This window comes from Dama dama, chromosome 1 (assembly GCF_033118175.1).
Source record: "Dama dama isolate Ldn47 chromosome 1, ASM3311817v1, whole genome shotgun sequence".
NCBI lineage: Eukaryota > Metazoa > Chordata > Mammalia > Artiodactyla > Cervidae > Dama > Dama dama.
In genome coordinates, this window is record NC_083681.1 from 43,897,109 (window position 1) to 44,184,857 (window position 287,749).

Sequence of the window (287,749 nt, forward strand, 5' to 3'; positions counted from 1 at the left end):
AACCCAGGCAAACTCTATTCTGCTTGCCATTTCTATAAATTTGCCTTTTCAATCCAGTTCATATAAACAAATTACACAATATGTGACCTTTTTGTCTGGCTTTTTTCGTTTAGCATGATGTTTTTGAGGTTGATCCATATTGTAGCATGTATTAGTACTTCATTCCTTTTTATGACTGAATATTTCACCACTATATTAATATATTACATTTTATCCATTCTCCAGTTGTTTCCAGTTTGGGACCATTATGAATAATAGTGCTATGAAAGATTGGTTATAAGACTTTGTATAGGTACAGGTTTTCATTTTTCTTGGGGAGATATTTAGGAGTTAAATTGCTATAGCATATTAAAAAGCAAAGACATTACTTTGCCAACAAAGGTCTGTCTAGTCAAAGCTATGGTTTTTCCAGTAGTCATGTATGGATGTGAGAGTTAAGACTATAAAGAAAGCTGAGCATCAAAGAATTGATGCTTTTGCACTGTGGTGTTGGAGAAGACTCTTGAAAGTCCCTTGGACTGCAAGGAGATCAAACCAGTCAATCCTAAAGGAAATCAGTCCTGAATATTCATTGGAAGGACTGATGCTGAAACTCCAATACTTCGGCCACCTGATGCGAAGAACTGACTCATTGGAAAGACACTGATGCTGGGAAAGATTGAAAGCAGGAGGAGAAGGGGACATCAGAGGATGAGATGGTTGGATGGCATCACCAACTCGATGGATATGAGTTTGAGCAGGCTCTGGAGTTGGTGATGGACAGAGAAGCCTGGCATGCTACAGTCCATGGGGTCTCAAAAAGTTACACACGACTGAGCAAATGAACTAATGGTAAATTTCTGTTTTAACATTTTAAGGGGCTGGAGAATAAAATGGCAACCCACTCCAGTATTCTTGCCTGGAGAATCCCATGGACTGTAGCCTTTCAGGCTCCTCTGTCCATAGAGTCGCAAGAGTTGGGCACGACTTAGCGACTACACCACCACCACCAGCAATTGTTTCCCAGAGTGGCTGTACCATTTTACATTTCTACGAGTCGTGTTTTAAGGTTCCAGTTTTTCTACATCTTCCTCAGTCTCATTATTGTCTTTTTGATTAGAGTCATTCTAATGTATGTGAAGTAGTATCTCACTGTGATTTTTACTTTGCATTTCCTTAATGGCTAATGATGTTGAACATGGTTTCCTGTGGTTATTAGCCATTCCTATTTCTTCTTTCATGAAATGTCTACTCAAAGTTCTCCATTAAAAATTTTTTTAAAAATCAAGTTATAAGAGTTCTTATTCTTAACAAGAATTCTTTATCAATTGTATGATTTATGTTCAGTTTATCACCTTATGGAATTACCTTACTGAATCTATAGATCAATTTGAGAAGAATTGTAATCTTAACAATATTGAGTTTTTGAATTTATGAAAATGAAACATCTATTTAGTTTTTTTTAAGTTTTTCTCAGGAGTGTTTGTATAGTTATTAGTGTACTCTTACACTTTTAACAAATGTATTAAATATTCCATTTTTTATGTCACTGGTAATTGAATTGTTTTCCTGGTTTTATTTATAGATTATGTGCTAGTATATATAAATATAGTTGATTTTTCCATATTGATATTGTGCCTTGTGAGTTTGCTGAACTCACTTGCTGGTATTGGTAGGCTTTTTGTGGATTCTTGTGTTCATTGTACCTGAGATTCATTGAATATGTAGATTGTTTTTCCTAAAATTTGGAAAGTTTGAAACCTTTGTTTCTACTCCTTTCTTCCTCTCTCCTCCTTCTGGGGCTCCCCTTACACATATGGTAGTCTGTGTTTATTTTCCTTTGTCCTTTTCCCTTTCATTTTCTTAAAATGGAATAATCTCTATTGATCTAATCTGTAAGGTCACTAATTCTTTTTTTGTGCAATCTCAAATCTGCTGTTGAGTCCCTTAGTGAATTTTCAGTTACTGTGCTTTTCAACTCTGGTATTTGTTTGTTTGTTTTGTTTTGTAATCATTATCTTTTATTGATATTTACTATTGAGTCATCATACTTTAATTTAAAAACTTGTTTATTTTTTTCAGTTCTTTGAGCATATTTATAACAGCTGCCTTGAAGTCTTTGTTTGCTAAGTCTAATATTTAGGTCCCCTCAGAGCTAGTTTCTATTAAATGGGTCCTCTTTCTGTATTTGGGCTTCCTTTTCCATTGTATTTGTATGTCTCATAATTTTTTTTTGAAAACTGAACATTTTAGATCAGGGGCCATCAAATTTTTTTCTGTAAAGGACCATACAGTAAATATTTTCAGGTTTGCAAGCTATGTGGTCTCTGTTGTAACTACTTAACTCTGCTGTTGTAGTGGGAAAGCAGACATAGGCAATATGTAAATAAATGAGTGTAGATGTCTTCCCCAAAATCCTTTATGTCAAACAAACAGGCAATGGGCCATCACTGGGCCATGGGCTATAATTTGCTGACCTCTGTTTTAGATAATGTAGCAACTCATGATTTGGATCTGCTACTGTTTTTCTTATAATTCTTGTTTTTTTTTTTTTTAAGCCTGACTTCCTAGGGATTTTCAGCTAATTGATAGGTAACAGGTTGTACTTAAATATCCTGAGCCTAGTGTGAGCTTCTGTGGTGGCTCAGTGATAAAGAATCTGCCCGGTAATGCAGAAGATGCAGGTTTGATTCTTGGGTTGGGAAGATCCCCTGGAGAAGGAAATGACAACCCATTCCAGTATTCTTGCCTGGAAAATTCCATGGGGTAAGGAGCCTGGTGGGCTACAGTCCAAGGGGTTGCAAAGAGCCAGACATGACTTGAGCACACACACACACAGATTGTGGCTTTACCTTTAGCTGAGTATCTGTATATGACTTGGGGAACACATTTTAAGTTCAGTCAAGTCTGCTGTGACTTTTATTTTCTGTATATGCAAGGCCTCCCATTCAGTCAGTGCATAAGCTTGGACTCACCTTTCAGACCTCCAGTTATATGTGAGAGTTTATCAAGGTCTACTACGACTGTTGCCTGGATCTCACTTAAGTTTCTGGCTGGTCTGTTGCTTGCCCCAAACAGTACTACTGCAGTCTCAGTCAGCTGTAATATAAATTTTCCGTGATCATTTACCACTTATTTTCTAAGATCACTTGTTTTTGACAGTACTCTGGACATCAAATCAAGCCATCATCATAGCTTATCCTGTCCTGATAGAACCACCATGTTGGAGTTGGGGGTAGGGAATTGGGACCAGCCTCTGATGTCCCAGATTCCTACTTTCCTTATAGAGTTTCAGTAGTTGTTGTTTTAATTAATGCTTTACAATTTGTTGTGTACCTCTGGTTAATTTCTCCCCCCATATCTTGAGATAATTGTTTTGATAACTTTTTTGTGGCTCTTTGGATAGATGGTTTGTCAGTCTTCTCACTCATTCTGAGAGTGTTCCCAATGTGGAGTTTTCATGTCCTAAAAACTGACATAGTGTATATCTTCACAGACCCAGCTGCTTTTAAAATAATTATTGATCTTCCTGTTCCCTTCCAATTTTGTAAACCTCCTAACTTTAAAAAATATAACTTTTAACTCTCTCTTTTTAAAAAAATTGAAGTATAGTTGATTTACAATGATGTATTAGTATCAGGTATACGGCAAAGTGGTTCAGTTATATGTATACATATATATCTATTTCTTTTCCCTTATATGTTATTTAAAAAATACAGTATAGTTCCCTGTGCTATACAGTAGGTCCTTGGTTATCTACTTTATATGTAGTAGTGTGTTTATGTTAATCCTAAACCCTTAACTCTCAAGATTTACTTTTACATATTCTTGAAGATGAAATTTATATTTATTTTTTCATCAATATCTCTTTATTCAGTAGTCATTTATGAAGACTGTGTTTTGTATTGATGTTTGGATTTATTTCCATTCCCAGAATCTCTAACAACTGGAGTAGGAAACCAAATTTCTAGGGTTAGAAGTATACCAGTCCTGGAGAAAACTCTATTTATATTTCCTGGTCTGTACTAAGTTTACCTAATTATAACTATAGGTATACCCTATTTTAAGAAGTAGAAATAAATTAAAATTTTAAAGAAATTTTTAAAAAAAAGGAAAAAAATTTTTAAAAGAAATAATAGGGTGATTATGTCATTTAAAATATACTCTTTACACTCAAATATTTATATCTTTCAGTTTTGTAACTCTTTTTTTCCAGTCATATGCCATCCCCTTCTTTTTTGTGGAGAGAACATAAAATAGTCTACACACAAAGTTTTGCTTTTCTTTTTTTCCCCATGAGATCCAATAGTAATTAAGGCAAAGATGTTCTGTTTGGAAAGGAAGGAGCAGACTGGGTGGATATTGGAAGCAATGGCTGTTGGCTGTGGAATATGGAGAAGGACCCATCATTGCAGTGGCTCAACTGCTCTCTGAAGTGCCATGAATAGAGGATGAGGCAGGCAGGTAGAGAAGTATGCCACATTTCATACTGGTTTGTTCCTTGGGCCAGGGAAATTTTGCTTTGCATTGTAAGACTGGGCATAAGATGAGTGGGGCAGAGGATGCTTTCAGTATGAGAAAAGGGGACGAGAAGATGGGTGATGAGATTATAGCAAAATAGAACAGGTAGGCTGGTGGAGAGAGGAGGTACAAAAAAGCTGACTAGGCTGTACCCAAGGTAGGAGTTTTCTCCAGCTGATATAGGTGTTCTGAGTCAACACGTAGATCCTCATCATCCTTTTTTCAGTTTAAGAAAGTGTGGTGAGGTCAAAGGGTTATTTTAGTAGATGTGATAGTAGGATTTTTGGATCAATTATCTGATACATAGTGGGGACACAAGGAAATGTACTAGAAAATATTTCAGACTAATAGGTTTTACGTCTGACTTAATCTTTGATTTAATTTTTGTACTGACATCTCATGAGACTTTAGTTAGATGCTAAATGGTAGCTTAGCATCAATGCTAGCACATATAAAATGAAATGTTAAAATAAAAATTAAGATATGGATATAAAATATTCTGAAAAGTTGCTATATAAACGCAAGAAAATAATATTGTATAATGCTAAAATATTAAGAACCGCTGCTAAATGAAAATTTCTTAGAAGATAAAACTTCACCAAAATCATGATGAAAGTTAATGGAAAAAAAGAAAATTAATGGAAAGATAAGATTTAATTTACCACAAAATTTCAACAACCACGTATTGAGCATGTGCTTGTTGAGCAATGAGGTTCACGTGTGTTAAAAGTGAAAGACAGGGTCGGTCCCTCGTTGTCCAGTAGTTAAGTCTCCGAGCTCCCAGTGCAGTGGGCCAGGGTTTGATCCCTGGTCTGAGAACTAGATCCTGTATGCCACAACTAAAGATCCTGCACCCTGCAACAAGTGCTGCAACTAAGACCCAGCACAGCTAAATAAATAAATAAAAATAATTTTTTTTTAAAAAAGTGAATGACAAATCACTTGTTAGAGATCCGAAAGATGTCATCACTTAAAAATCCTCTAAGCCCTTTTCTGCTTATTGTATTCGTGATGCTAGACTCAGTACATTTGCTTTGTAAAAAGTCAAAGGAGAAGATTTTTCCAAAAAAAGATGATAGTCTGTTTATCTAGGCCCTCCAAAAGCATTTCCTGCCAGGCAGTTGACATGTAGCCTTGGCACAATTTCAGGAAACTATTCGCTTCTGTTTACCCTTTCCAGATACAGCATCTCCCAGGAATTGAGATGAGGAATCTCCTTTAACTCTTTAACATTTTAGAAGCATATTTTTTAATGACACTTTAGAATCTACCCTTTATAAAACTAGCACAATGAGAATTCTTGTGCCTTTAAAAGAAAAATGCATCTGTTTTAGTAATTCCCTGGTAGAAAAGTCAAAGTCTTAAACTGAATTAGCCCAATAAAATGTACTTAGAATGTTCCTTTCCTATAAGATTCTTAAGATAAATCTCTGTCAGAAAGCTCAATGAAATTATGTCTGAATTTGTAAAACTTTTAAATTATGGAACAATTGTTAACATTTTCAAAATCTTTCTTCACTAAGAAAAACCCACCATTGAGTTTCTTCTGAAGAGTATGCACTGCTTAATTCATTTATAATATTTTTTTTTTACATAACAGTTCAGAAATATTTTGTATAGCTGGTGTACTATATTTAAAAGAAATTCCCCGACATTTTTTTCCTTTTAGGGAGCCAATTTGTTTCAGAATGTTTTAAATGCTCATTATACAGTTAGGAATGCAGGAGCTTATTATATATAGCTTTATTGTAACCTCAGAATGCATGTTATTTTAATTAAGTATAAATATATCTTTGAGGGAATGTGGTGGTAAATGTATTAATTTAAAGATGGGAAACTTGAGCTACAGAAAGGTATAATAACTTGATGTACATACTACAGTTAAATGTGAGCAAATTTAGGTCCACTCTGTATACTGTTGTTAAACAAACTAATCATTACTTACTTCCTTTGTCCTGCCGGAATGAGTTAGAAAGGATTCTAAAATTCTAGCCCCAAACTATAGGCAACAATGAATGAGGAAGTAGCACAAGAAGTGTAGTGAGACTGAAATAAATGGCATGAGCACAGGTGACGAGAAAATAGTTCGTGATTAGGCCTGGGCCAGGGGTCCATAGCAAGATACGCTTTTGAGACTGGAGCATATCCATGATCCAAGAGCAGAACAAGGCCATGGGTCACAATCAGATGGCCTTGAATGGTGAGGCTCAGGGCAAGCAACAGATCAGAGTATGAGAGATTGACATATAAACACAGTGACATGGGGGCATGAGCACATGTCCAGGATCTGGAGTCTCAAACTTGAGGTCTGCCATTAGAATCTGACCCCTTAATACTCCGCCCAACGTAGGTTTCTCACTTCCCACTCTCCCTTTCTCTCTGTCATTTACAAGGTTCAGATTTAGTTGGAAGTCATGACCCTGCTTTCGAACACTGATACTGAAGGCTTCGGGGCTGAGATGTATGGCTTCCTGCTTTAAGGAAATCAGAAATCAACATTGCTTGCTGAGGTCCACAGAGTTCTGCCTTAGAGGCTGAAGCTGTAAGGGCAAAAAGATTGAGCAAACCTAGAGTCACCACTGGTCCCACAAACAAAGAGTTATCTTGATCTTGTGAATTGGTGACCTTGGTCCCTTCCGTGACTTCTTATCTCTGTCTTGAAACGATGTTGATTCTTGGACTGTGTGGCTCTATCTGATCACCAAGTGACTGACAACCCAATTCTAAGAACTTATACCACCTTAATTTTTAGGACTTCCAGCTATATACTCCACAGGAAATGAAGAGGAAATCCAAAATGAGGAAGAAAGAGGCAAAATGACTGAGACATCCTTTCTGTTAGTCAGGAAACTAGCATCAGTATCCTCTTGTGGACTGAACTCATCCCCACCCTTAATGCATTGCCTGTCATGGAGTAAGTGTTTAATAAATAGTGGTTAAATATCGAATTATGGGGTCTGCAAGTGATGGAAGTAACTGAATGGGAGAAGGGTGAGGGCATAACTCCTGACATAGGCACAGAGCCTGAATGCAGCTTTCAGATGTGAGAAAGATGGAAATGTATTGCTATATAGGAATGTCCTAGAAATAGACTAAGTCACAAAGAAATTACTGACCACTCAAGGTTATAGAAGCACTCAGGGAAGCACTGGAAAATAACAGTGTCTTCGTTCCTAGATTTATGCTGTGCACACTAAACAAATGGGTTGTAAAGATTTAAAACAGTGCTTAGGAGAGCAAAAAATGTTCTTTTTTAATTAATATAAAGTTTGAGTAAGTGAAATTTTGAAGATGATGGAATCTAATTGATAACTTCCTTACTCTTTAACCTGTAAATAATCTCCTTTTCAAAGTGTTCATTACACATAGTAGTGATTATGCAGAAAAAAAAAACCTGTGATGAAAATGTGGTATAAAATTGTGTTCTTTGTTCAGCAAGTTAAAACAAGCTGGTCTGTAAGCAATTATTATCTTCATCAAAATTCCTAGCTCTAATGTTTTGGCTTCTTTGGCCCAGCACGTATGCCTTCTCAAACAATTGGATGGATTTAAAACACTTACGAGATGTTTGTGCCTATATCTTAATGTAGCATCAGTTCAACAGGAAAAAGAAAAAAAACATAAGATTTGGCTTTATGGCATAGTTTTAAAAAGAAAAATCAAGCCAAAACTAAAGTAAACAAAAAGCCCTCAAATCTTAAGTCCCTGCATACCAAATGAACATTCTTTATTCAGCTCCTAGTAGCAGTATACAAATATTAATGTGAGTAACCTTTTAATAACTTAGTATTTTAACAGAAATTCCCTGAACATTTATCATTCCATTTGTTAAGAAAATAGTTATTTTTTTATACTGTTTATTTGAATTCACTAAACATGTAAATATGGTCATCTCAGAGCTAGACATCTCGTCCTTGACTCTTAATCTGCAGTCTCTAGTCTAGGATTTCCCATATAATATTTTTCAGTTATAAGTGCTTAGACCCTACCTCTAGGGATTCTGGGTTCAGAATATCTAGAGATATCCTGGACCAAATAATCGCATTTTGAAAAGCTCCTCAGATGATTTTTTTCCCCCCAGAGGACAAATATTTTACTCTTTACAGAAGTATAAAGAAATTAGGAAATGACTACAGTTCTCCTCAGGTGATTTCTGATGTGCACCAGAATTTGGGACTGCTTTTATTTCTGGATTATTCAGTACATTGCATTCAGAATTATTTTCCTCAAATGCTTCCCTCATAGCTCATTGATAAAGAATCCGCCTGTGATGCAGGAGACCCCAGTTCAATTCCTGGGTCAGGAAGATCCACTGGAGAAGGGATAGGCTACACACTCCAGTATTCTTGGGCTTCCCTGGTGGCTCAGCTGGTAAAGAATCCTCCTGCAATGCGGGAGACCTGGGTTCGATCTGTGGGTTGGGAAGATCCACTGGACAAGGGAACAGCTGCCCACTCCAGTATTCTGGCCCGGAGAATCTCATGGACTGTACAGTCGGACATGACTGAGTGATTTTCACTATCCTTAGGTGATTTCTGATGTGTGCCAGAGACCGGGACTGCTTTTGTTTCTGGATTACTCAGCACATTGCATCCAGAATTATCTTCCTCAAATGCACATCATGTCACTCTTCTCCTTGAAAATATTGTATCACTACATCCTTCAGAATAAGCTTAAAATTTCTTAATATTGTTTTCATGGCCTTCCTGGATCTGACCCTATGTTAGTCAGAGTAGGATTAGCTAATGCTTCAGTGCTTGTGCTTAGTCGTTCAGTCGTGTCCGACTCTTGCAGTCCCATGGACTGCAGCCTACCAGGCTCCTCTGTCCATGGGGATTCTCCAGGTCAGAATACTGGAGTGGGTTGCCATGCCCAAACCTTCCAGAGAATCCTCCCAACCCAGGGATTGAACCCAGGTCTCCCGCATTGCAGGCCCTAAAATTTCAGTGACTTAAGATAGCAAACGACATGTCCAGCATGGGTCAGTAGGGCTGGAATTCTCCAGGCAAGTTTACTCAGGGACACAGTCTTCTCCATTGTCTCACATGGTTTTGGGTCCATGTGGCAGAGAAGGGAAGCATGGCATCTTTTGCCTGTTCTTCAATACGTTGGCCAGAAAGTGACATGTACTGCTTCTGCTCACAGCCTGTTTGCTGAAACAGTAATATGGCCCTGCCAAACTTCAGGGTGAGTGGATGTTACAAACTTCTGGGGACAGGGAACTGTATTAGTAATCACTGGAGTATGTACCACAGACACTTAATCTACCTTTAAAAAAATTGAGGTGAAATTCATACAATATAAAATTTAATCATTTTAAAATGTGCAGTTCACTTCAGTTCAGTTCAGTTGCTCAGTCGTGTCCGACTCTTTGTGACCCCGTGGACTGCAGCACACCAGGCTTCCCTGTCCATCACCAACTCCTGGAGCCTGCTCAAACTCATGTCTATCGAGTTGGTGATGCCATCCAGCCATCTCATCTGTTGTCCCCTTCTCCTCCTGCCTTCAATCTTTCCCAGCATCAGGGTCTTTTCCAAGGAGTCAGTTCTTCGCATCAGGTGGCCAAAGTATTTCAGTGGCATTAATTATATAGATTCACAGTGTCGTAAGACCATCACTTCTATCTAGTTCCAAAACATTTTCATCACCCCTAAAGGAGTCCTTTTACTCATTTCTCCCTCATTCTGGCCCCTGGCAACATCTAGTCTTCTTTCTGTCTTTATAGATTTACCTGTTTTGGATAGTTCATATAAATGGAATCACACAATATGGTGACCTTTGTGTCCGGCTTCTTTCACTTAAGCCATGTTTTGAATATTCACCCATATTGTAGCATATATCAGTACCCATTCCTTTCTGTGGCCAAATAGTATTCCATTATATAAATAAACTACATTTTGTTTGTCCATTCTTCTGTTGATGTACACTTGGGCTATTTCTACCTTTTGATTATTGTGAATAGTGCTGCTACGAACATTAGTGTACAAGTATTAAACATCTGTTTTCAATCTTTAGGGTTTATACCTAGGAGTGGAATTGCTGGGTCATATGGTAATTTTGTGTTTAACATTTTAAAAAAATTAATTAATTAATTAATTTTAATTGGAGGCTAATTACTTTACAATATGGTAGTGGTTTTTGCCATACATTGACATGAATCAGCCATGGGTTGTGTTTAACTTTTTGAGGAACTGCCAAACTGTTTTCCACCAAATCTACTTTTTTAGCCTGTGTTACTCTAGTCAAACGAGGACTAGTCATTGTTCCTAAAGCTACTATCTCACATCCACAGCTCAGGCAATTTCTTTGGTTTTGAATTATTTCCCCTTCTTTTCTATTTATTGAAATAGAAATCCTAACAAACATTTAAGGTTCAGTTCCAGCCCTGTCTCCCTCAATTGTCAGTAAGAATCTCAACTACTTATGCAAATTCCTATATTTCCTCTTCTTTGTCTCTTTTATATCACTTATTTTATTCTAACTAGTTGTTTATATCTTCCTCACTAGATTATAAATTTGTTTGTGTAGTTTGTTTCTCTTTTATTCCTCATGATAAAAATCAGTTTATTATAGACATTTAATAAATGCTTGTTGAGTGAATAAATGAATAAATAGCTATAGTTATATAATCATTTTTTCTCATTTACTATAGTTTTTTTTTGCAAGTAATATGGACTAGAAGATATTATATTCTTACAGTTATTTCAGGGGTGCTTGTTGGGCAAAATTCAGTGAACTTAGTGACAAGGGCAAATCATTTTTTAATCTACAGATATTTGCTTAGATCTGAGGCTGATAACATTGGAAGAAAGACTGATAACTAGTGTTTCAAATCACTAAGTTCTTAGACTTTGGTGGTAGTTTAGTCACTAAGTCGTATCCAACTCTTGTGACCCCTGGACTGTAGCCCACCAGGCTCCTCTGTCCATGGGATTCTCCAGGCAAGAATACTGGCGTGGGTTGCCATTTCCTTCTCCAGGGGATCTTCCTGACCCAGGGATCGAACCCCATTTCCTGCACTGCAGGTGGATTCTTTACCTATTGAGCTACCAGGAAAGCCCCCTTAGACTTTAATATCTCCCAATCAAAAATTATCTTCAAGAACCTGAGAAAAGGATAAAGGACCATTCAGCAAAGCAGACAAGTGTGGAGACTTTCTGGCTTAGTGAGCCTTTCTGAGCCTGCTCTTGTCTGTCATCCATCTAATGAGCACCTGGCATCTCATCTTATTCTCTCTTAGATCCAGCCCACCCAGCATCATCAGTCAAACTATCCTAGTACTTTCTTTAAATAAATACTAAATAGCTTGGTGTTTGGAATAAAACCCCAAACAACATTACAGAACAAGTAAAGAGATGAACTGAGTGCACCTATTTGTAAGCTGATTATAGAAAAAGAACCCCGCTTTGATGTACTATATCTTTCATGTACTATGGAAGGTGAAAGTGAAAAGCACTATTCAGGCAAGGGAAATAGATTCTAGTATGAAAAAGGGGATAAGTGAAGTAGGTCAGTTCCATGATCTCTTAAATACTTTAACAAACTAGTAACTTACTTGTAATTTTATGTTAAAATCCTAGTTAAAACAAGAAAGTCATAATCACTGAAATCCAAATAAGCTTTACTATATTGACAAAATTAATTTATATCTTAAAGGATAGGTTCTTAAAATCTTTATTAATAACTCAAAATATAATGTATGTTAATTATGAGTACTAAGTTAATTTCCCCCCTTAAATTCTATGTAGATTTAAATAAAACCTTTATTTTATCCCTGTTGAAAACTTTCAGGTTGTTAGAGAAAAATAGCTATTGTCTTTGTGTATGTATGCCAGAAATTTCCTACAGATTTTCATTGTCAGTCATTCAACAGAAGGAACTATTTATTGGAGGGATTGTTTGAGAAAAACATAAAAATCAGGAGGTTATTTACAAACAGATGTGGTATTTTTAAACCACATCTGTATGTTAACCAACATTGCTTGCTGAAGCTGTGTTGTACTCTGGAATTGTGCATAGTAAAAGTCACAAACAGACTGAAAGTTGAATTCTGCTAATCTTACCAACAGATAAGGATAGAGCTTAAACCCTTAGCCTTGCTGTAGAATGGTGATTTTTACCTTTTTTGAGATTATGAACCTCTTTGAAAATCTTAATACAGGATATCAAAATATTTTTGATACCTCTCCTATCAAAAATGTATTCTGCACACATGAATAGTTTTGCATTCCTTTTGAACATTTCTGAAAAAATATATAAGAAATTACAGTGATTGCCTGAAGACAGAGTACCTGGAAGAGAAGAGTGGGAAGGAAGACTTTTTTATATATTACTTTACACTGCTTTTGAAGTTTTTAACTCTGGTATCTATCTTACCTATATGTATATATATATATATATATTTTAATGTGCTTTTTAATGTCTCAATGTTAAAAATTTTTGTACACAATTTTGGGATCTGTGATTCTTCTCCCCTACAATTAAAAAAAATTAAGTAGCTTTTAATAGAATATGTATTTAGTCAGTTATTATTGTGGAATATTTTACTCAATTACAAAAAATTAGAAATGTAAATAGTTTCAGTGGCCTATTGGTGCTATGGTGTTTCTATAATAAAACATTGTGAGTTTCTCAATTTTAAAATCTTAAACTTTTTAAAACACTATATAGTAATAATAACTTTTTAAAGCATTCAGGTTAAGGATTTTTTTTTTTCTTTCAAAGGTAGACAGTAAAGTTAGTTGTGCCCAAGTAAGTTGTTTACTGTGAAGGAAAGAATTATATTCTATTTCAATTCATACAATATCTTGCTTTATTCCTTTCTAAAAGTCTGTATGAATGTGTGGTGACAGAGGGGCTTTTCCTAAGGAAAAATTGCCCTTAGAAGCAGTGACGAAGATAACAAGTTTAGCCTAGTGTCTCTTAACTTTGGAGATTCTAATTCAGTAGATCTGGGACTGGAGCCAGAATCTCTGTTTTGGACAAGCTTCTTCTATGATTCTGAGCGTTAGGAGATGTAGGAATTAGTGATCCTGGGACACACTGTTATGCTTTACTGATTGCCAAGACTAGTCATGAGGATTCGTACTGCTGACTTAGTTACTTAGTGTGTGAATGTAAGTCCTGTTTGCCTTTTGAGGGCTTGGAAAAGAGGAAAGTAAAAAGCCAAAGGGAGTTACAAGCTCATCCCTTTGCACTCCTGATAGCTATTTCTGAGGTGTGCTGGGTCCCTGGAGATTACAAATCAGAGGTTGTTTTATGTCCAAATTGACCCAAAGTCTTAAAGCTTATGGAAAAACTTTCAGGGTGGATATGGGGTGCTTTATTTTTTAAAAACTTTTTATTTTATATTGGAGTACAGCCAACTAACAACATAGTGGTAGACAGCGAAGGGACCTAGCCATACGTAGACATGTATCCGTTCTCCCCCAAACTGAATATGGGTTGCTTTGGAAATGAGGCTCTACTTAAATTTAGGGAGAATGGAAAGCTGGATGGGATTAAGTAGTATGTGTTGAGGTTATGGATTAGTGATTAGTAATTATTTTCTTTAAAAGTGTTTTAGGATGATTTCAATCTTTACCTTTTAAGTTTAGCTGTTTCAACAAAATGTACTATTTTTATTAAAAAAAAATTGGAAAAGGGAGTGATATGTGGAAAAGCATGACCTAGAAAACTTAAAGGTCATCTGGGCCAACCATCTTTCCCAGTTGCCTGCCTTAGAGAAACCTAGTTATTTGGATCATGTGGCATGAATAAGCCCCCCTTGCCCTTTTAATGACCACATAGAATACTATGGCAGAATACCTAGGAGGAAATAACTGCTTCCTGAGTAGTAGACCTGTCTATACACCTGAAAGACTTCCTTGAAAATCTTATCCATTTTGTTCCTCAAAAGAAAAAAAAAAACAAAAAAACAAAAACACAAAACCACACCAAGGCAAAATCCACAAACCAGAAAACCCAAATTATTCACCAGGCTCAAGTGGAGGATTTAAAATAGCAAAAGGAAGTAAAGCCCATCTCTGTGATGTCAAGCGCTATTTTGGTAGATAGCAAAATAGTTGAATTATAAGTCCCTCAAAGTTAAAATATTAACCAGACCCTTAGCTATAAGATGTGTTGCCAGGCATCTGTATGGAATATAACTGTGTAATCAGACTGTATTGTACTTCTCCACACAAAGAGAACCAAAGCTACTGCTTCTAAAGATTAGGAAACTTTCAGTAGACTGACAGAAGACAGTACAGAGGAAATGGCTTGGGGGTGGAGGAGATGTATGAGAGAGGATGAAAGGAACAGCACTCATACTATCCAAATTAGAGCCAGGATGTTTATGCTCAAATCTTGTCTTGGCTCTGTGTCGAGGGGACTGAATAATGGGGACATGGGAAAGTGTATCTCTGAGATCCCTAAATTAGGCACGAAATATACCAAGTTCCTCTTATAAATGCCTCTTATTTGCAGCAGTCTCTGCACATTTCTGAATATTGTGATTAGAATCCAAAGCCAGCTAATGCTAATTATCCCTTCCTTTTTGTTGTTGCTGGTATCCCTTCTGAAGCTGTTCTTTCATTCTATTGTTTAGAAGTCACATGCCTCCACAAGACTGTAAACTTATGAGGAGTGTTTTTGTTTATCTTTCGTTTGTTCAAACAGCATATATTTATTGTGCAGCTCTTTCATGCTGGGCACTGTGCTAGGTACGTAGGGTATAGTTTTTCACAAGATAGACAGTCCCTGTCTTCATAGAGCTTTCGCCTCCCTTAGCATCTTATACATACACGGCTTTGTTTTGATGTGGACATTAGGTTAACAGAAATCACTAAAATAACACCATTTAAAATAGCATTAAAACATTTCAGGTTCCAGTGTATCTAATAAATATTTGTCTATTATTAGGCTCGACTGAGTAATACTGACATCAGTGGAGTTTAGACTTAAGACTATATTTAGAAAAGTTAAAAGATGTTACTGTTCTTTCTGAAAGAGAATATCTCGTTACAGTTTTTCTTTAGGAATTAAAAAAGTTTGATGCATAATTTGCAAAGTACTGGCAAAGGAAAAGAACAATTATTTGTATCTCATGATTGCTCTCTTTAGAACATGTAAGAGGCAGCAGCAGCAACTGCCACAGGTGAAAACAATTACTGTCCTGGGCCTGAATAGAGAAAATCTTGTTGCTTTCCATTGAGTTGGCTTTCTTTACAGGTGTCATACACAAGAAGAATAAGACTTTAATAGGAGTTTTAATAGCTTTGGAATTAGGAAACTTAAGAACCTCTGTACAGAGCTGAGGAGCCGCGGGTGGAATTTGCCTGGAGCATTGTTAAATTTTGTGACTTGTGTTCTCTGAGGATTCTTTTGCCCAACTTCCCTTGTTTGTGGAGGGCAGAACCACCCTAATTTGAAATTGGAGAAGGCTCTGTCCACCCAGATAGCCTCCATCTCCTGAAGAGTTCATGCATGGCAGTGAACTAGAGTAGACACTCACTGTAGGATTTTGAGTTTGGAGTTTTGATTTGCCTAATTTCGTGTTGTATCCTGTATTTTCCAGTAGAAAAATGAAAATCTTGGGTTTTCCTAATGTAGAACCAATTCACTTTACCAAAGACTGACATATTTTTCACACATGGACAACTGAGTCACACTGTATGTAAGGCTTTCTGCTGGAAAGACCAAACATACTCTGGCATCAATTTTACTGAGATAAAGCATAAATACTATTAGTTCATGTTAATATGTTTTTTAAAGCAAAGGAACAATAGACTATCAGTTTGGTGCTTCTATTTTTTCTATTCCAAATAGAACAAGTTATTTCCAATTTGCATCTTAAACTCCCCATTATTTTTTATGCTTGCCCTACAGCTGAGTAAAGACTTTTTTTGGGATTTGTGATAATTCTCTTGGCTTGGACTTTGAAGCATGACTTGGCCTTAGAGACTGTTTATGGTCATTCATACACGTTTGTTCCTTCAAAATTTAACTAGGCTTGTGAGAGTCAATTTTGTGCATTTCAACTTTAAGTTCTATTTATTGTGATTTATGGGATGAGAAATTGGGTTACATGGCTTCCTAACATCCCACTAAGTATGTATGGCTTTTGATTTTAAGTGATTTACATTATTCTTTTCCAAGTGGAACTGTCATACTGCATTAACAATTTCTTTCAGAATTCCACTAATAAATCACAGATTTTCACTGCTAGTATTCCATTGCTTATTCCTCAATGACACCCCTTTCTAGTTGGTTTTGCAAGCTCGTGGAGTATTTAAAAACAAATTCTCAGAATGCCCTTAGAACATTCGGTTCAGACCAGATGACTTGGAACTATAGCGCTTTCAGAGTTCTTCCGCCACTCCCGCAATACCAAATGTAGCTTCCTTTAGTGTCTTTTCGGGTTTTCCAGGGCTCCCCTGGCCTCGGGCTGGGAGAGCGGAAAGAGCTCATCGGTTAGTTTGAAGGCAGGCAGGCTGTACAGGCAGCTTTTCCCAGACTCTCCCAGCTCCGGTTTTTCATGCATACCAGCAGAGCCGCTTTTTTCCTACAGTGATTGAAACCATCTGGACTGCAGGGGCGTCACGTGTGTATGAGAAAATGACATAAAGTTTCAGACCCTCTTGTGTTTTGCTCCAGACCCAGACAATTCTTGGTCGGATGGTCGGAGGTGAGGGCCGGTCCAGTTTGAGGACCAACTCCTCATCCTGTTCTCCACCCCCACCTTCCCATCCCCAGCGCCCTCCCTCCCCCGCTTTGAACACTCTCAGCGCGGTTTTCTAGTTCCCTTCAGAGCCTCCGAGCACACCCCTCCACCCGGCTCCAGCAGCCCACCCTCCCTGTCTCGGGTGGAGGCACACCTCCTCCACGCCCCCCTCCACTCAAATCTGTGCTCCCTCCCTTCTCTCTCGCTACAGCCCGGCCGCAGCCCCGGGCGCGGATGCCCGCCCGACTACCGCCCTCTCTCCCGGAGCGGCTCCTCCTCCGGGCCGCGCGGCTGCAGGCCAGCCCCCATCCTTGCGAGCACCCAGCCCGGCTGGGGGGCTCAGAGGTAAGTGTGTCCCGGCCGCCGCCCAGGCTTTCCCTGCCCGTCTTCCCGCCAGGAGGTTGCTTGCTGGCCTCAATGCCCTTGCTCCAGGCCGGGTGGCGGGCAGCAGGGGCGCCGGTTCGGCTCTGCCGCGCCCTGCCTTGCGGCTGCAGTCTGAGCGCTTTCCCACTATTCACCACTCTGCCCCGGAGGTGTTCCAGTTCGGTGAGTGTTAGCGATCCCGGGACTCTGAAGGCGCAGAGGAGCAGGGTTGGTGGGGACTGCCCTCCGGGCGGTCCTGGCAAGCCTTGCTTCCCGGCTCCGCCGGGACGCGCAGTTGGGGGTGGGGAACATGGAGCCGAGGGTCTGGGGAAGCGCAGAGCTGGTGCGCGAGGAGGAGCCCGAGGGCTGGGCGGTCCTGGTAGGGGGCTCTGAGCGAGCCCCTGGATGCGCCGGAGCTGCTCGGCAGCTCCTACCTGCAGCTCTGGTAGTTTGTGTGCAGGCTTCTTCCAGCGCGCGCACACTCACACACACACACGCACACACACACACACGCACACACGCACACACACACGGAACTCAAACAAAGGAAAATTAATTTTGCTATCACTTTATAATCACCTTTACTTTTTTTTTTGCTGTTCTTTTGGAGTGCACTAAGTATTAAAAGTGTATTTTTGAGTGACCCAAGACTAAAGGAACACACTTCAGCCAACGTTTGTGCTACCTGATTAAAGAATTTAGTAGTTTGTAGAATTTAAGAGACTGAACGTTTTCAAGTGTTTCTAAAGAGAGATTATTGCATTTTTCCTGTGGTCTTTATGAGAATGTGGTTTACAGTTGAACCTGAGTGAAACAGCTTCACTAAGAGAATTTCACTTAATGCTGCCTCAGTCCACCTCTTGCTTTATCCTGATGCGGTTGTTTCTCCTGTTTGGACGGCAGGGTCTTGGGAATGGTGAAGGGGTCATTATTCTGTCTACAGGGCTGTTTTGAGCTGGTGCTTACGTGCACGTTCCTCAGTTGGCCATCTTAGGATAGGGCCACCAAGTTAAAACCCAAGTAACTGTATTACTGTTTTTTTTTTTTTTTCCTCCCAGGTAATATTTTCAGAAGGTGAATCCCTTCATTGATGAGGTTTTTCAGAAATAGGGGTTTCTAAGGGAAACCCCTTAGAAATAGTCTAGAAATAGTCGTTTCATAAATAGTCTAATTTCAGAAAGCTAATCAAAGATAGAGACCAGATTGCTCATAGTCTGTCTCCTATGGTAAATTAGGGACAGCACAAAGCAAGAGCTAAAAAGAACCTATTGAATTCCTGGAGTGAATTAAAGCTTCTTGGACTCTGCCGGCTTGGCTGAGGGTTCCCTTGTGACTACATAGACTAAGGCTTCATTTTCATTTACCCAATAAATATAACCCTTGGAAAAATTCCCCAAGATATGTGGGAGATTTTCTCAAGCATATATGGAAAGTAGTATTATCCCCTAATTGGGCCAGAAGGGCTCCCATCATTGGTAGACAACCCCAAGGCAACTGTTTCTTCAAAGTATTTTTTGTCGACCACTTAAATTGTTATTGGCTTGATGATTGATTAAAAACTTTGCTTTTGGGTTTGTGGACTGGTTGGGGAAAGAGGAGCAACACATAGAGAAGAGCAAAAAGTTTAGACCCATTGGCGTAAAATATAAGAATCTCAGAGGAAAAAATGATTATGAGCGAGGGTAACTTTATAGAAAAGATTTCAGTTAGACGTTGAAGCAAAGCATGGTTCTGAAATCAGTGGAAAGTTGCTGGGGAGAATTTTCAAGAGAGAAGAGAGTAGACATTTTAGATTGGAGCTAGGGAGAGAAGTGGTGCTTACTAAGCATCATCTCCTCTGTGCCATATGCCATGTTTTCTCTTCCATCCTCTAGGGCTATGGCGTAGGTATTGCTCTTCTTGTTTTAAAGAGAAGTGACCACACAGATAAGTACTGTTCAGGATCGCACAAGTGGTAAGCGTTGGAGTTGGAATTCCTGCTCCCTGTGGCCTGACTCTAAAGCTTGTCCTTCCCCAGGGACAATGGCAGGTTCAGCTGAAGCAGGCTGGTCAGCTTGAATTCTGGCTTAGGAGCTGGAACTTCATCCTATTACTCTGTCTGGCTTTTAAAGATTTTTGAGAAAGGAAATGATGGGTAAAGCAGTGTTTTTAGAAGATTATTATGACATCTGTGTATAGGAATGTAACATGCTTATCTTAGGTAACCTGCAAGATGTAGTTCTTAATTGGCAGCCTGAAGACAGTGAGTGTGGTCAGGATATCTCGGTGTGTAAATTCCTGCCCCGTTCCCCCTACCCTTTGATGGCTTCGTTCGCTGGGTGAGAACCGACTGCACAGACCACAGGGCTGCCAGGGATCAGAGAAGCGCTGGATCCGAGCAGGTGAGCGTTGACATGGAATGTGTGTGTGGAGCACCACGACTGCTGGATTGTCCTTTATGTTCCCCACGTGGTTCACAATGCTTTGGTGAAAAGGTTTTTCTTTCCTGGCTACCCTGGGGTATAGATCAATGTTGTAATTTGTTTAAGACCCTAAGTGGCAAAGTTGAACCCCCAATCTAGGGCCGCTGCCCTAAAATGTTGTTTAAGTTCAGATGCCCTTTCCCCTCAACATTCCCTTGCTTCTTCAAAATGCCAAAATTTAAAACTTGGCACCAGCAAGGTGAAAATGAATTGAAATTACCTTTCTTATTAATAAGACCAGTTAAGAAAAAAAATGTAGATTTATTTCACTTTTTTGTTATGGAGCAGCAATAGATTGCATTTGGGTAGTTACTGTGTAGGAATTTAGAAGGGATCGGAAAGCCAGGATTTTGAGATGTGCAAAGCTCTTTGTACCCTGCCACGTTTCCTACCAGTTAATTGTGTTGTTCACTTGTCCAGCTCAGGAGCTTGCAGGGTCATCTACTATCCAAGTTTATAGCCAGGCCCTTTGAGTCTCTGCAGATAATGGGCGCAGGAAGGGCAGCAGTGGGTGGAGCCATTTTGCTAGAATTGTCTCCCACTTTGAATGCAATCTCAATTTCTTACTCTTCCTTGTCAACCTCTAGGCCTTTCCTCTGAATGTGTCAGTGCTCTGAAGACTTGGTTCTTAGGCCAAGGGAGATCAGGTAACAGGTGATGAGACAGAAAAGGGCAGCTGAGAGACAAATCACTTGTCAACTGGAGAAGTTTTGTTTTATTAATAAACTCATGTTAGAATCAACCATGTTTTTTGTAAAATAAAAAGATGCAAAATGGGCTTCCCTGGTAGCTCAGGGGTGAAGAATCTACCTGCAAATGTAGGAGACACGGGTTCAATCCTTGATCCGGGAAGATCCCATGTGCCACAGAGCAACTAAGCCTGTGCATGACAACTGCTGAGCCTGTGCTCTAGAGTCCGGGGGTCACAACTACTGAGCCTACTCGCCACAACTGCTAAAGGCGACACTCACTAGAGCTTGTACTCCACAAGAGAGGCCACCACAATGAGAGGCCTGTGTATTGCAACTAGAGAGTAGTCCCTGCTCACTGTAACTACAGAAAAGCCTTTGCAGCACTGAAGACCCAGTACAGCAAAAATAAATTAAAAAAAAAAAAAAGATGCAAAACTGAAGTTTCATCTCAGTTCTCCAAATTCATTTTTACCTTTAAGAGCCTCTAACTGGAGAGCTTGCCCTATTGAATGAGGCTTTGGTATGTGAAATTCTCACCAGCAGCTCTAAATGTGTCAGGATGTGACTCAGTTTGGGTTTGGACTTCCGAGGAATGTGCCCTCTTGAATTAGGGAATTTAGAGTCCAAAGATATGGGGTAAGGTTCCCGCTTTGCCATTTATTCAGAAGTGTCTGGAATTCAATGTTGCTTAGCTCGGTGTATCTAGTTCTTCTAGATCAGAGTAATCTCCCAGGATGAACCCATAGTTCATGCCCTGATTAGTCCTTGGCTCCTTCTCCCATTTCGTATCTTGTATCACTTGAAAACCATGTTTTATCTGTGGCCTGTGGTTATAGACGAGAAAGGAAAACTATCTAGGATTTTCCTCCAGAGAATGGCAGATCTTTTGGTATGGATTTCTGTGAGAATGCTCTTGAGGTTAGTTTTGAGAGTTGAGGGTCTCAAAAAGAGACTTTGGCAGTACTCTTGTTTAAATGTCAGAGGTGTTTTGGTTGCATTTTTGGTCCATTGCTCACACAGTTGTTAGTGTTTTTATATTTGGTAAGCATCTATCATTTTTATAATTTATTAAAGGAATGATTTACATTTTCCAGGATAGCTAAAAGCTTAGAAAAAGAGGACTAGAATATCCTTTTGATACTCAGATGTAATCTCCTAGAATAGTAGAATCATTTGACTATTTTAACCCACTTCAACTCCACCTCCAATTATCCTTAAATCTCCACCTCCAAATATTCTTAAATCTTTTTCAAGAGATTTGCTCTTTCTCAAGAGACTTCACAATCTCTCCAGGAAATGTTTCCTCCTGAGCTTTCCAGACTGATGATCACAGATTATCTCTTTGTTTAGCCTGAGCTTTTTTTTTCTCTTAGTGTTTCTTGTTTTTACTCTTTTCTCATGCCTCTTAATGCACAGTTGTTCACAGAGTGGGCAGATTGTCTTTCTTGGACCCTAATGTCAGCTACCAGAAATGTAGATTGCTCCTTCTGTACCCATCTTTTCATTCCCTTTCTCTGGCTAAACAAGCTGAGCTGCTTTCTAGACCTGTGTTTATACGTGTTGTTCTGTGTGTTGTTTTATGCAGGAAGTCAGTATCAGATATGTTGGCAATTAGAACTTTCAGATTGAAGGATGCTTTTTGGAAATAAAATGTACTTTTTTCCTCCCTTATCAGCATGAGTGGTTGTGGAACATGTGTAAACACTGGAGAGGATCTTTAAAAAAAAAAATTATCACCAAAAGAATTTTACCCAAGTCTTTTAAGGACTTAAAAAGAATCCAGCCTTTGTAAGATTGTACTAAGAGTAACAGACTAACTCAATTAAGGCCTTTCTAGAAGTGTGGGAATCATTTGTTCAAACCAGAATCTAGGACCGCTGAGTAAATATGATAGAAATAATCTTCTTAACCCTTTATAACAGCATAAGAAAGAAAACCTCTTTTAATGGGCCTCTTGAGATAAAGGGCCATAGTGATGAGAGCATGCTGAGAGTCCTGGTTGTCAGTGTTCTGAAAACTGCTTTGAGTGGGCCAATGTCACTGTTGGTGACTTTCTGTCTTCCTTTGATGTGAATTTGGGATCGTGGGTGTTAATTTGAATATAGTTTGAAGTTTGAATGTAGAATATTTGTGGATTTTTTACCCCCTCTCCCTATTCTTTCCTTTTTGAAGGCTAGATTGGAGTAGATATAGCTTTTAATGAAGCAGTCAGTGTCTTAGGACATTTTGTCAGACACTAGTCTTTAAGGAAGCATTATTCATCCACTCTGGTGTTCAACATTACTGAATATCTGCTATGGACATAGCACATTGCCTAGTGCTTTCAAACATCTCTTTGTTCTCTTATTTCTTTTCTTCAGTAAACATGCTTGATACAAGGTGTTTGATGAATTGAGAAGTGGGTAGAGTAAAGAAGTTAGATGGGAAGTATTTTTGGATAACCCTGGTTGGAGTATTGCTATGGGGAAGTGGCTGTTTGTACATCACTTCAGGTTCTGATCTGATCTAGATGCTGAGATTACTCCTGATAAAGAGTTTCAACATGTGAGCATGTATTTTCTAGTAAGTGAACAGGGTTCAGTCAGTTATTTTTGCTGCTAGTCATGTTAGGTTATGTTTAGAGTTGCCGGGAGCTCCGCTTAAATGTAGTAGCTCCTGTATTAGAAGGTACCCAGTGGGTTAGTAGTAAGGATTGCCTGGAGAAATTTTTCCTAGAAGTCTGGTCTTGGCACTTGAGCCAGGGATGGATGCTAGGTGCTTAGACCCAAGGGGCTTCTACACAACCAGAATGATCCTAACACTGGGATCCAAAGGGAATAGAAGCTCCTCTGAAATTTTATACCACTGTAGGAGGGGGAATCAAAGCTTTTTGCTTCTCAGTAGATGTTAGAATCTATACACACAGACCTCAGGATGGAGAAAACCAGCTTACAAATGACTATATAGTGCTATATAGGTTTAGGAAGAGGATGGAAAAACAGGATTTAAGGTCAAAATGTTCATTTGAGTCTTTAGTGTCCAATTTATCAGAGATAAACCACTGTGAGGGTTTTGTTTTGCTGTATTTTTTTTTTCTACATCTGTGTTTTGACAGGTCACTGCCTTGAATTAGAATAGGATTTAGGACCAGAGTGTTTATACAGAAAGTGATAGCAGAGTCATGGGAGATGGACAGAGGCCACTTTGTATCTTATTTCAGGTGGACCATTTTTCAAACCGCCATGAGCAGCTCAGCAGTCCAAATTAGTTAGCAGTAGCTTTGCTGAAAGGTATTGGTAAAATAACATCTAGCAGCCTTTTGTCTGTTCCAGGTTTAGATATGAGTGAGAAAGCCAATTTGGGAGCAATTTCATGTGCTCAGCTCTGCCCACATTCAAGTCGCCTACGTGGTTCCCATATCCTTGTCAGTGGTACTGGTCCCTGGGGGGCCACGGGCAGATCTCAGGATCTGAGGCTCAGACGTGGTTGAAGCCACATCAACAGCTGGTCCTAGTGGGTCAGCCTTATTTTCTGTGGTTATCACCAGGGCTGAGAGTGTGGGGAGGAAGGTGGGTGGGACAGGGAAGACAAACAGAAGGGCATGTAGTTCTGTGGAAACTAAGCAAAGCAATAAACTCTTAGGACTTCTTTTCCCCCTCGTTGACTTGTACTTTTGTTCTGTTGGAAACTCTTGTCACTTGAGGTCATTCTGTAAATACTCATAGTCACTAGCTGAAGGCACTGTGACGCCTACACGGTGGTGGGAGGAGCCCTCGTAGATGGTTCTCTGGATGTGTGTTTCCATTTTCTTTCCCACTTTTTCACCTAAGTTTTGATGCTTTTTTTTTTTTTTTGGTTTGTTTTGTTTTTAAGGAATAAAATTTGGCTTCAAATGTCCAGGTTTTTTTTTTTTTTTTTTAGCTTATGGAGACTAGGGGCTAGGGGCCAGAGTGTGATATGTTGCCGGATAGAAGAGGCTTTTACACCTAGACAAATCTCCAGGAAAGAAGAGACAGAGAAGTTTCCACATAGAGCGCAAGGATTGGAAGTCAGAAGGGAAAATGGCCTGGCAGGTGCTTTGGCCATTGTGACTGTTGCAGCTAAGGTGGGCCTGATGGTTGGATGATGGGGTAGTGCTAAAGATGTCATATAATCCACATCATTCCTTGAAGATTGTTTTTTTCCTTAAGAGAAAGTATAGTACGTTGACCTTAAAATTTTTAGTTTATGTGATGTGTCCACAAGCAAGTTTCCAACACCCTGGTATGTGTCTGACTCTATGCCAGGCATGGTAGTGGGTATACAATTATGTGGAAAAAAAAAAAAAAACCAGAAACCAAACCAGTCCTGAACTTAGAACGTATAACTGTTGCCTGAAGATCTCTATAAAGTATTAAATTATCAAGCTTTAAATCGTGAGTCACAAACAGAGGTTTGTGCCTGGATGAGGCTTAGGACATGCAGGATTATGGAAAAGCCTCGGGTTGAATGGAGGCCTTTGGAGATGTTGGAGAGCCCCAGGGGTCACTCCAGCCCCCTTTTCATCTTTATCTGCCCTTTCCCCAGGTGATCCCATGGCTTTGTGCCAAACTCTGTTCCAAGGGCTTTGCGTACATTAGTGTAAGCTTCAGATAGCTTTGTGATGCAGGTACTGTCATCCTCACTTGAAGGTGTGGAAACTGAGGTCAGAGAGATGAACTTCCTTGAGATCACACAGTTCATAAACTGAAGAGTCAAGATGTGAGCTTAGTTGGAGACTGGATGCCAAGCCCTTAACTGGTTCTGTTTAACCTTCTAATTGGTCCTGAACTCCTCTACCCCGTCCCTTCTCCACATAGCAACCTACCTGTTGTGTTTGTCCCCTGCTTTAGCCTTCATAAAGAATCCTGTGCATTACACTCAGAATTCACGTTTACTACGAAGTCCTTATGTGCTCTAGCCCCCAGCCCTCCCACCTGCTCTCTGCCTTCCTCTCCGTGTCTCTGTCTCAGAGCCTTTGCCCTGCAGCTGAGGTGCTGTTCGTGAATACTGCCAGTTTGTACTCTCACTTCATTCAGGTGTTGGCTTAAACGCACCACCTCTGGGAGACTTTCCCTGACCATCCGAAATAAGATTCTTTTAGTCAGTCTTTAATCTGTGCTTTGTTTTTATTCCTAAAATTGTATTACGTATTTGGGTGTTTTTCCTGTCTGCTTTTACAAAAATAAACAAATGCCATGAGGTTAGGGAGTTGGTCCATCTGTTTACTGGTATCTTTACTTTTCAAAACAGGACATGGAAAGTTTTCTATAAATATTTGTTAAATGAATAAATGGTGTCATATGCATTTGATGTGCATGTTTAACATAACTTTACTTGGCTAAAAAGCGAAGCAGAAAGGGGTATACAGGTGATATACCCAGGTCTGGGTCTTACTTGGCAAACCTGGCATGCTGCAGTCCATAGGGTCACAAAGGGTTGGACACGACTGAGTGACTGAACTGACTGGGTCTTACTTGGCTTTATATATATTGCCAAAGATTTGCCGTAATATCTGGCCAAGAAAATACTCAGAAAATCTTAGCTGAATGAATGCACTGTTTGATTTGTTTTGAATTCCAGACATAGGAGTTCAGTGAAGGGAGAGAGTAGTGTGGTCTGGAGTGCTTAGAAAGAATCCATGGAGGACTTACAGACTTTTGAAGAAGAGATGGGTTTGGTTGGTCATATAGGAATCATAGAGTAATTTTTCTTAAACTAGGAGGATTGTTAAGATGATCTGGTTCAATCTTTCTGTTTACAGATAGGGAAACCGAGCCTAGAGAGGCAAAGGACATGTCCAAAGGTACACAGCTAGTAAATGTTTGGAATCCAGATATTTTGATTGTTAGGTCAATTCTCTTTCCTTTACACAGTGATTTTGGCTTGTGTGGGATAGAAATTTGGATGGAAATTAGGCCTAATTGAATCAGCAGGTTTGTACAGAGATCCATGGGAGATATGATGAGCTGAATAAGGTGAAGACCAGATCCTGGAGGATCTTGAATGTTATCTAGAAGACTTTAAATTCAGAATGACAGGGAGGCATACGAAATGCTTTAAGTCTTGTTCTGTCTTTTCTCTCCAATGAAGGTGATGTAGGTATGGAGAATAGATTGGAGTTGAGGAAGGAAGTGGAACCTTGAGGAATTTGGAGGCCCTTGTGACAGTTCAGGTGTTAGTTTAGTTAGGGGCCTAGTTGTATTTCAGTTTGCTTTTAGAAATTTGTGGGGGTTTTGAAGATGACCTGCAGTTCTTTGGTAAGATGCGTGTACCCGGAATTCTTAGAGAGAGCTTGGGAGTAAAAAGCCTGGAGAACTGGCCTTTTACCTTAATTCTGTATATGGTTCTAAATGACATTTTAGTATCTTAAGTATGATTCCTCTTCAGGCAGCTGAGCCTGAGAAGCAGAGGTAGAAGATAACACTATATTAGTGTGAAATAGTGATGGAGGGAGGGGAAGGGCAGAAGGAGCAGACGGACAGTGAATGGGATCAGCTTCCAAGGGAGGGCCTGGACATCTCTGTCGGAGAAGCTATGTTGTGGCTAGGGAGTCAGGCCTCCAGGGACTGCAGCCTCACACTGTCGTTTTAGGACTCAAGAGGCCAATGGAAGTAAGATCTGCCTGCTGGACCCACAAATGCTTTGGGTGGATGGGTTGTGCTAAAGCCTGGGCCCATACATGTATCCACATAGATTTTCAATTAAGGGCTGATGAGAATAGATTGATACAATCCTTACCAGGCCAGTGAATTGGCACAGGGTACGATACTTTAAAAGTTTTTTCCATCCTCAGGAGTCTTTTTCCATCTCTAAGGAAAAACTTTAAAAGTCAGCAAGAAAGTGAGAACACAGACCTTCAAATAATATCTCATACTGGATCTGAGAGTTTGGGTTGCAGAAAAAAATCTGATCCTAGAGTATTCAACAAGTACTTACTAAGCACGACCTGTTAAATACCAGATGCTCTGCTAAGTTTTGGAGCTTTAATCTTTTGATCATATTGCATCAAATGTTGTTGATACAGAATATTAACATTTGGTCCTATTTTACATTAAGTTCTTTAAGCCCCATAGGAACTCTCCAGGCAAGAATACTGGAGTGGGTTGCCATGCCCACCTCCAGGGGATCTTCCCAGCCCAGGGATCAAACCCAGTTCTCCTGCATTGCGGGTGGATTCTTTACCATCTGAGCCACCAGGGAAGCCCCAAAAGTTATGTAGCTTGGTCCATAAGCCCTCAGTTAGTTCAGACTACTCACTTAAGCTTGCATTCACTTGTTAAATGTGTACTGTGTAATAGGCAATATACTGAATGCTGAGGCAGTTTTGGAGAAAAATAAGAATCGGTAAGGGTCCTCAACTGGTTGACTGGAGTTTGTTGGGTAGATCTGGCAGCTTCCAGTTTGCTGGGATTTCTGGCCAAGAGGAGAGTGCTCTCAGCAGTAGTGTACCCCCTTCACCCCACTGGGCCCTCCCCTCTCTCCCTGACCTCTGTCCCTGGCTGGACTTTAAATTTCAGAGAAATGAAAATTAGCTTCTTTGCATTAAGTGTGGGAAGTTCCATTCGGGGCAGCACTTCCTGATGAAACCCTCTAAGTTTGCAGTCTTTGCAGAAGAACTGCTCCTGCTTGTGTAAGCCCAGAGAAGAGCGTTCTCCACAGGGGCTGTTTTCCTTCTTCTGAAAGTTCCTCTGCCTGCAGTGTGGACACAGGGTATGTGGCGTGTGCTGCTTCTCAGGCTCTTTACTTCTGCCTGCTTCCATGGCTCTTTGGGGATGCTGAGAGGGGCATGGTGTGTTGTTTTCTGAGAACGAATGACAAAAATGAGAGGGAGGCAATCATGCTAATTTTTCCCATCGTTTGGAAAAAGCAGCTGCTCAAAACAAAAGAAGACAGATGTAGAAGAGGAGTGTTTTTTTTGTTTTTTAAGAGGAGTGTTTTATTGAGCCCTTGGATTGCTATCTGGAGTGAGGTTGTTTTCCCCTCTTTTTCTTGGGATCTGGAGCCAGCTTGTATACTGTCTGAGGTTTGCTCTGCTTTCTTCTTGTCTGTGGACTTCTTTAATAGAAAACTAAAAAATGTGAAATTACCTTCAACTTTAAATTGGTTCTTTAAAAAATGTAATGTGTACATTGTAGTATACTGTAAAAAATTAAGTTTCACTTTCCCAACACCCAGAGATCACCACTATTCATATCTCTGTGCACCCTCTTCTAGATCTTTCTCTATGCATATCTATGTACATATTTGTATTCTTTGCTTTTTACCAAAGCAAGATCATACTAGACATACTATAATTCATTGTTTTATTTTTTTTATTATCTCCACTTTTCATGTTCAGTGAATTTGTATTTTAACTAACACCCAGTCCATGTTTCAGATCCCCCTGTTGACCCCCAAGTATCCTATCATTTTTTTCCATACTGACATTGAACCTGTAACCTCACACTGTATCTGGTTGTTATGTGCTTTAAGCTTCTTTTAATCTAACCAAGTCAGTCCTTTTGTATATTATCTTGTTGAAGAATTATCCTTAAGAGGTTCCTGACTCTGTGACTTGTGTGTTGCTAAGAGGCTTGCACATATCTTGTTTAATTCTTGTGACAACACTAAGAAGCATGTTTTATTATTCTTTGTTTTTGCATACTCTCTTCCTGTGAGATCTCAGCTATTCCCCAGGGATTCGACTATTTCCTTTACGTCAGAGACTATATCACCTATATCTCAGTGGTCACCTTAGGAGCCTGAACTCTTGAGCCAGATGGTCTGGGTTCATTTCATTTTTCTACTGCTTATTATATCTGGTCCTGGACAAGTCATTTAACTTCTTCATGCCTCAGTTTCCTCATCTGTAAAATGGGGTACTAATAGTGCCTACCTCATAAGGTTTTTGTGAAGTTAGATGAGTTAATATATGTAAAATATTCAGAACTACCTGACATATAGTTAGTGTATATAAGTATTGCTTTTGGACAGTTGGGTGACCCACAAGCACCTCAGACTTTATGTTTTGAGAAATGGAGTATTTCCTACCATATCAGTAAACAAGAATGTCACAGTCATCAGTGATTGCAGCCCTCCAAAGTGAGCTGGTAAGCCCTAAGGGCACTCAGGAAGGAGAAGAATACCTGAGATTTAGCAGCCATTCCCTATGGTGAGCCCTTGGTGAAAAACACAGGATTCTGGCCCAGGATAGCTGAAATACGTATGAAAGGAATGATTTCAGTGAGCCCAGACTCTTGTATCCTCCCATACAAAGAAAAGTACTGAGTTCCTTAACTTGGGATTTCTGGTTTTCTTTAATTAACAATAATCTTTTGATGTTCAGACTATCTTCACTGTGTTGCAAAACTTCTGTCAAACCTAGCTCCCCACTCACTTCCTCAGAGGAGTTCTGTCAGGGTTACTTGAAATGCTGTCTCCCAGGCTCTAAAGTCCTAAAAATTCCCACCAAATAAAACTGTTACTCTCAAATTTAAGGTTGTGACTGTTTTTTTTTTTTTTTTTTTATTTAATCATTTTAATGAGCATGTGACACTGTTAAGAAATAACCACAGAATTCTTCAAAACTTGTACACATCCACGAGTGTGTGCTCAGGCGCTAAGTTGTGTTCGACTCTTTTGCGACCCCATGGACTGTAGCCCACCACGTTCCTCTGCCTGTGGGATTTTCCAGGCAAGAATACTGGAGTGGGTTGCCATTTCCTTCTCCAGGGACTGTTTTTTAAGCTGACATTTCAATACTTATCTCCGGAAAGCTGCACGTTGTTCTCCGGTTTTCACCAGCTCCTTCACAGAGTTGTCTCTGATTTCTCCTCTCTCAATAATCACACTCATAAAGTCTTGTCAGTCCATTTCCCAAAAGTCCTCCTTGCTGCCTCCAATCCATTTAAGGTCTTCACCATCTTTTTCCTGGAATGCAGTTTTAAAGTCTCAGAATGCCTGCCCTTGGATGTTCTTCAGTCAATCTCCCAAGCTGCTCCCAGAGTGAGCTTTCTGAAATACAGGTCAATTACCATACTTCCTTGCTAAAAACTCTTCCTTTTTCCTGAGAAATAACGTACAGTAAAGTGCACAATGAATTTTAAGCCAGCTTTTTCACTCTCCTCTTTTACCCTCATCAAGAGGCCCTTTAGTTCCTCTTCACTTTCTGCCATTAGGGTGGTATCCTCTGCATATCTGAGGTTGTTGATATTTCTCCTGGCAATCTTGATTCCAGCTTGTGATTCATCCAGCCCAGCATTTCACATGATGTACTCTGCATAAATGTTAAATTAACAGGGTGACATGGCTTGCTCCTTGGAAGTAAAGCTATGACAAACTTAGTGTATTAAAAAGTGGGGACATCACTTGGCCGACAGAAGCCTTTATAGTCAAGTTATGGTTTTTACAGTCTTGTACAGATTGGACCATAAAGAAGGCTGAGAGCCGAAGAATTTATGCTTTCAAATTGTGGTGCTGGAGAAGACTCTTGAGAATCGTTGGACAGCAAAGAGATCAAACCAGTCAATCCTAAAGGAAATCATTTGGAAAGACATTGGAAGGACTTATGCTGAAGCTGAAGCTGCATTAATTTGGCCACCTGATGTGAAGAGCAGACTCACTGGAAAGGCCTTGATGCTGGGAAAGATTGAAGGCAAAAGAAGAGGGTGGCAGAGATGAGATGGTTAGGTAGCATTACTGACTCAATGGACATGAATTTGAGCAAACTCCAGGAGATAATCAAGGACAGGCGTTCTATAGTCCATGGGGTCGCAAAGAGTCAGACACAACTTAGTGAGCGAACAACAACAACAAAAAGTGCACAAATATTAAGTGTGTAGCTTAATGATCTTTAACATTTGTGTTTGCCCAAGTAGCTTCTACTCAGATCAAGAACATTTTCAGGGAAGGTTGCTTTCTGTGTCTTCCCAGGGAGTATCTGCATCCTTAGTCCTTCTGCTACCATTAAAAAAAAATCTTTTCTTAATCTTCATATAAGTGAATCACAAATGTTCTTTATTGAATCTTCTTTGACAGGATAATTCCAAACTCATTTAATGTGACATTGAAAAATCTTTGTCATTTGGCTTTTACTTCAGGTCCTCCTCCACACATGGCCTCCCCTTCCTGCCATGCTGAAATGGCCTGTGGTTTGCCAACACAGGCTCTAGTTGCCTTTCATTTTTCTACTTGATATTCTCTTGGTCTTCTGACTTCATTCCCGGGCAAATTAAGTTCTTACAAATGTAGAGATCCTTATTTACAGTTTCCTAGGGTAGTAAAATGAGGCCCACCCAGGGTCTATTCCTCATACAAGATTTGTACCTTAGTAGCATGGGCAGACCGAGATTAGTGCTGGGGTCCAAGGGGTCTTTTCCCCTCTTGCGAGGAAGTTCATTCACCTCCTTGGTTGAAGCCTTCAGCTTGTCACTTGAAAGGGTGACTCCAATTTTGGAATTAAAATTTGAGATCCTTGGGCCAATAAACAATTTTCTTTTTCTGGTTTGTGATTTGTTTATATGAAAAGCTTTTACAGATTTTTGCAAATTAAGTCAAACAACACATTTACACAATAACCCTTGTTATAAAGAATAAAGAATTCAACTGTGTAAAATTCTATGGTCCTGGAAAAAGTAGCATGTAAGCTCACTCTTCTGGCACATCTGGTACTGGGAATTCTTTTGCTTTCATGATGACAGGGTTTCTATTAATAGGGATCAAAATAGTACTATGAAATGAAACTGTATGTAGTCTTAAAAAAATTGATTACAGTTTTTTGTTGCTTGTTTGGAGCATTTGTTCAGCAAAGTGCTGTACTAGAGTCCTGATTCAGTTTTTGCTTAGAACAGATTGAACAAACTCCAAAAGGGTTGATTCGACCTTGTACAAAACACGAGGCCGTGAGATGAGTGGTTTTTCCACATTTTAATATTTTCCTGGATGACACTGAATCCCTTGCCCTTAGAGAACCCTGAGCCAGCTAATAATTCTTCTAAGCTCTTGAGAAGGAGAAGTGGGAGATTTATACCATTAAATAGGTGCCCAGACCTTTCCAAAAGAGCCTGGAAAGGAATTGTGGAAGAGATGGAATGTAACTAGCAAGGCAAGATAGGGAAAGCCTCATGACTTTTGAGTTCTTGTGGGAAATGATTGGACTTGTCTTCATTATTTCCAGTTCTCTGTTTTCAAAAAAGTCTCTGAAAAGCCTTGCTCTCGGGGGATATTAAGAGGGAATGCTTCAAGGAAGAACTGAGTCAGTGCGAAGACCTACTCTGTGCCAGTCACTACTTGGTACTTTCATAAATTCTGCTAATTGTCCCAAAGACAAGGAAATGATGATGCAGAGAAGTCAAGGAACTTTCCCAGGGTCCCAAATTTGAACCCAGGTTCATTCGATTCCAAAGCCCTTTCCACTACACTGTGATGCTTCTTTGTGCTGAAATCATGGAAAATGACCAATCTTCTGGACTGAATTAGGGAACTCATGGTATCCAGCTAACTGTTCTGAAAAACTCTGGGTATGTTTTATTTGGAGGTGTTTGGGAAGAGGAGTAATGCTGGTAAGGGGAGATGTATTGAAGGGGAAGATACTAGGAGTTCTTCAGACTGTCTCTGTTTCATGTGATCTTGTGCCGTGCTGTGTGGCATCTCGTCCTTGGTGTTTGGAAAGAAAAGGCTGCTGAATTCATTTGCAACCGGTTATCTTTGTGAAGGGAAATGGGAAAAGACTAGCATACTATAGCTTATTGAACTTCATAAAACATGTTTTTTGTTTTGTTTTCATGAGGCCAACATAGAATTCCTAGATTTTAAGATTTTTCCCAGGAAAGGAGGCCAAAAATAAACAAAGCCCCCAAGCCTATCATCATCACGCCATATAAGAAAGGACATTTGAAATCCGGAATAATAAATAAATTAAAAAAACAATAAAATAGGACAATAAAACAGCTCTTTGTAAGAAAGCATCTTATAATAGTTTGTTAGATTTAAACTATTTTGAGGGCTTTCCAGGTGACGCTAGTGGTAAAGAACCCACCTGCCATTGCCAGAGACGTAAGAGACTTGATTCCATCCCTGGGTCAGGAAGATCCTCTGGAGAAGAGCATGGCAACCCACTCCAGTGTTCTTGCCTGGAGAATCCCATGCACAGAGGAGCCTGGCGGGCTACAGTCCATGGGGTTGCACAGAGTCAGACACAACTGAAGCAACTTAGCACCTACACAAACTATTTTGAATCAAGAAAAAAATGACAACATAAACTTTATTGATGTGTTTGTCAGTTTGGAAAGTTTTATTTGATAGTACAACCTCAAGAGAAGCTTGACGGTCCAGCTTGTTTCACACTTTATCACAGCTACAGTTGATAGTGCATTTCAGCAGGCTTGTTGATGAAAACAGCATCAGCTGTCAATGGAATATTGAATATGGAATATTCTGGTAAATGGAGAGAAGGGGGTAAGTCATTAGGCTTTTAATCCTGTGGCCAGGCCAAGGAGAAGCAGAAGTCATAGCTCTGGTGTCTGACTGGTGAGGGGTCCCGGAGGAGCGCTGCCAGCACCTGTCTGCCGTGGCTCACGTACCAGGTAAGGGACAGGGTTGCACACCAGCCTTGCTGCCCACCATGGATCAGGTATGAATTTGAGAGGGTTGCTGAACACGATAAAAACTTGCATCATGGCCTGGGCCAGTATTTAAGAGAACCACTCCTCTAAAGGAATAATCCTGTTTGGTTCTCCAAGATAATCTAAAGGCAGAGACACAGACAAAGGCCCATTGTTTTCTCCCGGGCAGCTGTTTATTGCATTGGTGCTAAGGAAGAGATGGGGAGCCCGCCGGCCTGTGGCCTAGGTGCTCAGACTTGGAAGTGGTTCTGCTTGTTCCCTCTGGTTATTTTCTCCTTACTCTCTCCTGTGGGAACTTTGGGCAGACTGCATTTTTCCTCCAAGCAGTTAAGTCTTAGCTTTACCTTCTACTTGGTCCCTGTGCACTGGGGGTTGGGGGGATGGGGTGGGTGGATTGTGAACTCTCTGAGTGCCTGGGAACTCAGAGGAAAAAAGCCTGAGAGCAGCCCGGGAATTCCCTAGCGCCCCTAGGCTGCCTCTCTCATCTAAGGGAACACCTACCTTCTGCATTTCCAGGGCCGTGCTGGGGAAGTGTGTGTTTTGGCCTCTCTGGAGAAGGGCACGTTAGCTTCCCTTGGCCTGTTTACGTTAGTTTGGTCCTTTCTGCCTTTGATTACACATGAAGCCTTGGGTGGGGGATTTCCCTGCTTCCGTGGAGTTCACTCCGTCCTTTTGTCTGCCTTCTCAATTTTTCCACCTGGGGAAGAGCTGCCCTTGACTTAACGCCTTGTTTCATAGACTTTGCCTAATGAGTGAATCAGTTCATAATAAGGAAGTAATTCCTCTGACTCCTAAAATTCTCTTTTGCTGTATTCTGTGACAATCAGACCTTTTCTCATTTGCCCTTCCCTCCCTTAGTTGTCAGTACTGTCCTCTAAGAAAGGGAGTAATGGTCTTTCATACCCAGAGGCTTGGCTGCTTATTGGAGCTTGCTGAGCTAAAGTGTTGATGCAGTATTTCTTAGTTCTTTGGAATGTCTGTCTTGGCTGCTCAAATAGAATGTAAACCTGTTAAGGCTAGGAGCTCCAGGTTCTTTCTCTTTCTTCCAGCGGGGAGGGTAACCACCAGTGGCTAAATTTGCTGGTGAGATTACTTCATCCTTGCTTCTAGGTTATCCTGCCTACCAAGCATGCCAGGAAAGCCACAGCATCTCTGAGGTAGACCTCCCTCTATGCTAAGATAACGGCTCACAGGACTTCCCTGGCGGTGAAGACTCATGCAGCCACTGCAGGGGGCATAGGTTCAATCCCTGGTCCCTTGGCTGGAGAAGTTCCACATGCCTCACAGTGTGACCAAAATAATAATAATAATGAAAAATAGGATAATAGCTCATAGAAAGAGTCCAACACCTATGCTAGTCAGTCGTGTTTGACTCTTAGCAACCCTATGGACTGTAGCCCGCCAGGCTCCTGTCCATGGAATTCTCCAGGCAAGAATACTGGAGTGGGTTGCCATTCCCTTCTCCAGGGGATCTTCCCAACCCAGAGATCGAAAGCAGGCCTCCTGCATTGCAGGTGGATTCTTTACTGATTGAGCCACCTGGGAAGCCCGTGGCTCACAGAAGTGCTAGAGAAAACCTTTTTGCCCCAGGGGCAGTGGTAGAAAGCCTGAGTCAGGCCTCTTCTTTTATGGAAGCTTCCCTTTTCTTTTTGTTCATTTGACACAGTTGAGGGATCCTACCTGCCCTTTAAAGACTTTTCTTTGTTAGAGGTTCCTGGAAAGCTCACGTGATGTTTCCTTGGGTAAAAATGTTCCCATTCCACAGCTTTCACACTCTATGGAGAATTTCTCTTTTGGATAATCAGGTGAATTTCTTTCTTTTTTTTAAACCAGTGGACCTAGTACTGTATAGCGACTTCTTCAGTTCCTCCGGCCTTCCTTCAGCTGCTTGATCTTGGCAGAACCTTGCCTAGGTCCCTTGAGCTCCCTTCCATGATAGGATCATCACTTACCTGTCTGTCCTCCGCTTGAGTTCTGATGTGCCCCCCTGTCACTCCCCCAGATTCCTGTCTTTTTGACTCGATATTGTGATACCTTTTCTTTTGACTTCCTTGTGGTCAGTTCTTAGGTGACAGTCTATTTACATTCACGTTTAGAACCCTACTTTTAAATCTCAACATTAAAGAAAAATACTCCGATTCCTTTGCTCCTAGCTTGTCCTCAGCTTAAGACTGCATTTTCCCTCTTTTGTCACCCATCTGCTGGCCTTTGCAGCGGTTTTCTCTTTAGTTTCCTTGTGTTCTGTGCCTACCTCACTCCCACAGCCTTCCCCTCCGGCACAGATCACAGGGGAAATATTTAGTTAGTCTCTGCCAAACATTCTGGCTGTGTTGTTTTGCTTAAGAAGACATGCAGATAAACTGTGTTGATTCTTGGTCTTGGTGCTCGGGGGCAGATGTTCCTCCTATAACAGAGGTATTGTGGTCAGTTGAAAAGAGTGCTGGACTAGACTTTGGAGAATTGGACTCTAATCCCTGCTGCGCTACTAATTTGCGGTACAGACTTGTGCAAGCCACATTTCTATGTCTCAATTTCCTTTTGTCAAAAGGGACTTTATGATGAAGAAGACACAGAAATCTATGGAGATCGGGACCCAGAGAGTAATCCCAGGGGAGCTAGTAGAGTAGACAGGCTAGAGGCAGAGAGGCAGAGAACCAGGACCATGACTGTCATTAGTGGAACCAAAAGGAAACTCATGTCCAAACATAGATAAAATTAATATGTCTGGTTACTTTGAAAAAGTATAAACTGTGCTAAAGAAGTGGTGGAAATCCTCTGACAAGGATGACTTCAAGAGATGACTGTCTTGTTCACTGCTGGGCCTGCTGTAGGTGCACACCTGTTTGTTGTCACCCTTGGGACGTGGGAGGTTTGGCCTTCTGCGGGTTCCATTCCAGAATTCTGCCTCCCACCTTCCACCTCCTTCATAAACCCAGAAATATTTGAAACTCAGCCCAGATCTTCACCTGGCTTTGATTTCCCCATGATGTGGAGAATGGGCCTTGGAAGTTGTAGTTTCCAGAAACCTTAAATGTTTGCTAACATGTCCAACTTCTGCATTTGTTGATCACTCCTTCTGTGCATGGCTGTGTTCCAAGTCTTGTGCCCTGAGTTTGGTTCCAGCAAGGAAAGCGGGGGATATTTGGGGGATCCTTTCACCAGGAGCTGAGAAATAAAAGTAGACTAAAGAACTGAGAGATACCCCCATGGTGTCGTGAGAGACAAGTCTTTGAAGAAGAGCAAAGTGGTTTAACATCTGCCTGTATAAAGCATAGCCCTCACACACATACTCAAATAGGCAGAACTGCATTTCCTCCTGATCGTTCCCTTCTGAAATGATTCTGGGGGTTTACTTAGATCTTGCCTAGTTTATGCTTTTTCTTTCTAGTTAAAGATTTGCGTTGGTTTCCTCCAATGCGGATTTGGAAGGCAGTCTCCAAAGTCTTTTGCTGCCCTGTGATCCTTTGTGAGGCATAGTCAGCAGAAACTTTGGTAAAAGAGTGCAGAGGGATGCCTGTCCCTGTGGGGTTAGTGGTAAGGACCTGTACTCACTGTCACCACACCCAACTTCTGGAGGCTCTCCCACTGCTGAAAATTGCTAGAGAAAGTAATGGAACCGAGACTAGTTCTGGGGAGAAGAGTTTCATAATTGACTCTGCGTACTTTCAACTGGACCTTCTTTGCTATTCTGCAATCCTTTAATTTATCCTAAGTCTCTGTGACATACACCACAGTGCTTTTCTTCCTTCCTCCCTCCCTTCCTTCTTTCTCTCTCTCTTTTATTTTGTACTCTGTAAGCTCTGACTCCATTCTTACCCTGCATCAGCAGTGAACATGCCTTCTACTTTACTGGGACTCTTAAAACTAGGTGACATGATACTCTGAGGTAGTTCCTTTTCTTTCAAGAGCCAGGTACCGAAATTCATCCTGCTCCAAGAGAACAGGCATAAGCATTTCCTGTCGGCGCTGTGGATGGGTTTCTTGTGGATGCCACCATCAGCTGGGTGAAAGGATGGTTTGATTCGGGACTCAATAAGAGTTGTGAGCCCATGTCTGGCTATTTGGTACTTTCCCCCATCCCACTTGTTCTATTTATTTATTTTTTTTAAGTAAGTAAATGTTTATTTTAAAAAAGGTAAATGTCAAATGTTTATTGATTTCTTTTTTTTTAAATGATGAAAGTATAACACATTTACAGGAGACTTGCAAAATGCGGGACAAAATTACGTGTAGTTCCACTATGTATTACAATTATTTTTTTAAGTAGATCAATTAAGATTTTTAGCACTATGAACCAATTCAACATAATTAAGATTTATATGATTTTTACACAACAGCAGATACAAATTCTATTCAAGTTCCCATAGACTATAAATCTCTAGACACTGGAACATATCCAAGGACATAAAACACGGTGCAAAAATTTCGTGGTTTAGGGCTTCCCCTGCTCAGTGGTAAAAGAATCTACCTGCCAGCACAAGAGATGCAGGTTTGATCCCTGGGTCGGGAAGATCCCTGGAGTAGGAAATGGCAACCCACTCCAGTATTCTTGCCTGGAAAATTCCATGGACAGGGGAGCCTGGCAGGCTTTAGTCCCTGGGGGTCACAGAGAGTTGGACACGACTGAGCATGCACACACAAAGGCATTGAAATCATACAGAGTCTGTTCTCCTATCACTGCCATCCCACTTGTTTTTAAACGAAGTTGTTTAGGAAGATGACCCAACTGGGACCTGTCACGTAATGCCTGACGTGTTCTCCCTCACACTCCGGCCCTGGATAGTAACGAATGCTCTACCTTCTGTGTCTCATGAGTTCTCCCCCAGGTAAGTGTCTATCAAATCCTACTCACATCCTCTTTAACCTTCTTCCTCCCTTCTCATTCTCTTCTACCCACTTTGCTTAGATGTCTCAAGAAATACCCACCTTGTCCCCATCCCTCTTTTGATTGTGGTGTGAACGCTAGCCCCAGGCATAGCTGATGAGCGTGACACCATGAATACTTCACTCCTTTGGGAGTGAAATGACGTGATGTGAAGAATCAGTGCTATCAGTCTTTTCCTTGTTGAGTGCCTTTTGAAATCCTTAAAAATGCCTATCTTTGAATCTAGGACCACATTTTGGAATACATATAAATTATTTAATTTTACTTGTCTTGTGTTTTATTTTATTGCAAGTATTTGTATTACCCTGGTAATTTTTTTGCTGTCTTTATAGAAACAGTATTTTAGCCACGTTGTTCAGTAAGGAGCCTATTTGAACATCCAGCTACCATATCTAGTATTGTTTCTTTAGGAAAATGTGTTCAACTTATAAAGGTGACTGACTGACAGAGGAGTGTTCAGTGCAAAAACAGTCTCACCTTGTGACCCCCGATGGTGGTGTCGCTGTGGAAGGGACCGACTTCATTCCTGTCATATGGAGAGGAAGAGAAGTGCTTCCCGGGAATGACTGGGGCTCGATCGGGAAAGCTGGGTCCTTCCTTTTGTCCGAGTCTCTGAGTGGAAGTGCTGGAGTGTGCCATGCCTGACTAAGCTCCTCTCTCCCTCCCTCTCCCTCTCCCCCCACCCCCGCCCCCAGCCCACTCTGTGTAACCTCAGGAAATACTTTAGCTTAAAGCCTGAAGACATCCCCCACTTTGAAAGTCATGATCCAATTATGACAGGACCTCATTCTTTAAGCATGTTGTGTAGTGGAGTTAATTGAATTATCTCCTATTTTTCAGTAGGAAATAATACATTCTTGTTGTGATGCTGCGTCACGTCTTAAATGGAAAGCTGCTAGTTTGAAACCATGTCTATTTCCAGCGGGAGCAATCTATGCCAATTTATGAAAACTGATGAGGTCTCTGTGCTCTGTGTGTAAACTGTAGCATCTTTTTGTGGAATGAATGATTCAGGAAAAATGGAACAATTTTTTTGAATAAAATTCCAAGCTGTACTAGGTTCCAAGGGCCTGAGAATTTCCTGTTAGAGTAGGAAGTTTATCCATATGTTTTTGCCTGGGGATAGTGTGTGTCATGTAGTTCTGAAGAAGTACGTCCGTACTGGATTACGTCTTTCTTTGTCTTTCTTTCCATGGTGCCCAGAGATGGTTTGAGCTCATCTTTGGTCTCGTCTCTTGGCAAAAAATGTAGCATGTATTTTGATCAAGGTATGGGAGTAAATCCTATGGCCACAGGGCAGGGTGAAACTAATGGTTTGTGTAAGGGGCATACCTGTCACCTTTGTCTCTCTGGTACCAAGCTGTAAGTCACTGAACTAACTAGCTCCAGACGCTTATTGTGCAATTTTGAGGTGAGGATGGGCAAGATCCCAGAGGCTGGGAGGCAGACATGTGGCTACCAGAGTGGTGACGTCAGCTGGTTTACTGGTGCTGAGGAGGAAGGGGGGATTCCAGGTACTCAGCCTCCTTCCTACTTGTGGGGGTGTCTGCAGCCACCCCCAGTCCTACTGGCAGCCAGGATCTTCCCTTGGGAACAGCCCTTTGTCTAACTCTTGCCTCCAGCTGTCCCATGGGGACCTGAAATTGGAAAGGGTCTCGTAACCTTGGCTGTGGGAACAAAGCTTTGAGGAATGGGCAGACATGTGTGTCTCTGTATGTCTGTGTGTATTCTGTGTTAATGCTGACAATTGATGAGGGTTTCCAAACTGGAGGTTTTATATGAGAGGAGAAGGGGGGAGCATTGTCTGGGTTTTGGGGAGTCTGCATTAGGAATTGCGCTTTTCTTGGGAGGGAAAGCAGTTTATGATTTAACCCATTTTTTAAATTAAAATTATTTGATTCTTTTCTTTTGATATATTTAATGTGGATGCTTAGTGTACAAACGGAAATTATGAATAATTTCCTTTCTGTGTTCTGCTCCTTCCTCCAGGCTTGTCCTAGAGCAGAGCCTCACAAAGCCGTAATATGTGACACGCTGGAGACAGCTGTAATGTGTGGCAGTTGGAGAAAGCACTTGTGTATGGAAGAGCTTCATCTTTGCTCAGCCTTGCCTCTATATGGGCTCCTGGGAACTGTGGTGGGGCTCCTTGGGAAGCCCACACCTCACAGCAGGAATGTAAAAAGCTTTGTAGCCTCCGGAGCATGACAAAGAGAACCAGAGCTGGGAGGCATTGGAACCTACAGAGCCCATCTGCTTACAAGCTTTGTTTTCAGATGTTGGGGACCTGCTTTAGTTCACCCTCCTTCCCCAAGATGTGGAAAAGAATGAAGCCTCTGCATGGAAGGCAGGTGGTAAAGCCACCAGCAAAAGCTTATCCTAAGTGGTTCAGACATTCCCCATCCTAGGCCTGCCTTGGGTTTCTTTGAGGCTATCAGTAGCTTCAGGTTTCTCTAAGACTTTTGCTCACATTCAGCAGAGCCACTGCTTACTGGAAGCCATCTGGGGCCAGCCCAGGCTTGTTCTGTCCAGGCGTCTTCCCACCATGGTGCTTTTCTCTCCTTTTGGGCCCTCAGATGCGAGGACCATCAGGCTCTCTGAGCTGCTAAAGTCCTTCTTCCGAGAGCCTCGTTCCTCCCCTCTGGACCCAGGAAACTGTGGGAAGCTCTTGGTTTCCTCCTCTGCTGGGCACTTCTGGGAAGCTGTCTGCATTCCTTTCTGCCCAGCTTTCTGCCTCTGGGGCTCTGTGGGGTGCGGTCGCATCGTGCCTCTGTAATGCAGAATGCTAGGGCAGTTCCATGGATACCAGCCCTTGGAGATAACCAGGAGCTTAAATGTGGATTTGCCTTTTCTTGCAATCCTGGGACCAGGAGTTAGCTTTCCATGGGATGTGGTGTGGTATTGATTCTCCTTAAAACCTTCTCTGACTTGCTTCCCTGTCTCCTTGCCACTCTGGAAGGAAGTGGGTGAGGAGGGAGGTAAGGGCTCAGTTTCTTGTGATCTCTCTTTGGCTCTGGGGATGGATGCAGCCGTTTGTAAAGAAGGAACTTAGAGACAGAGGAGATCACCTGTCCTCTGGGTGTCTTTCTAGTCTGGCTGTGTTGACACTCTGGGTAGTGACAACACATGTTAGCATCCCCTGGCAGGGATGGCCAGGCAGAGTTCCCACCTCCAGTTTGCTGGCTCCCTGAGGATGTTTGCAGTCCTCAGTGGCATGGCCTGTGGAGGTGTCTATGCCCTGCCAGGTTTCAGAACCTTCCCATGACTGTCCTGCCTCTCTGGGGCTTGAGAACAGATGGGGCTTAATTAGAAGCAGACCTCCCTCAAGGGCCCAAATCTGAAATGTATATTACAAAAATCACTGCTAGTTTTGGCTCTTCTTCCTTCTGCATTTCTCTCTTGCCTTTCCATTCCCACTGTCAGGGATTGTAAGCAGCTGCTGCTATCATATGGGCTAATCAAGATGGATCAGGGTTAAGAATGGAGCTAAATATAACTAAATATTACAGAGCATACTGCTTTGATGTGCTCAGACTTGTCCTCAGGGAAGGAGGTTGATTTGAACCTGTGATAGAGAGAGCCTTTCCACCCCAAGCAGAATAGGTGAAAGTTGGGAGGAAAAGGTGGGAAGGTACTTTTGAAGTTGGGAGAGTATTGGTTCCACCTCTTCCCTTCTCCCCTTCCCCCACCATTTCCTGTGAATGGTCAAGAGCAAAAGATCTTGCTTTTCGGCCTTCAGTCAGTCAATAGTACTAGCTAAAAATTTCAGTTTAACCAACACTGCGATTCAAATATTATATGTAGCTTTTTTCCCCCTCAATGAGGGAATTTAATAATGGGAGACGCAAGTTTTGTTAAGCAAATAGAAAATGTGGAGGTCTTAACTGTGCTTGGTTACTAACTGTGAATGTGTTTAGAGTTCAGAAATAGAAGGCTGTGTCTTAAAACTAGAGGAAAACTTTCTTGGAAGAGGCAGGATCTTTTCTGATTTTTGAAAGTTGGATGGACTTCATATAAGCCCAGGAGAGCTGGGGAGTGTTCTGGTTGTGAGAACAGTAAGAACATAGAGAGAGTGTGAGTTTCCAGGGTCCCTGTGATGATTGGCCTCAGGAGTGGTGGGTCTGGATTCTGCAAGTTCTGCCTTGGTGCTCAGGAGATGAGAAATGAAGCAGTGAAAGTGGAATTTTGTGAAAAGAACTCTTATAGAAGGGAGTAGGCCTTTGACTGTGTGGATCACAACAAACTGTGGAAAATTCTTAAAGAGATGGGACTACCAGACCACCTCACCTGCCTCTTGAGAAATCTGTATGCAGGTCAGGAAGTTAGAACTGGACATGGAACAACAGACTGGTTCCAAATAGAAAAAGGAGTACGTCGAGGCTGTATATTGTCACCCTGCTTATTTAACTTATATGCAGAGTACAACATGAGAAACGCTGGGCTGGAAGAAGCACAAGCTAGAATCAAGATTGCTGGGAGAAATATCAATAACCTCAGATATGCAGATGACACCACCCTTATGGCAGAAATGAAGAGGAACTAAAGTCTTTTGATGAAAGTGAAAGAGGAGAGTGAAAAAGTTGGCTCAACATTCAGAAAACTAAGATCATGGCATCTGGTCCCATCACTTCATGGCAAACAGATGGGGAGACAGTGGAAACAGTGGCTGACTTTATTTTTCTGGGCTCCAAAATCACTGCAGATGGTGATTGCAGCCATGAAATTAAAAGATGCTTGCTCCTTGGAAGGAAAGTTATGACCAACCTAGACAGCATATTAAAAAGCAGAGACATTCCTTTGCCAGCAAAGGTTCGTCTAGTCAAGGCTATGATTTTTCCAGTGGTCATGTATGGATGTGAGAGTTGGACTATAAAGAAAACTGAGCACCAAAGAATTGATGCTTTTGAACTGTGGTGTGTTGGAGAAGACTCTTGAGAGCCCCTTGGACTGCAAGGAGATCCAACCAGTCCATCCTAAAGGAGATCATCCTGGGTGTTCATTGAAAGGACTGCTGCTGAAGCTAAAACTCCAATACTTTGGCCACCTGATGTGAAGAGCTGACTCATTTGAAAAGACCCTGATGCTGGGAAAGATTGAGGGCAGGAAGAGAAGGGGATGACAGAGGATGAGATGGTTGGATGGCATCACCGACTCAATGGACATGGGTTTGGGTGGACTCCGGGAGTTGGTGATGGACAGGGAGGCCTGGTGTGCTGTGGTTCATGGGGTCGCAAAGAGTCAGACGTGACTGAGCGACTGAACTGAACTGAACTGAGGCTAAGATTGGAGAGAACAGATTGGCCGTAAGGAAACCCACCAAAGAGATACGGGTCACCTGTGACTGGAATAGAGAGGAAGGGGGTGAATCCTAGAAAAGATGCAAAAGTAGAATAAGTAGGACCTGGACATAGAATAGTAAGAGTGAAGTTGAGGGGTAAGACAGAGGATGCCAACATTTCTGCCCTGTGAGAGTTGACCATTACGATGCTTTGTGTTTATGAAGTGCTTTCAAAGCACTATTTTTTTTTTTCCCATTCAGTAAGTATCTCAGAGTTGTCTGGGCTCTTAGAGTTCATCTAAAAACTGGTTTAATTTTCCAGATGGGGAGATTAGGATCAAGAAAGGAGTGGGTACTATTCCCACACAACTATTTAATGTTGAGCAGGACCTCCCATCTTGGCCTTCTATCTCCTAGGGGAATTTTGAGACAAGAGAAACATGGAGGAAGGAGTGTGGGGTCAGAGAAAAGTCCTGTCTTGTTGGGTGACGTTAGGTGATTACCAGTCTCACTGAGCAAAATGAGGCTTAATTCAAGAAGATTCAGACTGAATCAGTGGTTCTATTACTAGAATTCTTTTTGAGAGTCACTAGGTAAGGAAGATGGATTCCTTTGGTCCTCCTAGGCTGAGATTCCTGAGAGTATACAAAAGTAATATATTTGAGAAGTATTGAATTGGGTTTCCTCAGAGGCAATGGCTGGTTTCCAGTGTGGTGCCTCTCGAGTAATTTGAATCCACCTGATTTTCACCTTATGTGTTGACCCCAGAACCTAACCACCGAGGAGGACACATTCTGCTGTTAGTAGGCTGTGGCCAAATATTTGAACTCAGTATTTGCAGAGTCATTACACTTAAGGCTGTTTGTGTCTTCCATGTCATCCCCTCACCTCCTCTTAAAATACACACACACACACGCACGGGCTTCTTCTTCCATCCCCCTTTTTCTTTCTCCTTCCTTTCATTTTTGATTGTCTCCTTCACCGTTTTTCTTGTCTCATTCACCTTCCTCCATTTTTGTTGTCTCCACTCTTGTCTGCCATGTTGTCTAAATAGCTCCCTGTGTTGGAGCAGCTTCCTCAGTTAAACTGAGACATGACTACAGCAAAGCATCCTGGGATATTCATTTTGTCTGTATTCCCTGATGTGGCGGCTGGTGCTCAGGGATGAAGCCAGAATCTGGGAGTCACTTGGGACTCTCCTTCACTTCCACAGTCAGTCACCCCTAATGTTTCACTTTCTATTCAAAGAGCTCTTGCTCTCCCTTCCTATGTTCATTCTCACTGCCCCACACAGCAGGAGACAGAGCACAAAGAGAGAGAGATCATGGTTGAAAAGAGAAAAACAGGATTGAGGGGCACCTTTATTATCCTCAAAAAGCTTTTGTAAACCCTTAAAGCCCAATGTAGAGTCTCCGTCTCACAGCCCTCACAGCTGTCTCTGGGTCTCTGACCCTCAGTGATTGGCTGGTGGCTCTGTTTCTGCTGGCTTGTTTGGAGAAATCCCAAGTTTGAAGAGGAACACTGACTTAATAAGCAGTGGTTACTCTCTTGGAAGGGGCTTCCCTGATAGCTCAGTTGGTAAAGAATCCGCCTGCAACACAGGAGACCCCAGTTCGATTCCTGGTTTGGGAAGATCCGCTGGGGAAGGGATAGGCTACCCACTCCAGTATTCTTGGGTTTCCCTGGTGGCTCTGCTGGTAAAGAATCCACCTGCAATGCAGGAGACCTGTGTTTGATCCCTGGTTTGAGGAGAATTCCAGGGACTGTATAGTCCATGGGGTCACAAAGAGTTGGACACGACTGAACAACTTTCACTTCACTTTCACTCTCTTGGAAGCACATGGACGCAGTCATGCCTCATTTTCTTGGTGGATCTCCCCTAAGTAGACTTCCCCTCCTCACTCCTGTGGGCCTTTTCCTTGGAGGAGGTGTGTCGATGCGTTACTGACTGCAGATGTTATCTGCATCGATGAGAAGTGGTGCAGTCTGTCATCACCTTGAGGATGCTCTCGTGGTTGACTTCCTTTGCTTGCTAGGGTTTGAGGAGAGCCAGCATCTCCCAGTTACAGCTTCAGGAGTCCCACAGCTTGTGAGAAAGTCTCCTGCTGGCATCTGCTATGCTGGGAACAGTAATCCCTGACCTTTTGTGTGTTTTTGTTTTTTTGTTTTGTTTTTGTGTTTTACTCTGCCCTCCTCTCCCTAACAATGCTGTCATGAGCAGTGTTAGCTAACCCTTTATACAAGGGGTGTAGGCAATCAGATTCACCCACGTAAGGAAAATAGGCTTTCTGAATTTTTTTCTTTCCTTCACAGGCTGAGTGATACTCAAATATGTTCTTTGACATCCTGGCGAGTAATACTCAGGAATTCCCCAAAGATTTGCTATTCTCATACTTCCAAACAAGCTTTCTCCTGTTTCTGTCCTTCAGGATCTTAAACTGCACTCTCCTCTCCCTCCACATTCCTCTGTTTTTCCTCTCATCATCTCACCCATCTTCCCTTTCTTGAAACCTGGGTCTGACTTTTTTCCCTGTTGTGTAGGTTTCTCTATGTTGATCTCTAAGTCAATGAACATTTATAAGCACCTCTTTTTATACAAAAGGCAAGCTAGTTCTACCTATTTTATATAAAAAAATGGGATATACCTAGTGCACGTATCATTAAGGAAAGAGCTAATCATTGCATAAATTAGAAACTTCTAGGTTCCTATACTTGGGGCAGAAGAGAAGGAAGGGTCCTTCTACTATAGGACATTGAAGTTTATTTAGTATGATACTCATCCATGGACCAGGGCCACCATCCATGTTTCTAGGATAAGAACTGAATTTTGAGGGGCCTCTGCTCTTCTCTTCTCCTCATTCTTCTTCAGTCCTTGGAAGCATGACGCTGGTATGTGTATATCCCAGCAGTGCCTGATGGAGCTGAGTTGCTGCAGTCCTACTGTCTAATAGATGTTTCAGTTACAATAGTTAGACCTGAGTCCTTGCTCACAACAGCTTAGTATGGCAGGTTAAAAATTCACGAAAATTCACACTGATAGTTAAAAATATCACTTTGTAATTTTGATCATGGTGAACCTTGGTTTGGGGAAATAATGGGTAAAAATTGGATTCCTGAGTTTCTCTGTGTCCTCACTAGAGCCTGGATGGTCAGAGACCCAGATGAGAGGATCTGATGTGAGTCGTGAAAGGGCCAAAGGGCAGATGAGATAGGCCTCAGCTATCTTTTCTTTCTGTGAGTTTTTTAAATCTCATCTCGTCACTAGTTCCTAGGGATGACTCCATGAGAATAAGTCATGGCGTAGTTTTGTATCTTCCTGTAGGAGGATTTAACAGCTTCATGAACCAGAATGTTTTCTTATTTTTCAATTTAAGAGGCTCCAGAGACTTGATTTTCTTTGTTCCCTTCAGCGTAATTGCCTGTGATATTGTTAGGACTCCATTTACCCCAGGTCTGCAAATATAGGGCTTCCCAGGTGGCTCAGAGGTAAAGAATCTGCCTGCCAATGTAGGAGCTGCAGAATCCCGGAGTTTGGAAGATCCCCTGGGGAAGGGAATGGCAACCCATTCCAGTATTCTTGCCTGTAACATCCCATGGACAGAGGAGCCTGGCGGGCTATAGTCCATGAGGTCGCAAAGAGTCGGACACGACTGAGCAATTGAGCATGAAAGCATGCACTACAAATATAGTGTGTGTCCCCTGGATATACTACTTTCTAACCAGAATGAAGCAAACTAAGGCATGGACCTCGTTTGACGTGGGGCTTTGTATTCCAGTCAGTAAACTCAAAATCACATTGACTCATTAGTTAACTCATACTGAACCATTCCTCAAGTGTCTTTCACTTATACCATTTTCATCCTCTTGTCATGAAGGGTTTTTTTAATATAAATTTGTGTAAACATATCTTTTGTCCTTTTAATATTTCATCTTGTCATACTTAACCTATAGTTCTAAGTTTGTGGGGGCCTTTTTAAAAAATAATTACCTCTACTATATTAGTTTTCTCTCCCAATTAATTTGTTATATGCATTTTTTATTATTGTGCATCGTCTGTGTCATTTATAAAAAAGAGTGACCAAGAGAGCATCTAGAACAGATGGGAATGTCCAGACTTCTAGGAGTTCCAGAACACTCCTTCTTCGTTGATATTGATCCATCTTGCACATCCATTTGGACCCAGCTCTTCTGAGTTACCAGATTAAGCTGCTGCCAGTGCCCATCTGTTTTATCCATCACATCAAGAGGGATTTTTCTGAAGTTCAAATGAATTGTGTCCCAGCATTCTTCTATATGTGTGTGCATATGTATGTGTTTATTTATGTGATGCATAATATATACCATAAACAAATATTTATCACATAAGTATGTGTGCATATTATTTTTTAAACTCCCAGACTATTTTTTATAGAGCACTTGCTTTCTATTGCTGAGGGTTTTACATACATTATCTCTGTTATTCTCTATTATAAAGTGAAGTAAAAGTCACTCAGTCCTGTCCGACTCTTTTCGACGCCATGAACTGTAGCCTGCCAGGCTCCTCTGTCCATGGAATTCTGCAGGCCAGAATACTGGAATGGGTAGCCATTCCTTTCTCTAGGGGATCTTCCCAACCCATGGACTGAACCCAGGTCTCCCGCACTGCAGGCAGATTCTTTACTGTCTGAGCCACCAGGGAAGCCTAACGATACTGGAGTGGGTAGCCTATCCCTTCTCTAGCAGATCTTCCTGACCCATGGATGGAACCCGGGTCTCCTGCATTGCAGGTGGATTCTTTACCATCTGAGCCTACAGGCTTATAATTCTATGTTAACTCTACTTAGATAAAAGTAATACTTTTTTTTTTAGCATGGCCTCACTTAATCCCCAGTGATCAGTGCTTCCTTCTCTATGTCTTTGCTACTTTTCATGTTTCACATACTTTGTTCTGGAGTTTTGCATATGATATTGCCTATTTATTAAATACTTATTAAGCATTTGCTGTGTGCAAAGAAAACACTGTATTATAGCCTGTTGGAAATTCAAAGATGAATAAGAAATGGCCCCTTTGCTCAGAAGAGCTTATATGTGACTAAAAATATGGAAGAATAAACAATGGCTTAGTGGGGGGGGGGGGGGAGGGAAAGCAAAAGAACATACTAAAAAAGAGTCCTGTGTGTGAATGGAACACTGAAACCAGCCCACCTACAAAGTTCTAAATGGAAATCTTTAGAAGCCAGGTTCTAACATGTTACAACCTGTTTACGAAAATGGAAGGTATCCATTTGAGTGACAGTTTTAAATCCTAGCCCAACACTTTGAGGAATGTCTTCTTGAATTTGAGGGTGAGGAGAGGCAGACCTGAAGAGAGGGTCCGCTTTTGCAATCTTTTATTTAAAAAATATTATTAAAAATATAGAGTACATATTTTTATATGTACGGTTTAAATGTGAATATTCATATATTTACCACCCAGCTTAATAAAGAAAACATTACTGTTAGCTTTGAAATCTCCTATGTGCCCTTTCCAGTAGTTATACTGGAGTATGACTTATACTTAGGAGTATATCTACCTAAAGAAACAAAAGACCTATACATAGAAAACTATAAAACACTGATGAAAGAAATCAAAGAGGACACAAACAGATGGAGAAACATACCGTGTTCATGGATTGGAAGAATCAATATTGTCAAAATGGCTATACTACCCAAAGCAATCTATAGATTCAATGCAATCCCTATTAAACTACCAACGGTATTTTTCACTGAACTAGAACAAATAATTTCACAATTTGTATGGAAATACAAAAAACCTCGAATAGCCGAAGTAATCTTGAGAAAGAAGAATGGAACTGGAGGAATCAACCTGCCTGACTTCAGACTCTACTACAAAGCCACAGTCATCAAGACAGTATGGTACTGGCACAAAGACAGAAATATAGATCAATGGAACAGAATAGACTAGCCCAGAGATAAATCCACGAATCTATGGACACCTTATCTTCGACAAAGGAGACAAGGATATACAATGGAAAAAAGACAACCTCTTTAACAAGTGGTGCTGGGAAAACTGGTCAACCACTTGTAAAAGAATGAAACTAGAACACTTTCTAACACCATACACAAAAATAAACTCAAAATGGATTAAAGATCTAAATGTAAGACCAGAAACTATAAAACTCCTAGAGGAGAACATAGGCAAAACACTCTCCGACATAAATCACAGCAGGATCCTCTGTGACCCACCTCCCAGAATATTGGAAATAAAAGCAAAAATAAACAAATGGGACCTAATGAAACTTAAAAGCTTTTGCACAACAAAGGAAACTATAAGCAAGGTGAAAAGACAGCCCTCAGATTGGGAGAAAATAATAGCAAACGAAGCAACAGACAAAGGATTAATCTCAAAAATATACAAGCAACTCCTGCAGCTCAATTCCAGAAAAATAAATGACCTAATCAAAAAATGGGCCAAAGAACTAAACAGACATTTCTCCAAAGAAGACATACAGATGGCTAACAAACACATGAAAAGATGCTCAACATCACTCATTATCAGAGAAATGCAAATCAAAACCACAATGAGGTACCATTACATGCCAGTCAGGATGTCTGCTATCCAAAAGTCTACAAGCAATAAATGCTGGAGAGGGTGTGGAGAAAAGGGAACCCTCTTACACTGTTGGGGGGAATGCAAACTAGTACAGCCAATATGGAGAACAGTGTGGAGATTTCTTAAAAAAATGGAAATAGAACTGCCATATGACCCAGCAATCCCACTCCTGGGCATACACACCGAGGAAACCAGATCTGAAAGAGACATGTGCACCCCAATGTTCATCGCAACACTGTTTATAATAGCCAGGACATGGAAGCAACCTAGATGTCCATCAGCAGACGAATGGATAAGGAAGCTGTGGTACATATACACCATGGAATATTACTCAGCCATTAAAAAGAATTCATTTGAATCAGTTCTAATGAGATGGATGAAACTGGAGCCCATTATACAGAGTGAAGTAAGCCAGAAAGATAAAGAACATTACAGCATACTAACACATATATATGGGATTTAGAAAGATGGTAATGATACCCTACATGCAAAACAGAAAAAGAGACACAGATGTACAGAACAGACTTTTGGACTCTGTGGGAGAAGGCAAGGGTGGGATGTTTTGAGAGAACAGCATCGAAACATGTATATTATCTATAGTGAAACAGATCACCAGCCCAGGTTGGATGCATGAGACAAGTGCTCGGGCCTGGTGCACTGGGAAGACCCAGAGGGAGCGGGTAGAGAGGGAGGTGGGAGGGGGGATCGGGATGGGGAATACATGTAAATCCATGGCTGATTCATGTCAATGTATGACAAAACCCACTACAATATTGTAAAGTAATTAGCCTCCAACTAATAAAAATAAATGAAAAAAAAATATTAAAAATATAGAGTACATAAATTTTTTTTTTTTAGAGTACATAATTTTTATATGTACGGTTTAAATGTGAATATTCATGTATTTACCACCCAGCTTAATAAAGAAAACATTACTGTTAGCTTTGAAGTCTCCTATGTGCCCTTTCCAGTAGTTGCATTAATTTTAGAAAATAAATTTCTGTGTTAAATTATAGAATAGTTAACAGTGTTGAGTGTTTAGAACTTTGCTGTTGGTATTTAGTCACTAAATCGTGTCTGACTCTTTTGGGACTCCATAGACTGTAGCCCACCAGGCTCCTCTGTCCATGGCATTTCCCAGGCAAGAATATTAGAGTGGGTTGCCATTTCCTTCTCCAGGGGATCTTCCAGACCCAGGGATCAAACCTGCATCTTCTGCATTGGCAGGCTATTCTTTACTAGTGAGTCACAAGGGAAGCCCATTTTTAGAAGTTCGTAAGAAGGAAAAAATTGCTAATGTGATTGTTGTTTTGGCATAATTTCCTTTTTTACTTGTATGTGTTTTTACATTTTAATGTAGTTATAGCTTTGTCATGCATTATTAGCATTATCTGATACTGTTAAAGTCCTCACAGTCACTTTTTAAATAAGTAATACATGTATATATTGTAAATTCAAAAGGTACAAAAAAGTATACAGTGAAAAGCAAATTTTCCTCCTACCTTCTTTGCTCTTTTCTTTCCCTCGAGCTGCTCCTTTTTATAGTTTTGTGGATTATGGTCTTTCTTTTAATGGCTGCACAACTGTCTATCTAGTGCAATGTTTTTCAGACTTCAGGTTATAATTGGTGAAGTGCAAGATTAATTTAGTGGGGCTCCACAAGCCTTGCTTGTTTTTTTAATGAAATAGATTAGGATAGAAAACAACAGAGGGAAAAAAAAGAAAACAACAGAGAGCCTCACACACAGTAAAGATAAATGTTGTTTGAAGAAATCTTTTTGGTTCAAATTTGTACACGTACACATGTGTGCACACACTTTCATACATGCACATACTGTATTACTACGTAAAATGTAATTTTTTTTACTATGGGTCATGGTCAAAAATGAAGCATGGCCACCTGATGTGGTGAGCCAACTCACTGGAAAAGACCGTGATGCTGGGAAAAATTGAGGGCAGGAGAAGACGTGGGCAGCAGAGAATGAGATGGTTAGATGGCATCATTGAATCAACAGACATGAGTTTGAGCAAACTCCGGGAAATAGTGAAGAGCAGGGAAGCCTGGTGTGCTGCAGTCCATGGGGGTCTCAGAGTTGGATACAACTTAGCCACTGAACAGCAACAAATGGTCAAAAAACATTTGAAATTTACCAATCTAGTAATGGCTGATGTGGAATTTGTTTCTCATTTTCATTGTTATATATAATTTGGGAACATGCATTTTTTTTCTCATAGTTTGAAATTTTTTTTAAAACAACTTGGCAGAAGTGAGGCCACTGAGTCAAAGGATATGAAGATTTTAATTGATCTAGCCAAAATGTTTTCCCAAAACTGTATCCCATTTACTATTTAATAAATGCCTTCTGTACTTGGTTCAGGATAAGATATTTTTATTTCAGTGCAGATATTTTTTTCTATGCAGCACATATGTGATATATGTATTTTTTTTTTAACAAAAATGGGATAGTTACTTTTTATCTAAGTAATATAAACTGAATGCTTCCCAGTTTTACTAAATATTCTTCTACAGCCTTGATTTTTATTCTGGGGCAGCCTTCCTTGGATGTAGGTGTAAAGAGTGACCACTCTTGCTTCTCAGACTTGAGTCATTCTTAACCATCTTTGTGATTTGTACCATATATACTTTCATTTATTTACCTTTAAATTGACTTTTAAAAAACTTTTTGTTTTAAAATAATTTTAGATTTGCAGAAAAGCTGCAAAGATAATACAAGTTCCCTAACTTAACATAGCTCTGGTACAATTATCAACTAAGAAATTAACATTGGTATAATGTAAACTATAGACTTAATTTGGATTTCATTAGTCTTTCCCATTAAGGTCCTTTTTCTGTTCCACGGTGGAACCTAGGATACCACATTACATTTAGATGTTGTGTCTTAGTCTCCTCCAGTCTACGGCAGTCCTTTAGTTTGTCCTTGTCTTTTATGACCTTGAGATTTCTGAGGAGTACTGGGCAGGTATTTTGTAGAATGTCCCTCCAGGTAGTTTGTTTAGTGTTTTCTCAAAATCAGACTAAGCTTATGGATTTGGGGGAAGAACACCACAGAGGTGCAATGTCCTTCTTAGTGCTTCATGTCAAGGGTACATGATGCTCATGTGTCTGATTACTAGTAATGTTAACTTTGATCACTTGGTTAGATATGTCTGCCAGGTTTCTCCATTGACAAGTGCTTTGTAATCAGTACAGATTTCTGAGAGAGATACTTTGAAGTTGTGCAAGTATCCCATTTCTCTTTAAACTCTTACCTACTAATTTTAGCAAAACAAAACTAAAAGCAAACAAACATATATACTTTCTTAAGCACTGGCCTAGTCAATGAGATCAGTGAAAAGGGGGTTAATAGCTGGCTATCTTTTAAAAAAAAAAATACACATTACGATAAATATAAAAGCATTAAACATTAAAAAAATATATTCTTATACAATCATCTTATAGACACAGCATGAAAACCTTGGACCACTCTAAGGTGTTAAGCACCAAGTGGTTTAGGTTCTGTGGTGATACGTTGTTGATCCCTTATTAGGATCATGTAGTTATAGCTATGTAGTTATAGCATTGTTATTAGTTCGTTCAGTTGGTTGGTTTCTTTAGTTCATATGTTAACAATTTATTAATCGTACTATGTATGGAACTCTAAACTAGGCTCAATTAAGACATAGGCTAGTAGGAGAAACAAGCTGAATAAACCTTGATACACTAAAATACAAGGCAGTGAACACAGCAGGCACTGGAGTTGTAGACTGTTCTAAGAAGTTCAGTGGGTGGGAGTAGAGAATCCAGTCACATCTGGGAAAATCAGGGGAAATAGCATGGAGGAGGTGATATGGTCTGGACCCACATTTCCCTATGCTTTGCCCAGATCTTATTCTGAGGGATACTCCTTTCTGAGGCTCAAAGTATTTCCTTGATTACATCGTGGAAAAGCCATTTGAGTCCACATTCCTCTTATTCCTCTATCTCCTTTTTCCTCACTTTGTACCCTGCCTCCCCCATCCTGACTTTTCAGTCATGACTGATAAGATCTTGGCTGAGTTTGGACTTCTGAGCCAAGTAAACACGGGAAGCCCATTCTGGAAGGGTAAATGTTTCTTCCAGAGGGGATGAGGGATACTGCCTCCTTGGTCCAGTTGTTCTTGGCCCCAAGACTGTGTTTATGTGGCCCAGTGTTAAAGTGCTTGGACTTAACAAGGGGCAGTGGTCGGGGGCCTGTGGATTTGAGAGATTCCAGAAATTAGCCCATGTATAGGCTCTCCAAGAGACTAACAGATATTCCAAGAGACTGAATCAAAGCACTTGAGTCCTTTGTATCCTGGGGACCTGAACTTTGAGCTTCATATTGAGGATTGTGAGCTTGAGTGGAGATGAACAAGGGCTGGAAGGCTGGCGCGTGGAAGGAGAGCTGCTCAATCCAGCACGAAGAGGTCCAGTAGCCACTTGACCACACGGTAGTGGGATCTAGGGTCACTATAGGCTGCACCCACGCTTTCCTAGATCAGAGCCTTGGGGTTAGAGGGGCGTGGGTAGGAAATGGGTCAGAGGCAGGTGGATTTAGAGCAGGAATAAGGTCCTGGAAGAATTTCTTTACGTAAAATGCAGGACTTGAGCAAAGAATGGATATTTCTCTGTTTCCCCAGGAAGGCTGTGAAGCAAAGTGGGTGCAGAATGGCCAGCACACGAGGCGTCCTGCCAGCTCTGGTTCTTGAGCAGAGGAGGGCTGGGGTTGCCATGTGGAGGGAGACATTTGTTTCGTCAATTCAAAGCCCCGGTAGAGCTCATAAACAGACTGCTTGATTGGCAGTAAGCAGACTGCCTTCCAAGAGAACTTAGATGAAGACTTTGTAGCCCCTGAAACAGGACATCTTTCTGCTGCTTTGGACTCATTCAGGAAGCAGGGGGACTGTGTGACTAGGATAGAACAACAGGTCTGGGTTTCTGCCAAAGAGCAATACAATAGAACATTGACACTAGAAGGGCCCACTGGAGAACCGCTAGTTCCAACAGCCATCTCACTATATGCAGGAAAAGGCAGAGGTCCTGGGGGGGCACAAGGGCTTGCTCACGCTCTCACCGCCCTGTAACCAGGACCTGATGACTCTTTCTCTGCTCCTGGATTTTTAGTTTTTCCCTTCTTAATCACATTGCCACTCACAGCTAGAAAAGGATAATTGTAAAGTCCTAAGGAGCTCTTGTGTAAGCCTGTCTCCTCACATGGCAGCCAGAGCCCAATGTCAGAGGATGGGTAGGACACATGGGGAGAACGGGTGTCCTCTGTGGACGTGCTGCTGGACCTGTCTGCTGGGCATTGGGAGCTAGGCTCCCTAGAGGCATCTGAAGTTATACTGCATCTCTTAGGCATTCTAGGATCCAACTAGTAATGTTGAGATTGTTGTTGTTTAGTTGCTAAGTTGTATCTGACTTTTTTGTGACCCTGTGGATTATCGCCTGCCAGGCTCCTCTCTCCATGGGATTTCCTAGGCAAGAATAGTGGAGTGGGTTGCCATTCCCTTCTGCAGGGGATCTTCCCAACACAGTGATCGAACCCATGTCTCCTGCATTGGCAGGCAGATTCTTTACTGCTGAGCCACCAAGGAAGACCAATATTGAGATAACAGCAGCTTTCTTTTCTTGAATTCCAATGCTCCCAAACTAAAGAGTGACTTTAAAAGATTTATTCTGCCCCTTTGTTTTCACATTTGGCATTTCAGTTTATAAAGGGACAAGAATAGAGTATCATCTCTTATAGTGACCAAATCTAGAATCTAATGCTCATATATATATATATATATTTTTTTTTTTTTCTCCTCGCGAATTCTTCTCTCAAATTCTTTCATCTTATCGAGGGGACAGCTGTTTCTTCTTTTTTTTATTTTCTAAGAGTCTTTTAAAATGATTTATTTAACACTTTAATTCATTGCTGACTCTGAATGAAATATAAAAGTGGATAGATTTCAAGGGGCTCGTGACTGTGGGGGAGACAGGTGTGCAAGTAACAGTGATAAAATTATATAAATACCATGATAAAGGCATCTTCAGACTGCTGTGGGCTTGCAGAGTAGACAAACAGATCCCGCCAGGAGATCAAGAACTGTTTCACAGAGGAGGAAGTAACTGAGTTGGGCCTTGAAGGTAATATGGTTTTGCTAGTTGGGCAATGAGAGGCACTCAGAAAAAAGGTAACAGTGTGAGCAGTTGGGGGAGGAAGAGAAAAAAAATGCAGTTTTCAGAGCAGCAGGCACTGTGTGGTGCTTGTGCCTATATTGGAGTGGTAGTAGTAGGGGAGTATGACAGATGCAGCCAAAGGGATTTCAAATTTTGGGGTGATGCCTGTCATGGGAGGGGTTTGGACTTAGTCACAACGCTGTTGCTGTTAGTTAGGTGTTGATTATTTTTCCCCCAGAGAGTAGTTTTCAGTTTCTTTTTAGTAATGGAAAACCATTTTTTTTTTCCAAAATAGTATTTATACCCATCTCCAAATTATAGAAAACATAGGATGGCTTTTTAAAGTAAATGTATATTTTCAGTAAGCATAGTGACCTGCACAGTGGAGGTGAGAGAAAGCATTTTTGTGCTTGAATGGAGCTGACCCGAGAGAAATTGCTCATCTGTGGGCGTTGGGCCGTTCCAGAATCCTGCATGGTTTGGCAGTGACTGTGGTGTTGGAGTGCCTGTGAGTGGCCTCTCTGGGAATGGGAAAGACTGTAAAACCCTGGAGTGCGTCCCCAGAAGAGTGACCTTACGAGGGAAGTTCTGGGAAACAAACCGCAGGGAGACTTTACAGGAATTTTTGGTTGAGCCCACAGGCAAGGCACATGAGGAAAAGAGATGTAATTATAGTTTGTAAGTCTATGAAAAGATGCAATGAGTGACATGAAATAGCCATTCTAAGTTTCTTCTTCCTGTTGGACAGGAAGGAATGGGGTTTTATGCATTCATTCAGCAGATTTTACTGCATGCCAGCTATAAGCTGGGCCCTATACTAAATGCAGAGAATAAGGTGGTTAGCAAAACAGTCAAGGTTTCTGCTCCTAAGGAACTTGGGGGGAAGCACATAATAGCACAAGGGAACAATTACAGACTATGGTGAGTGCCATGGGGGTTAAGTCCTTATTCAGACTGGAGGGTCGCAGACTTCTCTTAGGAAGTGAGAGGCAAGTGGAGCCGAGTAAGATTCAGCCAGGCAAAGACTATGGTGTAGGGGAGCGTCCAAGGCAAGGGGGAACAGCCTGGAGAAACTGACACTTTGGGGAACTAAAAGGAGGCTCACGGAGCTGGCACCCAGAGGGGGAGGGCAGGAAACTGAAGAAGAGTCATACAGGGCCTTACAGGGACATGGGAAGATTTTAGATTTTACCCTGAATGCAGTGGGGAGCCATTGAAGTGTGTTAAGCAGGAAATGACATGATCTACTGTAAAAGGGTGATTCAGACACCTCCGTGGAGAATGGAGCTGTGAGGGCAAGAGTGAAAGCTGGGGCAGTCAGGAGGTTTTTGTTGCAGTTAGGAGAGATCGGGGTGGCAATGAGGTGCAGGAAAATGGACAGATGAAAGATATATCCAGGAAGTAGCATTGTTTGGAGTCGGTAAGTGGATTGGCTGTGGGCCAGAAAGAAGTAGGGATGCACAAAGGTTTCTCCTTGCCAGTACAAGTCTGCATGGGGACTCCCAGCAGACCACACAGGTTACAGGTTCCTGTCTTTCCGGAAAGGTCAGGTAGGATTGTTCTGAATCCAACCTTGCAGAGGCAGCAGGATTCAGCTGACCTCTTGCTCTGCCCAGTTCAAGGAACTTACACACAATAGCAGCACCCAGCAGAGATTCCAGTTCTCCCACTGGTGGGGCACTTACTGTGTCCCTGTCTGGGCCCCTCTCCCCCCATCCCAGGACAAGGCCCTAAGGAACCACTATAACCCCAGTCTGCCACTAGGGGGAGCATGGCCTGCATTCTGTGTCAGGTCTGGTCTGGAGGGCTTTTTGAAGTTTGCAGAGAGAGACTGACTTGTATCAGCTTTAGTAATCCGCCCTGATCCTTCATGCTCCTTAGAGGAATGCCTGGTATATGGTGTTTGTTGTTTAGTCGCTAAGTCGTGTCTGACTCTTTGCCACCTCATGGACTGTAGCCCGCCAGGCTCCTCTGTCCATGGGATTTCCCAGGCAAGAATACTGGAGTGGGTTGCCATTTCTTTCTCCAGGGGATCTTCCCAACCCAGAGATCAAACCCAAGTCTCCTGCATTGCAGGTGAATTCTTTACTGCTGAGCCACCAAGGAAGCCCACTCAATAAACATGAGTTGGTATTATAACTGTGATTAGTGTCTTATTGTAGAAATGAATGGGTATTGCCTCTTGTTTCTCAGTATGGAGTCTGGGCAGGTGGAATGTGCATTTTAGGGATCAGGAGAAGAGCAGAACACTGCCTGTTGGGAACGGGACAAGGGAGAAGGTGACTGCTTTGATGGTGTTGCCCTTGCCCTTTCATCCTGTCCTTCACAGATGGGGGACACTAGGGCCTTTGAGGAATTCCTGAGTTGGTACTTGGGTCGGGGTGTTGGATTGGGTATTTTTAGTGGCTGGTTGAGTGTGCCCTCTTTGACACTCTTGTTGCTTCACTGAAGCAGCAGTGTCCCCCGCTTAGGGTTGGTGCCACCCTGTTATTTCCTGCTGGATTTTGTGATGCTCCTCCTACCTTATCTCTTGCATATATTTACCTTTTAAACTAGAGTGAATTAAAATCTTGTTTTAAGAAATTTGCAATAATATTGAAGGTTAGTCAAAAACACAAAGATTCTGCAAGGGGTCTCTGCATTAAAGATTCCATCAGGATCTCTCTAGCACTGTTTGAGGAAACAGCATTGAAAAATATGGGGCTTCCTTGGTGGTTCAGATGGTAAAGAATTTGCCTGCAATACAGGAGACCCAGGTTCAATCCCTGGGTTGGGAAGATCCCCTGGAGAAGGAAATGGTAACCCACTCTAGTATTCTTGCCTGGAGAATTCCATGGACAGAGGAGACTGGCAAGTTACAGCCCATGGGGTTACAAAGAGTTGGACATGACTGAGCAGCTAACAGATATTGTAAAATATCTTCCTTGAGCCTCTGTGTCCTTTTCTAGGGGGCATACCTACTGCCCCAGGTTTTTGTTTGTGATGAAGAGCAGCTGAGATGAATGAAATTCTTAGATCAGTGCCTGATTTAAGGAGAATGCTTTCACACACATCTTTTCATGCTTATCCCATACCTGTCACTAGCCCAGGGGACAGGTTTTATGGGTAAAAGCTGGAAGGCTTGGTGACTTCCCAAGGGCATATGGCTGTCACGGAGCCCAGCACTGCCTGGTCTTCTGACTCCGGCTTTGTCTGGTGCCCTTGGAACTGCTCTACTTAGTACATGAAAGAGAGCTGAAAGGCTTGGGTATTATTTCTAGATCAGCTATCTTCTGGTTCTGTGACCTGGGGCAAGTTATTTGACCTCTCTTTTAGATTTTTTTAAAAAATCTGTTAAATTAGTATCATAACAGGAATCCTAACTCTGGGTCTATTGGATTTGAGAGATGAGCCAAGATTTGTGAGAGTTTTTTGGAAAATTATAAGGTAATGTATAGCTGTAGGGCAGGACTTTTTTCTTTTAATCTGTGCGTCACTATGTTTCACATCTCATAGAGGCTATCTCAGAGCCTTCAAGGCTGAAAGGATGATAATTGAGCCTATCTTATCATGACTCAGAAGGAGTCTTTATCTTCCCCAGGGAATCCAGCCTTGTATCTCATGACTGGCTGTCAAAAAAGTTGTTAGTTTGTAAGATCAGATGGCAGTGTACTTTAGAGGAAAGTACCAGGCTAGGGGGCAGCAGATTGGTCTCTACTGTTAGTACTTCGACTGCCAAACTAACTTTGTTACTGTGGACTAAACCTTTGATCCCCTCGAGCCTCAGTTTTCCCATCTATAAAATGGTGATAATAATGCTGGCTCAGATGGTAAACAATCTACCCACAATGTGGGAGACTCAGCTTCAATCCCTGGATAGGGAAGATGCCCTGGAGAATGGAATGGAATCCACTCTGGTATTCTTGCCACGGAGAATTCCGTGGACAGAGGAGCCTGGTGGGCTACAGTCCACAGGATCACAAAAGAGTTGGACACGACTGAGTGACTAACATGATATGACAATATGTTTCAAAAGGTTTTGAGGATCAAACAAGACAGATCCTGTAAAAGAATATTACACCATAGAAATATGTACCAGGGAATTAAATTAAATTAAATATGTACCAGGGAACACAGGACTTGCTGTGTTCCAGGCTTTGTGCTAGCTTCTGGTCAGGACTGATACCATTTCTGACTTTGACGGCAGCTCGCAGAAAGCCTGGGCTTTCGGCTGTGTCTGTATCGCATTTGATGCTTTGGCTGTGACTCTGGACTTGCCCAGGATGCTTACTGGTGCTGACTGAGTCTTTCCTCTCTGTCGCAGGAAGATGAGAGACTGCTTTGGCACCGGTGCTAGTACCATGTGTCCCTGCACTGGTTAAAGTCATCGCCCCAACCTGGGCAGGCAGCAAGGTAAGCAGAGAGGCCCGTCCAGGCGAGCTCCTGAGATGTGAGTGCATTTCCGCCTCAACCCGCTGCCCGGAAAACCCCAAGTGCACAAGTCAAGGCAGGGCATCTGAGTCCTCCCTACCCTCGCTCCAGGACCCAGAGGAAGGGCTGGCTTCCCCTCCAAGCGTTCCAGCTGACTCCCTCCTCCCCTCCGCTCCCCCCCCCCCCCCAGCCGGGACTCTTCCAAGTTATAAAAAATGAGACACTGGAGGGGGAACAAAACAAGTCCACTCACTGTCTTCTCCCTTCTCCCCTCTGAGCTGCTGAAGCGAGTTCCCAGGAGCAGCCCAGAGCCCTTGTCTGGCTGGAAGGGAGGTAGGAGGAGTGGAATGCGTGCGGAGCCCCAGCTGATCAAAAGACAGTGCTGTTCCGTGAAAGCCTCCCAGAACTGAGGGAGAGAGGGGGGAACTGCGAGGGGGTGGGGGGGGGGGGGAGGAGAGGGAGGGAGAGAGAGAGAGACAGGGAGGGAGGGAGGGAGAGATCGGAGCGAGCGCTGGCGAGAACAGGGTCTCCATGACGACTGGCCTGGCCGGCCAGCAGCGCTGCGCTTATTTGGCTGGAAGGAGCGCCACGAAAGGTCAGAGGAAGGAGCTGTGGGAAGCTCGCAGCAGGTATCGGAGCCGGAGCGAGTGGATTTGGGGGCCCTGGGCTCCCTAACAGACTGTGGTGTGAGCCAGACTCTGCCGAGAATGGAGTGGGCAGGAAAGCACCGGGACTTTCAGGTAAGGTCAGCTCCCGGCTGGGATTGTTTTTCCTCCTTTCCTGGCCTTAGTCTTGGGCTGTTTTCAGGGAGGCAGGCGAGTGTCTGTATGCTCTGCTCTGCTCAGGGTTTGGGGCTCAGGAATGATGTCATGCTACAACAGTTGGATTCTATTAGCTTACGGAGGAGGGAAGCAGCCAGTTTTCTTGACTTTGCGAATCTAGCTGATCTCACTCTTGCTGAACCTGAGGTGTTTAGACTTCACTATAGGAATCAAAATCTTACTTTTATTTAGCGCAGAGGCTCAGGAAGTTTTACGGGAAGAGTCTTTTATGTAGAAAAAGAAAAAAGAATTATCATCACTCCCGCAATGTGTTTGTAGGTCTTACATGGAAACTCCAGTGTCTTTTGGGTGGCTGGGTTTGTTCTAGTGAACACTGTTTTGTCTTTTGGCGCTGCTATGTCTGACCTAATGAAAAAAATAAAAGCTAATTAACTCAGCTGGGAGCTGCGGTGAGCTCCAAGTCTCTCTGGGGGTAGTTATTAGGAGAGAGGGACTGTCCTAGGGATGTCTGAACTAGGGTCAGTCTCTCCTCTCTCTCTGTCCCCCAGGTAGCCTGATAAGAAGCAAGCTGTCTTCCTTTATTATTAATAAAATCCATCACAAGTTTTCCTAAACAAATGTATGGGGTGGAGGCAGGGGGTGTGTGGGGGTGTGGGACCTGTCAAGAGGTTCCTTATCCCGATATCTCTGAGTGAGTTGCTGCTAAGAGCTAGGTTACCTGAGGAGACATGAAGTACTGTGGTTGTGCTGAATGGATTCCCTGGTTAATGTTTGAATCAAGTCTCAGGGCATGCGGTGACCATGCCATGTACTGCTTCTACATTGCTGGTCCTGTGTTTTGGTAAAACTTATCCTGACCTAGAGGGCTGGTGTGTGGTGAACTCAGTGTGGCCTCAGAGAGGAGATTGTTCCAGAAAGGTACTTGTATAGGTGATGGGATCACTAAGGTTGTCAGTGATCTCATCAGGAGGTTTCATGAAGTGGACACTCCCTGCAGTGGAGACCCCTGAGAAGATGTGCTTCCACTTCAGCCATATTACATCTTAAACTTACTCCTGGGCCTCAGGAGGCTCGGTGGCTGCTTTTGGTTTCCCTGTGGGAAGCAGGAACAGCTGTGGTCCTGGCTCTTTGGTTTTTCTTCTTGAACTTTTTGAACAGAATGTCTTTTGTACTCTGGCACACAAATGAGGGGGCCTTCTGATTAACTTCGGGTCAGCTTGCCAATGAAAGCACTGGCCATGTCTCGAATCGAGCTCCCTGAATGTGTACATGTGTGCATCACTGTTGTGGCCTGAGGCTCCACAAGGGTGAACTCAATGGCCCTAGACCTCTGCTGGGCCACTTATAAGGCAGTGCTTCCTTTTATTCCACTCCAGGGCTCTTCTGCTTGGTTGATACCTCGATTAACTGGGGGGATGTAGCCTGGTGCTGTTGGCTGGGACTCAAGTCAGGGGATGTGAAGAGGAGTCAGGGGCCCTTTGGTGGGCAACACAAAACCAGGATCTCAGTTCTCCTCTACTTGTGTGGATGTAGTTGGGCAGCTCCTTTAATTTTATGTCCCTCGCTCATGTGAAGAGGGCCAGCAGATGCTCCTTCTTCTGGTGTAGCAGAATGATAATAGCTTTGGGTTTAGGAGACTTGAATTGTGGCTAGGTCGTGCTACTCACCATTCAGGTAGCCACTGGCAAGACTCTCAGCTTCTACAACCTTCAGATTTATTGGCTGGTGAGATGGAGGTAATGATAATAGTTCCTCCACAGTACTGTTGGGAGGAGCAAATGAAACAATTTCCACGGAAGAAGTTTAAACCAGTCAAGACCTATATAATGTAAGATGTTATGAGTTGACCCTTGAAGAATGGTCCCTCTCTCTTCTGGAAAGTCACTTTGCTCTCTGTTCTGGTTTTCCCATTTATAAAGGCCCCTCTTCTTTTTTGCATTTATAAATAAAAATGAGAAAAACCTTTGAAAACTTCAAGATGTTAAAGGAAACATATAGGCAAGTTTAGTAAGAGTGATGTTCACTGTAGCCTTGGAGCCTCGTAAATGATCCTTGAGAGATGAAGCTTTCCTTGGGTCCCCTGACTCACGTGTTTTCCTTTAGAGGAGAGGGATTCTAAGAGACCCCTTGGCTTGTCCAGTATCCCACAGCTAGCTGCCTGGCGCTTACAGAGTCATAGATTTTAGTAGCTGGAAGAGAAGCTGCTGGTTGCTAGGGCCCGTTCCCTCATCCTGTTAGGTTGTGCTGGGAAAACTGTTCTGAGGGAGCTCAGAGGCCTTTGGGTTTTAAAGGCAGGGTTCTAACTGGCAGGAAGAGTTATTGCTCTGAAAGGTCCCTGGGGGCTGGGCAGCTCTCTTAGGAACCTGTGGCTACAGCTTAGAGGGAAATAAGAAAGAAAGAAAGAAATGAGGAAGTGGGAATTCCAAGGGCAGAGATACTCGATATGCCTTGGGACTGTGCCAGGGAACAGAATCGCAGGGGAGCCTCTGGGCAAGGGCATGCCAGCTCTGTCCTCGGGGACACCAGGAGGCTCCTGGGTACTAGGCGGGAACACAGCGGGGGCGGGCTGGTACCCCACCTGCAGCCGCAGCTCTCGTAGGGCAGGGGCACACCTGCCAACCAGGCCCTGGAGTGCTGCCTAGGAAGAAGCTCCTGAACAGATTAAAAAAAAAACCCAAAAAACAAACAAAAAAAACAACAGAGCCTTTTTTTCCAGGTGAGTCTTGTCACAGCAGCCGCTCTAGCCTGGGGGAAGCTGTCCACAGCTTAGCGCGGGGCGTGCAGCTGTTTCCCGCTCGGGCAGTCCAGCTTCCCAGAGCTGAGTCACAAGTTGGACCCCTCCATGTTCCTTAAGGATTAAAAAGTAACATTTCTGTTCTCACTCTGTCTCTCCCACTTCTTCTACTCCTTTTCCTGCGCTCTCCAGCCCTGGGCTCCTTCTGTCTACAAAATTAGAATTATCAGTTACTCGGGGAAGTTGAAACTTTGAAATACCCTGGAGGACAGGCCAAGGCCATCCTCAATTCTGCTGGCTCTGCCCCGTCTCTGGAATGAAGAGCTTGGGGGTACCGTTTGGAGCAGTGCCCTGACTCCAGATATCATGGCCATTCTGCTGGCCGGGGATTAGGAGGGGTGCGCCCCACTCCCCACCTCACTGGACTCAATGAACTGTTTCCAGGAGACCCACTGGCTACCGGAGTGAGGTGGAGGGTCTGAGTCCTGGGCCTTCCAAAGCACCTCCCTGTGGGCTGGTGGGGCTGAGAGGCTGAGAGCACGTGGTCTGTTGCTTCTCTTAGCTGTTACCCGTCGGTGCCCTGGAGGCTCCTGATGTTTTGTGTGGGGCCCAGGAGAGTTTGCTGAGACAGCCAAGCAGAGGGAAGGCATGTGGAGCCTGGAGGAGGCAGAGGCCAGGCAGCAGCCCCGCAGGGCTTTGGCCTGTCTGCCTTCTGTGCCTCCATCTTCACTGGGGAGAGCGGGCTGCGGGTAGGGGGAGGGCAAATCTGCTGACAGATGAGTGGGTTCTTTGATTTAGAGGAACCGTGGAAAGTGGAGAAGGGGCCAGGAAGGCATGAGAGAAGGGAAAAAAATGACCATCTGGCATGGTCTGCAGAGATGTCTCTCTCTGTGGGAAAACATGCGTTAGTGAGTGGCTTCTTCTAGGGGTGGGGAGGGAGACCCTGCGCTAATGCTGGGGAGGAGGTGCTCTGTCCACCTGTCCCAGTAGGTGGGTGGGGTGAGATGCTGGGTAAGTCTGTCTTGGGAAAACATGCCATGTGATATTGTCTGATAGAAAATATCCGGGTTGGGATGGAGGTCCAAGAGGAAGGGGATATATGTATACATATAGCTGATTCACTCCATTGTACAGCAGAAATTAACACAACATTGTAAAACAACTCTATTCTAAAAAAACAAAAAAAATCCAATGTCTCTTGTTTCTAGCCATAGGCCCTAGAAAGACTGGCCTGGGTGTGTGTGTGTATGTGTTGAGGGGAGAGGACGATGCCAAATGAGTCTAGACTACCTTATTGAAGGATTTCTCCAAAGATCCATTCTCCTTTTTTTTTTTTTTGACTTTGGTATACTGTTGTTGAGGGGATGTTGAAATGATCACAATACTCTTCTCATCTGAAAGCTGCACTGTCTGTAGAAAGGGTGAATTATATGCAATCAGGATATGAAGCCTTCTTAACCAAAGCTGACTTGTCCCTGAGAGTTTGTCATGAAACTACCTGTTTCTCAAAGATCCAGACTGTCTGTGTGACTTGTCATCACTGAAGGGGATTTGTGTGTGAGTTGGCGATTGGCTAATAGGAAACATCACAGTGAATGAAGGACTGTTTGAACCTGGGTAAAATGAGATGAACATAGGGTTATGGAGACAAGCTCTGAAGCAGTAGGAAGACTACTGGAAGGAAACAGGAGAGAGGCCCTGGGAAGAGGGAGGACTGGGGGAAAAGATAGTTCTCAGGGATAGAAGGGGTGGTAGAGGGGGTACCTGGACTCACCTAGGAGGCCTTCACGACTTAGCAGAAGGCTGGTTTGCCCCCAGGGGGCTCAAGGAGACAGCTTTGTGTAGGTCCTAACAGTCACTGGGAGGGCAGGAGTGGGTGGGGGTGGCCAGCACTGGGGTCGACACCCCTGTTCATTTGCTCTTGGACTTGGCGACATCCGTGGTCTCCGCATGTTCTCTAGGTCTATTCACTTATTTAGTCAGTGAATCCAGAGGATCTGGGCCAAGAGCTGGGAAAGACCTAAAAAAAATATCAAGTGTGAGATTTATCATATATATATACATAGTATTACATAATTTATTATGGTTATTTCCTCCCTAGTGTGAGCCTCTGTCCATGGGACTGAGAAGGAACACAGACCTTCTGAACTTTTAGGTTTTGATGGTAGGGTTAATGACCATCTCATGCTTTAGACTGGGCAAAAGGAAGAGGGTCCAACTCTTAGACTCTGATTTGAAGCACTATTTGAGTGATGGAAGAAAGCCAACTAAGGATTGGAAATAGGAGGAGGGTGAGGGTTCGAGGCCTGGGTGGAAGCTTCTCTGGGAGTGTCGGGCGATGGGGTGTGTGTAACAGGGGGTGGGGAATGGGAAAAGGGAAATGGGAAAATTGGAAAGAAAACTACAAAGTCAGCTAGTTTCTAGAACTCTTTAGCTTTGTGTGCTCATTTGTGTCTTGGAACAGAGGCTCCTTTACTGAGTTCTGACAACTGAGTTTTATAGATTGCTTTTAAGTGAGTCAACCTGTAGTGTGTTTGTTCAACTCTCAGTGACTATTAGATGCCCAGTGAGTGTATGGTGTTACCTTGGAGCAGCTCGGATGGAACTGTTTACGTATGATAGGAGAGTATCTTATAGGCAGTCTGGTGAAGTGATTAAGGCCTGGAACTCAGGGGTCTTGGATTTAGATTTAGAACCTGACATTACTATTTGCTATCTGTGCGACCTTGGGTAATTGATCTAATCTCTCTGAGCCTCAGTTTTCTGTGAGGTATCTGTAGAATGGGTATACAGTAAGTCCCCTGTATATGAATGAGTTCCATTCTGAGAGCGCGTTTGTAAGCCCAATTTGTTCATAAGTCCAACAAAATTAGCCTAGGTACTCAACTAACATAATCAGCTGTACAGTACCATATAGGTTTATATATATGTATAAACCTATATATATAGGTTTATAGTACTTTTCACACAAATAATACATGAAAGACAAACACAGAAAGTAAACATTTTTAATCCTACAGTCTAGTACCTGGAAGAGCACAGTAGCACAGTATGATAGCTGGCATCCAGGGGCTGGCCTCCAATTCCATTCGGTCTTCACAAGGACTTCAATGAAGTCATCCTCTTGTAGATCTAGCTTGAAATAAATACACTTCACTGCTGTACTCATACAGTGCTGTGAAGGACACGGAAGCACAACCACCTGTGGAGGATGCACACACGTGACAGTGTGCACCAGACACGTGAACACACTTACGTGGATGGACGTGTGAACGCACATTCCCATCTTCGAAAGCTTGCAACTTGAAGGTTTGTACACAGGGGACTTCCTGTCATGATAGTTCTTAGCTGGTTAGCATTGTGGTGTGGATTGAATGAAATGATGCATGTAAAGCTCTCGGCCCAGTGCCTGGCACACAGTAAATGTTCAACGCTTTCTATTATTATCATCAACTTCAAGCAGCACTTTGAAGAGACTATGGCTGGCATCTCTTAATCAGGTTGGGGTTACTGTGTTAGGAAAGTCAAATCAGATCCTTCTTTTAGAAGGAGTATAGACTTTGCATTTTCTTCCTCTTTTTGTCAAGACCTCAGGAGAGTCGCTGAAGTGGTCCTTGTCGACCCAGCTTCACAGGCTCAGCCTCCTGAAGGAGGCTTACCTTCACAGCCAGGGGAGTCTAGAACTGCTTTTTGCCTGCCCCTTTCCTACAGGCCGGCCCAGGTGGGACCTTGAGGTCCTCTTTAACCCAGCCCTGGAGGCCCTGTCCAAGCTGGCTGCCCTCAGTGCTCTGGACACTGGCGACCCTGGCACTGCTCACCTTTCCTCCATGAATTCTCTGTGTCCTTCTGACCCAGCTCAGAACACGGGCTTTGAGGCCGGCTCTGGAGGTTCACAGTCTGGCTCTTCCTGTTACTACCTGTGGACCCCTGCAGTTAACCTCTGTAAAGCCTTAGTGTCTTTATCTGTAAATTGGGAGTAATATTACCCATCCCAACAATCTGTTGCAGGAGTTAATTTGTATAAAGCACTTAGCTTAGTTTCTGGCACGCACATGCTCTCAGTAAGTGCTAACTGCTGCTGTTGTTGGAGATCTCTCCCTCCTAGGAACGTCTCTGCCTGCATGCAGCAAGAGGAAGAGCCCTGGCCTTGTAGTAAGGAGATCCAAGTGTTAGTCCTGGGCTTCAGTTTCCTCTTCTAGCAAGTGGGGAATTGGGATTGGGTGTTTTCGTTGACAGTTCTGACTTGCCACTTGAAATGCATCTTATCTTTCCAAGTAGATCCCCTAAAGTCTTATGAAACTGAGTATAGTAGTTGATATATTTTATTTCCTCAAATTGACCTGTGTATATAGTTTATGCTTGAAAACATATTTGATTAACTTTTTTTTAAAACCCCGTCAACTGGATTCTGGGAAACATTCCGACTTGGTTCTTTTAACTTGGAGACTGGGAACTTGTTCTCAGCTGCACAGGGCTTGGTTGCAACAACTTGCGAAGAGGCTCTAGCCCTTAGTAAGCTAGAAGGTCTCCCAGATCACTAAGAAAGGAGGTGGTGGTTTCTGTTAGTGCCTCTGGAAAAATTTTGGTCAGTAGATGTTTGGGGTGCTCATTTGTTCTGCCATAAAGACTTCAGACCAGCTCTGTGAATAAATTGTGTCCACACTGTTTCCCTCTCTCAGTAGAGAAAACTGGCGAGTGTTTTCTGATGGATCCTCTCTCCTGTAGATCCTGGAGTGAGCCACTTGTGCCCAGAGGCAAACCTGTGTGTTAGGAGAAGAGCCCTCCAATGAAAGAGTGATGTCCAGAGCCTGGTCAGGCTGTTGTGGTTCACATTCAGGCTCTGCTATGTCCCAGCTCGGTCACCTTGGGTAAGGCGCTTAGCCTCCTAGGACCCAGTCCCTCGTCTGTAGAATGGAGGTGGTAATAATACTATTTTCATAGGGCCATGGTGAGGTCTAAAAGTCAAGTGCTGAGAATAGCACCTCATATCTAGCACTTCATGCAGTGTGAGCAATGATTGTTATATTTATTATTCGCTTGTAAGTCAAGCAGAGTTTGATTCTGAGTGGCTAGTCTATCTGGTTTGTTCTGCTGAGAAATGTGAGGTGTGAGGAACATAGGTTCCTCACATATGTCTTGGACAGATATCTAGAATCAGCAGGGCAGTAATAAGTGTCCTCTATCAGTGCATGGGCTTCCCAGGTGGCGGTAGTGGTAAAGAACCTGCCTGCCAATGCAGGACGCTTAAGAGACGTGGGTTCGATCCCTGGGTCAGGAAGATCCCCAGAAGGAGGGCATGGCAACCCACTCCAGTATTCTTGCCTGGAGAATCCTATGGACAAAGTAGTCCATAGGGCTGCAAAGAGTCGGACACGACAGAGGCGACTTAGCACACACGCTCATATCAATGCATGGGTCCTAGCTCCTGTACCTTCCCTTTGTAAAGAAATATGTAAGCTAGAGGGGGAATCTGGCTAAACAAAGGAGCATCTAGGTTGAAAGGACCCTCTCTGATGACTCATGCGTGTTCCGTAGCAGAGCCCTGGGTGAAAGAGTAAGATGAGAAGTGGGCTGAGGGAGAATGTAAATCCAGGGGCAGAGAGAGCTTGTGAGTGGTGAGTATCCCCAGGCAGGTGGTCGTGGTTGAGACAGTGAGTTGTAGGAGAGGCTCCTGGCACGTTGTCTTCCAGGAGACAGGTTGCCTCCACAGCCCCAGGTGACACTTGTCTCCGCACTGGACTCTGAGACCAGTCTCAGAGGAGCAGTGGGTTGGGTCCAGGAGGTTCTAACCTGTTCCTCACAAGAATGAGTAGTTCCAGTAGCTTGGTGCATCTTATCTACAAGTGTAATTATAAAGAGATTGCCTTTTTCAACGGCAAGAAATGGGAACTTTTGCTGCCAAATTTAGCAGCATGTTTTAAGTCCCTCAAATCTCCTTTGAGTGCTACCAAAGCTCTCAGCTTTGTTGTTATCTCTTGTTGAAACAGTCTGGGAAGGTCACATCAACAGTGCCAATTTATGGGCCTGCTGAACCCAGGCTGGCCTGGGGCAGAATGGGGAGTTCCTGGGAGTAGGTGCTTCACAAATTTTCCCTTTGAGTGAGGCTGTTTATAATTTAAGGTTCCTTTTGCTTCAGAAGACCAAACTGCGGATTAGGGTCAAGCGTCTTATTTCTTCTGGAGTCTTACTTCTGTAGGCTCCCGGAGGCAGGAACTCAAACTCTGCAGTAGCTCCCAAACACTCGGGAAGCTCAGCCTTGATAGTATTTTCAGCTGCCTACACTATGCCCGACTGTCCTCACTGGAGGTAAGTTTTCTTGGTGCAGATTTTGTGCCAGACTTCCCTACCTCTCTTAGTTTATTAGCAATTTTTGACCTCCCATGTGTTCTGAAGGAGTGATTCAAAGAAGTGAAGACCAGAGGGTGTAGAAACCACACGTGAGCTTTCGTACTCATTTGTAGAGATCTGAGAATAAGAAAGTCAGATTCACGTGTGCCTAGATTTTGTCTCTCGGCAAATGGATGCAAATAGGGAAAGGAAGTGAAAGAACCTGACTGACCCTAACTGACCCTCTCAAGAAATGTGGTGTTTGAATGCGAAGGAAAAATACCTGGGATAGCTGAGTTGAATTTGGCAATGGCAGTGACCTTGGTTTGCAGTCTGTGACTTGACTCACTCAGAGAACTGAGACTTTGGAATCTAGAAAGAGAGCCCTGAAGTTTATTTTCTTTGTTCCTCTCTCACCTCCAGATTTATTCACCACTTTGGCTTCAGACATAAATGGAAATGCCAGATAAATTGCTGTTTTTGAGATGGCTTGAGCAGCACTGTCCTCTCTGGGTTCCGGGCTCTTTGGGTGGGAGTCATCACTACCACTCAGGGTGGGGTCACTGTTCAGTTGTGCTGGGAGAGCCGGCTGTGAGGATGCTGGTGGTAAGAAGGACTGTGGGTTTTCTTAACGCTGAGTAAGTGCCCAAAGGGAAGTGGCAGGGGCCAAGTTAAAAAGAAAACAGTGAGGAACAACTAGAAAATTGTGCTGTATTTAGACCTCATTAAATCCAAATAGACAAGCTTCCCCCCACCCCATCTTGAAACCCACATCTGTTTGGTAAACCCAGGTGGGTTTCATATGCAATGCTACCCAGACTTCTTTTCACCTGAAAAATACCCAAGGTCAGATGTCTACATAGCTCTGCTAGAAAAAGTTGAGCCCTGGGAAGCTGTAGAAACTAAAGGATAAGACTGAGGAGTTGTGTGTATTTTACCACGATAAGAAAAGTTAGTGGGGGGAGAAGGCAAGCTGTGGAGATTTCAACACCTGTGACATCGTCCTGGCCAGCAATAGCAGTTAATGTCAGTGGGGGAGCTGGGATGGCTTTATCTGTTTGTGTTCCCTTTAGAGTTTATTTCTCCTCAGCCTTTTCTCTTTTTAATTTTCAGTCTTTCCCTGAGATCCCATGGAGGGTGGGGAGGGTGTCCAACTCTGCCTCTCTTGTTTAGAAGTGTTTTTTATTTATTCATTCATTCAATATATCTTTATTGAGTGTCCATTCTGTTCTTCGTTTCTTGGGCTTCCCTGATAGCTCAGTTGGTCAAGAATCCATCTGCAATGCAGGAGACCCTGGTTCGATTCCTGGATTGGGAAGCTCTGCTGGAGAAGGGATAGGCTACTCACTCCAGTATTCTTGGGCTTCCCTTGTGGCTCAGCTGGTAAAGAATCCGCCGGCAATGTCGGAAACCTGGGTTTGATCCCTGGGTTGGGAAGATCCCCTGGAGAAGGGAGTGGCTACCCACTCCAGAATTCTGGCCTGGAGAATTCCATGGGCTATTCCATGAGGTTGCAAAGAGTCAGATGCTACTGAGTGACTTTCACTTTCACTTTCATCCTGTTCTAGACACCATTCTCTATGCTGCAGATGTAGAGATAACTACTGACACATTGAAGTCCTTGTGTGGTGGAGCTTTAAGTAGAGCGGGGTGGGAGCAGACAGTAAATAAGCAAACAAATCACAAATAAGATAAAGATAGTAATATGAGCTATGAAGGAAATAATGGTGATGTAAAAGAGAGGCACAGGAACTTGAGAAATATTTTCAAAAAAGTTCGAGAAGGCCTCTCGGAGAAGAGGACATTTAAGCTGCAAGGATGAGAAAAAGCTGTGAATGTGCAGATTTGGGGCAAGTACCTTCCTGGACTTCCCTGGTGGCTCAGAGGTTAAAGCGTCTGCCCGCAATGCGGGAGACCCAGGTTTGATCCCTGGGTCAGGAAGATCCCCTGGAGAAGGAAATGGCAACCCACTCCAGTATTTTTGCCTGGGGAATCCCATGAATGGAGGAACCTGGTAGGCTACAGTCCATGGGGTCACAAGGACTCGGACACGACTGAGCAACTTCACTTTCTTTCACCTTCCTGGAAGAGAGAACAGCAGAGCAAAGCCTTTGGGGGTAGAAAAGAGGTTGGCTTGTTGAGAGAACAGAAAGAAAGTCGTCATTGTTAGAATATAGGGGGCAAGTAGATTAGGGGTAGAAGATGGTGGAGGCTAGTTCCAGTGCAGCCTTTTGGCCATGGTAAGGAGCTTGGAAAACCAGTATGAGGCGTCCATATTCTAGGTCTGTGGCACAACTAGGGCTAAACTGTCAAAATTTGAGAGGGATGATTGGCTGAGAGGAAGATTGAATTTAAAAAGAATCAAGAAAAAAAAAAAAGGTGGGGGAAGAGAAGGGCTCTGGAGTGGGGATTGGCACGTAGCTAATTAACTGAAGGAAGTTGAATAAACACAACTTAGTTCTGCATGGTTCTTGGGATCAAGCAATATGTTTTAAGGATTTCTGTAGATTTTAGATTTGTGGTACATCATTAGTAGAATGCATGCTTACTCTCTTATACGTATTGTGTTTTACTAGGCATTTTCCCTTGCATCATTTTAGCAAATTCTCACAACAACTGTGAGTGAATTTGTTGATAATCTGGTGTCTACAGTTGAGGAACCTAGACTGACTAACTTGCTTAAAATCCAAATCTAAGTCTGTACCATTCCAAAGGATGTGCGCTTTCTATACCCTTACTCTGATCGGTGCATTCCTCTTAATTATCTAAAATAGTTAACGAGCATTTTCCCCCTGAATTGTTCTGTGTTGTTTACTGTCATGTCCTCCTTTCTATCCACTGGAAATTAGGATAGATTTTAGATATTTGTGGGTTTCATCTTTTTCCGAAAGGTGTATCTGGTTAACTATTGAGAATACCAGTCCATATCAAAAATTGGGCAGGGTAAGGGTGTGTGGCAAGACTTGGAAACAGTCTGAATCACCTCTTTTATCTGGGTAGGAGTGATAATCTTTCTCATTAAACTCATTAACTACTTGTGGAGACAAGCAATTAATTACATGTTATATTATGATTCCCTCTCATTTTGTAGTAAGAAGATGGAATTTGTTTTTGGAAGATTTAAGTAATATGTCAGTAAATGAGCATTTGTAAGTAAATTCTGATTTTGTAGTCCACAGGTCTCTTTTGGAGTCTTCAAGTTTGTTGGCAATGTTTGAGGAAAGAAATTTATTGGGCCATAACTTTCACTTGCTGAAAATTGAACATTGACTAGTTTCTGTTGATAGTTTCTTTTTTGTGGGACTGATCCTGTTTGGATTCTGTAAATCAGGGATGAGGATTCTGAAATGAAAATGTACAGGGTGTTGATAAACTTCCAGTCCTTGGTGTTCATGAGATCTATGTTCAGCCTTGGTCCGCCGGCTAGATGGAATGGTCTGTGAAGGGCAGAGAGGGTAAGATTGAATTTCAGGTTTAACATAGATCCCTGACACACAGAGGAATTTCTTTGGTAAGTAATGGGACTCTACTTTTCTGTTTGCCCTACCACTGTCTGTTTTAGTAACTATTTGGCTTCTGAAGGATAAGCTCTGTGATTAGGAAAGACTCCTTGAGAGGGTGCTTTTATCTCCAGTACCTCTTCACTGAGCCTGCATTAGATGGTCACCACCATGAGCCGGGACACACAGATGAACTAGTGGATGAAGGAAACGAGCTTGGTTGAGGTCAGAACTTGACGTGCTTGAACCCTCTGGAAATTGTTCTGAAAACAGGAAAGGAACATACCTGGATTTAGTTGGTAAAAAAGAAACCTGTGGGCTTCCCACGTGGCACTAATAGAGTGGTAAAGAACCCACCTGCTAATACAGGAGATGTCAGAGATGTGGGTTCGATCCCTGGGTTGGGAAGATCCCCTGGAGGAGGGCATGGCAACCCACTCCAGTATTCTTGCGTGGAGAATCTCATGGACAGAGGAGACCGGTGGGCTACAGTCCATAGGGTCACAAAGAGTCGGACATGACTGAAGTGACTTAGCACACATGCATGCACACAGGCATGCAAAGAAACCTGTGAGACCACATGGAAGGTAGAATTAGAGGGGGAAGAAACATGTCTGTCTTACTGGGTGTAACTGGAGAGCCTGGTGGGCTACAGTCCATGGGCCGCAAAGAGTCGGACACGACTGAGCACAGCACAGACAGGTAATATTCTAGTCCCTCAAAATTCATTTAAAGGAGACTATAAGGGAAGTCTGGATGGTGGGGAGGGAGGGTCTGATCTCCAGATGACAGAGTGCTCTAGGGCCTTAAGCAGTGGTTTTCAGACTTGAGCTGCTCCCAAACTCACCTGGAAAGCTTGTTTCCATTTCAGTAGGTCTGACGTGGGGCCTGAGAATTTGCATTTTTAACAGGTTTATAAATTGCTACTGCCGCCACTGCTTGGGAAGCATTGCTTCCCAGGCTCAGCAGCTGAGAGTCTGATGTGGGCGAGAGGGCCAGATCTAAATAGGTGTGCCTTTCTTTTTAAACTTGGGCTTCCCTGGTGGCTCAGACGACCTGGGTTCAAGCCCTGGATCAGGAAAATCCCCTGAAGAAGTGAATGGCTACCCACTCCAGTATACGTGCCTGGAGAATTCCATAGGCAGAGGAGCCTGGGGTGGGCTACAGTCCATGGGGGTCGCAAAGAGTTAGACATGACTGAGTGGCTGACACTCCCGCACTTCTACTTCCTTCATTTACTTGGAATTTCATGTCTATGCTTTGCAGTCTCCTGGGTCGCTAACCCCATAACATCAACAAAGCCTGGTCAAGGCTCCTGCCCTCAGTCCCTCGATTCTTCTCGCAATATCCCTGTCACCTCCGCGTGAGGTTTCCAGCTGTGTGCTCTTCTGTAAACAGCTGTTGACTGATTTTTGGAAAATGCCCTTCTCGGGCACAGGATTCTTTTCGGACAGGTGACCTTTATGCCAGGATAAAGTCTCCCCTGCCCTTCAGCACAGCCTACTGGCTGGCAGGACTGTTTTCAGGGACTGCGGGCAGGCCCTGCATTGCCCGTGTTCTGTTGATTAGCCGAGTTTACACAGGACATGCCTGGGAGATTATCTCTTTAGCCCAGGAGTTGAATTTCAAGGGCAAAGTCCACAGTTGCAACTGATAGGCTGAGAACACCTGGACGGGAGGATTTCACGTGGCTTTCACTCAGCCAGGCCTCTGTACCTCTTCCCACAGAGGTCAGGTTTTCTGCTTGTCTGCCACCCAGGCAGGTGACTTTGGAATGCTTCTCCCAGAGCCGCATGGTTCCAGGCATTGCCCCTTGCTATTTCTTCCAGGGCCTGCGGCTCCAGATGAGACACTCGACTTAGTAAATAAACACAAGCTGCCTTCTCTTCTGTGGAGTTCTGTTCCCCTTGATTCCTTGTCTGTGCTTGCCTCCCCCTCGGAGGGAGGATCTTCACCTCTCCTTTGTGGTCAGTGACTCTTGGATTTTCCCAGGACTCTTCTTTCTTTAGCTTCCCTAGTTATTCCAGGATTCTGTTTCGGTGTGGGAAGGGATGTTTAAAGATTACCTGATTTACCTCTGCCCAACCTTTATCATATCGCTGTATACATGGAAGATGATGATTTTTGTAAGACACGCTGGGATAGAAGAAGAAGGCTGCTGGTAGCCCTGAGCCCTGGTGCTGCCCCGGGGGCTTGAAGAGGTCTGCGGAGCTGTAGCCCATCCTTGGCATACTGATTGGGAACTCTAATCCAGTCCCAGGTGCAATAGGGTAGAAGTGAGAAAACAGCGCCCGAGGTGGCCGAGCGAGGACTGGACTCAGATCTCCACTGCTGCTGATTCAGGGCATTGCTGTCTATACAAGACAAGGACTGTGAAGTGTTACAATTTCAGGTTAGCAAGCATGCATGAAACTCTCTCTCAGCCTAATTTTTGTTTAAGATTTGTTTGTTTCCCCCTCCTTTTTTTTGGTAGCAAAAGTAATACATTTGTTCTAAAAACATTTACAAAACAGAAAAATATATAAATCTGAATAGGAACCCATCCTTTAAACCCATGCACCAAAAAATATAATCATTGTTAACAATTGAGTAACAATGAATTTTTTCTACGTTTGCATATACACTTATTTCATCTTTCAAAAAATGATGATACAGTAATAAAAATAAAAAGCATTGATGACAGTGTGGAGAAAGTTAGAACCCTTATATATTACTGGCGAGAATGTAAATGGTGTAGTTGTCAAGGGACTGAATTCTTTTGGTTCCTCAAAAAGCAAAAACTTGCCTAATGACCTAGCAATTCCACTGCCAGGTATAAACCCAACAGAAGTGAAAACAGAAACTCAGGTACTTTTTGCCAGTGTTCGTATCAGCATTATTCACTGCCTCAAAGGTGGAAACGACTGTGTTCATCCACACATGAATGAATGAATAAAATGTGGTATATGTATGGATATACAGTGGAATCAGCCATGAAAGGGATGGAATTCTGATACATGCTACAACATGGATGAACCTTTAAAACATTGTGCTAGGTGAAGTAAATCAAGATATAATAGGGCAGATATTGTATGATTCTGCATATATAAAATACCTATAATAGGCAAATTAATAGAGACCAAAAGCAGATTGGAGGTTACTAGGAGCCTCGGAAGAGGGGAGAATTGGGAAGTGTTGCTTAGTGGGTACAGTGGTTCTGCTTGGGAGAGTTTTGAAAGAGTTTTGGAAATAGTGGTGATGGTTGCACAATGCTGTGGTTTAATTAATACCACTGAATTTTAAACTTCAAAAATGCTTATAATGGCAAATGTTATATGTATTTTAACCCTATAAAAATGGTTGAAATTTCCTCTCTTGATAATTTACCTAGGCTATTTTTTTCCCATGTCTGTACATTAATTTTATTTTATTTTATTTTATTTTTTGTACATTAATTTTAATAGCAGTGCTGTGTTTCTTCAGGTGGATGTATCATCATTTATTTAACCACACCTCTATTGATGGACATTTAAGTTATTTCCAGGTTTTCCTATTATAAACAGTGCTGCAATAAACAGCTGAATATAGCTGACTTTGCCCAAGTGGTCTAGAATTTGTATTACCTTAGGCAAAATTCCTGGAAGGGAAGATTCACTGATCAAAGGTTATGCTCATTTACACTGTTAATAAGTATTGCCAAACTGCTTTCCAGACAAGTTACATCAGTTTAGTTCTCATCAAAAGTATATCATGATGCCTGTTTTCACCATTCCTTTGCCAAGTGGGTGTTGTAGAGTGTTTCAATCTTTGCCAATCTGATAGGTGAAAAAGGATTTCTTTTTTTTTTTTTTTGAGAAACGATTTCTTATTGTTGCTTTATTTAGGATTTCTTTAATTTTTAGTGAAATTGAACACCTTTTATGCTCACTGGCAGTGGTGCTTATTCTTATGTAAATTTTCTTTTCAAATACTTGGTTCACTTTTGTGTTTGGTCATTGTTTTTTCCTTATAGATTTCTAAGAACTTTTATATACATATTACATTAGAACTACTTGCCGTTTGTGTGGCTGATATTTTTCACCCTCAGTTTGTTTTATTTTAATTTTTGACTTTGTGCTAATTATTTGTCTTTCACATGTTTTAAATTTTTATGTAGGTCAATGTATGATCTTTTCCTTCATGACTTTTTCCCCCACTTCATGGGTTTTGAGTTGAATTTTGTGTCATGCTTTGAAAATTTTTCTTCATTCATTAAAATTATAAAAATAATTCATTCATTTTTTTTCTAGTGTTTTTATGGTTCCAGCTTTTACATTTAGATTGTAATTAGGTTTGTAGTCAGGTATAATAGGAATTTTATTAATAAAAAACCTAAAATAAATTTTTTCCTATTATTTTTGTAGATTTCTGTTCACTTTAGTGTGTTTAGTGAGTGGGGCTACCTATATTCAAATCTTGTATTTCTTATTTATTATGTACCGTAGCCATTGAAAATGTTTTTCTGCAACATTTATAGAGGAACATTTCTGATTCAGTTTACCAAAAAAAAGCCTTTAGTGGGAGACTCAGATCAAGAAATTGTACCCAGGTCTTCTGATTCCCTGGTGACTCAGATGGTAAAGAATCCACCTGCAATGTGGGAGACCTGGGTTCGATCCCTGGGTTGAGAAGATGCCCTGGAGGAGGGTATGACAACCCACTCCAGTATTCTTGCCTGGAGAATCCCCATGGACTAGAGGAGCCTGGTGGGTTACAGTCCATAAGGTCGCAAAGAGTCTGATATGACTGAGGGACGAAGCACTTCTGATTCTCAATCCTGTTTGTTTGTTTTCTGTTATCCCTATATAAAACATCTGGATTCCTTTTCATTATGTTTTGAAATAATTGCCTCACTCCACTTCTGAAAACTTGACAGTGAATCCTATATGTATTTGAATTTGACATGGTTGACCAAGGTGGTGTGACGTGAAAGCCTCTCTCTTAAATTATAGCTGGTGTGATGAGCTTAGCCTGGCTGAGGTGGGGGCCGGGAGGCAATTGCCTGTTAAAGCAGTGCAGGCTGGTACTGAGGAGATTCAGGGCCAAAGTCAGAAGGCATGTTGAGACCCAGGAACCGTGTGACTGCTGGAGGGAAGCCATAGGAAGAAGTGTGAAGAAACTTGGCTGCTTAGAAGACAGATTAAGGAAGATTTTTGAAGTGAAAGAAGGAAGAGGAATAATGTTTATTCCTCAATGAACTTATGTCCCAGATACTCAACTAGTAGTTCCCCCCCAATTATGTTTTAAAAGTCAACTTTTAGCAGTTTAGGTTTGCTGCCCCTCAGAGTTGTGAACCCAGGAAAGAAAGCCTTATTCAAAGGAAAATCCTGGGACTGGAAGTTAGAGTGTGAGAGAGCGAGAGAAGCAGTGACCCGGCATCATCTCTGCTCTTGTCAGCCAGAAGCTTAGATGGAAATGTTTTTAGTGAAGTAGACTAATAAGGAAGCAGAAGGATAAACTACTTCAGACCAGCAAACACTCCTTAGGCCCTGTAGGACCAGCTGCACACAGACTTACACTCCCTACCCCTAAGAAACTTAATAGTTTACTGAATAAGACATATACAAGGTCTGTACACTACAGTGAGATTTACGCCACCATCCAAGTGGCTCTGGGAAGAAAGGATTAATTCAGTCACTGGTGGGAAGACAGTGAGGAATATACAGGTAAAGTTTCACAAAGGTTCACATTTTGAAGTATGAATATACTTTTTTTTTTTAAAGTTTGTTGCTTTTTGACACTATGAGTAGTTATTATTTAAATGGCCAAGTCAAGGAGGGGCATTGCAGGTAAAGGGTTAGCATGTGCAAAGACAGAAGAGTGAAGCAGTGTATGCAAAGTCTATGTGCACAAAGCTACTAATTGGTCATTTTTCTATACACACAGTAGGGAGAGTGAGCAGCGTTAGGATGAGCCTAGCGGGCAAAAGAATGGATAAGTGAGCTAGAAGATAGAATGGTGGAAATAACTGCTGAAGAGCAGAATAAAGGGAAAAGAATTAAAGATAGTCTTAGAGACCTCTGGGACAATACTAAACATACCAACATTTGAATTTTAGGGGTCCCAGAAGAAGAAGAGAAAAAGAAAGGATCTGAGAAAATTTTTGAGCTGATTACAGTCGAAAACTTCCCCAACATGGGAAGGGAAATAGTCAATCAAGTCCAAGAAGTGCAGAGAGTCCCATACAGGGATAAACCTAAGCAGAAACATGCCAAGACACATACTAGTCAGACTAGCAAAGATTGAACACAAAGAAAGAATATTAAAAGCAGCAAAAGAAAAGCAACAAGTAACATACAAAGGAAACCCCACATGATTAACAGCTGATCTTTCAGCAGAAACTCTCCGGGCCAGAAGGGAATGGCTGGATATAGTTAATGTACAGAAAGGAGAAGATGAGACTATAGAGACATAAAGTACTGAACGGAAAAGATGAGACTATGGAGACAGGCCTCGGGGAATAGCTCTTGGAAGGCTTCATCTACCATTTTTCTGTGTACCAGATCACCCCAAAACATTGTGAATGTTTAAGCAATAATTTTATTATTCTCTCTCTTGTTTTTAAAGATCTTGCTTGGGGTCTTCTCATGTAATTTTTTTTCAGAAGGTGGTTGGGCTGGACTTATCCAGAAGACTCAGTCACTCCTATGTGTGGTGTCTGAGAGGGGAAAACTCAAACGGCTGGGGCCACTCAGCTCTCTGGCTCCTACCACCCCATTTCCATTCCTGCTCCCTCTGGTCCCTCCAGCGTGGTAGCTCAGGACTGGGAAGCCAGTGCCCTGAGAGACTGGTAGGGGTCACTGGCCCCATCCAAGCTAGTCTTGGAAGATCAGTACCTTCACTTGGGCCCATTCTGTTCCTTGAGGTAGTTAGAGAGGCCCTTCTGGTTCAAGGAGAGAAATAGCAAACAACTGGTTAGCTTCTTTTGAAGTCACCACAATCATACAGATTAATTTGAATTTTATGCTGTGGGGCAGTTTTCCCCAGACTTAATTCATTGCTTACCATCTTCACAATATTATCATGGCCTCTCCAAACTATTATTTACATATTTAAGTCCGCTAACTTTCAAACTTAAATTTATTTTAAGAGGAAAAGTTATCTCACTTTTGTAAAGTGGAAAATCAATATAACGTGCCATGCACAGCAGATAAGTTTTAAAGTAAATACATGGAAGCAAAAAACAATATTGAAAAAATCTTGCCAGATACTGCTGGCTGTGAATGTCTCCTCTCTCCACCCCCCCCCCCACCCCCTGCTGTTAAGGAAGCAAGTGGAGACTTGCTTCTTGATCTAGTGAGGTCTGAAAGATTTACAGAGTGAGTGACTTGATCACCTTGTGATTTCATGCCATTTAATTGTGCATAATATGACGTTGAGTTCCTGCCATGCAGTTCCTTACCACATTCTGGGAAGCACTGCTGTGAACAGTGGAGCTGCTAAAAGAATTTGAGCACTAGAGCAATATAGCTGCTAAATTTGCATTTTAGCAAGGTCACTTTGGTTGAATCATAGAGAGTAGATTTGAAGAAAGTAAAGCTGGGAGCAGGGAGATGGATTTTAGGAAATTATTGCAGTGAGTCAAACAATCAGTAGTAAAATCTGAGTCAGAGAATGGTGGGGGAATAGAGGAAGTGAATATAAGACATTAAGGAGAAAGAATCTGCAGGACTTGGTGATAGATTGAACTAGAGTAAGAAGGAGAATGTAAAGTCAAGGATGACGTGTAGAAGTGGGTGGCATTGTGGAAAAAAGTATAGGAGGGGGAAGTGTTTTATTAGAGGTAGAGTGGGAAATGAGTTCAGTTTTAGGTATTCCTTTTTCTTAAGTATTTTTAACATGAATTTTTTTGCCACTTTGTGGAGTTGTCTCATTGTTTCTTTGGGGTATAATTTAGATTCTTCCTCTTTCGCCTGTATTTTCTGTAAAATGTAAATTAGATATAGAGGTTTGGTTAGATTTAGGGTAAGCATTTTGGGGGAAAAAGCTATAAATGATGAAGCAAATCAGAGGCATATAATGTCTGGTTTCCTCACTATTATTGATGCTAAATTTGGTCACCGCTTAAGGTAGGGGCAGCCAAATTTCTCCATTGTAAAATTATAGCTTTTATTTTATAACTAGCAGATAATCTGTGGGTGACCTTTGGCACTACTCCCCATCAATCTTCAACTTAAGTGGTTTTATTTTTTGAACTTTTTATTATAGAAAATGCCAAACATACCCAAAAGTGGAGAAAATGGAAGACAAACACCCGTGTATCCATCATCCATCTTCAGCTGTTATCAGCACTTGGGTTTACTTGTTTTTCCTCTGTCCTTGTCCACTACCCTTCCTTTTTCTCCTGTGGATTTTGCAAGTGATTTCCAAGCATTATACCGTTTCATCCATAAACACTTCAGAATATAGCTATCTCAAGAGACCTTTCAGACATGTTTAGCTGTATTGATTTCTGGCCAGCAGTTTTTAGTTGCCTTCACAAAAGATCAAGGAATACTGATGATTGAATTGATCCAGAATTAGACTTTAAACTCGGTCCTTTGTATCCATGGGTTCTGCATCCATGGATTCATTCAACCACAGATGGAAAATATTAGGAAAAAAATTCCAGAAAGTTTCAAAAAGCAAAACTTGAACTTGCCACACACAGGCAACTGTTTACATAGCATTCACATAGTATTTACAATTATTTACACATCATTAACATAGTACTGGGGTATTGTAAGTAATCTAGAGATGATTTAAAGGACATGGGAGGGTATGCATAGGTTATATGTAAGTACTACATCGGCCACATGAGAGACTTGAACATCTGTGGATTTTGTATCTGTGGTGGGTCCCTCTCTCACACCAAGGGACGACTGTGCAGTGAAAGGAGACTGGGGCCAGAGTTTGAGGGTGTGATGGATCATGGATTCTTGTCTGGAAGGACAGAAAGGTAAACTAGGAAACAGGAGGAGGGCTCAAGAGAAGAGAGACCTGACCAAGGTCAAAGAGCAGTTGTTGAATAGTAGAAAGACCAAGAGATAGGCAGGAAGGGAAATCGTGGTCAGGGAATAGGATGTTGGAGGGCAAGATTGAGATGCACTGTCCTAGACGATGCCAAGGTCCGAGATTTGTCCGTAGGCATGGGTAATAAAAGTAAAATCAAAGTCAGGGAGTTGATCATGAGACAGGGGTTTTGAGTGACTCCATCCACATCAGTATTGATGTTGCCAGGGTGAAGAAAGGGCCGTTAGGGAGAGCCTGGTCTTTGTTAGGGCGGGAGATGGTGCATAGATCTATGAAGAGTTGGAGGTTATGGGATAGTTGTTAGCAGAACAGCAGTCTATAGAGCAGATTGGAGGCACAGTTAGTAGAAGGCAAAGTGAAAAAAATGCAAAACCTCATTTTAAACAGCTTTTAAGTCTGTGTGCTCTAGTACAGGGGTCCCCAGTCCCCAGGGCTGCGGACCGGTCCCAGTCCACAGCCTGTTAGGAACCGGGCTGTACAGCTGGTGGTGAGCGGCTGGCCAGCGGGCAAAGCTTCATCTGCTGCTCCCCATCGCTCACATTACTGCCTGAACCATGCTCCATCCCTCTTGACAAAGAGCTTGGGGACTGCTGCTCTAGTAGACATTGCTGTCCACTGGTGGAGGTGGAAGGAAACTAATGGGGTGGGGAATTAATAATGAACAGGAAAAGAATTGTGATATGTGGGTGGGGGTTGAAGCAGGAGCCCTCAAGAGGAGACACTCTTGATCACCGCAGCAGTGCTGATATTAGGGCGATTGTCCACTGAGTCCCTGCTCACTGGTTTATCCCTAACAGATCCCTTTGTGTAGTAGCCCTTGGTGCCTTTTGATTGAGTCTTACTTAGCTAGTCTTTGTGAAGATTTGTGTTGCGTGCTTTCAGTTCAGTGCAGTTGCTCAGTCATGTCGGACTCTGCAACACCATGGACTGCAGCACGCCAGGATTCCCTGTCCATCACCAACTCCCAGAGCTTGCTCAAACTCATGTCCATCGAGTCGATGATGCCATCCGTTAAATTTTGCTTATAGAATTTGGGTGGGGGCAGGTAGAGGGGGCGCGTTTTCATGCTGCTGGTGACCACCAGCCTCTTAAACTTCTAGAAAGCCATTCATGCCTGAGGAATAGAGGTGGGGGGTCCTTTTTTCTGGCCTTGGCTAGTCTGAACTTTGTCTTTGATATACCAGGGAGAGCACATGTATCTACCCTAGGTCATGGCCATCAAAGTTATAGGAAAGAACTGTATTGTGAGTTTCAGAGTTTTGAAGAACTTTGAGCTAAAGTCATGGACTTGTGGGGACCTCCCTGGCAGTACAGTGGTTAATACTTCACCTTCCAGTGCAGGGGTGTGGGTTTGATCCCTGGTCGGAGAGCCTTGTGGCCAAAAACCCAAAACATAAAACAGAAGCAGTATTGTAACAAACTCAATAAAGGCTTAAAAATAAAAAAGAGTCATGGATTTGTGGACGAGTCAGAAATGAAAACTCAAACCATGATTCCTCCTGGCAAAGATAATGTATCTTGAAATTGTGCTTTTAGGAAGGTCATCACAGGAGAGAAGTTTGGGAGGAGCTAGAAGAAAAGAAGGCCTAGCTGACTTAATACCAGCGTCTCCTTAATTCCAAAACAAGCTGAGTCTGTGCCCAGGGGAGGCTAAAAGTGGGATGACTTCTCACTATCTTGCCAAACACCTATGTTTAAGGGAGTAATTGGACCACATGGTTTCATGGTTTAATGAGTTTTAATATCGAGAGAAAAGTTTTCCTGTTGGACTGTTCTTGGAGTTCACTTCCTGCTGACTACTTGTGTGCATGCGTGTGTGTGTGTGCGTGTAAGCAGAGATGTCAGCCCGGCTTTCTACATCTTCTCCTGGAGGATAAGGATAGTTATTTACATTTGAATAATAACTTATAGCCTATAAAATATTTTTATGTACTCTCTTTCATCAGTTTCATATTCTGTCTTTCACAAGAGGAATTGAGGTGGCTAGCTACAGAAGACATAAAAACAGCACTTGACTGCACTTTCCATGAGGTAGTGGGAGGAACAGGAACTTTAGTTAGACCTAGTCTGAATTCTGGGTTTTCCTTTTACTAGCTGTATGACCCTGGGCTGTAGTTTTCTTGTTGGTGAAACAGAATTGGTAACATTTACCTCCTAGGATTGTTTTGATGCCTTGAATTAATTAACATAGTTAACACTTGGGGATGGTGCTTGGCACACAGTGGATGATGGATGAAGGGAGGTTTCTATAACGTGGAAACAGATCATCAACATCAAAGAAAAGAAGAGCATCCTAATCTTGAGTGTCCTAATCTTGTTAATTAAGATCGTTGCTATGAATGGCCTTGCACTCTGACTCCTCGTTCTTTGGCAGCCTGGGAAACTGACCTTTTGACATCTTACCGTAAAGTAAGAGGAAAGATGCCATGTCTCTCAAGGCAGACAAAGTCTTATATTTTAGTGAATTTTTTTTTTAATTTATAGTGAAATTTTTTATGTGGATATATTTGTTGGAGATGCTGAATGATACGAAAGATAATGATCTTTACCATTTTTAAATTGAGAGATGTGTTTTTATTTTTTTTCCTTGTTTTTACAACCACAGGCTATTTTTTTTCTTTTTTTTTACTGTTTGTGTAATAAATGCTTATGTGATTTCAATTTCCAATAATCCTCATATAGTGACTGCTGATAAAATACAAATGTATTTTGTGAAAACCACCCTATAAGGAGCTGAGCTAATCATGTATGTATGTAGCTTTCCAGTGATCTGACAGAAACGTGGAGCCTAAAATACCCAGGGGCGTGGCTATTCATCACACCCCCTTAGATGGTCTTTAAATATCACTTTTTAAGAGTTTCTAAGAGTTGGACAGGAATCAATTCAAGCCCCTGACTTCTATATTCTTGACTTACTTCCAAATGGAAGCAGATGTGTGGTGTTTGGAAAACAGATGCAAGGGTTGACTTCCTATAAGACAGAGCCATGCAACTTATGCTCTTTCCTGTATTAAAATATTATAATAGCCCCAGGAGGGAATGGGACTGACCAAATGTTTAATTCCCTCTGAAGTACCAGGTCTTGGGCTTTTCCTCTATTTACAAATGAGAGGCTGACTCAAAGTCTTGAGAGATCAGGTGAACAAGCCCATTGTCTTTTTCCCTTCTCTCCTCATCTCCTGAGTCATAAATGCTAGACAGGGGCTTGTCCTTTGCTTTATCTCTGTGACTATTGCTGATCTGGAAATGATTGTCATCACTTTTAGATAATACCAGTCCTGGGCAATTGTGGAATGAAGCTCACATCACAACAAATCATGGGGTTGTCGTGACCAGGGAGAGATTCTAGTTGGGAGTGGGTGACTTTTGCAGAAGCTGAGAAACAACAACAGGGCAGATGGATGACTGCCTTCAACATGCAGGAAGTACCCCTTGTTCTGTGTCATCCTTGTTGGTCAGTGGTAGAGAGAGGGGAAATTGAACCACAGAAGATTTTGCATGTGTGTTCTTTTATCCTTGTGTATCTTTTCCTCTTTGCAGCAGTGATCCTAGAAACCAGGAAAAAGAGCTATGATCACCATCAATGATTTATTTATATATTTATTTTTATTGAAGTATAATTGATTTACAATGTTGTGTTAGTTTCTGGTGTACAGAGAAGTGATTGAGTATACACATACTGAAAAGTGGTTCAGAGTGATTCAGACTTTATATATCACATAGACTTTTTTGTATTCTTTTCCATTATGGTTTATTATAGGATGTTGAATGTAGTTCCCTGTACTATACAGTAGAACCTTGTTGTTTATCCATCCTGTGTATAATAGTTTGCCTCTGCTGTTCCCAACTCTTGATCCTTCCCTCCCCAACCTCTCATGCTCCTTGGCAAACACAAGCCTGTTCTCTATATATCTATGAGTTTGTTCTGTTTTGTAGGTGTGTTGGTTTGTGCTGTGTTTTAGATTACATGTCAGTGACATCACACGGTATTTGTTTTACTCTGTCTGACTTACTTCACTTAGTATGATTATCTCTAGATTCATCCATATTGCAACAAATGGCATTATTTCATTCTTTTTTATGACTGAGTAATATTCCATTATAATAATAATTATGTGTGTGTGTGTATATATATATATTCCACATCTTCTTTATCCATTTGTCTGTTGATGGACACTTAGGTTGCTTCTGTGTCTTCAGTTCAGTTCAGTTCTGTTGCTCAGTCATGTCCAACTCTTTGTGACCCCATGGACTGCAGCGCACTAGGCCTCCCTGTCCATCACCGACTCCTGGAGATTACTCAAACTCATGTCCATTGAGTCAGTGATGCCATCCAACAATCTCATCCTCTGTCGTTGCCTTCTCTTCTCGCCTTCAAGCTTTCCCAGCATCAGGGTCTTTTCAAATGAGTCGGCTCTTCGCATCAGGTGACCTAAGTATTGGAGTATTCAGCTTCAACATCAGTCCTTCTTACCTATTGTAAATAGTGCTGCTGTGAACATTGGGGTGCGTGTATCTTTTTGAATTATAGTTTTCTCTGAATATATGCCCAGGAGTGGGATTGTTGGATCATATGGCAACTCTCTTTTTAGTTTTTTAAGGAACCTCTATACTGTTCTCCATAGTGGCTGCACTAATTTACATTCTCACCAATAGTGTAAGAGGATTTCCTTTCCTCCACATCCTTTCCAGCATTTTAATTTGTAGACTTTTAAACGATAGCCATTCTGATCTGTGTAGTTGTATATAGTCAGTTCTTAATGGAAAGAAATGCTGATGATGGTTTTTCATTGGCATAGCCCAAATTCAGGATTTGGGGACTGGGTGGAAAGCTTGACTGCTGTGGAAATGCAGGCAGCTGACTACTTGGATGAAACCCACAGTGTGTGACAGCGCCAAGGGTGGCTTCGTTTCACTGTATACTCCTGGAGTCTCAGAGGTTGTACTTTGCCACGCTGTGGTTTCTTAACAGCGACTTGACCCACTGGGGGCTTATGTGACGGAGGTACTGCATCCAGAAGAAAGATACACATGCCAAGAGAACGTCTGTGTCGGTTCGTAGATGCTATGTGGCCAGTACCATTTTGGTCGGTTTAGGGTGTAGATGTTTCACGTTTGCCTATATGCAAGACTGGCTTGTGATTACCACCTTGCCCACCAGCCCGCTTTTCTCATTCTGTTCCTTGAGTCTCCCTTGCCTTTCTCACTAATTTTAGAGAAACAGAATTGCTGTTTGTGCAGACAAGACCAATTTCAGGCCACTGTGAAGCCACTGCTTTTGTTGCCTCAGTCAACTTCCTCATCACAGATAATTCAGTCATGACTGGTATGTCCTTAAAGCTGAGGGGGTATGAGGGATGGGAGTGTGGGGTGAGTTGAATAAAGGAAAGATAGTTTGGGCTGAAAACCCCACTCTTCAGGGATCTGTTTTTTTTTTTTTAAATTATTTACTTAGTTGTGCTGTGTGTGTCTTGGTTGTTGTATGTGGGATCTAGTTCCCTGACCAGGAATTGAACCCAGGCCCCCCGCATTAGGAGCACAGAGTCTTAGCCACTGGACCACCAGACAAGTCCCCAGGGATCTGTTCTTATGATGGACTTTATACCCAGGAAGCTTAGCCAAGAATCTTCTTTCCATTAATCGAGCTACACCAAAAGAAGCTAGTCTCCATACCAGATTCAGAAACTGTGAAATAGAGAATGAATAATTATCAACATTTTGTGTAGAATTGGGAACTGTTAGTTTTCTCTGACACACACTCTCTGCCCTTCAGTTACAAAGAGCTATCCCCAGCTGCCCACCTTCCTCTTACCTTCTTCCTCTTCTTACTGAAGATTCTTACCCTGGATGAAAACATCTGAGCCCTGCTCTCTCAACCTGTTTTTTTTGTAGAGCTTTTGTTACACTTCTGTCTTCAATATCTCCTTCTTTTTCTCCTAGCCTCTTGAATTATTCCAGGTAAAATCCCCCTCCTGTTGACAGACCCATCTCCTTCTTCCTTTTTCTATTCTTTTGTGCAAAATTAATTAACTTTATTGATTTTTTAAAATAATAAAAGAAATGCATCTTCATTGCAGAATATTTTACATAACAAAAAATATTAGGAAGAAAGTAAAAATCGCATATCATCCCTTTACCAGAGATAGCATAATTTAATTTTTTGGTATATATCCTTTTGGATCTTTTTTCTTACATGTTCTAATATACTTTTTCAAAATATAAACATAGCATTGTTATTTGCTTCCTTCTTTGACTAATAATTGGAGAAGGAAATGGCAAGCCACTCCAGTATTCTTGCCTGCAGAATCCCATGGACAGAGGAGTCTGGAGGGGATCGCAAAGAGTCGGACACAACTGAGCAACTAACACTTGACTGATAATATTATGTGGGTATCTTCCAGGGACATAGATAGAGCTACTTTGTAATGTTTAATGCTCCATAGAGAATTCTATTGTATGGATGAATCAGTGTTTATTTAATCTCCTGACAGTGGACGTTTGGGTTATTTCTTTTATTTTGCTGTTCAAAGCTATGTTGGGGCTTCCCCCGTGGCTCAGTGGTAAAGAATTTGCAGGAGACATGGGTTCAGTCCCTGGTTCGGGAAGATCCCACATGTCTTGGAGCAACTAAGACTGTGTGCCACAACTACTGAGCCTGTGCTCTAGAGCCTGGGAACCGCAACTATTTGAGCCCACGTGCCACAACTCCTGAAGCCTGAGTGCCCTAGAGTCTGTACTCTACAACAACAGACGCCACCACAATGAGGAGCCCATGCACTGCAACTAGAGAAGAGCCCTTGTAGCAATGAAGACCCAGCACAGCCAAAAATAATAAATAAATAAAATTATTTTTTTAAAAAGCCATGTGGTAGTAAATGTCTAAGTATCTATCCCTATTTGTTTTTTTTTTTTTCATTTTTTGAATGTTGAGTTTTTTTTTTTTCAATTTTTATTTTTTATTTTATTTTATTTTTTTTATTTGTCTATCCCTATTTGTATAACTTCAGGATAAATTTCTAGAAATGGAATTGCTATATCAAATAGTATATAATGTACATGAACTATTTAATAGTATCTTTAAAATTTTCAGTATATTTTAAGCAAAAGAAAAAAATTGATATAATAAAAACCTGTGCATTCATCACCCAAATTTAATACATTTAACATTTTACCATATTTGTTTCAGTTCTCTTATTTAAAAAAATTTTAATATGACAGATATGATTAAGCTTTCCCCAGTCCTTTTCTCTCAGAAATTGATATGCCTCATTCCCATATGTATCTTATCCTTTATATGTATATATGTGTTCATAATTAATGTATAGTATTGTGTGTTTTAACATTTTAGACACATGACACCATTCCTGCATGCAGCCTTTTGCAGCCTGGTTTATTTCACTCAGTATCGTTTTTGAAAAGTATGCATGTATAAAATGATTGTTTAATTGGTATATGATGTGCCATTGCATGATAGTGAGAAATGATTGAAGTCTTTCCACTCTTTGTGTGTTACGAACAAGGCTGTGATGAGAGCCTTATACAAGGAATGCAGAAGAGTTTATGTACACCGGCCACCTGAAGTGGGTATGTGATTCTTCAACCTTGTTAGGTTGTACCCGATTGCTGTCAGTAGTGATTGTGTGCATTTCCAGCAATGTATACAGATTTTCATTTCCCTAGATTTTTGCTAACACTGGGTGATTCTATACTTCTCAGTATTTTCCAGTCTAATGAATATGAAATAATGTCTCGTGGCTTTAATATACGTTTTCCTGATTTCAGAGAGATTGAGCATTGTTCTATATTTTATTGGTTATTTGGGTTTCCTTTTCTTTGAATTGCCTTCATATCTTTAACACCTGTCTTTCAGTTGGGTTATTTATCTTTTTCCTATTGATTTTCTAAGGTAATGTGTTCTCGTTTTTAGTCTTTTGTGTGCTTTGCAGTATTTTCTTCCTGGCTGTGGCTTGTCTTTTAACTTTGTGTAGGGTATCATTGTGAGCATGTATTTATTAGCGTTTATATAATCCTAAATTTTCCTCCAGAAAAGTTGTGCTAGTTTCCAGGAACTCCACAAGGATCTGAGAGTGCTCCATTCACCACCCTCTGCCTGACTCTGGGATTAGTTTTATCATTTGATTTCCTGATCTGATAGACAAAAAATGGTATTGCTGCTTGATTTCTACCTTTTCTATGAGCCTTCCTACTTGAAACCTGTCTTTTTCCTGAAGATCTCACTTCCCTTGTGACCCACTCTAATGAAGCAACTTCCTCTCCTCCACTGACTTTCACTGTCTACTCCCTGACCTTGCTTCCAGCCCTCCCTGGCAACCTTTTCCACTGGAAGTCAATCTCTTCCTTCACACATATCTCCTGTCCTCCTCCTTGCTGATGACTGCCTCTTGCCTTCCACATTAGTTGCTTACAATCTTCTCAGGTCTCCTCTCTGCTGTAATAGGACTTGGGACTTCATGCTGAGAATCCTTCAGCGCTCTGGCCTCAGAGTCCCTCAGTCTTTTCAACTCTAAAGACTGTATCTTCATTCCTCTAAAGGTGCTCATAGCTCTGGCCTCATCACTTGGAGCTATTCCACTTTCAGGATCCTAAACTCTGAAATTCCTTTTCCTCCCCAAGCCCCTGAATACTTACAGCTCTTTCAGGGCTCCCTCTGGCCCTTGCCCCACCCTCAGGACTGCGCACTTATTGTTCTGTCCGCCTGAACCTCAAAGACAAGAATTCCAGGCATGTGATTGATTACCTGAGTCCCCTCCCTCTTATCCTCACTACAGTCTTCAGTCCTGGTGGACTACAAAAACAGACTTCTGCTATAGCCTCTTGATTTTATTTTATTTTTTTTAACGTTTTGTTTTATATTGGAGTATAACTGATTAGCAATATTGTGATAGTTTCAGGTGTATAGCCAAGTGATTCAGTTGTACATCTTCCCATTTAGTTTGTTACATAACATTGAGCAGCATTTCCTATACTATTCAGTAGGTCCTTCTTGGTTATCCATTTTAAATACATAGATAAATACATTTAAATACATGGATAAATACATTTTAAAGCAGTATGTACTTGTCCATCCCAAACTTCCTAATTATCCCTTCCTCCACCCTTTCCTTGGTAACAATAAGTTGTTCTCTAAGTCTGTGAGTCTGTTTCTATTTTGTATATTTTCTACATATAAGCAATATCATACAGTATATTTTCTTTCTGTATCTGACTTACTTTACTCAGTATGATAATCTCTAGGTCCATCCATGTTGCAGCAAATGTCTAGCCCCTAGATTTTGGAGTGTGGCTTCATCTTTCAGAAGCACAGTTCCTAACCCATTATTCCTTTTTCAGAATAGTTCCTTGATTTCACAGAGAAAAGATCCTTAATTTGGTTCTCAACGGTCTTTAAGATCCGATATTTCCCTCTTTCCAACTCTCCTCCCTGGTATACTTGCCATTAAGTTCCCATCAGATTGAACATCTTATTGTCCTTTGTATGTCTTCTACTTTCCTGCCTCTAAGACTTTGCTTATATAGTTCCATCCGCCCAGGGTCGCCCCTCTATTCTTTGATCTTCCAGGACCAGTGCAAGGGCAGCCTTCTCTATGAACCCTTTCTGCTTCTTTCACTGGAAATGATCCCCCTCTACATTTCCACAGCCTTTATGTCCCCACTGGCACTTAAAATAGTCTTACTGGCATTTGTTGTATTTATGTGTCTTTTGTATCCACCTTACTGGAATGTCTGCTCTTTGCGGATGGCCCCATGCTTGATGGATTTTTGTGTCCCAACCAGCGCTAAGTACATTAGTTAACACGTGGTTGGTCTTCAGTATATATTAGTTGAATGTACGAATGATTGTAAATGTGAATGGAAAGAGGAGAGAGTATTGTCATGGCGAACCAGAGATTGTACTTAAAATTTCATCCCCCTTCTCATGCTCTCGAGTGAAGAATCAGACTTAGTTTGACCTGGCCCAGAAGAACCCAGCTCCTGACCCACTTTGATTGAAGTTTGTCCTGTTGTGGAGGCAGCATCCTTGAGTACCAAGAGTTCCACCTGGGTGTTTTCAGTTTTAGGGAGTTGGGCTGGCTGTGTTCTGTGCACTCTAGGCGAGAGGATTTCAGAGGAGTGCAGAAAAAGCAAGCACTGAGCATGCTCTCAGCAGAGGCAGGAGCATAAGGAGAACAGTGTATGACGATCCTGAGGGGAGCGTTTTATTTTTGTCGTCAGGCTATTCTCTTTCCTCCTTACCTCCCAGGACTGCCCTTCTTCCTGCCTTGGGACTTTGAGTCATAGTCTGACTCTAAATCTCAAACAACCTTTTGTCTCATTCTGTCCAACTACTCTTTGTCCTTTAAAACTTGTCTCTCTTTTCGTCTCCCACAGAAATCCTTTCATGAGCCCCTCCGCTCCCACCTACTGTGCTATTGAGCACTTTTAGTCTGGAACTCACATTTGAATTATTTCCTATTATGTCTTGCTTCCCTGAGTTAGACTGTGAGCTCCTTGAATTCAGGAATCACGTCTCACGTTTATTTGCCCTCTGCTAAAAACAAAGCAGTGGTCAGTCACTACTGTTGATTTTATTGAGGAGGTTGATACTAGAACTTGGAAGATTAGCAGAAAAACTGAAGATGGTAAAGGATATGAAGGTAAAACTTAACCTTGGGTCGCTTCTCTAGAGTCTGGATTAGGGGAATCAATGCCTGTGCATCTTGATGTACATCTCCTGGTGTACAAGGGAAGAGGGTGGGCTTCCTGAATTCTGGCTTTTGAAGGTCTGCCTTCCAGCAGTAGTCAGCATAGAGGCAGGTGAGGTGTTCAGGGTATGGCTTCCAGGGAAGAAGAGGGAGGGTGGGTGATTGGGGCCCCACACAGCTGTGATTGACTTGGGGGTGAACAAGCTCCATGCCAGCCCCCCTAGTACAAGGGAGCTGTCAGCCCACATGGTCGATTGGAGCACGAAGGATCCCTTACAGCCTCTTCCCTGAGCTGGAAGCAGGATGGGGAGCAGCAGGCCAGTTGGCTGGCTTGCCCTTTCTGCCTTAAAGTACTTTGTTTCTGTTGCTAACAACAGACATGGGTAGTGTAAATAAAGTGCAGACACATAGACACATATGTGGAGACTGAAAATTGGAGTTGTCAAGGGCAGGGGAGGGGCTGAGTGAAAGGGGACTGGAAATGTGTAGCTAAGTCTCTAAAGATGCATAGTGTGCCCTGGGCCCTCCCTTCAGCCTTTAGCAATGGACTGCCCTTAGAGAGCAGGCTGGGAGGTCAAGAACTATATAAGCAGTCTTAGAGGCAGGAAGGTAGAAGACATAATTCTGGATGCCACAGGTTTCAGAGACTTGCTTGTTACTGTTGAGTATAGTTTTGCTCAGGCACACACGCCTTTGAGCTAGGTGCCAGTGATCCTTGAGGGCTGATGGCGGCAGCTTCTTCCTTCCGTCCTGCCTTTTCTGTAAGGCTTTGCTCGTTAATCCCTTGTTGCACCCACAAGTGATGTACATGGATCAGCAGCAGCCGTGGCCTTTTTGGCAGCCCTGACCTGTCAGAGCCCCCTGAGGTTTGCATACCCAAACACATGACTGGTGTTTTGAGTGAGCTTCCTTAGAATGGTTCCTGATGCCAGTTCAGCCTGGCTAAGAAGAGTGATCTTACTAGCAGGAGCCTGAATCGTTAGCTGTTACAAGAAGTAAAAGTTGAGTCTTATGTGAGAGGAGCTTCTTTGGAGACATGAGGTGTAGACAGACTGTGATGAGGATGGGTGAGGAGGAAGACTGTGAGTTTCTACTGCTGAAACTGTAAATTGGGGCGGTTTGATGTTCTCTCTTCCTTCCTCCTCGAGTCTAAGAGGATGTCTGGAGAGCCTCTTCTGTTTCTGATTCAGGGGAAAAGAGTTGCTGCGTTGATGTGATATGTCATGTGGAGTCACTCCATTTGTTACTGCAGAAGTTAAAGGACCAGGGTACATGTGAATAGGTTACCTATTTTTGCAATTGAGAAGGAATGAGGGATTATTCCTATAATGATAGCAATCTCACTCCCATTCAGTAACCTTTCTAGAACAGGAGAGAGAGGAGTGAAGTTATTATTAGGGTCTGAGATTCGCACACCACCCTGGAGCGCCTAAGGGGTTGCGCCCCACATGGCCCCCAGTAGCTATGCAGTCACAGTGGTGCAAAGTCTGGGAACTCCTAAGGAAAGGGTTGGTTTCTTTCTTTCTTTTCCCTGGCTTAGGGTAGGGCTATGAAGCTGAGTATCTGGTTCTTGGGAGGAGTAGTTGACTAAAGTTGTTAGTGAATGAGATTGGACCCAGCCAGCCTCTGAAGCTGATAAGCAGGGCAGGAGACAGTGCTCCCCAAGGTGGGCAGAGAGAATGATGGTTCTTGTACTAGAGTATGTTCTAAAGCACCATGCCTGGGGGTGCTTCTTAGAAAGGCTGAAGGAGAGGCAAGTCCACCTCACCCAACTGGACTTCCTCTCCCACCCCCACCTTTGCCCCTACAAATGTTGCAACAAGCCGCCTCTGAGGTCTGGTTCTTGACTCCCCTACCTGCACAGTTGAAGTGAAAAGGGAGGTTTGTGGCCCCTCCCACCAGTTAGGAGCCTGGAGGGTTGTGTTGTTTTCTTTCCCCTTAGTGAGTGGCCTAGTGCCTGACACAGAGGAGTTTGCTTGCTCATTGTTTGTAGATCTGATGGTCTCCCAACTGAAGTTTGGGAGGGACCTTAGACTGGGCCATGGAGCATGGGTAGGATCTGGATAGCAGGGAGGACGGGAGAACTCCAGGATGGAAATGGTTTGAGCGTAAAAACACAGCTGCAGATGCAGAAATGGACATGTATGGAGCAGGGAGGTGTCCTGCCTGGAGATAGAAGAGCATTTGTGTGTGTGTGTGTGTGTGTGTCGGTGGTGGGGGCGGGGGGTGGGGGGAGTGGGGTGTATGCAAATCTGTGTGTCTTTGCATGGAGGGGAATGGAGGATGGTAGGGGGGTGATGGTGGTTGGGTAGAGAGGGTGGTTGAAAGAGCGGCAGGGAAGGAAGAAGAGGGAAGTGAGATTGGTTGGTAGCGTTTGACAAGGTTCTGGAGGACCCAGAGCAATCTGGATTTGATGTGATTGGCATTTGTGTGTGTGTGTGTTAGTCACTCTGTCGTGTCCAGCTCTTTGAGACTCCATGGACTGTAGCTCACCAAGCTTTTTGATCCATGGAATTCTCCAGGTCAGAATACTGGAGTGGGTTGTCGTTCCCTTCTCCAGGGCATCTTCCTGACCCAGGGATTGAACCTGGGTCTCCTGCATTGCAGGCAGATTCTTTACCAGCTGGGCCACCAGAGAAGCCCGTGACTGGCAGTTAAGGAGCCCCAAAGAGGAGCACGATGATGATACTGAGATTCTGGGATACTTAGTTGTTTATGAGCAGGAAGAGATGGAAGAAGAAAGGGAACTAGTAATGATACTGGTAGCACTTCACAGTTATATATTGCTTCCATGGCTGGCATTTGGTAAAGTGCTCTTTATATAATCAGAGACCATTGTAGTAAGCTTGGTATGAGGTGGTTAGCTGGAGAAAAATTGCGCAGCAGATGACATAGTTAGCTCCTTCATATTTGGCTATATTTGGCTCTTATTTGGTTAAATAAGAAATAGCTCCAAGAACATCTTCTTCCTGAACTCTGCTTCCCAAAATGTGTCCTTGAAGCCTCTGGAGCTGGGGCTGTTGTCTGGCTCAGCTGGGCTGCTCAGCATTTGCACACTTGCTGCCAGGAACTAATGTCCTTGGGCCTCAGCTGGGGTGTGTCCCCAGTACAGCCATCTGGAAGGTCAGAGAAATTAGCCACTAGAATGTACCCATTAGTGTTTCTAGAGGTTACAACCTGTCAGTGGAATCCCAAGCCTGGGAACTGCTTTTCTCACAGGGCTTTTCAAAGTTGGAACATGCTAACAGTTCTCTAGCACTGACTGCTCCCTTATTTGGACACTAAATTTTCAGGGTGAGATTAGACTTCTCCTTTGTTTTAGGAGAGTTTTTAAGGACCTGATATCCCTGTGAGTGATTTTCAGAGAGAGGGTATGACATCACAGCCATACCTTTCTTCCCCTTTTTCTTTCCTTGGCCTCCAGCGCACCCATTTAGGAGAGTGGGAAGGGGCCCCTGTCCACTCACCTCAGTCTTGTAGGAGGAAAATGGACAGCACATCCTGGAACCAAGAGTCAGAGTGGCCTGGCTGCAGGGCTGGGGGGCGACTTCAAGCCCCGCCTGAGGGCTTGTCTCTCGGCTTTGGGGAACTTACTGTGGCCATTAACTTGGCAGAAATGTAGTTTATCAGTCCAGTTTCATGTGAGGGGCTGGGGATGGTGGTGCTGCTGAGGGGTGAAGAGTCTTCTGCGGCAACTTTGAGAGCATACTTCTTCCCCTGCCAGCCTCCTAACATGGACGGCTGATTGTACTGCAAGCCCAGCTCTGTCGACTTCTGCCTTTCCTTCTGGTTGACCCCCGTGAACCTCACAAAAGTAATTCAGCTCCTGGCAGTGACGTTGGATCCTATTGGAGGAAGGGAAAGCAGGAAGGAGAACATGATGTTTCTGTCAACAAAGGTGTGCTCTTGCTAGTTGGAACGCGCCGTGAGGTGGCTTTCAGCCCTTGGGTGATTACTGTGGGCTTAAATTGTGATCTGGTGTGTGGAAAAGGCTGTAAATCATAAGAGACTGTAGGGCTGTGGAGTGAAGGTTAGGGCCTCCATCTGCAGTCGCCAAGAACCGAAGGTGAAGGCTGGCCGAACTGGGGAACTGCTACTGCCCAGAAAGAAAGCACTTTGGGCAGTGGTAAGTGCTTTGCTTGCAGTATATTATTTAATCTGCACAAGAATACTTCGTGCTTGGAACTGTCATCTCCACCTCAGAGTTAAGGAAGCTGAAGCCTCGAAAGCTTATTCACAGCTTGGTAGCTAGTAGAAGTAGAGTTGGAATTCATACCCCAGACTACTCTTTTCCCATTATTCCTTACAGAGGAAACAATGAGTAACCACTACTTTTAATAAACATTCTATATCAGAAGAGTAACAGATTTGCAGAAAAGTTGCAAAGATAATACATGTAGAGTTCCTGTTGGCCCTGCAAGCCATTCATTTTTTTCTTCCTCTTCTGGTCCATTTTATGAGGATTCATGGGGGTGAAGTAGAGATTTGCAATAAGGATTTTTTTTTCCCCAAAGATTCCAGCTTAGTGATTTTTCAGCTAAAATATTTGAAAGTCCATTCGAACATATTATTTCTTCCCCAGGTCTACCCTGTCTCAGTCCTGCTGGAATGGACTAGACCTGGCTTTGCCATCTGGTTTCAGAGTCAAACACCCTACTCTCTTGACTTTCTCAGTAGAGCTGGATAGCAGCTGAACTTCTCAGAGGTAGGGAAGGCAGGTGGGTGTGGGGAGCATTCACACCAGCTTGGCTTCTGGACCTTCTGCCTGACAGGGTTGTGACGGGGGTGTTAGGAGTTTCAGCTGATGTTTCCTGGCCTGCAGCCAGAGCCCTCCCAAGGGACATGGGGAGCGTCTAGGCAGTGAGGCCTGTTTGCTTGGATGCTCTACTGAAAATCTGTCCTTGTACGGTGCAGAATGGTTTGTGGTGGTCGCTGCTCTAGGCCCAGGCCTCAGGCTGCAAGCAGGCAGGCTGGCTGTGGGCAGGATAATACCCGTGGGCAGCTGGTGTGCTTTGCTGGGTCCTAGGCATGTTGTCCATTTAAGGGAAAGGGGTCTGCGATCTCCTTGGCTCTGGGTGTGAATGGGCTGGCCTGAAATTTGCTCATGGCCTTTGCTGGATGTGCTTTTTCAATGAGATCATTCCAGAATTACATTCCTATGAAATTATATTTTGCTCAGGACGTGAAGCTGGATTTGTGTAAAAGCACTGGCACTAAAAACTCCAGGCTCAGAGTGGGGCAGAAATGAGAATTGAGATAAACAGACCTTTAGAAGGAAGGGAAGGCAGAAGGAAAGAGAAAACAGTTGTTAAAGGATTTTGCATTTAAAATTGGTGCACTGTAAGCATACCAAGGAGTTGGGATTGCCACTCAGACTGTGCAAAGGCAGAGGTGGCGTGTGTTGTCCCAGCTGCCTGCCGCCCCCAGGCCGTGTGGGCTTGGCCTCCTACATCTCATTTTTCTCTCTTTGCTTTTTCTCTTTCTCTTTGTCTCTGTCTCTCTCTCTTGCACACACATGTACAAGTGTATACACATACAGCCCCTTCATGCTGGCAGTGTGAGATGACCATATTCCGTATAGTTCAGCCTTGAAATCCTGTCTACATGCTGTTCTCTTAGCTTTGAATGTCCTTCTCTCCCTTTGCCCAGGTACGTCTCGTCACTCTCATTTCAGCGTTGCTTTTCTAAAATCTATTGCGCTGCTCTCAGACAGAGTTATTTTCTGGCACCTTTGTGCTCTCACTCCCCTTGTGTGTCCCACTCTTCCCGTCCTTCTCATTTGGTATTGGAGAGCAAGGAATATTACCCTCCCCGGTGCCTGGTAAAGAGTCAGATACTCATTAGCTGATTGTAGAAGAGAGGAACCAAGTGAGTGAAAAGTTGGGAACTGCAGGGAGGGCAAGCCACAGAATGTTGGCTAACATAGCATACGTGATCTTGGAGGCTGAGAGACTAGAGAGTCAGACTTGCAAAAAAAGGTAGTTAGTTATATGTGTGCATGCGAGTGTACACAAAAGCATGGGGAAGTTTGTGGAATGGTAAGATGGAAAGCCCGGTAAGTTCCAGATTGCACAGGCAAACTGCAGGGTTTAGATTCACTCAGGTTAGATGAAGCTGCCCCCTGAGTAATCCTTGCGAAGTTGCGAAAGGACGGAGAGGAAGGAGCTTTAGGTTTGGAATGGGAGGGTTCTGGGTGGTGATGGTAATAGTATTCTTAATAATAACAACAACAGCACCAGTAATAACATAGTCCTCACACTGGACCAGACACTATTCCAAGTACTTTTCCTATTTTAGCCCTTTTATTCTTACAATAAGCCAGATGAGGTAATTAATTATTGACATATGAAGAACTGCATAATAGTTTTAGACCTGGTTCTGCACTTACTAATTGAGTGACCTTGGGGGCAAGACAGCCTCACTGAGCCAGTTTCCTTTGTTAAATGGAGAAAATACCTTTTGCATTTAACCACTGGGGTTTGTTTGGCAGACTCAAATGAGCTAGCAGTGAATGTTGTTTTGATAAGTCTAAAGCTTTTTAGACTCTGAAGGACTTGGAACCAGAGTTGGGGAAGAAGGGTGACTTGCATAGTAATTGTGGTTGAGATATTGGGCTCACACGTAAAGTGCATGCTGCTCTGAGTGTGGGCCGTAGTTGTACTTCACAGAGGCTCTGTGCTGGCTAGTGGCGGTATCATTGATTATATTTAGAATCAAGACTTGAGCTTCCATTGAAGAATCAAGAACTAACTAGTCCTCAATGGAACTAAGTATAAATGTGAAATATCATTAGGGACAGATCTTAAGGGCTAACCAGGCCTTTCCTCCCAGCCAGGGAGGTAGTGAGGAAGCATGGTGGTGGGTGTTTGCAAGGGGGAGAATTATTCTGTTGAGCCCTTGGGGGCAGCGAGGCCTCTGCAACCAGCAGCAGAGAGGCTGGCTCAGAGAGGTGGCCCATGTCGGCTCCCACAGCCCAGCCCCACAGCACTGGACTGCAAGGTTCTGTGGGCTGTTGGATGTGACCCATTTTTCCTCAAGCGAGAGATCTGTAGGGAGTTTGAGAAGTTGCTTTAAATCACTATGGCCTCGGTAATGGAGAGTATGTCCAGCAAAGTGGTCCATATATGCGGGTACTGGGTCCTCAGAGATGCCAACCCTCGGGCTTGGGATTGCACTGTGCCGAGCTGGGCAGTGGATGAGGAAGACTGGTGAGAGGAACAGAGGGGATAGCATCTCCATGTGCAGCCCAGGAAGAGCAGTGTGGACCCCGGAGGCCTGTCGCTAACTGTAGAGCCGAGCAACCTCCTCCGTGAGGTCTGAGCTCAGAGTGCCTGTAGCCTGACTGTTGCCTGGATGGGCCGTGATGCCTGTGTGAATAATTATAGGTCACGAAACAACCATAGTCAGCTACATCCCTCAGAAATGCCTAATTGTAGGCTACAAATGTGAAAATATACAAGAGCTTAGACACATGTCATACCTCATTACAGAGAGCTCTGGCATGAGTCAGATGTGACTTGGGTGGCTCTTTGTCTGTCAAGAACTGCTTGGTGGGCATGCTGGCTGGGCCAGAAGAAGGGAGGAGGCATCTTCCCCATGCATCCCTCAGGGAGACTGGGAACTTAGGGAAGGGGGAGAAATATATGCTGTGCCCACAGCTTGCTCTTCATATGTGCACTTACATGGCTAAAAAACCTGCAGTTACCCAAGGTAGGTTTGATTCCTCTTTAGTCATTGTCTTCAGCACCAGTTCACAAACCACTTTAGAAAATGTCACATTTGAGTCTTGGGGGCTTTGGCATTTGTGTCTCTGATGTTTTTGCATTCAACTATTCCTTTTAAAAAAAAAAAAAAAATTGGAGTGTAGTTGCTTTACAATGCTGTGTTACTTTCTGCTTTCAAATCATGAATCAGCCATATGTGTACGTATATCCCCTGCCCCTTGAGCCTCCCTCCCACCCCCCACCACATCCCACCCCTCTAGGTCATCTCAGAGAACTGAGCTGAGCTCCCTGAGCTATACAGCAGCTTCCACTAGCCATCTGTTTTACACAGGGCAGTGTATTGATGTCAGTGGTGCTCCCTCAATTTGCCCCACCCTCTCCTTCCTCCGCTGTGGCCTCAAGTCTGTTCTCTATGTCTGTGTTTCTATTCCTATTCCTGCAAATAGGTTTATCAGTACCATTTTTCTAGATTCCATATGTGGCAGGATATAACTATTCCTAACACTCCTGAAGGCCTGGGATGCCTAGTCGTTTGTAAATTGCTGGCATCCAGGTTTGAAACAGTGATGCAAGGACTCAGGACAGCAGGGCACCTTGTTGGCACGCTCTCAGTGCCCAGTGTTGGCACACCTGCTGAGTTCTCTAGGCCTCCATTCAGAATTACCTGTGCATTTGTGGGGCAGGTAAAGTGGGTTAGCACAAGGATTCTTCGAGTGAGTCTGAGAGGAACTTTGGGCACTTGTGAACCTCCTAAACTGGTAGACAGAAGTGTATGTTCTTAGAAATTTTCTATGGAGGTTCTTGGTGTTTATTAGATACTTGGAGGGGTCTGGGACCTCAAACAGTTGTACTTTTTTTTAAAATTTTTTTTAATTTTTTATTTTTTTCATTTATTTTTATTAGTTGGAGGCTAATTACTTTACAATATTGTAGTGGTTTTTGCCATACATTGGCATGAAGCAGCCATGGATTTACATGTGTTTCCCATCCCGATCCCTCCTCCTGCCTCCGTCCCAACAGTTGTACTCTTAAAAAGTAGAGATTTCAGGAATTCCTTGGCTTCCCGGTGGTTAGGGGACCTCTGTGTTTTCACTGCTGAGGGTGTGGGTTCAGTCCCTGGTCAGGGATCTAAGATTCCACAAGCCATGTGGCATGGCCAAAAAAATAAATTAACCTAAATTAAATTATATTAAAAAATTGGAGATTTGGGACTGTCTCAGTATGTACCCATTTTGATATCGAGGCTCCACAGGTTACTTGACAGTTACTGCTTCTTCTGACCCAAAGTACTTTTCTCTTGTTTGCACCCTTTTTGTCCTATGGCTCTGAATGAGTTAGCATCCTTAATGGATGCAGATTTTCCTTCAGAGAAAATTCAGATAATGTTCCAAAGTTTCTGAGGGCAATTGCCAAACAGGAATTTTAGGAATGTTTTGAGAATGTATTGGAATAAACATTCAGGCCTCGAAGGACTACCCTGAAGGGGAGAATGTCTGTGTATATTGTGTATCTGGTATATTGCATATCATAGTTGTTAAATCATCTGTTTCGTTACCTTTAGTTTCGTTACCTTTAGTTCATACCCTCAGAAGTTGGAGCCAAGTCTGTGTCCCCAGTACAACCTGGAAGATCTTGGAATTCTTTCCTCGCAAGATAATCAGTCTGAGGCTGATGGGGACATTTTAAGTTCTTTAGAGAAGTGAGGGTATCTGAAATACCCCAGGTTACCTAACTGGACCGTACTGACTTATTGCTGGGCTGAGGGAGCCCCGGTTTACATAGGAGCCTACTTTGTCTTGTCTGGGGTGCTTGGGGGTCTTTGATAAAATGCCTAGCTGGGTTGGGCTGGTCTGGTCCAACACTGGGCTATTTCTACATGGGGCCTCTCCCTGGCTGAAGGTAGCCTTAGCTTGGTCCAGATTCCAGGCTTGTGAACAGTAGCAGTAGTGGTGGGTGGGGTTTATCTACTAGGGTCCTGTTTCCTCTCAGTTTAAACTATCTTAGTCACCTCTGAAAATGAAGGAATCTCAAGAGTGGAAGGAACCTTACATGCTATCTGTGCTAATCTACAAAGCAGGGGGAGGGGAAGACTAACCTTATCTACTTCTCTCACCCTTGGATCCCCAGCATCTTAACTGAGTGGCATGTGGTAGGGATTCAAAAATACTTATCAAGTGAATGAGTAAGCACCAACTTCAAGCAGACCATTGTCCTTGCTTCATTTGTTCATTTATTTCACAAATATTAATAAGCTTTTACTATGTGCCACTTAGTCTAAATTCTGGGGTATACTAGAGTGACTCAGACTGTCTTTGTCCTCAGGAGCCGAGTCTGTAATTTAGAAGTAAGGAATTAAAAAGAACTTATTGTCTGTAATTGAAATTTAAGAATAAAATGTTCTCATCTTGGCCATTCTGGATCTTCTCATTGTCTAAGGTCTCTTTGGGGGACCACAGATAACATATCTAATCCCTTTTTCACATGAGGGCCTTTCAGAATTCTCAACGCAATTTTCATCTTCCCCCATCCACAGTCTTCTCTTCTCCAGGGTAAACATTCTCAGTTCTTTAGTCATTTCTCCTGTGACATGCCTGTGAATGCTCTGTCCATCCTGGTCCTCAGGATGCAGTCCAAACTGAGTCTGTCCCTCGGACAGTGTGGAGTTCAGAACCCAAGGCAGTTTCACAAACGTTAATTTCCAGGGAACGTTCCAGCCTGGAGCCTTTCCTGCATTTCAGCTTTGCTCTGCTCACCCTGGGCTCAGACAACAGATAATGGAAACAGAAAGTTCTGAACTTGGCCAGACTGAGAAGATCTTCATATTTGGCTAATCCTGGAATTAAAAACTTTTGTCTCTGTTCTGTCCTAGCCTCACTACCCCACCCCACTCCCCTTGGTATAGATGAATCTGCACACAGCCTTGCTGCCAGTGGCTTGCTTGCCTTTCATTTTTAGAGCCAGTGCCCTTCATTACCAGGGAAATTAGCATGAAAAAGCAAATTCCAGTTCTATGACTTTATGCAGTTCAAGCCCTTTATCACATTCCCTAACCCCACTCCCTACTGAAAATGATAAAAGTTGGAGTCTTGTGACATCACAACAGTTGTCTATTGTATCAACAGCTGTGATGTCACCAACGGAGGATTATGACTTCAGGGAAGAATAGAGGGAGGGAATGTATCAGACCAGAGACCCCCAGGGTGGTGGTGGGGCTGGGGGAGACTCAAAGGACACAAAGGCATAATTTTCATGTAAATCTTCACCCAAAAGCCCAGTTGGCCTTTCAGCGGCTGGGCTTTCCGTGGAATCCCTCTTCCAGATTCCCATCACTCCCTCCCTCTGTGGATTAATGGTTTGGCTTGTGGGCATTGCTCAAGTCTGAGCGTGTGTGGAAGTCCCCTGCTGGCCTGCTGGCTCCTGGGCTGGCTTGGGGTTTTATTCATGAGGTTCCGGCTGAATACAACTTTTTAAGAAAGGACTTCGGAGGGGAGCCGGGGAGCCTGGGGTAAAGCTGATGCAGATATAGGCAGCTTCTGGGCTGAGAGGGAACTGGTGTGCAGCCCCATCTTTCCAGGCAGGGGGGCAGCTGTTCTGTCAGCTGTGGGGGAAGCCTGAGTGTGCCGTCCACAGGCCTGAGTGCTAGCCTGCCCATGTGCTGCTGGGGCAGGTTGGGTCCGCCCTGGGAGCGCCTCCACGGCTCCTTGATGCAGAGACTTAAAAGCACCTGCTGCAGAGATTCCCAAACTTCCTCAGTTTGTGGGCCTTTAGTGCTGAAGTAATTTTTCACAATGCTCAGAGGCTGAATATTTTTATGAAATATTTAGGTGTAAACAATTTAGTAAGTGCTTATACATCCTAATGACTGAGTAGCCATTTGAAAAACATTATATATGTAAGTTGAAAAATATTTTTAGAGGAGGGTTGGGGGGATTGGTGAAATAGGTGCAGGGGATTAAGAGGTACAGATCTCCAGATATATGATAAGTAAGTCATGAGGATGTAATATACAGCATAAGGAATATTGTCAATAATATTGTAATAACTTGTATAGGACTAGATTTATCATGGTGATCATAACATATGCAAATATCAAGTCACTACCTAGTACACCTGAAACTAGCATAATATTGTACATCCATTTCAATTAAAAATATTTGTATTTCATTCTCAAATAGCCACAGTCACTAACTAATGGGATGTACTGGGCACTGCACAACATCTCATGTGTTGGAATTGCTTTGGATATTGCCATCCCCATTTCCTGTTCCACATTGCTTTTCACACGGTTATTGCTTTTTAATCACAGCAGCTGCTGAAAACCCAGCTTCACAAAGAAATGACATCATCGAAAAGAATGTAGTACAATCTCATGTTAAAACTCATGGGATGTCCAACAAATGTTGAATATTGCCCTTGTTTCCCTCAAAAATTTAAAATATCTTGCAGCATCCTCTGTGAGTTCCCTATGGTACTCCTGGGCACCTCTGCACACAGTTTGAGAACCACAGAAGCCAAGTAGCAGTTGCTTCATTTAAAGGAGGAAAAAGGCCAATTCTGTCCCCATCATAACCTTTAAAGCAGTTGGGTAGATGGATGGACAAATGACCCTTATCTTCAGTCTCAGCTCCTGCTAGACTGTATAGGGGAAGGCTTTTCTTTGACCAGGGTCTGTATTTGTGATTGCCTTTGTCCCTGGGTGGGGAAGAATGATAAGGAGAAAAGACTTGAAGAACAACAGAAGAGGAGCATCTTTTTTATTTATTTACCATTGCCACGCCACAGACATGTGGGATCTTATTAGTTCCCTGACCAGGGGTCAAACCCATGGCCCTACATTGGGAGCGTGAAGTCTTAACCACTGGACCACCAGGAAATCCTTTTTACATTTATGTTTTGTTGATTCAGGGCCCTCTGAACTAAATGGCTTAGAGAAAAATGGGATTTTAACACCAAGAATTTGGGGGCTGTCATTTCTAACTCTACCCAGATAGAGCTGGGCTGCAGGAGTGTACTTGGGATGGAGGATGATTTCCTGCCACAAGATATGACAAAGACCAAGGACTTACTGCTCTGGTTTCCATTACAGAACTCAGTGCCAACCTCTCCAGACTCTGGGTCTATAAAACCCTGGGCAAATTACTTAGCCTGAGCCTCGGTTTCTTCCTCCATAAAATAGAGATAACGACAGCTAGATTAAATGAGATAAGCACGTACTTAGAACAGCCGAGCCTGGCTGTGTATGTACACTTTCTTCTACTCCCTTCTAAGACTGGGACTTTTATCCAAAGGGAGATTCAGCCCCAGTGATCTGGCCAAGATCTGCAGTTTGAGAGTGATTCAACTTCTAGATAACTTTGCTTTGTGTACCTAATGTTCCCACTCTGCTGAGTTCTATAATCTGTGTGCCCACTCTGAAGGTTCCTTTTTCACTCTCTAAATGGCATTTTTTTTTTAATGAACAGAGTTCTTATTTAGTGTGATCTGATTGATCAAGGTTTCCATTATGGTAATCTGATTGATCAAGGTTTTCCATTATGGTTATTGCTTTTTGTCCTGTTCTTGCTCCAAGGTCTCCTTGGCTTTTGCTCACGGTTTTCCTTCTGCTAGCAGCAACGTTCTTCCTCTGTTTTCTTTGTCTTCCACAAGTCCTACAAGACTCAGCCCAGCGTCACTTCCTGTCTCCTCCAGAACCGTCCCCCGCATCTGTCCTGTCCACCTGGTTAGGTGTCTTTCTCCTTGCTCTCAGAGCTCTGTGTCCATACGTCTGTCAGAGCTCTTGTTACATTTACCAGCATCTTTCCTTTACTGGATCATCTCAGGCAGGATGGAGAGCTGCTCAAGGGCAAGGACCAGGGTATAGCACAGTGGCAGGGGGGCCTGGCCAGGAAGATGCCCTGGAAGGGTTCAAGTGAGTAAACAAATGAAAGTCTCAGATGCCACACCTGTCTGTCCTTCTACTTCTCTGATGATATTTCCCCAGCCTTTCATGACCTGTGCCCTCTTTTGATGAGCATAAAGATCTTCCAGCAGATGGTAAAGTGCTACCCCCGAGAGTGTGCTCCAGACTGAGTTAACTACTTGACAGTGCTTCAGAGAGGGCTGATCAGTGTTGTCCCAAGCAGTAGACGTCAGGATAGGAAAGCCCTGTCATTCATCAAGCCCCGGAGAAAGGACCTTTGTGTTTTATAACAGGAAAATCATTGTGATCTTTGCAGAGAGCAACCTCAGTTCTGGGGCTGAAGCCATACCTGCTCTGAATCTGTTAAGAGGTGTTCAGAGGACATGACCCCCTTCTGAACATCCTGAGTGGGTGTGCTTGCTGCAGGTGGGTCAGACTCTGAACTGGGAAGGCTGGTGGTGTTGGAAGATGGGCCTGGACAGATGGACCTTCTTTCTGGAAGAAGGAAAACCGTGAGCAAAAGCCAAAGAGACCTTGGAGCAAGAACAGGACCAGAAGCAGTAACCATAATGGAAAACCTTGACCAAGCTGCTCACTCTGTCTGGTACGGCCACTCTGAGCTGGTGGAAAATGTTTTTTTTTGTTAAAATGTATTTATTGATTGGATTTCCCTGGTGGTCCAGTGGTTAAGAATCTGCCTGCCATTGCAGGGTAGATGGGTTTGATCAACCCTGGTCCACGAAGATTCCACATGCCATGAAGCAAGAAGCCCATGTGCCACTACTACTGAGGCTCTGGAGGCTGTGCTCTGCAACAAGGGAGGTCAGCACAGTGGGAAGCTGGTGCACGGCAGCTGCAGAGAAGCCCCCACGTGCCGCAACTAGAGAAAGCCTGCATGCAGCAACGGAGACCCAGCATAGCCATAAAGAAATAATTTAAAAAGTATTTATTGAGGGCCTACTGTGTGCCAGGGTCTGTCCTAGGCACTAAGGGTATAGCTATAAACAAAACCCCCAAATCCCTAGCCTCATGGAGCTTATACAGATATAATAAATAAGAGTAGTTGTGTTGGATGGGGGTGAATGTTATGGAGAAGGGTAAAATAGGAAAAGAGAATAGGAGGGCTGAGGGGATAGGGTGGGGGAAGGTTTTTTAATATAGTAATTTCTTAATACTAAATTTAATAGTGTGATCCAGAGGAGTCTTCACTAAGAAGGTGATGTCTGTCCAAAGGCCTGGGAGGTGAGGGAGGAACCTCTCTTGGGGGAGAATGTTCTAGTTACAGGGGACAGTGGGTGTGGAGGCCTGCAGTTGGAAGGTGTATGGTGTATTTGAGGAAATAATAAGGAAGATGTGGCTGGTGGGGAAAGCGTAAAGGGGAAGAGTAGTTGAAATGAGGTTGGAAGTATCATAGAGACCTAGATGATGAAGACCTTGTAGATCATTGTGAACATTTTGGCTCTTACTTTGAGTGATTGGAATCCATGTTAGGGTTTTGCCAGAGAAGTGACAAGATCTGCATGTTGCTGGTGATGGCTGCATCTGATGATGGTAGCTTATTGAGGGTCTGTTCTGATTGTTTTTGTTTTCTCAATGAAATAGGAAACAGTAAGAGCTAAGAGAGTGAGGACAGGGGAAGAGGTCTTGAGGCTGAGAATTGGGGGAATGCCAGAGACTTCAAGTATGTTACCTCTTGGTTCTGAGTATTCTTTGTATTTTATATATGGCTTCTCACTGGTTTTGATGTTCTCATGATAGAGGTAGAGTATTCTCCCTATGCTACAGATAGGAAAACAAAGGTATCGAGACTTCCCCAGCCCCTTTAGCCCTTACCACTTCCTAGTCTTCTGAGAAAGTTGACTTGTGGGTGGTGTGTTTTTCTGGAGCAGGGCAGGCAGGCATCTTGCCATCGGTCAGGTTGAGTTCAGCTAGGCTGAGGAGCATGGGAAGAGTGAGAATGAGGTCAAGATTTAGAATCAGGAAAGGCTTCAGAAAGAAGTTGACATTTGAACTGGATATTTAAGAAAGAATGGGGGTGGAGGACTTCACGATGGAAGGAATTGGTTGAATAAAAGCCTAGAAACATGAACATTCCTGGCATGTGCAGGAAATGGCATTTAGTCTGCTATGACTGGCAGAGGGAAGGCCCTGGTATGAGCTAGGTCTGTGGCCTTGGAATCCCCAACATGTTTACAGAACCCACAAGGTTCTTCTTGCCAGGGTGGAAGAGGGCAGGCCTTTGTGGGGCAGGCCTCCATTCTCCAGATGGAGCAGGCTCCATCGTCCTAGCAGAGCTGGGCTAAGGTCCTTGCTAAGAAGCTGAGTTTCCAGACTGGCAGAAACAGCCATGTCAAGGTTTATAAAACTGTCTTGGAAGCAACCAGATTTCCTTTGGCCTGGGATTGACTCACAAGCCCTCAGCCCATTTTAGGCTTTCAGGAAACATTTAAACCCAGCTTCAAACCTCCACAGAATCAGTACTGAAGTGGAGAAGGACCATCTGGCAGGAAAAGGGACTGAAAATGGTTGAGGTTGAAAACCCCAACTTAAAGGCCTCTTTGAGGAGGAGAGTTGGGAAAGAGGATGTGGGAGTGATAAGTGGACAGTGAGGAGATGGATAGAGAGCTTAACTTTTTTTTTTGGTTATTATTCAACAACAAAAATGATCTTTTTTGTGACTGGTTGAGGAGGATTTCAGCCTCACAGGGACCTGTAAAAACACTCGGCAATTCTTCTGATTTCCCAGCAAAACGAATCTTGGTCCCTCTCCACTTGACCAGGCTCATAATCTCCTTGACAGTTTTGCTCGAAGGGTTTTCTGGACCTAGAACCCCAGAACCTGGGGCTGGAATGGAAAAGATCCAAGGTACCAGGTATGTAGAAGTACTGACGGAGAAAAAGGGTCTGGTGTTTTGGAGGGAATTAGGGGATCAGCTTGAGAAAAACCTTGCTGGCTCCCTTGTGATAGCTTTTGATGCCCAGCACCCAATCTCTGAGCCCACTTTCTCCCCTTTTCCTTGTAGCTGCTTGATTTTAGGTACAACAGAGCCAGAAACAAGGTTGTGGGCAGCTAACAGTGAGAAATGAGTCAGGAAAGGAAGGGAGGAAAAGAGGGGGTGGAGGAGGAGAAAGCCAGCGTGAGTGAGATGAAGGCAGGTTCCCCAGGAACAGTCTCTCTTCCTGGGTGTGTTGAGTGAACTGTTACTGCAGGAGCGTCCCGGAAGGTACCAGGGACACTTGTGAGGAGACCGAAACTCCTGCGGTAGAGGGGACTGGCTGAGGGGTCGGGGGGGAAAGGCCTGCTGGTGACAGCCCAGCTGGGGGCAGCTACAGCTGGAAGACTCCCTTTCATTGGTTGTACAGCCACCGTGACTGTGGGGAGTGAAAGAGTGCGCCTGACGGGATAATGGCCAGTGCTCGGATTCCTCGTGCCCTTTGTCTTCCTGGCCTTTGACTCCTTGGGGGCCCACTTTTGCCATCAGTTAGCAAATCAGTTAACATTTATTTGCGGGCCTTTTAGGTGAAGAACTCTCTGCTCGGTACTGAGGATTGTTCAAAATATGAAGAAGAACTCTCTAGCACTGCCACGCCGCTTTTTCAACCTCTGTGGGGACAGAGGGGGCCAGGGTGTCAGGAGACCTGGGGGATGGCTATGAGTGTCCTAGGAGGGCCAGGGAACAAAGAGGCCGTGGAGGTGAGCTGCTGCAGCTGTCAATCCGGGCAGAACTCTGAAAGATAAACGAAACGCTTCCCACCTTAGCCCAGCCCAGGGACACCTACAAGAGCTCACGCTGTAGAGAGGTCTGGCTTGAGTAGTTAAAAGGAACTCTTTCTAATGATGACCCTTCCTGAAGCTTAAGTGCTCCCCCTTGTTGGTTGCTGAGACTCTTGGGGGAAGAAATTAAAGATATAGGCCCTTCTTTGGGGGAGCTGCCAGTCTGATCCTTATCTTCTTGGTCTAGAGATGAGGAAGGACTGCAGGGGGGAGTCAGTAAGAAGGTGAAGATGGTCTGGTGGGTGAGTAGCGGGTTGACCCCAGGGTAGTCAGACCACAGCTGTCCAGAGCCGGATTGGGCTAAAACCAGGTTCTCAGGACACAGAGCTCGGTTTCCTTTCCTGCCTTCTCCTTCCCTGTGGGCTGCTTCCTAAGCTGTTACCTCCACACGAGAGTTTGCTTAAGAGATTAGTGGAATGTCAGCTCAGCAGAAATTCCCTCCTGTGGTTTAGAGGTTTCCTTTGTGGAGGCTCCGGACTTCTTACCTGGACCAGTCGAGCGGAGTGCTGGGCAGTATTTGTGTTTCCTCTTGATGGCGACTTGAACCCAGCAGATCGGGAGGCCTCCCTCCACACACGTGCATCTGTTCCTTAGCGCTCTCAGGGTTCAGACGTCTCCTTCTCAGGGATGAGGCACACTGTCATGTCCAAAATTAGGCCTGCGGAAAAGTACCACACAGACGTTTAGAAATGTCACCTAACCAGGGTGATCAGAAGGTTCAGTCTTAGAGGCTGATCACCCCTCAGAAGGAGCCCCTTTCAGAGACTGAAACCTCTAAGGGATTCCTATCGGGCCGTGGGGAGAGCACCTGTGGACGGGGTGGTGAGACTGGATTGTAGGGAGAGGGAACCCTAAGGGAGCAGGAGGGAGAACGGCAGGATGCAGGCTGGCCTGAGCCGCAGCAGGGAGCCCAGAGGGTCTCTCCTCCAGTGGAGTTCGGGGGATAGGTGGAGGGCTTCCGGAGGCCAGAATCAGCTCCTCCCTGTCCTGCACAAGCCCCGCCCTCCGGGAGGCTTTGCATGGCTGCCCCCAGGGCAGTACCCCCAACCCTTCCCTGCTGGGACTTGGGACACAGCACTCATCTGCTGACTGGGAGAGTCAGGTCACAGAGCCGAGCAAAGCTGGCCACCTGCCACCGTTGGGTGGGGAGGGACAGCGGTAAACTGGGGAGGGCTTGCTACATCTAAATGGACTTCCAGCTGTTGCCATATAGCAATACAGAAATGATGGCAGATTTTTCAAGAGAATCCAGAATTTTTATTTGCATTTTGTTTATATTCACCCAATTCAACTTAAAAAAAAAAAGTAAATAAAGGAAGGCCAAATGAGACACACTTTTGTTGTTGCAAACCACCAGTTTATAAACCATCAGTTATAAATTCTTGTTCCCAGGAGGTTGAAAGGGAGGGGAAGTGAGGAAAACCTTTGTTAGCTACCAGGGGCGGGTGGCAGGAAGAGCTGCTTTGAGATACAGGAACTCAGAGCACCCTGAAGACTGAGGACCCTGTTTAGGCCAGGTGTTGATGATGCTTTGACGGGATCCCATGATGTGCCTGCCTCTCTGTTGAGGGTCAGTGGTTCTTTGCAAGTGGAAGAAGCTGGGGGTGGGAGGAGGAAGGGGTACCTAGTCACAGCTGGGCAGACTCTGGGGAAGATGGTCAGTAGTGACCCTTCAAACCTTTCCAAGCTCTCAGCCTGTGGTAGTACACAGGTTTTCACACAGGTCCATAAGACCAGCCTGAAATGCTTACTGAACATGCAGATTCCTAGGCCCCATTCAAGAGGGAGAGATGGGGCCTGTGACTCTGCATTTTTTTTTAAACAATCACCCCTGTCAATGTTAAGGAAAGTAAGTAGATGGTAGACTCAGAGCTGAGTCAATGCTCCTGCCCTGTTCCTTCACCAGATAAGTGATCTTGAGGCAGTCTTTTAATCTCTCAGAACCTGCATTTCCTGATTGGAAAGTTATCACTGATTCACGGAATGGTGAGAGCTGAACTAGAAAATGGGTGGAGGTCATGCATAGACCTGCCTCAGAGCTGTGGCAGGCCACCTGGGCTCCAACTCCTGCCTTGCCACTTTCTAGCTGTGTGACGTGGGATGAGCAATTTGACTGCTGTGTACCTTGGTTTCCTTGGTGGTGGTGGTGGTTTAGTCACTACGTCTTGTCCAACTCTTATGACCCCATGGACTATAGCCTGCCAGGCTCCTCTGTCCATGGGCTTCTCCAGGCAAGAACATTGGAGTGGGTTGCCATTTCCTCCTCCGCTGGTTTCCTTGGTAACATGTAAATAATAATAGCACCCACTTTGTAGAGCTGTCACAGGGATTAAATTATTTAATCCTTTAAAATGCTTTTAACTTTAGCTATTATATAAAGAATCTAGCAGCACCTTTCATAATAAATGCATCTTTTTTTTAAGATCACAAATAGGTTAAGGCTTACTTTCAAATGTCACCTTTCTATAAGGCCTTCCTGGAGTCCACTTTTTCCTTCACTTTTCTCCCTTTGCAGTAGCTCCTCCAGGGAAAGGATTGTATCTGTTCGTTTTTATTTATTTATTTATTAAAAAATTTAATATTTACTAATTTGGCTGTGCTGGGTCTTAGTTGCGGCATGCAAACTCTCAGTTGTGGCATGTGGGGGTCTCGTTCCCTGACCAGGGATTGAACCAGGCCCCCTGCTTGGGAACATGGAGTCTTAGCCACTGAACCACCAAGGAAGCCCCCATTTTTATATCCTAGTACCTTGCACAGTGCCTGGCATAGACTCACTGGATTGAGTGGCAGTATTGGGGAATCTGAAAAATGATGAATCTAGCTTGGGAATGGAGAAAGTGACTTCCAAATACCCAGAGAAGCATGATCTGGAAGAAAAGTGATTTATCAAGCTTGAGTGTGTCTGAATTACCATTATATGAGGTAGGTCATGTTATTATTATTGTTCTAACCGTGAGAAAGTTGAGTCTTCAAAACTCAGGTGTGCAATGACCCTTGACTAGCATCAGCTAGACTCCAAATCAAGTGTTCTTCCCACTACACCTTGAGAACCCAGGACTGTGATTTCTGTCTCAGGGCAGAGATTGTAAAGAAGCTCTAGTGGTGCCTTGTTGTGTTCCCGTCTTTGGGTTGTAACTCTTCAAATAGTTGTCTATAATTTGTCAGAGCTGGGTTTTTGAGCAATTCGTGATTGGTGGTAGATCCTACTGGAACAATTTCATTTTCCAAACATGTAGTTTTTGGCTGAATTTTAGTGAAACAGCCTCTCATCCCCCTGGCTTCTCTGCTCTTATCCCCAGTGGGTATTTGGTTTGCTTGGGAGTGTCTTCTCTCCTTGCAGCCAGACTGGCCAAAGGAGTCAGGCAGAGAACGTTGATGGGAGTCTGGGGTGGCTCTCAGGGCCTTGGGAGAAGGCGCCAGGAAGCCAGCCATGCAGAGTGTTCAAGTCTGCGCTTCACGTGTAAAGGGTTACCCTGGTCCTCAGCTTCTCAAGCCGCTGGATTATTCCCTGAGCCTGAGAGACTTGGCTAGAGAGAGCAGGTGGCGGGAGCACCGTGAGTAGGCACCTCTGACTGAGTGGGCCCTCCTGGGGTCTCTCTCAGCGGTGCCTGCCCACGATGCCTCACCTCCGTGGCCACTGCTGGGAACAGCAGCTGTCCTTCTGCAGGTATATGACCAAGGGGCGCTGCCACGGGCCTGGTGGCAGTTTTGATCCACTCCTTTCTTGGTTGCATCTTCATAGAATTTTTCTTTTTGGCTCCAGCAAATACCACAGTTATCTACATTTTTCCTTTTTTCTAGTAGTCTCTTTGTTTTCCTGTTATAGCTTTTCAGAGCAGTGGGTCCACCCTTCTTAGATCAAAAATTCAGGGAAGGAAAGAATATATTTTTCCTCATGTTCTTTTAATATATTTCAGTTTCTGTTCTTTCCACAAACCTTCTGTCCCCCTGAGGGCCTGCCCTGAAGCTGGTAGAGCATGTCCATGCTGTCACGATGGGTTCTGATGATTATTGTGACCGTCGTTACCATGGGCACAGCTGAAAGCTGATGCTTAGCCAGTTGATTCCTTGTTGCACTGTGTTCCCTGAGGACCCTGAGAACTGGCCTGGGAAAGCTTCCAGGGGCTGCCTCTCCTTTCCCTTCTTTCTGTTTAACACACAGAGCCATCCACCAAGGTCTTAACTTGGCCCTGGGCTGAGGCAGGAAAAGGACATCTCTTGAGCGCCAGTGTGCGCAGGTGGCAGGACTGACTCACCGTCTTCCCCCCACCCCATCACTAATATTATGCTGTATACTTAAGTTTATAAAGATTTTTCCCCCTGTAGGTTGGGAAGGCTTTTCATGAAGGATAAAAGTGAGGCTCAGGGGTTTTCTTTTTCTGAAAGCTTCTGTAGTATTCACTGGAGGAGGGATGTTTCACTGTCACCATCACCTGCTATCACCTACAACTGCTTCCTTCCTTTCTAATTCCCACTTCACTCACTACCATCATCACCAGAACAACAGCCATGAGAGCTTATGCGAAGGTAGCGCATTTCATGTTGAAACTAGGAAAGAATTATAAATGATATTAAGATTGTGGGTTTGGCAGGTTTTTATCATTGAGACCAATCACTTATTTGCACCAAGGTAATAAACAGGATACCCTCCAGGATTAAGGTCATTAGTGGCTATAAATAAATGTTTAACTTTCATATTCAAAGATGCTTCATTTTTCTCAATGTGATGAGAATGCCGATTAGAATGAGAGAACTGTGTTTCTATTTACTTTTTATTTTTCCTTGAAGGCGATGTTAGCCCAGAGCAGAGTGCACATTCATACTGAAAATATGTTTGGTACATCAATTATTGCTGTGTCACATCCACTCTCCAAGGCACTTAAAAATTTTAAAGTTTTTTTTAACATCTACGTTGAGATATAATTCACATGCTATAAAATTCACCCCTGTAAAGAGTACAATTCGTTTGTTTTTTTTATATTTGTAGAGTTATATAACCATCACCACTATCTAATTCCAGAACTTTTTTTCATACCCCAAAATAAACACCATATTCATAGGAGTCACTCCCCATCCTGCCACCCTAAACCCAACCCTGAGCCACCACTAATTTTATATCTCTGTAGATTTGTCTATTCTGGACATTTCATAAAACTGGCATCAGAGTTCATCCATGAAGAATGTATCTTTTTATGTCTGAATTTTATGTCTGAATAATATTCCATTTTATGGATATACCACATTAAAAAAAATCTTTTGGCCACTCCATGTGGCATGTAGGATCTTATTTCCCCTACCAGGGATGAAACCCATGCCCCCTGCATTGGTAGCTTGGAGTCTTAACTACTGGACCACCAGGAAAGTCCCACATTTGCCAATGCAATCATCCATTGATGGACGTTTGGGTTTCCACTTCTTGGCATTTATGAACGTTAGTACAAGTATTTGTGTGGACATGATTTCCTTTCTCATGGCTATATATTCAGGAGTGGGTCATGCTGGGTCATGTGGTAACTATATAACACTTTTTGAGGAACTGCCAACTGTTTCCAAAGTAGCAGCACAATTTTACATTCCCACCAGCAGTGAATGAAGGTTCTAATTTCTCCACAGTCTCACAGTCTAACTAATGCTTGTTTTTGTCTGTCTTTTTTATTGTAGTCATCTTGGTGGTGTGAAGTAATATTGGGTTGACCAAAAGGTTCATTTGGGGTTTCCCGTAAGATGTTACAAAAAACCTGAATGAACTATTTGGCCAACCCAATACCTCACTGTGGTTTTGCTTTGTATTTCCCTAATGACTAGTGATGCTGAGCATTGCTTCATGTGCTTATTAGCCAATTTTATATCCTTGGAGAAATGTCTGTTTAAATCCTTTGCATATTTTTAAATTGGATTATGTGTCTTTTTTATTATTGAGTTGTAAGAGTTCTTTATATATTCTAGATACAAGTAGCTTAGCCAATATATATCATTTGCAGATAATTCTCCCATTCTGTGGGTGTCTTTCTACTCTCTTGTATTTTTTATAGCATGAAATTTTTTATTTAATATAATATAGTTTATATCTTTTTTTCTTTTTGTTGCTTGTGCTTTTTGGTGTCATACCTAAGAAACCATTGCCTAATCCAGTGTTACAAAGATTTACCTCTATGTTTTCTTCCAGGCTTTTCTTTTGCAATTTTAGCTCTTAAATTTAGTTCTTGATCCATTTTTACTTTTTTGTATAGTGTCAGGGTACGTGTCCTACTTTATTCTTTTATATACAAATACAGAGTTGTCTGAGCATCGTTTATTGAAAAGACTCTTCTTTCCCTCTTCAATTATCTTATTATCATCCTTGTTGAAATCAGCTGACCATTAATGTATGAGTTTATTTCTCAATTCTATTCTGTTGATTTCTATTTCTATTCTTATATCTGCATACACTGTCTTGATTACCATGGCTTTGTAGTATTTTGAAATTGGGAAATCCGGGCGTTTCAAGCTTATTCTTCTTTTCCATGATTCTTTTGACTGCTCTAGGTCCCTGGCACTGCCATAAAATTTTAGGATCAGTGTCAATTTCTGCAGTTGATGGATATTTGATTCAGTCTGTAAATCGATTTGGGGAATACTGCCATCTTAACAACTTTGAGTTTTCTGATTGTGAACATAGGATGTCTTTCTGTTTATTTATGTCTTCTTTACTTTCTGTCAATGATGTTTTGCAGTTTGCCGTGAATAAGTCTTGCACTTCTTTTGTTAAATCTCTTCCTAAGTATTTTGTTCTTTTTTGCTGCTATTATTGTGCAGCAATACTAAGTTGCTTCAGTTGTGTCTGACCCTTTGTGACCCCATGGACTGTAGCCTGCCAGGTTTTTCTGTCCATGGGATTCTCCAGGCAAGAATACTGGAATGAGTTGCCATGCCCTCCTTCAGGGGATCTTTCTGACCCCGAGGTTGAACTCTTATGTCTACTTGCATTGGTAGATTGCATTGGTAGCTTGCATTATGTCTACTTGCATTGGTAGATTGGGTTCTTTATCACTAGCGCCACCTGGGAAGCTGCTATTATTAATGGAATTGTTTTTCTTGATTTTGTTTTTAGATTGTTCATTGCTAGTGTGTAGAAAGAAATTGATTTTTTAAGTATTACCTGATATCCTGCATGCATGCTTGACATTATGTATTAGTTTAACAGTGTTTTAGTGGAAATGTTATGACTTTCTACAAGCACAATTGTATCATCTGCAAATATGAGATAATTTTACTTTTTCCTTTCCAGTCTGGATGTACCCTTAAGTTTTAACCCTTTTCTTCATTATTTTAGCATAAAACAACATTATATGATATTAGCTAATTGTGTATGGTTCAGTTCAGTTCAGTCGCTCAGTCGTGTCCGACTCTTTGTGACCCCATGAATCGCAGCACGCCAGGCCTCCCTGTCCATCACCAACTCCCGGAGTTTACTCAAACCCATGTCCATCGAGTCAGTGATGCCATTCAACCATCTCATCCTCTGTCATCCCCTTCTCCTCCTGCCCTCAATCTTTCCCAGCATCAGGGTCTTTTCCAATGAGTCAACTCTTCACATGAGGTGGCCAAAGTACTGGAGTTTCAGCTTCAGCATGGTACATATACAACATTTTTCACTTTGTAGTGCTTAAATACTTTAAAGCATATTAATTTTATTTTAATGGGTGTTAAAAATATGATAGCTCATAATTTTATGGTGTTGACTCAGGTGTCATTTTATTAGGATGTTCTTCCCTGACCATCCTATTTAAAATGGCACATCTTCTTTCCTTTTCCTCTACCTTGCTTCATTTTTCCTTCCTACCACTTACCACTATACATATTATACACAAGCATACACTTACATATCACACATGTGAGATGTGCCTGCTTATTGTCTGTTTCCCTCTGCTAGGATGTAAGCTCCCTGAGAGCAGAGACTTGGGTTTATTCTTTGTTGATGGCAGTGTCCAGGAAATGGGTACACAGTAAATATTTGTCAGTGATTAATTGTTTAGAATGAAGTTAAGGACAGCACGGCAGTTTCAAGTTGATTCAAGAAAAATAATGAATAAATGATTGTTCAGGAAGTATACAAATATGGCAAAATTCATAAGGGCTGTATGGCATGCCAGAAAGTTGGGAAACTAACTTCAGTAATGAGAAGAAACTGGATGGGAATGGAGTTTTAAAAATCATTTTCTGTGAAGTGAGAAGTTATTTGTCAGCTCACAGACTTTTCCCCAACCCAGATCAGGGAAGCCTTGAGGCCCACAAGCTGTAACAGACGAAATTAAATATATGTGGGAAAGTGGTTTCCGCTCCCACCACAGAAACCCTGCTGGCAGTTCTGGAGGTCATCTGGGAATGTTTGAGGTGCTTTGGGCTACCCATGGAAACTTGGCTGATTGGTCTTGTCTTCTTCACAGGGCTCTGTGTTTGCAGAGAGCAGAAATGACCATGACTGCCAACAAGAATTCCAGTATCACCCACGGAGCTGGAGGCACTAAAGCCCCTCGGGGGACTCTGAGCAGGTGAGTCGGGGAGCATTGCTTGGGGGAGTGGAGCTCCGTGGAGGGTAGCATCAAAGGACACCTAATGCCCTGTGTCCTGGATAGGACTCCTGCCAAGTGTGTGTGGTTATCCTCATGATTCTGCCAGTCATCCAGGTGAATCATCTGGGCCAAACTTTAACCACTGACCAAACAGTGAGATCTCAGGGCATTTTCTTACGCCCTCTAAAATTTTGCTTCCTCATCTGTAAAATAATAATAGTACCTGTCTCCCAGGGTTTCCTTGAGGATTAAATGAGATGATAATGTCAGTGCTTAGCATGGTGCCTAGCAAAAAAACCACTTATTAAATATTAGCTCCGTCTCTGCATTGGGATAGAGGCTTCCAGCACTGACAAGTAAAGGTACAACTGTCACCAGGGCTTCTCAGGTCTTGGCCTAGGCTAGATGCTGATTTCCTTGAAGAACCTCTTTTACTAAAGCCACATACCTTTCGTAGCCCCTTCATCTGAATCTCAGCTGGATGGGTTTGGCTTTGGAACCTCAGCTGCTGGAATGGGTAGCTATGAGAAGGATGCTCATCTTATATGGGGATGGGGCTCGTGGCCTCCTGGAGGGTGGGCTCATGCTCCGCCAAACTGAGTCCGGTGGAGTGATGCGCACTCAGGTCTGCCCAGAGGTTGTGGTAGATGTTTGGTTCGTTCAGAGGTGGGATCCAGGTATGGCTGGTAGAGAGGGGCACAGGCTGTAGCCCCTGGGGAGTGGCTGGAATTGAAGGAGGCAAGAGGAATTCTGTACACCATACATGCAGAGTTTGGTCCCAGTGGAAATGGTCTGGATGGACTGTACCAACTAAATGGAAACTGGTAGGTTCCGACATGTTCAATACATAAGAGTTTGGGGCTTAGATAGACAAATTGACTCTCTGCTCTGTAGCAACAAGAGCAGTAAGGACACCCTCTGCCCACGCACTCTCTCTAACCTAGACTAGCGTTGCTGGCATACTTGCTTCCCTGAATGGGGTGAGGCTGAGGATGGCAGGGACCAGCAACCTCATGGGTAAAACTGATAAAAAAAACTGAATTCTCCCAGGGCATGTTGGTGGCTGAGGCAGAAACAGGTCTGGGGCTTAGACTTTTTGTCCCCCGTAATATGCTTCTTGGGAGCCATTGGTGGGCTCTGCCCAGTCAGGGGGCATTTCTTCCTCTGCAGTGTGAATGTGAGTTGGCAGGTGGAGACTGGCAGTGAAGGTCCCCGTCTTTTTTATATGAGACTGTAGGGGTGAAATAAGCATTATTTGTGATTTTACTGTTTTATTCTTAAGTTAAAAGAAATAGCATACTTAGAACCTGAAATAGAAGTTACCGTACCCAGCAGCCCCCAGCTCCTTTAAGTATTTGTTTCTTCTAATTTCCGCTGTGTGGGTGGGGTGGGAGAGGCATTGTTTACATAAAGTCACAAAGCAGAATCTGAACTGCTGACAGGCACCCTAGTTTCTATTTGGAGTACAGCCCTACATGTTTTATACATCTTTAGAAATCCCTCTTCCTTTAGCTTCTCAGCATGCTTGCTGTCATAACATGATGGATGGTACTTGTAAATATCTGAGTCTCTGATGTGCCTAAAAAAAGCATTTCTCCCTTCTAAGTCTTTCCTTCCCTTCCTTCCTGCCACATTTCCCCTTCCCTCCCTACTTTCCTCGGTTTTTGGCGTGGAGTCACAGACCTTGTCTCAGCGGCTACGCTGGGCTGTAGTTGTTACATCACAGTCGTCGTCTGGCGGTGTCATCTGGTGGCTGCCTCCGCCCGCAGCCGCATCTGGGGCTGTGCTTTGGGCTGAGTAGGGCAGTGAGTCTCCAGTTCATTTAGGAAGTTGTCGGGGAAGCCTGGGGGCTCTCCTTCTAGGTGCCAGGCTCCGTGGTGGACACTGAGGGACACAAAGGAAGGATCCATTTCCTTTTTTTCAAGGCATTGACAGCTTGGATCGATGACGTTGGCACCCAGATTTCTTAGTCGGACCTTCTGATAGACATTTGCCTGGGACCTGGGGCCCTTTAATCATTGCCCATGCAGGAGTACCAGTGAGAAAAGACTCCCAGGTGTGACTGGAACTTTGGTTGGGGAGTGCAGGGATGCTGGGGCCTTGGAAAGCTGGGCCTTGGAGCCCTGGCGGCTTTGGGGATCTCTGTCTGCATCATCCACATGGAGGCAAAGGAACCTGATGACACAGAGAAGCCTTTGTATCTAACTTTGGGGGCAGGGGTACTTTGGGGCATGGAAAACTGGTGGGGAAGGGCAGATAGTACCCTGAGGAAGTGCCGAGATATGTATTTTCAAGGCTGTATCCTTAATTTGAATAAGACCTCACCTGGTGCCACCACTGAGCTAGTTTGGGTTAAAGATCCTAGATTCCCGGAGGGGGGATCGGGATGGGGAATACGTGTAAATCTATTGCTGATTCATGTCAATGTATGACAAAACCCACTGGGAAAAAAAAAAATATCAATAACAAAAGTTGCACAAAATTATAAAAGGGAGTTTGGAAAATACAGAAAAATATGAGGAAGAGATTCTTTTTTTTCCCCACTGCACCACAGAGCATGCAGGATCTTAGTTCCCCAACCAGAGATCAAACCTGTGCCCCCTGCAGTGGAAGCTCAGAGTCTTAACCACTGGTTAAAGAAAGTTCCTTTTTCTGTTATTTTTTAAGAGAAGAAATTATATCACACCAAATACAAATCATATATTGCTTTTTCCATTAAAATTTTGCTATCATACTATAAATAACAAATTTACATCCATTTATTTTCACCTAACATATAAACATTTTCATATTTAATTAGGAGTCTTAGAAAATATAACTTAATTGAGTAATCATTTGTCTACACTACCTGATCCCCTATTATTGGACATACAGGTTACACCCGCTTTTCTCCTGTAATAAATGATATTGGCACTTCTGTGCATAATACTTCACCCACATTTTGGATGATTTCCTTTTTAAATATTATTTTAAGGCTCTTTGTTCATGCTGGCATTGTATCAACATGTATGTCTTCCTTTAATAAGTACATTTCTATCTCATTCTACCTACATTAGCATTAAAAAAAATTTTAATTCAAGGAGCAAAGTATTTTTTCATTAATGAAATTAAATATTTTTATGTTTACTAGGTGCTTCTATTTCTTTGTAAATTATCTGTATATTTTGCCTTTAATCTATTTGTAAGAGCCCTTTATATATTAATGATATTAACACTTTTTATTTAAAAAAAAAAAAAAAGATCCTAGATTCCATTGCATGTTTAGCTTTTTATGGATGTTTTGCTAGTTTATTATCTTCCTTTTCCTTTATAGCCCATTCTTGATTTGGTAGGATATGTAGGAGGAGGAAATCAGCCTCTCATTTGACCACCAGAGTTCTGTTCTTTGCTATGTTTGGGTCTCCTGGAGCAAGCTTCCCTTTCTCTTTGTTAGTGAGGCCAGAGGGGCGTGATGCTTCACCCTTAGCTGCTTTCTCTCTCCATAGGCTGCTCCCCCTCCAGCTTATTTAGATTTGGCTGCATCCATTTCTGGGGGCGAGAGGGGAGATTCTCAAAGCTCCTCTGAATTCCAGGGGTCAGGCTTTATGATGTTGGTACTGATGACCCGGGTGAGACGAAGCAGCTCAGTGACTTGCAAACAAAAAGGCTTTGTGTTGAGAGCTCGTTCAGCCATCTCGATGGGGTAAACTTTGCCACTTGGTGCTCTCAGGAGATTTCACTTGTGTTGTAAGACTTGGCGGGCAGCAGGGGCTGTTCTCAGAAGACGTCTTGCCTGCTGATTTCCTCAACAGCTTCTTCACTGTGAAACTCCAACGTGCGGGTCATTGTGACTTAAAAATACAAGCTATTAGTATTGTCTTTTAGGAACCTTGCCTCTGGGTGTATGTGTGGGAAACTTGGGTGCCTATAGAAGTATAGATTTCTTGGGGTCAAGGACTTTGACTTCTTTCTGTCTCCTCCAAGCCTGGAACAATACCCGGTATCCAGAAGACTGTTTGGTGACCAGTTGTCTAGATGTCTCTGCGATCAGTACCATAGAGCATAGGCTACGTGCTATTTGAGTCCTTATAGTTCTTTCATAATAGGTCTTATTAACTTAGTTTTTTAAAAATTTATTTATTTTTAATTGCTTTACATTATTGTGTTGATTGCTGCTGTATATCAATGTAAATCAGCCATAGGTATACATATTTCCCCCCACTTCTTGAAATTCCTTCCCACCTCCCACCCTATTCCACTCCCTAGGTCATCACAGAGCACTGGATTTGCGCTCCCTGCGTCATACAGCACATTTCCACTGCTTATCTAATTTTAAATATGGTAATGTGTATGTTTCAATGCTACTCTTTCAATTTGTCCCACCCTACCCTTCCCCTCTGTGTCCACAAGTTTGTTCTCTATGTCTGTGTCTCCATTGCTGCCCTGAAAATAGGTTCATCTGTACCATCTTTCTAGATTCATATATATATGTGTTAATATACGATATTTGTTTTCCTCTTTCTGACTTAACGTCACTCTGTATGGTAGGCTCTAGGTTCATCCACCTTATTAGAACTGAGTCAAATGCATTCCTTTTTATGGCCGAGCAATAGGGCTTCCCACTCCCCAGGGTGGTAGGTGCTCAGTATCCTACTGGAGACCAGTGGAGAAATAACTCCAGGAAGAATGAAGAGATGGAGCCAAAGGAAAACAACACACATTTGTGGATGTGACTGGTGATGAAAGTAAAGTCTGATGCTGTAAAGAGCAATATTGCATAGGAACCTGGAATGTTAGGTCCATGAATCAAGGCAAATTGGTAGTGGTCAAACAGGAGATGGCAAGAGTGAACATTGACATGTTGGGAATCAGCGAACTAAAATGGACTGGAATGGGTGACTTTAACTCAGATGACCATTATGTCTACTACTGTGTGCAAGAATCCCTTAGAAGAAATGGAGTAGCCATCATAGTCAACAAAAGAGTCTGAAATGCAGTACTTGGATGCAATCTCAAAAATGACAGAATGATCTCTGTCTGTTCCAAGGCAAACCATTCAATATCACAGTAATCCAAGTCTATGCCCCAGTCAGTAATGCTGAAGAAGTTGAAGTTGAACGATTCTATGAAGACCTGCAAGACCCTCTAGAACTAACACTCAAAAAAGATGGCCTTTTCATTATAGGGGACTGGAATGCAAAAGTAGGAAATCAAGAAGCACCTGGAGTAACAGGCAAATTAGGTCTTGGAGTACAGAATAAAGCAGGTCAAAGGCTAACAGTTTTGCTAAGAGAACTCACTGATCATAAAAAACACTCTCTTCCAACAAAACAAGAGAAAACTCTACACATGGATGTCACCAGATGGTCAATATTGAAATCAGATTGATTATAGTCTTTGCAGCCAAAGATGGAGAAGCTCTATACAGTCAGCAAAAACAAGACTTGGAGCTGACTGTGGCTCAGATCATGAACTCCTTATTGACAAATTCAGACTTAAATTGAAGAAAGTAGGGAAAACCTCTAGACCATTCAAGTATGACCTAAATCAAATCCTTTATGATTATACAGTGGAAGTGACAAATAGATTCAAGGGATCAGATCTGATAGACAGAGTGCATGATGAACTGTGGATGGAGGCTTGTGACATTGTACAGGAAGCATTGATCAAGACCATTCCCAAGAAAAGGAAATGCAAAAAGGCAAAATGGTTGTCTGAGGAGGCCTTACAAGTAGCTGTGAAGAGAAGTGAGAGGCTAAGGAGAAAAGGAAAGATATACCCATTTGAATGTAGAGTTCCAAAGAATAGCAAGGAGAGATAAGAAAGCCTTCCTCAGTGATCAATTAAAAGAAATAGAGGAAAACAGTAGAATGGGAAAGACTAGAGATCTCTTCAAGAAAATTAGAGATACCAAGGGAACATTTCATGCAAAGATGGGCCCAATAAAGGACAGAAATGGCATGGAACTAAAAGAAGCAGAAAATATTAAGAGGTGGCAAGAATACACAGAAGAACTATACAAAAAAGATCTTCGTTACCCAGATAATCACGATGGTGTGATCACTCACCTAGAGCCAGACATCCTGGAGTGCGAAGTCAAGTGGGCCTTAGGAAGCATCACTACAAACAAAGCTAGTGGAAGTGATGGAATTCCAGTTGAGCTATTTCAAATCCTAAAAGATGATGCTGTGAAAGTGCTGCACTCAATATGCCAGCAAATTTGGACAACTCAGCAGTGGTCACAGGACTGGAAAAAGTCACTTTTCATTCCAATCCCAAAGAAAGGCAATGCCAAAGAATGTTCAAACTACCACACAATTGCACTCATCTCACATGCTGACAAAGTGATGTTCAAAATTCTCCAAGTCAGGCTTCAACAGTGTGTGAACCGTGAACCTCCAGATGTACAAGCTGGATTTAGAAAAGGCAGAGAAACCAGAAATCAAATTGCCAACATCTGTTGGATCATTGAAAAAGCAAGAGAGTTCCAGAAAAACATCTACTTCTGCTTCATTGACTATGCCAAAGCCTTTGACTGTGTGGATCACAACAAACTGTGGAAAATTCTTAAAGAGATGGGAATACCAGACTGCCTGACCTGCCTCCTGAGAAATCTGTATGCAGGTCAAGAAGCAACAGTTAGAACTGGACATGGAACAACAGACTGTTTCCAAATCAGGAAAGGAGTATGTCAAGGCTGTATATTGTCACCCTGCTTATTTAACTTACATGCAGAGTACATTATGTGAAATGCTGGGCTGGATGAAGCACAAGCTGGAATCAAGATTGCCGGGAGAAATATCGATAACCTCAGATATGCACATGACACCACCCTTATGGCAGAAAGTGAAGAAGAACTAAAGAGCCTCTTGTTGAAAGTGAAAGAGGAGAGTGAGAAAGTTGACTTAAAACTCAAGATTCAAAAAACTAAGATCATGGCAACCGGTCCCATCACTTCATGGCAAATATATGGGTAAACAATGGAAACAGTGAGAGACTTTATTTTTTGGGGCTCCAAAATCACTGCAGATGGTGATTGCAGCCATGAAATTAAAATAAACTTGCTCCTTGGAAGAAAAGTTATGACCAACTTAGCATATTAAAAAGCAGAGACATTACTTTGCCAACAAAGGTCCATCTAGTCAAAGCTTTGGTTTTTCCAGTAGTCGTGTGTGGATGTGAGAGTTGGACCATAAAGAAATCTGAGCACTGAAGAATTGATGCTTTTGAACTATGGTGTTGGAGAAGACTCTGGAGAGTCCCTTGAACTGCAAGGAAATCCAACCAGTCCATCCTCAAAGAAATCAGTCCTGAATATTCATTGGAAAGACTGATGCTGAAGCTGAAACTCCAACACTTTGGCTACCTGATGCGAAGAACTGACACATTGGAAAAGACCCTGATGCTGGGAAAGATTGAAGGCAGGAGGAGAAGGGGACGACAGAGGATGAGATGGTTGGATGGCATCACCGACGCGATGGACATGAGTTTGAGTCAGCTCCAGGAGTTGGTGATGGACATGGAGGCCTGGTGTGCTGCAGTCCATGGGGTTGCAAAGAGTCAGACACGACTGAGTGACTGAACTGAGCTGAGTAGGGCTTCCCCGGTGGCGCTAGTGGTAGAGAACCTGCCTACAAATGCAGGAGACATAAGAGACTTGGGTTCAGTCCCTGGGTCAGGAATATCCCCAGGAGGAGGGCATGGCAACCCACTCCAGTATTCTTGCCTGGAGAATCCCATGGACAGAGGAACCTGGCAACCTGCAGGCCATAGCGTTGCAAAGAGTCGGACATGCCTGAAGCAACTTAGCACGCACACACCCACAATTGGAGTAGGAGGGTTAAGTGTGTGTTCTCCCCCTTATTAGTTTTGTATCTTTGGGGACTCCCTCCTCTTCTCTATGTCTGTTGCCCAAATTATCAAACAAGTGGATGACCAGTGTAGGCCTTGTTAATTTTGGATTCCCTTTCCATTCCGTCCACTGACTCTGAGAAAGAGAGAAGAAAAGGAACCTTAGAGCTGATTTGATCTCAACCACTTGTTTGATAGTTTGGGCAACAAACCCAGAGAAGAGGAGGTACTCCCCAAGGATACAGAGCTAATGGGAAGAATGCATGCCTCGCTCTCCTGCTCCTTCTGTTATTTTATTGTACCACTACGTTCATCTCCCTGTAAATACAACTAGGCTGCTCAAAAACTGCTGTCCTCTATGACACCATCAAACTCGACCTGGTTGGAAAGGCTTTCCTTAGAAGCCCTGATTTTTCTTTCTGCTTTTATCCTTCACTGTGCTGCTACATGAACCTGACAATTCTGCCAGTCTGGATACAGATGTTATTTCCTGCAGGGCTTTTCCTGACCACTCGGCTTGGAAGGATTTCCCTCCCCATCTGTATTCATTCTTAGAACCCTTGGTTCAGAGCCTCCGAGTGGCACTTTTAGTACCTCCTAAGGTGAATAAGTGGATTTTTCCCGGTGAGATTGCTATGGGACAATGGTTCTTAACAGTCTTAGAAGCTTTATTATTTAGAGGATCTGCATGACTCACCCTTAAGATCCTTAGAAGGCCTTTTGTCTGTAAGAGTCAATGAGGCTGGTATTTCCCAGGCAGTCCAGTGGTTAAGACTTCACCTTCCAATGCAGGAAGTATGGGTTCAGTCACTGATCGGGGAGGTAAGATCCCACATGCCTCACCACCAAAAAGCCAAAACATTAAAAAAAAAAGAGAGAGAAACAATATTTTAACAAATTCAATAAAGACTTTAAAAATGGTCCACAGGGAAAAACCAAAAGATTCAATGAGGCAGCACTTTAAATATTTTTTAGGTCTTGACAAAGGATCTTGCAGTCCCACTCTAGATTTTTTTCTGAAGATTTATTGAGGGATAATTAAAGTATTATAAACTATCCAATTTAAAGTTTTCAGTTTGATGAGTTTACAGACACACACACAGAGTGTAACTGTCACCACAGTCTGGAAGCCATTTCCTAATTGAGAATTTTTTATTGCCTAGAGAGATAGAGACTGAAACAAGTTTTATTTTCTAATTCTGAAAGCCCTTTGTCATTTATGTTTCCTTTAAATTTTGCTGGAAAACTGAACAGTTCCTGTTTGGCTCATCTCTTTTCTCTTTCACTAGTGACAGTTAGAAGGAGTCAAATGGTACCTTCAGCACTCTGCCTGGAAATGTCTTTGGCTAATTCATCTCATTTATTTTCCATGTTAACCACAGGTGACAGAATTACCAAACTTTTCAACATTATGAGGGTCCCCTTATCTCTAGCTTCTAACATTTTCTTTTTTTTTTGCCTTAACCACCCCCCAGCAGCCATGCCTCAGTCCCACAGTCAATGTTTTAGGTGTTTGTTTCAACAGCACTCCACTTCTCGGTACCAAAATCTGTGCCAGTTGTCTACCGCCACATAACAACCCCAAATTTCTTAGTGTCAAACAGCCATTTTATTATGCCCACAGACTCTGTAGATTAGCTGGTTTCAGACAGTGACTGCAGGCATGGCTGCTGCTGCTCACGATGTCTGGGACCTCAGCTGGAGAGACTTCAAGGCTTAGGGCGACTCAGCGGCTAGGGGCTGGTGTCTCCTAGAGTCGTCTGATCTCACATGTCTGAGGGGTTGATGCTGCCTGTTGCTGGGACCCCAGCTGGGATTGTCAGTCAGAACACCCTCACCACATGGCCTGGCCTTCCTCACAGCCTGGGAGACTGGAACCAGAAAGCTGTTGGCTTCCTGGGGCCTGGGCCTGAAAAATGGCACAGATTCATTTCTACCATATTCTACTAGTCAAGCAATCTCAGAGCCCAGATTCAAGATTAGGGGTCGTTTTGACAGCAGGCATGTCATTTGGGTGCCATGTTTTAAAACCATCACAAATATCTTTAGCAGGGTTTCCTGGAACTACATTTTTCTCCCTCTTGGCTTTGGATGGTGCCTGGTTCTGCTTTATTTGGCAGTTCCATTTTTGCTGGACTAGGGCTTTGGGGATGTTCCCATAAGTCATCATTTTTCACCTGTCTCAGAGATGGCTTATGTCTGGTAAATACTCTATTCAGTGCTGCTACTTCACAGAGGACTAGAGATTGATTCCCTCCCAGAGAAGAGCTCACCATTCCTCTTTGTGCTTCCATAGAAATCAGCCAAGTGACAGGCAGATAGATGTACTTCCTGGAGGTGGAAAGGTGACTCAGTTTCTTTTCAGATACTGTTCTGCTTACCCCGACAAACCGAGGCTGACTTAGGAGTCTCTGTGTGTGATGGTCCAGGTGTAGCCCCACTTGGAGGATGAGGCTGTCCTCGACCCTCTGGCAGGCTTCCAGCCATTTGAGATGAAGCTGCTTTGTGAGCAGGATGGTCAAGAATTGAGTGTCAGCCTCTTTCTAACTTCTATTCCAGAGTGAGCTGTCAGTTACCGAGGTGAGCCTCTGCTCTGGCCTGGGGAACAAACTTCTGGACTTGGAGATAGGACTCTGGCAGACCTCCTCCCTATTCTCCTTCTGGGTACCCCAGAATGTGGCTTAGGGGAGTGCAGTGAGCATGCCGTCTCCGGAGCTGGGGCGGTCACGTAGTGATGGGAGCCCACTGATGCCCACTGAGCCAACACGGCCCGCTTTAGTTGAGCAGCCCTGGGATGGGGGTTGGCTAACTCCAAGGCACTTTCATTTGGGAGCAGGTTAGACATCTGCTTAGTAGGGACTAGGCATAGTGGAAGCTGGGCCCTGAGTAACTTTCACCGGCAGACAGGCTCACATCATGGTACCCACAGCACATCTCAGTACCTCTGAGGCTATTTCCTGGACTCCAGGAACCTTCTCCAACTGGCCCCAACTTGGTCCTCTTCCTGATACTAATACTTCAGGAGCTCTGTGGCCAGAGCATGCTGAGTTGAGAACAGTCTTATCGTCAAGGACTAAAGACAGCCTTCCCTCCCAAAAAGTCCCTGGGTGACCTTGACAGTATATGTGGTGTTCCTTGTCATGAATGCTTCCTGCTATGTTACTGGAGAATGGCCCAGGTCACTAACCCAAGGGCTGGGTCATATTCTTATGAAAACAGCGCCAGAGGGAAGGGCACGTATTTTGCACTTTAACTCTCACTTTCTGTCTGTGCACATGCATCCATGTACACACACACACACACATTGCTTTCTCTTTGTTTCTTATTCGCTACCTTAGTTGATGCCCTTTCTGTCCTACTCACTTGTCTTACACATTTGTGTGCGGATGTGTGTTTATGTTCCTCTGTTAAATTTCCTTTGCATTCTCCCCCTTTCTTCCCTCTTTCCTTGTATCTGTTTATCTTACTCCCTGTCCTGTCATGTTGGTTTTGGCCAGTCATGTGCCACAGTGCTGGTGTGAGGCAGTGGCATCACGGCCCGGTTTCACGGTGTCTGTTTTCCTGGGAACAGGGTCCAAGGTGTTAGAATAAAGAGCAAGCGGTGATAAGATCAGAGTCTTATGTGTCTTTTAGCTGTTTTGTATTTACTTCTCTTTTATATTTCTTCTGTCTTCATGGAGCTGTTACTGGTATTCAAACACTTTCAAAGTTTGCATCATCTTGGTCAAACAGCTAGTATGTGAGGATACTCAGAGCAAGTGTTTCCCACTGTTTTATAGACAAAGAGCCTGAGGCTCAGAGAATTTAGGTGACTTTGCTCATGAGCACATCTAGAAAGTGAGGGAACCAGGACAAGAGCAAAAGCCAGGTCTCTAGACTCTCGGCCTAGGATCCGATTGTTGCCTTGTGGGAGAAGGCTTTGGGGACTGACATGCTGGGTTGCACTAAGGGCTTTGTGTACCTTTCCATATTGTTCTTCGGGTCACAAGGCACAAAGGGGGAGGTGAGGAAATTTGTGAACAATACCCTGGAGAGTCGTAAGGAGACCTAGATTTTAATCATTTATTTTTTTATTCGTTCATTAGTCATTCAGCACAAATGCGTTAATTCCCACTAAATTCTAGATGCCATGCAAAGAGCTGGGGATATTGGCATTAACAAGACACCGTCACCACCTTCAAGTAGGTTCACTGGTACATAGTCTAGTGAGGGAGGCAGGGGAGGAAACCGTACAATCTAGTAAAATGTTACAAAGTCCCAAGACAGACTTTTTCCAGGCACAGTGGAGGCATCAAATCTCACATCTGCACCTGGGTGAGGGGGGTAGTGTCAAGAGAGATACCACGGAGGAGCCACAGAGATGTGTAAGTGGACAGGTCAGCACCGCAGCAAAGGAGACAGAATGTGTGAAGGCCTAGAGTTGTGAAAAGCAAGGAGTTTGATGTAACTAACTGTGAGATGCAGATTTGTTTGGAGGAAAAGACAGTGTGAGATGATAAAGGCCACATAGGGACTGGATCATGAGGTCCCTGTGATCCATGCCCATGAATTTGCTTTTCATTCCTTAGATAGTCGGGAGTTAGAAGCATGATGAGTTTTGTAGTTTAGAAAGATGTCAGGAGACAAGAGGATGGACTTGGAACTGGGTTAAGACCGAAAGCAGAGAGGGAAGTTGAGAGCTTGTTTTAATAGTCCCAGTGAAAGGTAAGATCTGAATCAAGGTGGCAGCAGGTAGCAGTGGGGATGGCACAGGGAGGGAAGATCTGAGGTCTTAGGCATCGAGTACGTCATTGAGTCTGGGGAGGAAGCTGGATCAGATGCTTCAGGGAGAGGGAAGAAAGAATAGATCTGACCTTGTCTTCCCTCTGAGGAATGAATTGGGAATATATACAGGAGTCAAAGCCAGGGTGAAGGAAGCAGAAAGCAGCCCAGGAATGAGATTGTATGAGAAGACACTCAAGTCTGGGTGCCTGGGAATGAGACCAAGTGGGGTTCTTCAGTCTAAGCCCCCGCCCCGCCCCACCCTGTAGATAGGCATGAGGTCCCTAGCCCTTCACAGCCGCTCACAGCTCACTGTTCCCACTGCCTGCACTTGTCCTACTTGAACACGTTTCACTCTCCACTGGATTATTCTAGTCATCATACAAACATGCACTCTGTACCCAACATTTCCTTCCAATTACCACCTCATTTCCTTGTTCCTCCTTTAGGGAAACCGAGCTCCTTGTCTCCATTCCCTCTCTTTAATTTCTTGAATTCCTTCCAGTCAGGCTTCCCTTCCTACAACTCCACCAGAATCTCTCTTCTCAAGGTCACAGGGACTACCTAAATCTAGGGGTCACCCTGAAGTCTTTTCCTTGCTTAGTTGTTAGCAGTTTTGGCTCAGCTGATCACTCCCTATTTCTCAGAGGTCTCAGGATATCACTCCTCATGGTTTCCTTCCTTCCTCACTACATGCTCTTCCCAGGGTGCAACCCTTGGACTTCCCTAGATACACCGACTCTCTAGATGTGTCATCTAGCCATGTCAGTCAGTTCAGTCGCTCAGTTGTGTCCGACTCTTTGTGACCCCAAGGATGGTAGCACACCAGGCTTCCCTGTCTTTCACTAACTCCCGGAACTTACCCAAACTCATGTCCATCACGTCAGTGGTGCCATCCAACCGTCTCATTCTCTGTCATCCTCTTCTCCTCCTGCCTTCAATCTTTCCCAGCATCAGGATCTTTTCCAATGAGTTGGTTCTTCGCATCAGGTGGCCAAAGTATTGGAGCTTCAGCTTCAGCATCAGTCTTTCCAATGAATATTCAGGACTGATTTCTTTTAGGATGGACTGGTTGGATCTCCTCTCTGTCCAAGGGACTCTCAAGAGTTTTCTCCAACACCACATAGTTCAAAAGCATCAATTCTAAAGCGCTCAGCTTTCTTTATGATCCAACTCTCACATCCATACGTGACTACTGGAGAAACCATAGCTTTGACTAGCAGACTTTTGTCGGCAAAGTAATGTCTCTGCTTTTTAATATGCTGTCTAGGTTGGTCATAGCTTTTCTTCCAAGGAAAGTTTCTCATAATTTCATGGCTTCAGTCACCATCTGCAGTGATTTTGGAGCCTAAGAATATAGTCTGTTACTGTTTCCATTGTTTCCTCATCTATTTGCCATGAGGCGATGGGACTGGATGCCATGATCTTCTTTCTCTGAATGTTGAGTTTTAAGCCAGCTTTTTCACTCTCCTCTTTCACTTTGACCAAGAGGCTCTTTAGTTCCTCTTCTCATCTAGCCATGAGGTTTTAAAATAATATCTGTATACCACTGACACATCCCAAATGGAAATTTATAACCCCAACTCCTTTCTACTAGGTGCTCAGGCCCAGAACTGTGATTCATCCTTGACTTTCCTTTGTCTCTCTTACCTCTTATCCACTTCATCAGCAAATCTGACTGGCATAGCCCTGGAGAAAAATCCATCTGTCCTGCTGTCATTCTAGTTCAGGCCATAGTAACTTTTTGCTTGGATTGTTCCAGTGGCCTTTACATGATCTCACTTTGGCCACCCTGCATCGCTACACTTCATTTTCTGATATGATCAGAGCATGTCATTCTTCAGCTCACACTCCTTCGAGAGCTTCCTTTTTCAGAGTAAATCCCCAGCCTTCCTGTTGGTCTGTGGGCTTCTCTTGTGCCTCTGACCGGTCTCTAGCCCACTCCTCTTCACACTCAACTCTGGCCACGCTGGCTCCTTGTTTGCCCCCAGAATACAGTAAGTATGCAGTTGCCCCAAGCCTCTGCCCTCCTGCTCCTCTTGCCTGGAACATTCCTCCCCTGGATAAACACATTGCTTACTTCCTTAAGGTTCTGTTTTCATGGTCCCTGGCAGAGGGGCCTCCCCTGATCTCCTCCACTGTTAAGCTCTGCCCCTTTACCCTGCTTTATTCTCCTTCACTGGCTCCACAACCCGCTCACTGCATGGATTTGTTTATTGTCTATTCACTCAAGACAAATAAAGCCACACTGTCTCCCTCTACCAGACTATAACCTGTAGAGAGAGACTGTCTAGTTTAGTCTCTGCTGATCCTCGATGCCTAAAATAGTACCTGGTGTGTAGTTGGTGCTCAGTACAGGCTGGTTGAATGGATGAAGAGGCATGTCTCAAGACTGGTACGGTTGGCACACCATGATCTGGCAACTGGGTGGCTTCCTTTGTCCGCTTGCTCAGGGTTCAGGGAAGGTTGGCCATGAGCTGCCCTGGGAGCCCTGAAGACATGAAGCTGGAACCTGTCGATGGCAGAACGAGAGACCAGACCCCAAAGATGCTTTGCTCAGGTGCTCGACTTCCTAAGGCAGCCTGGGTCCTGGCTGTCATTCTCTCGACCATAGTCTTTCCTCGTCCAACAAGAGGAGAATGGCTTTCACCTCAACCTCAGTTTGAGGAATTGGGAAACAACTAGAGAGTGAAACTGAGGACCAGAGTGAGCACACTCTCCCATCCGTGCCTCGGAGGTGCCACCTGTTGTGTGCACTCATTGTCACAAGGACACACGCATCCATCCTGTGCCCTAGGTGATGATTCTCCCAAGCCTCCTCAACTGGGGAGCAAACCCTGATGGAAGCTGACTCTTGGGACTGCAGAGCTAGCTTCATTTTCAGGGGATGCTGGGGGGAGACCCCCCAGAAGAGTGCCGGAGCCTTGAGCAGTGAGAGAAAGGGAGAGGGAGGTGCAGTCCGAACATGCAATCCTTGGCAGCTGGTCTCCAGGGAAGTGCAGGAGAGAGGCATGGGGATGGGAGGCCCAGGATGGTGGTCCTGCACTGGGGTGGGGATGGGGGGCCACTTACACACAAGCCCAGCCTTTCCCACCACGTCACTTTGCTATTGGTGTTGTAGCAAATCACCCCAAGAACAATCAATGATGTCTCACATTCTTGTGCATTCACTGAGTAGTTCCTCTACTGGCTTCCCCTGGGCTCGCTCGTGTAGCTGGTTCATTGGCTCCAAGATGACCTCACCGTGTGTCAGGCCCATGTGGTGACTGGGGGCCACAATGACACTGTGCATGGCCTCCTCTGAAACACTAGACTGGCTTTTCTTCTGTGACAGTCTCAGGGCAGAACCCCAAGTGTGTGAAGTTGGAAATGTCAAGGCTTCTTGAGGCCTCAAATTAGAAACTGAGACAGTTTGTTTTCTACCATATTCTATTCATCAAAGCAAATCACAGGGTCAGCCTAGAATCAAGGGGCAGAAGAATAGATTCTACCTTTTGATAGCATGAGCTGCAAAGAATTTATGACTGTATTTAATTTACTCCTTTCCCTTCCCAGGCTCCCCTGATATGTGTGTGTGTGTTAGTTGCTAGGTCGTGTCTGACCCTTGGCTCAGACAGTAAAGAATGTGCCTGCAGTGCAGGAGACCTGGGTTCGATCCCTAGGTTGGGAAGATCCCCTGGAGAAGGGCATGGTGGCCCACTCCAGTATTCTTGCCTGGAGAATCCCATGAGCAGAGGAGCCTGGAGGGCTACAGTCCATGACGTTGTAAAGAGTTGGACATGACTGAGTGACTAACCCTTTTACACTTCTCCCCTCCCACCCTGAATGTTTAGAATCCAAGGACAGAGGTAAACTGTTTTAAAAAGTTTATCCAGTGATTATTCTGAATAGGCAGCTCCTTGTTAATGTTAGTCATTATCAAGCTAAGGTTGAGTACTGTGTGTTAGCAACTGAGCTCAACACTTGATCTGTATTGTCTCTATTCCTTACAACAGTCCGCTGAGATGTGTGTTCTTTTAACCTCCATTTTATTTATGTATGTATTTTGTGTGATTCGCTTCTGGTCATTTGCCTTTCTAAAAAGAAATATTAATTTTTTAATTGAAGGATAATTGCTTTACAGAATTTTGTTGTTTTCTGCCAGAGATGACAGAAACTGAGGCTTAGAGAAAGTTACCTGAGCGGTCATGTAAGTTGTTAGTGGCTGTGCTGGGACTTAAACCCTGCTACTGTGATGTTCTTACCCTCTACTGAGAACAACCAGCCTAGATAACCTGGTGAAAAACTTACTAATAATAAACTGTCGTAATGAGTTACAGTGTTCGACATCATTTCATATCTATAGTCACATGTGCCCATTACAACAACTCTGATGTAGTTAGAACAACATTTTGAGGAATTGATACTGGCAGCTTATAGAGCCTGAGTGGCTTTGCCCGTGGTCACGTTCCTGATACCAGGTAGAGTTGGAAACGTGCAGAGAGATGCAGTGAGTTCTACCCTCAGGTGAGCATTGGAGCCCCATGAGAGGCAGGGCCTTATCGATGACCGTGGTGTGAATGAACGCTGCTGCTTTGTGAGGAACCTGGAGGTGCCTGGACTCCAGGTCAATGTAGTCAGGCCTGCTTTTGACTCCGAGTTGCCAGAGCACATTGGCTTGGCCTGTGTGGGGGCGCTGGGGGAGGATCACTTGTGGCTTTGGGCCCCAGATGAGTCAAGATCCGAAGACCAGGACCCTTAAAGCAAGGGCCTGTCTCTTCTCTGTTTTATCCTTCACTAAGAGAGAAAAACTAAGCCTCAGTTAAAACAGACTGGGCACTGAGAGAATTTCTTAACTTGTGGGAATGTCTTCATGTTCGAACTACTGAGGGAACTTACAGAGTCGTCCTTTCTGAAAGCATCAGAAGCAGGCTGGAGTCTTTACAGACCAGAGGTTCTCATGTTTTTCTGTCCCGCTATGGGGAGCCATTGCCCCTATTCCCCAGTAGCTTCAGGGACTGGTGAATTCTCACCTTGAGGGTTGAGGAGCCACATCGTAGGGGAGCATTTATCAAAATATCTAGAGAGATAAGGCATATATAGTTTGAAAGGGCTTCCTGAGAGTTTCTGAGTCTCATTAAATACTGGCCACCACTGACTAGGGTTCAAGCTTCATGAGGACATGAATTTTTGTCTCTTGTTTATTCTGATAGCTAGCGCCTAGAGCAGGGCCTGGCATGTAGTAGGTGCTCACTTATTATTGAATGAATAAACACATGACAAAGTCATCTTCTGTTAAAGGCATCTTCTCCCGCCTCCAAGTGGGAGTAACTGAGACACAGAGTCCTTTGTGTAGCCCAGACGCTTGTTGCCTTACAGGGCTGGACTTTGACCTTTTGCATCCGTAGTTCTGTGAAAGAAGTGAGGGACCTGGGCCTTTCTTGATTGTGAGTAGGTCTGGCTCTCCCCAGGCTCCAGCTTGGCACATTGCCCCAGCCCTGCCCGCCCTGGGGAGTACTCTTTTCACACCTCCTCGCTGAGCAGAGTCTCTTTGGTCATCAGCTTGGCTGGGCACCGGATTTCTCTCATCTGTGCCCATGTACACGTGGGATGGCTCTTGTTTGACTTGCCCTTTTAAAAACAACTTAAGCATGTTGAGGTTTCCTGTTAACTGGGGGCAGCCAAAGGCTATGACCCAACAGGGAATTGTTGGCCAATCCCTGACTCACCCGAGCTGCAGTTTTCTGTGTGTGATCGAGCAGCGACAGCAGCCTGGCTCAGGGGCAGCTGGCTGCATTCCCCAGATGGCATGGTGCTCTGGAGCCTGTGAGCCTGGACCGCCCCACTCTGCGGGCCTGGGGATTAGGGTCAGGTGGGCCTTGGGAGCATGCAGTGTTGGCAAAGCCCTGCTGTCTTTGAACTAAAGCAGTTTGTGAACATTTCTGAAAGTTGACAGTGATTGCCCTAGTAGACAACTAGAAAAGAATGCCGATGAGGAAGTATGCCCATGGTTCTCTTCAGTCAACTCACCTGTACCTTTTCCTGTCTTTATTTGTTCATCATTCATGATGCACCTGCTAGATACCGACGAGGTATCCCTCCACCTGGAAGAAGTCATGGTCTCATGAGGAAGACCAAGAGGTTCCCTGATACTTCCAAACACTACACTGGAGACAGGACTGTGCCCAGAGCTGTGGGGGTCTCTGCTGATCTGTGTCTAGGGACCCGGGCAGTTCACAAGGATGGTGGAGGCCACTGCCTCCTCTTTAGAGCAGCAACATAGCATAGTCCTGGCTTCACCATGTACCAACTGAGACCTTGAATGAGATGTTTAACCTTTGTATGCCTCAGTGTTTTCCATTTGCAAAATGAGGATGATAATAAAGTATAATGATATGACAGAGTTTTGTGAAGATGGAATGAATAAATATATGTTAAGACCTATCCTAAAGAAAATCAACCCTGAATATTCTTTGGAAGGACTGATGCTGAAGCTGAAGTTCTAATATTTTGGCCACCTGATGTGAAGAGCCAAGTCATTGGAAAAGACCCTGATACTGGGAAAGATTGAGGGCAGGAGGAGAAGGGGGCAACAGAGAATGAGATGGTTGGATGGCATCACCTATTCAATGGACATGAGTGTGAGCAAGCTCCGGGAGATAGTGAAGGACAGCAAAGTCTGGTGTGCTGCAGTCCATGGGGTCGTGAAGAATTGGCCACGGCTTGGCAACTGAACAACAACGATGTAAAAACATTTACTTAGAACTGTTGCCAGTATTTGCTAAGATCTATGTGTTGATCTGGAGCTGGGAGGTGGCTTGTTTGATGTGATACCACTGCTGGAGGCTAGAGCTGTGAAGGAGCTTGTCTCCTTTCCCCATCAGCCTCCTCATTGAGACAGTGGAAAGGATTCTTTCTTGAGGGGCCCTTTTGATCCTTTTGGGGGGCTTTCCCATAGCTCAAATGGTAAAGAATCTGCCTGCAATTCAGGAGACCAGGGTTCAGTCCCTGGGTCGGGAAGATCCCCTGGAGAAGGGAATGGCAATCCACTCCAGTATTCTTGCCTGGAGAATCCCAAGGACAGAGAAGCCTGGTGGGCTATAGTCCATGAGGTTGCAAGGAGTCCGACATGACTGAGCAACTAACACATGCACACCTCTGATCCTTTTGAGACCTTCAGGGATCTGAGTTCTTATCAAGACCCAAGCTGAGGTGGAGTGTCTTGTGTCTGGTAGCAGAAGCCTGAGGGGAGATGGGGCTTGTCAAGGAGATAGATCAGAGGGGTCAAGTGCCTATTTGGGACCACTTTAGGAAGTGGGTGCTGGAGATGCTTTGTAGCAGCTCATGAGAGTTGATCATGAGTGTTGCTTCCCAACTCCACATCCAGTGAGGTCACATGGGTCATCTGAACTCAGCCATAGTGGAATAATTATATTGTGGAAGTTGGCAGGTGTGACAAATCTATGCTTTCTCCCTGCAAGGAGCAGATTATTAAACATTTAGCAGCACACCCCTGGTCTTACTGTTCTCTGATTGGCAGAGGTGGACTTGGGGATGCTCTGGCCTGTCGTAGACCTGGCTTCTATGGCAGACAGTACCCAGGGCCTCTGGGTGTGAACTGGGCAGAGAGACCCAATGAGTGTAGCCTGCTGTGGATAAGATGTTTCTTCCTGAGGACAGCTTAGGAAGGTACATTATTGCATATAGTACTTTGAACTTGAGAGTCCCATAGAAAAGGGGTGAGCTGAGCCCTTTAAGAATAAAACAGTGTCGTCAGGCCATGCACTGCCATTTCTCTTTTTCTTTTTTTCTCCTAGGTCTCAGTCAGTCTCTCCACCTCCGGTTCTCTCCCCACCAAGGAGCCCCATCTACCCACTCAGTGACAGTGAGACGTCAGCCTGCAGGTACCCAAGCCGCTCCGGCTCCCGGCTGCTCCTCAAGGACTGGCATCCCCGTGAGCCTTCACCCCAGCATCCTCAAGCCCCCTCCCCCGACACCTCACCACCCGTCTGTTCCCTCAAGGCCACCAGCTTCGGTTATCTGGACAGAAGCCCTGCCGTGTGCAAGAGAGAGGACCAGAAGGAGAACGTCCGGGGGGCAGCCCAAGATGTAGAGGGCATCGCTGCTTGCCCGCCCCTCGCCCAGAGCACTCCATCCCTGGGGTCAGCAGTCGGCCCCCGGAGTGTCTTTCTGAACCGCGCTGGCCCCCGTGCCCACAGCCTGGGCATCCGGGAGAAGATTTCAGCATGGGAGGGTCGCCGAGAGGCTTCGCCCAGGATGAGCGTGTGTGGAGAGAAGCGGGAGGGCTCTGGGGGCGAGTGGGCGGCCAGTGAGGGCTGCCCCAGCGTGGGCTGCCCCAGCGTGGTGCCGTCCCCCTGCAGCTCGGACAAGACCTTCGACTTCAAGGGCCTCCGGAGGATGAGCAGGACCTTCTCCGAGTGTTCCTACCCCGAGACCGAGGAGGAGGGCGAGGCGATCCCTGTGCGGGACTCTTTCTACCGGCTGGAGAAACGGCCAGGCCGGAGTGAGCCCAGTGCCTTCCTCAGGGGGCACAGCAGCAGGAAGGAGAGCTCAGCCGTGCTGAGTCGGATCCAGAAAATTGAACAGGCCCTGAAGGAGCAGCCGGGCCGGGGCCTCCCCCAGCTCCCCAGCAGCTGCTACAGCGTAGACCGAGGGAGACGGAAGACTGGGACCTTGGGCCCCTTGGAGGAACCCACAGGGAGCGCGAGTGTGAGCACTGGCAGCCGGGCCGGAGGAGCGGCTGGAGTTGGGGGGGAGGCGGGCCCACCCCCGGAGAGGGAAGGCAGTGGCCCCGCTAAGCCAGGGACCCCTGGAAATAGCCCGACCTCCCAGCTGCTGCCGCCGAAGAGCTCCCCTGACCCCGCTGTGAACCCTGTCCCCAAACCCAAGCGCACCTTTGAATATGAGGCTGACAAGAACCCCAAGAGTAAGCCAAGCAATGGTCTACCTCCTTCACCCACACCTGCTGCTCCACCCCCCCTGCCCTCCACCCCAGCCCCACCCGTCACCCGGAGACCCAAGAAGGACACACGAGGTCACCGCAAGTCCCAGAACAGGTAACGAATGCCCCTCCAGTGACACAGAGCTGGGCACAGCGGCTTTGTTTTCAGTGGAGGATGCAGGAGCAGATTGTGGTTGCGGGTCACAGTTAGTAGTGCTTGGTAAATTCTGGAGCAGCAAATGATGTTGGGTGAAACATGAGCTAGGCGAAAAAGGTTGATGGTTCTTCTGCTCTTGCAGGGGATCTTCCCAACCCAGGGATCAAATGCATGTCTCTTAGGTCTCCTGCATTGGCAGGCGGGTTCTTTATCGCTAGTGCCACCTGGGAAGCCCTGCTTAAAAGTGAGTGGGAGGGTGACATGACGTTCCAAATGGCATGTCCTGAAGATGCTGACTGGTTTGGCCTTTGGAGTAGAGCCCTACTGGAACTTCCTCTATGGGAAGGGTGAAAGTGAGAGTCGCTCAGTTGTGTCCAATTCTTTGCGACCCCATGGACTGTATGGACTACAAAATCCTTGGAATTCTCCAGGCCGGAATACTGGAGTGGGTAGCCTTCTCCAGGGGATTTTCCCAACCCAGGGATCAAACTCAGGCTTCCTGCATTGCAGGCAGATTCTTTACCAGCTGAGCCACATGGGGATGGTAGAGCCATCTTACTTTTAGATTGATAGGGCAGTCCCTTGAGTACTAGTAGGATCTTAGCCTCATAACTACCTGAAATGCCAGCTAGAGATTTATTTCCTTGGCTGAAACATTATCCAAATACTGCACGTTACCATTAACACAGTAGGGTTGATGCATTTAACATGATTTGCTCTTTCCTGTGGGCTGTCTGGGGGTATAGGAACTCTGGGCTTATATGAAGAGGGGATCTTTGGATCCTAAAAGGGGAGACTGATGGAAAATGGAGAGAAAGAGCATTTCACCTGGCCATGTCCAGAAGGACCTGTTCTGGGCCTCACATTGACTTCCTGGTCTGCCTCAGCATTCCTGACACTGGACTGCCCGGACCATCTCCACAATTGTAGTGATTTGGGAGCTGGAGCAGCTGGAGTTGGTGCAGGTTGATAGGCATCTTGTTTTCTGAATAGGCGTAGGCTGGGAACCTGCTTCCTGTGCACGGCCTGTCGTCCTGCCCCTCACTGCCTTTCTCTTCTAACCTAATGTCAGGTGGGCATTCAGGTTTCTTTGTCTTCTGGGGGTTCTTCAACCTGACTCCATACTTCAGGCTTCCACCCAGCATATCCCAACTCATATAGAAACTTTCCCGTCATATGCAGAGAAGAAAACATCACAAAGGCTCAAACTCATGAGCTAGAAGAAACCTTGGCTAAATGTAATTCCATGTTCTGGTCCACCTCAGCATGCTCACTGACTCTGTAAGTCTGCAACACCCTGCTGAAATTTTTGCTTTGTCTTTGTGTGTGTGTGTGTGTGTGAGTCGCTCAGTCATGTCCAACTCTTTGTGACCCCATGGACTGTAGCCCACCAGACTTCTCTGTCCATGGAGTTCTCCAGGCAAGAATACTGGAGTGGATTGCCATTCCCTTCTCCAGAGGAACTTCCCAACTTTGTCTTTAGTCATCTATCTCTAGAAAAATCTGTCTAGAGCCTCTGTGCACCAAGCCTTTGTGCTGGTCAGGGGGACACAAGGGTGCATAAGATGAGGCTGTTGCATTCAAGGAGCTGGTAACCTGATACAGGAGATAGATGCACAAATAAATGATAGATGCTGTGCTCCCTACCCGGGTCCACGGGCAGGCAGAATGCTGCCGAAACCCAGAGGAAGAGGCGTCTTAGCTGGGGAGTGAGGGAACCCTCCTCAGAGAGGGAGGTGCTGAGCTAAATTTAGGAGAGCAGGAAGCACATAGCCAAGTGGGAAAAGGGGATAAGAGGAGAGAGTACTTCAGCCTGAAGGTTTTACACATACACACCCACATATTACATTCATAATATATACATACATCCATATATGGTAGAGTCACTTCAGATGAGAATTAACAGCAAAGTTAAATCTCTGTTCTTAGGGCAAAAATAAAAAGGAGAATCAATTTGAAAAGCACAGGGTAAGGATGAGATAGTAAGTTTAAATCTGTTGTGCCTGGTACAGTTCTTGTATTTAATATACCTTTTTATTTAAAAAAATATACAAGCCATATATTTCTGTTATTCAACCAAAGAAAAATTTTTTTAAAAGTCTGGAGGAGAAATTGACTATATCTGTCATCATGTTAGACCCTGTGCTGGTCCTCTATATGGTACCTTCCAGAGGGATTTTCAAGGATAATTTGGCTGAAAATGGCTTGTGTTATTTGCTGACCTGAGAACTGCCTACATGAGATGTTGACTCCACTGTATACATTGCTAAAGGCTTGCTCTCACACCAGCAGTGGTTTGCGGGCCAGCTTTCAGAAACCTCTGTGCTCAGCCATTGGGTATTTAGCTGGTTGAGAAGTCTGGGCCAGAGACAGAGATTGGGGCGTTACCATGGTAGCAATGGTAGATACGGTGATGGTTTCAGTATGGGGCTCCCAGAAAATGCGGAGTGAGAAAGAGAGTCCTGAAGACAGAACTCTGAGACTGTGGCATTGGAAAGGCAAGTGGAAAAGGGGACCCCTCACAGGAGCTTGAGAAGCAATTGGAAACTAGAAGGGCCTATGTCACCGAGGGCAGGGAGGAGAGGGCCAGTATGAAGTGTTCAGTTGTGACGAAGGCTGCATAGTAACCACGCAGCCGAGGACACTTTTAGTCCTAGACTTGCACCCCAGGGCCCTCGGGGTGTTGTTTATCAAACATGAGAGAAAGGACTGCATCAGCTGAAAGATCCAAGGGTACCCGAAGATGAGGAAGGTGTTAGTGGGCGAGAGGAGGGATTCAGTCAGTGCTGTACTTTTCTCCCTCCCAGGAAGGAACGAGCCTTGCAGAGTGAGAGAATGCAGCTGGGCCAAGCCTCCCTGGTGAAGATGAGGCATAGAGGGTACCATGGGCACAGCATGTCTGAGAAGCTAACTAGCTTTTTGTTTGTGGTTTGGAAATTATGCAGTAGAGGGGAAGGTTATTTGGGAGATGGAAAGGAGCAGGTAACTAACCGAAGGGAAGGTATGTCTTGGAAGTAGCTTCTGGCGGCAAATTGCCCTCCCAGTTCCTCTCAGAAGTGGTGTGATTTGTCTTGAGGGCTCCGGCCCTTCTTGTTTCAACAAACCACCCACCACCAGCTGCTTCCCTGGCCCCTGAACCGCTCTGAGCATCACCCGTCCAGTGTTGAGCCCTTGCTCAGATGCAGGCGTGGTGTGAGACTCTAGAGCGGATGAGGTACTCAGTTCCTGTGGTCATGGCAGACACTTCTCAAAAGTGATATTCTCCAGGGCTTGGAGGCCCAGGTCAAAACCTCAGACCCTGGAGTCCAGCAGCCTGCACGAGTCTTACCTCTGTTGCTTTATCTCCTTGAGCCTCAGGCTGATCCATTTTAAAGTGGCATGATAGCCTAGCAGCAGCATGGTGAAGATGAATGGGTGAACATGTGTAGGGCATCAGACACAGTGTCTGACACATGACATCCTTTTCAGCTGTTATGGTTGTTATTGGTATTAGTTGCAGGTACCCAGGCTGGGGCCTTTCAGACCATGTATCTCTTCACTTGGATGGTAAGTTTGGATCCATCTTGATGCTTTGCTCAGTTGGTGGTTTAGTGAGGAGGACCTCCGGTCTTGGCTGGTGCCCTTGGCCATTCTCTACCAGGGCAGCAGGGGTGTGGTTCAGCCAGAATGACTCATACTCTTGTCATCCACAGAAAATCCTTTGAGTTTGAGGATGCATCCAGTCTCCAGTCCCTGTACCCTTCTTCTCCCACTGAGAACGGTACTGAGAGCCAACCCAAATTTGGATCCAAAAGCACTTTAGAAGAGAATGCCTATGAAGATATCGTGGGTAAGCAGGGGCCGAGCGATGGGCTGGCTTGTCTGTGGTGCTGCAGAAGTGCAGCTGCGGGAAGGCATTCCCAGGTCCCACTTCACTCTCTCTGGGCAGATGTGGCCCGACTTCCGGAACTTCTCAAGGAAAGGGGCATCAGAGAAAGAGGCTTACCAAAAACTGAGCAGCTGGGAGATTAAAGCCTGGCTTTGAATGAATTGGAACCCAAAGGGCTCCTGGGACCACAAAAAGGGGGAACCACACTGTCCCTTTGTTTTTGAAAGTCTCTGGAGTCCAATAGGTGCCCTTTCTTAGCTGTGTATCCTTAGGCAAATCACTTTTAGCTTTTTTGAGACCTTTTCTCTTATGAAACGATGACTTTTTTTAGTTTTAATACTTAGTAAGTTTATATTAAAAAAAGAAGAGTCGCTAATTAGCAAATGATGGAAACATACAATTGAGACTGGCAGAAATACTTGGGGAGGTGGGAGGGAGGTTCAAGAAGAAGGGGACATAGGTATACCTATGGCTGATTCATGCTGATGTTTGGAAATGGTGATGATATTTTTATGGTAACAACAACAATAATAATAGTAGTAACACGCAAGATTACTGTTAGGATTAAATGAGATAAAATAGATATCAAAGTACCTAGTATGATACTTGGTCCTTAATATGTATCTCTCCTACTCTTCCTTTAAAGTAAGTGTGAAAGTGTCTGAGATTTCACTCTGCTTGCAAGTTAGCAAGTCTAGCCTGTTCCAGTTCACAGGTAATGGCAGAGGACAGAGGTGCTTGGATCACAGAGGGCTTTACTACTCAAGCACAATGGGCCTCATGAACTTGATCTTCACACGGGTTCCCCTTGCTGCCCAGTCCCATGGGGCAGTGTGGTGGAGGTCCAGGTAGAGGCTGTATGCTTGGTGGGTCTTTTATGTCCCAGCCGAGGAACCTCAAGCTTAGGAAACCCCGAGCTTTTCAAGGGGCTGCTGGCATACCTGTTCAACCTTTGCCCCATAAGCAGACATTATCCTTATTATTCTGATCAGGAAACAGATCTGCCTCTGCCCTGGAGCGAGACTCTATCCCCCAAGGCTGTTTCCTCTATAAACATCTTTGAAAAGATACTTGGGAACCATTAATTTCTCTTGCTCAGGTTGGAAATGTAGAACACCATGGAGAATTGTCCTCCAGGTACTGGGAGGATATTGTGTTGGCAAACTTACATCTGAGCGTCAACAAAAGGCAAAATAATAATAGCCGAAGCTCAGTCAGTTCATTTCAGTTGCTCAGTTGTATCTGACTCTGCAACCTTGTGGACTGCAGCACGCCAGGCCTCCTTGTCCATCACCAACTCCCGGAGCTTACTCAAACTCATGTCCATCGAGTCGGTGATGCCATCCAACCATCTCATCCTCTGTCATCCCCTTCTCCTCCCACCTTCAATCTTTCCCAGCATCAGGGTCTTTTCCAATGCATCAGTTCTTCACATCAGGTGATCACAGTATTGGAGTTTCAGCTTCAGCATCAGTCCTTCCAATGAATATTCAGGACTGATTTCCTTTAGGATTAACTGGTTGGCTGTCCTTGCTGTCCAAGGGACTCAAGAGTTCTCCAACACCACAGTTCAAAAGCATCAATTCTTCAGTGCTCAGCTTTCTTTATGGTCCAACTCTCACATCCGTACATGACTACTGGAAAACCATAGATTTGACTAGACGGACCTTTGTCAGCAAAGTAATGTCTCTGCTTTTTAATATGCCGTCTAGGTTTGTCATAGCTTTTCTTCCAAGGAGCAAGCGTCTTTTAATTTCATGGCTGCAGTCACCATCTGCAGTGACGTTTAAGCCCAAGAAAATAAAGTCTCTCACTATTTCCATTGTTTCCCCATCTATTTGCCATGAAGTGATGGGACCAGATGCCATGATCTTAGTTTTCTGAGTATTGGGTTTTAAGGCAACTTTTTCACTCTCCTCTTTCACTTTCATCAAGAGGCCCTTTAGTTCTTCTTCACTTTTTCCATAAGGGTGGTGTCATCTGCATATCTGAGGTTATTGATATTTCTCCCAGCAATCTTGATTCCAGCTTGTGCTTCATCCAGCCCAGAATTTCTCATGATGTACTATGCATATAAGTTAAATAGCACAGTGACAATTTACAGCCTTCATGTACTCCCTTCCAGATTTGGAACCAGTCTGTTGTTCCATGTACAGTTCTGACTATTGCTTCTTGATGCTTCTAACTGCTGCATATAGATTTCTCAGGAGGCAGGTCAGGTGGTCTGGTATTCCTCTCTCTTTAAGAATTTTCCACAGTTTGTTGTACTCCACACAGTCAAAGGCTTTGGCATAGTCAATAAAGCAGAAGTAGATGTTTTTCTGAAACTCTCTCACTTTTTCAATGATCCAACGGATGTTGGCAATTTGATCTCTGGTTCCTCTGCCTTTTCTAAATCCAGCTTGAACATCTGGAAGTTCATGGTTCATGTACTGTTGAAGCCTGGCTTGGAGAATTTTGAGCATTATTTTGCTAACGTGTGAGATGAGTGCAATTGTGCAGTAGTTTGAGCATTCTTTGGCATTGCCTTTCTCTGGGATTGGAATGAAAACTGACCTTTTCCAGTCCTGTAGCCACTGCTGAGTTTTCCAAATTTGCTGGTATATTGTGCAGTAATATGTGCACACTTTCACAGCATCATCTTTTAGGATTTGAAATAGCTCAACTGAAATTCCATCACCTCCACTAACTTTGTTTGTAGTGATGCTTCCTAAGGCCCACTTGACTTTGCACTCCAGGATGTCTGGCTCTAGGTGAGTGATCACACCATCGTAATTATCTGGGTTGTAAAGATCTTTTTTGTATAGTTCTTCTGTGTATTCTTACCACTTCTTCTTAATATCTCCTGCTTCTGTCATACCATTTCTGTCCTTTATTGTGCCCATCTTTGCATGAAATGTTCCCTTGGTATCTCTAATTTTCTTGAAGAGATCTCTAGTCTTTCCCATTCTATTGTTTTCCTCTATTTCTTTGCATTGATCACTGAGGAAGGCTTTCTTATCTCTCCTTGCTATTCTTTGGAACTCTACATTCAAATGGGTATATCTTTCCTTTTCTCCTTTGCTTTTAGCTTCTCTTCTTTTCACAGCTATTTGTAAGGCCTCCTCAGACAACTATTTTGCCTTTTTGCATTTTTTTTTCTTGGGGATGGTCTTGATCACTGCCTCTTTTACAGTGTCACGAACCTCCATCCATAGTTCTTCAGGCACTCTGTCTATCAGATCAAATCCCTTGAATCTATTTGTCACTTCCACTGTATAATCATAGGGGATTTGATTTAGGTCATACCTGAATAGTCCAGTGATTTTCTCTACTTTCTTCAATTTAAGTCTGAATTTGGCAATAAGAAGTTCATGATCTGAGGCCACAGTCAGCTTCTGGTCTTGTTTTTGCTAACTCTATAGAGCTTCTCCATCTTTGACTGCAAAGAATATAATCAATCTGATTTCAGTATTGACCATCTGGTGATGTCCATGTGTAGAGTCTTCTCTTGTGTTGTTGGAAGAGGGTGTTTGCTATGATCAGTGTGTTCCCTTGGCAGAACTCTGTTAGCCTTTGACCTGCTTTGTTTTGTACTCCAAGGCCAAATTTGCCTATTACTCCCGGTGTTTCTTGACTTCCTACTTTTTGCATTCCAGTCCCCTATAATGAAAAAGACATCTTTTTTTGGTGTTATTTCTAGAAGGTCTTATAGGTCTTCATAGAACCATTCAACTTCAGCTTCTTCAGCATTACTGGTCAAGGCATAGACTTGGATTACTGTGATACTGAATGGTTTGCCTTGGAAATGAACAGAGATCATTCTTTTGTTTTTGAGATTTCATCCAAGTACTGCATTTCAGACTCTTTTGTTGACTATGATGGCTACTCCATTTCTTCTAAGGGATTCTTGCCCACAGTAGTAGATATAATGGTCATCTGAGTTAAATTCACCCATTCCAGTCCATTTTAGTTCCCTGATTCCTAAAATGTCGATGTTCACTCTTGCCATCTCCTGTTTGATCACTTCCAATTTGCCTTAATTCATCGACCTAACATTCCAGGTTTCTATGCAACATTAGTTGAGGCTAGGTTAAGTTTATTTTTGGGTTTTACCTTAATTCTGGCCAAATTCCCTTCAGCGGGAGTTTCTCTTTTGTTCAAGTGAAGTGTGTGTCTCAGCACAGGTCCCCGAGGAGAAGTCTGCATCCATGCACTTGACTGCTCCTGCCCTCCTCTCTGTCTCATCTCTGCCTTGGGCCTTGGGGCTGAAGAGCATAGAGTCCTAATGAGTGTATTCATGTGTTCGTGCTAAGTCACTTCAGTCATGTGTGACTCTTTTTGACCGCATAGATTCTAGCCCACCAGGCTCCTATGTCCATGGGATTCTCCAGACAAGAATACTAGAGTGGGTAGACATTCCCTTCTCCTGGGATCAAACCCAGGTCTCCTGCATTGCAGGTATATTCTTTACCTTCTGAGCCACATACATAGTTTCCCCAATTACCTGTGATAATGATCTACCAGAGTGGTACAGTTGTTACAATTGATGAACCAAAATATCATTATCATCCAAAGTTCATAGTTTACGTTAGGTTTCACTCTTGGTGTTACACATTATATGTGTGTGCTAAGTCGTTTCAGTCATGTCTGACTCTTTGCAACCCTATATACTACAGCTCTCCAGGCTCCTGTCCATGGGATTCTCTAGACAAGAATGCTGGAGTCGGTTGCATGCCCTCTTCTGGGGATCTTCCCCACCCGGGGATTGAACCCATGTGTCTTAGGTCTCCTGCATTGGCAGACTAGTTCTTTACCACTAGCGCCACCTCGGAAGCCCAATGAGTGTGTTACAGAGAGGAATGGCCCTAGTGGAGAGCCCTCCAGATAAGACTATGGGATCCTGGGAAGAGAGAGTCATCTAATCCCCTGTTTGTTCTGAGTCGTCAGGTTCCTCCTTTTCTCTTTACAGCCTGGCTGCTCCAGCGTTTCTGGGGAGCCAGCAGCAGTGCTCGGACCCACACAGGCACTGCTCTCCCAGGGTTGGGGTGTATCGGATGTGGCCGCCTGAGGCTCAGTCCTATCTGAAAGTCTGTGGGAGCGAGATTCCCCAGAACAGCAAAAGGGCTTGGGGAAGGAGGCCTCTTTGGTTACCACCGGGGAGAAACTTTGTATGCATGGCCACCCAGAGCCGAGCTCAGTCAGGAGCTATGGGGGACAGAGGCACAGCCCCATCTTCCTCCCCACCCCAGAGCAGGGTGCATTCCTGTTTCCTCTGTTCTGAGAGAAATTCTCACGTGTCATTGCTGCTTGGGGCCCTGGAAGCAGCCAGGGTGGCTGCCGTGGTGGGCAGGGCAGGCTCCAGCTTTCAGCTGTCCCCCTCAGGACCCAGGTGCTGCCGGCACTGGGGCCTCAGCACTCTCTTCTGTGAGAAGTTTCTGCAGCCCTTCTGTGCTGCCCAGAGACCTCACCAGGGAATGCTCTTGCATCAGCTGAACTGGAATAAGAGAAAAGGGTGCTCCAACCATTTCTCCCTGTCCAGAGCTCCACAATCACAGGGTTCTGTTTGAGGTTATTTGGGGGCTGTGCATGTAGTGTTGGGGGGTCGGGCATGGCAGGAGGTGAGAATTTTGGAGGCACTGTTCTGGGCAACAGAACTGTTCTCATGGCCTCCTTAGGTTAGAAGTTAGAAGAGGTAGAGGGAGGCAAGTGTGTCTGGGCCTTGGCCTCCTTACTCGGTGGAGGGGACTTCCTGCCACTTTGAGGTGTTGCGTGAGAAGGCAAGAAAATAGCAGAGCAGCTTGGATGCCTCTTAGATGGATGAGCTAGAAGCTGGACTAAGGGCTGGGCTGAGGTGAGGCTGGAGTGGGGGCGTATTCCCTAGCTGCTGAGCTTGCTTCCGGATCTTTGGAGTGCTGTGTAGAGAGGAGGGGGTAAGGGGGGTGGGGAGGGGATGGCAGGGAGGGCCCCCTGGGGGTTCTGGCTGCCCTGGTGCAGTGTGGGTCGGGTGAATTTCCAAATCTCTGGTTGTTCAGTGCCCTGGCCGCGTTTTCCTCCTTTCTGTCACCACAGTAGCCCCTGAACTTCTAGACCTGCCCAGGGAGGCCAGAGGGAAATTCAAGGGAGGATGTCTCTTTGTCTCAGATTCTGGTTGACTTATCCTTTCTCCTTCCCTGGAGACAGTCCAAGAATTTGGACCCCCCTGGAGGCTTTCGAAGGGGGCCCTCGTTGCTGAACTTTGAGAGTCACTTTCACTTTTGCCTCGGACTGACCAGAGCCTGACTTCCCGGGAGCCTTCTTTCTCTTCTTGGCCCAGCCTGGGCGCGGTGAGGCTGAGGGTGCTCTGGTTTGGATTATCCAGTTTGTGCCGCCTCCCTTGCTCGAGGACAGACAGAGCTTTGTTTTGGGTGTGTGATAATGGGGCTGTGGTCGGGAGGTGGGAGGTGGGCAGAGAGCACCCACGCTGAGTCTTTATCTTGGGGGCCATCCCATTGGTCTGGAGTTCCTGATCTATAAGAGGCCAAGTGCCAGTTGGCCCAGAGACTAACGCGTTTTCTCTGTGAGCCCTGGACTTGAACACAGGGCTCTGGGGAGTATGCTAGCCTCCTGTCTATACCCGGCATGATGCCTTGGGAACTGGAGTGGGATACTACAAACCAGGCTGACATTGACCCTGCTGATTTGCAACAGAGTGGTCCCGAAATAAAGTTAGACTGCTGTGTTGCTTCTGGGGGCTGTTCCTTCTCGCCTGTCCAATTTGACATCTGCCTCTGGAAGATGCTGCTGTCCCACAAAGCCTTATAATCGTTGGCATTCTGAGCCTGACACTCAAAAATGCACCCAAGGAAGCAGCTTGTTAGAGAGTTATGTGGAGTGGCCTCGGCGCCTGACCAGGGAGCCCGGGCTGCATTCCTGCAGAGATTCCCACTCCCATCAGCTTGCTGGGGCTGAGGGAGCGTTTCCAGGAACTTGAGTGGGGTGGGAGCTGGGGACAGAGCCAGTCAGCCTTTCTGCAAAGCTTTTTGAGCGTCCGCTCTTTTGGCCTTTTTCTCTCATGCGTCCCAAGGCTGGGGGACAGTGAGGATCAGAGGCACCTAATAGCGTAGAGGCTGCCGCCCAGAGGTGTCATCCAAGGAGCAGTGCCCGGGCAGTTGGGAAATGGTGTCCAGCCTTGGAGTGTGGGGAATGGCTGGCCCCTGAGAGCTCCCCATCTGTGCTGTGCTGTGCATTCCCGGGGAGCCGGGCCCTTCATCTGGACCTCTCTCTTCTGTGCAAGGGAGGGGAAGAGGCCAAGAACCAGGAGAAACAGCTGGCTGGACACAGGAGAAGGTTGGGGAGGGAAGCTGCAGACCTAGGGCCCTCGCCATGGGTGTGGTCTGGGAAGCTTACAATTTGGAGAAATTCTCAGGGTGTTGACAAAGACACCCCTTCTCTAACTGGTTCTTCCACTTGTATGTGTGTTGGGGGCTGGAGTGTTTGGTATCCGTGGTTAATGACCACAGGAGACGTGGGGAGGCATGGGGGCAGGGCTCAGTGGGACTGGGTGCTTCCTTCAAGAGGATCCCCATGACAGGTTTGGGCTCTGACCAAGCCCCTTATTAAAAAAAAGTGCAAAGCAGAAATTCTTGGCGATGCCCCTGTCCTTTGTCTCATCAGCAAAGCTGGAAAGGGTGAGACCTCTGGCTTCCGCAGCTGGGCTTGATGAGATGGGGCTGCTCTGGGCCAGGCCTCGGGAAGGAGGACCTACCTCTTCTCCCTCTCCCAGGGCGGCCTGGAGCACCCTGGAGGGGGCTGTGTGGGCAAGAGTGCGGGTGAAGGTCTTCAGGCCTGCCAGGCTTCCCGCCTCCCATCCAGGCCCTGCAGAGTCTTCTTCAGGTTTCTCCACTCAGCTCCAGCTTCTTCAGTCTCGCTGTGGCTCTGTCCCGGAGGACAGAGGAGGCTCTGAGCCGGATCCCCCAGCCCTCCTGGTCTCCCAGCTCTGAGCCATTGCTTTGGGACTGACTGGCTCTAGGCCTTGGGTACTGCTTGGTCTCTGTACATCCCCATGCCCTCATCACCCTTACTATCTAGACAGATGGCTGGGTGGGTTTCTGTGTGGCAGCTCCAGGAGGGTTGTCAGAACAGTCCAGAAAATGGGGTGTCAGAGGTGAACGGGGCTGTGAAGGGCTCAAGCTAAGGGGAGGCAGGGCTTGGGCCAGGGCCAACCCTCATTTCCTGGAGAAATGATTAGTGGCCTGGTTATATCTGAGAGGCTTTTGAATGTTGCTGGAGAAGAAAGAGGCTGTTTCTTTCTGTTAGGCTGGGCAGGCAGGAGGAGCAGGCATTTGAAGCTTTCCTGAAGTGTAGTTTCCAGAACATACCAGGCTTGAGACCCTGGTGTTCCCAACTGTTCTCAGTTCCCGGATGATCACTGATATGCATCTGTGATTGTCTCCGGCCTCCGTCTCCTACTTCTATTTCTTAGAGCTTTGGCTTTTGCATTGATGTTCAAAGGGAAAAGAAGGAAGGGAGAGAAGAGGGGTGAAGGAGGGAGGAAAAGAGAGTTTGCCTCAGGACTCACATCATGGCGCTCAGAAGCCATTAGGAAGTTTAGGGACATCTGTCTAAAACAGTGGTTCTTAATGGGGCAAGCATGGGTGGGGGTATAGTTTCATCCATCCATACATATCTACCCATCCATCCATCCACTTTTCCTTTGTTCCTCCTTTTCTCCTTCCTTCCTTCTTTTCTTCCATCCATCATCCGTCCGACTTTTCTTCCATCCACCATCTGTCCGACTCATCGTCCATTTATCCATCTATCTGCCCAGGAGACATTTGACAGTGTCTGGAGACATTTTTAGTTGTTTGGTTGAGGGGATACTACTGTCCTCTGTCTAGTGGATGGAGGCCAGGGTTGTTACTGAACATCCTACAAATGCACAGTGCAGTCCACCACAACAAGAATTATCCAGCCCCAACTGTCAATAGTTTGGAGCAACTCTGATCTAAAGCAGTTGAGACAGGGTCATCCTATAGGCTGGGGGAAGATGATAAGGACTCTGACTGGTCATCCAGCCCAAAGCAGTTTAGATTCGATGAGCCTGGAATACATGTTCTCCCTGCCCCCATCTGCGCTGTCCTGTCTCACAGGATAAGGAAGATTGTGTCCTGACTCAACAATCTTTGGTCCCCCAGCCTCACCACTGCAGGACCTATGTTGGCGAGGCACCAGGAAATACAGAGTCTATCCTGATTCCTCCCTGAGTGCCCGCGATGGGGTGGGCTATAGAAAACATGCAAGGGATGTCACATTTCATATTTGGCTTCTTGAGGCAGGGCTGCTGGGTCAGCTCTGCTTAGTCAGGGCTCTGGAATGGAGAGAAGTCATTTTCATGGCATGACTGTGTTACAGGAAAATGTCTGTGCAGTTGCTGGGGACTCTGCCTGGTGTTGAGAATCACTTAATCCAGTCCCAAATTCTTCCTTGACCCGTCTTTGACTCATTCGTTTACAGAGATCTGTACGGCTCCCATGGCAGTCTAATTAGCCGTGACTGAAATCCCCCCTTCACAGCCCCCCCCTGCCCCCACACCTCGGCAAAGACATTTCCTAAATTCATGGTGGTTTCTCATGATAGTGATAAAAATGAGCTCTGGTGGAGGTCTTGGTTTTGGCAATTGAAAACCCTGAAGGCATAGAGGATTTGGTATCTCTTCTGTGTCCTGTGCAAGGAAAGTTCACACTCCCAGGGGCCTTGTGTTGAGTCTGTCGCTTTTTCTTCTGTCTGCTCCCTGAGAAGTGGGACCTGAACTCCTCTATGGTGGGAGGCACAGGCGGGTGTCTGTGGGCCCCAGTGGTCCCCCAGGCTCATCCTGCTGCTTGGACAGAGAAGACGGGGTGAGCCCTGCCCTTCCGGTGTGCACCTGCAGCAAGACCGTATTCTGGTCACTGGCACCTACATCCCAAGTAGTGGTGTTGGTATAGAGCGGAGGCTGGGGGAAGACAAGACAAAGGGGAGTGGAGGGCTGTATTCACTCACAGTCCCTGTGACCCTTGTCACCACTGTGATTCTGCCACATAACTGAGCCAGGACTCACCTTGCTCATGATATTACTGCTTTTTAGAGAAGTCCAGGTGTATGTCGGCAGGAGGATAGGGCTTGTAGGAAGGGGTTGTTCTTCAAGGGCAGGAACAGATGGCGCTTTTTGGACTTTCTGTGATTTCCTGGTAGTGCCCAGGGGGTTGGAAATGAGTCCTGAGAAGAGAAGCAAGAATCCCCCCAGTCCCACCCCTCCAGCCCAAACTCCCTTCAGGCCTTTAACATCTTCCTGTGTCCCAGCAGAAGAGTTTATCACAAAAGGGGATTGATGACCATTGTCTTTGTCTTTTTGCTGAGGTCCGTGGTGGAGGAAGTGGAGTGACGCTATAGTCAGAGCAGTTCATTGAACAAGTAATACTGAGCGCTCACTGCTTGCTAATCACTGCTCTGGTGCAGTTACCTCAGTGGACCAGACGAAAGCCATGTCCTGAGAGAGCTGTTGCTCAGCGAGCTGGTGAGACGCAGGTCTGGTGCAGCCTGGTGCTGCCCGGCTCCCTAGAGTTCGCAGAGTCCTCCACACCCACGCCCAGAGGTGGTCCTCAGGGAACAGGGGGTGAAGAGACAGCTGCATGACCTCTGAAAGCCTTTCCTGCCTTGAACTGTATATCTCCGGGGCTTTCGCAGAGGACGGACTGGAGCCAAGAAAAGACGCCTGCTGTTGGCTTTGTCCTCTGGCTGGGCACAGGCACGGGTGGCTGAGCCAGTCTTGTGCAATCTTTGAATTTATAAAGCAGAGGCCAGACAAGGCTGAGCTGAATTGGGGAGGGGGGGGGGTGGTTCGGCTTCTGGACTCGGAACCAGGCTCTGTTTGTAGCCTTCCCACTGCAGACGGGCAGCTGTGTGACTCATGAGCTGAAGGGCCAGGCAGAAGCCACTGTCTTTGGTTCACAGGAATTCTGCTTGTTTATTTGTGTGTGTGTGTGTGTGTGTGTGTATATTTCCTTCTTTCCTTCTCTAACTTTTCCTCCTCTGCAGGAGATCTGCCCAAGGAGAATCCGTATGAGGATGTGGACTTAAAGAGCCGAAGAGCCGGACGAAAACCCCAGCAGCTGTCCGAGAACTCCTTGGACTCTTTGCACAGGATGTGGAGTCCTCAGGACAGGAAGTACAACAACCCACCCACTCAGGTAACGGCAGCCCTGACGCGCGCCGGTAAGGTCAGCTCGAGGCCACGGCCAGCTTCTGCTCAGGCTGTTTCCCTCACTAGTGCTTGGCAGAGGTGACGTCAGGGAAGAGCTCTGTGTTCAGGGACCTCTGCCATGTCCACATCCTTGTGGACAGTCAAGATGTGCTCTTAGGGGGCACCCAGTCCCCCCTTCTTCCCTTTACTAGAACTCTAAGCTGTGAAACCAAGATAGGAGCCCCTGTAGTCTCCTGTCTAATCTTGATTTCTCCTCTCCTTCCTGGAAGCAGGAAGACAGGGCCTGGGTTGGCGTCTTAAGATTCTGCAGAACTGATCTTAGCCCTGGCATCTAGGGGCCAGGGATAGGCCCAGGAACCGGATTTGGAGAGCCACATAGGTATCTCTAGGACCTGGATGCACTCCCATTGGATAAATGGCTGAATGGATGCATCTCTGAGGAATGGACTGATGGAGGCAGAATGGGGAGAAAGGTGAAGAGGCGAAGGAGTTCTGAGGCTATAGCTTGTTCTGGCTTTGTCCATGATGGAGGATGGAGATCATATCTTGGACCTACCAAAGCAATGCTGATTCTCCTAGAGATTTTAGAACACTGGCCAGAGAATATAAAAATCATTTCTTCTGGCCTTGGAGTGACATGATTGTTTGTATAAAAGGTTTATCTTTCTAATGTGCTCTGTTCAAACAAACGTCCACTGAATGTGTGTTTCCCGACTGATTGGGTAGGAAGAGGAAATTGGGGGAGGGGGAGGAAGGAGGACTTGCTGAAGAGTGATGAGCGGCAATGCCAGATGCAGGTGGCAGGTGGAGGGCATGCCAGATGGGCAGAGCTGCTCCCTTTTTAGCAAGCAGTGATTCCACTCAGAGTAAGGTGCCCTGTGGCGAAGGGTGTCAGTCTAGATGGAGCGAGGCAGAACACAGATCTGAGCCACACCCAGTAATGAGCAGAGTCAGCCTTGTCCCAGAGCTCAGACGGCGCCCACAGCATTCTCACTTGGCCTTGTTTTCCCACTCAGATGACAGCCCAGTTTTCTTTGTCTCTGCTTTCTTTTTTTCTGGCAGAAGTCAAGCTTCCTTTGTGGAAGCAAGTATCTAATCTTGCCCTGACCTGCTGATTAGCAGCTGAGGTCTTAGAAGAGGAAACCCTGGTCAATGGAAATTCCAGGTGGGGTTTGGGGGAAGTCAGGGAGGCCAGCCTGTGGCTTCTGTGTCCAGCTCCCAGCAGACAGGTGCCGGCCACGGCATCCATGCTGAGGCCCTCTCCCCTGTCCCCCGCCCCGCGCCAGCTCTCCCTGAAACCCGGCAGTCAGTCCCTGCGCAGTGGGAACTGGTCGGAAAGGAAGAGCCACCGGCTGCCACGGTTACCCAAGAGGCACAGCCATGACGACATGCTCCTGCTGGCTCAGCTGAGCCTGCCGTCTTCGCCTTCCAGCCTCAACGAGGACAGCCTCAGCACCACCAGCGAGCTGCTGTCCAGCCGCCGGGCCCGTCGCGTTCCCAAGGTAGCCCCTGCAGGTGGAGCCGGCCAGGACTGGGCGGGTGGGCGGGCAGGCCGGCCATGGCTCTTTTCTCCTTTCCCTCCCTCCCTTTCCTAATCTGCGCCTGCTTCCTTAATTCTCCTTAAATCAATTTTAGGTCCAGGCACTGGCCTTTTCTTTTTTCATCTGGCTAATTCTCTTTTCCTATCGATAAAGATGCACCGAGTGATTAATGCTGCACAGATGTTAGGGGAAAACAGGCTCGCTGGCCCCCAGGGAGTGCTCCACGCCACGGGTTGGATGGAGGCAGTCCTTAGGAGGCTCCCCATTAGTGTGAGCATGGGGTGTGCAAAGGCTCTATGTACACAGAAACATCTCCAGGCTGTGAGGGACCTAGGACTCAAAGGCGGGTCTTCCTTTCTGTACCTCTCTGAGTTGAGAGTTTTCAGGAGTGATTTGCACACACGCAGCCAGCCAGGCCCAGATCCCCAGCCCAGAGCAGCAGGATTTAGCCAAGTGGTATTTTTAGCCTGCAAACAATGCTCGGGTATATTGGGAATTTAGCTCCTTCCTGCCGGGGCCCCAGGTGGTAGCCCAGAGGGGAAAGGTTCAGTCCTTATTCCTGTTATTGCCTCTGAGCAGCTCTTTGTCTCAGATGGTTCAGTGACTCCTGAGACCCAGGAGCTCCCATCCTGTCTGGTTGGATCACAGTTCCTTCCTCTGGGGAGCTGAGTGAGGAGCCTTGTCTTGGGGGCAGGAGACCACTAAGTGGACAAATAGGTAGAGATCTACCAGCTTGCCCTTGGGGCCAGTGCAGCAGAGAGACAAGTACTGGGCCTCCTTGGAGGGAGGGTGGAAGGCTTCTACCAGCAGGGGAACAGATGGCCTGTGTAAATCAGCAGCCTTCTTAGGAGCAGGGGCAGATGGCTTTAGGGTTACCTCACCCTCCCTGCTTTTCTCACCCAGCTTGTCCAAAGAATTAACTCCATCTACAATGCCAAGAGGGGAAAGAAGAGGTTAAAAAAGCTGTCTATGTCCAGCATTGAGACATCATCACTGAGAGGTAGGCCTGGACACCCGAGCTGGCTCAGGTTCCTGGGGCCCTTGGGCATTAGAAGTGGGAAGATGCAAGGATTAGCCTCAGTTTACCCTTCCATGGGCCAACCTGCCTTCTAGGAGGGTAGAGCCCTGCCAAAAAGTGGCCACACAGGAGGGGAGGGCCAAAGAGAGAAGAAAGTCCTGGGAATGGTTAGTTGAGACTCTGGGCTGTGAGGCCTGAATAGGGGGGAGGTGGGTGTGGGAATCTGTGTCCAGCCAAAGGAAAGGCCAGACTTACTGAGCATTGTGGTCTGTTTCCCATTTCCAATCTTGGCCTCCTGGAGGCAGGACCCTTGTGTTCCAGGCCCACAGGCCTCTGCTGGCTCAGCCTCCAGCTTCGGCCCTCAGCTTCCCCCAGATCAGGACTGGATGGATAGGAGTTTGTGTATAGATTAACACCTGCAGGTTGAGCTCTGAGGGACACTGGCCCTGGGCCACGCAGTGCCTGGCCAGGGGCCCATTGGAGCCCAGATGAGGTCCATCCCTCATGAGCCAGGCCCGGGGTGAGGAGGGGAGTAGGGAGGGGTTCGGGGGGGCGGGCACAGAAGATGTTTACTATGGGGCAGCGGCTCAGCCAGCCTGCACTCTGCTCTGACTTTTCCAGATGAGAATAGTGAGAGTGAGAGCGACTCTGACGACAGGTTCAAAGGTGAGACGTGGCTCCAAGAGAGCAGGGACCCCTTCCCAGCCCTGGTGGAAGGGTATCTATTAGCCTTTGCTGTCTCAGTGTCCCAAAGTGGCCCAGTTGGGAGGGGCATTGGCAGGCAGGATACGAGGCCTAGAGCAAGGAGCTCTAGGGAAGTCCATTCCTTCTATCACGGAGCTCAGCCCTGCGAGCTTAAATTCAGACATCTCCCCTTTTCCAGATTTAAGGCTAGTGACCCTGCCCCTACTTTTGTAAGCCATTCATTGTCCATCTAGGTTTGCCTGGTAAGTGTTGTGAGTCTGGAGGGTCAGAGATGGGTTCCAGGTTCCTCTTCTGGTTGTGAGAAATGTACTGAAGTCTGAGGAACCTGGTGCTTGGGAGGCCCTGAGGCGACTCATCTTCCCTCTCCCTAAAGAGGAGAGCTGCCACCTCCCTGGAAAGTTTCTGGGACCTTCACATTCCAGGGGCCTTGGACAAATCTCTCTTCTTTCTCTACGGAGAAACCCTGCTTAGACCTTCCTGGATGATTAAAGTATCAATATTGGGAGCTCCCTCTTTCTGTCGTCCTCAGGCATGTGGGCAGGTGGACTTTGGGCCTTGGGGACAGGGGGAAGGGTCCAAGTCCAAGGTTGCTAGGGGCCCTAGGATGAAGGCTTTGTGGATGTTCAGGGATGTGTGGGTACCTTGATGCCTCCCTGGGTTTGCCTGGCTCAGGCAGTCTTACTGGTCCCACCTTAGCCTCCAGAGGCTCTGGGAGGCCCAGACCAGTAGCTCTCTGTGTCAGGGCAGACAGACGGACAAGTCTCGCCCAGAACTCGGGGGTCAGGCTGTCAGGCTAGGCTCCTACACTTAGAGGTGACCCCCTGGGATGCAACCCTGAGTGTGAGGTGGGCCGGGGGCTGACGCGGGGTCTCGTCCTGATGTGTGGCCCGCCCCCAGCCCACACACAGCGCCTGGTCCACATCCAGTCCATGCTGAAGCGTGCGCCCAGCTACCGGACCCTGGAGCTGGAGCTGCTCGAGTGGCAGGAGCGGGAGCTCTTCGAGTACTTCGTGGTGGTGTCCCTCAAGAAGAAGCCCTCCCGGAACACCTACCTCCCCGAGGTCTCCTACCAGTTTCCCAAGGTGCGGCCCCTCCCTCCGTTCCGCCTGGCCCATCTTGTCCCTGCCATAGCGACCTCCTCACTGCCCCGGCCCTGAGTGTGGCTCCCTGGAGCCAGGAGGGAGGAGAGGTTGTGGGTTTGGGCCAGCGAGTATTCGGAGGATGAGGGCAGAGAGAACACCCCCCAGTGTGGCTAGAATCAGATCCACGTTGTATACAGGACTTTGAGGGTCCTGAGGAAGGGCCCCCCACCATTACTTCTGTCTTCCTTCTCTTTTTCAACCACTTTATTGAGATACAATTTAATCTATTAAATAAGAGATACTATTTAATCTACCTGTTTAAAGCATACCATTCAATAACTTATAGTATATTCACAGTTATCTGACCAATTTTAGACCATTTTCATCGCTCCCCAAAGAAACCTTCTACCCATCAGCGTTCTCTCCCCATTTCCCCCACCTCCCTGAGCTCTTACTGCTCCTTCCCTGCTTATCCCCAGCCAGCCCAGCCGCAGGGCCTCCTTTCACTTCCTGTAACACTCAAGCCCTTTGTTTCTGTCATTGCCAGGAATCTTCTTTTTTCCAGCTCTTCATTTGGCTGCTGGCTCTTTCTCATTCTCTGCTCAAACGGAACCTCCTCCAGGAGATCTTTCTAGATACTTTTAAGTAGCCCCCCGCACCCAGTTGTCTCTGTCGCATCTCCCTGTTTATTTCCTCTGTGGCCCCTCTGAGACCGTGTTGTTGATTGCCTCACTCTGCTGGCCAGAACGCACAGGGACAGGGATGCCATCCACTTTGTGGTCTCTTGGTACCCCAGCATGTGGCACAGTGCCAGGCGCCGCATAGAAAGTGCTGTTTGACATATATTGAATGAATGAATGAATGAATGAATGATGACTCATCCCACACCCAGACCTCTCTGTAAGAATTGTGAGTGGGGTCAAGGCTGCTGAGAAGCACACCAGTTGGTAGAACGCCACCTAGGACTCTCGAGGCTGGGGATGGGGGGTATATTTCTCAGCTACCCCCCACCACCCCCAGCTTCCATGTCTTCTCTGATCTGTTTCTCCCCATATCCCTCTTCCTTGCAGCTGGACCGACCCACCAAGCAGATGCGGGAGGCAGAGGAGAGGCTCAAGGCCATTCCCCAGTTTTGCTTCCCTGATGCCAAGGACTGGCTCCCTGTGTCAGAGTACAGCAGGTGAGGCCCGACCTGGCAGAACCTCCCCCACCCCTGTCATAGCGGGCGGCTGGCTGGGGCCCACTCTAGTCCCAGCCTGCAGCAGCCTGGTCCTTCACCCCCTCCCTGGGATGGCAGCCCCTCTCCTTGGGGGCTGTTTCCTGGGCCCTGTGTACTTGCCTGATGCCAGACTTCTCCCTGTTCCAGCGAGACGTTCTCTTTCATGTTGACTGGGGAAGATGGCAGCAGACGCTTTGGCTACTGCAGGCGCTTACTGGTAAGTAGGGCCATTCAGTCCTCAGGGACTGGGCCACAGAGTTTGTATGTGTATGTGCTCTTCTTTAACTTGAGCTTGTAGAAACTCATGTTCTGCTGCCTTGTATGTTCCCTGAGGCCACTGTCACACACACACACACACACATGTACACACACACACACACACACACACACACACACACAGCACTCCTGGGATGGCAGGACTTAAAGTGGTCACTTTGATTGGGCCCCAGAATCTGAGATAATCTATAATAAGGGAAGAGGTTAGATCACTTTCTACTGGGATATCATATGTTTTTAGCTCTTCTATACTTTTTCTTTCATTCATTTTCTTTGGGCTTTTGAGCTCAGATTGTTGATCCTGGGTTGCAGGATCACATCACCCCGGCAGTGTGTGTGTATGCATCAGACTGGGGTGGAGGACAACATTCCTCACCCCGACCCCTGGCCAACCTGATGTGTGTCCTGCATTTGATCTGGTAGGACTGGAGGCCGAGCAGGGACAGAGCGGTAACTTTCTATGGGATTCTGGGAGAGATGCCTTGAGCTCAAGGGGAAAGGAAGGGTTTTAAAAACATAAGACATGTTGTAGAGAAGCACTACCCCATCCCTCTTCCCATTAGTCCTAGGAAATAGATTGGGGTAAAGAGAGTCCTGTCACATGCTCCCCTGGGGCTCACCAGGGATGTTGTTGGCTTGGGCTATTGACAGTGTTTCAAGGTTCCTGGGCCTTAGTCGGAGAAGGGGCAGCTGAGGGGAAACTTAGGCAAAGGTGGTGTATAGCAGGGACCCCAAATGAAGATTCAGGCTCATTCATTCAGAAACGTGTACCACACACCTACTGAGGGTTAGGCAACATGTTGAAGGTGCATAAAAATGAGTTAGACCTGGATCCTATTTTCAAGGAACTTCAGGTGCTTTAGGGCTTCCCTGGTGCCTCAGACAGTAAAGAATCTGCCTGAGATGCAGGAAGACTGGGTTCGATCCCTGGGTTGGGAAGTTTCCCCTGGAGAAGGAAATGGCAACCCACTCCAGTATTCTGACTGGAGAATTCCATGGACAGAGGAGCCTGGTGGGCTATAGTCCATGAGGTTGCAAATAGTTGGACATGACTGAGCAACTAAGAGTGCTATAGTGGGTTAGGTGCTTTAGTAGAGGAGGTAGGACTTTCAATATAGACGGTTGGACAAGGGGAATGAACTATTATTTGGGATTTGTTTTATGTTCCAGGCATGTCGTTTTCTTTATTCCTCATAATAGTCCATGAGGCATTGTTGTATCTGTTCTGTTGATTAGGAAACTGAGACTCAGATGTGGAATGACTTGCCCAGGGTCATACAGCCAGTGAGGGCTAGAGCCAGGTTGACTCCAAGCTCTAAAACCCCAAGTCTGGAACTCCCAGATGACCCCATGGGGTAGTCCAGGGAGAGGAATACTTGGCTATAGAATGCCTAAGAGTGGGGCCAAAGAAATGTGGAGCGGTACAGAGGCCAGGTGGGGAGCCAGGCGGGTTCATCTGGGCCTGGAGGGGCACGTTCCGAAGGCTGCTTTAGCAGGAGCAGAGATGGAGCAGAGCTGCCTTTGCAGTGGGCCTACCGCCCCCAGGGAAGAGCATGTTTGTCCTGGCGTGCTCAGAGAGGGCCTTGGCTGGGCCCCTGCCAAGGGGGCTGGCACTCACTCGGCATTCCTACAGATTGGACACAATGATTCTAACCCAAATCCCACATACTTGATTTAATCACTTGGGGTTTTAGGGGAGGCGGGGGAGAGGGAAAAAGAGAGGAGTGAGTTTCAGGCCTAATATGGACAAAAACAGATTCTGCCTTCTCTTTAGATCTGTGACGTGTGGCCAGCAGGTTTGGAGACTGAAATAGCCCCATCTGCATTTGCTTAGCGGCCTGCATGAGGGGCCAGCACCTGCTGCTCTGCTCCCTCCCCACCCGGCCTGGCCAGGCCCTCTAGGCCTCCGAGCCAGAAACAGCCACAGAGCTCTGCCAGCCACTGGCTGGAGAAGTCGGCTCCTGTGGACTCCCTCCAGCCTGCACTGGGGGCTCCAGGCCTGGGAAGCTCTTGGCCCACCTCCCCTCCAGCTACCTACCTTTCAGATCCCCCTACGACTCTGTTCTCCTCTACTCCGTACAGGCCTCTGTCCAGTATCTTTGTGTTTCTTTCCTTTCCTTTCTGTCAGAAGGCAGCTTACTTCAGAGGTAACACAACAGAGGTAACACACACAGAGGCAGAAACAGACTCCTGGTTCCATGACCTCTAAATATCTGATCTTGGGTGATGGCTCATTAATTTTGAACCCAGTTTCCTCATCAACAAAATGGGAATAATAATGCCTAGCTAACAAGTTTTTGGAAAGTTCCAAGCCCAGGACTCAGATATGGTAAACATTCAATAAATAGTAGTTTGCTTCCCTTATCTAGTGTCAGTTTGCTTTTCTAGAATGGGGATGATCCAGAAAGGGACAGAAGTGCAACTGAGAAAAGGAATGTGTTGCAGAATGTCCCTGGTGGGGTCAGAAGACCACCTGGCTCATCCCTAAGAATGTATACAAGCCCCTGTCCTGCCCACCAGGCTCCCGGGGACTTGGGGATATAAATCCACAGATCACCCTATAGCCTCTGCCACACCGCTTCGTCTTTGCCAGCTCCCACCAGGGTCCTCTGGGAGGAAGGGCAGAGCCTGTGTAGCACTTGGCAGGAGCCTGGCACCTTGGGCTGGAAGGCTCAGAAGAGGCAGAAGCTGACCCCCAAAGAGTGGCCGCCTTTCCTTTGAGGGCCTGGTTGAGTAGGTGTTCAGAAGAGGCCTGGGGTTCTCTCTGTACAGAAGAGAGATTTTCACTAGAAGAGAGGGGCTTGGTCCTCAGATCCTAAGGAAAAGGAGCCAGGAGTAGTAACCACGCATTCTCTGTGTCTGTCTCCTTGTCCCGGCCCAGCCGAGCGGGAAAGGGCCTCGGTTGCCAGAGGTGTACTGTGTCATCAGCCGCCTTGGCTGCTTCGGCTTGTTTTCCAAGGTAAGAGGGCTCTGGCTGACTTCCTGCCCCCTTCCCCCATCTGACGGCTCCCACAGGAGTATCTACAGGCGGTTTAGATGAGAAAACCACCTGTGTGTGTGTGAGAGAGGGTGAGACAAGGCGAGAACGCAAGGGCAAGTGCAGGCGGGCTGTCCGACTCCCTCCCCGTCCACCAGCTCCTGCACGGCAGCATCTGCTCATGGCACATCCCACTCAGGGCTGTGGGCGAGCCGGGCCCTCGGGGACAGAGACCTTGGGGGAAGCCAAGTGCCCAGGAACTCCACTCTCAAGAGGTGTTTCCTTTGCCCAGCTACTCACTCTTGGGGTCTGAAGCAAGGTATAGTTAGAGAGCACAGCCCTCACAATGGCCAGGGACACTTGGGAAGGGTGGGGTGTGAAGCTCCCGGCTCCTGGCTTTTGGCCCAGACCAGTCAGATGCCAGAGTGCCCTCTTCTCTGCCCAGGAGGTAGGGAAGGGCAGCGCCCTGACCTCCTTCCTCTTTGGGCTGCTGGCGGTGGGCACAGGTGCTCGATGAGGTGGAGCGCCGGCGTGGGATCTCCGCTGCGCTGGTCTATCCGTTCATGAGAAGTCTCATGGAATCACCCTTCCCCGCCCCAGGGAAGACCATCAAAGTGAAGACCTTCCTGCCAGGGGCTGGCAATGAGGTAGGGATTTCTGCTGCCTCCTCTCTCAGGTCGCGGACTGAGGCTGGGATGGGACCTGCGAGCCCACGGCTGTCTCCAGGGTGCGGAACACGGCCCCTTCCTTGCTCGGCACATTTGTACACCTAATCGACAGAGACTTCCCTGTGGCTCAGACAGTAAAGCATCTGCCTACGATGCAGGAGACCCAGGTTCAATCCCTGGGTGGGGAAGATCTCCTGGAGAAGGAAATGGCAACCCACTCCAGTATTCTTGCCTGGAAAAATCACATAGGAGCCTGGTAGGCTACAGTCCATGGGGGTCGCAAAGAGTCGGACATGACTGAGCAACTTCACTTTCACTTTTTCAAAGGATAAGGACTGAGAAAGTGAGTGACAGAACTGTGATTGTCGCTCACCCCTCTGCAACTCCCAGGGCCTTCCCGGACCTGTTTGGACTAAACTGCAGGCCGCCTCTTCTTCACTCATCAGATGTCTGTGGAATATGTGCTGTCTCACAGTCAGGGTTCCTGTGGAACTCGGGGCAGAGTCATACAGTTAAAGAGGGGCACAGATGAGTGCTTGTGGAGTTTGTGGTCAAGTGGAAGAGACCAGTGTTAAATAAATACTTGCCTGTAGAAACAGATATCTCCCCAGAGTGTCAGGTGCCAGGTGACAGGGCAGGAGGGAGAGTGTGTGACAGGACATCTCCTTCAGACTAAGGGCCAGGGGAGGCCTTCTCTGAGGAAGTCACCTTTTCTTAGGGACCCGGGGTGAGTGGAGTCAAGTGGATGAAGTGAGGACAGGGAGACTGAAAGAGAAGGATGTGTGTGGGAAAGGACTATGCCAGGAAGAGGGACAGCACCCAAAGGCAAAAGGTGGGAACATGTGTATGCTTGTCGAGGAACTGGAGAAGCCCAAGATGGTTGAAAAAGGGAGTGAGCAGTGGGAGAGACTGCAGGGCCCAGTCACAGCAGGCCAAATTCAGTGTTTTAGAATGTATCTCAAGCTGGGTTCTAGAATCTGCGATACGATTTTAAAAGCCCAGTCTGGCTGCTATGTCAATAGTGGACTGGGGTGAAAACAGGGAGACCGATTTGGGTATTGTTGCAGTCGTATAGGCAAGAGATGAATGGAGCTTGGATTAAGGTGTGTACGGAAAGATGGAGGAGGAAGATGGGTTTGAGATGTACTTTAGAACCAGGATCAATAGCACTTTGCAGTGGCTGGAAATGGGGAATAGAGTGAGGGAGACTTTAAGGCTGATTCCCAGCTTTCTGGCTTGAGCAGCAGGATAGTCAATGGAGCACCCGAGGGAGGAGCAGGTCTGTGAGGAGCAAGAGTTGATTTTGTGCACATTACCCTTAAGATGCCTGTGAGACTCCCACGAGGAGATGTTTAGTAGCAAAGAGTGTAGACAGGGAGGAGGAGGAAGTCCAGAGGGCCTCCGGCACTTAGAGGTCCTGCAGTAGAGGGGCAGCAGCAGGAGCCAAGGAAGGGGCCTCTGAGGAAGGAAGGAGTGATGAGGTGAGGTCAGGACCAGGTGTGGCGGGCTGCCTTGACAAGACAGAATTCCAGAACCTCAGGTGGTCAAGGAGCCGAGAAGCCCAAGTGGAGAGAGTTGAGAAGTGGATGGGGTTGACAAAGGGGCATGGCCTGCAGAGATAGCTTTCCAGAGGCTTGGCTATGGGGAGGAATGGGCAGTGGTTGAGTGGTAATGTGGAGCCAGTTTGTTGAAGGTGGTCATCTGGGTGCTGGTGGAAATGGCCCAGAGAGGGAGAGAGAGATTAAAACAGCCGCAGAGGGAGGGGACAGTGAGACTGGGGGTGGGCAGTGGGCTCCGTGGGGAGACAGGAGAGAGGGGGTTCTCTCTGGTGTGATGGCAGGGAAGGACCACGGCTTGTAGATCCTGGATTCTCATCTGACGGCTTCAGTTTTCTCCAAATGGGAAAGGAGGTCGTCCTCTGAGAGTGAGTGGTGGGTGCTGGGTTTGAGGAGAGGGAGAAATAAATATATTCGTTGTTGCAAGCAGCGGAGAGAGTCTGACTAGAGAAGCACTGGGTTTGCTGGGAGTGGCGAGTGCTATTCAAGGCCTTCCTTGTGGCATCTGTTCTCCCACCCTCTCTTGGATGGACTTTCTGCTTCATGCAAGTAGCCTGGGGGCAGGACCTCTGACCCTGCCCCGAAGGTCCAACAGCAGTACCTGGGAGTCAGTCTTTCATGACAGGGCCCTGGCCCACTCACAGCCTCCTCTCACATCTGTGAACTCTGCTTCCTTTTGCCTTCTTATCTCCTTGGGCAACCAAGTTAAGCATCCCGTGCTCTGAGCCACTGCCCCTGCCCTGCGCCTGCCCCACCCCAGACGGGATGGTTACCCTTCTTCCCAGCCCTCTCAGCTCCCTGTGTAGATGTAAGTTACACCTTTCCCCTGGCCTGACACCAAGCTCATGGGCTGATTGTTCAGGCTTCTTTAGCCCCACCAGACTATGATCTCCTTGAGGGGCAGGTGAGTGAAAGGAAGCCCAGGTCCTCCAAGCTGCCTGTGTGAATGCTCACTCCCTGGAGAGTCCAGATTCTCGGGTACCAGGCATGGGGCGCCAACTGCATGCAGGCTCTCAGGAGGGAGGCTTAGGGGAGCCTCATTGTGACTTCCTCTGGGGCAGGGCTAGGAGTAGGAGGTGTGCCGAGGCCTCTGGGGTGATGGCGGTGTGGGATTCCTTCAGCCTACATCGCTGACATTTCCAGTGTCCCCTGCATACTGCTAATGCAGAACCTCTGGGACGTCACCATCGGGTGGGAGAGACAGCATGGAAACAGACCTCTGAAAAGAGACACATCCTCGGGGGAACCTGTGCCCCTTGTGCTGCTTCCCCGGGGCCAGAGGGATGACCACTGAGCTCGGAGTTAGGAGGAACAAATGGGATGAGGTGGCTAAAGCCCCTGGGGGAGAGCTCTGACTCCACAGGGCTGAGAGAGGGAATTCGTTTTCCCTCCTGGTTCTCTGGAGGCCTATGTGTCCATGCCGCCCACCTCGCTGAGGAACCAGGGAGGACCAGGCAGGCCCGGGTGAGAGCTGCTTTGGCCTGGCCCGAGCGCCATCAGCTCCCCCTGCTCTCATTACCAGGGTCATCGCCACCCTCCACCCTCATGCCTGCCCCCAGGGAATGCTGTCTGTGCCACATCGCTGACCTTGGGAGTGGTCTTACCGCCCCACTGGAGGGAAGATGGCTAGGTCTGGCCCTGATCAAGAAAGGCCTCTTCCTGGACAGGCTGTGGAATAGCCAGCCATTTCCCAGTGTTTTCCTTGTCCCTGGCACGGGGATGAGACACACTAAAAGAGGCCAGGGCAGAGCCTCTGGAAGGAAACGTTTCCTTGTGGGAAAGGGAGGGGGTGTGGCAACAGGGACACTAGCATTGTCCTTCCAGAGACTGGTGAGCGGTGAGCAGAACCGCATGGGGGAGCCGTGATCCATTGTGGGGGTCCGTCCACATGGGGCTGAGACAAGCAAAAGGTCAGGGAGGTCCATGCAGGGAGACTCCCTCACTCTCCTGGTTTGCAGGAGTGGCCAGCTGTCCTCCTCCCTCCCGCAGAGCCTGGCCACCCGCTTCTCCTGGAGCCTCCGCCTTGTTTGCAGTGAGCCCTCCTGCCCGCAGGCTGAGGACTGTGGAAGCAGAGCTGGGGTCTGAGTGGAAGAGGAGACTGGGTCTTATTGCATAGCGGGCAGTAGAGTGGAGGCCTCGGGAGAGAGACTGGGGAGGGGAGCGAGCTTCAGGTCGCTTTGTGCGGGACCTGGGAGTGGTGCCCAGCTGATCTGCCTGGACCCCCTTCCCCCACCGCTCTCCTGCAGGTGTTGGAGCTGCGGCGGCCCACGGACTCCCGGCTGGAGCATGTGGACTTCGAGTGCCTCTTTACCTGCCTCAGCGTGCGTCAGCTCATCCGCATCTTCGCCTCACTGCTGTTGGAGCGTCGGGTCATTTTTGTGGCAGATAAGCTCAGGTAAGGCCCAGCAGGGGAGGTGGGGAAGTGGGGAAGACATGCCTGCTGATTAGAGCAACGTGTACACGAGCCCTAGGGTATGCCAGCCACTGTGTTAGTAAGTGGAGAGTGTGTGTGGGTGCGACTGCGTGTGTGGTGAGAGAAGGATCAAATGGAGAGCATAGGTTAGCACACCTGGTCAGAGGATGACTGCTTGCGAGTACATGAGGGGGCAGAGTTGAGGGCCTGATGGAGGACTTGGCTGGAGGGAGAAGGACAGACGCTGCTTCTTTTGCAGCAGCCAAGATTGTATAGGTACAAACCTATTTATATAGAGAGAGGTAAGAAAGGAAGGAGACTTCTGGCAGACAGCCACATTTCCCCTGGAGGGGGACGCAAGGCCGTCTCTGTGGGATGCTGCGTTTTAAGAGAGTGATGAACTCTGGGGAGAGCCTCCATGAGAAAGGGATGAGGGCATTGACTAGGGTTAGTATGAGGAGTGCTGAGCCGTCCAGCAAGGGTGTCGCCTGGAGAAGGCAGTTGAATGGAGTGACCCAGGGTAGGCACGTGGCGATTTGCTGAGAAGGACGAGGTGAGGGCCTTGAGGGTGCTGGGGAGGAGAGTGCTTGTAGGGAGGCTGGCCAGCCTAGGAAAGGGCAAGAGAAGTCCAGGGGATCGGAGCTGCCACTGAGGCAGGGGAGCTGGTTGAAAAAGAAGAAAAGAGCCGAATAAATCACACGTCTTGGTCTGATGTGTTGGCATTTATGGTTTTGGAGGCAGAGGAATTCCAGATGCCAAGATCTGGTTGTGGTCAGGGAGGGGATGGAGGAAATGTCACTGGATGTGAGGTGTTCTGGTAGAAGCTGAGTCCTTCTAGGCAGCCAAGGTGGGTTTTGTTTTGCTTTTCTTTAAAGATCATTTCAGTCCATTTGGGCTGCTATAAACAGAATACCACAGGCTAGGTAGCTTATAAACAACAGAAATTTATTTCTCGCGGTTCTGGAGGCTGAAAGTCCAAGATCCAGGCGCCGGCATGGTCACATTGTGGTCAGGGCCCTCTCCCTAGTTCATAGCTGCTGGCTTCACCATTGTGTCCTCACATGGCAGAAAGTAGGGGGTGAGGGATCTCTGAGGGGTCTTTTTTTTTTTTTTCCCACGTCATGCTTAGTGTTTTATTTCATAAGACAAGCCCTGCCTCGGCCCTCAGAACCGTGGCCCTGGGTCCCTCCCCGCTCCACCTCCCAACCGTCCGGTGAGGGGTCTTTTTTGTAAGAGCACTGATCCCATTCATGAGGGCTATACTCTCATGACCTAAGAACCTCAGATATCACTGAGTGTTTGAGGGGATACAGACATTCAGACCATAGCAAAGAGTGTATATATAGTGGGTGGGACAGGCAGGGAGAGGATGAAATCTCAGCAACGTGTTGTGTATTTTTTTTGTCATTACGGGGGGCAGTAGTTTCTTTAGAGTGGTGAATTAATTTAGTCTTTTAGAGCATTTCTTAAGCTATCTGCTATGTGCCAGAACATACGCTAGGTGCTGACATGAGGGGCAGAAAACTCTTCCTCCTGGCTTTTCCCCCAGTAAGCCCAGGATCCCTGGGCACTTTCTTTTGTGTGTGTGAGGAGGTCATGAAGGAAGCAGGAGAAATGGACTCTCAAATGCTCTCATAGGGTGTTGGGGCAGGAACTTGGGCCCACCCTCAGCCCAGGAGAAGTGAGGAAGAAGAAAAACCAGAGCTTCTGGCTTTTCCAGAGAGAGCCAGGTTTAGAAATGAAGACTGCCTCCCCCCACCCCGAACCCCGCTTCCCATCACAGCTCTTTCAGTACAGCACAGTGCATATCGCGGGTCCACTAGGCCTTCTGAGGGGATAGAGCTGGCTGCTGGAGCTAGCCAGTTATGGCAGCTCCCTGGGGCCTCTCTGCCATCCGTGTTCACCGTCTGCCAGCAAAGCCCTGGCTCCCCAGCTGTGAGGCTCTGGCGTGATCAGACCTTGATGCCCCTAGCAGAGCCTGGGCCCTGAGGCTTCTCTCCCTGAAGGTTTCACTCCTTCACCAAGGGCAGAGCCTCCTCTTTGCCACCCCACCCCCCCCCACGCCCAGCCTGGCTCCTGCAGGGCTGTGAATACAGTGATTGTTTCCTGTGGCTGCAGCTGCCTCTGAACACATTCCTGGACCGTTCCTTCAGGAAAATACCCCAGGGTCCTGTTCTGGCCTGGCTTGGCATTCAAGTCCTGCCAATCCTGGGTCTAGAAAAGATGCCCTCCCTGCTCAGGGTCTGCCTCTGACTGGAGAGGGCAGAGTAGGCAGCCCAGTGAGGGCACACACGGCTGGAGTCCAGCCAGCTCTCGTTCCGTTGCTCACAGTTTAGGCTGTCCACAAGTGCTTATTCCCTCTGGCCTAGTCCTGATGTCTGTGTTACTGGGAGGGTGTGTGTGTGTGTGTGTGTGTGTGCGCATGTGTGCACGTGCACACACATAAGCTCTGCAGTGATCAACCCTAAGGGTTGTACAAGCCTTCTGCCTCCCAAGTCCCAGGCCCATTGGAAGGCATTGTGGAGGTCAGTGTTTCCTTTGACCCTGAGATGGCCCTTTTCTAGATCTTTTTCAGGTGGCTCCCTTGGGGTTTGGGGTGTGCTGTCCCCAGGCAAAGGGCTCTCAGGGCCAGGATACCTGTGTCTCTGCCTCAGGGCCCAGCAGTATTTTAGTTGTCCCTGGGGTGGTAGGACAGCCAAGCAAGGCACCGGCTGCCAAGAAACTTGTGAACATCCAGAGGTCCTTCTAGAAAAGAGGGTTTGTTTCTGTCATGGATTGGAACCATGTTCTCTGACTGGTGGTCATTAGTCATGAAAGGATGATAATCCCTGTTGGAGCCAATCAGGTAGAGCCCAGGGCCTTCATAGTTAGTAGGTGGGACCAATAGATGCAGAGAGACAGGGTGGGAAAGGCAGGCTCAAGAATGACTCTGGGCCACTGTTTCATTTGTGATATGGCCCTGAGGGGCGGGTTCTTGACTCCTCTCCTGACAGGTAGATGGTTCAGGCCAGGTGTGTCTCCTGTGGTGACTGGTGACCCATACTAGCCCTCAGCCCTCACTTCTGTGCCTTCTGGCTAGCCCTGGGGAGATTCTCCTTCTGGTCTTCCATTGGTCGTTCTGCTTGGACAGCCAGCTCTGTGATATGGTGCTGGAGGCCTGGAGTCCCCTCTAGGCCAAGAAAGGGCTGACCCACTGAGAAGTCTGGCATTTTTTTGGAGCCTGAGAGGAAAGACGGAAGTGGGTGAGAATGGTGCCAGCCTCACTCGGTCAGCCCACTTTCTCCAGTTAGAGGAGTAGGGAACGGTAGACGTAACACTGGGCTGGGAGGCAGAAAAACTGGCCGGGTCCCACATCTGCCACTTCTGACCAGACTGACCCTGGGTTATCAGTGAGCCCAGCTGTAAAATGTGGACTTGGTAAGATGACCTCTGTAGGACCCTCCAGCTCTCACACACTATGAATTTGTGATCACTCTTGCCTTTGTATTCCCTGGCCTGAGCTGATCCTCCCAAACTAGGTCAGGCCCACCTGTGCATTTGGGTGGCCCTTGGCTGGGGGGTGTGTGTGTGTGTTCAGGTGTAGCTATGTACCTTCACGGCTGTTCTAGGTATAGCCACCAAGGAGGGCACCACTGCTGGCCCTGTGGCCCTGAGCAGGGGGGATGCGGGGACTTCACCAGTCTGCAAGGTCAGACCCAGGCTGAACCTCCTTAGCGTCTTTGTTGCCCTGGGAGGTTTAACATGAAAGGAGGTCATGAGCCTAGCCCAGCAGGCACTGATTCCCCTTCCCTCAAGGTGCTGGGCCTGGGCTCAGTGTTTGTCTGTCTGTCTGTCTACCAGTACCCTGTCCAGCTGCTCCCATGCGGTGGTGGCCTTGCTCTACCCCTTCTCCTGGCAGCACACCTTCATTCCTGTCCTCCCGGCCTCCATGATTGACATCGTCTGCTGTCCCACCCCTTTCCTGGTTGGCCTGCTCTCCAGCTCCCTCCCCAAACTGAAGGAGCTGCCTGTGGAAGAGGTGGGCCACCTGGGGAACCAGCTGTGGGGAGGATGGGACAGAAGGAACGGAATCCCCCAGGAGGGAAGGGCAGAAGGGGAAGGGGTTGGGGAAGGCTGCTGGGATCTTCTTGTTTGTGTCTCCAGCTCTTCTCCTTGCTCCCTGGGAGGCCTCTCTCTGGCTGGAGTTCTTCCTGTTATCTGACCCTGGGAATCCAGGAGATCTGCGCAGGGCATTGCAGGGATTCATATCCTAAATCACTGCCCTTCATGACTCTCTTTCTCAGGCACTGATGGTGAATCTGGGGTCTGACCGATTCATCCGACAGGTAAGAGCGGGACGTTGCATGGCCTGCCCCAGGGTGGTGCTTGTTTGATACAGGGTACCTAGCACTGTTGCACACACATACTCCACCCTCATGGCTGACTGCTGAGCTCTGGGTTCCACATTCACAGAGCAGACAGTTGAAAAGTTGCTGGAGGATTATCCATGATTCACAGAATGTGGTGGAATGTAAAGGTTTGTGATTGCTGTCAACTTCAAAAAGTCTCTGTGAGTGGTAGAAATTCTCCTGGGCCTGTATAAAGAAACATAATCTAATGCCATAGACTTTGGGAATGTAGTCTGTTACACACACCACTGACAGAGCTCTGTCTCTTGGATACCAAGCGTCAAGATATGGACACTGAATCAGAATATAGAGACAGGCATGGCAGCCTAACCTTGTGCCTGAGACATGTGATTTCCCTGCCCCCCAGTCAACCCTGCTTCCCAACTGGTGCCAAAGATGGAGGAATTGGGAAGACTTCATTGTGGTGCTGGGGTGGGAACCCCTATTGGTCCTGGGCAGTGAATGCCACCTGCTCCACACTTCTTATTTTTGTGACCCTGGGCAAGTTTCTTAACCTCTCTCTATGCCTTAGTTTCTCTTCTTAAAATGAAGTTGATAGGGACTTTTCCTGGTGCTCCAGTGTTAAGACCTCACCTTCCAAGGCAGGGGGTATGGGTTTGATCCCTGGTTGGGGAGCTAAGATCTCACATGCCTTGTGGCCAAGAAGCCAAACATAAAATAGAAGCAATATTGTAACACGGCTTTCCAGGTGGTGCTTGTGGTAAATAACCCACGTGCCAATGCAGGAGACGTAAGAGACGCAGGTTTGGTCCCTGGGTCGGAAAGGTCCCCTGGAGGAGGGCACGGCAATTCACTCCAGTATTCTTGCCTGGGGAATCCCATGGACAGAGTAGCCTGGCGGGCTATAGTCCATAAGGTCACATAGAGTCAGACAAGACTGAAGTGAGGGCTTCCCTCATGGTCCAGTGGTTAAAAATCTGCCTGCTAATACAGGGGACACGGGTTTGATCTCTGGGTCGGGAAGATCCCACATGCTTGGAGGCAGCTATGCCTGTCTGCCACAACCGAGCCCTTGCTCTAGTGCCTGAGAGATGCAACTGTTGAGCCCATGTGCTACAACTACAGAAGCTCAAGTGCCCTAGAGCCTCTGCTCTGCCACAAGAGAAGCCCGCACATGAGAAGCCCATGCACCACAACTAGAGAGTAGCCCCCACTCTCAACGAGACAAAGCCCTCTCGCAGCCCCAAAGACCCAGCACAGCCAATGAATAAATAAATAAAAATTTAAAAATAAAAGACTAAAGCGACTTAGCTTGCACATAATATTGTAACAAATTCAATAAAGACTTAAAAAATGGTCCACATCAAAATAAAATCTTTTAAAAAATGAGGTTGGTAAAATTATCAGGGTTATTGGGAAGATGAAATGAGATTATATAATCAAGCTTATTTATTCAAGCTCTTCAGACAGCACTGGCACAAAGTAAGTGCTCATTGTGTGGTTCCCTTCTCCTGCAGATGGACGATGAGGACACATTGTTACCTAGGAAGTTACAGGCAGCTCTGGAGCAGGCTCTAGAGAGGAAGAACGAACTGATCTCCCAGGACTCAGACAGCGACTCCGATGATGGTGAGTGAGGCCTGCCCCACGCAGTGGTTGTGGGGAGTGGTGCTCTGGTCTTTGATTTCCATTTCATTCATCCAGCAAGTATCTGCTAGCTTCCATGTTGAGAGCACAGTTTCCAACCTCCTGCTTCATGAGATGGTCCTAGACTCGCTCCACTCTGGGCCTGGGCCTCATGGGGCCTGGACCTTGCTTCTGTGCACCAGACCCATCTGGCTGATGAAACTCAGATATAGGGCCTTGGTCTCACTTTAGCCTGGAATTCTCTAGCCCTACTCCTTTGCCGACAAAAGTCTGTATAGTCCAAGCTATGGTTCTTCCAGTAGTCATGTGCGGATGTATGAGAGTTGGACCATAAAGAAGGCTGAGCACTGAACAATTGATGCTTTCAAACTGTTGTGTTGGAGAAGACTCTTGAGGGTCCCTTGGACAGCAAGGAGATCAAACCAGTCAATTCTAAGGGAAATAAACCCTGAATACTCATTGGAAAGACTGATGCTGATGCTGAAGCTTCAGTACTTTGGCCACCTGATGAGAAGAGCCGACTCATTGGAAAAGACCCCCATGCTGGGAAAGATTGAGGGCAGGAGGAGAAGGGGATGACAGAGAATGAGATGGTTGGATGGTATCACCGAATTGATGGACATGAGTTTGAGCAAACTCTGGGAGATAGTGAAAGACAGGGAAGCCTGGTATGCTCAGTTCATGGGGTTGCAAAGAGTCAGACATGACTTTGCAACTGAACAACAACTCCCAGTGTCGTTCAGGGAGTTATGGCTTGAATTGGGTCTGAGGGGAGAGGAATAGTATAGTATTTTATCAGAAGGAGTTCAAAAACTTAGATAACATCAGGACTGCTTCTAGGGTGGCCTAGGCTACAAAGCTCCCCTCTTGCCTTTAATTCTTTTTCTCAGGAAGTTTGGGAAGAAAAACCCAAAGACAACTGGCAACCACAAAGACTCTTCTTGCTGATAGGATGCTAGTTATTCCTCTGTCTCAGGCCTTGCCTTGAGCCACTGCAGGAGGTAGAGGAACTTCCTCTTCTTGTGAAGCCAGGGAAACCACCAGAGGGCAAGAGGTGTAGCGGGGGAGTGGGGCTCTCTGGTCTCTGATTTCCATTCTCACTCATTCAGCAAGTATCTGCCAGCTTCCATGTTCAGAGCACAGTTTCCAACCTCCTGGCTCATGAGCTAGTTACAAGCCTGGGAGCACAAGAGCTAAAGTTCCAAGAACAGATGAGTGGTTCTGGCTGCAGTTTAGTTGAGGAGATGGAGACAAGATCCCCTGGAGGCTGCGGTTGCAGGCTCTGGACCTGAACCTCAAAGGTTTTCTTTTCTTTTCCAGAATGTAATACCCTCAATGGGCTGGTGTCGGAGGTGTTTATCCGGTTCTTTGTGGAGACTGTTGGGCATTACTCCCTCTTCCTGACCCAGAGCGAGAAGGGGGAGAGGGCCTTTCAGCGGGAGGCTTTCCGCAAGTCTGTGGCCTCCAAAAGCATCCGCCGTTTTCTTGAAGTTTTTATGGAGTCTCAGATGTTTGCTGGCTTCATCCAAGACAGGGAGCTGAGAAAGTGTCGGGCAAAGGGTAAGGCCAGAAGAGCCTGGGGTGGGGGGTTCTGAGGGGTATCCGGTCTCCTCCGGCTTTTCTGCTACCAGCAGGCTGAGTAGCCAGGCACAGTGAGCCTCCATCAGTATCAGCCACGGCAGGCCTCCTAATGTCCCTTTTCTTCTAAGAGGGACTGCCAAGGGCGCTTTCTCCTCTGCCCCAGAAAGTGCCTTTACTAGGCTGGGCACAGGCTGGAGCCTTGTGGCAAAAGAGTGGGGCTTATCTCCACTTTGCCCCTCTTCACAGGCCCTTATTTAGAGAAAAAGGCCAGATTGTGCCATTTAGGGAGTCCTGAGAATCCAGGGTTGAAGAAAACTGAGCCAGCTCTCTGTCTTAAGTTGGTGGCAGTCTGCACTCAGAGCACAGAGATTATCTCTGTTATTTCATCAGCTCTGCTCACTCTAGAGCTTTTTCTTCTCATCAAGACCTTTCTAACCTCAGGATTGTTGTGTCTTCTGTCCACCAGTACTGTCCCTTTAGTGTAACCTTTTGAAACAACATGATAGAGTGTCTAATAGGAGCTGGAGAAGATGCCCACTTGGGGGCAGCTCTGATACCACGCTGCATCCTCGCCATAATGCAGCTCAGGCCATCAGCAGTGAACACCAGTGAGGTGTCATCAATAATAGTTTTGATGAGCCGGTCTGGATTCTGACAGGATACTCCTATAAGTTACAATCCCAGGTCTTTGGTTCCCCCCCTTTTTGGGATCTATTCCCTTTGGTCCACTCAACAGGGGCCTTCCCTTCCCTTCCTCCAAGGACTGTTCTCTTCCCTGTTCCTCCTCTTCCCCAGGCCTCTTTGAGCAGCGAGTGGAGCAGTATTTAGAGGAACTCCCAGACACCGAACAGAGTGGAATGAACAAGTTTCTCCGTGGTTTGGGTAAGCAGCCTTGTCACTGATGAGACAGGTTCAGCAAGGAGGGGGTGGGGTGGCTGGGGGATCTGTACTCCAAACTACTCTAAATAAACCAGCGACAATGGGAATTTATATTAGGGCTCTAGACAGAACAGGAAATCTGACAGATCTTCACCTCAATTGGGTCTTTGGGGTGCACTCCTTCCTGAGTGAACATGAGGGTCATTAGAACCAGTTGAGTGTTCCTCATGGCTATAAGGGGAGGGTCTACGAAGAAATAGCAGAGTGTCCTTCTCTGAAAAAGCTCCCCTCCCTTCAAAGAGCTCAGCCAACTGAACCATAGAATCATAGCTTGTCTCACTTTAAAGGAAAATTGAGACCAGAGAAGTTACATGGCTTGCCGAAGGCCGTTCATGATTAATACCAGAGCCTAATTAGACCTCTAGAGTGTTTTCACTATCCTAGTCTAGCTGCAATCCAGCCTTTCTAATCCTTCTCTCTCATTCAGAGTTAGGACTATTGGAAGTGATGATACTGAAACATTCTCACTCTCACCCTCTCTGGCCCACAGGCAACAAAATGAAGTTCCTCCACAAGAAGAATTAAGCCCCTTCCCCAGACAGAGTCCAGTGCCTTGCAGAGCCTGGGGAGGGGGCCCAGCCTAGGACCCTTTGGGCTGCTGTGGCCGCTCTGCCTCCACAGACCCCACCCTCCAAGCCAGCCCACCTCTGCCTTCACGACATCCCAGGATACTGTTTGTAAATAATCTGCTGTAAGCTTTCTTATGTTTTTGTAACAAGCAAAGAGAATCTGGTAAATATTTGTATATTCCCAAGGGGCCGGGTGCTTTCCTGCCCTGCCCGAGCATGGATGAAGTTTTGCTGGGTGCTGGTGACTGGCCAATTATGTGCAGCTGACTGTCTCAGCCGAACCACTGATCTTCCCCTGGAGGCTCCTGGCCTGCCTGCCTGCCTGCCTGCGGCCCCTGCTGCCAGTCTCGGGCCCTGGAGAGCACATGCTGTCTTGTCATGTATGAGACTTTTTTTTTTTTAAATCTTAGAGTTTCTATTTTTTTCTAGTAGTCTCCCTCCCCTAACCGTCTGTTTTTGAAAGGCAAAGGCCAATCAACCCCCATTTGCAGCATGGTACCAGGCTCTCGGGCCTGGCCTTCTCTTCTTTCTCCCACCTTTGTGATGGTCAGTGAGTCATGGGAAGCCCACCCTCCAGCTCTGCTAGTGTCCTCCAGGCCCAGCTCCCAGTCAGCGGTGGCCATGATGCGGTACAGGGCATCCCTCCTTCCCACCATCTACGGGTGTTCTCAATAAACAGTGTATAGTTGTTTGGGCCCAGAGTGCCATGTGTTTCTTGGCTTCATTATCTAGAGTTCTCTCTCCAGGGGAACGGGCTGAGGCAGGATGAAGCACCTTCATGCAGGGAACTGAGTACTTGATTAAGAGTTCAGCTTTCGTGTGGGTCACTGACCTCCCCTGAAATTGAGTTCTCTGGCCTGAGCTGTATGGCTGGTCTTGTGTGCACACAGTCACTCAGTTGTGTCTGACTCTTTGCGGCCTCATGGACTATAGTCCTCCAGGCTCCTCTGTCCATGGAATTTTCCAGGTAAGAATACTGGAGCGGGTTGCCATTTCCTCCTCCAGGGGATCTTCCTGACCCAGGGATCAAACTCATCTCTTGCGTCTCCTGCACTGGGTAGACCACTAGTGACTTCACCACTAGCGCCACCTGGGAAGCCCCATATGATTGGTCTTCAGTTCAGTTCAGTCACTCAGTCATGTTTGACTCTTTGCAACCCCATGGACTGCAGCACACCAGGCTTCCCTGTCCATCACCAACTCCCGGAGCTTGCTCAAACTTATGTCCATCGAGTTGGTGATGACTGGTCTTAGAAGATGCCTAATTATTGTTCTAGCTTAGCTTCCTTCTCCAATAGCCAAGTGTTCAGATTCCGTGTATTCCCACTGATGGAAAGAATGCTTATTGCCTCTTGGCTCCCCTGTTAGGTTAATCTTATCATTTTCCTATTCAGTATGAAGCCCTTATGACATCACTGGGTACCCTAACATTGGTAGAGTCAAGCCCAGCTAAAGACAACCCAGGGCTTGCTCATAGCTCAGACCCATTGTTTATGGCTCTTCCATGTCACGCTGTGAAGTTTTTTTCCATTGGAACTCTTAGAGGTGTACATGCAGAAAATTTTGCTATATTCTTTGGAAAAGCAAGGAGGGAAGTAAGGTGGGGAATATGGGTGGCTTAGGCTTTCTGTCCACCCAAGGCCTTCACAGAGACAAGACCTTGAAAATTTCCAGGATGGGGCAATAAGCTGGAACTCTCTTCACTGGTATTGGCTTTGGGTCTGGCAGGATTTGAACCATAGTTTTCCTGTCCTTCCACTCTATCCTATTTGTTAAAACAGGAGACCATACCTTCTGGAGTCTCCTTTCCTCCTTTTCCCCATCTCCAGTGACACCTGCACAGGTCCCAGTCTGTGTGTGGTTTGGGGTTGCTGTCTGCCTTATAAAGCAGAGGTTTTGTCTTTTAGGAAGACAGATTGGTCTCCTCTGAAAAAGCGTGTTACATAGTTGGCTTTGGCATCTTCCAAGAATAGGAGGGCACACTCACTGAGGCCTGATGAAGCTGGTTTTACAGGTGAGGTAAAAAGAGGAGATAGCGGCTATAACCAGAAAGTCCAGAGTAGGGTGTTGTTACCTCCAGAACTTGTCACTTTTAACTCAGTTTCATGAATCACGAAGTGGAGTCCTTAATAAAATAATAGTTTCCAAAGGTCCTATTTCTTCCCCCTTTCCTCTCCCTCTCTTTTTTATGTCTCCAAAGAATCCTCAGATATGTCATCAGATCACAAGATACATAGGTGTAAATTACTTTCTTAAAACCTGTACCTTTTATGTAGCTTTAAAATAGTGTTATTTTAACCTTAGGGGTTCCCCCCACCCCATGGCCACAGCTCTCATCCCAATCTGGAGAACTGATACTGGTACACAATGGCTTGGAATGGACTGCAAGGGCCTATACAGTGACTGCTATGGGCAAGGCACAGAGGTCTCATCTAGAAGGTAGAGGAGGGTGTGTCTGGGGGGGCCTGGTCTGGGGGTGACAAAAAGTGTTTTGGGTTTCTTTCCAGGTTCTGTTTTCACATGATCTCTGGACCTCTAAACTGATGGTTCTCAATCCTAGCAGATCAATACTCCTTTTCTATAGCAAATACTGTAACTCCCCCCATTACTATCCTGAAATGAAATCCATAGATAATATAACCTACCTAAACATCTTAACTGTAATATAGTCTTAACTGTAATATAAAAGGGGAGAAATAAAAGCAAAGTTATTTTGTCATAAAATAACATGTATTTACATATGTAAATGCTTGGGCACAACCATATTAGATGGTATAATGAAGTCAGATGCTTACACCTGTACATAGAATTGCTGTGAATGCAACAAGTGCTGAAAGTGCTGAATTAGCAGCTCAGATACTAGTAAGTAGGTGTTAACTACTGGTAAGAGTTTTCTGAAATGAACAGTTTGGGGCAATATTCTGAACCAAACATACTATGAGTTTCCCGGATTTAAACAATAGTCGGAATCCCAAAAAACTGCTAAGTGTGTGAAAACCACAAAAAACAAAAACAAACTTCTTTTTGATTGTGTGAAATGAAATTAGGTGGGGGCTATGGTTTTTCCAGTGGTCATGTATGGATGTGAGAGTTGGACTATAAAGAAAGCTGAGCACAGAAGAATTGATGCTTTTGAACTGTGGTGTTGGAGAAGACTCTTGAGAGTCCCTTGGACTGCAAGGAGATCCAAGCAGTCCATCCTAAAGGAGATCAGTCCTGGATGTTCATTGGAAGGACTGATGCTGAAGCTGAAACTCCAATACTTCGGCCACCTCATGCGAAGTGTTGACTCACTGGAAAAGACCTTGATGCTGGGAGGGATTGGGGGCAGGAGAAGGGGACGACGGAGGATGAGATGGCTGGTTGGCATCCCCGACTCGATGGGCATGAGTCTGAGTGAACCCCAGGAGTTGGTGATGGACAGGGAGGCCTGGCGTGCTGCGACTCATGGGGTTGCAAAGAGTCGGACACAACTGAGTGACTGAACTGAAGCTAGATTTTCTTTGTGTTTTGAATCAACCTATACATCGCATGACATCAAGCTTCCTTGATGATTGCTTCCTTTCCATGATTGTGACCACAAATGCTACTATACATTTACAAAATGCCCTGTAGAGGATGGTATCACCACTACTGAAAACAAGTGTCCTCAGTGCCTTTCTGGGAGATTGCTCAGGGGCAGGGCAATGCTGCCTCCTCTACCAGAAGTCGAACTGTCAGCCCACTTCCATTCTGGAGTTAAGAAAGGCCCCCGGGTTTTCTCCTGTAATCAGGTAACTTTGAGAGCAGGGCAGGTTGCACTATTACAATAATCTTTCTAAATGCTCTTTTCAGTTAAGTTACCATACATGCTTTGGTGAACGGTGTTGAAATGAGAAGGCTGGGCTTCTTTTTAAAGACTTAATTCTAAAAAAAATCTGGAATTCTCATCTTGGAGGCGCACAGAAAGGCCACAGTTCTGTTTTGCATGGTAAAAGCGGGACCGGAGTGCAGCGAGGGAAGTGAACTCAGCTTTGACCTCACGCCGCACGTCGTGCTGTGTCGAATTAAACCTCCCGCCTAGCCCGAGCGCCACAGGCCGGCCCCGCCCACTGCCGGAAATGGTGGAACCGACTATGGACGTACTTCCGGCCACGGTGGGGGAGGTCAAAGTGACGCCGGAACCAGAATCTCCCACCCTGCGCAAGCGGCTCGCATCTCCACCGCTGGAGCGCCAAGCTCTGCCTGGCTCGTTGCCAGAACCGCGGTATGCCCCGCCCGTGGTGCACGCCTTTGGTTGGTTTTCATCCCACGGGCTGGCTGCTACTGGGCTGGTAGCAATGTTTACTTGAATTGAGAATTTAAATCCTAAGGTTTTGACGAGGACTTTTACAAATTATGGTATATTTAGCTGTTAATGTAACATTTCCCACAATTATTTTAAAGGGCAAAAGGTTGAGGACCACCGAATTCAGGGGCTATCTAATTTTAAAGCTCTGCTCCCCGAATATTAGAATTTCATCTATGTGCACCTTGTGGCCACTGGAGGTAGTGGCAGTATGGGCCTGTGACTGGGACAGGCTAATCCAAGTTTGGCAGGCTTCTCCAGGAACTTCTATGCACTGGCTGTATTTTCTGTTTTGGCACCTTTCACTTTAAAAATCAAAACATAACGATTTGCCTTTGGTGCTATACAACAAGCTAAGTGGTCGTTCTAGGTGAGAGCGCTCAGTAGTGTTGGACTCTGCAACCCCATGGACTGCAGCATGCCAGGATTCCCTGGAGTTGGACACATCACCGACTCCCAGAGCCTACTCAAACTCACGTCCATGGAGTCGGTGATGCCATCCAACCATCTCATTCTCTGTCCTCCCCTTCTCCTGCCTTCAGTCTTTCCCAGCATCAGGTTCTTTTCCAATGAGTCAATTCTTCGCATCAGGTGGCTGGAGTTTCAGCTTCAGCATCAGTCCTTCCAGTGAATTTTCAGGACCGATTTTCTTTAGGATTGACTGGTTAGATCTCCTTGCAGAGAGCACTAGGTCGCTCTTCATTATCTTGGGGCATGTTTGTTTTTTCACCAGTCACACAACTTCCTTTGGCAGTATTACTACCTGGGAGTAAGAGGGCCTGCTTGGTTACTCTAACTATAGACAATGGTGAGCAAGATGCACACAGCAGCTCACACTGATCAGCAACTGTATTCTCCAGGCCTGGAGATGGGGTGGCATGGTATTTGAGAAACCCTATTAAGAATGGCTGTACTACTCTCATATTTAGCATACCCAACAAGAGCACCTCCATACAGGACTGGGATGAGCATGATCCCACCTAGTTTCAAGACAGCTATGCTACAAGATGCTAGCAATGAAACTGGGAAAGAAGCTAGCCATAAAGAGCCTGACAAATCTGTCCTCCCCAAACCGTATTTTGCTGCCAGCCCCACCCCTATCTGTCACAAGTCTTATCTATCTCCTTATGTCTTCTGAATCCTACTTGTCTTCCATCCTCATGGTCCTGCCTCCTACCTTCCACTGTATCCCTCAACCTAAGTCACAGCCTGGCCAGTGTACCTGTTTGCTCCAGGCTCATCTCCAACACAGCACCTCCCAACTTGCCTAACCTTCCCAAACTAGGTTTCCTAAATGCACATTTGCTCTTCCCAGGGTTTAGATCACTTTCCCACTGACTGAATCACATCAAGGTTAACTGACTTGTCACTTGGGTGACAGTAATAGTTCACTTTGCTCCTTACCAAGAGCTGAGCACAGAGGTTCAGTAAATGCTTTTCATTTTACTCAATCCACACAATACTCAAGGTAGGTGCATGTGTGCTCAGTACCCTTTAAGATAAGAAGTCACACAGCTATTAAGTTTAGATCCAAATTTCAAATCCAGCCTGAATCTTAAGATACTGTTACTTGCACTTTTCTGTACCTTTAGTGTCTAGTAAAAATAAGTTTCCATATTTTAAGTCCTCCAAAAGACATTAAAACCCACTTTTACCTTTCCCCATCGGTACCAATGTATGTTATGTCAATAAGTTACTAGCTTATCCAAGTGCCTTCCTGACCATTAACTCTCCATTATATAAATCAATCACATTTCTTCCACTGTGCTTCTTTACACTTGATCATCCCCAATATCCTGTAAAGGCTGTCATGACAAACTAGTCCCATAGAAAGTCATGGTTCCCAGTCCATTTATGACCCCACAGAGCAATATAGAAGCAACCCTCTACCAGACTAAACCTGTAAGTACAGTTTTAGTAAGTTTAAGTGCCATTCTAACTATTCTATTGGTCACGTTTCTACCCCGCAAGTTTTATGATGGGTCAAAAACACCTTCAAAATCTTGGGAAACAGTCCAACTATAGCAAATTATAATGTACTATAATATTAAGAGGGTTCTGTCAGCACACAAGCATTGGTCATCTTGGTTTTGCAGGAGGTACAAACTCTAGAAAACCTGATTCTGGTTTCTGGTCTGAAGTGTTAGTTGCTCAGGCATATCTGACTTTGTGACTCTATGGACTGCAGCCCTCTAGGCTCCTCTGTCTGTGGGATTCTCCAGACAAGATGCTGGAGCGAGGTGCCATTTCCTCCTACAGGGGATGTTCCCAACCCAGGGATCAAACCTGGTCTCCTGTATTGCAGTCAGATTGACCCACCAGGCAAGCCCTTTAGCATCCCCCTAATTTCTCTACAAGATACACTTCAAACTAGAAGGAAAAGCATTAGCATTTCATGATGTATCTCTTTAAACATTAAGATTCCTATGCACAAGGATCCTTGAGTTCTGACAACTGATTTCTAGAATCCAACCATGGATGGGGTTCCCAAGTGGCGCAGTGGTATAAGAATCCACCTGCCAATGCAAGAGATATGGGAAACTTCCCTCCATTGTGCAGATCTCCTGGAGTAGGAACTGGCAACCCACTCCAGCATTCTTGCCTGGAAAATTCCAGACAGAGGAGGGCCACAGTCCATGGGATCGCTAAATGTGGGACACGACTGAGCACATACACAAACCACTCTATTTGTAAAAGCCCTGGATGTTGCCCCAATTCCAACAATTTGGGTTGAGATAAGTAAGTCAGGTGGAGAAAATAAGTTCCCAAGAGCCACTCCCATCACTGTCCATGTTTCCAATGTGACCCAGAGATCCTGTACGTAAAGAACATTTCCCCATCTAAACTGAGTTTCTGCTCCCTGAGCTCCATGGAACAGTTAAGGGCACATTCTCCTACTCACTGTAAATTCAGAACATACAATTCTAAGAGATCTTTCAACAATCAGATAAAGTCACCTTATCAACAGGTATCCTCATTAAGTGAGAAGCCTCAAAGTATGTAACCAGCCAAGGCCTGTAAGTGCTGGTATTACCTCTTTGTACTTTGAGGGGAGCTGGCAGAGGAACCCAGGTCCTAATACCTGTACTCCTAGAATCTATTAGGTGGGTTTCTGTACAGGTAGGGAGGTAGAAATGCCAAAGAACCTACACTCAAACCAGAAGAGAAAAGCACTTAACATTTAATGAATTTCGCAGTATGTGGCTTCAAGCCACCAGGACACAAGCCCCACCTACACCCTTGATCTTCTCCTCAGCTCTTCTGCTGAAGAATTTTGCCTTCACGATGACAGGCTGCTTTGGGAGCTTTCCTTTCCCCAGAACTTTGTAGTAACCCTAGAAGAACAGAGAAAAGGGTTTATAATGCACCACGGCAGTCACCAAGAGTATAAAGAAAGATTCCTGTCAATCCACTCCATCTAGCAGCCAGGGAAGGCATGTTTCTGATCTGGGCACTCACGGAGGCACTGATTGCCCTCGCCAGTGAATCAAGACCAGCAGGTTCTATCCGAGGACTCTAGCACACCAGGACAAAAGCTGTCGGGATGTGACTCTAGTCTCGGGCAGAGCTCAAACCCCATTTTCCTATTCACTTACCACTTGATAAGCAAAAAAGGAAAAAAAAAATCACATTTCCAATAATGTTCCAAGAAGCCAGGGTCATCAGAAGTGCTCAAAGAACAGGCTAAGAAAGGGAATTTTAACTTTACTGAAAGTCTCCTCAGGGTCCTGACTACCTCCATATCCATGGAGGATAAGGCTGAACACAAGGACCAGACTCCTAATAATATATAAAAATGCCTTTCTGGGGGGCAGGGAGGGATCCCTTCAGATAATGTTGTCCTTAAATATCAATTGAACATATTAGGACTGTACTTTCTAACAAACATAAAGGGCGAAGGGCTGTGCCTCATTGTAGTCTTCTGTAAAACAGACCAGAGCCAGCTAACGTAAATTACTACCTAAGTTTGGACGAGAAACCAAGGTATTGACAGTAGGAGTAAGACATCTGATCAGATAAAAATTCAAGTGAAAAATGAAGTAAATGAATGAGAGTATCACTCTTCAAAGGTTTTACATGATCACAACTGAACAAGAGTTCAGTTCTGTTCAGTGAACTACCCGTGGAAGTTCTACTGAATGAACTGTCTAGTAGGTAGCTGGGTGTACATTATCCAGAATTTTGAAAGGCACATAAAGAGCAGAAATAGTCACTTACTGATCGCACCACATCAATGATAGGAGCAGCTCCTGTCTTGTTCTTGGCAGCATTTACTCGTGTCTGCTCACTAACCAAGGTCCACAATTTATCAAGGTTGACAGTCGGGCAGAAACTCTGGTTCCTCTTTAAGTGGTAATGCCTCATACCAACTTTCCCGAAGTATCCTGGATGACTGGGAAAACAAGGCAACCATTTTCATTACCTCACTCCAACTGAGCTGTTTACCATGTATGTTCACAGTCCATCTCTCTCCATCACAGTGTACACTGTTCTCTTATGCAGAAGAGCAACCTAGCAGGAACTCCACTTGTCCAGTAAAACAAGAATTCAGGTCACTTGAGAGCTTCTATCACACCAGACTCCTACACAAGTAGTTTTAATACCACCCTGCTAAGTTGTGGGCATAAATAGATCTAAAGGTTGTGTAAGTCAATCTGATGCATGTCACTAACCTGGTGACTGACTATGCCATAAGGGCCACAGCCAGTGAATAAGGTCAGCAGTTACTCTTCGAGGACTCTAGCACACTAAGGCAACAGTGGATACCCAAGCGTGACTCTAGCCTCGACAAGTGATGACAAGTTCAGTTCACATCAAACATAAACTAGAGAAAAACCAGCAACAGACAAGGTTTGTGAGTAGTGAGACTTGCTTCCCGCTGAAGACGTTCTTAACTACCCTCTACCCCTAAATCCCAAGCTAGTAGTGTCAGTAAAAGGACAGTGCAAATACCACTCACTATTTGTCGAAGTTGATCCTGTGATGATGCATGCCGCCAGCATTACCTCGGCCTCCCGGGTGCTTCCGGTGTTTGCCTGCAGGAACACAAAGCTACATGGCTAAAATAGCCTTCTCCAACCCGTCAATGTCATTGTAGCAAAAGCATTTCCCCATACTTCTGGGCCTTTGCTTAATATCTCTTCCAGCAATGTTGCTCCTTCAAGACTCGGGATAAATACCACTTTGCAGTGTTCCACATAACACTAACACAGTACTTCATGCCTTCAACCAATTCAGTACTGGGTCTCGTTCCATTTCCAACCCCCCAACTCATGTGAAATTCTCTACAACCGGAGCACAGACGATTCTCAAATAAAAAGCCAACAGCTAATGATCCAGTTCAATCCAACTCGACGGCACGAGCTCTGACAAATCCACTTCACTTAGCTACCTACTGACAAGCAAGCAGCCGGCAGGGATAGTCCAAGGCCGACAAGAATGGGGAAACAGCACTCACCGATGCGGCCGTGGCCGTGGCTCACGTGGCCCCTGAGTTTCCGGGTCTTCCTTAGTCTGGATGGCTGTATGGGAAAAGGTACTTAGTGAGAAGGCCGAAGGGAAGTGGGGCAGGGGGCGAAGCTTGCCAGTCTGTGAGGGACCCGCAAGCCTAGGGGTTTGCTCTGTGGCGCCGTCAGCAAAACTGAGGTTACAGTCACACCTAAAGCCGTGCGGCTGCATTAGGGAAGAGGCCGGGCGCCCCGGCCCGCGTGTCTCGAGAATCCAAGCTCCTGGATGAACACGCGGCCCTAGCTTCCCCGCCCTGCTCCGGGCCCATGGCGGCCACTCCGGCCCGCGGCTGGCCATGCGCAGCTTTGGAAAACCAGGGTAAGCTCGGGAGTAGGTGACTGGGGTGCATGGTGAGTAAAGCTCGCGGGTTGAGACTACGACTACCCGGACCATCCTCATGAACCACCTACCATGTCGGCGGCCTAGACAAAAGAGGAAGGCATCCGCGAAGTCTCGCGATCTATCGAGCACGGGGGCGGAGTTACGCCTCACTTCCTGTCTGGGAGGCAGGGTCGCGGGCGGGGCCTCTTTGGCGTCGCGGGTCTCGCGCGACTCCGGGTCGTGCGTTTCCTTTTCCTGTGGGCTCCCTGTTAGTTACAGAGCTGTTCCGGAGGCTGCAGTGGGCGGGGTATCGTTTCTGTGCTGTCCCGCGGGCGCTTGCGCTCAGAGGCTGATGTCTGTTTCGGAAGGCGGGGTTTGGCGCCCTGAGGGGCGTGCCGCTGCGGCTCTGTTGGGCCGGGCTTTTTTCCCGCGCCAAGGCCCCGGAGTCCTCTGAGGCCACCGTGTTTCACTGCTCCTCACCAACCGCCCCATACCTGAGCGACCCCGCGCTTCTCGCTGTGTTCTTGGAGGTCGTCTAGGCCCGGGCGGTAGCGGTTGCTTGCGTGTCCCCTGGCTGCACTGAGGAACTGTTTGACCCTCAGTGTGCCAACCCGGTGTCTCTCTGTGCTCCCTTTCACGTCTTCGTAGATGTCTCCACCACACTCTGGGACTTGCTCGGCCCACACTCCTGAGTGGGCTCAAGGTCTTCCTTTCTCCTTTGCCCTTGTGCCATTGTCCTGGGCATTCCAGGTTAAACAAGCTCCTTTTAGGGACCTCTGCACCAGGTTCCTTTAGGGTCCTTTGTTCTCCAGACTAAATCTACTCGTCCATTTTAATTTTCACTGGAACCTACTTAGCATGCGCGTGACCTCGTCTTCCGGACCAGAGAACGGCTTCTCCATCTGGACTCTGCAAGAGTCTCTTCTTGTAGGAGTTCTCTGACTCGTTCAGTTATAGTTGCTTACTTCTCCCCACTGTGCTACCTTAAAATCTACCACAAAACTCTTCTACTTGTTGATCCATATTTGTCTTTCCTACCATACCAAATTCCTTAAAGGCTGGAGGATTGTTTTCTTTTACCCATGCACTCCTAGCTCCTGGCATGAAGTACATGTTCAACAAATGATCCTTACGTGAATGAATGCACCTGTCCTCACCTCCCTTTATAGACTAAAGTGGAAGAGGCGTCTTTCCTGTTTTAAGTCTTAACCAGTGTTGAGGATCACCTTCCTCCATTAACTCTAGTGTGTGCCCTGTGCGAATTTTCTGTGGCTTGTTCCCTTAAGCTAAAATATAGTTTAGCTAAAGTACCCTAAATTCTCCCTGTTTCTGTTTACTACCTCTGCTCTCCTTTTCAGCCAGGCTCCGCAAAAGAATAGTCAACAAATCCTGTTAATGCTAGCTTCCCATTCATTGTTCAATCCACTGCAATCTGGTTCTCAGCCCCATTATTTCAATGAAATTGCTCTTACCAATGTCATCAATTAACCAAACACCAAACTGAATGGCCCTTTCCTCATACCACTTGTTTTTTCTGTTTTACTTTACCCATTTGACTTCTTTTTCTAGCTCATCTCTTGCCTTCCTCTGTCTTCCCATCAGGTTCTTCTAACTTTGTCCACCATTTAAATATTGGTGTTCTTCAGCCTTCTGCCTGTCCCCCTCTTAACTTTTCATAGTACACAGTCTTGGGTGAACTCGTCTTGAGTGGCTTCAATTCACATCTCTGTTGCTGAGCTCCACAATCATATTTACTTATGGTTAATTTCTGGTTAGTGTCTCAGCCATTCTAAGATAAACTAGATAGACAAATCCAAAGACTTGACTCTTTTCCAGCTCACTGGTGCCTTCCTTATTCTACATCTTGGTGAGCAGCCTTGGCAACCTATATAGTGATGTCAGGGAGACTTGAAAATTGTCCCCAAACATTCTTTTCCTCTAATACATTGTCATCATGTCCTTTTTTAGCCTTTGTGCTAAAAAGCACAGCTTTCATTAATACCCTTAACATATCTCTTATCTGGAGTTCAGCACCCTCTTGTGATCACCCTGTCTGCATTCCAAACCTCCTCCAATTCCTCCATCCTTCACACCTCTGTCAGGTTAATCTTTCCAAAATGACTTTGATCTTCATAAAAAAGTTTGGAACAGAACTCCCTATTAGCTACAGAATACACTCCATTTGCCTTTCCAAACTAACCTGAGCTTCTTCCCTACACAAGCTTTCTACTGCAGCCAAACTTGGTACATCCCTTCTACCTTTTTTCCTGTGCTAGTCTCATTTCTCATGGAGTACTTATCTTTTTTGTAACCAGATGCCCTGAAGTTTCTTCAGCCTTAAAGTCCTACCTTATATTCTGCTTCTTCAAGAACACTGCAGTCCACAGTAAGAATAGCCAAATACACCTTACAGTTTACAAAATATGTCTGCCTGAGTGGGCAACTCTATTAGCCCCATTTTATGAATGAGAGTTGAGACACAGAAGGTTGACTGATTTGCCAGAGGCTACAGAGCAGATGCAATTCAGAGCCTAGACCTAGCCTTAGGTTTTTTTCTTCAGATCTCCTGCTTTTACCCCAGTGATCACTCCCTCTCTGACCTCACAGCATTATGGTCTTCATCTCTCCTTCAATCCTTATTCACACACTGTCTGTACCAGCAGAAAGAGCCTTGAGAGTTGGGGGCAAGGCCTAAGAGACATCATCCTCTATTTGACATCAAAAGTGGCCTGTAAGTGCACAAGTAATGAGCTAAGCTACCTGGAAACTACCCTTGGTAAGATGGTCTGTGAATGGAGGTAAGCTGGGCAGAGTTTGGGGAATGAAAGGTTACCTTCAAGTGTCCAGTGAATAGGAACTGGGGCAAGGACAAAGATAGCCCAGGGCGTGGAGGTAGAGTGGTTGATGGGACACTGCTTCTGGATAGTTGTGTCATGTTTCTTGGTTATAGATGGGCTACATCCTATCCCTCAAGCCATCCATCTGGATGGAAGGCCTTCCTGAGCGGTCCAGCACTGTAGTTGGGTTCTGTGTTCACCTGACATTCTTATTCATAGTTTGATCCCCAGGGTAGGGAGCGTGCCCTGGACAGTTGTCTGCTTTTGGTTTTCTAGCCAGCTCCCTCTTCTTCCCAAGATAATCATGTCACTTTAACATAAGGCTCCCGTGGGGTTTGTCAGCGTGGGTCAGTTTCCCTGGGTCAGCCAGCTCTGAGAGAGCTAACAAAGCCAAATTCTGTATATGCAAAGTTAAGTAGAAGCTAGACATGAGGTACTGGGTGACCTCATGTCACCAGGCACATGGGACTTGATCCTGGACATGACCCCTGAGAGGCCTCTTTCTCTGTCACATCTCTTCTGAAGTAGAGCATGGCCTGTAACGTCTCAGACGCGTGGACTCTCCTCAGAGAGTCAGGGCCTCAGAAAACGCCTGTGAAATGAGCAGAAGGGAGACAGTGCTGGGCAGCAGCATGGTGAGGCAGGTATTTGCAGTGCTGACCTTTTTACTCCCTCAGCCCTCTCTCCAGGTGGCCTTGTGAACACACTGCCACCCTGAAGAAGGCCCTGGTGGTCTCTTTCTCTTCCTTTCCTCTCTGGGTTCCTGATTTCATCAGCGATCCTTCAGACAGCAGCAACAGCCTGGGTGCATCCAGCCTTGCTTTCTTGCTCTCCATCTTTAGATTTGTACGTTTGGAAATATCATGTTGCTCTCCTTTTTCAAGTGGGGCTTCACTGTTGGCTCAGACAATAGTCTGCCTGCAGTGAGGGAGACCCAGGTTCGATCCCTGGGTTGGGAAAACCCCCTGGAGAAGGAAATGGCAACGCACTCCAATATCCTTGCCTGGAAAGTTCCATGGATGGAGGAGCCTGGCAGACTATAGTTCATGGGGTTGCAAAGAGTGGGACACAACTCTTGTTGTGAAAGTGTTGTGAAAGTGAAGAAAGCGACTTCACTTTCTTTTCTTTCTCCTTTTTCAAGTAGAGGATTGTTAATTTAAGATGGGACGAGTCAGGATGTCTTTTCTAAGTGAGAATTTGAGAATAACTCAAATCCGAATTTACTTCAGAAAGAATTTTAAAACTTACATGTAGTAGAAAAGACAATAAAACATGAAAGAAAAATTTGAAAAAACATAAGTACAAACATCTCAAACTATAATACCTTACAATACTGTTTTCATGTCTGATTATTACCTTTCAGTTGTTATTCGCATGGAGACATTGCTGTCTGCAAAGCTGATGATCATGGTATACAAATCCGTTTGTGTTCTGTTTTTGGTTTAATACTACTACATTTTTTCTGTATCACTTCCCAGTATTCATGATTATTATTTTTAACAGCTAGTAGTTTATCTTCAGCACAGACTATAATTTACTAAGCCATTTTCTCATGTGTTTTCTTTTTTTTCCCTTTCTTATTGTTCTCATTGTGTTCTTTGCTATTGGAGAAAATGATGCAATGAGCACTGGTGTATGTTTGACTTTTTTCTTCTTCTGTTGAATAACTTGTCTAGGATAAATTCCCAGAAGTGAGACTACTGTATTATAGGGTATGAACATTTTTATGATTCATTTTATGTTGCTATATGCATATATATTTTTTCCAAATGGATTGTACCTATTTATGCACCATCAGCACGTGTGGTTTCCAGTTTAAACTACACCAGGTTCAGGGTTTTTGCTTGTTTTATTTTGTTTTTGCTTTTATCAGTAGTTTTTGATATACCCACAATATGGCATTTAGGGGAAAATTCATAGGACCACCCAAGGTTTTCTTCATTACAAAGTGAAAATAAATATAAATCGAGGACTAAGAGTCCTTCCTTTCTGTGTTGGATAGATTTTTAAAAAAAAATCTCATTGTTGTATGTGGCAAATGCATTCCTAACAGCTTTGTTGGAAGCTAGGATGGAAAACCCTGCTGCCATTAAACACTCAGAATAGCAAAATGTGAAGGGAGGAATGCCAGGATCTTTGAGGGCAGTTCATCCAATAGCACAACGAATTCGGTTGCTTTTGAGTTTTATTTTAGATGATAAAATTCATGGAAAGAACACGTAAGTTTTGGTTCATTTCCTACCCCTGTTTTCACTAGCTGAATGATTTTGAACAAGTAGCATTTTCTCTTTCAGTCTTAGTTTACTTGTCTGTATAGTGAAAAAATACTGTGATTCATTCATTCATTTTAGAAATATTTATTGAGCACATGCTGTGTATTCAGATAGTATGTATAGGTTCCAGGCAGTGAGGGGAAGGTACCATGGTGAACAAAAGACAAAGTCCTGCCCTAGGACTGTGTCTAAATCAGGCAGTGAACAAGTACACAAATAAATAATGTATCATATTCAACACAGTCTAGCATAGAGTAGGTACTCTCTCTTTACTTGGTGTTTCTCGCTCCCATTTTCCCCCCTAAAATGTATACTATTTTGATGATAATTTGTTCTGTACTACCCAACCAAACAATCTTTGAAATTCTAACTCCCAATATGGTACAGAGTGACTTGCTCTGTTATTCCTTGGCCAGGTTACAGAAACCCAGTTAATCTCTCCCTTCTCTCACCTCTGGGTATGGGATCTTAAGGGAGATGGTTTGTAAGCAAGGTAACATACGTGAGGTTTCCCATCTGTCTTTCCAGTCTTTCACTTTAATTTAGTTCAAGTCGCTTCATGACCTAAAGTGGAGGTCATAAGCTGATCGCTGGTGGTCTTTGTTTGACTCATGCTGTTTCCTTATGGGTTTTTTTTGTTTTGTTTTGTTTTGTTTTAATTTAGTTGGTTGCCAACATTTAAAATTTTTTGAAAAATTTGGATTTCTGGTGTTTTGAAAAAACTAAGACTCGGCAACACTGGACCCACATTCTTTTAGGTGAGGCTCTTCACTCTTTATATGACTAACCCCTGGACGCATTTGAATTGGCTACCGTTCTGCAAGCAAGCCCCTTAACTTTCCCAGGTCAGGGGATATATAAGAAGGAGAGAGAAGAGCTAAATAATGGTGAAAAGGAAGAAGGGGATAGAAAAGGGATCATTTGGCCTTCCCTCACTTATCTTCAAATCAGACTCATTGCATGTGCATGCTCAATCATGTCTGACTCTTTGCAGCCCCATAAACTGTAGCCCACCAGGGTTCTCTCTCCATGGAATTTTCCAGGCAAGAATACTGGAAGTACGAATACCATTTTGTATGTCAGGGGATCTTCCCGATCCAGGATAGAACTCGTGTCTACTGTGTCTCCTGCATTGGCAGGTGGATTCTTTACTGTTGTGCCACCTGGGAAACCAGAGGCTCATTGCTGTGCCTTTAATTTAACCTTTACCCTCATAGAGTTAATTCAGTTGCTCTTCTAAGACAGAGATCAAATACTTACTACTTTATATTCTTGGCCTGAGTTGTGTCCACTGGTTTGGAAAGCCATATCACTTCCTCAGATACCCAGAATGCTCATTCAGAGTCTATTGCAACTGTTCTCAAAGTATGGTCTAAAGGCCCATGGAGGGGGTCCCTGAGACCCTTTCAGGGGTTCCACAAGGTCGAAACAATTTTCATAGTAATACTAAGATGTTATTTGGCCTTTTTACTGGGTTGACATTTGCACTGATGGTGCCAAAGCCAAAATCAAAGATGGTATGTAAAACTGCTGGTACGTGTGTTCTTCATAGCCAGGCATTTGCTTGTAAAAGAAAAGAAGATAAAAAGAGAAGAGCCAGTTTCACTGAAGAATGTCCATGTTTATTAAAGTTCAATCCTTGAATACAAGTTTCTTTAATATTCTGTGTGAAGAAATAAGAAGTATGCATTAAGTACCTCTGCTGTTTATCAAAGTGAGGAACTGTAGTTGTGTCACTATTTGACTTGCATGCTACACTAGCTTTATTATTATTTTGTAGAATACTAGTTTTATTTGAACAACTGACAGACAAACTGTGATTATTCAGGCTTGGGAATTTGGCAGATATTTTCTTTAAAAGTGAAGTGAGCCTATCACTTCAAGGAAGAAAACACTATTTGTTGCCAATGATAAAATTTGAGCTTGCAAGCAAAAATTAGAATTCTGGTAAAGTTATAGCTGCCTCCATGAATTTGACAACTTCATAACATTTACAGAATTTTCTGATGCAATTAGAGGTGATATTAAAGAGTGACTTTTTTTCTGTAATGAAATATGTCAATATTTGGAGTATTTGCATAAATCATTGAACCAGTATTTTCCAAGTCAATGCTTGGTGTTATAAAAATTATGCCTTGGTTAAAGAGCAGTTCAAAATGTTAAAGTAGACCAGTGGATGGTAATGTAACAGGATAAGAAAAGTTCACTGATGTAGTATCAGAATCCACTAACCTTGGATAGCCTCTGCCTGCAGTAAGTAGCTTGAAGCAGGACTTCCATTCCTGGCCAGAGATTGAAGTCAGGCTTTGGCAGTGAGATCACTGAATCCTACCACTAGACCACCAGGGACCAGTGGCCGGTGACAAGGTTCTAGCCAGCCAGTTGTGTAGAAATGAATTTCCACATAGAGGTGGAAAGTGGTGAAGCAAGTAAAGTGTTTATTAGAAGGCAAAAGGGTACGTGTGGATAGACACATGCGTGGGCTCAGAGAGAGAGCTTGCCCTAGTGGTAGTTTAAATCACTTTTATGAGGCATTTCTTCTGGATTTCCTTTGGCCAATCATCACTGCCTTATTCTGAGTCCATATTTAGTTTATCTCAGCATCCTCTGATGCATGTCTTAGCCAAGATGGATTCCAGTGAAGAGGCCTATGGGGTAGCTTAACATCTCTTACTATGAATTGATGCCCCTCCCTTTTGACCTCCAGGGAACTTTACTGTGTATGTATAGTCAGGAATGTCTCCTTGACTTCAAGAATGAGGAATAGGTGGTCTTTTATGTCTTATTTGGGCAGGGCTTAGCTTCTCCTCCCTCTTGCTCTTTTTGAGTATCTCTCCACAGTGGACGAACTCCATCTGCCCAGCCTGGGGTCCATCTGTCTCCTGACTCACTGCTGCTGCTGCTGAGTTGCTTCAGTCATGTCTGACTCTGTGCGACCCCATGAACTGCAGCCCATCAGGCTCCGCCATCCCTGGGATTCTCCAGGCAAGAACACTGGAGTAGGTTGCCATTTCCTTCTCCAATGCATGAAAATGAAAAGGGAAAGTGAAGTTGCTCAGTCGTGTCCGACTCTTCATGACCGCATGAACTGCAGCCTACCAGGTTTCTCTGTCCATGGAATTTTCTAGGCAAAAGTACTGGAGTGGGTTGCCATTGCCTTCTCCCCTGACTTACTACTACTTGTTAAATTTTGGTGTACTTTCAAAGAAGATTATCCACAATTATCTGATAAGGCTATTAAAATACTATCTTTTCCAACTGTATAGCTCTTTGAGGCTGGATTTTCTTCATATACTGTAAACAAAACAACATGTAACAGATTGACTGCAGAAGTCGGTGTGGGAAGCCAGCTTCTATTTAGTCTTCTGCTAAGCCAGACATTAGGAGGTTTGCAAAAAGGCAAAAACAATGTCACTCTTCTCACTAAATTTATTATTTGAAAGTAATTTTTCCTGAAAAGTATGTTATTCGTGTTGACTTGTAATAGGTTTTTTGTGTTTTAATGAATTAATATTTTAAAATTATCTTACTTTTAATTTACAATATGATAAATGGCAGTAGATATAACCACATAAGTAAAACCTCTTTGGGGTCCTCAATACTTAAAATAAGTAAAGTGGTTCTAAGACTAAAAGGTTTGATATTCTCAAAGTCTGGTGAAATAAACTTACCTACATTTAAATCTTTTAAGAGCGATTGTCCTCACCTCCATCAGGGCTGCTGCTGTGGCAGTGCTCTGGAAAGTAACTTCCCTTAGAGCCTCAGAATGAATTCAAGATAAAAGCCCGTCCATTACTTTACTTAGTGGCATTTTGCTGGGCTCCCAAGAAGCCTGGCCTCCCCTGCCTCCTCCTTTGTCCTTAATGGGCTTGGCTCCCAAAGACTGAATTGAAGCAACAGTTCTCTTAAATTTGCATAACTACAGAGCTCCGGTTTTGAATTAAATGAATTTTGTTTTTGTTTTTTTATAAATAAGTACAAATATAAAACTAGGTGTACTCTTTCTGCTTTTATACAATTACAAAACCTAAAACAGTTGATAAATGATAAAAAAAAACCCCAAACAATCAAACTAACAGTGTTAATTTCATTTGCACATGATGTGTTGCTAAACAAAATTGTCACCTCAGCTTCAGTGAGGTGCACTCTGTTGTGGCTAAGTTTAGCAAACTTGTGCCATAATGATGGTGGTCCAGTTTCCCCACTCCCTTCTCTATTCCAGGTTCTGTGGAACATTCATCATTGTGTGCCGTGATTTCATTTAGGCTTCCTGTGGCAAGAATTCTGTCATTTACATGTTATCTGCTTTTTCTTCTCATTATCCTGAGACAAAGTAACACTGATATGAACTAGATCCTAACTTTTTAACACTGCCTCTAAAATCCCATCATGGTGGATATATAGATGACCCAGAATATTTATACTTTAAAAAGCTGATCAGAATGAAACACTAATTTACAGAAGTTGTTGGAGAGAACTCACGAGGACATGTATGTGGACCTCAGCTTGAGAAACATTTCGGTTAAGAGAATGGCGTCTGAAATCAGACTGACCTGGATTTGAATTTGAACTCTATTTACCATCTGTCTTTGTGTCCAATTACCCCAGTTCTCTGAACCTCATTTTCCTCAGCCTGTCTCTGATGGTTTTATTTAATTTTTTAAAATACAATCCCTATCTCCAAGGGTAATTGGGAGGATGGAGATAAAGTATATAAAGCACCTGGCATAAACTTGGGATTTAGTAAATTTCCTTCTCTTTTCCAAAATGAAATCTTGGATCAAGCTTGTCCATTGATAAGAGAAGCACAGAAATATCTGGGACATTTTTGAAGGCAAACCAATCCTGTAGGACACACACAACGTAGAAGACTCCTTCATGCTTTGTCTCCCTGGCAGATATCTGGGACTGTCTTTTGGGCCCAAGTGAGAGTTCGGACCGTGCCCTGTTGTGGTACACGAGCCTCCAGTTCTAGGGACAGACACAGCCTGGACTTCCAAGGCCTTGGTTTCTGTGTCCTTTCCAGCCATCTCCCCAAAGAAGTAAATCACTCTGCTTTGTGCTTCACTTACAGGGAGTAGAGCTTGTTTGCTCTGTATACTACTTCACACTTAAGAATATTAATGGAAAAGCCCCGGTTCTGGGCACATATGTGGGCACAGATACAGGCGTGAGCTTTGTGGGGCAGTCACCAATGGACCAGAAAAACAGAAGCGGACAGAGGGAGGCGACACTGATCTGCTTATTGTGCCAACGGGACCTGCATAATGTGAGTGCCCGGCTTCTACCCTGTTAGCATTTGCTCTGTAAGAATTGCTTCCAGTGCTTGATCCAGGAGCTAGAGCAGGTTGCTGGGGTTCAGTGGGACTGTCCCAGATGGTAAGTACAAAGGCACCACAGATTCACCTCCATCTCTGAAACAGTTCTCTTCCCATTTCATAGGAATTGAATTTCAGGTGTAGAAAGAATCAGAATTTAAAAGCCCACGGGATACTCATTGCTGAAAGCAACTCTTTGGGGAATCTGTGAGACAAAGCAAATCCTCTTGCTGCTTAATAGATCTGTTTTGTAGGCTAGGATTTTTCATGCTTGGGATTTTCTTAAATTGGTGGCAGACTAAGAAACCTGGAGGATTTGATTCAGGGTTTGGCTGCCTCCCCAGAAGGAGAGGATATGTCCTGACCCACTAAACTTGCGAAGCAGGGGAAGAATAGCTGGGCCCCTCAGGTCAGTCAGGAAAAGGTTTTGAACAGACTTGCTCTGACTAATGAACCATTCACCATCTATGCTGAATCCCCCTCCTACTGCAAGGAGGAGCTTGTGCCTTTCTTCTGAACGTCAGGTTTCCTAGGAGACAATCTCATTGAGAACTGTGAAGTCCTTGGAGACAGCAGTCAGGTCCCTTCATTTCATTATTCTAGAATGTCATGTTACATTGGTGCATTGAGTGTCTGCTGAATGAACTTGTGGGATGAAAAAGCCAAATCAGTTGACAGCATTTAAAAACATCATCATTTTTGTTTGTTTTGTTGTCTGCAGTATTTTTTAAGTGACTTGTAGCACAGGTCTAGGTTATCTGAGGCATTAGACCATTGCAGGTATTTTGAGATCTGAATTTTGAGATCTTTAAACCTTGGACAATCTACCTAACCTCTCTTAGTTCTCTGTTGAGAGTTTGGAGTACAGAAAAGATATGGTCTAATTAGATTTTTTTAAATTAATATGTGATTTTTCAACTTAACCACTTAAACTTAGTTCTTCCCTAAGCTTTTAATTTTAACTTACAAATCTTATTCTATTTATTAATATAGAAAATATAACAGTCACTTTAAAAGGACCTTTCATTAATATTTGAACATATTTACAGCTAATATTTTCTTTTATAAATTAATTTTTAAAAAAATAATTCAATTGTCTAGCAAATAAATATTCTAAATTACTTAAAGAACTCTTGGAAATACAGTAAAATTTATAAAAATGGAGAATCTTAAATATGTTTTAAAAGTTCCAGCACTGTTGCATTATTATCCAGAATATGTAAAGAGCTCTTACAACTCACCAATGTAAAAATGGGCAAAGAACTTGAATAGACATTTCTCCAGATAAGATACTATCACTAATATTTAGGGAAATACAAGTCAAAACCATGATGAGATATGACCTTACCTTTGTTAGCATGGCTGCTATTAAAAAAAAAGAACAGAAAATAACAAGTGTTTGTGAGGATGTGGAGAAATTGCAATCCTGTGCACTGTTGGTGGGAATATAAAATGGTGCAGATTCCATGGAAAACAGTATTGTGGTTCCTCAAAAAATTTTAAAATAAATTACCGGCAATTCCACTTCTGGAGTTAAAAGCAGGGATTAGAAGAGATATATTTATGCCCATGTTCATAGCATTCTTTGCAACAACCAAAATGTGGAAGGAACCTAAGTGTCCCTGGACAGATGAATGGATAAACAAATGTGGTATCTACATGAAATGAAATATTATTCAGCCTTAATAAGGAAGGAAATTCTGACAAATGCTACAACATGACTGACCTTCAAGAACATTATATTAAATAAGCCAGTGACAAAAAGACAAATATTCTATGATTCTGTTTACATGAGCTATGTAAAGTAGCTGAATTTACAGAGATAGAAAGTAGAATGGGGAGTGCCAAGGGTGGAGGGAGGAGGGGATGGAGAATTGTTTAATGATACAGAGTTTCAGTTTTGTGTTTTTTAAAAAATTTAGTTATTTTATTGGAGCATAGTTGATTTACAATGTTGTTAGTTTCAAGTTTTGCCCATTTTTTAAATCAGGATTTTGTTGAGTTGTATAACAACTTTATATATTCTGGACACTAGATCCTTATCAGATAAGTGACTTGCAAATATTTTTTCCCTTTCCATGGGTTGCCTTTTTGTTTTGTTGATAGTGTGCTATCAACATAGTGAAAGTTTTAAATTTTAAAATCCCATGTACCTATCTTTTGTTGTCTGTGCTTTTGGTGTCATACGCAGGAAATTATTGTCAAATCCATTGTCATAAAACTTCCCTCCTATGTTTTCTTCTAAGAGTTTTATAGTTTTAACTCTCATGTTTAGGTCTTTGGTCTCGCTTAAGATTTCTACCATGAACTAATTATGCATATCTCAAGGCTTTGTTTGACTCTAAAATCAGAAACATTCAAAAGCTAAGATCATGGCATCCGGCCCCATCAGTTCATGGCAAATAGATGGGGAAACAATGGAAACAAGTGATAGACTTCATTTTCTTGGGCTCCAAAATCACTGCAGATGGTGAGTGCAGCCATGAAATTAAAAGATGCTTGCTCCTTGGAAGAAAAGCTATGATAAGCCTAGATAACTTATTAAAAAGCAGAGACATTACTTTGCTGACAAAGGTCCGTATAGTCAAAGCTATGGTTTTTCTAGTAGTCATGTATGGATGTGAGAGCTGAACTGTAAAGAAGGCTGAGTGTCGAAGAACTGATGCTTTTGAATTGTGGTGTTGAAGAAGACTCTTGAGTCCTTTGGACAGCAAGGAGATCAAACCAGTCAATCCTAAAGGAAATCAACCCTGAATATTCATTGGAAGGTTGATGCTGAAACTGAAGCTCTAATACTTTGGCCACCTGATGAGAAGAGCTGACTCATTAGAAAAAACCCTGATGCTGGAAAAGATTGAAGACAGGAGGAGAAGGGGATGACAGAGGATGAGATCGATAGATGACATCACCAACTCAATGGACATGAGTTTGAGCAACCTTCAGGAGATGAAGGACAGGGAAGCCTGGTGTGCAGTCCATGGGGTTTCAAAGAGTTGGACATGACCAAGCAACTGAACAGCAATAACAAAAGTCAGAAAACTAAATTCATACTAATGACAATTAATAGAATCATGGTGTTTGTTGCCAAGTTATTCTAAGTGCAAAGAAGAGTGAAAATATAAGCATTGGTGTCAATATATCTGGGCATCTGAGTGTGAGTCCTAATATGCGTGTGTGTTCAGTTGCTCAGTTGTGTCCCACTTTTTGCAACCCCATAGGTTGCAACTTGACAGGCTTCTCTGTCCATGGAATTTTCCAGGCAAGAATACTGGAGTGGGTTGTCATTTCTTTCTCCAGAGGATCTTCGAACCCACATCTCTTGTGTCTCCTACATTGGCAGGTGGATTCTTTATCATTGAGTCACCTGGGAAGACCCAAGTCCTAATCTACATACCTCTTAATAGTTGCATAGTTTGGTAAGTTTTCCTGCCTGTAAAAAGGAGATGATAATAGTTGTAATTAATTTATAGGGTTGTTATGAAAAGTAAGTGAGAACATACACAGAAAACATTCTGTGCTATATGCCTCGGATATAGTAAGAGACCAAGAAATGTAAAAAAATGCCATTATTTAGAACTTGTGAAACTGAAGTGGAAAAATCTGTTAGATGTGAATATGCTTAATTTGGAATCAGGCAGTTTCTTGAATATGCGGCATCTTACATTATTTAGTATGTCCTATGGTCTGGCCAGGCTGTTGTTACCTTCCATATTTGCATTTGTGGGTCAGAGTGGAATAAGCTTCCTCTGCTACTTGGAGGTTTTAGGATTCTCTGTTGTGTGCTATTTGTTGGTTCATATGTCTGTCTCCTTCACAGGCAGTTACTGAATTTTATGTACCAGGCCCTGTGGTATTTAGGGTGCTGAGATGAAAAGACCAGGCCTTTGACTTCAAGGAACTCATATTCTATTGAAGAGCAGATAATAATATTGTGTTGTAGGAATGTGAAGGAAAGACTCTTTAGTTTAGGCAAAGGAGCAATACCTCTGGGAGGTTCTCAGTGCACAATGACTGGTGGATACCAGTTGCTCAGTAAATGTTTTCTGAAGGACTAAAAGAATGATGCCCAAATGAGCTGACTGATGAAAAGCAGAGATGTCACCTAGCTCTGGCAAGTCCAGTGAGATACCCAATACCTGAACTTAGATTTCTGATCCTTAATTTGAGAAGCCAGGCTTTGGGAGTCTCATTCTTTGAAGAGAGCTTTTAGCACCTCCACTTTATCCAGCAGAGTAGGATTACAGACTTGCTAAAAGGCTTATCCTACTTCTGCCAATCTGCGATTTTCAAATGTCACATATGGGAATAGGTAAAGGGTTGGCAGGGGAGATGGATAGAGGCTGAAGAATTAAATAGGCCCTTAGCTTCAATGCCTCCAGCCACAGGGGGCCACATGGCATGGGGATGAGTCCATTTCCATAAATCTATTCCTCCTGGTTGTTGGGCACAGCCAAGCAGTTGCCGTGTTGAATGGAAGCAGGACTGTGCCTGAGCTTAGGGTCTTTCCAGCTGATTTTCAACTCTAATCCCTCAGTGGAGCCTCCCCAGGCCTGCATGTTTGCAATGGGGCTCAACACAGGGGGAGGGCATGAAGTGGGCATCTTCTTATTCAGCTGGACTGTGCCTTGCATCTCTGCAATGCCACGTCCTACACAGAACCTGACACCGGCCGAGGGCTTAAGTGAATACTTATTGAACAAATGATAAGCAATGGGTCCACAGAAATATCCCATGGCTCCTGTCTGAAAGGAAAACTTTTTCCAGTTATGACACTGCCCCTTTCTATTCTTCAAGTTGTGAGGTGCAAAACACATTTATCATGCATCTTCTGGTTGGCAGAGGCTATATGGAATGTTTATGCCTGTATTATCTTTTCTAAACTTCACAGCAACCTTCTAACAGGTATTATCCCCATTTTACAGATGAAAAACCTGGGAATTGTGATTATGTAGGGTCTAACAACTACTGTCAGGTCAGGTCAAGTCAAACTCAGGTTCACCCACCTTTGGAGCTTGTGATCTGCACTGTGGTGCTTTGCTCGGGGGAGATTCCTCACCCACTGGAATCACTGCACTAATGGAGAGACTCAAGGGAGAATCTGAGGAAAGAACTGACCCTGCAACCTGAGACATTGGGTGCAGATCTTCCATTAATGCAGTCACAGCCTAATTGAAATTCCCCCCAACAACTCCATCACGCTAGGAAGTGGATCTGCATCAGGTCTTAGGCCCTGAGGAAACCAGCTAGACCTGGTCTTTGAAAGCTAGTGATGGAGACCGAAGTAAAGGCAGTAGTATGCTGAGCACACACTGTCTCAGCTGTGCTGTGAGATGGCTGGAGTGGCGGGTTCCAGAAAGGCTGGATATTGGAAACGGGTCTACTTAGCCAATGAGACGATCTCCTTGGGACTGTTTGCTTTTAAACCTGTTTGAAAATGGTCCCAGATCAAATTCTACCTGGAAAATTGGCCATTGAGTCCCCAAGTGATACTTTAAATAAATGTAGCAAGCTCTGAAGGAAGTTGGCATGCCTGAAGCTGTTTACTATATGCTGGGTCTGTCTTCAAAATTTTCAGGGCTCCTCTGGTTCTGGGACTCCCTGGTGGCTCAGATGGTAAAGGATACACCTGCAATAAAATGCAGGAGACCCGGGTTCAATCCCTAAGTCAGGAAGATCCCCTGGAGAAGGCCATGACAACCCACTCTAGGATTCCTGGCTGGAGAATCCCTATGGACAGAGGAGGCTGGTGGGCTACAGTCCATGGGGTCACAAAGAATCAGATACAACTGAGTGACTAGCATGTGTGCACGCGTGCGTGCGCACGCACGCACACACACACACCCACACACACCCACCCTTATGATTATATTTGTTATTTTAGGAGAGAAAGGCCATTAATTGGATATTTCCTTCCCAATGTAAGTAAAAGGAACATTAACCTTTCTCTTCAAATCTAATAAAAGACAAATTCTAGATGTGAGACTTTGATTCTGAGGTCTAGATTCCAGTCTCTCCTTGTTTGGTATGTTACTTTTCCCAGTATCAATGTGGATGATGCATGCAGTTTAGGTATGGACAGAGACCCTGGTCTGGAAGTCATGGGCCCTGTAGCTTGGTCTTAGACACTAATTGACTGGGTGATCCTGGGTATTCCCTGGGACTGGAGTTGAAGAGCTCTAGGAACACCAAATAACCACCACAGCCTCCTGCTTCCTGAAGCTAGTGACAGGTAACAGCATATCCCTTGAAAACTGCAAATGCTGAAAGGGGAGCAATCTCTGTCCCTCTATGGACAGGCCTTGGGGCTTTGGGAAGATGCAAAGAGAGGGACCTGATGCAAGATTCTACAACCTCAGAGTCAGAGAGGGAAATGGTACTTATCTTAATGAGCTGCTCATCTGGAGGGGCTCTAATGGCCTGGGGTGAGAGTGGGAGGTGGGAGTCGGGGGAGGGGTGAGGTCTCAGCAACAGAAGCTTGGCAGGTGAGATGACTCTGTTTGCTCACTCCAGGTGATGAACAGTGCATGCAACCATTATGGGGTCTGGTGTGGGCAGTGACCCAAGTTTCCCAGGCGGAAGGCAGGCTGGGTGTGCAGCAGGTGCAGAACCTGGAGTGCTGGAGCCCTATCAGCAGGATGGTTTTTTTAGTTCACGAACATCTTTTCTCACATTAATTGGCTCTCTAGGGCCCTGGGAGTAGCACTGGTACCTAGGAACAGTACCGTTACTGGGAGAGCAATTTCCCTGGTGACAAGAAGGAGGCAGGCTGTGTTTTGGGGATGTACTTGGGTAGAGAGGGAGTTCAAGGTAGATGTGGTTCATGGACAGGGTCTTGGAGGGTCCTCTTGTCTGCTGGAACTCTCTCTCATTTAAGAGAGACCAGTCGTTGTTGACTGCTGTGATGGCTGGAGAGCAGGAATGACCTATAAGCGTGTATTTCTAACCTCTCATTGAGTACATGGGACATCAGAATTCCAGAAAGTTCTAGAATTCTGCTGAATGTCACATAATTGGTCACTTACAGAGGAAAGAAAAAAAATTCAGGTAGCTCTCTTGCCTGTCAACCTAGGGCTTGTCTGGGCTTGAGGGACAGTAGGAACCACAGACCTAGAGTAGGATTCTGCCCTTGGTTCCCCCATCATTCCTCAGTCCAGGCCCAGTTGGAAATTGGGACAGTGGCCTTGCATAGAGTGTGTTAGTGCATCAGTTCCTGGGTTGACTCTTGAGATAGGGAGTGGAAAGAGATAGAGGTGCCACTCTGTGAGATGAGCTCAGTTTCATCCTACCCATACTTTCTGCATTCTGCAACGGGTATTTTCTTGACACAAAAAGCTTATTTCACAGTCAGGCAGTTCCTAGGAGCATGTGCTCATCCATCTCCAGCCTGTATCTGTCACCTGGCTCTTATGCCCAGGTTCTGACTCTTGGCTCAGATCTGCTACCTAGCTTTGACTCACAGTCCCTGGATCCCCCTGCTTGACCTTAGTTCATGTAGTGCCTCTGTGGGTTATGCTCCCAAATCCTCTGGCTTCAACTCTGACCACTCTCTCCTATCCTGGGCCTGCGTTTCTAGTACCTAAAGGGCTCTTAATTGCTTGTAGTTCAGAACAGAAGCTTAGCTATGGCCTTAAAGGCTCTTCTCTATCTGACCCCGCACTAATTTTATTCAAAAAACCTCATCTGTCATTCCTCTGCATGGGCTTTACACTCATTCCCCATAGGGCCTCACACTCTGTTATCTGTTATCCTCTGTTTATCGTGTCCCTCCTTCTGAAATGCCCCTTCCTTGTTGAGTTATAGCTTATCCCAAAGTGAAAGTGCTAGCTTAGTCATCTCCAACTCTCTGTGGCCCCAGAAGTCTGTAGCCTACCAGGCTCCTCTGTCCATGGAATTCTCCAGGCAAGAATACTGGAGTGGGTAGCCATTCCCTTCTCCAGGGGATCTTCCCAACCCAGGGATTAAACACCAGTGTCCTGCATTGCAGGCAGATTCTTTACCATCTGAGCCAATACAGAAGCCCCCAAACTGAAGATCTAGCTGAAATGTGACCCAGCAGAACTAGAGCACACAGGGATGGCAGTTGGCTTTGGAATGAGTAGGTTCCCCATTATTGGAATTGAACCCCAAAGGGTGAGACTAAAACATGGTAGCCGTTGCTTTAGGTCAGGGATCAACAAACCTTTTCTGTATAGATAGGAAGTAATATTGGGCTTTGCACATCATAGAGGCTCTGTTACAACTCTGCTCTGCCATTGCAACACAAAAGCAGTCATAGATAATATCAAAATAAATTGTCATGACTGTGTTCTAATAAAAGTTTATTTACAAAAACAGAAGAATTCATTTTCTGACCCTTGTTTTAGGCTCTGCTTGGGGAAATTGGGTGAATTTGAGCCTGTGGGTGGAATCAAATAGAAATATCTGCATAGGAGCCAGACAGGGCCAAAATATATGGAAGGGAATCACAGGCAAGGGATAGTGTTAGGATGAGGTGTAGGCAGGGGAGAGCAGGAGGAACAGAAGGGAGTTTGGCACATATATAGAATTACTTGAAGGAGAGAAGTAGAAACTCTGTTTGGAAAGGAAATTTAGGGCCAAATTTCCTTTCCAAACAAAAGGATCTTAACCAATTTAGGCTATTCAGTAGACAGTACGGAGACATTGAAGGTTTGGGGTCAGTGGAATATAATCAAATCTGTATTTTTGAAAAATCATTCAGACTTACTGAGAAGAATGATTAGAGGAGACAAGACTGGATATAGAAAGACTTGCTAGGAGGCTACTGTAGTTGTTCAGGCAACGGGTTCAAGATTACTGGTCCCTTGAACCAGTGCTGGTTTGGATGTGTGTGCTAAGTCGTTTCAGTCATGTCGGACTCTTTGTGGCCCTTTGGACTATAGACCACCAGGCTCCTCTGTCCGTGAGATTCTCCAGGTAAGAATACTGGAGTTGGTTGCCATGCCCTCCTCCAAGGGATCTTCCCGACCCAGGGATCGAACCCTCATCATCCTTTATGTCTTCTGCATTGGCAGACAGGTCCTTTACCACTAGTGCTGCCTGGGAGATCTATCTATCTATCTATTTCTGATCTGGATGCCTAAGAATTATTTTGGAAACTTGCTAAAAATATAGATTCCCACACCCAGGAGATTTGGGTTTGGTAGATAGGGGATTTCTAATAAACCCTCCAGATTTGTAAATCATTGGTCCAGCGAGGCAGAATGAGGCCTGATCTTTTTAAAAGGCTATGGATGCCAGAGAAAGTAAAATATAGGTACTGCTTCCTCCTCCTGCTACCTTTCTCTGTTCATGGCAGCCCGTCCATGTTTTCCGTCACACACACCACCACTCTGCTCAGCATCCCACATTGGTCTTGTTCTATTGGTTCTCTTCAAAACAACTCTTCTGTCTCTTTCTTTCCATTTCTGTCCTCATTTAGGCTCCCATTAAACCTCTTCCCTACTTCCCACTCCCCTCTCCCATCTCCAGTCCATCAGTATTAGTTACTTAGTCATGTCTGACTCTTTGCAACGCCATGGACTCTCGCCCACCAGGCTCCTCTGTCCAGGGGATTCTCCAGGCAAGAATACTGGAGTGGGTAGCCATTACTTTCTCCAGGGGATCTTCCCCACCCAGGAATTGAACCCGGGTCTCCCGCATTGCAGGCAGAGACACCAGGGAAGCCTTAGTCCATCAAGGCAGTCATAAAGCCCAATCTGTCAGTCTTCAGGACCTTTTTGGGTGACCTCTGCTTTTAGGATAAAGGCTCCTTGGCTCAGCAGGCAGGGCTCTTCAGGAGCATACTCTCCTGCTAGTCTTTCCAAGCTCATTCCTGTCACTTTCCCTCTGTGCTCTTGAAAATTTTCCTGTACTCTGGGCTTTTGCAATTATCCCGGACTTGTAGTCTTGACCCATCCCCATATCTTTCCTCTAACTTGACCCTGTTTTTCCTTGCTGTTTCTCTCCCAGCTTGTGTGACTGTATCTCCCTGGGGGGAGGGGGAGGGTTGGCTGCCAGGGACGCCTCTCAGGACCTTTCTGCGCTGCAAATGTGTGTCTTCTCCATCTGAAGTCCTAATCCTCCGCTGTGACGGACATTTGGTCACTATGGCAACTGACTGTGACGTCACAGGATAAGGACTTCAGGTGAAGTGGCAGGAGCAGGTGAGTGTGTAGGAGACAGATTTTAATGTCTGTCGAAACCCCCTCACCCCCACCCTCCTTCTGTGCCGGGGGCATGGAGGGCTATCTCGGGCTCCTGCTGATTTTTAGAACGCCGCGGTGAGAGTGTGTGCCTGGCATCTGCGTGCTGCAGTAGTGTGGGGCTGACAGAGTGTGTCAACTTGAGCTCTGGCTGTGCCGGCACCGCTGCTGCGTGAGCCTGTTATTCCATTCTGGATTGCTATTTTGATACCCAGATTGCATCATTCTTCCTACGTATAAACAGGGGGTCCCCAGGGCCCTGCAGCTACTCACTTCTCCACCAACACTGTTGTGATGAGCTCTATTTAAAATGAGCTGCCGGATCGGGGCAGGTTCCAGCCACACATGAGCACTGTCATTTTGGGGAACATGGAGGGCTGAAGGATTTTTGGATCGAGTCCTAAAAGGCTGGGAGTGATGGCCTCCTGAGCTATGCAGAGGGCGACAGAGCTAGTTCCTGAAAGTTGAAAATCTCGTTTTCTTCCTTCTGAGCTTCTGTTCCAAGGCACCCAGAGGATTAGGAAGGAGATGCAGCTAGGAAGAGAGTCGCCTCTCTGAGGTCTCCCTCTCGCTGTTCAGTTTGGGAAAAATACTGCAGAGCCTTCGAGATAAACAGGAACAGGAGGAGTCAACCAAGCCCTTTCTTGCAGAAGCGTCTCAGGTGAGCTGGAGAAACGCAGCCCTGGCTGAGGATGCATCAGGGAAAGGAGGAGAGGACTCAGGCTGCTCCCCTTTCCCCACCCAGTACCCAGCTCCCCAAGGCTTAGGCCCTGTAGCCCAGCTGGCTGCAGGGTGCAGGGTGGGTGTTCCTGGGCACTTGGTAAGCACCGTCCTCTGGGACCTGTGGTGGGCTCACCTGTCGCTCTTCTGACTTCTCCCCCAGGTGTTGCTCTAGTCACGGGGCAGCAGGCGCCACAGGTAAGCCTGCTGGCAGCCAGGGGCAGGAGCAGAATCACCTTAGGATCGAAATCTGTCTTTCTAGCAGGGAGGGGGCATCTGGGGAGTGGGTTCAACATGTTTCTTAAAGGTGGTGCTGCTGCTCTGAGCTTTGGGCTAGAGGAAGGCTTTGGGGGGCTCATGTGGTGGGGGCCTTAGCTGATGCCCAGTACCCTGGGGCTGCCTTGGGTGGGAGGGCAGGAATGGTTAGTGAGGAGGGCCAGCCTGCCAGAGGATATAACTGGAGAGTTTTTTCCTCCTTGTATAACGTCTGGTAGAGGCATAGAGAGGTAGAATGTCTTACTTGTGGCTGCAGAGGTAATCAGGGACTGCTCGGGCTCAGTGGTTCAGAGTGCCGTCTATGGTTTACAGGGACCTGTGGTTTTTTTAGCTATATCCCTCCCTCTCTCTGGGCCTCTGTGTCACCATCTTTATGGTGAGGGAATTGATTAGGTGAACAGTGGGAAAAGCTAGGTCTGGAAGCTAGGTTTGTGCAGCTTTGGGTCTACAGGTGAGGGCTGGCAGTAGAGATCAGCCTTCTTCAGACGATGCCGCTACTCTGTTGGAGTCTGAGCGTGGGCCCCAGCTGCAAAGTTTCAGGGAGCCCTGGCCAAGAGCTTTAGAATGAAGGGCTTTTTTAACCCTCAGAGGGTTGCTTAGCACTGAGCTCAGGCTTATGTGCACGTGTCCCTACCTGTTGGGCCGGGCTGACCCAGTGCTAGTTTTCTGAGACCTCTTAGGGAATTCTCTCCCACCCCAGCCCCACGCCCAGGTTGCCTTGGCACCGCCCTTCATATCTGAGGGTAGAATACCCACTCTTGGTCCTCTTCCTTGCTGCCTCGCTAAGTTCTGGGCTTATCGTGCTCTCTAGGCAGCAGCAGTGGTTGTAGTGCCAGATCTCAGGCTGCACCCTAAGTCTGCTCGTGGGTCTTTCTGTGAAGCTGGGAGTTAGGGGAGGCAAATTGTGTCCTCCAATTCCCTACCACCACCACCACCCCCCCACCCCGGGGACCTGGGATCAGACACCCTTCTGTCTGTTGGGCATCTGCCCTTTTCTCTTCTCTGCCAGAGGGGAAATACATAACAACTGCACTCAGAATCTTTCTTAACTTTTGGGGCCTCTTTAAGACTGGGTGAGCCTGCCTTTCTCAGCTGCTGAGGTACAGGGGCTGATCTATCAGGCTCAGCCGCAGTGGGAAGGGGTACTCACTCTATGGCACTGGTCCTCAAACTTGGTTGTACATTGTAATCACCTGGGAAATTTTAAAAAATACTGCTGCCTGGCTCCCACCTCCTGAAACTGATCTAATTGACATGGGCTGTGAACTGGACATCAGGATGTTTAAAAGTGCCTCATATGATTCAAATGCGTAACAGAGTTTGAGAACCACTCATCTACAGAATGAAACTGCCCCCAGATTTATTTTTCTAGGCAGAAAAACTCTGCTTCATTTGCCTTTTCTCAAATATCATAATATTTCTTTAAACTATAAGCATCGCTGGGGCTGTCTCCCAGCTCTTCCTGGATTTCAAATTCAAATCCAAGGGTCCAGATCATCTTTAAAGTTTGATCATTATTATGGAATATTTTACTTATAATCAAATTACTTAGTTAATTTAAAAAATTAAAATTACCTTGTTTGTTTACACTTGAGTTGACAGTGAAAAGGGAAAGTGTAGTCACTTTCTGTCCATGGAATTCTGTCCATAGAATTCTCTAGGCAGGAATATTGGATTGGATTGCCATTTCCTTCTCCAAACACTTGAATTAGGCATATAGAGACATGGGCAGGGGTGAGTTTTAGAGGTGGACTGACTTGGGTTCCAGTTGTAGTTCTGCCCCTACTTTCTGTGATCTTCTGTAGGTGACAACTTCTTGGAGCCTCAGTCTATCCAACTCTGAAATGGAGATAATGCCTACTTCTGTGTGGTGGATTGACAGCTAAATAAACCTGTAAAGTGCCTAATATAGGGAGTGGTGGTAAAAGAATAACCTGCCTTACCCTCCCAGAGCCCAGAAGTGCTCACTCTTGTGACAGAGAGACTGAACAGCCTCAGTTTTCAGAGGACCTCTGGTACCTGTGAGTTCTTCACTCTGGAAGCAGAAGCGCCACCTCCTTTGGGGATGGTTGTGTGGCTTTTGGGCCCTGGTCCTCCATTTCCCAAAACGGATGTTCCTCTGTATGAAATAAAAGCTCAATGTCGTCGCTTGAAAAATTCAAGTAGAAAGGAAAAAGCAATATATCTAAACAATATCTTATGTAATATGTGATATAGATAGCTAAATTAATATTAAATATTATAAACAGTATTAATAACTAAATGTTAAGTATTGTAAATTGATATATGGTCATTTTATATATATGCACAGCTCTAAGAGTTCATGTATTCCAGTTGTCAAAAAAAAAAAACTTTGGTATCCACATTGAAAAATGGGGAATCTTCTTTAAAAAACAAAAAGCTCGCGTTGACACAGCTTGATGAAGGTTAGGGAGGTTACGGACCTCCTGAGGGAAGATGAGAATTTCTGGGCAAAAGTTAGGACACAAAGAAAGCCCATGTTCTCCGTGTCCACTCTGGGCCCCACAGCCATCCTGGGGCCTGGGACCGCTGCCGCTGCGGTTCTCCAGCTCTGCTGTCAGCTGCAGCAGCCCCTCTTCAGATGGGAGGAGCTCTTCCGTCCAGGCCTCCCTCAGCCAAAATCCTGTCCCTGACTTGCTGGCAAGGGTGGTCTTTCTCTTCCCATCTTGCCCAGGGGAATTTATTTCTGAAGCCTAGTTGCAGAGGAGGAGGGTTGAGAAATCCATGTGTGTGTGTGTGTGTGTGTGTGTGTATGTGTGTGTGTGTGTGTGACAGTCACACTCAGTCGTGTCCGACTCTTTGTGAGTCGGATTGTAGCCCACCAGGCTACTCTGTCTATGAGATTCTCCAGGCAAGAATACTGGAGTGGGTTGCCATTCTCTTCTCCAGGGGATCTTCCCGATCCAGGAATCGAACCCAGGTCTCCTGCATTGCAGGCAGGTTCTTTACTGTCTGATCTACCAGGGAAGCCTGGTAATCCATACTTCCCTGCTATTCCCATTTCTCTCACTTAAGGATGTAGAAAGTGTGACTCAGAGAAAAGGGGTCACTCACTGATTTTAGGTTGCACAGTTAGTGACAGTCTTGAACCTGGAACCCACATCTCCCAATTCACAGCCTTTCCTAAGGCCCACACCTCTGCTGTGGATCAGACCTGATTCCTTTATTTTCCTGGGCTGGTTTTTTCCACCACCCAGAAAACTTCCAGATGGCTTTTTTCTACTTTCATTGGCTGCGAGTGCAAGAAATACACATGGAATACTCAAACTGGAAAGAAACATAATTGTTGAATATGCTAAAAATCATGCAATATTTTTTAGTATCAATTGTGGATTATTTTTGTATGTAGACATATGAATAGATAGTTAAAATGCAATGTGATATATGTTATATTAGAAGGATGTTCAGGGTACTGTGGGAACCCTGAAGAGGGAATAATTAACTCTTCCTAAGGGAAATCAAGCCTGCTTCTCAAAGCTAGAACATTTGAACCAGTTTGGAAGGATGAATAGGAAGGAGTTTATCTGAAAAGGAGTGGGGTAGCTAGAAAGAGTATTTTAGGGAGAGGGAACAAACACTTTCACAAACACAAGAGTTATGCAAAGATTTGGTGTATTTAGGGGATAGCAGAGGTATTTGGCATAGCAAAGACATAGGATGTGTGGCAGGTAAAGCTAGAGATGAGACTAGGAAGAGTTGAAGCCAGTGTGGAAAGAGGCTTGAGCCACACACTAAGGATTTTGGCCTTTAGGGCCATGGGAGGTACAGGATGTGTGATGAAGCCTTGTCTGATCTATTCAGTTATTTCTCTTTTTCTCATCATGCTAATGAGACTGTGTTACTATGACTAATCTTTGAGCATCTGCTACCAGGGAGTTGGAAGCCTTATGGAAATTATTTTCAACAATTAGAACAGCATTTCTGACCTGGGGGAAATGAGGAGGGTCTTCCCTGACCAGCCAACTGGAAGGGAGGGACAGTTGCATGATGCCCCTGGATGATGCCCCCTGTGGAGAACATCCTTTTCCACGTCTGTTGACTGGCAGAAGAGTATCTAGGAGATTGTATATCCAGCTCTGTCATTAAAGTCCGTGGCTCTGCGGAGGCTAGGGGAGGGGTTTTTTTCTTGGCGGGGAGGAGTGGTAGGTGAGGAGAAGAGCAGTAGTAAACGATTGTTTGGCATGATTTTGTAGATTTGATTTTTCCAGGATATATCAGTTACCTTTTGCTGCATCGAAAGCCACTCCAAATCTTAGCGGTTAAAACAATAACCAAGCTTTATTTATGGTTCTGCGGGCTGAGAGTTTGGGCTGGGATACTCTGGGTGGTTCTGCTGGGCTGCGCTGGGCCTGGCTAATCGCTGCTGTGCTTACCCATGTCTGTGTTCAGTTGGTGGGTCAGTTGGGGCTCCCTAGCTTGTTTTGGCTTCAGGTGGCTTACCTGAGACAACTAAGGCCTCTCTGCACCTGGTTTCTTATCTCCCAGCTTTCTAACCTATTGTTGTTTGTGTGGCAGTATTCGAGTTCTGAGAGGGAGAGCAGAATCATATAAAGCTACTTGAGGTCTAGGCTTAGAACCTATTCAGTGTCATTTTTGCTGCATTCTGATGGCCAAAGCAGGTCATGAGGGCAGCCTAGCTTCAAAGGAGAGAGAATGGACTACACTTTTTTTTTGAAGACTCCACTTTTAATGGATAGGGTTGCAAGGGCATGGGCACACGGAGGGGAAGAATTTGTGGCCACTTTTTCAGTCTCTCAGACTATGTGACTTTCATCACTTGGGCAAGTTGATAATTAAGGTTATTGTCTTAGCATGAATGGGATATGAGAAATCTTTTGAATTCAAAGTCAGCATTCATGGAGGATGATGTGAACTCTCAAGTATTGTTTAGTTCAGTCCTCACAGCAACTGTTATTTTCCCTTTCTGTTTTGCATATGAAGAAATTGGTGTATGGAGGAGTTAAGTGGGATTAAGTGACTTGCTCAACCAAGGTCATTGGTGGCAAACCTGGTGTTTGGCCTTGTTTGTCTGCCTGCAGCTCTAGAGCAACTGCCATTGTGTCATTTTGGTGATAGGAAACAGAGAAGACCGTGGTGTTATTGCTTCATCACTGGCAGAGCCAGCCCCTTTCCAGGTTGTCCTCATTCCTGGGCACAGGCTCCTGGCCCTCGGGAGCTTGTCTCCTTGCTCTCAGTACTAAGGGCCAAGTACTTACAGAGTGGACCTGAAGTGCTGCAGTCTTCAGGGTGGCGGTGTCATACTGCTTATGTAGTTCAGGAACCCACCATGGTGACGAATGTGTTGGAGACCGCTGCATTTCTCTGGAGAGAGGGAGGTAGGACAAGATGTTCATGTTCATGGGTGAAAATACACGTATCGGGTGTACCCAGCATGGACTGCGTGGAGAAGGCACAGCAAAAGCTCTTTGAGCCCCAGGGGCCGACCAGTTAGTCTTGGTTGTTATAAGAGAAGAGTATCTCCTAGATGAGCAGTCAGGCAGTCCTTGCCTTTCTCTGGCTAGAACTTTCTAAAAGCTCTAGCTTTGAAATCTCTAAAGAAATTCTCCTACATAGTAATATAAATGGCTGGAGCTGTGCCCTGGGCTAAACTGACCCCTTTGAACTTAGCCAGTAGTGGGAACTGGGCTCTCAGGGCTATGAAATGCAGGGTGGGAGTAGCAGGAAGGCACCTGATTATCACAACTGGAGCATGGTTGGGCCTCTATTTTGTAGGAAGAAAAGAGATGTAGGATCAGGCAAAGTTGAGGATGTGGGGAGGTCTGTAGGGCAGGCCCCTAATAGGTTGGTCATGTCCAGAGTACCCTGATGGTAAGTGCAGGCTATGGCATCAAACACACTTCATTTTGGCACAGATAGTGTTGGTACATACCTGGGTGTTGTGTATTAGAAAGCCTTGTGTCTAAGTCTTATGTATAACCTGCCATGTTGCCCTGACTATGCTATCTTTGCCCTCTTCTCCCAGAGCTCATCTCCTGTCCTGGGTGTGAGTGAGTATACATCACCAGGGATGTAACTGAACATTTTCTGCTGCAGTGCTTTTCTTCTGGGCAATCCAAGATGGTGAGGGTAAGTCAGCACAGGCAAAGAAGCAGCTAATCCTTTTCAGAAATCTGTGTGACCCTGTCCATAAGTCTGTCTGTCCACCCATCACTCCATCTTACTTGTTACCCTTCCACCAGTTTACCTAATCATCCATCCATCCATCCATCCATCCCTCCTTCTATCCAGAAGAGAATCAAAATGTTTCAGTCGGGGAAGCAAAATTAGTGTGTTTTTTTTTTTCTCTGTTATAGCTTTTACTGAAAATTATGACTACTAAAGCTTTTATTCCTTCCACCCTCCCTATACTCAAGCTGAAACTCATTCACCAGCCGGGGTTAGATGGATTCATCAGTTTTGCTTGTATTTAACAACTAATACCTTTTCCCTGAGTTTCTGAAATTTCACACCACTTACTGACTAGTATCCCTTCTTATTCTTTCTCCACTGGGGTATCCTTGCCACTACATTTTATTCATTTGCCATTTTACTTATTTGCTCCTGTATTACATTCTTACTGAATGTCTGACATATATGCCAGGGCCTGTTCTGAGTACTAGGGAGACAGAGACCCATGTCTCTACCCTCAAGGAATTAATAGTTTAGTTAGTAAAACCTACATTTCTCCTCTTTTCTTTTTCTTGCTGTAGGTTTGTCAGATCCCAGGGTGAGGACAAAGCTGTCAGAATCCACATCAGTTTGGTGGCCTCTGTTATTCAGCACAGACAGGCTAATTTTTCAGAAATCTTTTCATCTCTCATATCAGCCCTGCATGATATTTTCTGACCAAATGAATGAACATTTATACCAGGAGAAGGCCAGAGATTCTTGGTCCTGGCAAGCCCCAGCAGTGGAGGCACAGCTCTGAGAGTTGGTCCATCTTACTGTTTCCTGGCTACTTATGATCATCTTTTTGTGCACTCATATAGCTACAGTTTCTTCTTCTCCGTAGCATGTTGAAATTTCTGTGTTTGCCTGTGCTTTGCATTTTCCTCCCTTGTCTGCCTGGTGAACTTCTACTTGTCATTCAGTATCCAACTCAAATGTCACCTCTTTATGTCACCTCTTTCCTAGCCTCTCCTAGATGGAACTCCTGGAAACCTCACTTTGCTTCCTTAGCACTTGGTGCATCCTTTCATCACAGCATAACCCACTGAGTGTTCGTCACACTGTCCAGGCTGTACCTTGAGAGCAGAACCTGGCCTTATTTATCTGCATATCCTCAGCTGCAACACAGGATTTGTGTGAATAGGCCTTGAGGCCACTGCTCTTAGTCACATGCTTTCCTTCATGCGCCCCCGCGTGTCCCTTCCAGGCCGCTCTCCAGAATGGACTGCACTCCAAAATCATGGAGGAACAGCTCTGTGGGTCCCCAGTCCCTAGCGTATTTACCACTCATAAAAGCAGGTCCAAATGATGAAGACGCTGTCAGTAATTCCAGAACTCTCTACTCCTAGAACTGCTCGGAGTGCAAGGAGAAGAGGGCAGCTCACATCCTCTGTACCTACTGCAACCGCTGGCTTTGCAGCTCCTGCACGGAGGAGCACCGACATGGCCCGGCCCCTGGGGGCCCACTCTTTTCCCGGACCCAGAAGGGATCTCCAGGTATCACTCCCTCTCCTCCAGTAGCTCACATACCCCCACTCCTACCCCTGGCCCCATAAGTAGTACCAAATCACAAAATCTTTGGAGAAGAGCTCTCTGCCCTTGTTTCCCTGCTGAGGGTGAGAGTAGGGGTGAGCCTTTCCTAAAGAAAAGCTGCAGTGTACCTTCACTCCAGGCTCTCCCTGTTGCCAGGCCGGGGCAGGTGGCATGTGGGGAGTAGGTGACTGTGAGTGAGATGGTGCAGGGAGGAAAAGTCTTGAATTACTGTGGCAGCTACTTGAGTTCCCTGTCTTTCACCTCTGTTTAGAGCAATCAGACCCCACTTCTGTTTAGTTACTTGATTAATTTAGCATCCAGGATCAGGGTTTGTCCATATACCCATTCAGCACCATCTGTTTTAAGTGACGATCTTCTTCAAAGTCTTTTCTCAAGGCCCTTGAACTGTGGGAAGGGTTTTACCTTCATCAGACAGGAGCCAAAGTTTATGATCCATGTGATCTGATCTGGGTAGCTGGTTTCAGCCTCAGTCTGGACTGGGCAGCTAGTTTCAGCCCCACCGTAACAGAATCCTGGTTAATGAGGAGGTGTAGGTTAAGTTCTGGAGGACTCACTATTCTGCAGGAGATCCATGTGCAGCAAGTAGCAGGCACCTTCCTCAGGCTCAGCAGATGGTGAGATGTCTGGGGCTTGATGGTGCGTTATTTCTGGACACCTGTGCATATCTGGCCAGTGTAAGCCCACCTTCGTCCTTGTGTTCCTGGAACCTCACTGGCCCAGAGAGTGGGTCAGTTTTGCACCACCTTCCCTCTAGCTCTGGGTCTTCCCTGTGTCCATAGAAGGCTGAGGGTGCTCAGTCGAGCTTAACTTAAGAGGTCTTCCTGAGCAAAACATGCCCACTTTCTCCATCTTCTCTGGCAGGAGTGAATGGTGGTTCTGGAGACTTCGCCTTGTACTGTCCTCTACACACACAGGAAGTTCTCAAGCTGTTTTGCGAGACCTGTGATGTGCTTACATGCCATAGCTGCCTCATGGTGGAACACAAAGAGCACAGGTGGGGCAGGGTGGCTGCCCGAGGGGACCTGGGAGGGCTCCGGGCTCTCTGACCTGTGAGAGTGCTGGGTTCCCAGTGCATGGAAATGCTCTCCCTGCTTAAGCCAACCTTCAGTCCCCAGGCCGGGCTGAAGGTTTTCTCTGTTCTGGTGTGTGGGGCTTCTCTGGAGAAGCCCTGAAGGGCTAAGAGTCTTTGACTCCCTAGATGTAACTCCAGCCTCCCTGGGCCTGACGGAGACAATGCATTGTGGGGATTCTTGCTTAGCTGGCATGCTCAGACTAAGACTCGGTCTTCCTCATTTTTTTTCTCTGCTTCCTCCTCTAGGTGCAGACATCTTGAAGAAGTTTTACAAAACCAGAGGATGCTTCTGGAAAGTGTGACTACACAGGTGGCACATAAGAAATCCAGTCTACAGACATCGGCAAAGCAAATTGAGGACAGGTAGCACCGGCTAGCCCCTGGTCACGGTGGAAATGCTCTGTTCCCGCTTACCCTGGGTCCCAGTACCAGGATGGAGTGGACATGCAGACACCGGCCTATGTCCCAGAAGGCACATGTCCTGGTCTTAGAGGTCTCAGGGCCAGGGTGGGGGTTTCGGGTCATCTCTTGGTGAATGGAGCCAAGCTAGGTGAGGATGATCACAGTGAACCTGTGCTAAAGTGCCTGCCTTCTGAACATGACCATGAACTGACCAAAGATAGGTGCTTAAGAACAGGGGTACAGAGTAGATACTGGAGAAGAGAGGGCTGTTTATTATGTGAGTACAAGTCAATGGCAGTCTATCCTTTATCACTCCTTTCCTAATGTTTTCCTTATACATCTACACATGGTATGAAATCATCAATATTTTGTGTAGAAAGAGAAATAAGCAGGTACTGAGAGAGGATCACATGGCAGGCATTGGATTGGGCATCATGCATGCATCATTTTGATCAATTCTTACAATTCTTTGAGTCAGGGGTTATCTCTGTTCTACTGATGAGGAGGGTAAGGTTCAGAGAGTTTAGGTGACTTATCTGAGATCACACAGCTAGTCAGAGACTGAGTTGGGTTTGGAAGCTAGGTCTGTGTGGCTTCACAACCTCTTTGTTTTGTTTGTTTTCCCAATGGTTTTACTGAGATATAATTTATATACCGTAAAATTGCCCGTTTAAAATGTACAATTCAGTGGGTTTATTTTTTTAGCATATTCATAGAGTTGTACAACCATTATTATGATGTGAAAGTCACTCAGTCGTGTCCACCTCTTTGTGACCCCATGGACTATAGTCCTCCAGGCTTCTCTGTCCGTGGGATTCTCCAGGCAAGAATACTGGAGTGGGTTGCCATTCCCTTCTCCAGGGGATCGTCCCAATCCAAGGATCGAATCTGGGTCTCCTGTATTGCAGGTGGATATTTTACCAACTGAGCCACCAGGGAAGCCCTACTGAATTGTACATTTTAAAAGGGCAATTTTATATTTTTTAATATAATTTATATATATATATAAGATATGATTTTTATACCATAAAATTTCCTTTATAAAATGTACAGTTCAGTGGGGTTTTTTTCAGCATATTCATAGAGTTGTACAACCATTATAACTGTCTACTTTTAAAATATCATTTTTATCACCCTAAAAAGAAACCCATGCACATTAGCAGTCACTCCCCATTCACCCTGCAGCATCCCCAGGCCTTGACAACCATTAGTCTACTTTCTGTCTCTACCTAGGCTCTTTTCACTGCATGATGCTGTTTAGTAGCGTATTCTCCCTTTTAATAAAATAAGAAATTACATGAAGTCATACCTATGTTCACTCTCTCTGTCCTACCTCTAGTGCTGTGTGAAGTGGTGAGCTATTGACTTGACCTGGGGATGGACCTGTAGTTTGCTGAGAGAAAAATGAGTTGAACTTTGGGCCATTGGCCCATTTAGATCAAGTGGGCTGGGTTGTTCTAAGGGCAGGATGGATGGTGGAGGAAGGTTCTTATTTCTTTACATTCGGTGCCTGCTGGTCCCTGATTTCAGTAGGAAGCCTCCACATTATAGGCTCTTACGTTTGCTGTCTGTAGGCTGTTGTAGGCCTGGAGGGAAGGGCTCACCATGCTCCGTTTCCTCCTATTGTTTGCAGGATTTTTGAGGTGAAGCACCAGCACAGGAAGGTGGAAAACCAGATCAAAATGGCCAAGATGGTTCTGATGAATGAACTGAACAAACAGGCCAATGGACTCATAGAGGAGTTGGAGGTATACATGAACAGATGTTTAGGTTCTGTACTCTCCCTGGGGCAGAAACCAGGCACATATCAAATATGTCTCATGGCTCAGAGATGCCTGGGCTAGAATTCAGATGTGCAATTTCCATAGCTCTCTGCTACTCCCTCTATCTTAAAATGTCCTGTCTAATTTTGGGAAGTTGGCTCATTAAGGGCTTAGAAAATCAGATCAAACTCCCATTAATGCTGTGGCAGTAAGGCAACTGCCTTCCTGGACTTTGCAGGTTTACGGCCTTGAAAGAGTCGTGAAATGAGCTGTGCCCAAGAAATGTAGACATTCATTTTCTCAGTCATTTATCACTTATTCCTATTTGCACTGTAAAATCTACCTACCCTTTCTCTCTCCCTCCCTCCGTCCCTCAAGCAGCCATGTCCTCCTCTCAGGGGTGCAGATTCATCTGATTCCATTTGTGTTTACACTGATGTACCCAGGCCACTAGACTTCTCAAGCAGGTGGCCTGCAGTCCAAGAACAGGATCAGGGATTCTGTCTTCTCTCTCCGTACCCAGGGCATCACTAATGAGAGGAAGCGGAAGCTGGAGCAGCAGTTACAGAGCATCATGGTTCTCAACCGCCAGTTTGAGCATGTGCAGAATTTCATTAACTGGGCTGTCTGCAGCAAAACCAGCATCCCTTTCCTTTTCAGCAAAGAGCTGGTAAGAAGAACTCCAACTCCTCAATCACTGACTTTGGGTTAGTAAGTGAAAACCATCTTTTACCAAACCTCACAGTGCAAAGGACCCAGGTGCTGGAATAGACCTGCCTTCCTCCAGGCAACTCAGCTAGGAAATTCTGTAGTTCTGTCTCAGGTCATGGATCCAGACATTAATACTAGCAGTGTGCTGGACATTCCCTAGGAAGTTAGGTTTAAATGGGGCCTAAGAGGAAAGGAGTGAAGGATGCCATTAAAGTGTTGGCCTTAAGAGGTTGGTGATGCCCAGGAAAAGCAGCAGGACTTTTGAAAGAGTTGATGGGGTTTGTATTTGGATATGTGAAATCTAAGGGGCCTGTAGGGCGTCTAAAGGGAGCTGTCCCAAATCTGTTTTAGTAGATGGGTCTGGAAGTCAGAAGAAAAGTCAGGGTTAGAGAGAGAGAGAGAGAGAGAGAGAGAGAGAGAGATGTGTGAGTCCCTGGGATTTGGGTGGTATTGGAAAAGTGTGTGAAGAAAGAAGAAAACAGATCTGGAACCCAGGGAAATGCCCCATTTTCAGCACAGACAGAGGAAGGAGATGAATGAAGGAGATGAGAAGCAACCATCAGAAGTCAGCAGAGAAATAGGAGAGCGTGGTGCACAGAATTTAACATAGAGCTTCAAATCTTAAGTGATCACTGTTATCATTGCTACATAGGTGATAGAGGATGAGTAGGTGAAGAGAAACCTTGAGAACTCAGAATCAGGAGGCCCCTGGTATAACCTTTGAAAGACACTCCAGCAGCTTTTCTTTCCAGCAAAGTAGAAGGGTCAAAAGCTAGAATGAGGGATTGAAGATGGGAGGTGAGGAAGTAGAGGAATTAGTGAAAAGCAGAGAAATAAGGTAGCTTGAGAAGGAGACAGGGTTGGGGATGCTTTTTTAAAATAAGGAAAACATTTGCACAAGTTTATTTGGGAGAAGTTGAAGATAGAAGAGATGTGTAGTAGAGGGAGCATACTGGGAAAGCAGAAGGAAGCGGGATCTAGAGTGAAATGGTTGACTTTAAACAAGAGGCACTTTTTTTCTCCGAGACTGAAGGATGGGAAGATGTCAGTGTAATGTAGTAAGTCTGGAGATAGGAGGGATACAAGTTTGAGGGAATTTGCCTTCACCCTCTATGAAGTAAGCAGTGGTAACCAGAGGATTAGACATTAGGTAAATGACATTCAGGAGAGAAGTAAAGATTTTAAATAGTCATTAAGGACCATGGAGGGACTTCCCTGTAGGCTCAGACGGTGAAGCGTCTGCCTACAATGCAGGAGACCTGGGTTCAATCCCTGGGTCAGGAAGATCTCCTGGAGAAGGAAATGGCAACCCACTCCAGTACTCTTGCCTGGAAAGTCCCATGGACGGTGGAACCTGGTAGGCTACAGTCCATGGGGTCACAAAGAGTCAAACACGACTGAGCGACTTCACTTTGACTTTAAAGGACCACAGAAGAGGAAACTGACATGAAAGGAAGTGACAAGAAGGACTGAGGGTGGCCCTGAGGATGATGATCAGTGAAGCAACCCCATGTAACATAGCTTTGGGATGGCTGGGTTGATGCAAGGTCAGGCATTGACGGGAAGGGAATTAGGGCACTAGTGATGTTGTTACTTAAAGCAATGGGAAACTAGGATGACCAGCTGGGCCGAGGGAGCAGAGCTTGGAGAGTTCAATGAGGTTGAAGAGCATGCTCAGGAAGAGCAAGAGCTATTGTGATCAGCGACTAGGTTGTTGGAGTTTAAGGTCTCATAGGTAGAATGGTTCTAGATGGTGAAAATGGTCTAGGTCTGGTGACTGAACTGAAAAGAGAAGTGAAGGCGGTTTACATTAAAGAGCTCAAGGAAGTAAGAGGCTAAAACGTTGATTAGGACATTGGTTAGTTAGATGTTAGCAGGGTAGTTGGATGCTTGCCCAAGTCCTAGATAAATAAGAGAGTTTTAGTAATAAGAGATAGATGAAAAGGATGAGGGAAGAAGAAGGCAGTTGACTAGGATGGAAGGGAGTTTTACAAGTAGGTGGAAGGACTGCTCTGGGGAACTCAGAGAGTGTCTGCCCCCAGGGACTTTCCAGTTGAGATTATGGTAGAATGAAGGGAGCACTCTTGAGAGGGTGTTGTCAGGTGATATCCCGAGGAAGAATTAAAATCATCTGAGGCCTGAAAGAGATAAGAATGTAGGCTTTCCAAAAGCCTCAATAAGAGGAAGGGGTTCAGTAGGGGTGGAGGAAGGGGGAGGAATGTGAAGATACTAAGGTGTAAGGAAATGAGGGAGCACACTGGGGAGGATCACAGGCTAAATAGCCATGACTCTGGGCCCTTCAGCCTGTCTAATGAGTGAGGGAGAGGGGATTCTCACTCTGGCACAAGATGCCCAAAGAAATGACCTTTGGTCATTGCTGTTGTCAGATTGTGTTTCAGATGCAGCGATTGCTGGAGACAAATTGTAACACAGACCCTGGTTCCCCCTGGAGTATCAGATTCACTTGGGAGCCTAACTTCTGGACCAAGCAGCTGGCTTCCCTAGGTGAGCCCAAGGCCTACTCTATGGGCCTTTGCATGATTGCTAAGAACATATTTAGACCATCTGCTTAACTCATTGGGTAGATCAGCATATGCCTAAGAGAAAGCGCACCCTGAGACTGCCAGTGGTCATGGAGTCATTCAGCAAACCTTTTCCTGGGGATGATGATGATGGGGTTGGGGTGGGGGTGGGGAGAGCTGACAGCTTAAATAGCAATGGCAATATAGGACTTTTGTAATAGGACCAGTTGAAATTTGAGTTTCCTATTCTGCATGAATGTCCCTGTTCTGTTGGTTTCATTGCTAGAAGAGGAGACAAGACAGTGGTCCTACTCTCCAGAATGCTGTATGGCAATGCAGGCAGACCTGTGTCTCTGAGTACAAGGGTGTACATGTGTGTGGGCACAAACAGAGATATTTCAGTGACACAGAGAGAGAGACAGACAGGCAATGTCACACACGTCTTTTGGAGTTGAGATGTAAGCAGATAATTCATGACCTTGTACATTTTTCTTCCCTGCTGCAATAACTTGCTGGCATTCAATATTTAAGCAGAATGTAGACAATTTGAAGTTGTGCCTGTGTTGACAACCTAATGGTAGGTTTGTTAAACTAATGGCCAACTGCTGCCTTTGTCTGGACTGATACTCTCACTGAAAGTGTTTTGAACTTAATAGAATAATAAATGATCTTTAGGTTTATTTTCTGCTTCCCTTTCCCTTTTGATACAATTCCACAGACCTTTGGTGAGCACCTGCTCTGAGTCAGGCCCCACATTGGCCACTAAGTGATCAAAGGTGAATAAAACTCACCAGCTGCCCACAGGGCACTTGGCTTTCCCCTACATCAGCCTCAGAGGAGCTGAAGAAGCCATTAGAATAGCTTATCTTCTCATGCAAGCATCAAGCTTATCTTCTCAGCAATAGCATCATCTTCTCATGCATGAGGGCCTAGGGTCCTCAGACATCAGTGCTGACGCTTAGCACTGACCTGGTGATGGAGCTTCCCTACTCTCCTCCACCCTGCTTGCCCAGCATCTAGTTCTCCAGAACTGTATTTGAGGACTTACCCGTTTGTCCTGGGGATGAATCTCCTTTGCTACTTTTTAGCACACTCCCTCTTCTCCCAGTTTTGATAGTTTTGGTCCCAGTCTTCCTTGGCTTATTCTGTTAAAAAAGGAGTCTGTACTCTGTGAGGGAGCCCATGGTTTCTCTAGTGGGATACAGAGTCAGGACTGAGCCTCTGGTAAAAGCTGAGCTGACTCCTCAAATGTCCCAGGCCCCCAGTGCATGCTGTATAGTTTCTATTGCTGATGGCATTCTAGACTGAGTCTTGGGGGCTAGGGGTTGAATTTCTTAATCTCTGCCTCTGGTACAAGGTTGTTGAATGATATCCTTTTGGCCCTGGAAGAAGGAGGTAGCAAAAGTAGGGGGAACAACTGCAGATCACCTTTGGAAACACTCTCTATTCTGAATTTTTAGGCTGTATAACTACTGAGGGTGGACAGCTGTCCCGGGCAGATACTCCTGCTTATGGAGGCTTACAGGGACCATCATCTTTTTACCAAAGCCACCAGTCCCCAGTGGCCCATCAAGAGACTCTCAGCCATCCCTCACACAAGTTCCAGTCTCCAGCGCTGTGTTCCTCATCCGTGTGCTGCGCCCACTGCTCCCCAGGCTCGCCCTCCCTCAAAGGCCAGGCCCCCCCACCCAGCATACACCCCGTGCACAGCTTTAGGCAGCCCTCCGAGATGGGGCCCCAACAGTTAGGCTCCCTGCAGTGCTCCACACTGCTGCCCAGGGAGAAGGAACTGCCCTGCAATCCTCACCCACCAAAGCTGCTTCAGCCCTGGCTGGAAACCCAGCCACCTGCAGAGCCGGAGAGCGCACCCCAGCGGCTGGGGCAGCAGCTGACTTCCCAGCCCGTGTGCATCGTCCCCCCACAAGATGTTCAGCAAGGAGCCCATGCCCCGCCCACCCTGCAGACACCCTCCATCCAGGTACAGTTTGGCCACCACCAGAAGCTGAAGCTCAGCCACTTTCAGCCACCGCCACAGCAGCAGCTGCCACTTCCGCCCCCTCCGCCCCCTCCGCCCCAACAGCAGCCACCCCCGCCTCTCCCTCCATCCCAGCATCTGGCTTCTAGTCAGCATGAGAGCCCCCCGGGGCCCGCCTGTTCCCAGAACGTGGACATAATGCACCACAAGTTTGAGCTGGAGGAAATGCAGAAGGACCTGGAGCTTCTCCTTCAGGCTCAACAGCCCAGCCTGCAGCTGAGTCAGACCAAATCGCCTCAGCATCTACAGCAAACCATCGTGGGGCAGATCAATTACATTGTGAGGCAGCCGGCGCCCGTCCAGTCCCAGAGCCAAGAGGACACTGTGCAGGTGAGGTCAGGGCGGCACCACCTCCCTAGGTTCCCTCTCCCTAGGAGAGCGTCGGGAACACAGCCTCCCCATCACAGGGTGGCACAGGAACACAGTTTCTTCATCTTAAGGTGGCCTTGAGCTCAGCCCTCCCAATTCAAGACTGCCCTGGGCTCCGCCTTCCATCTCAGGAAAACTGCAGAGAGCACAGTACTTCACCCCAACACAGGTCTAGGCTCAGCCCCGTCCAGAGTGGCTTGGCTTAGTCCTGTCCTCCTGGGTGACACCGGGGACCGTGTCTGTTCTTGGAGCTTCCTGAGCTGTGCTGGACTCCAGGCAGTGCAGGGCAGAAGGGAGGCTGTCTCTTACCTTTGTCACCTCACTTCCCTTACTGCAACTTATGAATCCCAGCTGGGGGAAGGGGAGAGCTTAAGCAGATCATTTGCCTAGAGATCATGTAACACTGGGGGCTTCCCTGGTGGCACTAGTGGTAAAGAGCCCTCCTGCCAATGCAGGAGGCACAAGAGACCCGGGTTCGATCCCTGGGTTGGGAAGATCCCCTGGAGGAGGGCATGACAAAGCACTCCAGTGTTCTTGCCTGGAGAATCACATGGACAGAGGAGCCTGGCAGGCTGTGGTTCATAGGGTCCCAGAGAGTCGGACACGACCAAAGTGACTTAGCACACATTGTATGCTCATAAAACATCGAGTGGTAGTGCCAAGACTTGGGTCCAGGCCAGCTGACTCTGGATTGCCACAGAGGAGGCCTTGTTCTCTCCCTCGGAGGATGACTAAGGCTGCTCCTCTCTTTTCTCAGCTAAAAGCCAGTTGGAGAGGTGCAGTTTGTACCTCTGAGATCTTTGCAGCACTCCACACCTTCGTTCTTAATTCTTGCTTTCCTTGGTTCCCAACAGCTTCCTGTTCCAGACCCTTCCTTCTCCCCTTTCACTTTTTTCATAGTGAAATATATGTACATTTATACCTTCAAAGCAGCTCTATAGACTTTTACTTTATTACAAAATATAAGGCTTTACATTTATGCTTCTGCACTGACAACTTCAATTTTATTTTTATTTATTTATTTATTTGACTCTGCTGCATAGCATGTGGGATCTTAGTTCCCCCACCAGGGATGGAACCCGTGCCTCCTGCAATGGAAAGGCAGTTTCTAAACTACTGGACCACCAGGGAAGTCCCTAAGCACTGACTTCAGATCATGCTTCAAATGTCTGCCTCTGAGGCTCAGTTCCTTATATAGAATAACTCTTATGATGGCAGAGAAGGGTCTAGGGTTTATAGAGGACCACAGCTCTATAAATGTAAGTGAAAACTGTTGTGATTGCTTATGTGACTATGACAAAGTTAGCTCATGATTCTTGGTTTGAGTTCTATTCTAAGATGTCATATTAGGAACAGCTTAGATAAGAGTATCTTCCTGGAAAGATTTCAGGCCCTCCGCAGTGTGTAGGTGGTGACGGCGGTAGTGGGCAGTGCAGGTGAGCCTCAGCCTTCACCATTGCTGCTACTCTTTGCGGGAAATGGAAGTCACTCAGTCGTGTCCGACTCTTGCGACCCCATGGACTGTAGCCTGCCAGGCTCCTCTGTGCATGGAATTTCCCAGGCAAGAATACTGGAGTGGGTTGCCATTTCAAGACCCACCCAAGTTCTTATTTTCTCCTCCAGGCTGCAGATGAGCCCCCGGCGTCTGAAGGCCCTAAGCCGGCTCTCCCTCTTGACAAGAATACTGCTGCTAACTTGCCCCAGGCATCTGGGGAGGAAAACCCTCACAGTGTCCCCCCATTGGACAGCGCCATCCAGCACTCCTCTCCAAATGTGGTGAGAAAGGTACAATTGGAGTCTGCTTTCCCTGATCATATGGGACCCACTGCCAGTCAAGACCCTGGGACCTGGCTAAGGATGTCTGGGCGGGGGGAGGAGTGTCCTTGTCCCATCCCTGGATGTTACACAGCCCTTACTCATGCATTCTCTCCTAGTGAGTGAGCAAGGGCCTCCTCCACCCCATTGACACTCCGCCACACACTTAAATTGGGAGCATCCGGGCTTCATTTCGAGAGGAAGGGGAAAGGGAAGGAAAGCCAGTTTGGTGAACACCGACTCTGTACCTAGAATGGTGCTTGGTGCTCCACAGGGTGACTTCCCTTAATCTTCCCAATAGTTCTGTGAGGTGGGCAGCCCCATTTTATAGCTCAGGAAACTCAGATCCAGGGGCCTACAGGTAATAGATAAAAGGGGCTAAGGTTTATGTAAAATGAGGATCACAGCTTGAGCTTTTTCCTCTCTGCCATGAATGGCAATGGGGAAAGTGTTTCATGTGGTCCCACAATCCAGAGTTGGTTGACTTTAGAATTCAAATTAATGGAATTCTGTGGGTGAGTGGTCTACAGGGATGACTTGCAGAGGTGGCTGAGCATCTAAGGGCACTGGGATCTTTTGAAGATAAGCTAGTGAAGTTCCTCCTGTCTATCCACCTGTCTGCTTGGTGGACAGTTCATGGCAATAACCCAGAATCCTACAACTCCTGGTTGTCCTACTCTCACTCCTGTCTTTCATCTCCACCCTGGTCATCCTCCTAGCTAGAAACTCAGTGCTGTGCCGTGCCTTCCCACCAGCCCTCCATGTGTCCCTTGGCCCTGTTCCCCTTATCCTGGTCCCTTTTCTGGTCTCATCCCCTCAACCCTCCTGGTACTTCCACTCAGCCTGGACTGGAAGCTCTGTCAGCTATTCTGTACCCTTCTAGCCTGCACTCTCAGCCCTGCAGCATCCCTTAGGCTCTACAGTCCCAGTTTCACTAGTTGTTCTTTGTACCTACCCCTCATCATGTTTCTCCCAGCATCACCGTTGCCATAGATCAGTCTACCTCAGTGATACCTGAGAAGAGAATTTTGAAAAGTAAGAAATGGCAAAATTGCAGTGTTACCTTAGAAATCCCTTGAAGTCTGGTACTAAAGGCCTTTAGTTTATACCTAGCCTGCCCTATCCTTTTGAAAATGGTTTGACCTAGAGGCCATAGAGATACTATAAATTGGTCCTGTGTGGCTCTTAGCAGTTTACATTTTTATACCTGAGATAGAAAGCTATCTATTCAACCGTCCATCTATCCATCCATTTATTTATTCACTCAGTGATCAAAAAATATGTTAACCTCCTACTGTGTACCAAATATTTTTATAGGTGTCAGGAACACATTGGTGAATAAGTAGTCTTACTTTGTAGCTTACAGTCTAGTGGGGGAGAGAGTAAAACAAGCATCAAACAATGAAGTATGATAAAGTGCTGTGATAGTCAGTGGGGTGTAAATAAAGAGCACCAAACTCTTGGAGAAGACTTCCTAGAGAACATGGTTTTAAGCTGAGATTTGTTTAAAAAATTAGGCTGGTGAAGGAGAGATGGAGGGGGAAGGCTGGAATAAATAGAGGGAATGGCTAGTAGGACGGTCCAGAAGTAAGAGAAAGCCTGCTACTTAGGGGGTTTCAGATAATTTGACTTGGTGGGAACATGAAATGAACTAGAGAATGGGAGTGATTGAAACCAGAGTAGTTAGAAAGCTTTGTGAATTATGCTCTGAAGTTGGGATTCAGTCTTGGGGGTTGCCAGGTGTGAATGAAGGATTACTAGCAAGGAGGATTACTAACATGGCTTGAATTAAAGTATAGAGAGATCACTTTAGTTATAGTAAGAGAGACCAAACTAGTACAGAGGAGAAATAGGAGATGAATGAAATCAGGTAATGATGGGAAAGAAGAGGCAGCAAGGACTTCAAGAGATCAGATCCTAGGAGATTTTTGGACTTGGAGTCTGATTGGTAGTGGGAAGTGGGGGAAAAGACACCCAAAGTGTATCTTGGCTCACTGAATTGCCATTCATCTGAGATGGGAGCATGGGAAGAAGAGTACATTTGAGGGGAGGAAAAAGTCAAGTTTTGAATTGGTGTTGGTCTCCTCTGGAGGCTAAGTTATAGGATGACTGGAAGACAGCTAGCTCTAGAGGGCAGTAGGGAGCATGGGGATTACCAGTGCCCAGCTGGTAGTGGAAGCCATGCTGAAAATGCTTCTGCTTATTTGATGAGTCTCAGTTCTGCTCCTCCAGCCAGGAGAGAGGAAAGGAGGCGAGCCACATGCAATCATGGAGTCTGTGCTACCTGGGCGAGTGGCCCACAGGGTGCTCAGAGCTTCTAGGGGAGGGGCTGCTTCGCTCCTGCATGGCTGCAGGGTGGCAGTGGGGTTAATGAAGATCCTAGGATATCTAACTTTTCATCTGGAGCTGCCTCTGGCTGTTAACGTGGATTCATGCAGAGGTGTGGAGGAGCAAATGGCCTGACATTTTGTAGGCTTCTGTAAGGTTTGTACTCCCAGAAAAAGGAACCTCAAGGTTGCCATCCAGGGGAAACTGGTCCAGAGGAACCTTTGGGTCCACTTGACTGAGAGAGGTACTGGTTACACACAAAGCTCCTGAAATAAGGAAAGGGGCTTTCTTTTTGAGGAAATTCATTGTCATGAATCTGGGATTGGGCAGGGTGGGGATATGAAGGTCAAGGTTACCCAACAACATTCTGAGCATCTTATCATTGATTTATAATGCTTTGTATAGCATTTTCTACTTTTTTTCCCCATAGATTTTTATATGTATTTTTCTATTTTATCTCTTTGTTTATCCTAGCAATACTATGAGGAAGCCACTTTCTTATTCCCCTTTGAAAGATGTGGAAACTGAGACACAGAGAGATTAAGTGACCACCTAAAAGTTAAACAGCCAACTACTGGCAAGGTTAGGCCCAGAGCACAGTTCCTGCCTCAGCCCTGGGTTCAATGACTAGGTTAAATTGCTTCTCTCTGTGCACTGCAGTGGGAGAAGTAGGACTCCATGTGGCCTCTCACTGCTGGATTTTACTATCTTTATACTCTCTGAAGTAGCCTGAGGCCTTGCTGGGGAGAAGTCTTAGGACCCATCCTCATTGGGTCTTGGCCGTCTTTATCTGGTAATGGCACTTAGCCCCCAGCCTACTCCTCGGTCTGTACTGGCTGGCAAGTGCCAGGGGAAGTCAGAAGTCTATCTGAGTCCTCAGATGAGAGGAAACTGTGGCGGCGGGCACAGCCCCGTGTGTTCCACAGAGACCTACTCCTGCTTGGAGCTGCTTCGTGTCACTGCAGGGAGGACTTTTGTTCAGCTGAGCAGCTGTGCACACGTACCTAGGAGATGGTACTAAATGAGCTGACGGTGAAAACAGCTTGCTGCAAATGAGATGTGAAAGTTCTAGAATGGGTTTTCTAGTGACTTGAGCTCTGCAGTCTCTGGAGCATCTTACCCCACCACCTTCCGTGCCGCCAGCAGAATGTTTTTGTATGAACTTGGACATTTGTTTGTCAGCTGCTGTTGCCTAAGTTTTCTAATCTTGGTTCAGCCACTTTGAAAAAAGATGATGAAGAAAGACAACTTTACAACAGAACCCCTTTAAATACCAAGTGAAACTAGAAGACATTTCGATGGCTTTGTTTCATACTTCTGAACTAGTCCACTGTGGAAAAATACACACACTCCTTTCGTCAGCCCTCATGGAATCAAGGCTGTAGGCATTACAGAGAGCTCTAGCTGAACCCCAGTTCACCTGCAAGAGGGACCTCTCTTCTGCTCATAGTGGGGCCCCAGATCTTCAGAGGACTTTGAGGCCACTAAGTTACTGTTTACGGCTTCAGTGGAGTCTGGGATATATTGTCAGCAAATGATGCAGAAATATTTGACATTCCTGTGGTTCAGATTATTAAGAGTGATGCAGAAGAGTGGAGGATCATGAACCTGATGAATAGCATTTATGCCTTTATCAAAGCATTTTGATGCTTGGGCTCTTGATTTGATTCTTAAAACTCAGTGAGATTTACATTCACCTGTAGAGGAGGAAACTCAAGCCCAGAGATGGAAAATGATTTGCTTAGATGCATATTCTGAACCTTGACATAAGTGAGGAAAAACTAGGCACCCTGCCTTCACAGTCTCCAAATACATGGCTATGGACCAGATCATGGGTTCTCATCCATGTCTTTTCCAAAAGCAACTGTCTTTTCCTTGAAGCCTGGCACTGACAGCTTTTGCTCAGAATTCTTCCAGGGTAAGGCTTTCCTATGGCCCAGTCTGTGACCCGGTTAGCAGTGCAGAATTGTACAGAGATGTGCACATTGTCCTACATAGGAATCGAGCCAAACACTCCCCAGGTCTGGCTTCCTGAATTTTATACTCTTTAGGAAGCCTATCTCCTTCCTTCAGGCCTGATTTCATTCACAGACCAAACCTAAGATCTTTGTCTAGGTCTCCTGGTCCATGAGAAAATAGGTTCTTGCTCCTAGACCTTTAAATTTCCTTAACAAACCCAGCCCAAGAAAAATACCTCTGGCCCAGTTCTTCCACGTCTCCAAAATTTGTGTTTTAAAGGTTCCACTCATTCTATCCTTCACTTCAGATTCACTGGACTCCGCTTTTTCCTTCTGCCTCAGACCCTGATCCTCTTTGTTTTGTTTTGTTTTCTTCCCCCATCTTCTTGGATCATCAGGGGACTGGGTACTCTCAGTTCTCTTCTCTTCACCAGCCATGATTGTTTTCCCATTTGACTCCCATTGGTTAGCGGATATCAACATAGTTACATCTGTAGCAACAACCTTACTTCATAAAAGAATTTTTCATTGAGCTGGCGGGACAACTTGAGCAAGAACAACTTTCCTATTAAAAATCAACTTGTGAAACCACCGGCAGCAAAAGTTAGTTCCCCACTCAGCTATCTGATTCAGTTGTGTCAAGATCTACTGCTGTTAAACCAGTCTACTTAATCTGAAGCTGTTGAAACACTCAAATATCCAAAGATTTAGTTCACAAATCTATTTACATGCATCCTTGTCTCCTTATCTATTTCCTTCAGCTAAAGTGAAGGCCTTCAATGTGTTTCCAAAGGACAACTCACAAATCATTGGTCTCTTCTCCTACTGTACCTATACATGGTGGTCAGTCTTTGACAAGTTTAACTCCTAAAATCAAAACCTGAAACTAGAAGTAAGCAGGCAAAGCTTCAGAACAGCAACAAGAATAGTTGCCACAAACCTCACATATTATATTCTGTATGAGACTACAAGCCTAATTTAGTCAACTTGATCTAGTAAGCTTAGTTATATGGTTTTCTTTGGAAATTTTTAGTTTTTAAAATATTATATTTAGTTTTTTCTATATTATAGCGGTAAGCAGAGTAGAAGCAGGGAGTCAGGACTTCTATAATGGCAGCCTACAACAGGAGAGAAGACAAAAAACTTCACCTGGAAAAGTGCCATGATGTGATGTCATTCACGGAAAGGACTAGCTAAAGCCTACTACGTTCTTAGAAGTTCCCTAAAGCACCGATGAACTACAGAACACCCCAGCAACAGAGGTTCATCAGAATTATTTTATGTCACTAAGAAATGGCCTATTCGGCCTCAGGTACTCTGTTTAGTAAGACAGAGTAGTGTGCAAAGCATTTTAGAAGTACTATCCTTCAAAATAATATTTTAAAGTCAATTGCATTTTGTTATTGAAAGAGGTATGTTTCAGATATCTGGCAAATTGATTTCTGTGAAACACCACTCTATCTGTGCTGCTTTATCCCCAGCAATATTATCTTGCTGTACGAACTTGAAATTTATATTAAACTCAGGGTATGTGCACCAGGTGTCTGTTTATTGACTTCTCAATCACGTCGCACTAGAGCACTAACTTTCTATCTAATGGCACAAAATCAAGACCAGCCAGCAGGTTTCTAAGGCTAGGCCCAGTCTTGGATTCTTTTATGAGCTTGGAAAATTTGGGTACTCACTCTGTGTCTCAATTTCCCTTCCTGTTAAAATGAAAGAACAATGTCTTCTCTGGATTTTGACAGCATTTTGTGGCAATCATTAGAATGGCAATGTAGGCACTCCAGGTCTTCAGAAAAAGAAATTGAATTCAGCCAAAAAAGAAATTGAACTCCAGAAAAAGATCTAGGTGGTGAGAAAGGGGAGAGGAAAGGCAGCAGGTAACAGAGCACAGATGAACAGGTCAGATGGGTAAAGGACTACAAAGGTGACCAGAAGAGGTTGAAATTTCATACAATTTAGATAGGTCACAGGTCAGGCAGGTTGCAAACAGAGATAAAAAGATTAAGAGAAAAGGAGAGCAAAGGGACAGGGACATATAATTTGGGAGGAGACCAAATTAGGGGCAAGTAAGGAGATGCTAGGTCATGGAGGTAAGAGAGAGCGCCCTTCATATGTCAGAAATGACCTGAGCTGATTCTCAGAGGTTTTTTGTTTTTGTTTTTGCATTTTTGACTTTTCTCCTTGAACTAGAAAATAGCTTATTTTTACTTGCAAACCTCAAAATACATATGCTCACTGATGAAGTCTGAGGTTTTATATGCAAAGATGAATTCAAGGTGTCAGTTAATTTGGGAGGTGTCAGTGATTGCCCTGCACAGACGTTCCAGCTGGCCATACACTTTGATCTTCTCTCATTTGACCTCTGAACAATCCTAGGTGCTAGAGAGGGCAGATAGCACCTTCTCTACTGACATATAAGCTTCTCCTGTGTGTGAGACACCAAATGTCGGACAACTTGGCCATACTCACAAGCCCTTCTCCAGTTATAGCACGTTCCTGAGAAGACCTTTCCTTCCTTACAGGCCCCAGCGACTCAGCCTGCTTTCCTGGCCCTGAAAGTTGGCCCTTCCCTTGCCCCTACTCACCTTGTAGCAGGGTAGGATAGAAGATCTCAACTCCCCTCTTTCTTTCTGTACATGACATAAGGACCTTCTGTGTTAATATTTTGTATTCATTCCAGAGAGCCAAATGAAGTATCAAAAATAAGTAACATACAGGATAGGTTCCAGAAATGCCACTGTATTTGCATAGCCTATAGAACAGGATTGAGGCCAACTTTCACAACGCACGTTCTCTGAGTCTCTTCTTATAATTTCCCCATATACATTCCCCAGGTCCTTGTTACTGTAACCAGAGCTTCATACCACTCCTGATAGCCTTGGCCTTTTTGAGATTGGTTATAGAAATGAACAGGAAAGAGATCAGTCTAGTGTTCAGTATCAGGACAAGTTACTAACCTCATGCTGTCTGTTAGGTGTTGTGGGAGCAAGTCCAGCAGGCCCAGCTCAAAATAAACCGCAAGAGAGTTTCCACAATTCTTCCATGGCTCAAGCTGCATGCCCTCTCTCCTTTATCATTATGTTAACTCACATTTCATGGTATGTAATAAGGAGAATTGATATCCTACAAATGTGATCTCTACTCTTAATCTGGAAGGTTTTGTCTTTGGGAATTTAATCTCATGTATATCTTGTGACATACAGCCCCTGACCATCTGGTACCTGGAATGGTTCCAGATTGGTTTTGGTGCTCTTGAGGCTTGGCACCAAGGATTTCACTAAGAGTTATCTGTGTCATTGGTAGATGAGATGATTGCATTAAATATACATGTCAAACAGGGAGACGGTCAAAGTATCCAGCTCAAAGGATTAGACAATTGTGTATAAAAGGAAATACAATGATTGTTGGATATTCTTACCCAAAGATAAGAAAATACAGAATATCAGAGAGTAGTATGAGTGCATAACCAGGACAACAAGGGGACACCAAGGGATGCAGGCCCGGGTATGTTTGAGATAGCCCTTGGCCTCTGGCCTCAGTCCATTAAGCTGGGCTCTATACCTAGTTTATCTCATTTTGTTTGAGCATTCCCCCCATCCCTCTTCCTCCTCACCTTTCTGATCTTGGGACTTAGACTATATAGCAAATTGAAGCCTTTTTATTGAAAACCATTGAACTATGAAGAAACATGTTAAAAGTAAACTTTTCTATAGGGAAACAAAGGGTATTTAGCTCATCTGCTTTTAAAACTGAAAATTAAGAATAGGAATTATAAGCTTTACTAAAGCAGTTAAATAAGTAATAAGGAAAAAGGGTTGAGGGAGAAGAAAGGAGAAAAGAAAATCAAGAGAGACAAAGGGCAGGTGGTGGAAAGACGAAGAGATGGAAGAACAGAATGTGGGAGAGATCAGGGAACAGGGTGAGCAGTGAGAAGGGCAGAGGCAGGCAGGCCAGAAAGAAGAGTGTGGCTTTGGTGCCAGAGAGCTGGATTCTAAAGCCATAAAAATCCTATGACAAAAATCATACCAGTGAATAGTGAAAGGATCCCCCTGAGATTAGGAATGTAAGATGGCTACTGTCACTACTTCTATTCAGCTTCATACTGGAGGTCTTAACTAGTGGAGTAAGGCAAGAGAAGCAAATGTAAGTGAAGGGAGAAAATAAAACTCACTAGTCACAGGCAACATGATTTGTATGCACAGAAGATCTCAGTGTGACTTTAGTAAGATCTCTGGGTACAAGTTCAATATATAAACAGCAATTGTATTTCTATATATGAATACAAATAGAAATTGAGATTTATAAAATTATGTTTTCAGTTACATAAAAAACCTCAGATGCCTCTCTGAGCTTCATTTTTCTCAATTATAAAATTAGGGCCACAACAATTACAACATTAACAGTAATAGCAACAGCAGCAGCTAGCGTTTGCTGAGTACCCACTGCCAGACGTTGCTCTAAATGTTTACATGGATTATTTCTTTTAAACTTCACAACCCTTTAATGTTTGCTGTGAGAATTAAATGAGGAAATATATGTAAAACACTTAGCAAGTTGCATTGTATATAATAAATTCTCAATAAATTTTAGCTACATAAAAATGGGCATTGTTTTAGAGAAACTCAGACTTAGTTGTTAGAGCTAAGCTTCTATTCATTGGGCATGCAATTTGTAGAATAAACAGTCATGCATTATTGTTTTAAAAAAATTGTGACTAGCTCATTAATTCATTTGTTCATCCAGGCACTGTTCTTGGGTCTAGGAAAACACTGAACAAGCAAAACAGACAAAATCCGTACTCTAATGGGGTGGGGCTTCCCAGGTGGTGCAGTTGGTAAAGAATCCACCTGTCTGCCAATGCAGGAGACACAAGAGTTGAGGGTTCCATCCCTGGGTCAGGAAGATTCCCTGGAGGAGGAAATGACAACCCACTCCAGTATTCTTGCCTGGAAAATTCCATGGTCAGAGGAGCCTGGAGGGCTACAGTGCACGGGATCACAGAGTCAGACACAACTGAGTGACTGCACACACGCATAGTCTAATGGAGTTTACAGTTTGGTAGGGGACATATATATTAAACAGTATCATAGATTGTGCTATGAGACTGAAGTACAGGAGTTATGAGAATGTAAAAGAGGGGAGTGAAGATTCACAGGTGAGCTGAATTCAGAAAGTAAGTGGAACAGGGGCAGGGCTAGGAGAATGTTCCAGAGGAAGCAATCTGTCTGAAGTGGGTAAGGGAGAGGATATCATGATTCTGGACCTAAAAAATTGTCTGAGCCCACTGGAGCTCAAAGAATAGGAGAGGGCCACTATATGAACTCTGGCTGCAGAGATGGACAGAGAACAGAGAGCATCAAGGCCTTGGGAACTTTGTTAGGGATTTTCACAGTGGGGAGCAGTATGGTTTTATGCAGAGCGCGGATATGGTCAGATTTGTGCTGTCAAAGTATTTCTTCACTGCAGAGGCTACTATTGTAGTCTGGGAAAATATGAAGTGTAACCCGGGCTCAGGCCCCAGCAGCAGAGAGGAAGAGTGGGAATAGTTGAGAGGTGTTCAAGTGGTGGAGTTGATGAGGTTTGGTGTTAGCTTGGGTGAGGGAGGCGGGGTGCCCACTGATGGCTCCCTCCTAGGATCCGACTCAAAGAACTGGGTGACTAGGGTGACATTCACTGAGGTGAGGACAGTCTTTGTTGATTAGCTTTACTAATATAATATGGAAACTTGGGAGGGTATTTGAAGTATTTCTTTTCCTATGGAAATTTGAATGTCTTACTCAGGGAAAAGAATGATAGGTTTAAGATACTGACTTGGAAGCTTTGAGATATTTACTCCTTGTTTCCTCTTTGATTTTCAAAAGGTGTCAAATGGTTGTTTTTTGTCTTAAAAAAGGCTTGGATATCAAACAGAAATTACTGAAGGTTGCATTTAGAACCAATCTTCCCACCACTTGCCCTCCGTCTGTTTCTCCAACCTGAAAAACTGCAATGGGTTCTGTGTAGTAATCTGTATGTCTTTCTTCTGCCTACTTCACCAAGTGGTTAGAACTGAGCAAAGAATTATGGGGGTTGAAATGTTATCGCCGTACCCATTAATTGTCCAAGTTGCCCATATTAAGATTTAGCTGCTCTGATGTTCTCTGCCTCTGGTTTAGAACGGCTTTGGCAGGTGTAGTAGGGCTAGAAAAGACCTTCATATCTCTTGGTCAGCGTCTTCAGTCTAATGCTGATGGTGCTGGAGTTGATCTGAACAAGCCTGTGAGAAGACTCTGGGGTTGACGTTCCGCAGGACTGACTGGGGCTCCCCAAGCCTTGGCATTATCTCAGAGAATGTCTGCGGTAGATCAGGGTTTGAGCCTTCTGAACTTCCTCCCATTCTTATGTAGCAGAAAGTATCCTGTAGGACTCCCAGAAGGGAGGGAAGGCCACTAGATGGGGGTGAGGGATGTGGCTGATAATGTGTGTGTGTAAGTTTGTACCACCCTCAGGTCAAGGGGTAGGCTGTCTCTCTCCCTCTCTCTGTCAGTCTGTGTCACACACACACACACACACACACACACACACACACACACACACACACACACATGCATACCAGTGTCCTCAGCTGTGCCCACCTCTCTGGGTCATAGCCCAGCAACCTCCATGGTGTAGGGGAATGGGAACAGGACTTCATGGTCTGTCTGAGTTCCCTGCAGCTACTAGACTCTGAGGCAGAGTGAAATCTGAGCATCAGATTCTTACGGGCTTCCTCCCTCCTTTCCTTCCCACCATTCCTAGCTAACAGCTGGACTCTCCCCTGTCTTTGCTCCTGTAGCACTCCACTTCTCTGAGCATCATGGGCTTTTCCAACACACTGGAGATGGAGCTGTCATCTACCAGGCTGGCAAGGACCCTTGAGCCACAGATACAGAGCAAGAGCAGCCTGACAGCTGCCCCACCCCAAGTGATGCCCCAAGTGGTACCAAGCCTGCTGAGTGGCCCCCCACCAACCATGTCCAGCCTAGCGAGTGGTCAAAACCAGGCTGTGACCAGCCTGACAGCCAGTCACCTGCCGGCCATGCCCAGCCTTGTGCGTGGCCCACCCCAGTCCATGCCCAGCCTAATGAGTGATCCCTCCCCGACCATCACAAGCCTGGCAAGTGATCACTCTCAGGCTGGACCCAACCTGATGTCTGGTCCCACCCACACTGTGTCAAGTCTGGCAACCTGTCCTCTGCAAAGTGTGCTTCCAGCTTCTGATGTGCCGCTGGAGACTGGGTCTGGCTGCAATCCTGGTTCTGGCCGAACTGCAGGGGACCTGTGCCCTGGGGATGGAGCTGACCCCTCCCTGGGGAATGCCTTGTGTAAGGTAGGTCTTGGGGAAATGCCATTTAACTTCATCTGCTTAACTCTGGGCAAAAGAGTGGCCCCTGAGGCCTCATTCTGGCCTTAGCTTAACAGCTCTGTGACCAGCGACAGGGAAAATGTCTGATTTCTTTGATTCTTGTTGGCCTTTCACTTTTGAAAGATGGAAAGTGAGGATTCTACCCGCTTCACTGACTCTCTGGGACAAGGCCCTACAGCCTCTGGTCTGGATGCTTCCAAGGACTTGTCTATCCCCTCAGACCTGGAGGAGCCAATTAACCTCTCTGTGAAAAAACCCACACTGGTGCCAGTGGTCAGCACATCTGTGGCCCTGCAGCAGTACCAGAGCCCAAAAGGTGAGACTCGGCAGCCTGCATTTCGTGCTGCCCACACGCTTGAGCAGGTGGGCCCAGCACTGCAGGTGAAACAGAGGTCAGCAGAGCAGAGACTGAGGGAACAGCGTCTTTCTCTCAACAGAAAGTAACCTCACCTCTCTGTCCAGAATTGACCTTTTGATGCCTGTTCTGTTTCCCTCACTGTGGCCAGGAATTAACCTCCTTGTAAAACTCCCCAGGCAGAAATTTGGGGATCTGGGTTATCGGTAGGGGGAAGCAGGAAGAGCACCACCCCAGAAGGGCTAGGCTTGGCAAAACTTCTTAGGGACAAGAGCACGTCTGACTCTGGGTTAGCTGACCCGCTCTGTCTCTTTATATTTGAATGTGTGCAAAATACCTAACTTTTCTGACTTAGTTTTTCCCCCTGTATATGGAGCTAATCATAGCTACTTCATAGGCTTCTGGGAAAAATACCTACAGTGAAATCATTTGATGACCTATTCTGTAGTACAAGAATTTGCCTTGCACCTGGCCTTGATGTGGATTTTTGCCTCACAGTAAAGGGAATTTGGACTGGTTGGACTTGACTCTGATTCTCTTTTCAGCTCCCCACACCCATTCTCAAATGGGGCTAGGCCAAGGCACCTTTCTTCCAGGGAAGGTGAGGGCTGGTTGGGAAGTTAGATAGCAACTACCTAGTGAGTGCTAGGGGCCTTCTTAGTTCAGTGTATGATGCATGTGTAGTTTGTAACAATCAGTCTGTTACCTATGTATTTAATAGATAAAGAAATTTTTCTCCTTGTCCCCTCAGATTGGCTCTTCCTAACTGCACAATAATGCAACCCTGAATTTTAATCAATTAAATATTTCGAACCCTGTTTGTCAATGGAAGCATTGGCCAGTGCCTGGTGCTGAGTGGGCCCCCAGTACATGCTGGTGTCCTCCTCTCTCCCCACTGCCCCCTGCCCATCTGTACAGACTGCACTTCTCAGGGGAGGGCTCCCGGGAGCCTCTTGCCCCCGGAAGGTGAGCTGGATTCTCAGGCTGTGCTGAAATCCCAGCACTTGGCTGATAAGGAAGGGGCTGCACAGAATGATTCCTGAGAGCAGATGACACCAGTATATACATGGGGAACAAGTGACTTCTGAGCTCATTTTGAAGGTGAGACGCTGGCTCCTCAGCACCTAACCCAACACTCACTCCTGGGTTGCCTCTGAGTGTTAACCTGTGTTATCTTTGAAAAAGAAAGTAGCCTTCTTCCCCCCTCAGGAAGGGAGCCGAGTAGTATTGTCACCATGATGAGTGATTACAGTGTGAGTAAGGAGGGTATGACAGGCATGTGACCGCAGTATGAATAGCGGATAAGAGTAGAAGGTGTGGGTGACAGGGTGTGTTATCATAAATGTATGCATGAATTTGTCTTTTGTCTTAGAGTATGAGAATTTTGAACAAGGAGCCCTCGGGCTGAACACAGAAGGGAACCAGAGTATCAGGTAACAGACCCTTGGCCCAATATCCCTCTCCCACCATCCAACTTCATGTCCTGGGAGACTGGCACAGGAAGTGAGCATCCTTGATGTCTTAATCTGGAGCTTGCCTGCCTCTGTCTTCTTCAGCCCTCAGACCCTGGAGTGGGTGTGTGGTTGTGTGTCTGGGATGGTTGTGGGAAGATGTCCTGGCTCCAGTGCTGTGAGGCAGGCACTTTGGATGCAGTTCCCCTCTACAGGGGGGGAACTTTGATCAGAGGGCTCCCAGGGGCTGGTGGGACCTGACTAGGCAGAGCTGGTGGCAGGCTGGAACAGGGGCCTGTGGAGGGTTGGACTGAGGAGTTCCTGAGCAGCAGTTCAGCTGTGAGATCATGGATGAGCTTGACTTAGCAGTCGGGCCAGAGGAATGTGGCTGTCCAAGACCCAGGGATGTGGTTCTTGCCCTAGACCCTTCAGTAATGAGCCCAAGATTCCCTACGTGCGCCTGGAGCGGCTCAAGATCTGTGCTGCCTCCTCGGGCGAGATGCCGGTGTTCAAGCTGAAGCCACAGAAGAATGATCAGGATGGGAGCTTCCTGCTGATCATCGAATGCGGTTCTGAGTCCTCCAGCATGTCCATTAAGGTACCGCTTTTCTCTGCCTTCTCCTTGAAACTTGGCCCAGTCCAGGAGCCTCTTTCCTCTCTGCTCCTGGCAGAATCCTGGCCCCAGCCTTGTTCTGAGTCTCTGAGAGGGGCTGCTGCTCGGTCACACCTTGTCCCCTGCTGCCTGGGGTCTGTAAGGCGCATGCTAGGACTGAGCTGTCCTGGTGTTCCTGGGACTGGCTGGTTTGGGGTCCTGAAATAAGTTGGTGCCAAGGCACCAACTTGTCATCTTTCCTCTCCCTCCCTCAATAACGTAGTGCCTCGCTCTGACTGCTCAGACTCACTTCTTCCCCAAGGTCAGCCAGGACCACCTGCCTGATGCCATCCAGTCCCCAAATCTGGGGGGAAGAAAGGTCACTGTCACATCCCTGGCTGGGCAGCAGCCCCCAGAGGTGGAGAGTGCATCTCCTGAAGAACACAGGCTCATTCCTCGAACCCCTGGAGCCAAGAAGGGGCCCCCAGTACCCATAGAGAATGAGGACTTCTGTGCTGTCTGCCTCAACGGGGGGGAGCTGCTGTGCTGTGACCGCTGCCCCAAAGTGTACCACCTTTCCTGCCACTTGCCAGCCCTGCTCAGCTTCCCAGGGTGAGTCATGCCACCCAGGCCCTGACCTGGATGGCACAGTGATCTTCCAAGGGAGGTTATTCCAGGCCAGCCCACAGGGCTCTCTCGGGGGGGACTTCCTCCCCTCCCTGGCCTGTGGCTCTCTCTGTGCTCCTTCTGCACACAGACAGGCGACTGCTTCCCTTTCTCCTCTGTTCCCAGCTTCTTCCTCTGTTGCCAGCTTCTTCCTCTGTTGCCAGCTTCCTCTTGTGCAGATTTATCCCTTGACGTCTCTCCCAGCCCCTTGCTGACTCCTGTTTTTCTGGATTCACTAATCCTGAGTTAACTGAATTTTTTTTCAAGCCTGTTGCTAGGAAGCCATTCTCTGTAGGGCGAGGCTGGGGACTTGGTTTCTCGTGGCACCCCCCCCCCCCAGGCCTGTCTGGGGGTAGAGGAGCAGGGAGGGGCTGTGGACATGTGCGGGGGGCCTCACGTGGCCTCCTTGCCTCTGCAGGGGAGACTGGGTATGCACGTTGTGCCGCAGCCTGACCCAGCCCGAGATGGAGTACGATTGCGAGAATGCCCGCTTCAGCCAGCCTGGAGTGCGGGCCCCTCCTGGCCTGAACATATATGACCAGAAGGTAGGGAGGGGTCTCTGGGAACAAGGTTCCCACCTGGGGTGGCCTGCCTGTGCCTATGGGGGTTGAGACTTTTCTGAGGGGATGAGAAGCCTCTCTGGTACCTCTCCTTTGGGCTATGCCTGGACTTTGGCCCACGGGGGTTCGCTATGATTTTCCTTCTGCCAGCTGTTTTCCTCTGGCCTGGGAGGCTGAACTGTGCCCTGGTATGGCCGGCGGCTCATACCTGTGGGCCAAAGCCATCAGGGTCACTATATTTAATTCTCACTGAGGTGGGGCCAGGGCAGACTGACGCGGCTGCCCATTCTGGTTTCCGCAGAAGTGTGAGAAGCTGGTACTGTCCTTGTGCTGCAACAGCCTCAGCCTGCCCTTCCATGAACCTGTCAGCCCACTGGTAAGGAAGGACTCACTGGTTCTGCAGAGGGCCTGGGCCTGGAGCGGATTGCGGTGGGGCCCAGGGTAGGCTCGGAGCATGCCTGCTGGAAGTAGGAGTAATTTGTGCATGATCTAGGGACCTGGCGGCTTGGCCACCACAGCCCCCCACAACTGCTGTTGCGTCAGACCTGCTTGACATGTACACTGCTCCTCCTTTCCCTTTCTCTTTTCCCTCCACACGTTGCTTCCTGCTGCCTTTCTCTTCTTTGTGTTCTTTTACTTCTACTCCAACTCATTCTCTATCTCTTCTTCCTTCTTATCCTTTACTTTTCTCCTCCACTTCTCTCTTCCTATTTGCTTCCCCTCTTCTCCTCCCCCAAGGCCCGACATTACTACCAGATTATTAAGAGGCCCATGGACCTGTCGATCATCCGGAGGAAGCTGCAAAAGAAGGACCCAGCTCACTACACCACCCCGGAAGAGGTGGTATCAGACGTCCGCCTCATGTTCTGGAACTGTGCTAAGTTCAATTATGTACGTCTTCCCTGTTTTCCCTCTCCTCTATTTCCAGTGACCCCCAGGACTGTCATGGCTGGATAGGGGTGTCTGGTTTGGGCCTGGGCTGCCATGAGGACCTGGGAGCAGACCGGGGGCCTACTGTAGCGACTGTGTATAAACTCTCTCCCACATTTGGGCCTCAGCATGAACTCAGGAGGAAGATGGGGGTTGTTAGTGTCTCGCTATCTGTGGGTAACTGTCAGGGTCACTTCTGCTTGGAGAGCTGATGATACTGAACTGATTATCCTGCGTCCTGAGAAAATGTAGAGTTTGAGGCACCCAGGAGACCCAGCAAGGCTTTGTGCTCTTTGTACAGCTCTTGAGGGGCCTGGAAGGGATGTGCTGGTGGATCAGGGCCAGATCATCACTGCTCTCCTCCCCCTTCAGCCCGACTCTGAGGTTGCAGAGGCAGGCCGCTGCCTGGAAGTGTTCTTTGAGGGCTGGTTGAAGGAGATCTACCCCGAGAAACGGTTCGCTCAGCCACAGCAGGAGGACTCAGATTCTGAGGAGGTGTCTAGTGAGAGCGGGTATTCCACTCCCCAGGGCTTTCCGTGGCCCCACTACATGCAGGAGGGCATCCAGCCCAAGAGGCGGCGGCGACATATGGTAAGAAGCTGCTGCCAGCTGGCAGGCGGGTGGGTGAGTGGGTGATTGGGCAGGTGGAGGGCACCCATGCAGCAGGTACAGGGTAACCTGAAGTGAGGCTTTTCAGCTCAGGTGGCACAAGAGAGTAGGGACAAGGAGCCCTCACTTCCCACCCCTCAGCCTAAGTAGAAGGCAAAGCAGTGTGGGGCTCTTCAGCTCCAGTGACCCCTGAGGCTCGGAACTCAGAGAGGTGGATGTACCTGCCTGGGTCACCCCGAAAATTTGCAGCAGGACCAGGTCTCCTAACTCCTGCTAGTTATTCCACACTGTGATGCCCTGGTCTCAATCCTGATCTCCACTTGGGTTGGGACAAGGGGAGAGTCTTCTTAGCCCCTTGGTGTAGAGAAGGAAGGAGAGGTATTGCTTGCAGGAAAGAGATCTTCTCTGACCTTTGGTTTGGTCTCACTCGTGCAGACCTGAAACATTCCGTGCTGTTTCATCCCACTGACATGTACTGCCCGCCCACCGTGTGCCAGGGTCCCACCAGCCACTCCCATTGCCTGTGACACTTGGCACGCAGTGCTTGGTGGCTTCAGTGAGCTTTGAAGTTGCATCCTTGGGGTGGAATAAAACACTTTGGCCCTGGGGAATCCCAGTCTGGACTTTTCACACTAATGAACCCTACATTTGGGCATTCTGATTCTAATTTTTTTTTTTCTTTCAGGAGAATGAAAGAGCAAAACGTGTGTCGTTCCGCCTGGCCAACAGCATCTCCCAGGTGTGAGGGCTGGAAGGAGACCAAGCATTCTGGCAGCTGGTACCCCGTCCTGTCGACCCCTCCTCCCCACCTTTCAGCGCATTCTCCTTGGATCGTGGACGTGAGATGCTTCTTGTCGAGCCTGTACTGCCCTTCTTTGCCTTTTGCATCGTACAGCATTTATTTGGGAGCCATAGTGCATCCACTACAGAGAAGATTTCAGTAATAAACAGCAAAGAGGGGGTGTTCCCTGTGAGCAGAACAGTCAGATGTGTAGGGTCCACTTGACAAGACCACGCCTGGTCAGGCTCAGGAGGACCATCCTTCCTTGGTGAATTCTCCCTGCTGACGAAGGCAGACATTTCTCACCTTGCAGTGTGCAGGGCTCAGGAGCAGCGTATGTATCTGAATTCCTCCTGGGCCCAGAAGAGGGTAAAAGAAGGGAGAGAGGTTCTGATGTAGCTACCGCAGGCCTGTGATCCTTGGCCTAGCACAGCCAAAGACTGTCACTGTTTGCCTTTGATTGGCCTGCTCGGACAGAGGCACCTGCCCTGGGTGTGGTGATGAGGTTTCTAGAGGCCACAGGTCTCAACTGGTGCCTATTCTCGGGTTCTCACGGTTTTCAGGGTATTTGTTCTTCACGTCCCCTCTCCTGATGCTGATGCAGATGGCCACTGTGGAGCTCTGGATAGTGTGGCATTCTTGACGGGGCTGGGGGGCCGTGCAGAGACCACTTAGGTCTTCAGGCTCGGATCTTATTTAACAGGCTTAAGAAGATTTTAACTTCAGAGCGTGCCCTCTATGCCACTTCCTTGGATTGAGAGCTCTTCTTTGGTGTCAGAACTGGCTTCTTAGAAGTGATTATTGGTGGTCACCCCTTCATTATGCCCATTCACAGGTCCAGACCCTGAGTTATGCTTGGGAGAACTGTGAGGAAGCTGCTGTCTGCTTCACATACAGAGATTCTGGGCCAAGGAGAATGACCCACAACCAGCTCCCTCTGCTGGGTCTCTCCTCCGGCTTAGAGATCCTAGCTCTCAACTCCTCCACTTCATAGAGCCAAAGATCAGAAGTGAGTCCTCTGACTCGCCTGCCCTCAGGCTGTCCATAGCCGAGAAAAAGTCAAGACTCTGTTGATAGCCCCCCACCCTCTTTTGTTTGTTGGAGGTTGGAGAAGGTCAGAGGGACTGGCAGGAGCCAGCCCTAAGCATTCATGGAAGTTCTGTCAGGGATGTAAAACTGATAGAAGCCTCTTCAGTGTCCTTTGGTGACCCTGAAGCAACTTCAGAACTTTATTTCTTCAGGAATTCAGAGAGAGGTGTTCTGGGGGCCACAGGAGCAGAGCTCCAGGCTACATCTCAGATAGATGGTCATGGTCCATGCAAGGAGTTTGGGAGGAAAAGGCATACACAGATGCTGGGGGTCAGGCCACCTCATTGGCAAGGGCTTGGTTGGGAAGGAACCTGTTGCTGATGTTGGCTTGGCCTGGAGACAGCTCTCCTTGGTCCTGTCATGGCTTAGCTAATTTCAAGGGAGCTGCAGGTCATGGCTTTATTTTTGCCAAGAGATGCAGTTTAAGGAAATTCTCGTCTTTAGGGCCCTTGTTAATGGGGACATTTTGATCAGAGAAAACATTTCTTCTCTCCTTGTGAGTGGATGGAACTGCTCATTTCCTTTCCACCCAGGCTGAGAGAGCATCTTTACTTCAAAGCAGACTATGCCCACTGACTTACCATTCTCTCACCAGCACATGCCAAGCTCTCCTAAGCAGATGGGCTTCCGTAATCATGTTTTCTAGTTTGGGGTAACTAAGTCTTGAATACTCCAGTAGCCAGGCAATCTTTGGGTGTAACCATCTGCTCTTTGGAGCTCATATGACTTTATGGTTTGGGCTCTGGCCATTTCCCTTTCAATTTTTGAATCTTTTTCTCTATTTAGTTGGCTTGGAAAGGTTCTCTCTGTAATTATCTCATTAATTCCTCCTCTTGGTCATTTTTCCTTTGTGTGGGTCACCTTCTCACCTTCTCTGGATCACCTTCACGGTGCTTTGTGTTGGGCAGCTGGGTGAGGGCTGTGACAGTCTCAAACCTGATTGACATCTTTCCCCAAGACGAGTTGGAAACCACAAATATGAAGCAGAAATACTTAGTTAAGTGCTTGGCTTCCCTTGTATCAGTGTTGTTCCCACTTGTAGCCTGCTGGGCCAGGGGACCTTAGTGATGTGGTAGAGAGTCACATGCTCCCTTCCCACTGCTGAGAACCCTGCATGCCAAGAAGCTCCCTTTAGGCACCCGAGCAGGGAGGGTGGGAGGTATGGTGTCCTTTCCTCCAAGAGTGTGTGGCCCCCCATTCCTACGCTGGTTACCCCACAGCACTGCCCTCTCCTGGCTTCTCCTGTGTACTTAACACCAGTGTTGTAAGTCATAGTTTTGTTTTGTTTTTGCATGCAGAAAACAACATGGTGTTTTAGAAATTAAACAAAAGGCTACTGGCTGAGTGACTGACTTTAATGGCTCTTTGTTAACATTTGAGCTAATCCCATTTTTGACTTATTCCTATAATGGTCCCATTTTGGAATCAGTTAAGTCCTTTGGTCATTGACAAAGTCATGAAGTGAAAATGCAATGAGTTCTGGCTTCTTAAGGTACAGAATGCAGTCCTAGAAGAGAAATTGGGTTTCTTGGATATGCTGAGAAACAGAAGAATGGGCTGGTTTCAGCTGATGCAAAGGAGACTGTAGTGCTCTCTTCTGGAACCTAGGTGGGTTGACTCTGCCTAACTTCCAGCAGTTGCCAACTATACATCTTGCCTGTCTGTGCGAGTGGCAGCCACCAGATCCTCTGTAGGCTCTGTAGGTCTTCACAGAGAACCCTGCCATCAACCCTGGTGCACTCTGGCTCCTTGTACCCAATTCTGGCAACAGGTCTTTGCCTTGCTCCTAAGACATAGACCCCTCCCTATATGTTCCTGGGCTCTGCTCTGCTTTCTCTTTCACTCCATGGTGTCACCTACAATCTTCTCTTCTGAACTCCTTAACTGAGACTCTGCCCTTTCTGGATTAACATCCCCTGTGCTTCCTCTTCTCCCACTCTTCCACTGCTATTAATTAAATTGCCTGCTCCTTCAACCCATTTCCAAGACCTTAGCTCTCTGTTCTCCCAATCCTTCAGTCTTCTCCTGGACTTCCTCCTCTCCTGAGCCTAAAGCCGTGTCCCGTGATACGCTGATGCTTTTTTCAGCATCCTGAACTTCCTCATCCTCTCCAACTTCTGCTGGAACTATCAGCCATCCTCCATTTTCTGCATCAGCCTGTGTTTAGTTGTGTTTAGCATCAGCCCTCTTTCTGGGCTCCTAAGCATGACAGATTCAGAGCTGAGAGCCTCAGTTGGGCTCTCAGTATTGATTGGTGTATCTTTGACTTGTTATTACTCTGCTTTCCATGCATGTCCTTTATCGTTTCTCTCAGCAAATGACTGGCCTCATTGCCTACTTCACAGAAGAGAGACCCTAAAACAAGACTTTTACTGTTCACATGCTCCTCTCCCCTCCCATCCCTCTGTGTAGCCATCCTTAGCTCCCTACCAGTTATTCCTGTTTGGTGCTCTACTTCTTGAATCCTGTTCTGCGTCTTCCAAGACTTTGCTCCATCGCTTATCTTACTGCTCCCATTTTTCCAGGGTCTTCAGCCACACTCTCCACTGGTTACCTCCACATAGATAACAAACAAATTAAGGTCTCCCCAAGATTAAAATAAAATTTCTTAGAGTCTGTTACACTTACCTTTTCCCCTTGTCAGCCAAATTTCTCTTAACAAAATATTTTTTATTGATTCTTCCTAGTCACTCTTTCATCCTCTATATAGTTTTTCACAAAAGTCACCAGTGACTGCCCGGTTGCCAAATCAAGTGAATACCTTTCAGTCCTCAACTGTCGTGAACTCCCTACAGCATTTCACATCATCTACCACTTCCTCTTTGAAAAAACCCTCTTTGCTTGGCTTTGGTGACACCGTAGCTGTCTGGATTATCCTCTTTACCTCTCAGCCACACAGGCTGAGCCTTCCTTGAGATACGAACAGGGAGCGCCATCGGTAGCATCCCATGGTCTCCCCTCTTCAGGAGCCAGATGGGCAGGAGGAAGCATGGCTGCTCCTTCCCCTACCCTTCGTGTCTGCCTTTTTTTCTTTGACTTCATTTCTTCTCCTGGACTCAGTTCTCCTCATGCCAAGCATGTGTATGAGCTCTGCTGGGAGGACAGCATCTGTGATTGATTCTGTCTCTCCCAGCACAGGCACAGATTTTAGCCAGATTTTAGTGTGCTAAGAGGCCCTATATAAATCAGGCCAGAAATGTGGATTAGGTCTTACCAAGAAGAAATTTGGTAAACTGGATTACCCAGTGGGTGGGCAGCTCATCACCAGGATCCTCACACCATTTACAGCCTGCCTTAGCCGGTAAGGAGCTTGGGATCATGGTAAGCATGTTTCCATGCATGGGTCAGTGCTCTAGCCAGGAGGAGGATCCCATCTGGAGTGGGTATCTGCCACTGATAACATTCTGTTGGAGGGAAATCAGGAAGTTCTGTGATTCATCACTTGCTTGGGGTTCAACTAGGGTCAGCCTGGCCCCTTGAGCCAGGTCGTCCCCGTCTGTATTGATCACCACCACCTGCTTGCTCCCGTTGTTTCTTGAGCTGGAGGCAGATGCTGGTTATTTTCTTGGAGGCAAGAAGGTATGACAGGAAGATGTATTATTTGAGATGCTAGATACCTAAGTTTTGACTCTGCCAATTATGAACTGTGTGACCTTGGGTACAGTTTCCCCATCTATAGAGTCGTTGGGAGGAGGTGGGGAGGGAGATATGAAAACAGTGATCTCTCAAAGGCTCTCCAGCTCTCAAGATGGTAATGGTGATTCTAATTCTAAAGCTCAGGCCACACAGGGAACAAGAGAACACTGCAGTAGGACGTGGCTAGGGAGTCTTGACCAAGCCAGGGCAAAGAGCCTCACAGGCCAGACTGAGCTGCCTTGAGGAAAGTCTTCAGTAACTGGTGCTGCTTCTGGAGCCATCTGCTCATTCCTCAAGCTGCACCCCTCTGTTGGCTGTGTAGGGTAAGTTCCTGCTAGGCCTCTTCTAGAAGTGGCCATCGGATCCAAGGTGGTTGGGGGCATGAGGGAGGAACGTTATAAGGGGAAGTGTCACTGATCTTAATAGAACCTACACATTCAAGAACAAATTAAAAAAAGAGCACTTTTCTTTACCAGTAATTGTGTCCTGGAGTGTTTTTTCAGTGGAGATGGTTGAACCGACTTCATGGTCTTCTCACCCCCAGACTCCACCATCCTTAAGACACAAGGTGGGGAAGAGCAGACTGGGGAGCTTTCTCACGAGGAAAGAACTCCACTCTCTGCTTCTTACTGTGTGAACACAGTCTGTTCTTTGAAATAGAGGCAGCAAGTCTGAGGCGAGGTCTGTGGAAAAAGTGCCCACCACTTCTAGACACTGAACTCTTCAGGAATATCCTTTATATAGTGACATTCCCGTTACCTAACCTGAGTGTTCCTCTCTACCCAGTGGTTTCCGGTCATCGTGTGGGGCAAGGACATTGTAGTGAATATTTGTCATTCATTCTGACTAAATGGAATCGGAACCTCTTTCCTATTTTGGGGGAATTCCCCTCCCCAGGACTCATGGGAGGCAGAGCTCACTTCTCACTATTGAGTCTGAATACATTAAAACTTGATTTCCCAGCATCCCTTGCAGCCTGGGTACTGGTCCAGTGGTAGTTATTTTTAAAAAAGAGAGAGAAAGAAAAAGAAAAGAAAGGGAAAGTAAAGCAGGGACTACAGACACCCCTCTGGTGACAGCACTGGCTGCAGCGAGGTGGGGTTCCCATGGTGGCAGTTGCAGCAGCGCAAGCTGAAGGACCTGGGGCTTGATGGCAGTGGTAGTTTCTTCAGCACTTCAATTAGCTCTTAGCTCAGTTCCCTGGCCTTCCCAATAATTCTGTGAAATGCTTTAAAAATCTTTTAATAAACTCATTTTCTGCTTAAATTAGCCAAAATTCATCCTTTTACCTGCAACTAAGCATCCTAACAGATGCAGAAATCTTGAGGAATCTGGTAAAGTCATGGGCCCACTCTCAGAGCTCCAGACCCACAAACCTTGTGGCCTGTGGACACTTTCACTTGGGTGTCTCAGCATCACGTGACGCATAGGCCATCCATCCCCCGGTGCCCTTAACATTCTTCCTCGAAGCAGCCAGGGAGATGGAAAGAAACTGGGTAGTGTGGTGTTAGGGGAGCTAAGGGAGTTTGTGTTTCAAGAAAGGATGACCATCACTTTTAATGTTTACAATGAGACCTGGAAATTTTGTCTAACCCCCCTTCCCCCACCCCCTCCTCAGACTGGCCCAAGTACCTGAAACCTTTCCCCACACCTGCTCTGAGCTTTCTGCTGTGCTTTTTCCTTCTTAATTTTATTAGTACCAGCCTTCTCTAGGTCCCAGGGGGGCCTCTCTGCTTTCCATTCTTCAGGTTCTGTGGCACCTGCTAGAGCACGCCCTGCCCTGGCAGGTAGGTTTGCAGCACATTTTCTGCACAGGCGGCCTGTGGACTGCTTTGTCCACTAGAAAGTAGACCCAGAGTATCCAGGGCCTGAGAGCTTTTCAGGGACCTACAAAAATATGTCAGAAACACGTTAGAATTGAAAATGGCGAAACCTAAGTAAATTAACATCTAGTTACATGTCTATAAACTATACCAGTATGTCAAACTCATTAATTGTTAATTTTATAACAGTTTCATTAAAATTTTATTACACTTGAAAACAATTTGCTGGTTAGAGTTCTTCACAAGAAATTCTATTTACTGAATGATTGCTGTATTCTTAACAATCATGTGCGTTGTCTTTGTTAGCAAGATGATTGCTAAGAAAGCCAAGCCAATTGTAAATTAAATGAATTACTCTTAGCCAAATAATTCAAAAGGAAAAACTGTGAAAACAATTTCAAGATTTTGCAGTAAAAACTCTATTTACTATAGGCTGTGAATGCATTTTAACATTTGATGTGTGTTGTAGGGCCTCCTAGAATAAGAATGCCTGGGCTCTGGGAAGGGCTTTCAGATGTCAGCTCCTAGAGGCTTTGCCCACAATTTGGTTTGAGGACTGAGAGGCTGTAATCAATCCCCAGAGGCCACTATCAAACTGTGGCAGAGATTGCTAATTCTTGCCAGTATCCATTTTCTCCTTAATTTTTAGTAATAATCCACTTCCCCACCTTCCCTGGCTTCCTCTGCAGCTGGATGCTATCTTATGAATAAGTTCTTGACAATCAATTATGAAAGGCAATAATGTATAAAACTTCCAAGACAGGTTTTAAATGAAATTGCTTGTCCTCCACTTCCTCTATCTTTACCCTTCCTCCACACAGGAACACAGGTAAGCCTACTGGTTATCCAGTTTAATCTTGCTGATGGATGTGACATCCTAGAGAATGGTGAAACAGGAAGTACAGAGAACCTAGGTGATTTCATAAGCTCATGGAGCACAGTCTCCATTTACCTTGAGCTACCTGCTTACCTCATTGGATTGTTACTTTCTTTGAGGAAGAAATACATGTCAATTTTTAAGCCCCTTTTGTTGTTGTTGTTATAGCAGCTGAGCCTATACTCTAATATGCCAAAACCAGAGCTATGTTTGCTCCTTGGGCTGAGAGGATATCCCTCAACTTCCTGGAAGCTGCTGTAGCCCTGGCCTCCAGAGGTATAAAACCTATTGAGGCCAAGCTCAGCATTCACGGAGAAAACAAGGATCTATCCATGCTTGGCAACAACCACCACAGCCTCAGCCCTGACCCAGCCTAAGGATGAAGGCCTGGTACTACTGAAAACAGCTGTGTTATCTAGGACGCTGCTCCCCACTTGCTCTGGTGAGTCCTACATATGATGGGGCCCACCGACAATGTCACTTTATGGCAAAGCCTGTGCCAGGCAGTGCCTCTGTGACTTTTTAAGTTTATTAATAAGCATAATGAAGAATTCTTCTCTTTCCTAGATGAAGTGCTTCTGTGGGCAACTGAACAGTTGCTGGGAGTGTCAACTTAAGGAAAAATGGACAACATAAGAGTTGTGCATTTAAGTATTTTTTTCAGGGACTTCACTGAGGACTGTAGCTCAGGGGACAGCCTCTGCACCAAAGGGGTAGAGGAGAAATCAGCTTATATATGATTTTGGCTAGAGAATATGCACAGTCAAACGCACATGTTGGTGAAAGATTAGTGCTAGTCACAGAGAACAGATATCTCAATGATTTTAGTGCTTTTCTGTGTGTGGGAAGATTCAAGAATCTGGGTTCATTAAAATTCTTCCTGAGATATACATCTAACTGTCTAGGCCCTGTTTTCCCAAAGCACAGAGCGCCTCATCCTGTTTTTCATACTACATTCCTCTCAGGGTTCGTGTCAGTCAGTGCCTGCTGTGGCTGACAATCCTTGTCCAGCTGGGTGGTGAGCAATGCTCCTTGTTCTTTGTTTGCAAGGGGAAGTGTCTCTTTCAGAAATTTTCTAGCTAATAATGGAAGAGTTGATAAATTGGAATATCACCATTTTTTCAACCTTCGGTGAATTAATGGATCTAGGCAGTGACCATCCATGGTTACCCATATCACACAGAGAGATATCCAGACATTACATGTCTCCTGATACACAACATCATCTATGAAGTGTTTCCAAACCAACAGACTCTGAATCTAATCAAGTCTCTAGATTTAACTATAAACTTACATATGTATCTCCCAATTGAGAGGAAATACAAAAGAACAGAGGAACATTTAAAATGGCATCACAAGTATACAATCAGTCAGATCCGGTCTGGGGCAGCAATAAGACATAGGACCTGGTTTCTTCAACAAGTATATTGCAAGGAAAAAAGAAGATGGAAGGGGAACCTACAGATGAAAGAGACTTAAAAAATGGAAATAAGTTCCATATTTTGCAATTGGTTTTATTGCAAAATATGGAACTTATTTCCATCCTGGTTTAAAGAAACTAAAAATATTATGAAGCAATTGAGAAAAGATGAACACTCACAGGATATTTGATAATATTAAGGATTTATTATTTTTAATGTTACTTATACTTTAATTATTATGTTATTTTTTAGGTGTGATCAGGATAGTAGAAGAGCAGAATATTGGAATATTTATAATAGTAGAATATTGGAAACAAAACCTATAGAAGATGGTTGAATAATTTTATGATATACTTTAAAATGATATTTCAAGAATCTATACGGCATACTTTAACTGAGACAAAGATTCTCAAAGTCTTTGAATTAGGAATCCAGCCAAGTCATAAGTTGTATAAAGGAAGAAGGAAATTCCAAACTTCTGGCTTGAGAAACCTCTCAAGTATTTCAGAAATCAGAGATATCAGTTAAAATAATGATCAAAAGAAGAATCAAGTTTTAAGATAACAAATCTGCAGATTAGATTACATTTTATAGAACATAACAACACCTCAGAAGCACAGTCCTCTTAAAAAATGCTTTGGAGTGAATAACATTGCCAAGGCTCATTGAACAATCTTGTTTTGTTTTCTGTTGTAAATTTTCATGCAGTCTCCACACTGGACAGGAGGGGATCTCATTTTTCGTGATAGTTAGACTGGGCTGATATTCACTAGCAGAATGGCCTGCATTTTCAAGACTGAGCACTGAACTTCTGTCACTGTGCTTTAAGATAAAAGTTTCCTGCCTACAAAGCTCTAAGTGTATACTATAGAAAAGAACAACTAAATAAAAGATCTGGTTCTTGACTGGATACTAGATAAAAAAACAAACCCAGTTGAAAAGACATTTCTGAGACAGGTGGGGAAAATTTAATATGAGCTGATAGCTTGTATTAATAGTACGCTTCCCAAGAGTGATACTTTGAACTGTGGTTAAAGAGAAAAAAGGCCTTGCTTTTAGGTGGTCCATGCTCAAGTGTTCAGGGATGAAGGATCATTATGTCTGTAACTAACTCTCAGGGATTCAGAAAAAACTATGTATCACGTTATTAGAAGTACAGTAGGTGTGGCAAAAAGTTAACAATTGGTAAATCTAGATGAAGGGGACATGAGAGTTTATTGTACTGTTCTCAGGAGAGGAAAAGGGCAAATAGTTTTAAAAAATGAAACATGAGGCAGGCAATGTTTGTATCTAGAAGAGCAGCATGGAAAATGATTAGGAGATGATGCTAAATTTAAAAAAGCAAAACAGAATTATATGTAAAATAAAAGAAAAAAAGATAGAAATATATTAAATTGTTATTATACTAGAATATATTAGGGTGGTAGCATTATGCATAATTTTTGTCTTTTTTCCAAACTTTGGTGTTAAAATATTATACTACTTTTGTACTTATACAAATACTTTTATATGTATTTTTAAACTTTCATCATAGTATATTTCAAATATAATTCTTTATGTCTCAGCCAAAACCCCTCTTCAGAGAGCTTTTTGTAACTATCCAATCAAAAGTGAATCCCAGGCATTTGCTCTCACAATCTTGTTTTATTGTCACCTTAGCACTTCCTACTATGTGTATTTGTCCTTTTCCTTAATTTATCTTCTTGTTCATTGTCTGGGTCACCCCTCATACAGTGTAAGCTCCCTGAGAGCAGAAATCTTGGCCAGACCTTAGAACAGTGCCTGTAGTTACTTAACAAGTATTTATTGAATGAATGAATGAATGAAATCAGGTCTTTGTCCAACCTCCCATTTTACTGGGAACTCTGAAGTCTTGAGGAGGGGAAGAACTTGTCCCAGTTTCCTCATCAGTTGGTGGCAGTGTCGGAGTTAGAACTCAGGCCTTGTTACCGAAGCCTCATAGTCTTTTCTTTTAAAAATTTCTAAGGCTTAAATAGCTCCTGGGCACCATACAAGTGGCAGGAGTGAGGGAGGATCCAAAGCGCATTCTGCTTGTTGCAGTGTTCCAGCAGCCCCATAGGTGGCGCCAGCGGCACTCCTGAAAGTCAGGAAAGGGAGACATTTTGATGAAGAGTGGAATATTTGCAGTCTTAAATTGTCTCTCTACTGACTGCTCATTAGTTGTGAGGGAGAAAACATACACAGTAATTCTGCAGTGGAGAAATCAGACAACTCCTTGACTATGTGATCAAAATAACATCACCAATGAGGGACAGATGGAAGTGTTGTGCATCCAGAAGTGATATCCTGAGAAGGACACATCTCCTATCCAATATTGCAGCCTAGAATGCATGCTCTGAATCTAATTATGGAGAAGCATCAGAGAAGCCCAAAATGAGAAATGCTATACTAAAGTCAGGGAGTAGTAGGGGACAGGATTTTTAAAAAATGGCCATGTCACTAATGACAAAGAAAAGTTATGAAAATGTTGCACATTGAAAAGGCTAAAGAGACATGGCAACTAAATACAATATCCAGGGCTAGACTGGTTCCTTTAATGAAAAGGGGGAAATGCTTTAAAGGACATCATTGGGTCAATCAATAAAATTGAGATATGGACAGTAGATTACAGTGTCATAATCAATGTTAAATATCAATGTTGATAACTGTGCTGTGATTATATAAGAAATTATCCTTATTTTTAGGGCATATGCAGTGAAGTATTTAAAAGGCTATAGTGTATGTGACTGACCTTCAAATGGTGCAAAGATATTTTTATAATTTATGTAAAATGTATTTTAATATAATTACTATATACTTATTATATATTACAATATATTTATATATTTAATTGGAAAAGTATTTAAATAGAAAAAATATATACAAGATACAAATAAAGCAAATGGGGTAAAATGTTAATAGGAGAATCTGGGTAAAGAGGGTGTATGGGTGGGTATTCCTTCTACTATTTTTATTTTTTCAACTTTTCTGTAAGTTTGAAATTATTACCAAGTGGAAATTTAAGAAGAAAAAAAAATGAATTAAAGGACAGTGGTTCCAGGCTCATCTTCCGCCCAGCCATCTCTCTTTCCATTGTGCAGCAGTTCAGAGCTGGTACCTTGCCTTTTGTGTGTGTGTCTTCTGCTGTCACTGTTGCTTCAGTCTTTTCTCTTCTGAAAGGATTGTGTTTGGCTTCTGGATTCTGAGGCTGAGGCCTAAGCTGGAAGAGGTGGAATTACCATTGTTCATGGCTGGAAAATGCTACTGAAGCCTCTTTAAGGGGATGTGGAGAGGCAGTGGAGGGCTCTGAGTTTCTGGTCTCCTCCCTCACTCTGGCCTCCAGGAGTGAGGGTATCTGTGGGGTCAGGTTTTGAAAGCAATCTGGTTCAGGTGAAGCTTCCCTAGAGAAGCATTTGGTATCCAGGGGGCTCAGGGAGGCTGGCTGTGGCAAGAGCCTTGGCAGAATGGGAACAGAGAGGGCTTAGTTATCCTTTCCTTCTACCTACAGTTTCTTGGAAGCAGTACAATGTATCTTCTCTCCTGAGCCTGGCATGCTATACATGAATCCTTGAATCCTCAGGAGTCCTTTCAATCTTCCAATGATTTACTTTGCATTAAATCAGCACAGTTGAATGTCAGGTAATAGAGTTCAGTTCAGTTCAGTTGCTCAGTCGTGTCAGACTCTTTGCGACCCCATGGAATGCAGCACGCCAGGCCTCCCTGTCCATCATCAACTCCCGGAGTTTACTCAAACTCACGTCCATTGAGTCGGTGATGCCATCCAACCATCTCATCCTCTGTCATCCCCTTCTCCTCCCACCTTCAATCTTTCCCAGCATCATGGTCTTTTCAAATGAGTCAGTTCTTTGCATCAGGTGGCCAAAGTATTGGAGTTTCAGCATCAATCTTTCCAATGAATATTCAGGGTTGATTTCCTTTAGGATGGACTGGTTGTATTTCCTTGCAGTCCAAGGGACTCTCAAGAGTCTTCTTCAACACCACAGTTCAAAAGCATCAATTCTTCGGCGCTCAGCTTTCTTTATAGTCCAACTCTCACATCCATATGTGACTACTGGAAAAATCATAGCTTTGACTAGATGGACCTTTGTTGGCAAAGTAATGTCTCTGCTTTTTAATATGCTGTCTAGGTTAGTCATAACTTTTCTTCCAAGGAGTAAGCGTCTTTTAATTTCATTGCTGCAGCGACCATTTGCAGTGATTTTGGAGCCCCCCAAAATAAAGTCGGTCACTGTTTCCACTGTTTCCCCATCTATCATGGGGAAACATATAGATAATAGAGGTAACAGGTATTATAATAGATAATAACAGGTAATAGGGAGGTGGAATATTTTGCTTCAGGTTGGCTCCTGCATTTCTTCCTGAGATGGCTTCTGGTGGGTTTCCTCTGGCTCCATACCCTTCATGTATGAGTAAAAGAGACTTCAACCCTCTCTCCCCATGCTGGGACTTACCTGATCTGCCCCTCACCCAGCCAGACCGACAGGAGAAGGAGGTCAATCTCTGCAGTCAGCTGGGGTAAATCAGGAGGGTCTAGACTAAAATGCCAGCTCCCTTTACTCACCTTGTAAATCAAGCAAGAAGAGATTACTACCTCTTAGCTTGGTAAACAAAGTTCTAGACTATGAACTCCCTTGTTGTTCAGTTGCCAAGTCATGTCCAACTCTTCATGACCCCATGGACTGCAGGATGCCAGGCCTCCCTGTCTCCTACCATCTCCCAGAGTCTGGTCAAGTTCATGTCCATTGCATCAGTGATGCCATCCAACCATCTCATCCTCTGATGCTCTCTTCTCCTTCTGCCTTCAATCTAAGCTCCCTCAGATGTGGCCAAAAAATATCTGAATGAACCAATCAAACTTCCAAATGAACGGTGTTTTTTTAAAATCACTAAACCATTGCAAGACTCATTATTAGCTTTCATTACTCTTTTGGCCAACTTGGGTTAGGCAACCTTGAAGACCATTGGCGGTAGCGGCTGTCTTGCACTCACAGGTAAGTGAGCAGTGAAGCCTAATGGTTAGGAGCACAAACTCGGCACCAGGACAGCCTGGATCAACACACATATACCAGCTGTGTGATCTTGGGTAAGTCACTCCAGCACACTGTACTTCTGTTTCTTTTTCTGTGAAACATGGAAAATAACTACTTATCTCACAGAGCTGTTGTGAGGATTAAGTTAAAGTTCAGAAAGCATTTGGAACAGTACCAGGATCAGAGCTGATGATATTAGGTGAATTGGTGTCACCTGTATTTTATGAAAACTAAGACACAAAGATGCTGGGACTCTCTTGGTTCTTCAGGAAGACTTCTACATATGTCAGGACTGCTATCTGGCTGAGAGCAATGGCAATATGTAATCAGTTATAACATGCAACCCAATTTCAAAGCAGTTTAAAAACTGAAAAAAAAGTGAGTTTTAGAATTGATGAAATGTGAAGTAGTATTTGGTTGTTTTAACTTTACTCTTTAAATTGAGATAGGTCATATACCTAATATTCACTTTTTTAAAGTGTACAATTAAATGGCTTTTAGTACATTCACCAGGCTTTTCAGTCATTACCACTGTCTAATTTTAGAATATTTTTATCACCCCAAAAAGAAATTCTATGCCTGCTAACAGTCTTTCCCCATTCTCTCTTCCCAGTTCCTGGTAACCACCAATATAATTTTTCTCTGTGTAGATTTGCCTATTTGGGACACTTCATATAAATGGAATCATACAAGATATTGCTTTTTGTATCTGGCTTCTTTCACTTAACACGTTTTCAACGTTTATCCATGTGTAGCATGTATTAGTACTTCATTCTTGTTTATATCCAAATACAGTTCCATTGTATGGATATACCATCTTTTATCTATTCATCATTCAATGGCCATGTGGATTGTTTCTGGTTTTGGCTACTATGAATAATATGAATAATAATAATATGAACATTTGTGTATAAGTTTTTTGTGTGGACATGTAATTTCAGTTTTCTTGGGTGTATACCCAGTAGGGTCAAATGATAACTCTATGCCTGATTGTTTGATAAACTGCCAGACTATGTTCCAAAGCAGCTATACCATTTTAATACATGTATTAAAGTTCTAATTCTTCTACATCATCATTAGCATATATTATTGTCTGTCTGTCTTTATTATAGCCATCCTAGTGGGTATGAAGTGGTGTCTCATTATTGTTTTGATTTCATTTCTCCATTAAGCACCTTTTCATATGCATATTGGGTACATGTGTATCTTCTTTGGAAAAATGTCTATTCAAATTCTTTGCCAACTTTTACATTGAGTTATTTGTCTTTTTACTGTTGAGTTGTAGGAGTTTTAAAAATACTTTAGATACTAGACTCTTATCACTTATAAGACTTGCACATATTTTTCCTCCCATTTTGTGAATATCTTTTATTTTCTTGATAGTGTCTTTTGAAGCACAAGTTTTAATTTGATGAAATCCAGTTTAATCCATTTTCTCTTTGATTTCTTTTGTTTTAGATATCACATCTCAGAAACCATTGCCTAATCCAAGGTCTTGAAGATTTATAACTGAGTATTTCTAAGAGTTTTATTGTCCCAGCTTCTATGTTTAGGTCTTTAATACAATTTGAATTAACTTTTATATATGGTATGAAGTATAGGTTCAGATTCACTCTCTTGCAAGTGGATATCCAGTTTTCCCAGCATCATTTGTTGAAGACTTTTCTTTCACCCACTGAATTGCCTTGGCACCCTTGTTGATTGTTCAGTGATGCATGGATTTATTTCTGGACTCTCAGTTCTATTCCATGGAATTTTTAAATCTGTCTATCCTTATGCCAGTCTTGATACTAAAGTTTTGTAGCAAGTTTTGAAATTGGGAAGTGTGAGTCCTCCAACTTTGTTCTTTTTTAGATTGCTTTGCCTCCTCTGAGTTTCTTGCATCTCCATATGAATTTTAGGATCAGATGGTGAACTTCTATACAAAAAAGGCAGCTGAAATTTAGATAAGGATTGTAAGGAATTTATAGATCAATTTGGGGAGAATTTCCATCTAAACAATATCAAATCTTCTAATCTGTGACCTATTAATTTAGTTTTGGTGTATACTAACCTGAAATCTAATTAATTTTATCTGACAGGGAGCCTGGGTCAGATATCCACAGCTGATCAGAAAAATTGAGTTAATTGCTAAATGTTTATTTCGCGTTGTGGGGATAAGGTACAGTTTTACTTTTGTCAAGGTGGGAGAAAAGTGGAAAGACTTTGTGTAAATTGGTAGAGCCTACCAATAATCAAAGAGATATCATTAAGATAAAGTTACATTTTATATTATACACTTTTAAAAGGCATGTTCCCCATTTAAGAAATCTTAATATAATACATATAGAGTAGGAAATGGCAACCCATTCCAGTATTCTTGCCTGGATAGTTCCATGGACGGAGGTGCCTGGGGGGCTACAGTTCATGTGGCTGCAGAAAGTCGAACACGGCTGAGCACAATATAACACATAATGATTTAAACATCTCTTAATTTATATTATAGAACAGAAAAATTATGGGATGATCTTTTTGTGATATAGTCTTTTAAAAGTCTTATGAATAATAGAGATAAATTGAAATTTGTGTGTAAATCAACTGTTTCTTGATTTAAGAAAACCGAAGTCCATCTCTTCCCCCTAGGGTTTTGATATTTTTACTAACAGGGTCAACAAACCCTGGAACAAACTGTACTAATTGCTTCTATGTTTTGTTATATCGACAAACTTCAATTCTGATCTCCCTTAAATGTTAAGTAATTTGATATTGCATTGTAACAATGACATTACCATAGAGTGTTTAAGTAAACTGTATATAATACTTGTTGCCAGTGGTGACATTAATAATTACAGGAATAGGGTGAGAGCAAATTATTGTGTAGTAATGACCCCTGGCATAGGTTGAGTTCCCTTGGCAGTATCAAGAGTTTGTCATGTTAGTGGCCATGGTGTTACAATCCATTACCTCACTACAAACTGATGACTTCCGCTATGGTAACTAACCATAATATTTAATGTAGCTGTCTTGAGCCACTTGAAAACTCAAAAAAAATTCTTTTTTTTTTTTTGTCTAAGGCATTTACATCAAGGGTTCCTCAAGAAAGCCTAGTACCCCTATGTATATATTTTAGAAAGTTATGTGTTACTTCTTTGTGTGGTTTCTCTGATTCTTCCCTATAATTATTAGTGACATTTGCACATAAGAAATTAATATTTGTCTATTTTTCAGTCTATCTACCTATTTATCTATCCATCTATATGTTACCATATTCTACAAAGCCTCTGCCTTCCTTCTTCCTGCTCTTTCTTCCTTTATTCCATTCACTCTTTCATTTACTAACACCATGCTTTTTGTTAAATAGCTACTAATTGCCAGCCACTGTCTCAGGTACTGGGAGCAAGCAGTAAACAAAGAGGCTGGGTTCCTACTGTCTTGGAGCTTAAAACCTGAGGAAAGAAAGAAGGTAAATTAGATTGTCTTAGATGGTATTTGGTGCTCTATGACAACAAAGTAAAGCGATGTGATAGACTATGTTTGATAGGGGTATCAGGGAAGGAAGGCTTCTCTGAGGATATGGCATGTGAGCTGAGATATAAATGATGAAAAGGAACCAGCCTTGTGGAGGTATGGGGGCAGAGACTTATAGGCAGAGGAAATAGCAAGTCAAAATATCTGAAGCAGCTTAAAATCACACCATCAATACAATGAAAAAAAGGTTTCATTGAAATTTCATTTCATAGAAATAAGAGAAAACAGAAGAGAGAGGACAGAAGAAAATTGTAACACTGATAGGCAAGCTGTAGAGCTTGACAAAATTGTTAAAGTTGAATTGTAAATTTGGTTCTTGTCTTCCTGGAAGCTAAGGTGAAAAGGGGAAAGTGATCAATTTCATGGTTATATTTTTTCCCCTGGCACTCATGGTTGAAATACCTTGAGTTTCCTACAAGGGGCATAGAGTGATTGTATGTTAGTGTGGATCCACCCTCCCTCCCCACTAGATGTCCACGTCCTAATCTCTGGAAGCTGTGAATGTTACTTCATATGCATAAAGCACTTTGCAGAAGTGATTATGTTAAGGACCTTGGAATGGGGAGATTATTCTGGATTTTCTGGGTGGACACCATCTAATCATTTGGGTCCTTAAAAGCTAAGAACCTCTCCTAGCTAGAGTCAGAGAGAGATGTGACCTCAGCAGCATGATCAGAAAGATGCAGCACTGCTGCCTTTGAAGATGGAGGAAGATGGTCATGAAACCAGGGAATGAGGTAACCCCTAGAAACTGGAAAAGGCAAGGGAACAGATTCTCCCCTAGAGCCTCCAGAAAAGAACAAATACCTGCTGACACTGATTTCAGTCCATTGAGTGCAGTGTCAGACTTCTGACTTATGCAGCTGCAAGATAATACACTTAGGTTGTTTAAATCACCAAGTTTGTGGTAATTTGTTACAAAAACCATATAAAATCAATATAATTAGATTCACCTTGGTTGCAATAACAGAAACCCAGCCACCTGAACTAGCTTAATCAAAAGGGTGCACCTTATTATAAAGATTTGGAATACTACTTGGAATTCAAAGGCAGCAATGCAGCTTACTTCAGGAAATAAAATGATCAGGGATGGAGAATTGTCAGAATTCCTTTGGTCTCTTCTCTCCTCTTTGTGAATCTCTTTTATCCTTCCTATTCTTTTCATATTTTTCCTACAACCTGGTTTTCTGCATTTCGCCAGGCCACATAGTAGGGAAGCATGTCCATAAATAGCTTCTGACTTTTTATATTACAGCATTCTATGTTTCTATGTTAGCTACCTAGAGAGAAATTAAAATCTCTCAGTACTAATTTGAAATTCCTGGGAGAGGGATATGATCGGGTTGGCTCTGGTACTGCTATTGGACAGTGGACAGGTGGCCTAGTTTGTCTGAGGATCAGGGCTAGTTTCCAGAAAAAGATATCTGGCTATGCCGTTGTTTTTCAAATGCAACTTACAACTCATCTAGGGGTCAAGAAATTGTTTAATGAGTAGAAACCAACATTAAAAAGCAATATAATGCATGTGATATGGGTAACATTTCATAAAACTTGTTTCAGTTATTAAATGTGTAGGTACATGTATACTGGGTGATAATGTAAAACATACTTCTTTTGGTGGATTATGGTCAAAAAAATTAGAAAAACCCTAGGCTGGGCAATATGGTAGGATCTGCTGTGCCATGCTTAGTCACTCAGTCATGTCCGACTCTTTGCAACCCAGTGGACTGTAGCCTGCCAGGCTTCTCTGTCCACGGGGATTCTCCAGGCAAGAATACTGGAGTGGGTCGCTATGTCCTCCTTCAGGGGATCTTCCCAACCGAGGGGTTGAACCCAGGTCTCCCGCATTGTAGGCAGATTCTTTACCATCTGAGCAACAGGGAAAACCCAAGAATAGTGGAGTGGCCTATCCCTTCTCCATGGGATCTTCCCGACCCAGGAATCAAACCGGGATCTCCTGCATTGCAGGTGGATTGATTACCAGCTGAGCCACCAGGGAAGCCCAGGATTCTGCTACTGGGATGTAATAAACATCGTTCTTAAAATATTATAATCCCTCCAGTAAATCCAGAGGTATCATGCATATTTTTTTAAACCTTACCTGTTAACATAAGCAGATGGCATAAGGGTAAAGCATGGCTTGGTAGAGACTATTTTGTAAGGGTGAAGAAAAAGTGGTACAACTGCTTTTTTGATGGTCTGGCTTAATTCAGAATAAAACAGCCTAGTGGTTTCCCAACCTAGCTTTGTAGTTTTGCATCAAGCTCACATGAAGATCTTTTAAATATGATTTCATGAGATTTACTTAATCAGAATTCCTGGAAGTGTGTCCTATGAATATGTATTTAAATACAAATCAAAACAAATAGAACTCCCCAGATGTCTCTGATTTATAGCAGTTTTGGGACTTACTTGACCTAGAGACTATGCATTGATAGAGGAGGAGGTTATCGGCATACCTTTCAATTCTTTAACTGCTGTTTCTCACCACCACAGGCATGAGAAAGCGGACAGTTTAAAGTTATTTCTCGGTAAGGCTGTGGAGTGTAAGACTACACAGCTGCTGATTAAAGGCAGATTCATACACTTCACAGCTCAGTGAAGCAGATGGTAGAGTTTATCTTTGTTTGTTGGACGTTGTGACACCAGCACTCATGCTTGGATAAAGGCAGGGTTGGGGGAGAGAGGCAGAGAGAAAATCCTTGCAGGCTATTCCAGACACTTGTTAGACAACAGTTCTGTACTTCTTCAGAACAAAGTATGGCTAGTACCCCAAAGTTCTAGGGTATAGGACATGGTGGGGAATTATTGAAAAATTTGTAATACTGAAATTACCAGTTGCTCACTAGCAGCCATTATGAGTTGTCAGGTAAAATTGACAGGGGGAACCCATTGCCAATGGTGGACCTCTACGTCTAAGAAGTAAAATGAATCGACCTCTGTACCAAGTTCTTGGCTATAATCAAATAAACTGTAGAGGACATCTGCCTGAATAATTAGGCTAGTGTCAGGACAGTTGAATTTCTTTCCCCCCAGCTGCTAAAGAGCAACACCGTGTCCACAGAAGCCATTCCTAGATCAGGTCAGAAATACATAAGCATACACAGCTGGAGTCCGTGTTTCTAGCCTTTATTGTAAGGGGCATGCATTCAGATGGTCCACAGAGCTTTGCGGCTAACACATATTCCTGGGAATTGCCTTTTGATCTGTCAAGAGCCTTCTCAGCCCCTCTGTGGGGACAAAACTTCGGGGGCCTTCCCCCAGCACCGATATTCATTTTCCTGACTTTTAGGCCAGCTCTGACCCCATTGCGGTGCAAGGCTTACAGCACCAGCTCCAACTGGCTGCCCCAGAAAGCCTCGGGCCCTGAGCGAGAACTATGGCCTGGATATCCTCTCAGTTCTGTGATATCATTGCTATAAAGGTTTAATTTCCTGTAATACGTGTCTGCTTCTCTGTCCCTGAGACAGGGTTCTCAGGTCCATCTCTAGGAGGAGCTGCTCGCGGGGACGCCCCTGAGCGCACCTGGGGGTCTCCCTCCTTCACACCCCGGCTGCGGGGAGAAGGGCTTCGCGCCGGCCGACGCACTTTGTCCCCAGGCGGCCCCCGTCCACCTCCCTGCGGTTGCCCCGCCGGCCGAAAAGTTTCTCCAGGTGCGGAATTCCGGGCTCGGCGACCACCGGGGCGGAGTGTGCGCGCCAGTCGGAAGCCAGCCCGCCCGCGGGCCCGGGTGAGTGGCCCCTGGCGTCGCGGGGCAGGACGGGCCCCGCGGGAAGGGCGGGCGGGCCCCCGGCCGAAGCCGGCCCGGCCGTTGCTATGGCAACGCGCCGGCAAACCGGCCGCTGGGCCTCAGCTGCCCGGTCGGCAGGCGGCGGCCGCCGTAGCCTCGTAGTGTGTCCTGGGGCCCAGCCGTTGGGACCCCATTTCCCCTGGGTCGGCGTTTGGGGTGGTCCCTGGTTCATCTTCACCTTCTCACCTTGACCCCCACCTTCGGACGTGAACCTTTTTGAAATTTAAAGCGAACATACTCTAGGGTGAGTATAGCACATCCTTAAAACTTCTGAATTCGTGTTTTCCCTTCCGCTATCTGCCTTCTCTCTTTTTTTAATCTCCTAGAGCCTGGCATCTAGGAGGACCTCATAATATGACATAGCTGTTTCTTACAGCACTTAGGGTACTTCCTTGCACACAGTGGATGCACGTCCAAGGAGATAGTACGCCGTTAAGAGCAGCCTCTGTGTGGACCGGTAATTTAAGCGCTCTAGCTCAGTTTCTTCATCTGTAAATGTAGAGTATAATTTCTACAAGTGTGGTGGGTTTGAAGGAGCCTCTGTGTGAAACTGCTTTGTGAACCGTAAATGTCAAGCACTTGGGGTTTAGTTTTAAGGGATCTTTACATGCTGTGCGCGGCTTGATTCTCCAGGTCCCACACTATCAGCCAAGGGGGGAACTTTCTCTTTTGTCTGACCACTGAACTGCTCCAGTATCCAACCAGAAAATATGGTCATGCGTCAGAAGAGGGCTCTGCCAATGGAAAGAAACATCGTTTCGAACTTAAGCATTTTTTGTTTTAGGCACTCTTTCAGGCTCCCCCACTTCACATTGCAACTGCCATGCAGATGCCTCACACAGTTAAATATCTAGCTCATGTAAATCTCTAATATTCCTATCTCAGTGAATCATACCAACATCCATCTAGTTTGCAAGCCAGAAGTCATAGACTCTCTTTCCGTGTCCAGATCATCAAGCTCTGTTCATTTTATGTTCAAACCAGACTCAATTCCATCCACTTCTTTTAGTCTCTGTCATTGGTCACCCTAGATCAGGCTGTCATGGTCTCTTGCCTGGTCTTCTGTAGTGGCCTCCGAACTAGTCTGAAGGTATTCACCTATCCTTTCAATATTCTCATCTATTCTTACCCTGCAGTAGGGGTAATCTTTTGAAAACTAAAATTTCATTATGATACCCTTCTCCTCTCCCTTGCTTTAAGTCTGTCAGGATTTCTTACTAATTTTAGGATAAAGGTACCACTCTTTAATGTGGTCTATAAATTGGGTGACCATATATTTTATTACACAGACCAAGATACCTTTGAGAGTAAAAGAGAATATAAATTACACTGGGAATGTCCGTCAGGCAAACTGGGGTAAATGTTATTCCACTTATAAGGTCCTGTAGCATCTACCTCCTCTATAGTGTGAAAATCGTTCAGTCATGTCTGACTATTTGCGGCCCCATGTGACAGACTTTATTTTTTGGGGCTCCAAAATCACTGCAGATGGTCATTGCAGCCATGAAATTAAAAGATGCTTGCTCCTTGGAAGAAAAGTTATGACCAACCTAGACAACATATTAAAAAGCAGAGACTTTTTGCCAACAAAGTTCCATCTAGTCAAAGCTATGGTTTTTCTAGTAATCATGTATGGATGTGAGAGTTGGACTATAAAGAAAGCTAAGTGCCGAAGAATTGATGCTTTTGAACTGTGGTGATGGAGAAGACTCTTGAGAGTCCCTTGGACTGCAAGGAGATCCAACCAGTCCGTCCTAAAGGAAATCAGTTCTGAATATTCATCGGGAGGACTGATGCTGAAGCTGAAATTCTAATACTTTGGCCACCTGATGTGAAGAACTGACTCATTTGAAAAGACCCTGATGCTGGGAAAGATTGAAGGTGGGAAGAGAAGGGGACAACAGAGGATGAGATGGTTGGATGGCATCACCAACTCAATGGACATGAGTTTGAGTAAGCTCCGGGAGTTGGTGATGGACAGGGAGGCCTGGCGTGCTGCAGTCCATGGAGTCACAAAGAGTCGGACATGACTGAGCGACTGAACTGAACTGAACTGAACTGGACTGTAGCCTGCCAGGCTCCTCTGTCCATGGAATTCTCCAGGCCAGAATATTGGAGCGGGTAGCCATTCTCTTCTCCAGGGGATCTTACTAACCCAGGGATCGAACTCAAGTCTCCTGCACTGCAGGCGGACTCTCTACCATCTGAGCCACCAGGGAAGCTCCTTATCTGACACCAGGCTCCCCTTGTTCTCTATGTCCCAGTTACACAGAGTCCTTTGTCTCCATTTCCCCTCCTACTCCAGGGCCTTTGCACATGCTCTTCTCCTTCCAGGTATTCTCTTCCCTCATCTTGTTAACTCTTGCTTACCCTTCACTTCTCAGATCAGATGATTCCCAGAAAAGCTGCCACTGACCAGTCTGTCTAGGACAACGCCCCTCAGGGTATAAGCTTTTCTGATACCAATTATATCTCCTTAGCAACATCATCACAATTTCAATTTTCTCTGTGTCTGATACATAGTATGTAGTTAATAAATACCTATATGTTTTAATTATAAAGATTTTCCTATTCCATTAAACGATCTCAAAATAACCATCATGGTTAAGAGCACAAACTCCAGAGCCAGGCAGATGGAGAGATTTGAATTTCAGTTCTGCCACAATTCCTTATCTGAAACCCATGGGGCTAGTAGTGCTTTAAGATTAAGAATTTTTTAGATTATAGAAGGACAACATGGTTTATAAACTGTATCCCTTCTAGTGGGGTCTTGGGCAGCACTCTGTAATCAAACACATTAATTTTTCTTTAGAAAGAAAACTTCACTCTAAGTGAGATAAGTAAAGACTATACATACTTTTACATGAATTCATGTCAGGTTTTGCAAAGAAATGGATTTGCCACAAATTTGTGAGAACATGTGGTATTCAGAGCTTTTGGATTTTAGGATTTCAGATAAGGGCATGTGAATCTGTGCCAGTGTAACTTTAAACCAACTACTTAACTTCTTTGTGCCTCAGATTCCTCAACTGTGAAAAGGAGATGATACTAGCACCTACTTACTTTACAAGTTCCGTTTATGTTGGAGGAGTAAATGAGTTAATACATGTTAACTGCTTTGGACAGTGAATGTTACTTAATCAAGGCTATAGAGGAATCAGCTCTTACTATATCATTTTTATTTGCCCCATAATGACACTATGATGAACCATAATTTATTTGTAATTTACTTATTGTTTTATAATTATGTTTCAAATACAGAAGTGTAGAGATGAATTTCTTTATAATTAAATCTTTTGAGTAGATCTTTGATTACTGAAGATCAGTTCCTGAAAATGAAATTACAGAGTCAAAGGACAGATGAATACTCTTAAAACATACTGTTATCTTTGGAAAGATTATACCAATTTACCATCTTGCTATCACTTTTATGACATCTGTGTTAGCATTATTACTTTTAAAAATCTGCAAATTTCACAGATAAAATATTATCTTATTTTAACTCACATCTTCCATTATTAATGTATTTAAGCCTTAAAAAATCTTGTTACTAGCCATTAGCTATTTCTGTTCTGTGAATTGCCCGCACAAGTTCTTTGATGGTTTTACATGGAGTCTCAGCTTTTTGTTACTTGTTTAGTTTGATTTCCACCTTTCTGGTCCAGGCAGGAGCCAGTATGCTGGACTTTGGCTGGAATTAGTTGAATTAGTTGGTATCCCTGGAGCCTGGGGCGAGTTGTTACTTGCCTGCAGACGGCAGAGCAATGTAGAAAGCTGTGTTGCAGAGGCTGGATCTTGGGGAAAGTCTGAAATCAAGATCAGGTTGTTTATCTGAGTCTCCTGGCTAACAGGCCTTAGGAGAAGGAGAGCATCCAGATAGGAGGCAAGGAACTAAGGCAGAAGAAAGAGGCAGAGTAATCCTGAAAGCTCTGAGAAACTATAACCTTTTTTAAAAAGGGACCTAGCAATTTCTTGTATGGATGAGGAGGGGAATGTGGGGGTGGGGGTGGGGGTGGCACTGTCTAGACCAGACACTGATTTGTGTAAACTCTTTATAGAGTAAGGATATTAACCCTTGCTTGTCATGTTGGGGTGTTTCTCCTATAGTTGCCTTTTTTCAAAAAAATCTTTTTACAATTGCCTTTTCATTTAATTTATGATGGTTTCTGATTTATAGAAATTAAAACAATTTTATATGGTCTACTCATTAACCTTTTCCTTTTTTGATTCATTGCTTTTTATGCTTAGGAAGTCTTTTTCATACAGAGACCAGTTAACAAATTACATTTTCTTTAAAAATATTCTTTTGTAATGTCAGCAAATCAAGGAAGAGTTCATGAAAGTGAATTGAGTAGTGTGATTTCCAGTAAAAAACCTAAAGTATGATAATATAAAGGTTGATATTCATGTCATCTTCACGTCTCCTTGAAGACAGAAGAAAAGAGCTTACACTGCTGTAAAAGACTGATGAAGACTTTTTCTGCCAGTGTCTGTCGTACATTGTGAACTTGTAGAACTGTATCCTTAGAGACTTTTAGAAGTGTCCTGAAAGAGAAGATGTGATCTCTGAAGATATTTTCTACTTCTTTTATCTACCTCATGATTCTATATAGTATTTCAAGCACCCACAGTTGTTAGATACTGAGAAATGATTTCCCTGTTCTTGTCAGAGGCTTAAAAAGGGAAAATGTGATGTAGAATTAATTGCTGACCTTCCAGGTAAATTAGTATGCTTTAAAATGTGCTTCAGGAAGAATTTCCCTTCCTGTGGAGCTCCAGTAGGGATCAGAGGTGAATTGTGTTTTGCCTGGATCTGTCTTAGGGTTCAGAATGTGACGAGTTAACAACTGTATCAATGTATCTTTTCTTAATTTATTAACTAAAATAAATTATAAGGTGACTGACTAATCACCTCACAAATTCCTGCAGTTTTATTGACCCAAAGTTGTTTCATTTCAGGATATTTTGTAAGATGAGGGGCACTAATTATTAGAATTAAGTCAGACTATCCTTTCTATTAATACTTATAATAGATTAAATATCTTTGTTAATACCATTGACTTTTCAGTTTGACTATCAGTGAGGATGTGGTATTACATCAGGAATAAACCAAGTAAAAAACACCTTATTGATGAAGACAGATTGATTTAGAAGTACTGTTTGCCTTAGTATTTGATCTGAATTATTTAGTAGATAGTAAAGAGTCCACCTGCAGTGCGGGAGACTGTCAGCAATGCAGGAGACCCAGTCAGGAGACCCTGATCCCTGGGTCAGGAATATCCCCTGGAGAAGGAAATGGCAACCCACTCCAGTATTCTTGCCTGGGAAATCCATGGACAGAGGAGACTGGCAGGCTACAGTCCATGGGGTCACAAAGAGTTGGACACAACTTAGTGATTAAATCACAACTTTAACTATATAAGTTTCATTCAGCAAGTATTTAGTGGGTGCTACGATGTTCCAGGTACAGTTAATAGGATACTGTCTTATATTCTTGCTTTTACATTGTATGTGTGCAGAGTTTGTTTGTAATTCAGTATTCTTAACATGAGCTGTGTTTACCTGGAAAAACTGGTCATTTGGACTCATACATATTCATTCCGAGAATCTAAGAAAAAGCCCTATAGAAGATGTTCATCCAGTCTCTAAGGTTGAGATGCTGGTAATTGAAAAGTTCTACTCTGTTACTTTGTCGTTATCATGGTGGAATGCTTGTCTGCAGCAACAGAGCTTGCTAGGAGAGAATCCATTTACTATTTACCAAAGGCAGCTCATCTGAGGCTCAGTTTCTTATACTTGAATTCTTTCAAGTCTGTTTGCTGTCAGCAAATCTAACATAGAGGCTTTTATATCTGCTCCAGGGAGTTCAGCTTCCAACCAGCCGAGATATCGGGAAGAAAGCAAATAAATATCCTTGGACGTTTTTCCATGGAAATCAAATTAATTTTTCCTCTCAATATTCTTTATGTTAGTGTGCAACTTATGACAATAAAATGCAATACTTTTCATATTTGTTATTATGAAAGTAAACACCAGTGTCCAGCAGTGATTTTCAAGTTGACTTAATTGCTTTTCTGTCATATCTCTTTGATAGTACGTATGTTATAATGTGTACACTTAGCTCCTTTTTATACTTGCAGCTCACTTTTTAAAAACTGAGATATAATTAACATACCATATAATTTGTTTTTAAAGTGTTCAGCTCAGTTCAGTCGCTCAGTCGTGTCCAACTCTTTGTGACCCCATGAATCGCAGCACGCCAGGCCTCCCTGTCCATCACCAACTCCCGGACTTTACTCAAACTCATGTCCATTGAGTTGGTGATGCCATCCAGCCATCTCATCCTCTGTCGTCCTCTTCTCCTGACCCCAATCCCTCCCAGCATCAGGATCTTTTCCAATGAGTCAACTCTTTGCATGACGTGGCCAAAGTATTGGAGTTTTCAGCTTCAGCATCAGTCCTTCCAATGAACACCCAGGACTGATCTCCTTTAGGACAGACTGGTTGGATCTCCTTGCAATCGAAGGGACTCTCAAGAGTCTTCTCCAACACCACAATTCAAAAGCATCAATTTTTCGGTGCTTAGCTTTCTTCACAATCCAACTCTCACATCCATACATGACCACTGGAAAAACCACAGCCTTGACTAGACAGACCTTTCTGGCAAAGTAATGTCTCTGCTTTTTAATATGCTATGTAGGTTTGGTCATAACTTTCCTTCCAAGGAGTAAGTGTCTTTTAATTTCATGGCTGCAATCACCATCTGCAGTGATTTTGGAGCCCCCCAAAATAAAGTCTGACACTGTTTCCATTGTTTCCCATCTATTTCCCATGAGGTGATGGGACCAGATGCCATGATCTTAGTTTTCTGAATGTTGAGCTTTAAGCCAACTTTTTCACTCTCCTCTTTCACTTGCATCAAGAGGCTTTTTAGTTCCTCTTCACTTTCTGCCCTAAGGGTGGTGTCATCTGCATATCTAAGGTTATCAATATTTCTCCTGGCAATCTTGATTCCAGCTTGTGCTTCTTCCAGCCCAGCGTTTCTCATGATGTACTCTGCATAGAAGTGAAATAAGCAGGGTGACAATATACAGCCTTGACGTACTCCTTTTCCTATTTGGAACCAGTCTGTTGTTCCATGTCCAGTTCTAACTGTTGCTTCCTGACCTGCATATAGGTTTCTGAAAAGGCAGGTCAGGTGGTCTGGTATTCCCATCTCTTGAAGAATTTTCCACAGTTTATTGTGATCCACACAGTCGAAGGCTTTGGCATAGTCAATAAAGCAGAAATAGATGTTCTTCTGGAACTCTCCAGCAGACGTTGGCAATTTGATCTCTGGTTCCTCTGCCTTTTCTAAAACCAGCTTGACCATCCGGAAGTTCACAGTTCATGTATTGCTGAAGCCTGACTTGGAGAATTTTGAGCATTACTTTACTAGAGTGTGAGATGAGTGCAATCGTGTGGTAGTTTGAGCATTCTTTCGGATTGCCTTTCTTTGGGATTGGAATGAAAAGTGACCTTTCCCAGTCCTGTGGCCACTGCTGCATTTTCCAAATTTGCTGGCATATTGAGTGCAGCACTTTCACAGCATCATCTTTCAGAATTTGAAATAGCTCAACTGGAGCTCCACTAGCTTTGTTCGTGGTGATGCTTTCTAAGGCCCACTTGACTTCACGTTCCAGGATGTCTGGCTCTAGGTGAGTGATCACACCATTGTGATTATCTGGGTCGTGAAGATCTTTTTTGTACAGTTCTTCTGTGTATTCTTGCCACCTCTTCTTAATACCTTCTGCTTCTGTTAGGTCCCTACCATTTCTGTCCTTTATTGAGCCCATCTTTGCATGAAATGTTCCCTTGGTATCTCTAATTTTCTTGAAGAGATCTCTCGTCTTTCCCATTCTGTTGTTTTCCTCTATTTCTTTGCTTTGATTGCTGAGGAAGGCTTTCTTATCTCTCCTGGCTATTCTTTGGAACTCTGCATTCAAATGGGAATATCTTTCCTTTTCTCCTTTGCTTTTTGCTTCTCTTCTTTTCACAGCTATTTGTAAGGCCTCCTCAGACAACCATTTTGCCTTTTTGCATATCTTTTCCATGGGGATGGTCTTGATCCCTGTCTCCTGTACAGTGTCACGAACCTCTGTCCATAGTTCATCAGGCACTCTGTCTATCAGATCTAGTCCCTTAAATCTATTTCTCACTTCCACTGTATAGTCATAAGCAATCATCACCACTATCTAATTCTAGAATGTTTCATAACCTCCTAAAGAAACCTCACATCTGTTAGCAGTCACTCCCCATTCTCCCTTCCCCTTGCCCCTGGCAAACACTGATCTACTTTCTCTATGGATTTGCCTGTTATCATGGACATTTTGTATAAGTGGAATTGTACAATATGGACCCTTTTGCATTTGGCTTCTTTCACTTAGCATGATATTTTAAAGAATCATTTCTGTTGTAGTATGTATTAGTCCTTCATTCTTTTCTATAACCAAGTAAAATTCCACTGTATGGATATACCACATTGTTTTTATCCATTTATCAGTAGATGGTGATTTTGGTTGTTTCTTTTCCTTTTTTTGCTATTATGAATGATGCTACTGTGAGTATCTATTTATAAGTTTTTGTGTGAACACATCTTTTCATTTCTCTTGAGTATATATCTAGGATATCCAGGAGTAGAATTGCTAGTCATTTCTATGTGTGACTTTTTGAAGACTGCCAAACTGTTCTCCAAAGTATTTAATAGTTGCACCATTTTGCATTTCCACCAGTAATGTGTGAGGAATCTCATTTTCCACACCATCACCAAGCCTTTTTTATTGTCTATCTTTTTGATTATAGCCGTCTGTGTAGGTGTGAGGTGGTACCTCATTATACTTTGGATTTGCATTTCCCTGATGACTAATGATGTTGGACATCATTGGCTATTTGTATATCTTCTTTGGAGAAGTAGCTATTTAACTCCTTTGTTTATTTTTAAAATTTGAATTGTTTTTTTATTCTTGAGTTGTAATAGTTCTTTATATATTCTGAATATTAGACCCTTATCAGATGTATGATTTACAAACTTTTCCTCCCATTCTGTATGTTGTCTTTTTGGTTGTTCCCTGGTAGTGTCTTTCGAGGAACAAAAGGTTTTAATTTTATGAAATTCAATATATACGTTTTTACTTTGATTGCTTGGCTTTAGTGGAAAAGGGAATGGCAACCCACTCCAGTATTCTTGCCTGGAGAATCCCATGGACAGAGGAACCTGGTGGGCTACAGTCCATGGGATCACAAAGAGTTGAACATGACTGAGTGACTAACACTTGCTTGGCTTTAGATGTCATGTGTAAAAAATTGTTGCCTAATTCATGGTCGTGAAGATTTACTTTTTTTTTTTTTTCTAAGAGTTTTATGGTTTTAGCTCTTATATTTAGGCCTTTGATCCATTTTGAGTTAGTTTTTGTATATGTGTAGAGTAAGTGTCCAGATTCATCCTTTTGCATGAGGATAGTTCGTTGTCCCAAGACCATCTGTTGTAGGCCTCACATTATTTGTTTAAGTCAACTTGTAAGTCCTGTTGTTTTGATGAAACATTTGGCTGATACCCTGTCACCTCAATTAGATGCCACCATCCTACACAGAAGACATTCCAGACAAAGGAACATCTGTATTACTAATTAGTACTTTGGTTACCATCTCTATGTAGGCTTACAACCTGGTGAGTAGGCTTGCAGGGGATGTAAGAAGCTTCAGGGCTGCTTCCCCTTCTAATTAAGGCCTCTCATGTAGACCCGTGGTGTTGCCTCCTTGCTGTCTTTCCTCTGAATTATAACTTGATTGCCACTTGACCTTCTAGAGAACAGGAAAAGTAAAAGAGGCATTGCTTTTCTCTAAGCTGGAGAGGCCCTAAAATTATCTTTCCAGACTCATGGGAGGAATGTGGGAAGAGTTGTGAACCTTTCAACAAAGAAAAGGGGATATTCTCAAGGGAAGGCAGAGCTCTTTGATTTCTTCATGCTTTCCATTGAAAGCTCCACTCTCTGGAATCATAACCCAGTTGAGCCTTGGCTTGTTTCAAAACTCCTTTTCCTTGGAGTGGAGTGATAGGGAAGGGAGACTTGTGTTCCTCCCAGGGATTCAGGTGTGCTGTGGGGGAAAAGCTTAGGACTGGGGTCAGGCTCACCTGAGTTCAGATTTTGTCTCTGTGTATCTATTATTGGTTTCTTTATCTATCAAATGAGGATTATAACCCCAACTTCCCAGAATTACTACGAAAAACAAATCAAATGTCATATATAAAGTGCCTAACAAAATTGTAGCCCCCTTAATAAAGGCTTGTTTCCCTTCTCTTTTCCCCAAATCTTCTGGGAAATTTGTGTAAATACAGCTTTTTAAAATTCCACAGAATCTTGACACTGAAAGGGACCTTCATACTCATGACCATATCACTTTGCTGAACCTGTCAAAGCTCTTTTCATGTATATTTACTTGATTTATTCAGTCAGTTTTCATTGATCAATTAGTGTGCTTCAGGCACTGTTTTCTGTGTGTCTTTCATTAGTCAGTAGAGAAGAGATGAAAGACATGACACAAAGCCTGGCATGTGGTTGTTACTTCACTTATCCTGCTTCCCTCATTTGATTCATTCGCTTACTAAACTGTGAGCCAGACACTATGCTGGATTCTTGGGATACGAAGATACCGCCTTTGAGAGCTCACAGTGTGTTTTGGAGGGCAGCACACCAAGAAACAATCACATCCATAGGAGTTGTCACAGCAACACGAGGCTTGGTGCCGTGGGAACTGGAGGATCGCTCTCCTGAGCCTGCTAGGCAATCAGGGGAGGCTCAGCAGAAGGGGGAAGGGATCTGAGGCAGGATGGAGGCCTGGGGTGGGAAAGAGTGTAGGCCTTTAAGGAAGTTGATATCCAGGGGAACAATTGGAGCCACTGACTGACAGGCTAGCAGTGTCTAGCTTACAAACCGCTTATTATGCTGGGCCAAGATTTGAGGTCAGTTTGGGTGGAGACAGAAGCATAATTTGTAGTTTAGAATCTGTTAACATCTGTCTTGGTTTTATTCTTCTTATTCTAAGCCTAGCTTAAAAAATCCTTTTGTCTTTTGTCTTTAGCATTTCCCCCAAGCATCTAATCTTATATTTTAGGCTTTTGCCTTCCTGCTTCTCTTTTGATAGCATCCCGCCACTTGAATATTGTCCTAGGTTACTTGCCCATCTACTTTGGAGTTATGACCTTACAGCTCATGGAGAGCTTGCTCTTTGGCTGTGTGCTTTCTTTGGAGGAATCTCTGTCCTGCTTGCCCCCAGGGCTTAGTCAGAAATAGGAAAGACCCATCAGGGTGGCTGAGCCCTAGTAGAGAAGGCTACTGAAGAATGGCGAGGTACAAGGAAGGCCCCTGAGCAGGAGCTGCTGTCCGCTGGTGATTGTGAAGTTGGCACAGTCACAGCCTCCCTTCTGAGCTTCTACCACAGTCACTTACCCATTGGCTCTGCTCCCGGGCTGTGTCCCTCAGGTCCCTCTTGCTTTGCCTGAAGCAGAGGAACTGAGGGTTGAAGAGTGGCTTGAGAGTCTTCGTCTTGTTGGGGACAGCCTCCTCCCGGAAGCTACTCACTTATCCCCTCAAGACTAAGTCTAAACTGGCCCTTCAGGTGTGAAAGAACATGTCGGAATTTCCAGAAGTCACTTAATGTAGGACTTTGTTTTGAGATCCTCCCTATATTATAAGTCACTGAAGGAACTGGCCTTGGAAAGAAGATTGGTGGGAAGGGGGGGTATGAGAGCTGTTTTCAAATATTTGAAAGGTTGTTCAAGCACAGTAGACAAGGTGCCAGATTTTGGTCTTTAATTCTGACAATCTTTCTTACTGGTGTCATTTTTTTTTTTTCATCTAAATTCCTTTCAGCCTAAAATAATTCTGTGAGTCAATAAATGAAGCAGGCAGTGACTACACTGATTAGATCTAGATTCTTGAGGCAGATTGAATGGCAGTGATTTAGCTTTCTGAGCTCAGCCACTAATGAATTGAAATGGTAATAGCTGTATTTATTATACTCAGAATTGAATGAGTAATTAATAAGCCATTCCTTAACCCCATATTATCTCTGTTTTACAGACTAATTTTTTTCAATAGGATTTCCTTAATTGTATCAAATGTTTCATTTCTAGAATGCTTAACATGTCTGATTTGTATAATCTCCAGGGAAACTAAACAGTCTTAATTACATCCAGTATTTTGATTTCATTTGATTCTTTAGATGAGATTAAAAGTAATTTATTTTAAAGGCTACAATTGCTTTATATATGCCTATGCTTATTGCAAATTTAGCAAGTTTTGGTCATATTACTTTCTCATTACCAGTATCTCAGGTAATTTAGATTGTGGACTAGCATGTAGTGTGGTTAACTTCTCTCAGAATGAATAGCTAGATGACACTATATTTTAAGCTACCTCCCCCTCCATTTTTCTCATCACCGTCTTTGGTTAAAACTGACTTATATTTTCTATTTATCTAGCCATTTCCACAGTACATGTCAAGACTTGTTCCCTAGGAAGCACAGGGTTCTTTGGTTTGACTCTTCCCTAGTGAATAAATGTTGGTAGTAACTTGTGGAGTATGACTGTTAGTTCTAGATGCCATTTTTTAGTTAAGATATTGGCAAATTGAATTATGCCTAGAGGAGATTGAAGGGCCTGGAATGGTGCAAGGTCTTTAAATGATATGAAGGACAGCTAAGGCATTGGGGATGTAGAAACGATGGCTATCCTCTAGGAAATATGACTGGAGTACACATGTTCATTTCCTTTATATCTAGAAGACTAAGCCTGTTAAAGATGAATTAGGCATATCTGTAAGGACAGACGAGTTACATCCTGAAAGGAGGGCTTATAGGGTGATGATTTTGGCTTGATATGAGGAGAAATAGTCTATTGTTGGTGTCTGATGAAAACGAGCTTCTTGGGGAAAGTAAAGATCCCTGTGGTTGGAAAACTTTTAACAGTGTCCGTGTTAACATCGCTCAGTTCTGTGAAGGAAATTCCATGCTGTATCAGATGTCCTTTGAAATCCTTTCCAATTCCAGGATTCTGTGATTGCCTTTCCACTCCTGATACTATGACATGACCACTTCTCCATTCTAGGTTTCACTTTAGTGATTTAAATGATCGATTTTACATTCATGATCATACTGTAGCCAAGAAGGCTGTGATACGGTAGATAAAAACTGCCTGACATTAAATTATTTTCTTAGATAATTCACAAAGTGTATATATACCACACACACATGTATATTTATACACATCTATTTTGTATAATTGAGTTACTATACTTTCATAATTTTGTCCTTTGTTCCTATTGTTCTAAAATGTGTCAAGCTATAACCTATATAGACTTCTGAGTCTCATAAGAACTTTTTTTTAACATTTATTTATCACATTGATTAAAAAAAATACAGTTAAGTGTTCAAAATAAAGCTGATAAAAGAGCTTTTGTGGAAGTAGGAATTAAAAACTGGTAATTTTATTTTGAGAATATTTGAGAAAGATCTATAAATAAAATAGAAAGGACATTCAATTAGTGTCTTAGATATTTAAGAATAGGAAGTGGGAGCACTATAGTCATTTTGGAAAATTGTGTTTTCAGACTCCCTTACTAATTGGATTTTTGAGTGCAGTATTAGTGGTTTCAAATGGAATCACAATTCATTGCAGTTCTGACCTGGGGTAATAGATATAGAGGTAAAATGAAATCCATCTTCCTGAAGAAATACTGGTTTTATGAAATGATTAAACTGATTTTAAAATAAAGCATTAAGTGCAAACCACTAAGAGTTCAAAAAATACTTACAGGCCCCGTGAAAGAAAATTTAGTGCATTTAGCTTTCAAACAGTTTGCTCATTGTGGATGAAATGCCGTTACATTGATGTGAATTATCATGCCAATACATTAATAAAAAGGGGGAAGTTAGCATGTCTTCTCTTTGGAATGGGCTAAACCTCCAGGGACAGATGGTTCTCTTTTGGAATAGACTTCTGAGGTGATAAGGCTCCATCTAAGTGTTGGGTTTCTTTTCCAAAGCCTTTAGAGAACTTTAGAGCAGTCTGTTTTTTGGGATGAGCCTGAGCACAATGTGGGTGCTATTAAAGCTTTGATTTGATTTGGTACTATGAAAAAGAAAGTCATTGTGCTGGGAGGATTTCCCTGGTGAGAAAGTTTTATAGGACTCTTAGAATTCTTTAATACTTTTCATTGTGTATGTGATGATAGCAGATTATATCTCTGTTCCACGAACTTTACACAGCCCAGGCTATTGGTATTAGAGCATTTTATGGGGAATGTCCTTAAGTTTACTGGGGAGGGAAGTAAATCCTTGGCAGTCTTGGAGAATGAACATATTGTATGACTCTGCTAAAAGCGAATCCTTCATAGGATAGTCTTTTCTTCTAACTCTAGTCTAAACACTGTGTAATGTAGATAGTGATATATAATGTTGAAATAATCATTTTTCAAATACTTGGCTCCAGTTACAAATACTGAACAAATGAATTTATCACTTCATGTTTGACCATTTTAGAGTCATGTTGCTAAGTGAAAATACGACAATGAATTTCTGTTGAGAATATCTTACATTTCCCCCTCTAGTAGTAGAGCATCCTCATACATCTTTCTCAGAATATTAGTAATATTGGCCATGGACAACCATTTTTGAAGTGTTTGAATCATTTACACACCTACCAGGGTATGGAACAATTTTTTTCTTTTTCTCTTCCCACTTCTGCTCTCCCTGCTCCTCTCCCTCCTTTTTTTGAGAGGGGGATGCTCTGTCCTTCTATGTAGGCTATATAAAGACATCAACATGGAGCCCCTTACTTTGTAAGCTTTTGTGTAGAGTGCCATTGGATGAGACTGAGTAGTCCTTATTTCTCTTATTAATTAATATTAAAGTTCACTGGATTATCTGCATGTTAACTTTTAGCAATTTAACTTCTTTCAGGCTTTTCTCCCCTTATTTCTGTGGGAATTCTCTACCACTTCAACTACTGCCTTGTGACTTACTTGTATAAACAGATTGCTCTTTCTCTTCCTTCCTTTTTCTCATTTCCACAAACACCAAACACCTACTATATGCGGTGATAGCCCAGTAGATATAATGATTAATTAGTGACACCGTCTCTGTCTTCATGAGAATCTGGTGACAGAGAGGTACTTAAGTAATATGATAGAATGTGATGAAAGTAATGCCAGAGCTGTGTATAAATTGCTACCAAGTATAGGGGGTAGAGAAGGCTTCTCTGGTAGCTCAGGTGATAAAGAATCTGCCTGCAATGCAGGAGACCCCAGTTCGATCCCTGGGTTGGGAAGATCCCCTGGAGAAGGGCATGGCAGCCCACTCCAATATTCTTGCCTGGGAATCCTCATGGACAGAGGAGCATGGGGTGCTACAGTCCATGGGGTCACACAGAGTCGGATACAACTGAGCGACCAAGCACAGCTTGGCAGCATAGAAAGTGGAGAAGCTTATTTTGTGTATGGGAATGGGGAAAATAAGAGAACTGAAAATTGACTGTTAAGGTAGAGGTAAGATTGAATATTTATTAATTTTCTTACTTGTCAATGTGTTAATCTGCATGGATTTTAGTCAGTGATTTTTCGGTTCAGTGTGGTGGAACTTACAGTCGGTCAGGAAATTTCCTATGAGAGGTTTTTGTTTTTCTTGGTTTCCAGAGGCTCTTAGCAGGAGCTATATTGATGCTCATGATTTCTTGCTTCTATAAGAAACTCATTTTCTATTGGAAACTATTTCTACCTATTCTTCAGAGAGGCCTTTTTTACCATTTCCCAAAGATTCTGACCTTGTCACTGGAGAGTCACAATGATTAGATTCTGTGTCATATTGAGTGTCTTTTTAAAACTTTCAACTTCTGTATTTATTAGTATTTTACTTACTTGACTTACTTTAGTTAAAATAATCCTTACACTTAATGTTGTTTGAAAAATATTGATATTAAGTAATTTATTCAACAGATATTTAATAAAGAGGCATGTGACAGACATTGTGGTGAGCGTTGGGATAAAAGAAATATGTGGTCTCTCCCTTCATATAACTTGTAGTTTGATGGAGGACTATAGACAAGCAAATAGGCAGTAGAGAAAGGGGCTCTGGTAGGGGAAGTTTATGGTACTGCTTGACTTATAGGAAGGGCACCTGATCCAGATCTGGGGGCCAGGAGATGTGTGTTTTTGATAAAGGAGCATCTAAATTAAGACTGAAGGGTAGATAGAAATTATCCAGGTAAGAGGCATAGTGGTGGGGCATGGTGCTTCAAGCAGAGGACATAACATATTTAAAGGTATGGACCTGAGAGATGTGAGACCTGAAAGAATTTTATGAATGGAAAGAATGATGACAGGAGCCTGCATGGCGGCTGGGGTGGGAAAGTGGATAAGGATGAGGCTTGGGCCCGTATCACACATGTCATATTGGACTCTAAGTCACATTAAAAAATTCTAGACTTTAATTCACAGTAATAGGGAGTGATTGAAGGACTTCAAGAATGTCGTAAGTAGATAGGCATTTTAGAAAAATCATTTTGGCTGCAGTTTGGAGAATATGCTGGAGAGGGCTAGAGATGAAGAGATCAATTAATTGGAGGCTGGTATAGTAATCTAGGTAAGAGATATTGGAGTTGTACAGTAGGGAGATAGCCATAGGCACAACATGACTAAAACTTTAAGTGGAATGGAGGCCCAGATTAATTGGACATTGGACTATGTTTTGATTGTCTGTCTTGATGAAAAACTTTTGGATTTTACACCACTGCAGAACAAATATCTTATGACATTAAAAAATACCATGTTTCTGTTAAAAGTAGTAGTGAATACTGTGAAGTGTACCAGACATTATGCTAAGCCCTTTACATTATATTAATTCTTTTGTACTTTACAGTAATCCTGTGAGATAGCTATGAGCACTTTCTCAATTGGACAGATGAGAAAAATGAGACGTAGGTTCAGTAATATGCCCCAGGTCCGATGCTGGTAAGTGCCCAAGCTGGGATTTGAACCATGCTAATTTGGTGCCAGGGTCAGTCCCCTCAGTCAACTGCTCTCCAGTCCTGGAAGTTAGGGGCCTAGGCGTGGGCCCTCGTCTCCAGCTTTGTCTCGTTTCCTGTTCTGTATCCATTCTGAAGAGAAGTATATTCATTCTGTGGATATTTAGAGGTAGAAGCAGAATTGGTGGATTTAGGGAGAGGGAGGAGAGGAGCACGACTCTTAGAGTTGTGAGGGTGATGGGGGGACTCTTCGGGGGTGACAGGGACCATTCACTGAAGTAGGGGTCTCAGGAGGTGAAGGTGGAAGAGCAAGTCCAGGCGAGGATTGAGGACAGAGGATGAGGCGAGAGTGTTATTACCGGTGTGAACATGTTGAATTTGAGTTGCTTGTATGTGATGCTTGTTGATATAATCATTGTGGGCCTGTTGTTTGCTGTTGCGGTAGATGGAATTCAGAAACCTAGGGCTACCAGATTCAAGGCGGCTTCTGTGGACAGAGTCTTGGTTGGCATAGGTAAGAGCCTTCTAGGTAAGGGAAGAACAGTGTGCTTGATGACAGCCTGGTAAGAATAGACTCTTCCTGGCAAGATTGTAGATGAAATGAGCATTGAAATGAGAAGATCTGAATTCTAGGCATTTTTTTCCCTGTAAAGCATGTGGCCCATGGCATGTCACTCCTCTTCTTTGGCTTTCATTTAATCAATTTATTATTTACATCATTTAAATTCGTATGTATATTCATATATGAAAATCATTTGAATTCATATTTAGTAGATTGCTCTTCAACCAAAAATGTTCATCTACAAAAGAGGAATAAAGATGTCTGCTCTGCTTGTTTCACAGTTGTTGAAAATTTAGAATGTCCTTTAATGGACCTTCTATTTTTGAGATGCAGTTCCAGGAATTGAACTGAAGTGTTTGAAAATACTTTATAAACAGTTAAATGGGAATACACCTTATAAATTGGTGGCATTTGTTATTTATTAGAGATTTTACATTAATATATATCTGTATATAATGGCAGATGTATAATGGCTCCTAATTGACTTACTTATGAAATTCAAAGTCTTTAGCTAATACTCCAGGGTCTGGGCCAGTCTCTAGTGGTTATACAGTATATATAAATAGTTGGATGCTGTATCTTTTTAAAAGAGGAACTAACAAATTTTGCTCCCTGAGAATAAGAAAGGGAAAAAATGATTGATGATGACTGTAACTTTGTGATTTCCAAGTCTACAGTAACATTTATATAGAATATTGAATAATCATAGTTTCTAGGATCTGTGCTAAGTGATTTATATACTTGATTCACTCTGATTCTCACAGTCACTATCATCCCCATTTTACAGATTTAGGAAACTGGGGCTTGGAGAATTTGCCTAAGGTCACATACCGGTAAATGACAGAGCTGGGACTTAGTTCAGATCTGTTTTATCTACAGAGCCTCTGTGTGTAACTACCACACTATATTTTCTTTTAAAGTTTAATTAATTTTTGAATAGATAATAGATGTATTTGGTACATAATTAAAAAATAGAATGGTATATAGTGGAAAAGTCTTCCTTTTGTCCCTGTCTTCTTGACACTTATTTTCCTACACTGAGTATCCTTTCAGAGATCTGTATGTATAAATATATAAAATATACATGTAATAACATTTAGTATGTTATATAC

At 44.8% G+C, this 287,749-nt stretch overlaps 3 protein-coding genes and 2 non-coding genes across 9 annotated transcripts; 2 read left to right on the top strand and 3 right to left on the bottom strand.

Moving 5' to 3' along the window:
* The first annotated feature begins 17,083 nt into the window (after positions 1 to 17,083).
* DENND2B (DENN domain containing 2B) lies at positions 17,084 to 180,691 on the top strand. 5 transcript variants are annotated; one of them, XM_061147966.1, is made up of 22 exons: positions 17,084 to 17,167; positions 17,415 to 17,548; positions 61,561 to 61,649; positions 120,568 to 120,672; positions 141,081 to 142,340; positions 146,075 to 146,211; positions 157,285 to 157,436; positions 158,737 to 158,952; positions 159,895 to 159,991; positions 160,631 to 160,675; positions 161,612 to 161,796; positions 162,867 to 162,976; positions 163,163 to 163,232; positions 166,173 to 166,250; positions 166,775 to 166,915; positions 170,739 to 170,887; positions 174,746 to 174,923; positions 175,189 to 175,230; positions 176,772 to 176,883; positions 178,222 to 178,461; positions 179,278 to 179,364; positions 179,912 to 180,691. In XM_061147966.1, exons 4-22 carry the CDS (start codon positions 120,593 to 120,595, stop codon positions 179,944 to 179,946), a joined length of 3,414 nt encoding a protein of 1,137 aa, XP_061003949.1. In that variant the 5' UTR covers positions 17,084 to 17,167; positions 17,415 to 17,548; positions 61,561 to 61,649; positions 120,568 to 120,592; the 3' UTR covers positions 179,947 to 180,691. The 5 variants fall into 5 exon arrangements, with proteins under 5 accessions (XP_061003949.1, XP_061003956.1, XP_061003960.1 ...); XM_061147973.1 differs by lacking the exons at positions 17,084 to 17,167; positions 17,415 to 17,548; positions 61,561 to 61,649 and adding an exon at positions 61,922 to 62,000; XM_061147963.1 differs by lacking the exons at positions 17,084 to 17,167; positions 17,415 to 17,548; positions 61,561 to 61,649 and adding an exon at positions 62,143 to 62,407.
* A 6,783-nt stretch (positions 180,692 to 187,474) lies between these two features.
* Positions 187,475 to 190,376, bottom strand: RPL27A (ribosomal protein L27a). The gene is made up of 5 exons (XM_061148051.1): positions 190,236 to 190,376; positions 189,776 to 189,839; positions 189,278 to 189,353; positions 188,536 to 188,710; positions 187,475 to 187,652 (listed from the first exon to the last, which is right to left on the bottom strand). The coding sequence occupies exons 1-5, from the start codon at positions 190,236 to 190,238 to the stop codon at positions 187,524 to 187,526; spliced, it is 447 nt and encodes a 148-aa protein (XP_061004034.1). The 5' UTR covers positions 190,239 to 190,376; the 3' UTR covers positions 187,475 to 187,523.
* LOC133064893 (small nucleolar RNA SNORA3/SNORA45 family) lies at positions 187,752 to 187,880 on the bottom strand. Its single transcript, XR_009694763.1, has one exon. It is a non-coding gene; the product is annotated as a small nucleolar RNA SNORA3/SNORA45 family (small nucleolar RNA).
* Positions 188,978 to 189,107, bottom strand: LOC133064890 (small nucleolar RNA SNORA3/SNORA45 family). Its single transcript, XR_009694762.1, has one exon. It is a non-coding gene; the product is annotated as a small nucleolar RNA SNORA3/SNORA45 family (small nucleolar RNA).
* Positions 190,377 to 211,124: 20,748 nt separating the features above from the next.
* TRIM66 (tripartite motif containing 66) lies at positions 211,125 to 250,271 on the top strand. Its single transcript, XM_061147988.1, has 20 exons — positions 211,125 to 211,437; positions 217,777 to 217,880; positions 219,311 to 219,458; positions 220,377 to 220,509; positions 220,834 to 220,950; positions 222,623 to 222,737; positions 223,276 to 223,422; positions 225,851 to 225,968; positions 227,446 to 228,350; positions 230,013 to 230,174; positions 241,311 to 241,844; positions 242,004 to 242,196; positions 243,608 to 243,668; positions 244,110 to 244,284; positions 244,601 to 244,890; positions 245,363 to 245,489; positions 245,806 to 245,880; positions 246,243 to 246,395; positions 246,807 to 247,025; positions 247,729 to 250,271. Exons 2-20 carry the CDS (start codon positions 217,872 to 217,874, stop codon positions 247,786 to 247,788), a joined length of 3,741 nt encoding a protein of 1,246 aa, XP_061003971.1. The 5' UTR covers positions 211,125 to 211,437; positions 217,777 to 217,871; the 3' UTR covers positions 247,789 to 250,271.
* The last annotated feature ends 37,478 nt before the right edge of the window (positions 250,272 to 287,749 follow it).

Excerpts from the sequence above, each read along its gene's own strand:
- DENND2B (XM_061147966.1), top strand. The coding sequence starts at position 120,593 with ATGACCATGACTGCCAACAAGAATTCCAGTATCACCCACGGAGCTGGA. Across the intron at positions 160,676-161,611 it reads CTCTGACGACAGGTTCAAAG|CCCACACACAGCGCCTGGTC; the intron begins GTGAGACGTGGC and ends GCCCGCCCCCAG. Across the intron at positions 175,231-176,771 it reads CTGACCGATTCATCCGACAG|ATGGACGATGAGGACACATT; the intron begins GTAAGAGCGGGA and ends CTTCTCCTGCAG.
- RPL27A (XM_061148051.1), bottom strand. Across the intron at positions 188,711-189,277 it reads AGGATCAACTTCGACAAATA|TCATCCAGGATACTTCGGGA; the intron begins GTGAGTGGTATT and ends TTGTTTTCCCAG. Across the intron at positions 187,653-188,535 it reads TCATTGATGTGGTGCGATCA|GGTTACTACAAAGTTCTGGG; the intron begins GTAAGTGACTAT and ends CTGTTCTTCTAG.
- TRIM66 (XM_061147988.1), top strand. Across the intron at positions 244,891-245,362 it reads GCCCTGCTCAGCTTCCCAGG|GGGAGACTGGGTATGCACGT; the intron begins GTGAGTCATGCC and ends TTGCCTCTGCAG. Across the intron at positions 245,881-246,242 it reads ATGAACCTGTCAGCCCACTG|GCCCGACATTACTACCAGAT; the intron begins GTAAGGAAGGAC and ends TCCTCCCCCAAG.